This window comes from Heterocephalus glaber, unplaced genomic scaffold (genome assembly GCF_053883595.1).
Source record: "Heterocephalus glaber isolate CG9 unplaced genomic scaffold, H.glaber_assembly_v1.0 deba00000281, whole genome shotgun sequence".
Classification (NCBI taxonomy): Eukaryota; Metazoa; Chordata; class Mammalia; order Rodentia; family Bathyergidae; genus Heterocephalus; species Heterocephalus glaber.
Genome location: NW_028258139.1, coordinates 29,867,767 through 30,155,332, shown reverse-complemented (window position 1 = coordinate 30,155,332; position 287,566 = coordinate 29,867,767). Strand labels below are relative to the sequence as shown.

At 45.3% G+C, this 287,566-nt stretch overlaps 6 protein-coding genes and 1 pseudogene across 42 annotated transcripts; 5 read left to right on the top strand and 2 right to left on the bottom strand.

Moving 5' to 3' along the window:
* The first annotated feature begins 53,845 nt into the window (after positions 1-53,845).
* Positions 53,846-57,779, top strand: Tyw2 (tRNA wybutosine-synthesizing protein 2). The gene has a single exon (XM_021252349.2). The coding sequence runs from the start codon at positions 54,004-54,006 to the stop codon at positions 55,321-55,323; it is 1,320 nt and encodes a 439-aa protein (XP_021108008.1). The 5' UTR covers positions 53,846-54,003; the 3' UTR covers positions 55,324-57,779.
* On the top strand, positions 56,701-57,779 carry LOC101715645 (EKC/KEOPS complex subunit TPRKB). The gene is given in 4 exon segments (XM_021252354.2): positions 56,701-56,921; positions 56,923-56,960; positions 57,067-57,139; positions 57,141-57,779. Coding segments are annotated over 4 exon segments (519 nt in total). The 3' UTR covers positions 57,328-57,779.
* A 2,056-nt stretch (positions 57,780-59,835) lies between these two features.
* Positions 59,836-63,463, top strand: LOC147830262 (pre-mRNA 3' end processing protein WDR33 pseudogene; annotated as a pseudogene). Its single transcript, XR_015441568.1, has one exon. The product of XR_015441568.1 is annotated as a pre-mRNA 3' end processing protein WDR33 pseudogene (transcript).
* Positions 63,464-68,207: 4,744 nt separating this feature from the next.
* Rnf139 (ring finger protein 139) lies at positions 68,208-79,519 on the top strand. 3 transcript variants are annotated; one of them, XM_004837986.4, is made up of 3 exons: positions 68,208-68,531; positions 68,819-68,973; positions 77,451-79,519. In XM_004837986.4, the coding sequence occupies exons 1-2, from the start codon at positions 68,351-68,353 to the stop codon at positions 68,881-68,883; spliced, it is 246 nt and encodes an 81-aa protein (XP_004838043.2). In that variant the 5' UTR covers positions 68,208-68,350; the 3' UTR covers positions 68,884-68,973; positions 77,451-79,519. The 3 variants fall into 3 exon arrangements, with proteins under 3 accessions (XP_004838043.2, XP_087044264.1, XP_004838042.1); XM_087188138.1 differs by lacking the exon at positions 77,451-79,519 and adding an exon at positions 72,756-75,521; XM_004837985.4 differs by lacking the exon at positions 68,819-68,973 and having other exon boundaries at positions 68,316-68,531.
* A 515-nt stretch (positions 79,520-80,034) lies between these two features.
* Positions 80,035-127,780, bottom strand: Tatdn1 (TatD DNase domain containing 1). 13 transcript variants are annotated; one of them, XR_002392153.2, is made up of 14 exons: positions 127,610-127,780; positions 110,785-110,850; positions 103,554-103,603; positions 99,352-99,415; positions 97,187-97,330; positions 97,043-97,085; positions 95,098-95,119; positions 92,115-92,158; positions 90,954-91,039; positions 90,825-90,865; positions 88,811-88,883; positions 84,781-84,851; positions 83,738-83,864; positions 80,035-80,212 (listed from the first exon to the last, which is right to left on the bottom strand). XR_002392153.2 is itself a non-coding variant. In XM_021252289.2 (14 exons), exons 1-14 carry the CDS (start codon positions 127,629-127,631, stop codon positions 80,110-80,112), a joined length of 960 nt encoding a protein of 319 aa, XP_021107948.1. In that variant the 5' UTR covers positions 127,632-127,780; the 3' UTR covers positions 80,035-80,109. The 13 variants fall into 13 exon arrangements, 11 of the variants coding, with proteins under 11 accessions (XP_021107948.1, XP_021107971.1, XP_004838040.1 ...); XM_021252289.2 differs by having other exon boundaries at positions 88,807-88,883; XM_021252312.2 differs by lacking the exon at positions 103,554-103,603 and having other exon boundaries at positions 88,807-88,883; positions 127,610-127,706.
* Ndufb9 (NADH:ubiquinone oxidoreductase subunit B9) lies at positions 127,703-134,384 on the top strand. The gene is made up of 4 exons (XM_004837984.4): positions 127,703-127,868; positions 131,130-131,322; positions 131,894-132,007; positions 134,180-134,384. Exons 1-4 carry the CDS (start codon positions 127,768-127,770, stop codon positions 134,309-134,311), a joined length of 540 nt encoding a protein of 179 aa, XP_004838041.1. The 5' UTR covers positions 127,703-127,767; the 3' UTR covers positions 134,312-134,384.
* A 941-nt stretch (positions 134,385-135,325) lies between these two features.
* Positions 135,326-282,754, bottom strand: Mtss1 (MTSS I-BAR domain containing 1). 22 transcript variants are annotated; one of them, XM_087187969.1, is made up of 18 exons: positions 282,227-282,747; positions 277,778-277,932; positions 260,657-260,718; positions 257,770-258,031; positions 257,055-257,128; positions 168,237-168,321; positions 167,006-167,097; positions 164,363-164,437; positions 160,234-160,245; positions 148,365-148,522; positions 147,431-147,538; positions 146,353-146,450; positions 144,631-144,841; positions 141,856-141,975; positions 141,076-141,270; positions 139,932-140,114; positions 139,684-139,846; positions 135,326-138,085 (listed from the first exon to the last, which is right to left on the bottom strand). In XM_087187969.1, exons 4-18 carry the CDS (start codon positions 257,802-257,804, stop codon positions 137,385-137,387), a joined length of 2,310 nt encoding a protein of 769 aa, XP_087044095.1. In that variant the 5' UTR covers positions 257,805-258,031; positions 260,657-260,718; positions 277,778-277,932; positions 282,227-282,747; the 3' UTR covers positions 135,326-137,384. The 22 variants fall into 22 exon arrangements, with proteins under 22 accessions (XP_087044095.1, XP_087044142.1, XP_087044136.1 ...); XM_087188016.1 differs by lacking the exon at positions 257,770-258,031 and adding an exon at positions 257,248-257,399; XM_087188010.1 differs by lacking the exon at positions 257,770-258,031.
* Between the last annotated feature and the right edge of the window lie 4,812 nt (positions 282,755-287,566).

Here is a 287,566-nt window from a genome sequence, read left to right as displayed (position 1 = left end):
GTTAAATATTTTAAATTTTATTTCCTCCTTTCTGTGCTGACTGTCCTTGACAGAACTTATTAGGGTTTGTTGAGTGGACAGTCACGTGGCTTAGCTCCTGTCTACACCTCTAACTACTGTTACATGTCCACTCCTTTCTCCCTTTAAACATTATTAGTATATGTTCTTTATGCATAATAATTACATGTGTTCTGGGGGAATTGATGCTTATACACATCTCACCTTGCCCATTTTTACTTCCCTCCTCCCAACGGTTCCCTCTACCCTCTTTTCCAGATCCCCTTCCCATCTCCACAGAGACTACCTCTCTGCTTCCTACTATTTCTTATTTTACTTTTTAAACTATGTATATTTTGGGTTTCTCATATAAGAGAAGCCATTTGATATTTAACCTTCTGTGTCTGATTTATTTCCCTTAGCATCATGGTTTTAAGATCCATCCATTTTGCTACAAATGACTCAAATGTATCCTTCTTCATGGCTGAGAATTACTCCATTGGGTATATATACTACATTTTCCTTATCCACTCATCTGTTGATGGACATATAGGCCAGTTCCATAATTTAGCTTTTATTAATTGTGCTGCTATAAAAATGGGTATAAATGTATCACTATAATATGATAACTTAATCTCTTTTAGGAAGATACCCTGGAGAGGCATAACTGGGGCAAATGGAACGTCCATACTGCTTCCCGTAATGGTTGTACTAGTTCACATTACTACCAATAATGTAGAAAGGTTCTTTTTTTCTCACAACTTTGCCATCATTTGTTGTTTTTTGAGTCCTTTATGATAGCTATGTTTTCTGGAGTAGGATGGAATCTGTGTTGATTTGATTTGCATTTATCTAGTGGCCAAAGATGCTGAACATTTCTTCATGTACTTGTTGGCCATTTATACTTCTTCTTTTGATGTGTCTATTAATTTCAATTCCCCATTTTTGACTAGGTCTTTTATTTGGGGAATCCTTTTTTTAAAGTTCTTCATATATCCTAGATAGTAATCCTCTGTCTGAAGAATAGCTGGCAAAAAATTTTTCCCATTCTGTAGGTTATCCCTTCACTCTGTTGTTTGTTTCCTTCTCTATGAGGAACCTTTTTAATTTGACTTAATACCATTTGTTGATTCTTGGTATTATTTCCTTGTGGAATTGAGGTTCTGTTCAGAAAGCCCTTGCCTATAACTATGTCTTCAAGAGTTTTACCTATTTTATCTTCCAGCAGATTCAGTGTTTGTTTTTACATTTTTTTGTTGTTTTTGTTTTTGTTTTTGTTTGGCACTAGGGATTGAACTCAGGACCTTGCTCTTGTGAGTTAGGCAGCACAACCACTGAGCTAAATCCCTGGCCCTAGTGTTTCTGTTTTTAGACCTAGGTATTTGATTATTTTGATTTGGTTTTAGTACAGGATGAGAGTATGGATCTAGACTTATTCTTCTGCAGGTGGATAACCAGTTTTACCAACACCATTTGTTAAAGAGGGTACCTTTTCTCTGCATATATTTTTGGTCCCTTTATAAAACATCAGATCACCAAAGCTGCCTGGGTTTGATTCTGCTTCCTCAATTCTATTACATTGGTTAACATGTCTATTTTTGTGTCAGTACCATGCTGTTTTTTATTACTGTAGTTTTGGAGTATAACTTGAAATCTGGGTTGTACTGCCTCCTGCTTTGCTCACTTTGCTCAGAAGTGCCTCGCTATTCTAAGTCTGTTCTGATTATATATAAATTTATGAATGTTTTATCTAATTCTGTGAAGAATGCCATTGATATTTTTATATGAAATGTATTAAATCCATATATAATTTTTGATAATGTGGCCACTTTGACTATATTGGTTCTGGTTATGCAGAACAGAGGGTTCTCTATTTTCTAATGTCCTCCTCAATCTCTTTTTTAAGACTACTACAGTTCCTATCGCAGAAATCTTTCACTTCCCTGGTGAGGTTAATCCCTAGGGATTTAATTTTTTTAAGGTACCATGAATGGCATTGTTTTCTTTTTTTTAAATTAATTTTATTGGTACATTTTAGGTATACAATATAATGACATTCATCATTGGAAATTTGTACCTTTACATAATCTCTCTTGGTTCTTATTTTTCCCCCTTCCCCTGCCCTCCCATCAACCACTCCACCCCTCCCTATTTACAAAACTTTGTTTCCATTTTTTCCTTTTCTCTTATTAATTCCATTCCCTTCTTTCCTTTCCCCAATGTCTCCCACTTCCCCTTTCCCTTTGGACCTTTTCTTCCTATTTCACATTATCTATTATACCTTTTGATCCTTATTTACACTTTCAGTTTCTCACTCCAGAGAAACTGTTTGGTATTTACACATGTATGTCCTATTTATTTCACTTAAGAGTATGGCCTCAATGTGCATCCATTTAGCTATAAATGTCTCTAATTTCACATTCTTTATGGCTGAGTAGTACTCCATTTTATAAAAAAAAATTTTTTTCCTTTATCCAGTCTCCGGTTGATGGGCACATGGGCTGTTTCCAAGTTTTAGCTATTGCAAACTGTGCTTCTATGAACATGGGTGCACATATATCACTGTGGTATGATTCTTTTTAATTCTTTGGGGAAGATACCCAGCAGAGGAATAGCAGGGTAAAATGGAACTTCCAGTCCTAGTTCTTTGAGGTATCTCCATACTGATTTCCACAGTGGTTGCACCAGTCTACACTCACACCAGCAGTGGAGCAATGTTCCTCTTTCCCCACAGCCCTCCCAGCATTTGCTATTGGTTGATTTCATGATAGCAGCCATTCTTTCTGGGGTGAGGTGGAATCTCAGCATTGTTTTTGTTTGCATCTCTTGAATGTCGTCATGTTGAACATTTTTTCATATGCTTATTTGGTGCTTTTACTTCTTTATCTGAGAAATGTTTGTTCATTTCAGATGCCCAATTTTGGATTGGGTCTTTAAATTTGGGAGGTCTGATTTTTTGTTCAAGTTCTTTATATATTCTAGATAGTAGACCTTTGTCTGACGAACAGTTGGTGAAAAACTTTTCCCACATTGTGGGTTGTCTCTTCACACTGCTGGTGGTTTCTCTTGCTGTGCAGAAGCTTTTTAATAAGAAGAGATCCTACTTGTTGATATTTATGTATGACTGAGGTTTTGTTCATAAAATCTTTTCCTACACCAATGTCTTCAAGAGTTCTACCTAACCTCTGTTCCAGCCTGTTTAGTGTTTCTGTTTTAATATTTAGATCTTTAATCCATTTTGATTTTAGTTTAGTGCATAGTGAGAGATATAGGGCTAGTTTTAATCTTTGGCAAGTTGAAACCCAGGGATTATTTTCTTGATTTCCTTCTCAGGGAGGTCATTGGTGACAATACTACTTCTTAAAGAATGGACTTCATGGTCCAACTGGAAGCTGCTTTTCCAGCTGCAACTCTTGTTACTCCTCTTCCTGAAGCCAAACACTACTCCCTCAGTACTCTCCAGTTTCTGCTCTCCATGACTGTCTTCACTTTCACCTTCATCATCTCTACTTGTTCAATCCTCTCCTTTCTCAAGGGCAGCTCAAATGCTTTCTCACCCCAAGATGGCTCTTAGAGATTCTTTCCAGGAAGAGATGAGCTCTTTTCCTAAAGCCCTCCCCACTTCACCTGAACCTGCTCTTTGTGCTTTGGTACCCAGGGGCGCCTTACTGAAAAACAGCCTAAGCAGGTCCTTCCTCTCCAAGTATCTTGTTTTCTCTGAGTAGCTAGCAATGTATGCTCCACATGGACACCCTTGATATATTTATATAGTCAATCGATACTTGACTTTTATGACACACTAATTTGAAAGGCAAAGTGGTTATCTTAGAGAGCTGCCATCCTAATAAGACCAGCCAACTTTGTCTCAGGTCCCAGCAAAGTAAGAAAATATTTATGATTAAGGGAAAATTAGGGGTGAGGGGATGAAGATTTCTATCAAAATGGTGGAACTTTTACCCAATGTCATACCCATAGTGTAAATCACTTGCCCCTCAACTGGAGCCTGGATTAAAAAAAAATGTGGGGTTTTAAAAATAAAATGGAGTACTACTCAGCCATAAAGAATGAGAAATTAGGCCCCCCAGTGACCAGCGAGCAGACAGTGAGGACCTCAGCCACATGCAGTGGGGCTCTGACCCACCTGCACCCCTCCCACCAGGGACCAGCTTAGCCTCGTGGGTGCCTACAGCCTCCACTCCCCCTGTAGCCCCCTCCACCTCTGGCCTTCTGGCTGTGTGGGTACCTGGTTCCACACTACAGAGGTACAGGGGGGCATAAAGGCCATTATCCTGAGCTCCAGAAGATAAGAGAAGAAGTGAACAAGAGAAAGAGGGCCTCTCTCAGGCTCCTTGATGGAAATTGAAGCCCACTGAAAAAGTGAAGAGAATCTCTGCAATAAAGGCACACCAGACCACTGCACTTTGTAAGTTGGAGGGATCACCACCTCCCATCACAACCTGGACTATCTTCAGGGGAAGGACAGCTGGAACCTGCAGTAGAACCTTGCAGAGTTCAACCCTGTAGGAGGACAGGGAGCTCAACTTGGGACTTGCAGCCAGAAATCTCCCTGAATCTCATGGATCTGCTACTGGCTTGCTGAGGCTCATTGACTTATTTCTGCACACTGTTGCCAATGTTGTCTATTGTGACAGCAGAGACTTACCCTGAAGGAGGCCCTTCATTTTTATTTGTTATTTGTTATTTTCAAAATTATTTTTTTGCTCTTATTTTTAATTTTTAATTTTTTTCTACACTTTTCAAATTTTTCTTTCTTCTTCTTCCTTTTTTTCTTTTCTCTTTTCACACTGTCTCATTCTCTCACTGTCCCACATTGTTCTTTGTCTCCCTTTTTGTTCCTGTTCTGGCCCTAATTTGGACTTCTTTATTTTTCTTTTCTTCTCTTTTTCCTTCTCTCAATTGTCATTACTTTTAAAGGAAAGTAAATACAATTTCTAGCCTCCCTATTGCTGTTAGGTTTTTCTGTTCTTGTCTTTGTTCTTTCATTCTGCTTTTTCTTCTTGTCTTCAACAGTTTCTTAGAGTTTGTGTGATCCTCCTGTTTTTTCTGGCCTCACTGATAACCTTTCCCTATCCTTCTACCTATCTATCGCTCCCTCCCCAACTCCTTCTAACTCCCCATCCAGAAGGGTAAAGTTGCTATATGGAAGAGTTTATTCACTATAAACATATGTTGGGCTGGTCCTTGATTTTTTATTTAATTCACAGTTAAAGGTGATAGATTAATAACTACCACAAATTGTCATTTTCTAAGCTGTGCTTGATGCTGTGGTGTTGCTGATTGTATCACTTGTGCTAAGGTGTTGTAATTGATCTAATCAGTTGTCCCTCCTGGTATAATGAAAATGAGATAGCCTCAGAGTCATTAGAGACTCAAAACCTAAAGACCAGCTATACCACACCTGAAAGACATTTCTGAGAAGCAATCATTCCATAAGGGTCCTAAATACAAGCAACAAAGATACTTACAATAAGCAATTTTGAAGTATCACTGCAGGAATTAAACCAAGGACAGTACCAAAAACAAAAATGAGAAGACATTTAAGCAAGGCACAAACTCAGACTTCCACCCCACCAAAGGCAAATTCTGGGAGAAACAAGGTGGAAAGTCTGATAATCAACCACCTGGACACCCTGAACTGATAGCACGGGAAGTAACAAAACAGATGAATGAGGCTGTAGAAAAATTTAAAGCAGAAATAATTTCCCAGATGCCTACAGAGATGGTGAGTGGAGTGAAAGACATGATTAGAGGCTCTAGAACAGAAACAGATAAAAAAAAAATAGATGAGCTCAGAACCGTGCTGGAAGCCACGAATGCCCAGCATAAGAAAGAAATGAAAACCATGATCACCCAACATAGGAAAGAAATGGAATCCTTGAAACAGATTCAAACAGATATCCAGGAGATTAAAAACTCCATTGAAAGTATTCACAGCAGATTGAGTGAATGTGAAGATAGACTATCAGATATAGAAGACAGGATTGCTGTTAGTGACCATGAAAGAGATTTCTTCAAAATAGTAAGGGACCATGAGAAATCAATCCAGCAGCTGCTAGATGATGCAAAGAAGAATAACATAAGACTGATAGGCACCCATGAAAAAGCAGGAGAAAGTACAAATGACATTTTTTAAAAACTTCACAGAAGTAATAGTAGAAAACTTCCCAGACAGAGGTAAAGAATTGGACATACAGATAAGTGAGGCATATAGAACTCCAACTAGCCACAATCAAAAAAAAAATCTACACCTAGACATATAATAGTCAAGATCCCAGAAACCCAACAGAACAAAATCCTTCAAGTAGTTAGAGAAAAGAAACAAATCACGGGCTGGGGATTTAGCTCAGTTGTTCCGCCACCTGCCTCACAAGCACAAGGACTCAAGTTCAATCCCCAGTACCAAAAAAAAAAAGAAAAAGAAAAAGAAAAGAAACAAATTATATGTAAAGGAAAGACCATCAGAATCACAGCAGACTTTTCAACACAAACCCTCAAGTCAAGGAGAGCCTGGAGTAAAGTATTTCAAGCCCTAAAAGAAAATAACTTCCAACCTACATTGTTGTAGTCTGCAAAATTATCTTTCAAAATTAATGGGGAAATTAGATATTTCCATAACAAAGAACACCTGAGAAATTTCATGAACACCAAATCAGCTCTCTAAACAATTCTAAACAATATCCTAGAAAAAGACAATGAAGGTCACAACTCCATGAGGCCCAAAAGAGTGAAGCCACCAGGCAAGGCAAGAAACTAAAGGGAAAGGGGGAAAAATAAAAAAGAGTCAACAATGGTAAAACATCATGACAAGGATGAGTCAATATCTACCAATTATAACCATCAATATTAATGCCTTCAATTCATCAATCAAAAGAAATAGACTGGCAGAATGGATTAAGAAGCAAAATCCAACAATATGTTGTATACAAGAAACACACCTAACTCAAAAAGAAATTCATAGACTGAAAGTAAAAGGATGGAAAACAGTTCTCTACATGACAGGAATCCAGAAAAAAGCAGAGGTAGCAATCTTATGTGCAGACAAAGTAGATTTCAAACCAAAACTAATTAAGAGAGACACTCTATCCTTGTGAAAGGAACAATCCAAGAGGAAGAGATGACAATCCTAAATATATATGCACCAAATACAAATGCCCCCAACTATATAAAACAAATATTAATGGACATGAAAAACCAAATAAGCACTAATACAGTTGTAGTGGGGGATCTCAATACCCCACTGTCACAAATAGACAGATCATCTAGACAAAAAATCAACAACAAAATTCTAGAACTGAACCAAGCTATTGAACAAATGGACTTAATAGATGTTTACAAAGTGTTCCACTCCACAAAATCAGAATATACATTCTTTTTGGCTGCACATGGGTCATTCTCCAAAATAGACCACATGCTAGCTATAGGACATGTTTAAGTAAATGTAAAAGAATTGAAGTTACCCCCTGTATATTATCAGACTATAGTGCAATAAAATTGGAGATCAATGAGATAAGAAACCACAAAACCCCCACAAACACATAGAAATTGAATAACACTCTCCTGAACAACCAATGAGTCACAGGAAATTAAAGAAGAATTTAGACAGTTTCTACAAGTAAATGATAATGCCAGTACAACATACAGGAAGCTATGGGACACAATGAAAGCAGTTCTATGCAGGAAATTCATAGCAGTGAATGCCCATATTAGGAAAACAGAGAGAGCTTAAATAAACAACCTAATGCTGAACCTCAAGCTCCTAGAAAAAGAAGAGCAGGACAAACCCAAAGCTCATACAAGAGAGGACATTATAAAGATCAGAGCAGAAATCAATGCAATGGAGACTAAGAGAATGATACAGAAAATTAATGAATCAAAGAATTGGTTTTTTGAAAGAATAAATGAAATCGATAAACCATTAGCCAACCTTATCAAAAAAAAAGGAAAGAAAAGGCTCAAATCCATGCAATTAAGAACGAAAAAGGTGAAGTCACAACAGATCCAGCAGAAGTCCAGAGGATCATCAATACCTACTTCGAGAACCTGTACTCTAATAAAATGGAAAACACAGGGCCAGGGATTTAGCTCAGTGGTGCTGCCACCTGCCTTATAAGTACAAGGTCCGGAGTTCGATCCCTGGTACCAATAAATAAATAAATAAATAAATAAATAAATAAATAAATATTAAAATAAAAAAATAAAATGGAAAACACAGAAGAAATGGACAGATTCCTAGATACATATGAATTGCCAAAGTTAAATGAAGAAGATATAAAAATTCTAAACACCCCAGTTACAATGAGTGAAATTGAAAATGAAATAAAAAATTTAACAACAAAGAAAAGTCCAGGGATTTAGCTCAGTGGTTCCGCCACCTGCCTCACAAGTACAAAGTTCCGAGTTTGATCTCCAGTACCAAAAAAACAAAACAAAGCCCAGGTCCTGAAGGGCTTCAGTGCTGAATTCTACAAGACATTTAGTGAAGAACTATCGCCATTACTCTTTAAACTCATCAATGAAATTGAAAAGGAAGCAATATTTCCAAATTCATTCCTGGAAGCAAGTGTTACTTTGATTCCAAACCCAGGGAAAGACCCAACCAAAAAAGAGAACTACAGGCCAATCTCCCTAATGAGCATAGATGCAAAATCCTCAACAAGATACTGGCAAACAGAATACAGAGGGTCATCAAGAAGATCATACACCCTGACCAAGTCGGATTTATCCCAGGGATGCAAGGATAGTTCAACATATGTAAATCAATAAATGTAATACACTATATTAACAGAGGCAAGGACAAAAACCATATGATCATCTCAATAGATGCAGAAGAATGCGAAATTAGAGACATTTATAGCTAAATGGATGCACAGTGAGGCGATACTCTTAAGTGAAATAAATAGGACACACATGTATAAATACCAAATAGTTTCTCTGGAGTGAGAAACTGAAAGTGTAAATAAGGATCAAAAGGTATACTAGATAATGTGAAATAGGAAGAAAAGGTCCAAAGGGAAAGGGGAAGTGGGAGACATTGGGGAAAGGAAAGAAGGGAATGGAATTAATATGAGAAAAGGAAAAAATGGAAACAAAGTTTTAGTAAATAGGGAGGGGTGGAGTGGTTGATGGGAGGGCAGGGGAATGGGGAAAAAATAAGAACCAAGATAATGTAAAGGTACAAATTTCCAATGATGAATGTCATTATATTGTATACCTAAAATGTACCAATAAAATTTACAAAATAAAGACCAAAATCAGAGCCATTAAAAACTGGCTAACATGGATTAAAATCTTGACTCTGTGCCTTGCAAGTTGCATATCTTTGGAGCAATTAACTTTTTTGAGCTTTAGTTTTCTTCTTGGCAAAATCTATGCAATACTGGTACCTACCTCCCAAAAACCCAATCATGGCCCCTATTTCCTGATTCTATCACAAGAGTCTCTGCTCCACCATTTGGAAAGTCCTTGAAAAACTCACATTAACTAGTCTGAGGTCCAAAAGAAGAAGAGCCCTCCATCACTTTTTAGTTGCTTTATAGAGTTAAAGAATGTAGTCTGCTAATTGATTTCATAGTAGCTGCTAACCATTATTTAGTATTCTGTGCATGGTAGATACCATTCTAGGTACTTTGCATACTTCATCTCATTTAATCCTCTTTAGACTTCCAAAGTAGCTTTCTCTATCTCCAGTTTATAGATAATAATGATGATTATAGCTCAGCATCACTTTGTGCTTATCATAGCCAGCTTCTGGGCTAAACCCTTCGTATATATTCTATCTTTATTAACTCCATCAAATAGGAACTATTTTTTAATCTTCATTTTTGGATGAGAAACTAGAGGTTCAGACGGTTAACTAACTGGCCAAAGGTCACCCAGCTACTGAATGATGGACAGAATTGAAATTTCAGGTTTCCATGGCTCTGGAGTTCAAGGTTTTCCTCCTAACTCCAGCCAGGTTCAGGCACAGATAGAGAGACAGGGAGTTGCCATGACTTTGTCTTTGTGTGAGGTTCAAGGTCGCTCAAATTCAAAAGTCTACTTTTCCTCTTGATAGTTCCAGGGGCAACACTCCTCAATAAATTACCTGCTGCCTGACTAGGTTCAAATTCAATGACTTATAAATCTATGGCTTGATATTCCCCTTGTCATTGTCCTTCTCAATTATCCTAAGTGATTTCTTCATGTATTGTTGTCCCTGAGATATTAGGAAATATGTCTTTTCAGGAAAAATTAAATAATAGAATAAATATAGGGTTCATTAAAACCAATCAAAACACAATAAATGTTAGAAAAGATTGATTTATTTTTATCTTATTCACTCAGGAATATTTATTGGCATCTGTTTTCTGCCTTGCACAGAGCTATGTACCCTGACTTAGCTCCACTTTCCCCTCTGGGGACCCTTTACTCTTACTCACCTCAGCTACTTACCCACATGGTTATGCCTGCTCATCACATACCCATTCAATCCCTCCCATTTCACTTAGAGCACTCCACTCTGAGTGGCTGTTACGGTGTGGGTCTAGATGTCCCCCAAAGCCTCATGTGGTCTTAGGTGACTTTTTCAGAGGTGGCTGAATCTAGAGTGTGTGATGCTGGGATTAAGGGCATGTGATTACTAAACCAGTCCACTGATTGGTTTGGCATCACCGTAACCCCAATAGTCTGGATAAGATAAAAGGGGCAGAAAGATGCTGTTAAGATCTCTTGTTGCTTTCCTATCCTGTGGGCGCCATGAACTGTTTCTCTGTGATGCCCTCTGCCATGTGCCACCCTGCCTTGGAGCCAGCCAGTTATGGACTGAAACCTCTACAAACTGTGAGCTAAATAAACCTTTCCTCTTTAACTCTGGGCATCAAGTATTTTATCTCTGATGAGAGAAAAGTGACTAAGACACCTGCACTTCCCTTCTGTGTGCATAACCTAGTCCTTATCGCCTGTATTGGACCCTTTCGTGACCTCTTCTCCATTGACTGCCACTTCTTCACTATTAGTCCTCTCATGTTCTGTCTTCCCTCTGAACTCAGCAAAAATTCCACGCCTCCCTTTCAGACACTAGTCACCTCCTTGCCCTCTCTCCATCCTACCTGTTTAGCAAATGTCAACTCTGGCTATACTCGAATGTCAGCCAAACATGCACCTGCTCCTGAGTAGTAGAATGTGCCTAGAAAACCTCTCAATCTCTCTATCGCCCCTTCCCAGGGTATCAGAGGCTAGACCCTGTCTGCTCAGTAGCATCACTCCTAGAATTAACCCTGTCTCTTGCATTTCAAGTTCCCTCTGCTGGATACTCCCCCAAATATAAAACATCATGTATTATTTTTCATACTCAAATCAAAGCCTCATATCTCTGCTTCACTTCAGAGCAAAACCTCTTAGAAAAGGTGTTTATGGCCAGCATTTTCACTTTCTTTTTATTTTTTTTAGTTTACTCTTTAGCCCACTGAATTGGGTTTCAACCATAACCACCCCACCAAATTGCTTTATCAAACGGTTAGTGAGGTCTATGACACTGTGATAATTTTGTATATTGACTTGACTGGGCTGAATTGTAGGCTGACTTTCCTGATTCTGCAGCTAGCAAACATCATATTAAGGGACTTGGTCTCTACAGTTCCTATGATCAGTCTTCTCTTATATATCCACATATGCCCCATTTGTTCCATTTCTGTGGAGAATCCTGACTAATATACTTGCCATATCCAATATTTACTTACATTTTATGATTATCCCCCAAATCTCAAAGGTATGTGAAATAGTGAACTACCCCCCTCCCTCTCTAGAAACCTTCTTTTTATGACATCTGGGAAAACACTCTTCTGGTATTTCTATCATCTCGTTGCCTGTTTCTCCTTCAAAGTCTTCTTTAACACGCCTCTACATCACCTGCATGTCCCAGGCACTGACCTTCCTCCACCTTCTCTTTCACCTCAGGTGATCTCACTTAGCCCATAGCTATCCATGCCACCTGTGTATCAGTGACACCAAATCTCCATCTCCCAGACAACTGACATCAAGATTAACCAAGATGTGACATAACAGAAAGAAAGCATGAGACTTGGTGTCAAAAGAAAAGTTCACATCTGGGGCAGGGGGCTATAGCCAGGGGAAAAATAGAATAGGGGCCTCCTTAGGTCTTCTACCTAACCTTGACTAGAAGGTGTTAAAAACAAACTTTACTAGAAAAATTCCCCTGGGAAAGTGGTCAAGGATGGGAGTAGATAAAAAGGCACCAAATGACCTTGGGACTTGCACCAAGAGACCAGAAAAAGAGCCGACAGGCAGGACACAGAGAGAAAGCCAAGTGCACAAAGATAAGCCACCCCCACCTGCAATAGAGTAGAGGGAAAACAATCCGAAAATGGGCATCTGAAATGAACACATACTTCTCAGATGATAAAGAAGTAGAAATGGCAAATAAATGTATGAAAAAATGTTCAACATCATTGGTCATTTGAGAGACGCAAAGTAGAACAACACTGAGATTCCACCTCACCCCAGAAAGAATGGCTGCCATCAAGAAATCAACCAATAACAAATGCTGGAGGGGTTGTGGGGAAAGAGGAACCCTGCTCCACTGCTGGTGGGAGTGCAGACTGGTGCAACCACTGTGGAAGTCAGTGTGGAGATTCCTCAAAAAGCTAAGACTAGAGGTTCCATTTGACCCAGCTATACCTCTCCTTGATATCGTCTCAAAAGGAATTAAAAGCATCATACCACAGCAATATTTGCACACCCATGCTTATAGCAGTATGTTAGTAGCTAAATCTTGAAAACAGCCCAAATGCTCATCAACTGATGAATGGATAAAGAACATGTGGGGGTTTTTTATACAATAGAGTACTACTCTGCCATAAAGAAGGATAAACTTGAGACATTTCTAGGTAAATGGATGCAGCTTGAGACCATACTCTTAAGTGAAATAAATCAGACACACATGTTTAAATATCACATTTTTTCTCTGATGTGAGAAACTGAAAGAGTGAATAAGGACCAAATGTATAAGAGATATTGGGAAATGGGAAGAAAGTTTTCAAAGGGGAAGGGGCACCAGAGAGGGAGAGGGGGAATGGTAGGAAGAGAAAAGAAAAAAAGAATAGGAAGAAATGGAAACAAAGCTTTGTAAATAAGGAGGGGAAAGGGGTTGAAGAGAGGGGAGAGGATTGGGGAAAAAAGAATCAAGATATAAGAATCGAGATACAAATTCCCTGTGATGAATGTGACCATTTTGTATATCTAAAATGTAACGGCCAAATTAATTTTTACAAAGAATATAGGGAAACAGAGGGTGCTGACTGCTTGAAGGCGGGAAGTGCTCACACCAAGCATTTGTGCTAAGCTGCAGACACACTGGCCCTCAGCCCCTGGGAGCCCTGCTCCCTCGTCCTGGTTGGCTTCTCTCTGGAGTTCTTCCCAGAACCTCCCCTCTTCTCTTTGTTTCTGTCCCCTCTCCCCAGTTTATTCCTACATATCTTCAACCGAAACACTGTCACTTTGTCAGAGATTTCTCTGGCACTCGCCTTCCCTCCTCACCAGGTGCCTGTGTCACACATGCACACACGCAAGCATGCACACACACATGCATATCCACACAGCCCTCATCACTCTTAATTAAATGCTTGATTGGTTTCGATTCCAGCTATTGCTTTATGAAGACAGGAACTATTTTGTTCAGCTTTGGGTTTCTGGTGCCTAGCAGTACATACGAGGTGCACAAAAATACTTGCCAAATTGATGGAAACCAACATTATTTGAAACTGCAAAAGGACTGTAAAAACAGCAACTTTTACTTTTTATTGCAGCCAAATAGTTAGAACTTTAAGAATCTAGCTTCAAGCTTATAACAAATGAGAGCTACAAATATGGTTTCTTCGGGCTTCTGGTATTTGGGGCTGTCAGATATATGCCATCCTTATCTTTATCTTTCAGCTTTGTGACGTGGATAAGCTCCTTAGAAAGGCACCTGGCAGCACCACTCTACCCCAGGCTGAGCCTGCAGGTGCAAATCCCACGCTCACTAAATACTTCCCTCCTGAGTCAATCTGCATGTTTAAGTCAACCTTCAAAATGAAACACTCTACCAAGAACACATACCTACAGCATCCTAAACACAGATTTGCAATGTAAATATATGTAAATAAGTAGAAGATGGTTTTGTAAGGAGAAAAAGTCACTGTAAGAGTCCTTGGGGAGGTAGAAAGGTAAATCAATGTTCTTTTTGTTTAAAAGGTTAGACTAAATGAACTCAAAGGTCCCTTTCATCATAAAAATGTGATTCCAAGATTAGGTGTCAGGCATCTGGAATAGGAAATGCATGAACTTACTGAGAAACAATCGGGTTCATGGGACAGTGGTGTGACACCCCAATTTAGCACGGACAGCTCCCAGGGCATTAGTAAGGATGTGTAAAGGTTGAATACTACAGCATTCATGTTAATAGATCATCTTTAACTTAGAAACAATATTTCAAAAAGACTCGAAGGAAAGTTATAAATTCTTCCATTAAAGTACCAGCTTTAAAGGGCAAGGCCAAGTACTAAACTGAAAGAACACTGCTTCTGGAGCCAGAAATGAGACAAGTCCCAGCTCTGCCCATAGGAGCTCCTTTAGACACATCAGTGAATTCCTGGAAGACTTAGTATTTCTTCATAATTAAGTAAAAATTTAGCAGGTAGTCTTTAAAATTCATTTAAGTTCTGAAGACCTGTAATTTAAGCCACTGTAGACATTTATAAATATGAGCAGTTTATTCCTATGATTTAAATTTTTCAATGCTGCCCTTTATACTGAAAAACAAATCAGCATAGATGTCACCTTGGAGAGAGGCCTTTTCTGAGCACTCGGTCTGCAGTAGTCCCCACCCTAATCCCATTCTTATTTTCATCCTTACTCCTCCATTGTACTTATATGATTTGAAGTTACCTTATGCAGTTATTTGATAACCTAGTATTTGAGGGATCATCCTGTCAGGATGCATTGCTACTTGGAAGCAGGAACCTTGCCTGTCCAACACCCCTTTGCATTCCCAGTACCTAGCACACTGCCTAGTACCTATGCAGATTCTCAGTAAATATTTACTGACTTCTGGCTCAGGAGCAAGTTCAGTAGTTCTCACTGTATCTTTTTGCATAATAACGATAGTAGGTCCCCAATCTGAAAATATTTAAGAAAGGTGAAAAAAAAAGTCACTTTTGCTATAAGAATTAAAGTGAGTGAAAAAAATTAAAATGAGTAGATCAGGGCCTGTAATTATATCGCTTAAAAGGGAGAATATTCACCAGGTATTCCAACTATCAATGTTCATCAGTAAGCGGGAAATGGCTCAGATAGGTGCCACTGTATTTATTTCCATTTTATTATTATTCGATATTATGACTAGCTTTCACTGTAATTCTCTGCATTTTACTATATGAATTTAAAGTTCTTTTACCTCCTGCACTTACTAGTTGAATAACCTGGAGTAAATCAATTCACATGTTTCTGCATCTATGAAATGAGGATTTCTAGAGCTGTGGAAAGAATTCAGTGAGACCTTCTACATAAAGAGCCACACTACACCAGGCTCAGAGTTGCATACAACAAAATGTTCTTTTCATTGCCTCTCTCCCAAGACCCTTATGATTATGGATTTCTTAATGAGTTTCAAGATAGTAATCAGTGTATGATATTTTCCAGACCAAGTAGTACTGTTAAATCTTAATTGTAGCTACTGCTAAAAATAACTAAGACTGGTTGCTTGATGTGACTTTGACTTTGACATATTTAAATATAGACAGTGTGTTCAGAAGCCTAGTTCCAATTTTGACTAGTATTTGCTAAATAGCTTCAGGGAAATAATTTATTATTGTTATTGATATCATTTTCCCTTCCCTTGGAGAAGCTTTAGCACATATGTTCAAATATAATTTATAATTGAGATAAAGATGAACATAAATAGAGAAAAGATGTTTTGGCAGAAAGAAAGCATGCACAACAAATACTACCACCTTGATGAGTAATGAATTTAATGTATGTCATGAACCGTATTCTGCCAGTGTCTGAAGTAGTCCCTGTCATTAACTAGAACCTTTGAAATCATTACCCTTTGGTGTTCATCTGACATCAGAAGGGCATGACATATTAAGGGGTCAGGTTATCCAGGCCTCAAAGAGCAGTGCAAATCTCAAGTATGTATCAAATGTTTACTTTTTATAAACTGTCTGCGGGGAGGGACCCTATCGTTCATTCCTCCTATGTGGACAATGATCTGGAATATATTAAATGAGTGACTTGTCTTCCAGAATTTTGTTAGTCAAAGAGGAAAGGTTGACTGTGGCTCTCAGTTTGAGAGGTTCCAGCCCATACCCAGTTGGCCCCACCTCATGGACAGAGCAGGTGACAAAGCAAAATCATGCACCTCATAACCAGGAGCAAAAGAGAAGAAACAGAAAGACCTGGGTCCCACGATGGCCCTCAAGGTCATGTTCTCAATAACCCAAAGACCTCCCATTAAGCCTTGCCTGTTAAAGGCCCCCCCTTCACACAGCGGCACCCTGGGGACAAAGCCTTTAACACATGGGCTTTGGGGGACATTTAAGATCCAAACTACAGCATTCAATTTAAAAGCAAGGTGAGAAAATCCCAAATTACAAACAGGTTTTTACAAAGTCTTCTCATTTCTTAGCACAGTTTTCTATAGAAATGTGTGTGTGTGTTTCTTTAGAAACAACTATATAAATGGGAATGACAATGGAAATACATTAGTACTACATACTATATTAATTATATTTATGTTATATTAAATATATAGTATGTTTCTAAGCTAGAACATAAACTCTAATTGAGCCCACAATAAATAAGCAGACTGCTGCTTTCTATAGAACATTGTTACGCATATTTTAATACATGAAAAAGACTCCTAAAGATTAACCCTTTTCCTACAAAGTGAACCTTTGGTTTGAAACCACTGTTTAAATCCACAAGCGGGATGTAAGAGACTTTAGTCTGCAGTCATCTGGCTTCCAGGAAATAGTATTAGCAATAAACTTTGCCAAAGTGCATATTTGTGATTGTAACATGTTTTCATATGTACCATTCGTTCATTTACAACCAGAGAGAGTTCCAGAGTGACTGTACTGAACTTGTGGGCAATCTAAATTATTTTTCTAGAGAGGATCGTTTTCAAAGGGTTTTGTGCCTCAAATAAGGGGCCAAAAGGCGTGATCTCATTGCTTCCCCCGTAACCACTTGGGAGGGAGGGTGTAGGGGTCACTACCTCAGGACCCTGCCCAACCAAGGCCAGAGAGGAGCAGGTGGTGACCCACACAGTCCTCCACCCGGCTGCCCCAATGAGGAGGAGCTGGAGTGCATGAGGGCAGCAAGTGGGAAAACTGGCTGAGAGAAAAAGGCAAGAAAAATAGGAATTTTGAAATGAAATAGAAGAAGACCAGAGAGATCAAGTGGAGTTAAGTTGTGCCATTGTCATGTAGTAAGTATACATATTTGGTCTGCCATTTGGTTCCTGCCATTAAGCTCCTAAGACACTTCTGATCTAAGTAATACAGGTGCTAGGTATGTCTTTTATTCTAGCATTTGGTCTCCAATCCTAGTTCCTAACACAGAGTTCCTAATCTCTCCAAATTTGGAGGGTAATAGGAGTGTTTCTTCTTCTAATAAGGCAACTCTGGTGGGAGGGTAGGTGCTACTAAATAGGGGCTGGTCACCAGAAACACCAGGACGTGATTAGAGCTTGGACCCTCAGCTCACCTCCATCCTCTGGGAAGGTAAGCAGGGTTGGGGTTGAATTAAGCATGGACGGAGCCTCCATAAATCTCTTTGGAGGGTGGCACACCAGAGAGAGCGTAGAAGGTCTCCCCTCCCACATACCTTGCCTTATGGACTTCGTCTGGCTATTTATTGTATTCCTTGTAATGTTTTATATGAAATGAGTACATGTAAAGAAAATGTATCTGTGCATTCTGTGAACCATCCCAGCAAATCACTGAACCAAAGGAGGGAGTCCTGGGGGGCCCTGATTAATAGACCATTGGTCAGAAATACCAGAGGTCCCAATCTGCAAATTGGCGTATGAAGTAGGGGGCAGTCTTATGTGAATAAAGCCTTAACTTGTGGGATCTGATGATAGCTATTTGGGTAGATGGTGTTAGGACTGAATTAAATTGAAAGACCTTCAGTTGGTGTTCACTGAAGATTTGCTTGATGTGAGAAAAACACATATTTTAGAAACTAGCAGCATATAGAAGGGCCGGGGGAAACTAAAACAACAGTGAGTTTACAATTATTATATGAGTTACACAAAGAAATGCTAGAACAAGTTGCAGTCACGCACACTATCGAGAATCTCACATCATCTTGGGGCAGGGTGATGTAGAAGTTTGATTAAGTGCATAAAATATAAGTTAACTAGAGGTAACTGTTTCACAGACCTTGCCATAAATCTATTTGTGGCTATTTCCACAGCAACGCCTCAGTGAACATTTTGTTTTGTTTGATGCTGATGGCAGATACCAGGAGGATCAATGATCAATGTGTGTTCTTGTCCACTAACACAGTTAAAAAGGAATTGGAATAATCAGGAAAGGAGCCAGAGATGAGAGAAGGCTTTAGCTGCACCAAAAATGGGTCATATTTTTATGAAGTAAGCAGCAGAACGAACTTTTAGTCCAAACTCTTGTGCAGCTGAGAAGGTGCTTCACACAAAGTCACCGTGACCTGGGAGGCAGCACACCTAGGGCTACTCTCGGCTCTTCTAACTCCCTGGCTCAGGGCTCCGCCTCTACTCCCTGCTCCTGTGTTGCAGAGCAGCAAGAGGAAGGCTGAACAGGCAATGCAGGGTCTGCCTAGCAGGGTATTACAAGTGGGAATGAAGGGGCCTGGCACGGAAACACCAAGGTATGGTATCTTATTTAAGGGCATCACAGAAGGGGCACCAGCCAGTGAAGGAAAGCCAATCACAGGTTCACACCATGGGGAAAATCATTCCATTCTACAATCAGTAAACAGGCGATGACCACTGGCAAGTGCCGAATTTCAGAATGAAACATTTGGCATTTGGAAATTTAAAGTCAACACTGAAGAGAATGAGGGCATGCAGCAATGTGGGCCAGAGTTTTGATGGTAACCACTTGCACCTAATGGATCATGGGTATCTGCCAACATTCACGAGTATCAAAAGCAAATGGAGTCACATTCATAAAACCCTGATAGACTAGATGTCTTTGGGTACACAGAACAGTTTCACATGGGAGCGTGAGTAGCAAGGTGGTGACCCATGAAGGAAAGTCTTAGCAATCATCATCTTTTAACAATGTGACTCCAGGTTTCACCAAATCTCCATAAGATGCCTTTTGCCTAAGATACTAGTTTAATGAGATGCATTCAATGCGCTTCCCACAAGATTCATTTGGTGAACAAATTGTCACTGTAACCATGTTTAACCATTCTTAAATGATATTTGAAATGGCTACATGGTTTTACTTGGCAAGAGTCACAATAATGGAACCACAGACTTTGTCTGTATCACCCTTCAGTTGACAGAGAAGGCAGAGAATAACTAGCCACTGTTATGTTCTGTTCTTTTAAAGGGAGAATTATCAGAGTTCATCATGTTTTTAAGGTATGATTTACACTTAGCGAATATAATTTTGGTGAAGCATACCATCCAAGTTATTCACACCTCTGGCAAATATAGACATTTCTATCACCTAGGGAAGTTCCCTCATTCCTTTTGCTAATTGAACCATTCCCCACCTAGACAATCAATATTCTATCAATCATAAATTAATTCTGGATGTTCTAGAACTTCATGCAACTATAATCTTGAGTATATACTATTTTCTTGTCTGGTGTTTTTTACACATTGTAACATTCTTTGATATTTGTCCATGCTGGTGTGTAAGTGTGTTGATGGTTTATCCTTTCTGTTATTGTCTGGTATGACATTGTATGACTAGACCACCTTGTTTTTCCATTCATCTATCAATAGACATTTGGGTTGCGTCCATAGTTTGGCAGTTATGATAAAGTAGCTATAAACATTTCATTAGATGTCCTAGTGACTTTCTCTTGCTGGGACACAACACCCAACAGCCACAACTTAAAGGAGGGCAGGTTTATTTTGGCTCATTGTTTAAAGGTTTCAGTCCATAGTCAGTAGGCTCCAAGGTAGAAAGATATGGTGGAAACTCTGCCACAGAGGAAACCTGCCACCTTATGCCCAGTGAGAAACAAAGAGAGAAGGGAGCAGGCAGGGAGAGATGAACCCTTACAGGTCATGCCCTGTGGCCCACCTCTTCTGACCAGGACCCTTGTTCCAATAGCACAATCCCCTGCTGACCTCATCAGTAGATGAATCCACTCATGAACCCATGATTCAGTCACATTCCAAAAGCCCCGCCTCTAAGCACATGAAGCTTTCTTTGAGGGACATTCTCAATCTAAACTATAACATTCTACCCTGGCCTCAAAAAGTCTCGTGCATCTCTTCATGCAAAATGCATGCAGTCATATCTAAGAGTTATCAAAGTCTTGACATTTCCAGCATTGCTGAAAATCTTAAGTCCAAAGTCACCTCTCAAGGCAAACTTTTAGCTATAGGCCCCTGTAAAAATCAAAAAGAAAGTTAAACACTGCTGACATACAATGCCCCAAGGTAAACATTCCCATTCCACCAGGGAAGGACAGGGAATAGAAAGGAATGGGACCAAAGCAATACTGAAACCCAGCAGGGTAAACATTAAATCCTGCAACTTTGTGTCTAGCCCCCTTACCAAGTTGCAAGATGTGAACTCCAAGAGGTTTGGGCAGTTTCAACCCAGCAGGATGGGGATTGCAGCCCTCATGGGCTTTCTCTTTGGTTGGCTCTGTTCACTGCCTGTGGTTTTCCTCTGAAATTCACATTTCTTGTTTTCTCCAACTTCCTGGGGTCTCCACTGTATTTTGGGCTTCACTCTCACAACTTTTTGCACTGCCCTCACAGGGCACACTGCCTGGCCTCCCAGGACTTCTTCTGAAATCTGGGTGGCCTTCCTAGCCTTGCTGATCCCACAACTCTTGCATTCTGTATGCTGTAAAACCAATATCACATAGATGAAGAAGGTCTGCAGCTAGCTGGAACAGTAGCCAGGCCCCCTTGAATCATAGTTGCAGTGACTTCTGAACACCTGGATGGCTGAACTTAGGGAACTAATTTCCTAGATGGCCCTTCTAGAGGAGGAGGTTCAGGGGCTGTCTTCTCAAATGAAAGCTTTACAGCCCTTGTTGCTTTGCCACCTTTGGTTTGCCATGAACTGTTCCCCCTCTGCTATGTGCCACCCTGCCTTGGAGCCAGCTGATTATGGACCAAGCCTCTACAAACTGTGAGCTAAGAAAACCTTTCCCCTTTTAAATTTGGGTGTCAGGTATTTTGACTCCATAACAAGAAAAGTAACTAAGACAGAAATTTTGTACCAGAGAAGTGGGGGTCATTGCTGTGACTATACCTGACTTGTGGTTCAGGAGTGTTTGGGAATGGCTTGTGGGAAGAGTTTGGAAAGGATCAGATATGGTGGCTGAAAAAGCAGAGCTGGAATGCCTTAGGCTGTACTTGATGGGAGATTCTGGTCAGAGCTCAGAAGACTTGAAGGCTGACAGAAATCCTGCCTGTAAAGACCAGGCTCAAGAGGTTTCTTCTGCAAAGGACTACAGTGGCTACTGGACTCCAGATGATATATGTAATACCTTGGCAGAAAGTTTGTCTGCATTTTTCTCGTGTTCAGAGACTTTGCCTGAGAATAACACTAAGGACAGTGGATTAATTAATCTGGCAGAAGAAATTTCAAGGCAGTCTAATGTTGAGGCGGTGGCATGGCTACTGTTGGGGGCTTTTAGCCAGATTTATGTTGAGAATCAAGAGCAAAGAGCCCAGCAGAATGATGTGAAATGTATTGAGTTTGCCAAGAAAGGAAACTCCGGTAAACTTGTTGCCTGCAAAGATAGAACAGAGGAGATTGCTGAGAAGGAATGGAATAGAAAACATCAGGCCAGGGATTTAGCTCAGTGGTTCCGCCTGCCTCACAAGCACAAGGTCCTAAGTTTGATCCCCGGTACCAAAAAACAAAACAAAACAAAAAAAACCTTACACACAGAATAGAAAACATGGCCTGAGGGCATCGCAAGAAGGAGGAAGACTCCACCTTTTGCAGCCTCAAAATTTGAAAAGTGAAAGACTTTGCTTTGAGAAGGGAGCCCCGGAGCACCATGTTCCACAAAGACTGCCACCTAGGGAAATGGTTCCATAGGAATTGGTTCATAGGCCCTGAACCCCTACAGCCAAGAGGGAGGGAAGCCTTGCTACTGCTCTAGCTGGCAGCAGACCTTGGCATTATTCACATGGTGCTGGTTTTAGGTGCATGCAGAATGCAAGAGTTGTGGGGTCAGGAAGGCTCTACCCAGATTTCAGAAGAAGCCCTGGGAGTCCAGGCAGTGTGTCCCTGAGAGGGCAGTGTGTGAAGCCAAAGGTGCATTGGAGACTCCAGAAACTTGGAGAAGCCAGGAACGTGGCTCGTCAGAGGAAAACTGCAAGGAGGGAGCAGAGCTGGCCCCAGAGAGAAGCCATGGGAGCCACAACCACCAGCTGTGTTGTAGGGGCAGAGTCAAGCCTTTTGGAGTTTATAATTTGCCAAAGATTTCTGGGGATGCTGGAAGTGGAACTGTGAAATTTAATGCTTGCCCTGCTGAATTTTGGACTTGCTTTGGCCCCATTCCTTTGGATCCCCCTGTTTGTAACTTTTGGAATGGAAATGTCTATTTTGTGCCATTGAATGTTGGAAGTGCTTAACTTTCTTTTCATTTGTATAGGGATTTGCAGCTAAGAGTTTTACTTAAATCTCAGAGGAGATTTTGAACTTGAAGTTTTCAGCAGGGCTGAAAGTGTTAGGACTCTACACCTCTTAGAGGTGGACTAAATGCCTTTTGCACAATGGAATGTGCATGAGTCTTTGAGGGACCACTGGAGGAATGTTATGGTTTGTGTCTAGATGTCCCCTCAAAGCCTCATGGGGTTAGGGTTTCAGAGGGGGCTGAATCTAGAGTGTGTGATGCTGGGATTAAGGATGTGTGATTACTAAATCAGTCCACTGATTGGTTTGGCACCACCCTAATCCCAGTAGTTTAGTTAAGATAAAAGGGGCATAAAGATGCCATTAAAGTCCTTTGTTGCTATGCTATTTTCAGTCTGCCATGAACTGTTGTCCCTCTGCCATGAGCCACCCTGCCTTAGAGCCAGCTGACTATGGACTGAAGCCTCTACAAACTGTGTGCCAAATAAACCTTTCCCCTTAAAAAAAAAAGAAAGAAAGAAAGCCAGAAAGCTTTACAGTTTCTCACCCTTGAGCCAGTAATGGGTGGAGTCTTGCATGGTTTTTTGCCCTCAAGGCATCTTTCATATTGATTTGATGCATGGTTCTTAGCTTCTTCTAAATGCTAATCTTTTTAGCAACCAAGCTCTCCTCTGCTGCAACTTTGCAGATGCTTCCTTTAAGGAAACTGAAAACTTTTCAAATGGGCTTTTGCTCCTTATTTTCAGTATAAACTTAGCCAAAAGCTGCCAGCAGTGCCCATGCTATAGCCTAAATGTTTGGCTGCCTTGAAATTTCCTCTCCCAGATTAATTAGTGCACAATCCCTAATCTCAATCTGCCTCAAAGTCTCAAGACATCAGCAGAATGTAGACACATTTTCTGCTAGAGCATAGCACAGGTGGCCTAGAGTCCAACACCAGTGAAGTCTTTGTTCCCATCTAAAACCTCCCAAGCCTGGTTTTTACTCCGCAAATTTTCATCGGCATTTTGGTCTTCTGAGCTCCTCTCAGTATCACCCATCAAGCTCAGCTTGCAGCATTTTAGAGCTTCTCTAGCCAACATCTCCAAATTTTCCAGACTCTTGCCACACACCAGTTCCAAAAGCTTCTAAACCACATGGTTAGGTACTGCCACAGCAATAACCTGATTTCTCTGGTACCAAATCTGTATGAGTTAGGGTTCTCTTGAGAAACATATTCAATATAAAATATACGTATGATTATACAAGGGCTTTATGAGGTAGGCCTATAGGCTCAGAAATGGAAGCATCCCAGTGGCTATCTGTTGGAGGAGAGATGCAAGAATCCACAGTGGCTGTTTGGATGCTAGAGAGCCAGAGGCTCTAGTAGGAGTCCAAGGTTGAAGGCCTGAAAGTTCACTGCAGTGTAACCAGTGTGAGTCTTTGAAAGAAAGCTGAAGGGTCTGCACTGCAAGCCTGATGTAACCAAAGACCAATGCCCAAAGGCAATGGCAAAGACCACAGCTCCTTCAAAGAAAAAGGAAAGACTTCCTTCTTTCCCTTTTTATTCCATCAAGGCTTAACACCTACTGGTCACTGCCATCCACATCCTGGGTGAATCTCTCCTCCCTAGGTTGCAACCTAAGTGTCAGTCATCCACAGACACACCAGAATCTTTGTCGCTCCAGTGAGTGTGTTGGTGTAAATTCCATATGCATGAAAATAATATTGAGCAGGGCCCGGGGATTTAGCTCAGTGGCACTATGTCTGCCTCACAAGTGCAAGGTCCTGGGTTTGATCCACAACACTGGAAAAAAGAATAATAATAATAATATTGAGCATTTTTGTGTGTTTATTATCTATTAGTACATCTTTTGTGATACAACTAATTAGGTCTTTCAGTAATTTTTAAGCATCTTTTTATTGCTGCTTTGCTAGACAACACTGTATATGCAGTGAAAATATTTCTCCCAATCTGTGCCTTGTCTATTTATATTTTTTGATGAGGCAAAATTTTAAATTTTCATGAAGTTCTGTTTCTCAAGTTTTTTCTTTTATGGTGATTTTTGTATTTTCTTTAAGAAATATTTGTTTATACAAAATTACAAAGAAAACCTGTTTTCTTCCGGAAACGTTACAGTTTTAGGTTTTATGTTCAGGTTGATAATCTATGTTGAATTATTTTTTCTGTGTCACATGCAGTAGGGGCCAAGGCTCATTTTCTTCCATACGAATATCCAGTTGTTGAAACTATTTGTTAAGAAGTCTTTCTTTTTCCCACTGATTGCTAAGGTGCGATTTGCTATATACATCCATGTCTATGGCTGAACTCTTATTTCAGAGTCGTAATTTTATTTTTCTGTCCATTACCTGGTTAGACCCTTGATCACTGTTGATTTGTAGTAAATCTTCCAACTATGCTCGAGATTGTTTTGGCTGTTCTAGTGCTTTATGTTTGCAGATACATCTTAGCACCAACCTGTCAGTTGTTACTAAAAGCCCCACTAGAATCTTGACTAGATTACATGGCATCTAAGAGCAATCTGGAGAAGGCTGACATCATAAGTGTCACATCTTCTAATTTCTAGGCATCTTTCCATTTATTGGTCTTCTTTAACTTCTCACCCATGTTTCATAGTTTTCAGTGTAGAAGGTCTTGTACAACTTCCATTAGAGTTATCCCAAAGTGTTTTGCATTTGTAACTCAATTATAAATTAATTTTAAAATCTATATTTGACTTAGAATTCCTCTTTACCTTCCCCTCTTTTTAAAAATAAGTATCTTAAGTATTTCCTTTATGTATGCTAAGTATCACATTATATACTATGTAAGTTGTTTCAAACACCAAATATGAAACTCTTAGCTCTAGAGACTTTTCTTAAAAATTGAGAAATGGGTCAGTGTTGCTGCAGTAAAGAAGAAAAAAATCTTTGCACAAAGACACATTGAAAATATAATCTTCGTATTATGACCATATCTTTTGTTGAATGTGGATCCAGAATGTTTTGAATCAAAATCAATTGACTTTTATAATAACAACTGGAAAGATATATGATTCAGAATAGTTAGCTGTGCTCTTGGTTAGTAGTTTTATTTTGTTTTTTTTGTTGTTTTTGGTACCAGGGATCGAACGTGGGTCCTTGCACTTGCGCAGCAGGCAGTGAAACCACTGAGCTAAATCCCCGGCCCTTGGTTAGTACTTTTAAATCAGATATTGAGCAAAATTCAATATATCAAACATCATTTTTTGTCTTTTCTATTTTATTTTTTATTAACATATACTAATTGTACGTGTCAATGTGACTTGGTGTGACATTTCAAGACATCTATACAGTATGCACTGATTAAACCCAGCCACTGATAATCATTATAAAATTGGAGATACAGTTCTTCAAAAATATTTTGGCTTTAAAAGCTAAAAAAAATCACATTAAGAAATACAAAACCCTTCTTTAAGCATCCAAAAGGTAGTTAGTTAATAGCACTATGATATATTTATGTGCTAAAAAGGAAACTAAAACAAAGATCAACTACTAGATGGTAGTTTATTCCAAAAGGACATATGTGGCAGACAGTATTAATTACCTAATGACTTAGCAAGACCCTGTCTCAAAATAAAAGGGCTAGGGACATAGCTCAGAATGAAGGCCCTGGTTTCAATCCTCAATACCAAAAAAAAATAATGATAATAATTACTTACCTCAAATTCATTCTTCAGGGTTTCCTCATTAATATATCCTGTTAGATTAGATAACAATGTGCCCAGTTTAAAAATCTTACAAGACTCCCTTGCAGCCCCTGGTGGTGGTGAGTAACCTATCTCAAATAAGTGAAATTCATTGGTTGGAACTTCTAAGGAAGTATATTAAAGATGGCAGATTCAGTGCTATGGGCCTTTGGACTTTCTTACCCCTTTTCTTTCTTCAGCAATCCTTATAGCCCAATGCTCTGAGATGGAGCTGCCATTTTGGAAACATGAAGATGAAGACATATAAACTAGCCAGGAGGACATCTTAACTGTAATGGCGTCATGAAGCTGCCTTGCCACTCTAGTTTAACTCCCAGCAGACCTCTTGCTGTGATGGAAAAAGACAGCAGCCCATTTGGTAAACCACCATTGGGGTGGGAAGTGCCTTTACCACCAAGGTTTCTGAATGAGTAAGCTAGAAGTATATATTCACAGGTGCTGGGAACTAGGACAGGGACAGTAGGGCAGCCATTACTGGGCCTGAAGCCCAGGTATCTTCACCAGAAAGGCCTCCTGACCCATCCTATTACAAGGCAGCAAATCCTGATAGACTCTTAATATGCATTACTTCCCATTTAAAAGGAAAGGAAGAAAGGAATGGAGCAGTGGACACCAGAATGGAAGATCAGTTTATCCATATTCCCTTGAGTCCTTTCCTCAAATGTGTGTGATGTGGATGTGTGTGATGTAGGTACTGAGCACAATGAGGCTTAACTGGAGCAGAATTGGGGGATCCGATCTATTCACCTATATAGATCAGTACCTTCTGTGGTTTCCCTTCTGGCATCGTCTCTGGACACATTTCCAGGGCTCCTGCATTGTCCAGAAGCCTTCCTGGATCTGATCCACATTGGTGCATCAACTCTCCCCATGGTAAGTGTTAGTACTACCATGGCCCACATAGCTATAGCCTCTGCCCCCCTCCATGCTTAATCACCTGTTGTTCCCTCAGCCCAGTAAACATCTGGCAAATAAACTGGTCTACAAACAAACTCCTCCTTTAAAGAATGGATCCTGGGCCAGGGATTTAGCTCAGTGGTTTCACCGCCTGCTGCGCAAGCGCAAGGACCCAAGTTCGATCCCCTGTACCAAAAAAATAATAATAAAGAATGGATCCCACTTCTCTGCCTTGGTGAAACATACCCTCAGACAGCTGGGTTCCCCCTCTACCCCTTCATACTTTCGCTGATAGTAAAATTATTCAAGTGAGGAGCAGAGACACAATTTACAGGGCCCAGTGCAAAATAAAAATGAGGAATCACTTGTTCCAAAATTAGGAAGATTTTTTCAAGATAGTAACATCAGAGCATTAAACCAAGCATGGGGCCCTTATAAGCTCCAGGCCATGAAGCCAGCCCTGCCCCTAATATGTGTTAGCTAAGGACACTGAGGCAAGAAACTGACCTTAATCCATGTTCTTCAGGCCTAGGTCAGTGCCCCCACACACAGGCACCCAAAAATGACAGTTGTGTAGAAGCACAAACAAGTGAGTGAGCAAAGTTGAAGACATTCTACAGAAGATCATATGTAGTTTCCCCTTTTTTTTTTTTTTTTTGGTTTTTTGAGACAGGGTCTCACTATGTAGTCCAGGCTGGCCATGAACTCACGGCAATCCTCCTGCCTCAGCCTCCTGAGTGCTGGGATTACAAGCATGCACCACCATGCCTGGCCAGTATGTAGTTTCCTAAGACTGATACAATTTGCCAGAAACTGGGTGGGTTAAAACAATAAAAATTTATTTTCTTACATTCTGGAGGTTGGTGCCCAAAACCAAGAGATCAACGGGGCCATGCTTCCTTTGAAGGCTCTTAGAAGGAGCCTTCCTCTGCTCTTCCAGCTTCTGGTAGCTCCTACAACCCCTCCACTTCCTTGGCTTGTGGCTGCAGCACCCCCCTTTCTGACTCCAACGTTGCCTGGTCTTCTTCCTTCTGTGAATACCCTTGTGCGTCCTTTTCTCCGGCACCAGTCATGGGACTTAGTGCCACCCTCATCCAGTACGATCTCACTTTAACTAATTACATCTTCAATGGACTCATGTCCAAACAAGGTCACATTCTGAGATTCCAGATGGACAGGAAGAGAGAAGGCATTATTCAACCCACTGCAACTGACATAGCACATTCTTCAGAATGCCACAAGAGTATTTTTTGCTGATACATGGTTAACAATTAATATGACTTGTAATGTAATTTTATTTGCCAAGGAAACCTCAAAGGATACCTAAAACCATACAATTTACAGAGAAGCATATGTAACAAAAGAAGTATAACCCTTGGAACTGAAAATTTAGTGATGTGGTCATGTAACTAATAGCAATTATGGTCGGAACATCCTAACATCAACCACAAGAATAGGAATAGGAAAATTCCAATTTTCCAAAAGGAAATTGGGTGAAATCAAGGAACTGTTGAAGTTTTCTGCCTGCTCTGTGTGGATGACTGTGACTATTGGGTCAGAGTTTCCTCTAGTAGCTCCCAGCACAGAGGGAGAGCCAGGAGAATCTAGGTGGTTAGCATACCCTTGGGGCTCAGTGTTTGCAAAAGTTGTTTATTAAAGGTGAAGAGGGTCGGGGATTTAGCTCAGTGGTTCCCACACCTGCCTGCCTCGAAAGGGCAAGGTCCCAAAAAAGAGTGAGGAACAGAGTATCATTTTGCATATGGTAAGTAGATAGGGATCTAAAGAGGCTCCTGGGGTATTTTAATTAAAATAAATGGTGTACATTTACAGGTTCTTTGCTGAATGTTTGTGTAATTGTTTAATCTAGCACAGAAGATAAAAGGGTTTAAGTTTTTTTAAATGTATTCCCAGGTTAAAAAAAGAAAGAGAAGAGAGTTGGTTGTATAATAAGGTGTTTCAGGTTTAATAATCTTTTTTTTTTTTTTTTTTTGGAACCGGGGATCAAACTCGGGTCTTTGTGCTTGCGCAGCAGGCGGCGAAACCACTGAGCTAAATCCCCAACCTAATAATCTTTATACATTAATGAGTTTTACTAATACAAATGCTGAGGTTTGTTTTGGGAAATTAGTACATGCATTAACATATTTTGATCATTTTCAATCCCATTATCCCCTTTTGGCTTTCCTCTCCCCTTCCCCATCTCCAAAAATCAACCTTCTAATTTCCTGTCATCTTTACTTTGTTATATGTGTTTGTTTAGTTACCTATTTTAGGTTTCATATATAAGAGAAAACATGCAATATTTGCTTTTCTGAGTCTTCCTTACTTCATTTGTTATGACAATCTCCAGTTCTATCAATTTTCCTGCCAATTATCTGATTTCATTCTTTTTATGACAAATAATAGACCATTGTGTGTGTATACTACATTCTTTATCCATTCATCTGTGGAAGACATAGTGATGTATGCATGCCCATAGTTATAGCAGCACATTTCATTTGCTAATCAAACTAAGGGGCCTATGGGCCTTTCCCTGATCTGAGGTATCCCATGAAGTCCCTCAGTCACTCCTAGTTGTCCTGTAGCATGAGAAGCAGAGATGGGAGAGGTTTGCACTAGAACTCCTGAGTCACTAAATGGAGCCCGTCTGTGGGCAGCCACCCCTTCATGGATTTCTTTAGGCTGCCCAAGAAAGAAGCATCCAAACAGAGGGATGCTTTCAACCATGCAACTTACAGTGGGTTTGCATGGAGGGAGCTTATGACCTTCTTCCTCTCCCCCGACACCCATTCCCCTGAAAGACTGTAGAGCAGTAGGACCATTTTGCTGCCTCTGAGGTACCTATAACCCTGCTGTCTGGAGTGCACTCTTTCTATCTGACCTTGACATAATGGTTAGAAAACACTACAGGATATATATTGGTGTTTCAGGCTGAGTCCTGGGATTCCTTTTGAGTACCCTCTCTTACAGGTTGAGCCTCTCAATAGGCCACGCTACTCCAGCATACATGAGTTAGGAGACAAAATAAGAGATTTCTCCTCTGATTGTTAATCTTGATTTTCAACTTGATTGGATTTAAAAATACCTTGGAAATTAGTAAAGCACACCTTTGGGTGTGTCTCAGTGGGAGTATCCAAAGAAAGATGGCTTATTCATCCTGAAAGTGGGCAGCACCATCCAGCTGGCTGGGGGCTCAAGTGGATCAAAAGCAGGAGAAAGCCCAGCAGCATTGACTCTCCTCTACTTCTTCCTGGCTCTGATGAGGTGAGCAGGGAGCTGTCCTTCCCTTCCACCACAATGTTTCTGCTTTGCCACGGGCCTAAAAGCATCAAATCTCTGAAACCATAACCAAAAGAAATAGTTCCTCCCTTAAGTTTATTTTCTCAGGTATTTAGTCATAGAAAATGAAAAATTGACTAACACATGTGCCTAGGGCTGCATCCAGGACAATGGAGGTTAGTAGAAGTAAACACCACTTAGAATTTGTTTAATCATTCATTCATTATGTCCTAGAATGTACTGTTGCTTCTTTGTCAATAAAAATGCGTTTTTGAAGGAGACCACCTTAAGATGGTGTTGAGCGGGCTTTGATTATGTTCAATTGGCTTATCACAGTTGGCTTAGACTTATAATTCAGCTCTGGTCTGAGGCTTAGGTGCACAGCTTACTGGCTGCAGCTGGCATGCAGAAAGAGAACTCTGCATGCCACTGGCCACAGCTGAGACCAACCCAGGTCAACGACACTGTGGCTGATAGCATCTGCAGCTAAAGACCCCATGATTCTAGCTCAGCCTCTATAAAAAGTTAATATTAATCTAAGAGAAGGAACAAGTACCCATTAACCTAAGATTCACTTCTTGCAAGAATGTTTTGTTCTGTTCTTGCTAGGCCTTGCTCACATCAGCACCTCTGATCTTCACCCCACATACCTGACCATACTCCTCTTGCTGCTTTGTGCTCAATAAACACTGGCAAGTCTGGAGGTTCAGAGTCTCTGCTCACTAGAAGCTCTGACCTCCCTTCCTTTACTATTCTGCAGGGGTTGGGGGCTTCATTGGGCTCCTCAGTACATTTTTATCTAATGGACATAAACATTATTATCACTAGAAGAATGTGTTCTCACCCTCCCTCCCACACTGGGGAGTGCACCTCAAAGTCCTAGAAAAACATGAACAATCCAAACCCAAAGCTAATATGAGGAAGGAAATTATAAATATCAGGGCAGAAATTAATGAAATTGAGACTAAAAAAATACAAATCATCAATGAATAGAAGAGTTGGTTCTTTGAAAGATTAAACAAGATAGATAAACAGCCAATCTTACCAAAATAAGGAAAGAAAAAACCCAAATCCATGCAACTAGGAATGAAAAAGGGGAAATCACAATGGGTTATGCTGAAATTCAGAAGACTATTGGCATCTACTTTGAGAATGTGTACACTAATAACATGGAAAATTCAGAGGAAATGGATAAATTCATAGCTAAATATGAACTACCAAAGCTGAAGCAAGAAGATATAGAAGTCCTGAATAAGCCAGTATTAGTCAGTGAAATTGAAGAAGTAATAATAATAAAAAGCTACCAACTAAGAAAAGCCCAGATTCCAACAGATTCACTGCTGAATTCTATAAAAACTTTAGAGAAGATCTAATGCAAGTACTCCTCAAATTCTTTCATGAAATTGAAAGGGAAACAGTATACCCAAAGTCATTCCTGGAAGCAAGCATTATCCTGATTCCAAGACCAGAAAAGGACTGCACCAAAAAACAGAACTACAGCCCAATCTCTTTAATGAACATAAATCCTCAGTAAGATACTGGCAAACACAATAGAGCAAATCATCAAAAAGATCACACATCGAGACCATGGGGGATTCAATATACACGAATCAACATACACAAATCAATAAATGTGTTCAACATATGCAAATCCATAAATGTAATACACCACATAAACAGAAGGACAAAAGGGCAAAACTCATATGGTAGTCTCAATAGATGCAGAAAAAGCAAACATCCATTCATGGTAAAAAAAAAAAAATCTAATATCCATTCATGGTAAAAAAAAAAAAAACACTGAAGAAAAGAGGAATAGAAGCTCTTTATCTCAATCTGATAAAAGCCATCTATGACAAACCAATGGCCAACATCATACTGAATGGAGAAAACCTGAAACCTTTCCCTCTAAAATCAGGCACAAGACAAGGATTCTGCTATCACCATTCCTGTTCAATATAGTTCTTGAAAAATTAACTAGAGGAATAAGAGAAAAAAAAATAAAGGGGATTTGGAAACAGGGAAGGAAGTTAAATTATCATTATTTGCAGATGACATGATCCTCTACATAGAAAACCCCAAAAACTCTACCAAAAAATTCCTAGAACTAATATCCAAATTCAGTAGCATAGCAGGACACAAAGTCAACACTCGAAAATCAATAACATTCCTGTATGCCAATAACAAACTCATTGAGAGGGAAATTAGGGAAACATATCCTTCACAATAGCATCAACAAAAAATGAAATTCTTAGGAATCAGTCTAACCAAGGAAGTGAAAGACCTCTACAATTAAAACTATAGTACCCCAAAAAAGGAGATTGAAGAAGATATCAGAAAATGGAAAGATATCTCTTGTTCTCAAATAGGCAGAACCAATGGACAAGCTTACTAAACTGTTATATAGATTTAAAGCAATCCCAAGCAAAATACCAATAACATTCCTTTGGAACTGGAGAAAGCAATCCTAAAATTCATATGGAACCAGAAGAGACCTAGAATAGCAAAAGCAATTCTGGACAACAAGGGCAAGGGAGGAGCATCACAACCCCAGACTTCCAGTTACACTACAAAGCTACAGTGATAAAAACAGCATGGTATTGGCAAAAGAAAAAAAAACCAAAAAACTAATTCACGGATCAATAGAACAGAATAGAAGATACAGAAACAATTCCAGGCACACTTAGCTATGTTATCTTTGACAAAGGAGCCAAATCTCTGCACTGGAGGAAAGAGCCTCTTCAACAAATGATGCTGGGAAAACTGCCTTTCTACATGCCAAAAGTTGAACCTAGACTTGAATTTCTCACCAAAATGAAAATGGATCAAAGATCTCAATATTAGAACAGAAATAGTCTACTGGAAGACAAAATAAGTTAAACTCTCAAATACATAGGGGTAGGGAAAGACTTTCTGAAAAAAAACCCTGGTTTCACAAGAAATAAAACCAAGAATCAATGAATAGGATTGCATTAAATTAAAAAGCTTCTCCATAGCAAAGGAAACCACCACAAGAGTGAAGAGACAACATACAAAATTGGAAAAAATTTTTGCTACCTATTGCTCGGGCAGAGAACTAATATCTAGAGTATATAAAGAACTCAAAAAAACTAGACCTCTCCAAGATTTTTAGACCCAATTAAAAAATGGGCACCTGAAATGAACAGACATTTCACAGATGAAAAAATACAAATAGCCAATAAATACATGAAAAAAAATATTCAACATCTTTGGCATTAGGGAAATACAAATCAAAACAAAACAGATTCCATCTCACTCCAGAAAGAATGACTACCATCAAGAAATTAAGCAATAGGAGAGCTGGGGATATACCTTGGCAGTGCAGTGGCTTCTGGAAAGTGTGAGAGCCTGAGTTCAATTCCTGGTACCAGAGAGAGAGAGAGAGATTAACCAATAACAAATGTTGGTGAGGCTGTGGGAAGAAAGAATCCCTGCTCTATTGTTGGTGGGACTGTAAACTGACACAACCACTATGAAGAATTTGAGATTCTTCAGGAGCCAGGTATTTAGCTCAGTAGTGCTGCACCTGCCTCACAAGTGCAAGGTCAGTTTGATCCCTGGTACCAGAAAAAAAAATAGCCAACTTCTAATAATCAGAGATTCTTCAAAAAACTAAAAATAGAAATTCTATTTGACCTAGCTACTCCCCTTCTAGGTATCTTGCGAAAAGAGTTAAAGACATCATACCACAGTGATGTATGCATGCTCATATTTATAGCAGTACAATTCATAATAGCTGAATCTTGGAAACAGCCTATATGTCCATCAGCAAATGAGTGGATTAAAAATATGGTATTTATACACAACAGAATACTACAGTAGTCAGCCATATAGAAGGATAAACTTGAATCATTTGTAGGAAAATAGATGCACCTTGAGACCATAATGTTAAATGAAGTAACTCGGACACACAAGTTTAAATATCATATGATTTCTCCTATACATACTATGAAATAAAAGACAGATAATAGGAAAAACAAGAGGAAAAAAGTTATTGTAATCCAGTGCAGATATGGTATCTAAAAGTGTATCTTGACTTAGTATAATTGCCTTACATGGCTTTTTTGGGGGGGTGGGTACTGGGGATCAACTCAGGACCTTACACTTGCAAGGCAGGAACCAGAACCTCTGAGCTAAATCCCTGGCCCTTACATGTTTTATATGTTCTTTGGCCTATTAGTCTGGTTTTCAATCTGTATATACGATATTTCACTTTATAAAGTCTTATAAGATAAACACATGAATCTGATGCTGGAAAATTAAAAGGGAGTGGAAGGAAGGGGAAAAAATTGAAATGTTCTAAGTACATGTACCAATTCTCCACAGTGAATGTTATCAGTATATACTGCAAAAAGGGAAATCATAAAGATTAGAGCAAAAATTAACAAAATTGAAACTAAAAAAATATAAAGAATCAACAAATCAAATAGCTGGTTCTTTGAAAGAATAAACAAAGTAGATAAACCATTGACCGTACTTACAAAAGAAAGAAAGACTTACATTAATGCAACTAGAAATGAAAAAAGGGTAAATCACAATGGACATCATTAAAAATTAGAAGATAGTAACTACTATGAAAAATTGTATTCCAGACTTGCATCCAGGAGACCGTGAGGACTGCCCCCCCAGGCACGCCCACCAGCCGCCAGCTTAGCCTCTGTACCTCTGTAGTGTGGAACTAGGTAGCTGTACAGCCAAGAGGCCAGAGGCAGTAGGGAGAGGGGGGTGCCTGTAACAACAGGGCCCCCCCCACCCTGCCTCTGGCCTCTTGGCTGTACAGCTACTTGGATCCACACTACAGAAGCACAGCAGGACATAAAGGCCATTGTCCTGAGCTGCAGAAATGAACAACAGAGAGAGGGCCTCTCTCAGGCTCCCTGATGAAAACTGAAGCCAACTGGAAAAGTGAAGGCAATCTCTGCAATATAGGCACACCAAACCACTGTGCTTGGTAAGTTGGAGGGATCATCACCTCCCATCAGAACCTGGACTATCTGCAGGGGAAAGGCAGCTGGAACCTGTAGTAGAAACTTGAAGAGTTCAACCCTGCAGGAGGACAGGGAGTTCAACTTGGGACTTGCAGCCAGAAATCTGCCTGAATCTCACGGGTCTGTGACTGGCTTGCTGAGACTCATTGACTTATATCTGCACATTGCTGCCCATGTTGTTTATTATGACAGCAGAGATATACACTGAAGGAGGCCTTTCATTTTTATTTTTTATTTTCAAAATTACTACTATTTTTTTGCTCTTATTTTTTATTTTTTTCCTTCTTTTTCTACTCTTAAAATTTTTCTTTTTCTCCTTTTTCTTTTTCTCTTTTCTTTCTTTCTCTCTCCCTCATTCCCTTGCTGTCCCACATTGTTCTTCATCTCCCTTTGTTTTCCTATTCTGGCCCTAATGCATATTTTTTCTTTATTATTCTTTTCTTCTCTCTCCTTTTCTCACCTGTGCCCTCTAGCCTCACTGCTAACCTTCCCCTATCCTTCTATCTACCTATTCCTCCCTCCCCAACTCCTTCTAACTCCCCATCCAGAAGGGTAAAGTTGCTATATGGAAGAGTTTATTCACTATAAATATATGTTGGGCTTGTCCTTGATTTTGATTTAATTCACACAGTTAAAGGTGATAGATTAATAACTACCACAAATTGTCATTTTCTAAGCTGTGCTTGATGCTGTGGTGTTGCTGATTGTATCACTTGTGCTAAGGTGTTGTAATTGATCTTATCAGTTGTCCTTCCTGGTATAATGAAAATGAGATAGCCTCAGAGTCATTAGAGACTCAAAACCTAAAGACCAGCTATACCTGAAAGACATCTCTGAAAAGCAATCATTCCATAAGGGTCCTAAATACAAGCAACAAAGATACTTACAATAAGCAATTTTGAAGTATCACTGCAGGAATTAAACCAAGGACAGTACCAAAAACAAAAATGAGAAGACATTTAAGCAAGGCACAAACTCAGACTTCCACTCCATCAAAGGCAAATTCTGGGAGAAACAAGGTGGAAAAGCCTGATAATCAACCACCTGAACACCCTGAACTGATAGCATAGGAATTACAACAGATGAATGAGGCTATAGAAAAATTTAAAGTAGAAATAATCTCCCAGATAACTACAGAGATGGTGAGTGGAGTGAAAGACATGATTAGAGGCTTTAGAACAGAAACAGATAAAAAAAAATAGATGAGCTCAGAACCATGCTGGAAGCCATGAATGCCCAGCATAAGAAAGAAATGGAAACCATGATCGCCCAACATAAGAAAGAAATGGAATCCATGAAACAGATTCAAACAGATATTAAGAAGATTAAAAACTCCATTGAAAGCATGCATAGCAGATTAAGGGAATGTGAAGATAGAATATCAGATATAGAAGACAGGATTGCTGTTAGTGACCATGAAAACAGAGATTTCTTCAAAATAGCAAGGGACCACGAGAAATCAATCCAGCAGGTGCTAGATGATGCAAAGAAGAATAATATAAGACAGATAGGAGTCCCTGGAAAAACAGAAGAAAGTATAATTGACATAAAAAAACTGTTCACAGAAGTAATAGTAGAAAACTTCCCAGACAGAGGTGGAGAATTGGACATACAGATAAGTGAGGCATAAAGAACTCCAACTAGCCATGATCAAAAAAAAAAATCTATGCCTAGACATATAATAGTCAAGATCCCAGAAACCCAACAGAACAAAATCCTTCAAGTAGTTAGAGAAAAGAAACAAATCACCTACAAAGGAAAGCCCATCAGAATCATGGAAGATTTTTCAACACAAACCCTGAAGTCAAGGAGAGCCTGGAGTGAAGTATTTCAAGCCCTAAAAGAAAATAACTTCCAACCTACACTGTTGTATCCTGCAAAATTATCTTTCAAAATCGATGGGGAAATTAGATACTTCCATGACAAAGAACACCTGAGAAATTTCCTGGAGTAAAGTATTTCAAGCCCTAAAAGAAAATAACTTCCAACCTACTCTGCTGTATCTTGCAAAATTATCTTTCAAAATTGATGGGGAAATTAGATACTTCCACAACAAAGAACACCTGAGAAATTTCATGAACACCAAACCAGCACTCCAAACAATTCTAAGCAATATCCTAGAAAAAGACAATGAAGGTCACAGCTCCATGAGGCCCAACAGAGGGAAGCCACCAGGCAAGGTAAGAAACTAAAGGGATAAGGGGAAAAATTGTATTCCAAAAAATTGGAAAATTTTGAAGAAATGGACAGACTCTTAGACTCATATGAATTACCAAAACTAAATCAAGAAGACATAAAAGTTCTGAACAATCAAATAACAAGCAATGAAATTGTAGCAGTAATAAAAAACCTGCCAACTAAGAAAAGCCCAGCACCTGATGAATTCACTGCTTAATTTTACAAGACCTCTGAAAACATTATAACACCAATAATCTTCAGTCTTCAACAAAATTGAAAAGGAAGGAGTGCTTCCAAACTCATTTCTGGAACCCAGTATCACTCTGAACCCCAAACCAGACAAAGACTCAACTGAAAAAGAAAACCACAGGCCAATCTCCTGAACGAACATAGATGCAATAATGCTTAATAAGATAGTGGTAAATAGAATACAACAAATCATCAAAAAGATATACATCATGACCAAATAGGTTTCATCACAGGGTTGTAAGGATGGTTCAACATATGCAATTCAATAAGTATAATATACCACATAAACAAAAGCAAGGACAAAAGCCACATGAACATATCAATATATGTAGAAAAGCATTTGAAAAATCCAACACATTTTCATGATAAAACCCTGGAGAAAACAGGTACAGAAGGACCTTTCCTGAATCTGGTAAAAGCCATTTATGACAAATCAACAGCCAACATCGTATTAAATGGGGAAAAACTGAAAGCTTTCCTTCTAAAATCAGGAACAAATCAAGGTTGCCCAGTATCACCACTTCTGTTCAACATAGCACCCAAAGTATTAGCTAGAGCAATCAGGCAAGAGAAAGAAATAAAAGGTATACATATAGGAAGGAAAGAACTCAAATTATTATTTTCAGATGATGTGATCCTTTACATAGAAGACTCCCAAAATTCCATCAAAATCTTCTAGAATTAATAACTAAATTCAGCAATGTAGCAGGATACAAAATCAACACACAAAAATTAGTAGTGTTCCTATACACCAATAATGAACTCACTGAGAAAGAAATTAGGAATAGAATCAAGAAAAGTTAAATACCTAGAAATTAACCTAACCAAGGAAGTGAAAGACTATACAACAAAAACTATGGTAGTCTGAAAAAAGGAGATTGACGAGGACAACAAAATATGGAATGATATTCCCTGTTCCTGGATAGGCAGAGCTAATATGGTTAGAATGGTCATTATAGATTTAACACGACTCTGGTCAAAATACCTACAGCATTCCTCACAGAACCAAAGAAAACAACCCAAAAATTCACCTGGAATGAAAAGAGACCCAGAATAGCAAAAGCAATCCTGGGCAACAAAAGCACAGCAAGAAACATAACAATACCTGGCTTCAAATTATAATACAATGTTAAAGTGATAAAAATGGCATGGTATCAGCACAAAAACAGACATATGGATCAATGAAACAGAATACAGGATGCAGAAACAACTCCAGACACATTCAGCTAACAGATGTTTGTCAAAGGGGCCAAAAATGTGGAATGGGGGAAAGATAACCTCTTTAGGAAATGGTGCTGGGAAAACTGGCTATCAAGATGCAGAAGATTGAAGGTGGACTCATGTCGCTTACTATGTACTAAAGTAAAATAAAAATGGACCAAAGATCCAAACAATAAAACAGGAACACTTTACTTACTGGAAGATAAACTAGGTAAAACTCTTGAAGTAATTGGTGTAGGCAAGGACTTTTTGAACAGAGCTCCAATTGCACAAGAATTAACAACTAGTAGGGCTGGAGATTTAGCTCAGTGGTTCCAGCACCTGCCTTGCAAACGCAAGGTCCTAAGTTCGATCCCCGGTACCAAAAAAAAAAAAAAAAAAAAAAAGAATCAACAACTAGTATCAATAAATGAGATTACATCAAATTAAAAATCTGCACAGCAAAGGAAACAATCAACAGAGTGAAGAGACAACCTACATAATGAGAAAAACATTTGCCAGCTAGCCCTCAGACAGAGGACTAATATCTAGATTATATAAAGAACTCAAAAAAATTAGACCTCCCCCAAACTAAAAGACCCAATCAGAAATGGGCGAGGGAAATAAATAGGCACTTCTCAGAAGAAGAAGCACAAATAGCCAATAAACATATGAAAAAATGTTCAACATTTCTGGCCATTCAAGAAATGCAAATTAAAGTAACACTAAGATTTCATCTTACATCAGAAAGAATGGCAATCATCAAGAAATCAAAAAATGGTACCACTACCCCAGAGTGCAGAGGAGGTGGGCCACATGGGTGCCAGCACCACCACCACCACCCCAGCTGTGCCAAGACATTACCTGGATCCACACTGCAGAGTGGCAGGTGTCATAGAGGACATTGTTCTGAGCTCGAAAAGATAGAGTAGAAGTGAACAACAGAAAGAGGGCCTCCCTGAGGCCCCGTGATGAAAATTAAAGCCCATTGGAAAAGTGAGGAAAATCTCTGCAATAAAGGCACACCAGACCACCATAGTCAGGGGGAGCAGTAGTGTGGACAAGAGCAGCACAGCTGCAAGCAGATCCCAGCCAGGGCTCCACGCCAACCCCAGAGGCTGGGGCACACTGGCCCAAGCCAGGGGCCTGCCTGGGGAGGAGTTGCACAGGCACATGGTCAGCAGCCAGAGGTTTGCCCCAATACCATCAGTGAGTGCATGAGACCCTAGCCAGAAGTGTGCTCACACAGCAGGAGCTGGGGTGCACAATCCCCATACAAGGACCCTTCCAGACAATAGCTACATAGGGGCTCTAGACAGTGGCACACCTAGATACCATCCCAGGTGTGCACAGGCCCCAACCAGAAGCCCACCCAGACAACAGGTCAGCTCAAGGATCCAGAGAGCCACTTTTCTGAACCCAGGAATTAGTGTACTGGTGAGCAGCAGAGAAAAGGCAGCTCTGTGGCTTGCTGAGAATTGAAGACCACTGAGTGAGAAAAAAGTTGCCTCAATTAAGGCACAGGAGGCTGCATCTGTTGAAATGAGAAGACATGTAAACAAGTCTCAAAACCAGACTTCCAGATCACCTAAGGCAACCCCAAAGGGAAATGAGATGGGACAATCTGATACTCAACCACCTGGACTCCCTGAACTGGCAACAAAAGAGGATCTGGAAAAAATGAAATCAGAAATAATTTCTCAGATAACAGCAGAGACTGTGCCAATAGTGCAACACATGATTAATAAATCTAGAGAGGACACAGATAAAAAAATAGAGGAGCTGAGGAACATGATGGAATCCCAACACTGGAAACAAATAGAATCCATAAAACACATGCAAATAGATTTCCAGGAGATTAAAAACTCCATTGAAAGTTGACACAGCAGAATGAGCCAATGTGAGGACAGAATTTCAGATACGGGAGATAAGATTGCAATTAATGACCAGGAAAAGAAAAATTTCTTTAAAATAGCAAGGGACCATGAGAAATCAATCCAGCAGCTGCTAGATGATGCAAAGAAGAATAACATAAGACTGATTGGAGTCAATGAAGAAACAGGAGAGAGTGCAGTCGAGATAAAAAATTTAAAAAAAACTGTTCACAGAAGTGATGGCAGAAAACTTCCCAAGCAGGGGAAAAGAACTTGACATACAGTTGAGTGAGGCATATAGGACTCCAACTACCCTTGATCAAAAAAAATCTACATAGACATATAATAATTAAGATTCCAGAAACCCAACAGAAGAACAAAATTCTACAAGCAGTTAGAGAAAAGAAACAAATCACATACAAAGGAAAGTCCATCAGAATCACAGCAGATTTCTCAGCACAAACCCTCAAGGCAAGAGCTTGAAGTCACAAATTTCAAGCCCTAAAGGAAAACAACCTCCAACCCAGATTGATGTACCCTGCAAAACTATCTTTCAAAATTGATGGAGAAATAAGATACTTTCATGACAAAGAGCACCTTAGGAACTACATGAATACCAAACCAGCACTCCAAAAAGTTTTAGACAATATCCTAGGAAAAGACAACAAGGATCACAACCCCAGGAAGCACAGCCAAATGAATCCATCAGGTGCGACAAGAAATTAAATGCAAAGGGGTAGAATCCAACAAAAAGAAAAAGTCATGACAATGATAAGTCAGTATGTATCAGTTATAACCATCAATGTTAATGATCTCAATTCACCAATCAAAAGAAATAGACTGGCAGAATGGATCAAGAAGCAAGATCCAACAATATGCTGCATATAAGAAACACACTTAATTCAAAAAGAAACTCAGACTGAAAGTTAAAGGGTGGAAAACAATACTCTGTGTGACAGGAATCCCCAAAAAAGCAAGAGTAGCTATCCTTTTTGCAGATCAAGTGGATTTCAAACCAAAATCTGAAACACTTCTGGTCCCAAGAATTTCAGATAAGGGACAGTCAACCTGTATGTACAAATCTATTGTGAACATGTGTTTTCATTTCTCTTAAGTAAAAACTTAAGAACAAAACTGTTGGTTCTTAACAGTAATACAAGAAATTTCTATATTGTTTTCCAAAATGGTTTTATCATTTTACATTCACATTAGCAGCATTAGAAAGTTCTAACTGGTTCACACCTATGCTGATATTTGTTCTTTTAAAAGCTTTAACTTAATGGCCCTAACGAGTGTATAATATGATCTTGTTATTGTACTGATTAGTATTTTTCTGATTCTAGTGTTGCACACCTTTCCTTGTGATGAAGTGGCTATTTATCATCTTCTTGTGCCTACTTTTTAATTGGGTTGTCTCTTAATAAGCTGTAAGAGTTCTTTATATATTCTGGTCATAGGTTATATGTATTATAAATATGTTCTGGTTAAGGACTACTTTTCATTTTCTTAACAATGTCTCTGAAAGTTCTAAATTTTGATGGAATCTCATTTATCAATTTTTTTCTTTTACACACCATGTTTTTTGTATCCTAGGAAATTCTTACCTACTCTAAATTCATAAACCTTTTCCCTTATAATTTCTTCTTATAGTTTTAGTCTTTTATATTTAGGTTCATAGATCCTTTCAAGTTATTTTTATGTATGGAAATAAAGGGTTGAGGTTAATTTTTTACATATGGATACCAGGTATTCTACTACCATTTATTGAAAACATTATCTTTTCCTCTCCTCTTGAGTTGAGTTTATGTTCTATAAAATGTTAATGTTAAATAATCTTTCAAAAATGAGTGGACCAGGGCTGGGGATTTAGCTCAGTAGTTCTGGCGCTGCCCTCGCAAGTGCAAGGTCCCAAGTTCAATCCCTGGTACAAAAAAAAAAAATCAGTGGACCATATATATGTGGTTCTATTTCTTGATTCTCTGTTTTATTCCAATGATCTATATGTCTTTTCTTATGCCAACATTGCCTTGATTACTGTAGCTTTAGAGGAAGTCTTAAAATTAGGTACTAAATGTCTTCCAACACTGTTTTTTTTTCTTTTTACTTTTCCAGGTCCTTTCTACTCCTACATAACTTTTAAGTTTCAATATCCAATTCTTCATTTATAGCAAGTACACATATATCTGAATTTTTATATATACCTTGTGTTTTCTAATCCTGCTAAATTCAAATACAAGTTCTAGGGGCTCCTAGAGATTTCTTAGTATTTTCTCTGTAGATGATCATTTCATCTACATAAAAAGATTTTACTTCTACCTTGCCAATCCTATCCTAATTGTGTCATTTTATTGACAGACTATTTTAGTTTGGGCCTATGTTTCAAAGTTTAATGGACAGATGAAGAGTAGGCATATCTGCCCTTGTTCCCCACCTTAGGGAGAAAGCATTGTATCTTCTCCATTCATATAAAGCATTCTCACTGGAAGTATGGAGTACATGTCTTTGATCTGTTGAGAAGGTTCTGTTCTACTTCTAGTGTCCTGATAGCTTTTACCATGAACAGCTGTAGAATTTAGTCTAATACTTTTTCTACAACTACTGACAGGATCATATGGCTTTTTCCTTTCCTTTGTTAAAATGATGACTTATGGAGGTGGATCTTCCAATGCTGAAGCAACACTGCCATCCCTATAATAAAACCACTTTCTACATACTGCCAGATCTGACTTCTAATAGTTTGTTTTGTTTAGCAAATTTCTCTCTATGTTCATACTTTTTTCTTCTATTATCTTTATCCAGTTTTAGGATTAGCACAATGTTGATTTCCTAAAATGAGGGGAGAAATGTTCCTTCTTTTTTCTGCTTTAAATGTTGGATATAATTTATCAGTTAAAATGTATATGAGCCTGCTGTTGTCATATAGGTTTTCAAGCTAGGAATATACGTTCTTTAATAGGTGCTATTCAAATTTTATATTTCCTCCAGAGTCAGTTTCATTAATTTATCTTCCAAGGTACTTCTCAGAAGTTGTCAAACTTATTTCAAGATTTTTGTAATATGTTCTCTATATATCCTTTTAAATTCTGTAAAATCTGTGGTAATGTCTTCTAGATCTTGATATTATAATTTTTAAAACATATAAGTGATATTGTATAATAGGAATAATTGATATTGTATAATAGGAAGAAAAAGTCTAAAGGAGTAGGGGAAGTGAGAGGAGTAGGGTGAAAGAAAGAAGGGAAAAGAAAAAATATGAGAAAAGGAAAAAAATGGAAACAAAGTCTTTGCAAACAGGGAAGGGTGGAGGGGGTGAAGGGAGGGCAGGGGAATGGGGAAAAAATAAGAACCAAGATACTCATGTAAAGGTACAAGATCCCAATGATAAACGTAACTGTATTTTATACCTAAAATGTGTCAATAAACTTAATAGGGGAAAAAAAAAGAAACCAGTAACGACAAATGCTAATTAACTTGGCTGCAGTGAAACAGAAACCCTTCAGTGTTGTTTTGGTGGGAATGTAAACTAGCACAAACATGAAAATCAGTACGGAGATTCCTCAAGAAACTAAAAATAGAAATTCTATTTGACTCAGCCTTCTAAGTATCTTCCCCAAGGAGCTAACATCATCATATTACAGAGATACATGCATGCCAATGTTTATAGCAGCACAATTCATAATAGCTAAATCTTGGAAACAGCCTATATGTCCATCAAGAGACAAATAGAGGAAAAAAAATATGGTAGCTATATATAATGGAATTCTATTCAGCTATAAAGAAGGATAAATTTGAGACATTTCTAGAAAAATGTATACGCCTTGAAAACATAATGTTAAGTGAAATAAATCAGACCCATAAACTTAAGAACAGTATGGTTCCTCTCATTTGAGTAATCCAAGGTACAACTAAAGTGCAAAATAAAAGACTACTAAAAAGAAACAGAGAGATAGTTCTTATCCAAATAGAAAAGGACCAAGAGGCTGGGGGTGGAGGCAGAGAAAGGGGGTATAAAAAGATTTGAGATACATCATGTACATATACCCTCAAAGAATATAATCTTTATATGTCACAATGATAAACTAGAAATAATCATTACGATTATAATATGATGATTAAAGTGGGGAAAGGGATCTAGAGCTGGAGGGAGGGAGTTGGATATAAAGAAAGAACTAAAAATGTGTTCTCTCTAAGGATTCGGCCCTTTTGTTTTCCCAAATTAATCTAATTATGACTATTATGGCCTTGGGGTTAGTACACTTTGTGTTACTACGAGGAAATATCTGGGTAACGAAAAGAGGATTGTTTAGCTCACAGTTTTGGGGGCAGAAAGCCCAAACAGCTCTGCACTGCCTGTGGCGAGGATGCCTTTGGCTGTGCCACCTCATGGCAGCGAATTGCAAGGGCGGAAGTATGCGGAAGCATGCAGGCTGCCAGACAGTAAGTCAGAGGAGGCTAGGGATCACTGTGCCCTAGACGGGCGTACCTTCCACGGGACCTCCCTGAAGTCCTCCCACTGGGCCCTGCCTCCTGAAAGTCCCACCTCCACACTGAGGACCAAGTCTCCAGCGTGTGTAACTCTGAGGGACAAGCCACGTCCGACCCACAGCAGGCCTTCTCTACAGTCAGTCCCGGCTACTTGCGATAGATGGAGACCACTCAAAAGGAAAGAAGGATCGAAAGCCAGGAAAGACCTGCAAGATCATGCTATTTGTGCTCTGACAACAGAGCTAATCAAGTACATAAATGGGGATTCATGAATCACTGCAGCCCTGGAGTTTAAACTACAGCAACTACAAACGAACTCCTCCCACAACCACACTACAGTCAGGGCTGACCTAAGAGCAGCCTGCTACTGAGCTCAGCCTCAGCAGTCAGGGCCAAGCCATCAATACCTTCAAGTTCGGATCCTTTGGCAGGGAGGACCTGATGGGAAATTTTGGTGGGAACCTTTCCTATGTTAGCTACTTCTTTTGTTCTGAGAGCCACGGGCCTGGCTTGCCATTTGTCAGAGCTGCAGCTCCCTCCTGCTCAAGTAGAAGTTCCAAAACAGACCTGGATGGTGCCTGTATCCCTCGGGGCCTCTTTTCTACTGAGCTCTGTCTTATTCTAGGCCCAAGAGCCTGGGCCCAGTAACACATTCACAGCCCTGGCCCCCAGTACACCAATCTCTGGAGCTTTTTTCCTAACTATGTATGTCTTTTAATGCTCTACAAACTAGGAGCTGAAATAAGCCTTTCCACTTTTAACTTGTGGCTGTGGGGTATTTTGTCCCAACAGCGAAAAAAGTAACTAAGACATTAACCCACAGGGCTGTCGTGGAGTCTAAATGAAATATCATGTAAGGCTTTTATAGGTCAGGGCCTAACAAAAATATTCAGGATAAACATATGCTCTGGATTATATTTTGAGGTATTAATATACATGGTTTTGTTTTTCCCGGTTATTTTTCCCCTTTGTCTTCATTCACCCTCATAATCTGCTAACTCTTGACCACTCTCAGATGTAAGAGAAAAGACCAGAAGTAACCTCCCAGTCTTCCCATTTCCTCCCCAAAAGCCTAATCCTCAGGATTAAGGAAGAATCTCAGTTGTAAACTAAAAATTTTATCAAGAAGCCTGGGGACAAAATCATAAAAGAGAAATTCTTCTGGGGATTTTAAAAAAAGAATATAAAATTACAAATACAAAACCAGGAATAAAAGTACATGTTCATTTTAAGAATGAGAAAAGAAAGTCCAATACATTGCTAATGTTAAAAGACTGATAAGTATCACAAAATTTATGAAATTCAGAAAAATAGCAATCTTGTTACATCTGTTAAAAGGATCTATGTCATATTTTCCTCCAATTTTTACCTGTATAGTTATTGATCCCTTCAACATATAACAAATTTTGCAATATCATTTCCTACAGAGAGAACAGAAATATGATCCAGTCTTTCCTCTAATATGGTTGGGTGAAAACTGATTTTTATTATCAATGGTTGGAATATATTAAACACACAGCTTCACAGACATACTGGTTTTTTCATTATTACTATGGTTTTGTGGCCTACAACACAAGCATTCTGACAAATTCAATATTGTGCATTTTCATCTGCATTTTTTGTTTCAGTTTTTATTAAGATATCACGTTCTCTAGTAAATCATAAGAATGTTATTTACAATGGTAAAAAGCTGGATTTTAACTTTTTATCTTTGGGATATTAAAGAGCATACAGCAAATTACTGTCTCTCTTGATTTCATATAGCAGATTCTTTTTTAAATGTTTTTTGTGTGAAAAGCATGTTTGGCCCCTGTCCTATTTAATTTTCTGGCCTGAGCTGCATTAATGTAGTTAGCCTAGAGAAGTATAATGCTGGAGCTTTCTCTTGTTATTCTGATTTACATAGAAAATGCAATGTTTTGGAAAACCCTCAGACACCAATCACTTGCTTTTAAAAGTTTTTTTAACAAATCTAATCAAGTGGGGAGTGGTGGTGGACACCCGTAACCTCAGTACTCTGGGAGATTGAGGTGCAGAGCTAGAAGTTCAAGTGTAACCTAAGCAGCTCAGTGATTTAGACTGTTTCAAAATGATGGGGCGGGGCGGGGGGGGCCTGGAAATTAGCTCAGTGTAAAGACTTAGGTTCAATCCCCAGTACTGCAAAGAAGAAAAAGAAAAATCTAATCACATTTCAGAGATTATCTATCTGCTTAGACGCTCAATAGGTTGAGTGATGGGCCGTTCTTCTGGAAACTCTCAAGCGGCCTACAATGAAACCTATATGTCAAGTATATGAGTAGCCTGCTTTCCTGGAATAGTGACTGCTAGACAGCCTTCCCTTTTGTAATGGCCCTTCTCATTACCTGGTGGTAAGTTCTTGTCATAGAGCAAATTTCTTCTTGTGGGCTACTTATTTGTTTTCACTCTGTTCAACCAACCGAAGATTTAATCAGAAAAGCTGGGCCGTCCTGGGGGGGGGGGGGGGATGTGTGGTGTATTAAGACAGACATAGAAGCTACATTTTCACTACAAACATACTTGCTACTGTACAGCACACTTTGTCCCTTTGCTATTAATCCTAATGCTTTATTATTGCAGTAAGCAACTGAATGAGTGCTGTGTAATTTAAATTAGGTTACTGTCAGTGAGTTGAAGTTGCAGTGAATATGATTTTTCATTATTCTACTCTTAACTTTAGGAAATTGTGAAAGATGACCTATGTCAGTGCAGAGAGAAGGCTGAAGGGCTCTCATCTGCCCTCCGCTCCCCTCACCTTTCAGCTTAGCTCAGCTCAGCTCTCCTCTTCCTGCTTCTCTAGTCATTTTCTCTGCCTTTCCCTGCCACACCCTACAGTCTAGCGCAGTGACAGCGAACCTTTTCATGTGTGCCATGGGTTCACCACCACTGGCCTAGGGGACCTCATGCTTCTTTCTTAACACACCTTTAAAATCTCTGTTCATTTCTCACCCATAGCACATGTATAATATGCTTCTGTTACATGTATTGTATTAGAAGTCTATTCCTTACAGCAGAGAACTGCCCTCCTATGCAGGCACTGTTGAGAACTGAACCTTCCATTTAAAATGTATATGTTTGAAGATTAAAAGAATTTTCTGCACATTAGCTACTGACCGCCTTACTTTTGAAATCTGATTTCTCCTCCACAACCTACCTCTCCTTCCAGTGCCCAGCGCCATAGAACACACTCGCATCACCACAGGTCTGGCCCTGCGCCTGGTTCCCAAGATGCCAGGGAGCCAGCAGCTGGCCTGGGAGCATTCCTGGGAGCTACTCCTAAACAGAAATGGCTGGCGAGAACTTAGCTTCAGATGGGAGTGACTGCAGTCTTGCAATTGTACCTCACTAGGCCAAAACCAAATGGACTTTCATTTTAACTTCACCTGCTGAGTCCTCACAGCCACTCCGGGCAACACAGACAGAAGGGCCCCAGAGGAGGAGGCAGGCAACTGTAGCACAGTGATTTTAACAGCTTTCAGTCGACATCTTAATTTTGCACATTTCACAAAAGAACGTAATCTCTCGGGGACACTGTGAAGACGCCACTCAGAGTCTCTGGGAGGGGCCTGCATGAAGTGAATGCCTCTGAAGTATAAGTTTTGAGAGCAGGAAAAAACTTCACTAGTTGACGCTGTCCTCCAAGGTCTACTTTATGTAAACTGAGGCACTACCCCTTAATTCAGCTAGGTAAGGTTATTATGTAACCGTTCTCCTGAAAACGAAACAACCTACTCGGAAAAGCCTTTCGGTGATGACTGGCTACTATGTACCTCCTCATCCAAGCACCTCGCTGAGTAAGGGCCAGTGCAAAGAAAAAGGAAATGCAGACCCCTGTTTCCAGAAAGGTCACTGGCTGATGGGGATCTTCGTACTCTGTATTCCATGTGACAAATGAGCAGAGATTTTAGTGGCGGCTGAGAAAGAGGCATGAGGCCCTCTAGGCTTTCAGGTGTGGCAGGGACTAGAGAAGCAGGAAGACAGTTACCTGGGCTGAGCTGGGCTGAAAGGTGAGGGCCACTGAGCAGGAGGCAAGGGCCTGGAGTGCCCTTCAGTCTTCTCTCTGGACACACGCAGGTCATCATGGTTTCCTGAAGCGAACATGTGAATGGAATTTACCAGCCGGCCAAAAAGCACCCAGTGTGCAGACCAAAGATGGAGAGAAAGCCCTCCAGAGCTCTCATTACAGCCTGGTGGTCCATGAATGCTCTCTGGATAGAGACGCCTGGTCATATAAATGTATATGGGCTTCACACCTACTCTATTCACCAGCGCCTAACAGTTATCACCCACAGAGTTCTAAACTATGTCCCTTGCATTTTATGGATACATTTGTGAGCTACAGTAATAGTGTAGTACATACTTCACTGCATATATGCAGATACTGAAATTAAAGATATACCAAAAATAAATAGGAGAAAAGTTCCGTATTTCCCCCTCTCACCCACAGGGAACACCTTACATACTCATGGGTGCACATTACGTCATTTTGGAGACACCTGAAAACCAGTGCTTGCAAACTATGCTTGAAAGCAATATACTGGATGGTTGTTAAATATGTCACACAGAAGTCACTGCTCTGATTTCCCCACATCCTAGCTGGCTGACAGCCTCTCAGTGACTTCAATATCTTGTTCTTTCAAATAAGGAAAACATGGGTGTTGGGCACCCATGTTCATCGTAGGACTCTTCACAATAGCCAAGAGGTGGGAGTAATCCAAATATCCATCACTGGAGAAATGAATAAACCAAATATGGTTGATACATGGAATGAATTATTATTCAGCCTTCTAAAAAAAGGAAATCCTGTCACATGCCATCATAAAGATGAACACAGAGGACATTGCATTAAGTGGCAAACAGTCACAAAAAGACAGAAGCTATGTAACCCCATTTACGTGAGTATCTAAGATACTCACACTCAGAGAAACAGGAAGTAGAATGGCTGTTGCCAGGGGCAGGAGGGAGGTAGAGAAAGAAAGCTGTTGACGGGGAGCACAGTTTCACTTTTGCAAGAAGAAAACGTCTGGAGATCTGCTACACAACAATGTGGATACGCTGAATACTGTGGAGCTGCTGAGCCCTTAAAATGGTGAAGATGGTCAATTTCGTGTTTTTACCATAATTGAAAACAAAAATTTAAAGAGGACTAATAGTATGCACCTCACAGAAATCTTGCAAAAAATAATACAGAGCATTGAAATCGGTGTCTGGCACATGGTAAACACTTGATTGAATGTTAATATTATTTTCTCAGTGCACACTATTTAAAATGATGTCTCTCTTTACTTGTATAGAATTTTTGTTTGTTTTTTGTAAACTTCCCTTAAAAAAAAACCCAGATAAGAAAAAGAAAAGGACTTCCTTGAAGCAGGTAATCTTCAATTTGAATCTGAATTTTCAAAAATTCATGAAAAAGTTTCCTGGAGGGAGGTGAAGGCAAGTAAGTCAGCTCAGCCTCTTCTTGGATCAGCTCTATACTCTGGGCCCCTTTATGTTACCCCTTTCTATCACCCACTGTCTAGCTGCCATTTATTGAGGGTTCTATTAGTTGTTCCCAAATGTACGAACAAACCTGAATTATTCATCTAAGTAATGGGTGTCTGAGGAGACAAATGAAGAAAGGCCTGTACAGAAGGGCAGGACTTTTAAAGGGCCCTGGACCTCCAAACCATCTGAAACGCACTTTTCTCAGGCCCGCCAAATGCCTTGGTCTTGACTTTTGCTGCTATCTAGTGGTAAAAGTTTGGAGCTAAAATGTTGTTTTCCTCCTGTCTTTTTCCTTTCCTTCCAATGTTGGCACCCTTGGGGTAGACTTCTGTGCACAGCCAGTCCAATAAAATTCAGAACCTACTTCCACATAAAAGTTGACCGTTTATAGGGAAGAAAAGCCTTTAAGGAAGGAATTCAGGCTCTTTCATGAGAGTGTTGGTGAATGCACCTGGGGTCTTCTATACATTTGTATCTCATCAAGAGGAGGTTGGTAATAAACATATCTCCAGTTGGAGTCTCTCTGACTTGAGTGTCAATATGGAGCAAAATCATTCTGGCTCTTTTGGAGAGGCAATAGGTGACAAAGTTTGCTCACCCTCTTCTTCTTGCTCTCTCCACTTAGTTTCCCTAAACTTTTTCTCCTGTTCTAATGGTCTCCCCTGAATTTGAGCCCATGGGTTATCTACCAGTCTGTTATTGCCTTTGCAGGTTGATTTTGCTTTGTTCTGATGTTAATGTACTCAGGTGAGCTGACAGGAAAAGTGATGTAAAACATTTGAGTGATTGTAGATCAAGGTGGCTACCTATAAATGTGTCTCCTTTGTAAATCTGAAAAAAAAGGTTTTTTGTGTTGCTGGATCTTGAACCCAGGGCCTCATGCATCCTAGACAAGCACTCTGTCACTGAGCTACATACTCAACCTTTTAAATCTGCTATTTAAATAATTTCCAACACTCCAAGAATAAGCCAGCTCTCAAACTATATATGCCAACATTTTATCTCAGATTAAAAGCAAGATGTAGTCTGGGTCAAAGTCTGTAATAATCTTTTTGTGTTTTCTTTTTTATTTTTTTGGTACTGGGAATTGAACTAAGGACCTTGTGCTTGGTAGGGAGGCATTGTTGCCACTGAGCTACATCCCCGGCCCTAGTCTGTAATAATCTTTTAATAATTGTTTTAAGTGTCAGATCAGATTGACTTTGGAACAGAAGGAAACAAGAGAAAGAATACTTTGCATGATATGACTTCTCCCATCCCTGCTACAAAAAATAAACTAAAGGGAGTTTTCACTTGAATGGGCCCCAGAAAATTTCCTAACTGTATCATCAATTTTCTGGGATATGAAAATAACTTTCAGTCATTACATACAAGTTATAATTAAAGAAAAATATATAAAACTTTAACCACCATAATTGCACTACCTACAGGAAATCACTTGAATCATTTACATTTTACAGCATGCCCTAATGAGCCCTGATGAGCTTGCCCAAATAACACACCATCATCTAAGGCAAATTGTATACTTACAACCTAACACTATCCAAGGAGTAACTTTCCATGTCAAAATCTCTAAGATCATCCTATTGATACTTGTATAACATTCACATTTAAAGTACATAGCATAGTTCATAACCATTCATCTATAGGTTTAAATAAAACAGAAGGACCATTGGAGTTTGTCGAACTTTATCTAAATTTGTGATTATTTCTGTATTCATGAAAATTTATTACTGCTTGAAAGGATATGAACACGTTCATACAGAGGGACCTGTATAATTGGGGACAGCAATTAATATTAACTTTTCTAGATCTTAAAATCCTAATCTGTAGAATGGTGAGAGGTTTGTAGAAGGGCCAGGGTTTCGTTGCAGTTCTTATTTTCAAATATTTGAATTTATCCTCTTTGTCCTCTTTAGGGCTAACAAAGCATTTCAACAGGTTGCCATCTAATCAGTTCCACTTGTTACTTTACAGTGTACTTTTTGAGTATCTACTCTTTGTTAGTCATTGTTTAAAACATTGTATATATGTCTGTAATCACTACAGCAATCCTCTGCAGTTAATTCCCACTTCATAGAGATTCCAGTCTTGAGAAATTGATGTGAGAGGTGACATAAGAGAATTGAGATACTTCTGACTTCCAAACACTTGCTTCTCGCATTTCAAGACAATGAAGTGATGACAATTTTTGCAAGAAACGGAAACATGGAATTTATATCTGATTCTTTCAGCCACTGACTGTTGGTGCTGACGTGAGTGCAACACTACACAGGAAGTCTTTCTCTAAATTCAGCACAGCGGCACTAAAAAGACTCGATGAGGGTTCTGGAAGCTACCGACAAATTTGATGTCTTCTGTTTGGTTTTTTTGAGACAGGGTCTCACTATATAGCTCAACATGGCCTTGAACTCCCGGCGATCCTCCTGCCTCCGCCTCCTGAGTGCTGGGATTATAGGCGTGCGCCACCACGCCCAGCTAAATTTGATACCTTGTAGTCCATAAAACTCCTTGTTTTCATTAATTTCAGGCTGAGGCAAGCAAAGGGCGATCGACCATAACAAAGATGGCCGAAGGAGCCTCATACGGCAACGGAGATTGCACTTGCCAGCTATAGCTTTAGTTCCGGCCTGTTTGCTTGACGTCACTTCCGGCCCCTCCCCGGCGGCGCGAGCTCTGTTTCCTGTCGCTTTGAATTTACACAGGGAAGCTTAATCGACCCGAAAGCCTCCGAGAAGGAATCTGAAGGAATGCAAGCGCTAGTGACATGGAGAGAGAAGGTGCGCAGTCCACAGGTGTTGTCGCAGTTGTGACTGAGCCTCAGTTTACCCAGCGATACCGGGAATATCTCCAGAAGCAGAAGCTCTTGGATGGACAACACCGTGTGGAGAAGATGCCGGACGGCACCGTGGCGCTACCGGTGCTCGGGGAGACCCTCCTCGAGCAGCATCTGCTGGAGCTGAGGAATCGCGTGGCCCCAGGTAGCACCTGTGTGCTGACTCAGCTCCTGGCTCCTGTTCCTTCGAAGAAGGCCCAAGGCTGTTCACCTGCCCAAAGACTGTGTCATGAGGTAAGGCGCTGGGTGGAGGGTCGGGGAGTAACGTGGTCAGCTGAATTGGAAGCTGATTTGCCCCGAGCGTGGCAACGGCATGGCAACCTCTTGTTGCTGAGTGAAGACTGTTTCCAAGCCAAGCAGTGGGAAAGTCTGGAACCAGAACTCTGGGAGACCGTTGCCTTTGCACTTGGTGTCCAGCGTTTGGCAAAACGAGGGAGAGTGTTACCCGATGGCTCTCGAACTCCAGCAGTGACTCTGCTGCTGGGCGACCATGGCTGGGTGGAGCGTGTGGATAATGGGATCCGATATAAGTTTGACGTGACTCAATGCATGTTCTCCTTCGGAAATATCACTGAGAAGCTTCGAGTGGCATCGATGTCCTGTGCCGGAGAAATACTGGTGGATCTATATGCGGGAATTGGTTATTTTACATTGCCCTTCCTAGTTCATGCTGGTGCTGCCTTCGTCCATGCCTGTGAGTGGAATCCCCATGCTGTAGCTGCTCTAAGATATAACCTGAAGATCAATGGAGTATCAGATCGGTGCCAAATACACATTGGAGATAATAGGACACTGAAACTCTCACACATTGCAGATAGGGTGAACCTGGGGCTCATTCCCAGCTCTGAAGAAGGTTGGCCCATTGCCTGCCAAGTACTACGACAGGATGCCGGGGGGATTTTTCATATCCACCAAAATGTAGAATCTTTCCCAGGAAAGAATCTCCAGCCTCCTGGAAGCAGCAAAATGGAGAAACAGCATTATTCTGATTCTCAGAAAATTACTACTAACAGAGAGGAAAATGGAATCACCAGGGATTTTAGGGGAGAAATGCTTTCACCAGCCATCAAGCTAGCATGGCAAAGGTGGGCTGAATCTGCAGAAACTCGGATTGCCACTCTTCTTCAGCAGGTTCATGGGAAGCCGTGGAAGACACGAATCCTGCATATCCAACTAGTGAAATCTTATGCTCCCCATGTGGATCATATAGTCTTGGATCTGGAATGCCGCCCCTGTCCTCTAACTGACTAGCAGAGGTGGATCCAGTGACACAGGGTGTCCATATGAGTGGCCCTTAATGCTTCAACTCAAGCTGATTGAAAAATAAAGTCAATAGATCAAGCAGTGGAATCCAAATCAAAGTATTAACATGATACTGAATAGGGAGAGAAGAGGGTGACAATTAGTATAACTAACTCTATTTCTCCATTTAAGCATTCCTAACTGAATGTGGGGGGAATGTCATAAGTTAGGCTTATTGTGGTAGAAAACATTAAGAATCACTGCCCTAAATCACAGAATAGCTAAATTTCAAGTCTTAGGCTCATGCCATAACTGCCAATTGCTAGCAATTTTAAAAGTTCTGATTAAAATCTTTACTTTCTATAGGCCTCAAAGTTCTTCCTTCCCTGGCCAGCAATGTCTGGGACAACATGAGATGCAATAGGAAATTGTGACATACCCTGTAGAATTTTTCAAACTTCACCTTATTTGATGGCTGTCTGCCATCGCTAGGGTTTGCCATGTGGGTGACTAATAGTTGAGAATCACTTGTAGCTTTACTTTGGTGCATTCTGAAGCCATCTGGACTTGTTTTCTTAGGAAAGGAAATGTAAAAGAGTGTGGCTTTGTCTGGATTTTATCTAGACTCAACATTTGGTTTACAGTTGTGCGGGATTACTAATCCTTCTCTTGCAACATTAGCTATAAGGATAATGTTGTCACTGTTCATGATATGCAGCAAATATTGTGTCTTCTGTATTTAAGAGCCACAGGAAATATAAAGATTGATTAGATCTTTTTTAAATGGTTAAATAGACCACTTGTGCCTGAGGAACTCACAGCCTAGCAGCAGAAATAACGTAAGTATTCAGTAACAGAATACAATAAAGCTAAGTGCCATTTGGAATATAGCATGTTGTAGCAGTGCAAACGTAGGAAAGGAGAGTTCTGAGAATTAAATGGGAAAGTCCATGTAGAAGTACTATTTGAAGTGGCTCTTGAAAACTGGCTTTGAGGGTAGGGTGGCGGTAGAAACAGGAGCCAAAGTTTGCTCAGAAAGTGAGCCATTGTCATTAGGTAGTTGGGACAGAGGAAGCAGTAATACATATATCAAAGATGGGGATTGTAACAGTTAAAAAGCAAAGTGTCGGAGCTTCCCTAAGGACCAGGACCGGACAGAAATGGACTCCGAAGGAAGGAGGAAGGCTTGAGTCAGCAAAAGACTTGAAAGAAGAGAGACAGGAACTACCTCTTCAATGGGTTTGTGACTAGAGTCTGATTGTGGTAGAAGAGGGTCTCACTATGTAGCCTAGGCGGGCCTTGAACTTGCATTGATCTTCCTGTCTCAAGACTCACGAGTGCTGGGGATTACAGGTTTGGTGCGGTAGAATCCTGCTTGTCTATGAAATGCAGTTAACACATGAGCTGGATCTATTTCCCGAATGCAGGGTGACCCTTCTGTTATTTAAAGATGTAAAAAATGCTGGAGACTTGAGAAAAAAGGCCATGGAAGGCACCATTGATGGTTCATTAATAAATCCTACAGTGATTGTTGATCCATTTCAGATACTTGTGGCAGCAAACAAAGCAGTTCACCTCTACAAACTGGGAAAAATGAAGACACAAACTCTCTACTGAAATTATTTTCAACCTGTCCCCAAATAACAATTTCTAGGAGCAAAAGAAGCAAGTGTGTTTCTGAGGAGAGGCAGATAAAACAGACAAAAGTTAAGCTGCCCTAAGTTAAATGACATAATGGGACTGTGAATGGACAGATTTCAGGAGCTTTGAAAAAATTTGGTGTCTCAGCAAATGACACATCAGTTCTAATTGTTTACATCAAGAGGGAAATAAACAAATCAAGAGTACCTAATATCTCAAGTGGAAGGTCTTCAGGTTTCTCTGAAAAACCTCCCTGAAATAACAAGTATTTCAGAAGTCAAAAAGATATATAAATTGTTGTCACAAGAAGAAAGCATTGGGACATTATTGGATGGCATCATTTGTAGAATGTCAACCAAAGATGTTCCGTGAAATGTTAGAAATATTAACAGAAATTGTCAGCATTAAAGAAAATACTATTTTTTATTATCTCTACATTTGTATATATTCAAATACATTTTTATATAATTAGAAGAAAAAATGCAACCATTTATTGAGTGCCTACATTGTACTGGGTTCTCACCTGAGAAATCTTATATCCACCAGTTCACATCCCATTGCTACTTCAGCCTACTCCAGCACTTCCCTACCAAGCTTCTGGATCCTGTTTTGTATTTTATGTGTATTTAATTCTCACAGAAGGCCTACAAAGTTGACATTGTATTTACCCCCACTTATACAAGGAGCAACTAAAAACTTGTAGAAACAATGTGAAAGCCCTGGGTTCAATCCCCAGTACCACAAAAAACAAAAAAGAAAAAAAAAAGAGAAAAAAGAAAGGAATAGAGGCCTGGGGCTTCTAAAGGGGTTCCTGGTGACACAAATTACTGCAGGGTAAAGGAAGGAACTGTAAATTGAATAAAAGTCTTGTTATGTAAAAAAAATTAATTGTAGAAATGTGAAGTCACTTAAGGTCACATATGTAGAGAACGGTCATGTTTGATAAATAATTGGATTTTCTTGGGCTGGGGATCACTACATGTGCCTTGCAAGCACAAGTTCCTGAGTTCGATCCCTGGTACCAAAAAATAATAATAATTGGATTTTCTTGTCACCTGTTTTTTTTTTACAAGCTTGTTTTATTTTTTTTGTTTGTTTTTTGTTTTTGTTTTTGGTACTGGGGATCGAACTCGGGACCTTCTGCTTGCGAGGCAGGCAGCAGCACCACTGAGCTAAATCCCCAGCCCTCACCTATGTTTTTGATTGTGTCAGTCAAGACAGATTTGGTCAAGACTCAGCAAACTCGAAGAGCATGGTGGTCCCCTGTGATTCTTACACTCAGGAGGCTGAGGCAAGAGGATTGCTGCGAGTTTGCGACTAGCCTGGGCTACATATTGAGATCCTGTCTCAACGAACAAAAAGACTCAGCAAACGAACTCTTTTGTGAAGAACAAGACAAAAATTTTCCTCTTTGGAGACCATGATCCACTGCAACTACTCAACTACAAGTTATAGTACCAAAGCAGCCACAGACCACACAAGGACATGCTGGTGACCCAATCAACCTTGATTTATAACACAAGTGGTGGGCAGGATTTGAACAGAGGTCTGTAGTTTGTGGACTTGTGGGTCAGTTAGGCTGCAGTGACAAACAGTTCAAAAGCTAATTGGTTGGATACAACAGAAAATTACATCTTAACTTGTAGCAGAGCCATCCTGAATCAGTAGGAAGACTCACTGTAGTGATTTAGGAACCCAGGTGCTGAAGGCTTTGTCTCAGCCTGTGCTCCCTGATCCCTTCATAGCTGGAAGGGAGCATAGTGAGTTTCTTAGTGGCTGTAAAGCTTCCATATAGAAGTGATAGATAATGCTTATGTTTGTTTTTGTTTTGTTTTTTAAGACTGTATGTAGTTCAGGTTGATGAACTCGCAGGGATACTCCTGCTCAGCCTCTAGAGTGCTGAGCTTATAGGCATGCACGACAGATACTGGCAGATACTGCTTATCCTGTTTCATTTTAAATTATTAAAATTTAGATGAAGTTCTTCCCATTGCATTTCATCAGGAGGTGCACAATGTCTGTTGGTCCCAGTATGGGTAGGGCTAAATTTGACCACTTGGGTAAGGTGATGCTTTGCTAGATCCCTGTGTTATAAAAGCATCCTTTTCTCCTTAGAGAGTTGAAGCTGACCGAAATCTCAGTGCTATAATCAGAATTAAAACTCAAATCTGGGTAACCACAGATCCTTAATGCTGCTGCTTACCGGGCTCAAAAACATTCTTTCCAATTGATGTGCAGTGTACCACATATGAAATTGTTCTATTTTATACGTCATTTTTAATTTTTGGTTTTTTCTTTGCAAAAAAATTTGTACATGTTTCTATATTCTTATAGCCCCCCCCCAAAAGTGTGAGTTCAGAATGGCGCCACTTTGCACTCTACACCATAGGGTACAAGCATGCCTGTGTCATAGAAATCTTGCAAATGATGCCTTCTAACATCTACACGTTTGCATTGTGGAATGCGGGACATAGTGAAATTAAACTCATGTTTATTAATTTGTACATTATGAAGACAAGTTGTAAGAGTTTTATTTCTGTAGCTATAAATAAGGCCTTCAACTTCTTATGAGCCTTTGGATCAGGAAAAATAAAAGTACTGCCAAAGGAAAAAAAAAAAGAAAGCAAAGTGTCTTGTGGCACATGCACAAATCGAGCCGCCGCGGCTCAGTCGCGCCTGATGTAGGACCATACGCTGGTGTAGGATGATGCAATTTGGTGGCTCATAGGGGAAGATGGCGGCTAAACCTTCGGAGGAGAGGGATGGAAAGGGGAGGAGGAAGGAGGCCAGACAGGGAGACACGGGCTGTGAAGACAACGCTTCGCTCGCCATTAGGAGCTCTGCTCGACGCCAGAAGTGTCCTAGAAGGAAAAGATCACCATGGCCACAGAAATCGGTTCTCCTCCTCGATTTTTCCACATGCCAAGGTTCCAACACCAAGCGCCTCGACAGTTGTTTTATAAGCAACCTGATTTTGCACAGCAGCAAGCAATGCAACAGCTTACCTTTGATGGAAAACGGATGAGAAAAGCTGTAAACCAGAAGGCTGTAGATTACAATCCATCTGTAATTAAGTATTTGGAGAATAGAATATGGCAAAGAGACCAGAGAGAGAGGCGGGGAATTCAGCCTGATGCAGGTTATTATAATGATTTGGTCCCACCTATAGGAATGTTGAATAATCCTTTGAATGCAGTAACCACAAAATTTGTTCAGACATCAACAAATAAAGTAAAGTGTACAGTATTTGTGGTGAGGTGGACTCCAGAGGGAAGATGGTTAGTCACTGAAGCTTCTAGTGGAAAGTTCACCTTGTGGAATGGAGTCATTTTCAATTTTGAAACAATATTACAGGCTCATGATAGCTCAGTGAGGGCCATGACTTGGTCACATAATGACATGTGAATGTTGACAGCAGACCACAGAGGATATGTGAAATACTGGCAGTCACACATGAACAACGTCAAGATGTTCCAGGCACATAAGGAGGCAATTAGACAGGCCAGTTTCTCACTCACGGATAATAAATTTGCTACATGCTCTGATGATGGCACTGTTAGAATCTGGGACTTTCTTCGTTGCCATGAGGAAAGGATTCTCCGAGAAATAACCATTCCCACCGGGGATTTAGCTCAGGGGGATTTAGCTCAGTGGTTCTGGCGCCTGCCTCGCAAGCGAAAGGTCCCGAGTTCGATCCCTGGCACCAAAAAAAAAAAAGTAAAGAAATAACTGTTCCTCTGATTTTAGATTCCTCATTGTCAGACAACATACTTGTACTTCAAAATTTCCCACATTGTTCTTCTGATGAATATGGAAACACTCTGAGAAAAGAAGACTCATCCTTAGATTCTCCCACACATTTATAATACTGCCAGCACTAAAGGCTTTCAGACATGGAAAAAAACTTGTCTGTTTGAAAAATTCAGCATTTCCCAACTTATCATAAAAACTTTTAACCTAGAATTTTGTGTGCTGTTGCTTGTAATATACTTTGAAAATTCTGCCTAGAGGTGTATAATTCTTAAGTTGACTTAACATTTATTTTATAGTTTTTCACTAACTTACTAGAGTTGGATAACAAAGATGGTAATAGTAGTCACTTCCAGTTGGTGTTGATTATCAGATCATGATGAGAATCATTTTATGTAAAAAGAAGGAAAAATGATAATAAATTGCACATTCATTGACCAGAGCACATATTACTTATGCTCCTTAATATTTTCAGTTCTTGAGTCCTCTGATCTGAAGTGTCTACCTGTGGACCATGGCTTCACTTACCCTTTTCCTTAAACTGATCTGTTACATTTTATGTTTTTGTGATGGGAAGTAGCCTAAGCTTTGTATTAATGTTTAACACATTTTCTCAAGTGAGAGTTCTTCAACTTTTATATTGTACAAGATGGTACTTGAATTCTTTGTTTGCTTTTTTTTTCTTCCTGTATTAGAAAATCTTGGTGCTTTTTACAAATTATGTATAAAAGAAAAATTTCTTTGTTCATACAATGACCTGATCCAGGGAAAATAAAATGGGAAAATGGACACTCAAAAAAAAAAGCAGTGTCTTGTACTCAGGAAGCTCCTGGGAAGTGTTGGCTCCCGTGTGATCTCACCACCTAAAGTAGCCATTCATTTTTATCTTGGAGTAGCCTTCCTATGTTTACCTTAACCTCCTCTTATACATACTGGGTTTTTTTTCACTTGTGTGCTTATGGCTTCCTCTACTCAAGTTGCTAAAGATGCCAATATGGGGCTTGAACCAAGATGGGGAAAATAGAACAGCAACATTTGGGGACTGAGGAGTTTACTTTTGCCCATAGCTATGGATAGGCAGCCAATGTCAGGTTTAGCTTGTGGAACTTATTTGACTTTCTAAGACAGATGCATAGAATATAAATATATCCCTGATACTGATCAGTTGATCAATAGATCAGGCCCTTAGTGTTCAGCGGTGAAAGACAGGATTGATATGAGCTCTGTCTTTGTTGAATGTAGGCAACACTCATTCAACTCTGGGATCCCTCTACTTTCTCTGTGACCTGAGGCAAGGCATGAATTTCTCAAGACTTAGTCTTCTTGTCTTGTATGTTGGGTTAACAATTGTACATATACTGTAGGGTAGTTGTATTTGTCACATGGATGGAACTGGAAATCATTATAAGTGAAATAAGCCAAGCACAGAAAGACAAGTACCACATGATCTCATTTATATGTGGAATCCAAAAACGCTGATTTTATAGAATGGTGATTACCTATAGCTAACTAGAGCTGGGGAAGGGGGAAGTTGGGGAAAGGTTAATCAGTGGCTACTAAATTAATAGTTAGATAGGAAAAATAAGTTCTAGTGTGCTGTTGTGTGGCAGGGTAACCATAGATGACAGTGATGTACTCTATATTTTAAAAATGGAAGATTTTGAATGAGTATATAGGTATGTTTAATCTGATTTAAACATTATACAATATATACATGTATTAAAACATGGTACAATGTTTGTTTTTATGTATTAGTTTAAAATAAGAGAAAACTTGGAAAAGCAGGAGTTGAACTTAACTTTGAATAGAGAGAAGTCAGGGGAAGGCAGAGGAAGTGAGACTTTAGCCTCTTCTGCAAGGCAAGCTATTTCTGTCTACTTGAAACATTCTTTTGGGTCTTACTTTACACTTGTCATTGTCTTCCCCCTAGCCCTTTCTCCACATTCACCGAGTTGTTCCCCATTCACAGGGGCAGAGTACTCATTCACTGGGAGGTACTGAGGTTGACTCACTGTAACCTTTCCAATCTCCCTTTCTCTTAAAAGAGGAAAACTGGAAAGTGAAAGTACTACATTTCCCACCAGTTCCCTTTCCCTGCAGCCACAGTGGCCATATGAACCAGTCCTGGAAATGAGATACAGGTAGAGGTCCCCAGAGAGGGCTTTTTGTCTTAACCCTAGAGATGTAGCTAAGACTGGTAGAGCGGGATTGTAGGACTGCGATTTCTTCTCCCTGTTGCTGGGCTGGAGGATACTGAGGATTGAACTTAGGGTTATGCAACCTCTGAACTACACACCCAGCCCTTTTCTTGTAACAGTTCTCACCAAGTTACCCAGGCTGGCCTCAAAGCTGTGATCTTCCTGCCTCTGCCTCGTAAGTAGTTGGGATTACAGGCATGTGCAGCCATGTCTGACGATAGGACTCTGGTTTCTTAAGGATATTCTTGGTCAGTATATGAGCCCTGAGAAGTCTCTGAATTTCTTGTCATAAAAAGAACCCCTGCACTACATAAACACAGATATTTAAGTCACAAGTGAGATTTTTTTAACTTAGAGGCAAGAAATATTTTTGATATTCTGAATAGTGGATTAATCAAATCAATCAGATGATACATGATAGAAATAACAAATAAAAAGCAGCCTTAGAATGCTTGTACCCAAAATAGGGCATTTGAAATTAAAGTTCCTTTTCAGACATTTCAACTACTAATGTTGCCATTTAGATGCTGTGAAAATAAAAATTTAACTTTGAAATATCATGATTCCAGATCTTCCTTTATTCTTTTTTCTCTTTTTTTACACTTTCACAAATGTTTTTGAGCCCTAACAATGTGCCAGCCAATGAGATAACCACTGGGAATAAAACTGAACAAACCAGACTCAGTCCTCAACTCCATGGACATTATGTGCTAATGAGGGGAATGACATTAAATAATCACACTATTCACATAAACATTTCATGTAACATCTCACATTTTAGTGGTGGGAGGAGAGGTTTTGGTGCAGTGCAAAGCTATGAGGGTTGACCTGGTCAGGAAGGTCAGAAAAGGCTTCCCCCAAAACATGTTTGAGCTGTGAGCTGAATGGTGAGAAGTGAGCAAAACAAGACAGCATACCACAGTGAGGACAATGTGTGCAAGTGTCCTGTGGAGGAGTGTGACGGGCCAAACAAAGGCTTTGTGACTGGAAAAAGTAAGGAATGAGGGGTGTTAATCAGGTGAGAGAGGTGAGTGGTAGCCACACCATGCAAAGGACAATGTAGACTGTATATTCAGAACCTTATCCTTATCCCAACAGCAATGGGACTTTGCTGAAGAGTCTTAAGCACAAATGTGACATGGTCAAATGGGTTTTATATTCACAATTTATCAGAATCCCAATGTTCAGAAATGCTTTAAAAATTATTCTCAACACACACTTGAGTTCCCTAAAAAGGCCTTTCCCCTAATCTGCCCTCTCTCATTTTCAACAAGTGTAGTGACACAACATAGTGTGAGAAATCACCCTTTTACACACAGTGATGAAGAGCTTCTGTGTTCATATTCATGGGGAGGATACTGGCCACAATGAGTAGACTGAGTTGGGATGTATTCCACTTTCTGGAAAGGTTTGTGTATAATTCTTAATTCCCCAGAGAAATGCTCTATTTCTCTCTAGATCTCTTAGTATTCTCTACCTTGTGAAATTGAGTTATCTTAGGATCTTGGTTGGGTCCCCCTGACTCCCTTCTCCATGTCACAACCTGGAACCTTTTCCAGGAAGTAAGTTGGAACAATTATATGACTCACCTTGGTTGCTTCCCATCTCTCATTCATTTCCATCCTTCATTACCAATGTCCAGTGTCCCGACAGTTTTGCTAAAAAGTGAGACAAGGTTTTGCTGAGTTGCCCAGGCTGGGCTTGAACTTGTAATCCTGCCTCAGCCTCCAAGAGTGCTGAATTAGGCATATACCAGCATCCCTTGGCTTGTCCAGTTTTTTGGGTTTTTTTTTAACTATTTAGAAGTTTATAATAATTGTACTTAAATTTACTACCTTTCACGATCACCGTAGAAATTCACTCTAGTAATAATGTACGAATGCATTTCAGCACAAAATTTCAACATTAAGAATTAAAATTCAAAATTGAGAATGCTTTATATTATAAAGTGAATATAAACACATTAATAATGTAATGACTTTATTAGACATAATAGGCTGCAAAATTATGCAATCATTGATCACATGCAATTTCACAGAATCCAGAAACTGTTAAAACAGACATTTGTCTCTGGGTTTTTAAAGATCAAGGTAGAATAAAAAGTAAACAGAAAATGTTGAAAATGTGATTAAAATGAATTTTGGTCTCTGTGTCTTTGTCTCTCACACACACCCACACACACAAATGCAATAGCACTGGGAAGGTAAATAGATAATAAGTAAGTAGACAGACTGTCTTGATTTCTATTTTTAATCAAAGCTTTACACATAATTTAAAAACCCAAAGTTAACAAAACCTGTTAGGGAAGAAAAAAAAGCAGTCCCACAACAATATGATGAAGCAGCTCTCCCCCCGCCATTCTGTGTGCCTACTTTCAACAATTTCAAATTGGAGATTCAAGGCCTAGCTAACTTCTATCAAGCAGGATCCATGAAATTTGCATAGAACTGGGTCCTAAGGTTGCTGGACAGAAGCAGTTGGAATTCTTGAACAGACATCAGTACATATTTATACTCTTGCCTTAGGGTTATGCCATCACTCGAGCTGTTTATAAATAATGGTTAACCTGTGCCCAAAACAACCCAAGGCAGGACAACCCAGCCCCCAAGTATCCAAGAAACAAGAGCTACCCTATGTAAAGACCTGCTTATGGACTACTGAACTGCCTTGAACAGGAGGCTATCAATATATGTCGATAGTTGTCTGCACCTTTTCAGGATGGATTGAAGCCTTCCTCCCCCAAACAAAAAGGCACAAGAGATAACCAAGGTGCTGTTAAGAGACATCATCCCAAGATTTGGACTACCCTTGACCTTAGGGTCAGACAATGGATCAGCATTCATACTCAACAGTCCAGGAGCTCACACAAATGTTAGAGATTTAAAAAACCAACAGCGTACTGGCCACAGAGCTCAAGAAAGATAAAACGCATGAACCGAAAATCAAACAACTGCTGAAAACATAATGTCAAGAAACCCACTTGAGATGAGATCAAGTCTTCCCATGGTTCTCCTCTAAGACTGATCCACCCCACCAAACAAACTGGATATTCCCTTTATGAGATTTTGTTCAGCCAGCCACCCCCAACCATAAGTCAAATTAAGAGGGATCTTTATAAACTAGGAAAATTGACACACACACACACACACACACACACCCGCCAAACAATAACAACAATAAAACAGATTCAGGCTTTGGAAATGGCCATGCAAGATATCCATGGCTAGGTACAAAAGAAAAAAATGTCCATAAGCCTAACAGACTCAGCACCTTCAAGCCCAAGGACTCTATGTCAAGAAATAATGCAACAACTCTGGGGCCCATATGGGATGGACCTCATTCTGTACTGCTGTCAAAATTACAGAAACTGTGTCTTAGATTTACCACAGTTGGCTAAAGCCAACAGCACAAGACAAGTGGACCAGCCAGCAGGATTCAGACCACCCAAACCAGTTGATCCTACAAGATCAGGCCAACACAGGCAACAACAGCCCTACTCTAGTCACTCCTGAAGCTAACTAGTCTATGGATGGCAGAAACCTAAGGTGACCAGTACATGCATGGGTGAAGCTTGAGGATCAACATAAAGTCACAGCAACAACATAAGTTTCTTATCCTCTTTGTTATAATTCTCCCTTGCCTCTTACCCTACTTGTCAAAAACATTCAATCAGCCATAGAGACTCTGATAGATAGGCATACTACCACTTGACTGATGGCCCTAACCAAGTACCAACCTCTTCTCAGTAACTTGTACTGAGCACCCCCTTGTGACTAGAAAATAGATAATCATGATAATAAAGATGATGCTCTCTATTAAAACTTGTTATAGAAAGCCTCAAAGGAAGGAATGAAGCAGGACTTAAAAAAAAACAAGTTCTTCCCAGTATTGGGCAATCCGCCCCCACCTCGGACCCCCCCCCCAGCTGTAACTCCTTGTTTCTGGTACAGATAAAATTGACAACTATGTCCTGTAAACAAAGTTTATGACACTCTGTTCTCCTATGAGTCATAAGACACTGTCTTCTTTCAAGGCAAAGTTACAAAACTATCTGCCCTTGTCCTGTTCCAGTAAACTCACTTGCTACATCACTAGAAAGACCACCCCTCTTCAACAAATGTATAAAAACTGGAACTTTTCTTTGTTCATTGCTCTTCCTTTTGACAGAAGTCCATTGAGCTGGTGTTCACCTAAAATAAAGTCCTCCTGATTCCCATTGGTCTCTCCTGTCTCTTGAAATTCTGCAATAGGATGGAGGTTCTATCTTTCTACCCAAAGAAAAGGGTTTTCTTAGAGCTGATATTTTACTAACAATATTCCTCCCGGTAGAGGATAACCACCTACATAAAGCCCTGATATAAATTGGATTGCAGAATGCTCTTCATACTAGAAACCCAAGGCTGTCTCTTTTTTTCAAGGTAGTCTTGCTTCTTATTTTATCCCCCTTACTCTAAAATAGCTAGGAATATAGTGCGGCCTCTGACCTAATTTACGTCATTTGCTGGTGAAGGAAAAGAAAGACAAGGACTGCCAGACCTTATGAGGTGCCATGGATAGGCATGAAAGTAGTCTCCCTGGTCATTAATAAAATGTGGTGAATGTTCTCAGTTCTGTCCTAAGTAGGAAGGGTGGGAGATGAGTAGAGGGAAGAGAAGGATGCTCTGCTTACTACACCTAGCCTAGTGCCATGTGTGGCAGAGGCCTCATAATAGCAGTAGAGACACCCACCCACCCACCCACGTCCCCAGAAGGCCTCGAAGGTAGTTTTCCCTGAAACTTCTGGCTTCCGTCAGACCCGGCTTCCGGGTGGGGTGGGGTAGGTCTGGTGGGCAGCGTCCTTTGGCTTTTCTCCTCCCCAGTAGCATGCGGCCCATTTGCGGGACCCACAATGGGCTCTAACGAAACAGCCCATAAGCTTCACCTGCTGCAGCACGGAGTCCCTCCTTAGGTAGACGCCAACAATGAGACAGGGCGCGCAGCTGCTAGGGAACGCGTGCGCCACCGGGCGGGGCCTGGGAGCGCCCAAGGCAGAGGTGGGCGAGAACCATGGCAACGCCTGGAGACGTAGGCCGCGCGTCGTGACGCGCGCAGTGCCGGATTATGACGCAAGCGGCGCCGCGGGCGCCGCGTTCTCGCGTGAGCGCAGGCGCAGAGTCCGCGCCCCGCAACAGCAGCCTCGGCTGAGGCGGCCGGGGTCAAGATGGTGGCTCCGCGGGCGGGGGCGGCGGTGGAGGGAGAGGGAGGCGGAGCCGGACCCTAGCCGGCCGGAAACACCGACTCCCAGAGCCCTCCCGAGGAGCCGCCGCCGCCGCCTGCTCCAGCTCTAGAGGCGAGCGGGCGGCGGGGCGGGCCGCGCGCGAGAGGCGGAGGCCGGGGCGGAGCCGCCCGCCTCCCCGCCCCGGCGTCCCGGGCCCTGCGGCCCGCCCAGCGCGGCGCGGTGGCGGCTCATGGCGGCGGTGGGGCCCCCGCAGCAGCAGGTGCGGATGGCCCATCGGCAGGTTTGGGCGGCGCTCGAGGTGGCGCTGCGAGTGCCCTGCCTCTACTTCATCGACGCCATCTTCAACTCCTACTACGATTCCGGCCGGAGCGGGCTCTGCGTCGCGCTGCAGGTCCTCCTGCGGCTGCTCGGTGAGGGCCGGCTCCCGGGCAGAGGGAGGGGCGCGCTGGCCTCGGGCTGACCGCGGCCCCGGCTCCGGCTTGGGGGCGCCGGGAGGGAAGCGAGTCCGAGCGGCGGCGGCTCTGCCCGGCCTGCTGCTTCCCGCCTCCCGCCTCCCGGGGCGCGAGCGCTGGCTCACCGCGTCCTGTGCCGCTGCCCGTCCCAGCGGCGCCCTGTGACCGCGGACTCGGGCCCGTCTGGGAGCCTCAGTTTCCCCCTTTTCCAAGTTCTGAGTGTTCGTGTGTGGTTACTTCTGCAGCCTCGGGGCCACAGGATTCTGCAGTGTCTGCAGTAAATGACATCCAGACAGAGATTGGGTTTTGAATGTCAGACCTTGAAACCATTACCAAAAATCCTCAAGAAGAAGGCTGTACTTATGAGGAGGCCTAAAAATTTCCATGAATAAACGAGAAGGTATTGGAAGTGATTATGAAAACTTGTCTAGAGAGTGATGAGACGATTTCAAAAGACCCATGAAAATCCTTGTTCGCGTTGCATATGGATAGGGTTAGAAGCATTTTGTATTTGACTCCCCACCTTCCACCTTCACCTACATCACTAGAGTGAGAAACATATATAAAAGATGTTTTTCTTCAGTAATTGCAAGTTGGCAGATTTTGTTGATAATTCTTGTAATTAGTCTTTAGTGGGCTTACGCTTCTGAAGTGTTGAGGAAGGCTAGTTGATAGTGAGATCCTTAGAAAGCCTTTCTGATTTACAAGCCATGTGTTTGTTGCTTTATTCCTACAAGAAAAGGATGGCTTAAGGCTGAATTTTGTACCTAGAATTAGTTTTTTGTTTTGTTGGGGCTTTTTTTGGTACTGGGGATTGAACTCAGGACCTTGCGCTTGCGAGGCAGTCAGGCGCCACTGAGCAATTTTTAAAATTACTTTTGCCAACGATTTTTGTTGGTGTTACCTAGTTTCAAAGACCCTCAGAAGTTGGTGGTGGTGTTCTCATTTTACAAAGGAGGAAACTAAGGGACATAGAAGTAAGGGTTTTGCTTTTGGTAGGCACTTGGTAAACCAGAGTTGGTTGCCAAACCCTGAGCTTAGAAATCTTTGACATGAAGTTTGGTTTACTTTCCTACTCAGTATGTTGAAATCCAGATATAGAAATATGTAGTAATGATCATATGCTGATTTTAAAAGATGTGTTTGTAGTTATTTTGTAACACAATACCTCTCAGTAATCTACTGGCTACTTAATTCCAGCCATTCCTGCTTGTCCTTGTAGAAGTATAACTACTACCATTATTTGTTGGCAAAAATTGTGTTTAAGAGGATTTTGTAAATTCATTACAGAAATAGTGTAGCCACTTCCTTAAAAGTTCTTATGGCATAATTGCAGATTCTCTGGAAGATTTTTAGGGACCTAGGTTTTTTTGTTGCTGTTTTTGCTACCGGGGATCAAACTCGGGTCCTTGAGCTTGCGAGGCAGGCTGTGGAACCACTGAGCTAAATCCCTGTCCCTAAAAGCCATTTTTGGGGGGGTACCAGGGATCGAACTCAGGACCTTGTGCTTTTGAGGCATGGACCTGGTGTTTTAATGTAGCACTGTACTGTTTTGGGCCTCAAGGTAGGCAGCAGCTTTAAGGAAGAGTGTGTTCCTTAATTAACTCAGTAGTTTAAAGAACATTGAACAGAGTAGTGTGTTCTTTTCTTTGTACTCTCCATGCTTAGTACTTCTTGTAATAAATGATGGAAATTTTGTTATTTTGCAACTTAAAGAACTGCTTGACTTCAGATGATTTACTTGAGGGCTGTGTCTGGGTTTTGTGATCTTCACCTTTATAAAGATGGACAAAGATGGTATCTCTGTCTCAGGGCTTAGGTTAGGATACTAAATGAGTTAGGATATAACTCTTAAAACAGGATATAGCTCCTAAAACAGCTGTTTCACTTTGGTTGTTAGTAAGCTTGATGGCTTTTCAAAAATATTTTAATGCTTCAGGTAAGTTCATAGTTTGTTACAGATATTTCAGTTTTTTGAGGGCATCAGCACAAAGTTTATTGGAATATTTTGATCCCAAAATAGTCTCATCCAAGTTTATGTGAAACAAAATATTTTCGAAATCTGTGATCTCACTATTCCTTATATCCTGTCAGTGTAATTATGCTAATTTTTCATGTTTGTAAAATAATGAAAAATAAATGGTGTGGGGCTAAAATTTTACTTCAAGTAAAATCAAATAGTTATTAAAAATGACAGGTGTAGAAGGATCCAGTGGATAGTTGAAATTAATTGTTCTGCCTTTTTGTTGTTGTAGTAGACTTCTCAGGACTACTGTGTATAAACTTCAGTACTTGTCAACCTCACTTCTTTCAGGCATTACCAGTTTTATATGTAGTGTTTGAAGTGTTTATTTCCCCCTGCCTATAGAAAAGTGCAACAAATATAATACAGAATCACACTAATTTGAGGATTTTTTTTTTTTTGGTACGGGGGATTGAACTCTGGACCTTGAGCTTTCGAGGCAGGTGGCAGTACCACTAAGCTAAATCTCTGGCCCAAATTTGAGATTTTAACAGGTCAGAAAGTAAAATGTCTCATTTTGGAGCTTCAGAAAAAAACATGACAGTGTTTAAGAACATAAAGCTGTTTCTTAGGAAGTGTTAAAGCTAAATGAACTCACACCAGCATAATGCTGAACTAGCAAATTTAAATCCAAAGCAGAAAATGCCAAGCATATGAGGTTTTTTTTTTTTAGTATTATCATTTGTATAGTGGTAATTCATTTATGTGATAAAGGACTTTCTAAACCTAAAACTCAGAAATTACAGGAAAAATCTGATAGATTGAGAAAATGAAAAACATTGACAAAACTTTCTTTTAAAAGATCTGTAAAAATGAGTCTGATGGGAAAATATTTGTATAATATGTGAGTAAAGTCCTCATAAAAGTTATACGCTGTCAGACAAAACCAAAAGCAGTCCTATAGAAAAATGGGCCTAATATTTCACAAACAAAATGGAGATGATTGGAAAGTAAAAGTACTTGGTTTCATTTATAAAGAAATACAGTCAAAACAGAATTTTTCTTATTAGAGTTCAAAGTGTTGTAAAAAGTACTTTGGCACAGGTATTTACTTATTTGAAGTAGGTAAATCTATACAATTTTGATAGGCTGTGACATCTGTATAAAAGCATTTGGCAGTATCATCTGATGTTGACTATATACCTTTTGACTCACAATTTTAGTTCTAGTAAATTGGCCTAGAGATTATAGTTTTACAAAAACTATGAACAAGGATATTATTGCATTATTGGAAATAATAAAACAAACTTCAAACCTAATATAAATATGTGTTAGAAATCTGTTTATTGTATTAGGTTAAGCTGTACAATAATGTTTTTGAAAAGAACAGATAATTATTTTTGGTGCTATGGAACAATCTGAGAAATCAATCTATGAAGTGAGAAAGCAAAGTGAAGCAGAAATAATTATGAACAGCAGAGGGGTACACTGGGGGTCGCTATTGACATTTTAAGAGAGGATAATTCTGCCTTGGTGGGTGCAGGTGCTATCCTTTGCATTGTAGGATTTTTAGCATCCTCATCCTCTATCCACTAGGTGCCAGTTAGCAAATACCCCGCCCTGCCCTGCACACACCCAGTTGTGACAGCCCAAACTGTCTAGATTTTGCCAAATGTCTCACTGTGTGTGGAGATGTGTGTGTTTGTGTATGCAAACAAAACAAAACCCAATTCTGTTGAGAACCACTGAGATAGACAAATACACCAGTAATACAGAATGCATAGCTCAATAATAGACCACTGGTGTATATATAGAAACTTGATTTGTTTCAGAGAGAGAATTAAAGTAGATTAAGGTAAATATGGACTGTTTAACTGATGGTCATTTACTTACAGTAGATGGAAAAATTATGCTGGATCCCAACCTCATATCTAATATGAAGAGTTAATTCTAAGTGAACCAATATCTAAATGTGAAACGTGGAACTTTAAATTTTTAGGAGGTATGGAATATCTCTTCAGTGTTAGAGTAAGGAAGAAATTCCTTAGAAATATATAAAAGCAATTTAGAAAATATTGATAAATTTATTAAATTTTAAAACTTCTTAAAGGGGGGAAGTATCGAGAAACTAAAGAGTGTTGATTTCTGTATGAATGTGTGTTTAATAATTTGTCAAGATGTACAACAAACTTAAAATGGTTCTTCTTTTTTGGTGCCAGGAATGTAAAGATAGAAAAGAAGATCAAAGTGTATTTCCTATTCTTACAGTCAACCCAGAATATTTCCCTCCTGATCATCAAAACAGGTGTGGGATTTCTCCCTGCCAACAACCAGTTCTGCAGATTTTTCAGTGGACACCACTGGCTGCCCTGTCCTTCAGTTCAGTGATGACACCATCAGTGCTAGCACACAGATTGCAAGCTCATTCTCACAGGACCGCCTCTCACTTCAGACACCTGTGCTGGTGACCTGTCAGCTATAAATTGGAGTTCCCACAACCCCTATTTTCTGTAGTAGACACAGAACTCAGGGAAACTTTTACTTACATTTGGCTATTTATTAGAATGGCGGTATGACAAATGGCACCAATGAGGGAGATACATAGGACACAGTGAAGAGGGGAAGTGGAGTGTCCATGCGCTCTGGAGACTCACTACTTCTAAGAACCATCCGAAGTCCTCAGAATTCAATCTTCTGGGCGTGGCGTGGCGTGGCGTGGTGTGGCATAGCATAGCATAGAAGCTTCATTATGTAGGCATGGTTGGTTAACTCACTGGCCACTGATTGAACAGTTCAGTCTTTAGCTCCTCTCCCCTCCTCAGAGGTGGGGCAGTACTGGGAAGTGGCACTGGAAGTTCCAGACCTCTAATCCTTTTGGTTCCCATGGCAGCCAGTCCCCATCCTGAGTACCTGAAGTCCCCCAGCCATCAGTCTTACTAGCATACAGACAACCTTGTCTCCTAGTTCTGGGACTGTAGGAATCTCTATATGTTAGGAATGTGGAAAAGACCATATATGTGTAAAGGATTTGGCTTTTTAAAAAATCCATGTTCACATACTTTTAATAAAAAATACTTATAATTTCAACTTAAAAGCAAAACTTTAGTGAATAAAATACTTAGAATACCAGTTTTTCTTTTAACCTAAAATGAGAGTTTGGTAGAAAAAATGTTAACACTACGATTTATTAAGTATGACAACACGTTAAAAATGTTCCAAGACACTCTTGCTGTGTCCTAAGTGTACTACTAAGGGTTTTCATGGAAGTGAGGTGGGAGTAACGCTGCTGTGCTTCTCTGTCTACTCACTGGGTCTTGGGGCCTCCAGTTCGCTTTAGATCATTTAATGGTGTTTATGATATCTGGAGAGTTGCAAATGTTGTGTCTTCCTTCTAATTTTTAGTCAGATTTTCAGAAGAGGTTAAGAATATGAATGGACCTTGTACATAAAAGGGTTAATACTTTGTTGTGTAACATGCATGATTTTTTTTTTTACCCTGTTTTTTTTTTTTTTTTGCTTGCTTGCTTGGTTGTGGTAATCCAAATTGACAAGGTCCTGAACTCTGAGTTTATAATAGCTTTAAAACTTCTAAGTTGATTTTGATAACCTGCTTCTTTTCCTGCCTCAAGAACTTTTACTTTAAACTCTGTAGTCACTGGAGATTTTGACTGAAATCCCTGAGTAATGGTTGCATTTTATTCTCCAGTGTCCCAAAGTGTTTTCTCTTTATAAACCAGGTCACTTACAAATCCTAAGGGAAAATTAACCAACCCTCAGCTTAGTATTTCCTTTGATCTGTGAAGTATATATCAAGAAAGAGTTACATATCTATAGTGGTGAAAATGCAAGGAAGCTTTATTAGCAATACTTCCTAAAAGTCACCAGATAGAGTAGTAAATACTTGAGAATTGGTTCTTTTTTTTCTGTAAAATGAGAGCTGATTCTTCCCACATTCTATAGAGATGAACATGAGTATAAAAGACAAATTCAGAAATCCTTTTTACCAACCAACTAGGGGTAAGAATTAAAACAAGTGTTTTTTGTTTGTTTGTAGTTTGTGGCTTGTTTTTTGTTTGTTCTTGAGGCAGAATCTGGCTGTATAGCCAGCGGCTGAGATTGCAGGTATGCAGTGTCATGCCCTGCTATTCTTAAAGTGATTGCTCTTTATTATATCTTGGGAGTGTGATTTTAATCAGGAAAGAGTTGTGTCAGATTATTACTTGCTAGGACACCTCCAGACTTTGAAATTGTACTCTGTTATTTATCCTATCCTTTTTCCTTTTTTTTCCTTTGGTACTTTTGCATAAAGCAAAATGTCTTCTTTTTTTTTTTTTGAGACAGGGTCTCACTATGTAGTATAGGCTGTCCTTGAACTCACTGTTTAGCCCAGGGTGGGCTTGAACTCAAGGCAGTCCTCCTGCCTCAGCTGGGATTGCGGCCATGCGCCATCCTACCAGGCTCAAAATGGCACTTTAACTAGCACTATTTCTAATACCCAAGTCATTCCTTTGTGTGTAAAAATAAGCTTCAAGGGAAAAAGCTACTCAAATAAACAGGACTGGTTGTAAAATTACAGCAGAGTTCATGAACACTGGTGATTAATTTACCATTTTGTGAATAGCAAGGTGACAAAAATTATTTCAGTCCCTGTTTTAACTTTAATTACCATAAAATAAAATGACGATTAGTGAAGGCTTTTCTTAGGAAAAATACAGTACATTTGTTTTCCCATATATAGAAAGATCACATATGGCATAGAGTATACTGAGTGAATTCCACTTCCTTGTAAACTTGCATGGAAAAAGATTTTAATCCTCAGAAAATACAGTTTCTATTGAAAGGACCCTGTTTTCAACTCTGAAAGATTACTAGTGGCTTACTTGGGTGGGAGAAGTAGATGGCTCTTACTGAAAGGTTTATGCATCCTCTAGTTCAAAGTGTTCTTTTCACAATGACCTGACAGGCACAGGATAAAGTATGTGTGTGTGCAGTCATTACTTCAAGGAACTAGCTCTTGCTTTTACATGCAGCAGGTTTTAAAATGCTTCCACTATCATACGGAGCATCCGACCTGCCCTCAACTAGGTTTCACCTTCTGAGTTTGTTACCTCCTAATAATACCATCAAATTATAATCTTTATCTGTGGATTAATGGAGTGAAAGTGAGAGCCTTCATAAGCAATCACTTCTCTAGGCCCCCTCTGAATATTGCTGCATTGAGCATTACGTCCTTCATACGGGAGTCTTTAGGACACTTACATGTAAACCACACTAGGGTTGGAAACATGGGGCTGTCGTTCTAAGCAAAGAGAAGGCTGTAAAGACGTAATTGTGGTAGACAAAGACGTTTGGGAAACAGAAATATGGCACATTGGGGTGTCTGTGTGTGTGGGGAAGAATATCACTTTAAATTGGCTCCTTGAATGCCAAAACAAGGAGTATAAGCTTTAGTCAGTAATTTCAGAGCCACTAAAGAACGTAATTTGAGCACAGGAATGAAGAAAAACAATTGGTGATTTATAGGTGTCTTTGGTTGGTGTCACTGAGAAAAAAGAGAGAAAGATGTTAGAATTTGGCAACTCATGGGCCCTGAAGCATGGTTAGTGGTACCTGGTGGTGATGGTACCTTCAAATGAAAGTGGAAATCACAAAGAAAAGCTGGTTCTGGTTTGAGGTGAGTTAGGCTTTCAGGTTTTGACTTTTGCAGTGGTAATGAGGAGTGGAACTCGGTGAATATTTGGATGTCATTTTATAGTTGAAACTTTTGACTGTTTATTGAAATCTTACCTAAAAATTTTGTGTTGGTGCACAAAGATGTGCCCAGATGCACACCATCGTACTGTTGACCGCAGGTACATGTGGAGTAGGGGAGGAGGGAATTTATTAGCCCTTTTCTGAATGTTACTTTTGTAACCCGAAGAAAAGGGGTTGAAGAAATGAAGTCAGTAATATACAGGAAAAAGGGAAAGTCATTTCCAAAGTCAGAAGGAAAGAATGTAGAGAGAAGGAAAAATCAGACCCTTGGAGAATGCTGAAATTTGAGGAGCAGGAAGAAGACCTGGCGTTGAGTTTACACTTGGAACAAATGGAGGAATTACATGGAAGTGTAAAACTTAACATGATTTCCAAGAGAACACTTTACAAAAAAGAATTGTAAGACTTAATATTGGTGATGTTTCCTGCGTAGCTATTTTTAATAATTTTTTGATGGAATTACTTTTTTTTTTTTTTGGAATGTTGGAGATCAAACACAGGACCTCAGACACACTAGACAAGTGCTCTACCAATGAACTACATCCCAGCCCTAAGTTTTTAATGATTATGAAATTATAAAGGACATGTTCTTTTGAGTTTTAAAGCTTATCTAAAGGTATCTATCACTACAAATTTGTCCTGAAGATAACTTAGGAATTTTGTGACAAAATTATGTTGGAAATTAGAAAATAAAGGGTGAGATTTTTTTTTTTTTAATTTTCTGGTACTGGGGGTTGAAGCCAGGGCCTTTGCACTTGAGCTGCAGCCCTAGACCCTTTTTTTTTTTTAAATTTTGAGACACTGTCTCACTATGTTGTCCATTGCCCAAGGTGGGCTCCAACTTAGAGTCCTGCCTCAGTCTCCCAAGGTGGGCTCCAACTTAGAGTCCTCCTGCCTCAGTCTCCCAGAGTGCTGGAATTACAGGCGTGTACCACCCTCCCCAGCGAACGGTAAGATTTTTAAGACTAATTTAGTGTTTTTGTTCTGGTCTCTTGAAATCTAACTTTGTAAAACCTTACTATCCTTTAAGCCTAAGGTTTTTTGAGACCTAATGTTCATAACTTTGAAAATATCATAAAGGCAGAAGATTTAAATATTAATGTAAAATCATGCTGAAAAATACTTCATTCAAATGACCTTTTCTATTTTTTTTTTTTTAGGTATATTTGTATCCAGTATTGTTCTAATCTTGTCACAGCGGTCACTTTTCAAGTTTTACATGTACAGCTCAGCCTTTCTATTAGCTGCAACCTCAGTGTTGGTGAATTATTACACTGCTTTGCACATTGACTTCTATGGTGCCTACAACACTTCGGCCTTTGGAATTGAGCTGCTTCCTCAAAAAGGGCCCTCACTATGGATGGCACTCATTGTTCTACAGCTAACATTTGGGATTGGATACATCACACTACTCCAGATTCATTCCATCTATTCACAGTTAATTGTTTTGGATCTTTTGGTTCCTGTAATAGGCTTAATCACAGAGCTACCATTACACATCAGGGAGACCTTAGTTTTTACCTCTTCCTTGATTCTCATATTAAATACAGTACTTGTCTTGGCAGTGAAACTTAGGTGGTTTTATTATTCCACACGATATGTTTATCTTTTAGTGAGGCACATGTATCGAATTTATGGATTACAGTTACTGATGGAGGACACGTGGAAGAGGATTCGTTTCCCAGATATACTTCGAGTCTTCTGGCTAACAAGAATTACAGCTCAGGCTACAGTGTTAATGTACATTCTAAGGATGGCAAATGAAACTGAGTCCTTCCTGATTTCTTGGGATGATTTCTGGGACCTCATTTGCAATCTTATAATTAGTGGATGTGATTCTACTTTGACTGTACTGGGTATGAGTGCCGTAATTTCCTCAGTAGCCCATTATTTGGGGCTTGGAATATTGGCCTTTATTGGGTCAACTGAAGATGATGACAGGCGGCTTGGCTTTGTAGCACCTGTTTTATTTTTTATTTTGGCTCTTCAGACTGGTTTAAGTGGGCTGAGACCAGAAGAGAGACTTATTCGCTTAAGTAGAAACATGTGCCTTTTGTTAACTGCAGTCCTGCATTTCATCCATGGAATGACAGACCCTGTATTAATGTCTCTCAGCGCCTCCCATGTTTCATCTTTTCGTAGACATTTTCCCGTGCTGTTTGTCTCTGCTTGCCTGTTCATTCTTCCTGTTATACTCAGCTACGTTCTTTGGCACCACTATGCCCTAAATACATGGTTGTTTGCAGTTACTGCCTTTTGTGTGGAGCTCTGCTTAAAAGTAATTGTTTCCCTCACTGTTTATACGTTATTCATGATTGATGGCTACTATAATGTCCTCTGGGAAAAGCTTGATGATTATGTCTACTATGTTCGTTCAACCGGCAATATTATTGAATTTATATTTGGAGTGGTAATGTTTGGAAATGGGGCTTATACTATGATGTTTGAGTCAGGAAGTAAAATTCGGGCTTGTATGATGTGCCTACATGCATATTTTAACATCTACCTACAAGCGAAAAATGGCTGGAAGACATTCATGAATCGTAGAACTGCTGTTAAGAAAATCAATTCACTTCCTGAAATAAAAGGGAGCCGCTTGCAAGAAATAGATGATGTATGTGCAATCTGCTATCATGAGTTTACAACTTCTGCTCGCATTACACCATGCAATCATTATTTCCATGCACTTTGTCTTCGGAAATGGCTATACATTCAAGATACTTGTCCGATGTGCCATCAGAAAGTGTACACTGAAGATGATGTCAAGGATGATTCCAGTATATCTAACAACAATGGATTTATTGCAGCCAATGAAAATGAAAACCCAGAGGAGGTAAGAGAAGATGCTGCTGAATCTGACAGGGAACTGAATGAAAACGACAGTACAGACTATGATGACGATGTGCAGAGAGAAAGAAATGGAGTGATTCAGCACACAGGTGCAGCAGCTGAAGATTTTAATGATGACACTGATTAAAGTAATTTACTAATCACTGAGGTATTTGTTTAAAATTGAGTTCATCCAAAGTGGAGTAATATGCTTTGCTTCAGTGTGTAACCAAGCACAAAAAACAGTATCAATGTTGAATCTGTGAATGGTTTTCCATTTACTGTGATGTGCTACTGTAAATATACTTCTTTAGTTACTTCTGGTCTCTTTGGTGACCTATTTAAATTTGTGTACATTATTGTACATAGAATAAAATGTTTTCAAGTTTTTATGACAAAATTTGAACAAACAGCTTTTTAATAGATACAGTAGTCATATGGTGTGTCAGCTATGCCAAAGAGTCTCAGTGAAATTATGTCTCTAACTCTGCACCCTCGTGTTTCTTTAAAATGAGTTTTCAAAGTGGAAAAACACAAGTGCAAACCAGAAAAATCACATTAAATTCAAGGAAATAAAGTGATCGCTAGTAAGTTAATTTGACCAAAGGAGTATTTTAAAGCTAAGAAAAAATGATCCTGCCAGAAGCAACTGAGAATTTTTTTGAAATTTGATTAGCTAGGTTCAAAAGTCATGAGTCAGGACTGTCAGTTGAGAAATAGGCTTTTATCAACTAAACTTTGATATACAGCAGAATGTGCTGAAGTGTCCTTTTATCTTTTGGTAAGATGACACAATGCAGGCAAATAGCTAGGTTCTCATTACTTTACACTAGCGTGAGTGATATAAAAAAAAAAATCCAGATTTCATGGATACCAGTGAAAGGGATGATGTGTAATGATTCCTCTTTAGACAGCTTTCAGATAATTTTCTTTATTGAAATTTACGTAAATTTTGCCATGAAATTTTTCATACATGTTGGAATATGCCAATTAAATATCAGGAAAAAATAGTTTAATGGTGTTGTTATATAGCGTATTGGCTAATTCCAGTGGCTCCTCATCTCTTACTGCTGACATTATCTCCAGTATTTGACTAAAGAAAAAACAAAAAAATGGTTAAATTTCCAAGTATGTATTGTTTTAAAGGTATGTAATCATCTTTTCCATGTGAAAGAGTATCTTGTACTAGCATTTTTAACACAGCGTTAACAGTTAAGTTTGCAGCATGTATCAATGGAAAAAATTAACTTACTATCAGCAATTAGAGATAAGTTCTAGAGCTGACTTTCATATAAAGCCAAGAATCAGGTTCAAGTATATTGTAATAAACCAGCCTTCTATATTATGTGGACCACATCAGGGAATTAGTCTAGTAGAAATGAAGAGCCCCTTTACACTAGGTCATAACATATCTTCAGGGAGTCATGATGAACATTTAAAAGGTTAAAGGACATTTACATTGCACTAATAAGGGTAAGTACCTTTCCACTTCTGGTTTGGTTTTTATTTACGTTTGTATGTATGTAATGATCCTATTGTGAGGATAGCACCCAAAGTTTGAAAGCCAATGCTTAAACTAGTTAGAGATAGCAAGAGATGATTTATTGCTGGGTAAAACGACAGCAAGTGGCGAACAAGTTCTGTGGGGAGGAGCGTGGGGTGCCCTGTACTTTCCCCCCTGCAAGAGATACGTCTTTCAGTTTCTCTGCCTAAAATGATGACTACTAGTAGTATCTGCTAGTGATATTATTTACAGGTAGGGTACTATTAGACCTCAGTGAAAAAGCTCTAGGGCACACTAAACGTTTAAGTACTCTTTAGGCAGCTTTTTGTTCCTTTTCTAGATATCTTGTATGTAGACACCCAGCCAGGGCCAGGCATGGTGACGCACGCCTGTGGGGCAAAAAGATTGCTGCAAGTGCTGGGTGTTTGAGGCCAGCCTGAACTACACGGTGAGATCCTGTCTCCAAACAAACACACAAATAAAAATAAAATTTTAAAATGTAAACACCCAAAGGAATTAGAGATGGAAATTTAAGATTAATTTTTTAGTGTTCTGTAATGGTGACACAAGACTGCTTAGTAAATGTATCAAACCTATCATTAAATTTGTTATCTGACAATCACAATATGCTAATAAATTGGGAACATTTAAATTAAGACAGTAAATATCCTTAGTGAATTTCAGAATTTTCCTCTAGGTACTACTCAGAATTGGAACTCTTTTAAGTAGTGCTCCTGATAGAATGTTTTGAAGTTCACAATTGGTTTGCTAAAATTACACTGTATGGCAAAATTACTTCCTAGTTAGCATTTTTTGTTCATGTTTTCTGAGACAGGGTCTCTCTCTCTAGTTTAGGCTGGCCTTGAACTCCAGGCAGTCCTCCTGCCTCAGCCTCCCAAGGGCTGGAATTACAGGTGTATGCCCCATATCTGTCTTAGAAATTTCTTACTAAGTACTTTGGTGCTTAGTAGAACCTTCTATTTCTGTATGCTTGATAATAACAAAGTTTATGGCAATCTTTTTTTTTTTTGGTAATGATCTAACTGAGGACCTTGTGCTTGCAAGGCAGGTGCCGGAACCACTGAGCTAAATCCCCGGCCCAGTTTATGGCAATCTTTGTTATAGTCAGTCTATTTCTACGTAGTGTCAGTAGCCTAAAGCTAGTTACTCTTTTTTTAAAAGGAAGTTTATTATCCTTGAGAATTCTATGGCATTTAATGCAGCAGTCTTAAGCTAGGCAGTTTTAGGTCTTGAAAGAGCTAAATGATCCCTGTCACCCACCTCCTTTCCAGTCACTTCTGTCAGCCTGTTAGGAGTGGGTTGGTTTTGTTTTTGCCATTTTCCTACTTACAATCCTTTGGCTGTTGGGAAAAATCTAACCTATTAGGCTTGGCATACAAGACACCTGACAACCTGGCCTCACCTCACCTTCCCAGGCTGCTCTTCTCCCTCTTACCCTGTGCATCCTACTTGCCATACTAAACTCGTTGTTACTCTGAGTTAGCGAGGCTTCTGCAGTACACTTTCTGCAGTAGGCCTTTGCCTAGGGTCTTTGGCCTGATTCCCAGGCTTGCTTAGTAAACAGCTGAGATGTCACCTCAGTAAAGCACTTTTCTAATTCTCTAGGGAGACAGCTGCCATGTCTGTGTTCCCGGATACAGATTCATACCTCTCTAACAGCTTTACTGTCTCAGACTATAGCTTATCTGCTTGTTTGCTTCAGGATGCAGGGCCCAGGGTCTGACTGAGTGCTTCACCCAGGAGCCTGGCACAGGGAGCCCGTTTGTGTGGTTGGTGGGTGAGCACAGGGCCTGTCTTGATTCTTGTCTCAGTAATCTAACTTTCCTGAATGGCAGGTGCTCCAGAATGTCTCTTTCAAGGAATTTATAATCTAAAGGGGAGGGAAGACCTCTATATAATAATTATAGTATAAAACTTAGTAACAGAATGGAGGTTGATAAATGACTTTTGTAAGTAGGAATTAACTTGCCAGTTAGTAATTAACATCACTGAAGTGAATGGCTATAATTTTACTTAAGATTAAGGAAATACAGAAATCTGATTTGGATACACTATTAGCAACTACTCCCTCTTGGCTGGCTGCTAGCAAAATACCAGTCTCTCATTTCTAGTGTCCTCTTAGATCTCTGAAAAATAATTAGAAATACTGTCTTCTGATTAAATTTGCAAGTATCTATATTTCATAAAAATTACAAGTATTTTTAATTTTTTAACAAACCAGAATCCAAATACATTCCTTAAAGCATTCAATTTTAAAGTCTTTGCCAGAGCCAACAATTAGTTACTTCATTTATTTATTTTTTTTTGTACCAGGGACTGAACTCTGGATCTTGTGCTTATGAGACAGGCAGTGGAACCACCAAGCTAAATCCCTGGCCCTAAGAGCGAACAATTAGTAAAGGAAAAGAACCTCTCAAATAATTTTTATAGGCCAATTCTCAATTTTTCTGTCTGCTGAATTTTAGATTCGGCTTAGCTAATACTCATTATATGTTAAAAATTACAAAGAAAAAGATGCTGTGTTTTGAGAAATTGGCAGTCTAAAGGTAACAAGCCAATATTAATTTTTATGCCTTTTTGGAGGTGAAGGCAGGGAAAAGGAAACCCTCTCACTTGTCATGTTGTTTCAAGGCTTAAAGAAATGTGTTCTTTTCTCAATTTATTGAGGTCGTAGAGTCATTTAAAATGCGAAGGCTAACTGGTTACAGATAGAGAAGTGAAGGTTCGTGAGAATAAACTCACATCAGGTGAAGTGATCTATGGATAGCTGTAGGGTCTCTTCCTTCCCTCTACAGAATGACAACCAATCCAAAATCACATTTCTCACTGCTGCAATAAAGTCCCAGGGTGGAAAGGATGTGAAGCTAGGAGCCCAGATAGAGCAATTCAGGTGCAAATTCCTCCAAATCATTATTGAAATGGTCTTTGACCTGAACCTGAACTTTGGGTTATGATGATATGTTTCATCAGTTCTACCATTCAGCATGTACACTTGTTAGAATGACCTGTACTTAAAGAGAGTTCATTTTTTAGTCAGTGGCATTTGGTGATTGCCTGCAGTGATTCTGAAGTCCATAAAAGAAAAACACTTACATTATATGGCAGGGTTCATTTCTATCTTTTAAACAATGCCCATTTTCCCATTTCTTTTTGGTAGGAAATGAAGTTTTTATATATTTTGATCCAGCATGCGTACTTTTGACTCCACACCAAGGCGCATCTACAGTTAGGCACAAAGAAAAGTGTGACGAGGTCTATGTTTTTAAATTTTAGTTTGCCAATGTTCAATCTGTAAATTACAACCCATAATTCAGCTTGCCCATTTTTCTACTATATAGAAAACAGTTCTAAGAAAAGCACAAGGTAAAACCTCAGTTGCATCTTAAATGCTTTATAAGTAAAAGTCAACTTTTTCTGCTAACATTAGTATATGGCCTGCTTTTAAAAAAAGACAAGCCTAAAAAGGACAATTGGAACATGAAAATATTTAACATAATTTTTATATTATCTCTACTGAATATGAAACAGTGGCTTTAAATATTTATCTCTTTAATCATTACAACAGCTTACAAATTTTACAAACATTGTACTTAATCTATTTCAATTTCATGTTTGCCCAAGGAAATAAAGTTAAGGCCTCCAGAGCACCTCAGTCTGGGCTAATTTACTAAAGGTTATGATATAAAGGCCTTGAGTTACAAGATTTAGAGATAAAAGTTTTAGCTTTTAACCTTGTTTTAAAAGGGAACAGACTGTAACATTCTTATACAAAAACAATTTGATTTTTTGCAGTTTAAAAAATACTATAGAATTAAACCATTATAAAGACGTCATGTAAAAGATTGCAAGATCGTGAAACTAAGGTGTAATCTTGGTCAGAACTCCTTGATTAGGTATAAGAGGTTATTACAGATTCTGACATTTTTTAAGTTTCTAGGCTTAGACAAACTTCTAAAATTGAAAATAAAAATCTCTTGCATAAATACTTCAATAAAAACCCAAAAAAGTCTTTTGAAAAGTGTAACTGTTGAACATACTATTTTAAAATATTTAACAGTAAACCTGATGTCACCTTCCTTTTGGGGGAGGTGATAGTGGTCTAACATGAAACTTAAGTTCTGAACACTTCCACTTACCAGTCTCAATCATTAATTTTTCACTAGGTATTGACTTCAAAACTTCCAAATTAGCCTCAGTTTTCAGTGAGCTTTAAAAGAAGTGTACACTTTTTTTAAAGTAGCATTTAGTGAATAACTTTTTTATATCATGTTTAATACAAATTACAAAACTCAAAACCCCATAACACATTTTGTCAGTATATTTTAGGAAGCATTTATACATTCTTCATAGATTCCAGAGTGATAGTTCCAACCAGATCTGCCTTTAGAGGATGTAATTCTTCATGCTTATCAGTTGATTCTTCAGTAGCTTTCTGTATCAGTTTAAGTAAAATTAAACTTTTAAAAAAGAACTTATTTGCACAACTTAGAGGCTCTTAACTTTCCATTTCCTTAACTTTCCTTTTCAGTCTCTGAGACAGGATTCCTGCCCCCAATTCTTTGCTGTTCTTTAATAAAAGTATCTGTACCCTGCCGTGGTTTCTCAGTGGGATGGATGAGCTCCCCTCTGGAATCTAGCCTTTGCCTCCAGACTTGCTGTGGGTGAATGGGTGGGAGGGTATGGCCACAGGCAATGGACTCTTCTTCCTCGGTTGGATGGCACCCTGGGAGGTTGTTGCCTCTTCAGCCTGAGTCCCCAGAATGAAAACATGGCCTGTAGTAGAGAGCTTAGGGCTCCTTGGTGCAGTAATTCTATGGGTTTGGACAAATGACATATTCACCAGGACAGTATCACACAGCAGTTTCAGTGTCTAAAAACCCTCTGTGCTCTGTCCGTTCATCTCTCCCTCCCTCTAAATCTCTGGCAACTGCTAATCTTACAGTCTCTTGAACGCCTCCTCACCCAAAATATCAAGGAGAAAAAACAGGAGTTTTTGATCAAACTAGTAGATATTTGTTACCCTGAATCATAACATGTAAAGCAGAAAGCTGATAGAGAAATGACAGATGTCACGTTTTAAATGTTAAGTGACTTAAATGCCGTGTGCCTGCAGAGACCAAAAACGAGCAAACCAACACACCCAAGTCATTTCTAACAGCTATGTACCTAGAATAAATCTGGAGGGAGGGAAGGAGAGGGGGAGGGAGACAGAGACAGAATGAACCTAAATCAGAGACTCGGTGGGGAACAACCAGCACATACCAGAGGAGGGGTTGAAGCATGGGGCTGAAAATGAAAACACTGCTCTCTGAACAGTGAGTCTTCTTTCTAATGCTACTCTGCTCCACAGCACTGTCAGCACAGTTAGAAATCCCCACTTCACTTTGCAGCTTGGACCAAAGGATGCCTTTCTGAAGAAACTGGATCAGCCCAGAAAAGATCTGTACAGAATGGTATCTGGGAATTCCCGGTGGAAAAGTCAGCTGACCATCTCTGCTAGTGATGGACTCTCACCAGTTTCCAAACAGTTTTGTTTTTCTTTTTAAATAGACAGTGAAGGACTGTCTGACATTTGAAGGAAGCCCCCAACATGACAGAAACCAAAAGGGGAAAGAGAAACTAATAAAAGCAATAAAGCAATTACACTGCTATTCCTATCTTTAGAGAGATGAGAAGATAACTTCATCTATCAAACAAGATAATATTTAAAAATAAGAGCTTTCAGAGATTCAAAGCAAATGCCAAAATTACTTAATAAAACTTCTCCAGAACTGACAAAGATAAGTCTCTAGCAGGAAGGGGCCAGCAAGAACAATGAAGACAAAACAAGAAAACACATCTGTAAATTTCATACCAAGCATAAAGAACTAAAATCTTCCAAAGGAAAAGAAAGCAGGTCACAGGGCAAGCACTGGGAATCAGAATAGCACTCAACACCAGAACTGACTTGATGGGGCACTGTCAATTCTCAGTGAAAATGACTTTTAATATAGAATTTTATCCCCAGGAAAACTATCAGTCCCTCTCCCTTTCATTAACTATCCAAGCAAACTTAAGAGGAAGAACAGAATACATTAGGTTTTTAAACATAAAAAATCTTTTTAAAAAAATGTACTTCCTATGAAAAATTTCTCCCACTATAACAAACACAGAAAACATGGGATCTAAAAATAGGAGTTGTATCAGAGAAGAGACACTAGTCCAAACGGAAACAAAGATGAAGGGTCTAGAACTAATGAAACTTCCTAGACAGGTTTCTAAATGGGGAAAACAGATAAAAAGCATTTACAGAGCAGTACAAAGTATGAGCAAGCTTCAACTTTTGAAGAAAGCCAAGTAAATTAAAATATATGAGGCATGGTCCATGATAGCACCTGCCTGTAATGCCAGCTCCTTGGGAGGCTGAGGGGCTTGAGGACAATGCAGTCAGGGTAGAGCACCCCTGGGTGTAACCCCAGTCTCTCTTACATACACACACACAAAAGAGGGGAGAGGGAGGAGAGGAACTGTTTTAGCTTTCCTGTTACTGGGACCCAACACCTGACAGCTACAACTTAAAGAAGGAAAGGTTTAATCTGGCTCACGGATTTCAAGGGATTCAGTACATGGCTGCCTGAACCCCAGGCAGAAACACAATGGCAGAAGGCTGTGGGTAGAGCAAAGCTGCTTACCAGCAGGGAAGCAGCAGAAGAGCAGCACCAGCGACTAAGGGACCAGACACAGACCCCTCGGGTAAGGCCTCCATGAACCACCCTGATACCCCAAGCAGTGTGCTTCCCCAATCCCTCCACCCCGGGCGGATCTCAAAGCCAATCGAATTGACACTGTCCTAACCACCACAGAGAATTATTCCAAAACAAGTGGTAGAAGAAAAGAAACATAGGTATAGCATTCCACAAGGGTCAGCAGCCAACAATATGTAGACAATGAAAACACTGAATATGCATAAAGCCAAAACCTTGAAATAACTACACTGGAAGGAGTATGGAGGTGGGAGTTAGTACGGGATATAAGAACTACAATGTCACATGGCTCAGTGAGAACAGGCAGGGATCAGCCAAGGGAGGGTGAAAAGCTGCCCTGGGGCTGTGCTGTGCTGGGGCTGTGGTAGCTGTTCCTAAATCAGTACTTCCTGACTTTTTAATCTTTACTCCTTTGAATATTAACTTAAACACTGCTTTAACCATTAATTTAAATATGAAAGAAGTATCTTAAGCTCTTAGCCAAAACTAAGTAATCAGAAGTGATCACTTTAAGGAAAGGAAATATGGAAGAGGAAGTGTGAGGTGATCTTTGGAAGGTGGCAGGGAGGTGGACATCCAGTGGGGAGCCGAGCAGAGGGTGACCTGGAAGTGTGTTCACCACCCACTCCCTGATTCCTGACTGCCGTGACGTGACGTGAGTAGCTTTCCTCTGCAGCAGACCCCTCTGCGATGCTGCTTCTGCCTGGGAGCCAGCCAGCTATGAACTGAGACCGCAAGACCCTGGAGTCCACGGAAGCCTCTCTTCCTCTAAGTTGCAGGTGTCAGGTATTTTGTCCCAGCAACGTGGAAAGTGACTAAGAAAGCAAGTCTCACACTACTTTGACATCCTTGAAAGGACCCTGGTGGAAGCTCTCATATTTTGACAAAAACAAGCACAAGGCCCTAGCCACAGTAGTGACTGCACTGAGGCTTCAAGTGCTGTTACAGTAGGAAGGTCACCCAGCAAGGAGCCCGAGGACACAGATTCTCCACTGCCAGTAACTTTACACCTGTTTCTCTTTCAGTCTCAGATTCTTGGCCTAGAGAGATATATGAGCGATTACCACAGAATAACCTTTCTCCTATGGTCAATGTATCATGTGTGTGCAGCTATGTAAATGCTGTGAACATGTACGTTTCAAAGGCATAAAATGACCTGAGAATCAACTGAGTTTCTAGAGAAAGCTAGCTGCCGATTTCAACATAAATTGTTTCTGCTATTAGAACAGAGGGTAGTGCTCTGTAATTTTCAAGCTTTAACTTGTAATGGTAAATATTCTGTAATTTCTTACATAAATAACAGATTCTCAAGCAGAGAAAACATACTTGAATAAAAATAAACTTTCATCAGTTCACTATAAAATCACTTATGAAATATGTTTATTATAAAAGTTAACAAAAAACAACCTAACAACGTACCAACCATTAAATCCTATATAAAGATCCAAGTCAATCAAAGCAGCTGCTACTTCCTTGGTACCATCAAATGAGTGTACCTAGGGGACACACAGGTGTCATTTTATTATTGTCATAATAACTCTTTCTTTAACGTTCTAAGATAAGACTAAGAAAAAAACAACAAAAATCCTGGATCACAGTGTTTCAAATGCAGTATTTCCTCTCATTTTTATTTTCAAATAAGATTTCACAGTTGCACCCTGTCGTCATCTCCAGTGACACGAGGCAAGGAACCAGCTGCCTGGTTTCCCTGTACCGTGCTTGGCTGGTGTTGCTCCACTAGCATCACCAAATCTCCAGGGAGGCTCAGGAGTGGCAGCCACATTAGGCAACAGCAGGAGGAAAAGGCAGAAACGTTGTAACACCATTTGAAATATACTGAAAATATTAATGAATTGTTCCGTTAGAGGATATTTTTTCTAGAATAGAAATGACTTAAGAGGCAATTTAAGAAGCTGTATACAGGATGACTTAAGAGGCAATTTAAGAAGCTGTATACAGGGGTGAGAATGTTGCTTCAAAATGTAAATTGATACACAGTCAACAGTATCAGCTTGGCAGGCAGAACAGGACTGAGATGACATTTTCACCTTCACAAACCCAAGGTCAGGCACAGTCGTTCATACGGTGGGTACATTTACATACTCAAAAATAAGTAATAACACTGCTACACAAGTGACGCTGCCTTACCACTAAGGCCGGACAGTCTGAGCACACTGGGTAACATGTCCTCAACACTACATCTGTGTTAGCTGCCTGGAAGGCGATTATCCTTGCCCTAAGCATTTCCAGTGGACTAGAAAACACAGCCTCCATTAATAGCCAAATAATTTTAAATGTGATTCTTCATAAACCACTTCAGGAAACTAATTATTCTTTTACTAATTATTTTCAACTTCTTTCGTGATAAAAAAGAATTTGTTCTTTTTAAAGTTTAAATTACTATAGAATCATCCATGTCAACTTTAGTTTTTAACTGATTAATTTATTGTAGTACTGGGGACTGAACCCTCAGGGAGCTCTGAGCTCCGTCCCCAGCCTTTTATTTTGAAACAGGGTGTCCATAAATTTTCCAGGCTGCCCTGGAAATTGCACTCCTCCTGCCTCAGCCTCCTCAGTAGCTGGGATTATAGGCAGGCACTGCCATGCCAAGCCCAAGTAAAGTAGTGGATTCTGAAGGTTATAATAAATGCCACCGATAGTGACAAGGGTGTTCATTAAAACTTCTCTCAATTCCCAAGTATAGTTTCTAAAGACTAAATTACAGAGACAGGAAACCACAGAGGAAATGTATATGAAAATCTGTATCTGAGCATTTTTCTGAGGCAAAATCATTACCTAATAGATACCTTAGCTAAAAGATGTGTAGATAATATAATAAGAAATATCTGAAGATTAATGACTGCCATGACGGGGAGAACTGTGTAGAGCAGAATGCAAACGACAGAAAGAAGTGTACTAGATCAGAGAAATAGCAGTTAGGAAGGCAAACCTGAAATGTGACGCAACAGTTCAAGATACTATAAAAATCAGTGTGTATTTTCCTCACAATTTAAGGTGAAGAACATTAAAGAATGGCTAATGGAGACACAAAAAGTGCAGTGTCAGGGTGTCGACAGATACATTCATGAACAGAGCTCTGCACTCATTCTTGCCGGGTGTGGGGGCACATGCCTGTAATTCCAGCACTCGGGAGGCTGAGACAGGAGAATCACTGTTGAATTCAACAAGGTCAACTGGAACTATACAGCAAGACCCTGTCTTACCCTCCCAATAATTCTGTACTCATTCTTGTGTTCTGAACAAAAATGTATCAGAACAGTTTATGTTTGTCCTTTATCTGGCCCATAAATCCAACAGTAAACATACATGTTCTTCAAATAATGTAGAACTTTAATAACTTTATTGCTGACATTTGAATTACTTAATAACCAAGACGTTTTTGAATATCATATATTAAACAATTTGTTCATACTTACCACTCCACCTACACACCGATCTCTGTTTCTTTTCATTATGTCTGTAAATTAACAGAAAAAACCTTTAGCAAGTGGCTAGATTTCTGTAAAATTCTTAAATTTTAAATGAGAATTTTAGTTTAAACTCACCCAAAAATTCATCATGGGAGTTTCGACAATGAAGAAACATTGGTAATTTTGTTTGTTCTGACAGTTCAAATTGTTTTTCAAAATATCTGCATATGTTAAAAAAATTTCCTCAGTAACCTTATTTTAGCACAAGAAAGCTAATTATTTCAAGACATTTTTTTTGACGGCACTAGGGATTGAACCCAGGGCCTGGTGCATGCTAGCCACGTGTTCCACAACTGAGCTAAATGATTTTTTTAAATTAAAGGAATCTTATTCTATGGAAATGGCTACACAAAAACCGTGAATTTAGACACTAAGATATACCAGGCTTAGCAGAGGGCCTTAAACACACAACTTAAGGAAAGGGGTCCTGAATTTTCTGGGACTACAAGTCTCTTTCCTTGCGGGAGCAGGGCCCGAACCCAGGGTCAGTCAGGTGGCCCACTTGCGAGCTACGTCCCCAGCCGAGCTGCCCATGCTGCCCCACCTCGCCCCGTCTGCCCTGTGCTGTTCATTTTGGGGCAGTCTTACCGAGCTGCCCGGCCTGGTCTCAGACTTGTGAGCCTCTTACTGCTGCTTCACCAAAAGGACAGGGCACCCTTAGACCTAAATCCACGCAGCTGGAAGTAGGTACAGCAAGCCCCCGGCTTACGGACATTTGAGCTGTGAACTTTCAGATAGCAATGGATCTCAAATTACAAACTCTCAAGAGATGTGGACAAATCCACATGTTAGCAGCTCTCGTGTCTGCAGGATGCTGCCACAGCGTGCTGCTCTGTGCCGACCATACAGTGTTCACTCAGAGCCCAAGCCGCCTGGCAGCGAGAGGAAAAGCAGTGGGGATGTGGAGGGACTACCAGGAAGACAAAGGTGGACGACTGAGGATTGGACCGAGACAAGAAGGCGGGTGGTGGCGCCCCACCACCTCCCTCCCTGTCAGAAACTCCAGTCAGCTCACTCCATGACCCCGATGATACGCCTGGTGCCGCACCCTGCTGTACCACAATTCCGGTAACTATAAAAGGAAAGCAGCTTACTTAACAGCGTGTGTGTGTGTGTGTGTGTGTGTGTGTGTGTGTATGTGCGTGCGTGTTCATGCTTTGCACTGTAAAGCATTACATCTGGGTGAGAGGTAGATAAGACTCACTTGGCTGAACTTAACAAACGAATCTGACTTACAAGTGTTCTCCGTGAACGGAACTCATTCCCAAGTTGGGGACTTCCTGTAGCATAAAAACTGAATTAAGCTATTTTTCAAAAGATGAAAACAATAAACAGCACTCCTGAATGTTTCACAGCGCTATATAAAGTTTCTCCAAGTGCCACACACTGTATGTCATTTGCTCAAGAGGACCCTAAATCCCAGGACGGCGAGAGCTGCAGTACTGTCCAGGATCATGACAGGCAAACTTGGAGCCAGAGCTTCAGTGCTACCCAAGAGCCCCATGGTTCCACTTCAGAGCAGCTTCCTCCTGCTCCCACTCACGACAGCAGCTTGGTGCCCACTGCTGGCCACGTCTCTCTACCTGAAACCAGCACGGCAGGCCACTTGCTCTTCTCCTAGGTAGGTTTACCTCTCCTGGGTTCTCTAATCTGGGGAAACAATTTCTGTATTTAAGTTAAATTTCTTTTCCTGTATTTTGCATACCCTGTTTTCTGATGTGGAGTATTGTTTTCCTGGAACACCCCTTCACATTCCTGAAAATGCTAAATTTTAAAATCAGGAACAGAAATATACTAGAAATATAATTAGCAAAGAAATAGTCTTCCTGCCAGGCGTGGTGGTGCATGCTTGTATTCCCAGCACTCAGGAGCCTGAGCCAGGAGGACTGACGTGACTTCAAGGCTAGCCTGGGGTACAGGGTGAGTTCAAAGTCAGCCTGGACTATATAGGGAGATCCTATCTCAAAAATCCAAGAAACAAACCAAAACAAAAAAAGAAAGTCTCCCTAAAATTGGTGCTTTGTGTCTTAGTCATCCATTGGGTATGATTGTTTGGTTTGGTTTTTTGATGTATCCCAGGCTGGCCTTGAACTTGTGACAAGGCCGTCTCAGCCTCTGAGTGTTGGAATTACAGGTATGCGCCACCAGCCCGGCTTGTGTGGTTGTTTAAATCACCTTTCCAGATTCTGCTGGAAGAGAATAACAAAGTGTTGACCTTATGCAGCACAGGCAATATTAAAGACAGCTTGGGAGAAGGAAAGATTAAGAGTGACTACTCAGCCACTAGTCCCGTAGCTGCTGCAGTAACCCAGCTGTCAGCAGTTCGGCACGCTCTTATCAGGATGCGCACCTGCTGGCCTGTGGATCCCTTTATCCCCCCGACAGAGGACAGTGCCTCTGCCTCTGCCTCTGCACTGCTGCACTGGGCCGCAAGTTCACAGAATCGGATGGTCAGTCTGGAAATTAGCGCTCTATTCCAGGTAAACAAAAGTAGAGTGTTACGTCTGTGTCTCGATGTCCCCCAAAGCCCCATGTGGTCACAGGTGGGGCTTTTCAGAGGCAGCTGGATCTAGGTTGTGTGAGCTGGGACTGATGCATGGTGCAGTGCTAGGATCCAGGGCACTAGCATTAAAGGCGTGGGTGAGTGCTCCCTGCCCTAAGCAGCCTGGTAAGACAAGGGACCGAGGAGCTGTGGCCCCCTGCCTTGCTTTGCTGTCTCTGCCACCATGAACTATTTCCCCTCCGCAAGGCCTGTCTGCCGTCCACCCTGCCTTGGAGCTGGCCGATTATGGACTGAAACCTCTGCAAACTGTGAGCCAAATAAACCTTTCCTCCTTTAACTTTGGGTGTCATGTATTTTGTCTCAGCAATAAGAAAAGTAACTAAAAGATACAATTTATGAAAAACACAGAAGCCCAAGCAATGTGCTCACAGAATTTTACATAATTTGAGGAAGGAGAGGCTCCTGAGTTCAAAGAAGCTGAGTATTATAAGGAAGCCACGCAGTGAAAAAAAACTCCTAGAGATGCAAACTAAGGACATCATCACTATAACATCAAATGACCACTGCCTTTAACAAGAAATGATGTAAGTTATAGGGCAGAGCTGGCATCTACTAAGAGAAGTCACTGCCTGTTGTACTTATTTATGATTTTTTTCTAGTTCATAAATGAATATCGTTCTTTACTTAAGTTGTATTTGCTCATTTTGGTTTCAGATTGTATTACTGCTCCCTTCAGTTTAGGGGCAACACTATCTAAGAACAATGGCCTGAAAAGGCAAGACTTGGAGTAACAAGTGTAACTAACTAGGATCGAAGACAAGCATGGCCTCAATCTCTCACCTCCAGGGTCTCCTACGATCCAATGTTCATTATGAAATTCTGATGTCTTATATCTGACTTATTTAAAGACTTACCTGGCATTAACATTTTAAAGCCCCAAGAAAATCCCCAGAGAAAACTCCTCCAATCCAAAAGAACTGAGCTCTACCTTGCAGCAGGAAAGAGTGTAAAGAGCAGAGAAACTGAAAATATAGGTATGACTCAAAGGATAAACTTTCTATCATCAAGTGACGACTTCCTCTGCTTCTCTTCCTTATTCTTTAAAAAATACTTTTCAAAAACCCCAAACAGAAATTACAGCTGGTATTTTCCTTCAGAATGGTAATATTTCTAATAAGACCAATATGACAACAGCTGTAATTTAGGGTACTTACTCCGTGGCAGGCAAGCCACTAAGGGTTCACACACCCCATGCTAAATGACAGGTAGCGTCATCTATCTTCATTTTAAGGATGAGGAAATTGAGATGAACCAAGGGGTACATGGTTTTAAATGGCAATTACAAATCATATCTAAAGACCCACTGCTTCCAAATATCATACTTTTGTTGTTTCAAACCCAAGGATGCTCTACCACTGAGCTACATCCTCAGTTCTTTTTATTTTTTGAGACAGGATCTCACTAAGTTGCCGGGGGGCGGGGGGGGACGACCTCTAGCTTGTGATCCTTCTGCCTCAGCCTCCCATGTGCTGCAGTTATTGGTACACACCATGCTTGGCCTTATATTTCTTTGCAGCATAGTGAAGAGGCACTCAGTAATCATGCACTGAATGGACTGAAGTCAAACTCTACTACACATTAACACTTGGACAATTGACATTCTGAGAGTTACAGCAGAAACTATACCCTGTTATACATATTGTTTTAAGTTCTCACCTTGATTTGATGATGTAAGTACCTTTAGAAAAATAAAATATAATCAATATTACCAGGGCTTTCATTTAACCCCCAAATTGAGTTTAAAGTATTTAGGGTGCATTTTAGCATCAGTTTTAACTTATTCTAGAAGAAAATCCCTATGGACAAGAAACCTTGGGAGGCCTCTGCAGCTGTCTTGCTTGTCCTGATACAGCTGGTGATTCAGAAGGTTCATCCTGCCCAAAAGCAGACATGGGGAAGTGGAGAATAACCTAACAAGACAAATGCTTCCTATTTTAGTGTAAATATGTGAACTTTTAAGGTCAAGTGAGCTGATGACATGCTATTCAAGAGGCACAGAGCTGTAGTAACCCTGCTGGTGGCCACATGATTGTCCCTGAAAAACACAGGGGACATACTACATGTGCATAAAGAAGAGGTCTGAAAGAATATGACCACAGAACATTATTCGAACTCCACTTGGTTATAGATTTTCATGCTTCAGAAATTCTAGAGCTTCAAGTCTAGGTCATTACCAGCTCCACTAATACACCTGGTCCTTGCCACAGTGATTTTTCAATAAGGGGGACAGATCAGGATCCTACTTAAGGCAAAACAGTGGGTGTTGGGGTATACTTCTGGCCATCAAGTCCCTAGCTTCATTAAAACAGATACCAAATATTAATTATTAAATAATATAATAGAGCTAGATGTTATCTTGAGGGAATCTGACTCAACTCCTTTATATATAAGAAACTACTAAGACAGAGAGCTGGGGGTGTAGCTCAGTGGTAGGGCACTTCCCTGGCATGCAGTAGTTGGGTTTGATCTCCAGCACCAAAAAGCGGGGGGACCCTGAAGTGGAGAGACAGATGGCTGTTTATTCATAAAGGTCTTCAGGGACAGACAGTATACCTTGTTGGCAAGTAGTACTCCATAAATATTTCTTGTATAAATGAATAACTAAATTAACCTCCTTCAGAAGTTCATTCTAATTTTTCAATACAGTGGTGCCTTGGTTCACGAACTCAATTCTTTCCATGATTGTGGATGCAAACTAAATTGGATGAGAACCACATGAAATTTCCCCATAAGGTCAACATTGAGCCTAACCATTCAATTTGCTTTGGGTCTAGTCCAATCCGGTTTGCCACTAGAAATGTGGAAAGAATTTTAAGTTCATAAACTGATAATTATCTTGATAATTAAGGTACTTTTGAAGTTCAACAAAATGTTCATGTTTAAAATTAAGACTTTGACACAATTCTTATTTTCAACCCACTGACCCACTCACATGATAGAAGTTCCAACTGAAAGCTACAGACAGTAAACTACAGCGAGTTACCAAGGCTGAAAGCTTTACTCTTCCCAGAGGCCACTGCTCTTGGCAAAGCTCCTACTGAAGGCTTCTCACTGCTCAAAACTAACAATCTCCAGTGTCCCAAGAGTAGAGCAGGCTTTCTCACTTCAGTGACTGACCCTATAATCCCCTTTCAATGTCCCTTGCTCTTAAGTCATACCCATAGCTGAATTTAATTCACTCCAGGTTCACATATGACTGTATTTGTTAAACAAAAAACAACCAATAAGCCTCTATCAGGTAAAGCTCAATCTTTATTTCTACTATTAAAGTCAAAGTAGTGGGGATGTAGCTCAGTGGCACAGCACTAACCTAGCAAGCAGAAGGTGCTGGGTTCAATCCCCAGTACTAAAAAAAATCATAGTCAGGAAGGCGATCACTGCTTGAGGCCAGCTCAGACTACACCAGGAGACCCTGCCTCAATCTGATTAAAAAATCAAATTCGATAATCTGGGACTATGTGCTTCCATCTCTGATAAATTGTGTGCAAATACACATGGAATTTACTTCATTTAACTTTTGATATATGCAGGGAAAAACAAAAACATCATGCTTAGTCTAATTACATGGTTCACATGATAAATTATTTTAAAAATCACTTACTTAAGCTGAGTATCTTTGGGACAAAACTGTAGTCGGTCAAAATCTTTAAAAGATTTTAAAAAAAGAATAATTACTCAAGACTTGTGTAAGACAAATCAGTAATTTTTAAACAAAGTCATCCTAAAAGGCTAGGTTGGCACTTACCGAGCCCACATTCCCCTACTGCTACAACTTTCCCCTTGTTGATCTCCGCAAGATTCAGCAACTCCTCTAAGTAAAGATCAGGGTTCTTCTTTTCAAATTCACCACATCTTGTAGGATGGCAACCAACTGTGCTGAAAAACATATCTAACAACAACAAAAAAAATCTTAGGGTTATTTTCAAAATATTTTTTCATATTTACACTTAATATGCAAAAGTTAGAGAATATCAAATAATTTCAATAAATGGTTTTTAACAAATGCCATAAACTATTCCAGACTACTCTGATTGCATTGTTATCCGTATAAGAATTTGGGGAATAGTTTAAGAAAGAAGGATATAAATATGCAAACTGCCTTAATGTGTTGATAAAACAGTTCTACTCTTTCCAAAGCTTGGTATTAATACCAGCAAGCATTACAGAATAAAAAGTGAAACAATTTCTTGAAATGTTATCATCAAATTATGTCTTTTATATTCATTGCTTCTGTGACTGTCTTGATCCATGTATTTAATATAACTTAAAATTATATAAACAGTATCTAGTACATTCTAATAATTTAATGCTGCATTGTAATTATATTGAAATATTAAAGGTGAATCTTGTAATGGTGAGGAGTGGCAGTTACTTAAAGCAGAAAGAAAGGGGCTCTTCCTTCTGACACTAGTAGCTCACTGAGGCCATACTTTCACGGCCCTCACTGTAAGGGGCACAGGTGAGATGCCGGATGGGTATCGAGGGCTGAGCCCTCTGGACAGCTGCGGGGCCTGCAGGTGAGGAGGCAGCTCCCCCACCCGGCCCTTCTTTCTTTCTACTTCTGAGGACTGAACTCAGGCCTCGTGCTAAGCTACATCTCCAGCCTCTCTTATTTTTCATGTTTTATTCGGAGACAGGCTCTAGGTTGAGTCCAGGTGCGCCTGTAACCTGGGACCCTCCTGCCTGTGTGTCCCAGGGTTGGGATCATAGGTGTGCGTCACCACCCCAGCCGAGGCAGGCCTTTCAGAGCTGTGAGGATTCACGGCACACAGCGGGGACCAGGAGAGGGCTGGCAGGGGAGATGGCCGGGGGCTTTACAAACCGCAGCTATTTGGGAACAAACACTATGGAAGAAAATATTCTTATGTACCCCCAAACTCCTGAGAAAATGATTATTTTTATGTCTTTAATCACTAAGAAAAAAAAATGTCAGTATATCCTGAAGAGAGGTGTGTATTTCAGAAAGACCCTGATCGGGGCATGGTGGCTCCAGCTACTCCGGAGGCTGAGGCAGGAGGATCACAAATTTGAGGCCAGCCTGGGCAATTGAGCAAGACCTTGTCTCAAAAAACATTAAAAGGAGATGGGATATAGTGCTGCTTACGGGGTTCCATCCTTAGTATTGCAGGGGACAGGTATCAGGGTGGCTGAGTGGTCTAAGGCACCAGACTCACACTCCACTTCCTTAGTACATCTGAATTCTGGAAAATTCTATGGAATACCTGATTCCTTAATGTCTTGCACATCAGGCATGTAAACGCAAGACGAATAAAGGAGTCCCACATAAAGGAGGTGTTCTGTGTAGCCACAAGTCAGTTAATCCATTCCCAACACTCAAGATTTTAAATCCATGTAAAGCCCATGAGCATGAAGTAAGCCTAGCAGGGGTGCACATGACGTTAGCACTTGCACTCTGGGGCCCAAAGAGGGTCTGGTCTACAACATAAGGAATTAATAAGAGATCCCTCACAGCTTTAGGTTAAACAGAGTAAACAGAAAGCGATTCAAATTGTAAAGATTTTATGACACACAAACTGCACGTTAGGAATACCCGAGGAGAAACCATGCTCCTGGATTACTTTGTTCTCACTAACTGAAATACCAACGCAGTCTGCCCAACACAGAGTGCGTTATCAAGCATGTGACATCCCAGCAAGCTTGAGCTGTCATCTTAATCGTGCGCCACTGGAACCGGTCTGTCTGCCCTACTGAGTCTGCAGTCATGATCCACTGTATTGTACCCGAAGCACTTCTCAGAAACTTCTTCACAATCACTTAACTCATATCTTTTGGTAGAAGTAATACGAGGGGGCCGGGGACTTAGCTCAGTGGTTCCGGCGCGTGCCTCGCAAGCGCAAGGTCCCGAGTTCGATCTCCAGTACCAAAAAAAAAGAAGTAATATGAGGGTACCTTTTGTTTGTGCCAACTGCAGTGCCTCTTTACTGCCTTGTAGATCTCCACCTGTAATCAGAAACTGAAACGGAAAGAAAGAAAATAAGCCATCGGCATCACTACCATGGCCCACACATCCTTCTTGCCACCTCCTCAGTGCACAACAGTTTTTCTTCTGAGCGTCTGTCACACAGTCACCCTGCCTTTAAAATTCAGTTCAGGGGTGAGGAGTTAGCTCAGTGGTGCCGCCCGCCACCCACCTCAAAAACACAAGGTCCGAGTTCGATCCCCTGTACCAAAAAAAAAATTTCAGTTCAGAAGATCAGCCCTATGTAGTGTGGTCCCTGGAGCTCTACACACACACACACACACACACACACACACACACACACACACACACACACACACACACACACACACACACACACAGCAGACTCATCCCTCTGTGCATTCACAGCCGGAGGTGGTGGCACGTGCCAGTGCTCCCCACACTCTGGGAGACTGAGCTGGGAAGATCAAAAGTTCCAACCCAGCTTGGGCAACTTGGTGACTTAGCAAGTCCTGGCTCAAAAATATTTTTAAGGGCCGGGGATTTAGCTCAGTGGTTCCAGCCCCTGCCTCGAAAGTGCAAGGTCCTGAGTTCGGTCCCCGGTACCAAAAAACAAAAATATTTTTAAAAGGCCGAGAACGTATCTCAGTGAGAAGGCCCTGGGTTCATTCCTCAGTGCCCCCCCCCCCAAACACACAAATGCATTTATGTGTCTGTCTTTGCTATTAGTACCTTGAGGACACAGACCATGTGTTATGCAAAGACTGAATTTTTTTTTTCCTGGTACTGGGGATCGAACTCGGGACCTTGCGCTTGCAAAGCAGGTGGAGGCACCACTGAGCTAAACACCCAGCTCTAAAGACTAAATATTTAATGACTGCAAATTTAGCATTCAGTTAATCTAAATCAATGATCATCTAAGCCAGTAGTTCAATAATGATGAATAATCCAACAGTTCTCCACGTGTGGTCTAAGAATTCTCAGGGGATATATGAGGTCAAAACTATTTGCATAAAACACTAACACATTGTTTCTTTCATTCTCAGTCTGTCACAAGTACACACTGAGACAGATCTTCCAGGGGTCGTGCGATGTGTGATATCAAACAGCCCGTGAAAACTCAGCAATTCCCTTTTAACCCAGTTATTCAGAGATATGAAAGAGGCCAGGCGCGGTGGCACAGGCCTCTAATCCCAGCACTTGGGAGGCTGAGGCAGGAGGACTGCGATGAGTTTTAGGCCAGCCTGGGCTCCAGTGAGTTCAAGGCCAGCCTAGAATGCATAGCAAGATGCTGTCTCAAAAACCAAACAATCTGAAAGAATACAACATAATTCCACTTGTTGCTAAGGCTGTTTGGAAACAAGTTATTTTTCATAAAAATATACTATTTATACTACATAGGAGTTTACTGTTATATGTATTCTAAAATAAATAATTAAAATTTTCGGTTTTAATTTCTAATATAGTACAGGAGGTATGATCAGAGTATACTGAATATATTAATTTAGAACAATTAATTACAGTAAAAGACATGCTGTTATTAATCCCCCTCAAAATACTCCTTTTCATTTCAAGTACACTTATGCCATCATTGTTACCACCTTTGGAAACAGTTCTGGAAATTCTTCTTCCTGAGTGTCTTCATGAGGTGTGATCAAAACTATGGCGAATGCTGCTGTAGACTGCCATCCAAAAGAAAGTAGGCTTGTAGAAATACTGGTGTGTCCTCATCCACTTTATTCACTGGATCTGGCACCGTGTGACTTCTGGCTCTTCCCCAAAGTCAACATGTCCGTGAGAGGTGAACATTTTGAATGGATTCAGGACATTCTGGCAGTCATGACAGCACAACGAAAGACACTCCTGAGAAAGGACTTCCAGAACTACTTCAGAAAGTGATGGGCAGAAAGTGTGTTCGAAGAGAGGGAAAGTATATTGGAGGGGCTTAATGGCAATGTGTCTTTTACTGTAACTGAGATACGAGGTTTGATTGAAAAACACAATGAATGTTTAAATTTTTAAAAGCATTATTACAGTAAAAGACATAAACAAAAGCTTCTGGAGGGCCTCAATAATATTACAGAATGGGAAGGGGTTCCTGCGACTGAAAAGCTTGAGAATTGCTGAGTCAATAATGTGCTGACCAATTCTCCACAGGGAATTTATGGCTCTTGGGAAACAGGCAAATTCCTTGAAGAGATCACCTCAGAGTTCCCCTGATGGGTACAATGCCATGTCTGCTATGTGAAGATGAAGATGGCACTGGAGAGCCATGCGTTGATAGTGACTACCAAGGCAGCGCCATTTAGGGTACACATTACTGCTAAAGAAGGGATTTGAGTGCACTTCAGGAGATTCACTGAGCTAAAATGAAGGATCCATTCTAGGCTCACACTAAAGAGAATACACACAAAACAAACGTAGAGCTGCAAATGAGTCAGTCCTTTCCATGTAGCAACTGAAACCTCTCATATGGTTAGACACTGAGTGCAGACTGAGGGAAGGCCTTCTCATAACTCAGTCCTCAGGATCCTGCAGAGCACAGGACGTACTTATAAAAATGTGGGAAACCTTTCTTGTTAATTAACGTTATCTAATCTTTAAAACCAAACCAGTTCCTCACATCTAGTACTTCAGTTCTGTTAAAGCTTTTCACCAGGCCAGTTTGCTTTACCTATACCTGTGAGACTCGTGTGCAGCATGCAATGCTGAAGACACAACGTGGCAATGGCAGCATCCACCACATGCACATGAGGGTTGCTAATGCTCGTGTGACACCAAATGCTCTGCACTCAGCGTTCTACTGAATCCTCACTGCAGTTCCGTCAATTAAGTACCACTGTCATTCCTTTCTACAGACGAGAAAACTACAATCTAGAGAGAGAAAATATCCTACATTACCAAGCTGTGGAGCCTCAGGCTGGGACTGGCACTCAGGTCTGTAACACTACAATACCCTGGAAGGCACTGGATTAACCTTCAATTTGGGACCGTGCCCAAGTAAAATTCACACCAGCTCTGTCATCCCCAAGTTGGTTGTGTGTGTGCATCTGTGTTTGTGTAATTACAAATGTTAACATTAAATTGTTCATGACTCACACAAAACTTTCGGAGTTTAGTATTTTAGCACTGGCAAAAAAGCACTGTTAAAGTGCTTTACCAACGAGGGGATGACCTCATACTGAGAACTTTATGACTTTTATCCTTTTTTTATTATTTGTAAAAAATAACATACAATTTTGGTGCTGGAGCCTGAAGAACTCGGTGAGCCCTGTCATTTTTTAGAGCTGAAAGCTATTCAACTTAGAACCAATAGCTACTGTGGCATCTAACTTTACTCCCTATGTGCATATGTGGGGTTGCTTGATACTTTAAAAGCAAATTTAAAGAAATATCTATTCAAAAAATTTGATGCTGGGCTGGGGATTTTGCTCAGTGGCACCACGCCTGCCTTGTAAGCGCAAGGTCCTAAATTCAATCCCTGAAAAAAATCAATGCTGAGCTAATTAATATTCCCTTGCTTATGAGAACTCCCTAAAAATTAGTAGGAATTTTAGTCCTGTAAAAATTAGAATATTTTTTAAAATATGAGAAAAGGAAAAACATGGAAACAAAGTCTTTGCAAATAGGAAGGGTGGAGTGGGTGAAGGGAGGGCAGAGTAAAGGGAAAAAAATAAGAACCAAGATACTCATGTAATGGTACAAGATCCCAATGATGAATGTAACTGCATTTTATACCTAAAATGTGCCAATAAACTTAATGGGGGAAAAATTAGAATATTTTCTCAGTTTTCTGAAGTAGTACATCCATAAACTGAATGTGTGACAAGTTCCAGTCGTTTGATGATTGCCTATTTTAACAAATGCTAAATTTTATTAAAAACTGCCTCTTATGAAACCCAGTACTTCATATAGTTCAATATACTTCATATTAAACATTTGTTTTCAAAGAGATTTTACCATTTACATTCTTCTGATCACATGGAAGGCCTGTGTAACTTAAATAGCTGTGAACAGACTATACTGATATCTAACTTTAATAATTTACTAATATTACAAGTAGTTGATATATGTCCAAGTATGGGGTGCTGGTCATTCCCTTTTACTCTACAGAGTTCTCATTAAAATTTATTATAAAAACAAAAAGTTGAAGGAAAAAAAACCACGTTACCTTCTTGACACCAATCTGGACAGCTCTCTCTATCACATCCCATAAGTCATCTGTACAGGACAGGACAGAGAGTAAGCAAACCTGGTAAACAAAACTTCACTTATCTAGGGTTTTCTCTTGAAATAAAAATGCATAGAAATAATCACATGTACTAAATTAAAGTCATATCTATACTCTTTTGAAAAATCTTTGTCATATAAGATGAGAGCTAGCAAAAACCTCAATGAAAAAAGAAACAAATTTAAGGCAAACCAGGTGAATAATTAATTCAATTGTACTTTTATTCTGGTGACCAAAACGAGTGACAAATCTAAAGGTTCAAACTAAAGATGAATTCACTAATTACAATTTGAGTCACATGCTCACTTGTTGGTATTGTATTTTTTAGAAAGCAAGTAATTATTAAGATTATTTTTACTAGGGCTTTTCTAAGCATGCTTGCAAAGAGTCCCAAAACATAACACTTCTGTGTAAATGTCAGTTGGGCTGGGGATGCAGCTCTGGCAGAATGGTTGCCTCATGTGCCTCAAGCCCTGTGTTCCATTCCCAGCACCAAAAAAGAAAAAAACTCAATTAATGCTCCATTTCTCTAACTACTATTCTTTTTTTTTTGGTACCGGGGAACAAACTTGGGTGCTTGCACTTGTGCAGCAGGCGGTGAAACCACTGAGCTAAATCCCTGGCCCTTCTAACTACTATTCTCATTAAGGAAAGATGTTTTCTGCTTCACCTGACAACTGTTTTATGCTAATTCATTTCATTCACTGTTGAGTGACAATAAACTTTTCTGGGGGAATCAATATTAATGATTAAGTTCTGACGGGCCACAAATAAAGCGACAATAAAACTATAATATCATAAAAATCCAGAAGAGCCTTCTGGGCCACCATACCACTGCCCCCAGCACCAAGCAGATGAGCCTCTCCGGCGATAGCAGCACAAACATACACACCCATTGAAATGAGAAGACACCTAAACAAGTCTCAAAACCAGACTTCCAGATCACCTAAAGCATAGTGCAAGACATGCTTAATAAATCTAGAGAGGACACAGATTAAAAAAATAGAGAAACTGAGGAACATGATGGAATCCCAACATAGGAAACAAATAGTATCCATAAAACAGATGCAAACAGATTTCCAGGAGATTAAAAACTCCATTGAAAGTTTACACAGCAGAATGAGCCAATGAGAGGACAGAATTTCAGATACTAATGATAAGATTGCAATTAGTGACCAGGAAAAGAAAAATTGCTTTAAAATAGTAAGGGACCACGAGAAATCAATCCAGCAGCTGCTAGATGATGCAAAGAAGAATAACATAAGGCTGATTGGAGTCAATGAAGAAAGAGGAGAGAGTGCAGGTGACATAAAAAAACTGTTCACAGAAGTGATGGCAGAAAACTTCCCAAGTAGGGGAAAAGAACTTGACATACAGATAAATGAGGCATATAAGACTCCATCCAGCCTTGATCAAAAAAAATCTACACATAGGCATATAATAGTTAAGATTCCAGAAACCCAACAGAAGAACAAACTTCTACAAGCAGTTAAAGAAAGGAAACAAATCACATACCAAGGAAAGCCCATCACAATCATAGCAGACTTCTCAGCACAAACCCTTAGGGCAAGAAGAGCTTGGAGTGACAAATTTCAAGCCCTAGAAGGAAAACAGCCTCCAACCCAGATTGATGTACCCTGCAAAATTATCTTTCAAAATTGATGGAGAAATAAGATACTTTCATGACAAAGAGCACCTTAGGAACTTCATGAATACCAAATCAGCACTCCAAAAAATTTTAGACAATATCCTAGGAAAAGACAATGAGCATTACAACCCCAGGAAACCCAGCAGAATGAATCCATCGGGCATGACAAGAAATTAAATGCAAAGGGGGAGAATCCAACAAAAAGAAAAAGTCATGACAATGATAAGTGAATTCTTATCAGTTATAACCATCAATGTTAACAGTCTCAATTCACCAATCAAAAGAAATAGACTGGCAGAATGAATGGGTCAAGAAGCAAGATCCAACAATATGTTGCATACAAGAAACACACTTAATTCAAAAAGAAACTCACACACTGAAAGTTAAAGGATGGAAAACAATACTCCATGTGACAGGAACCCGAAAAAAGCAGGAGTAGCTATCCTCTTTATAGACCAAGTGGATTTCAAACAAACACTGATTAAGAGAGACAAAGAAGGACATTACATCCTTGTAAGGGAACAATCCAAGAGGAAGAGATGACAATCATAAATATATATGCACCAAACACTAGTGCACCCAACTTTATAAAACAAATACTAACGGACATGAAAAAATCAAATAAGCACTAATACAATAGTAGTGGGGGACCACAATACCCCACTGTCACAAATAGATACATCAACTAGACAAAAAATAAGCAACAAAATACTAGAACTCAAACTCATGAACAAATGAACTTAACAGATGTTTACAGAGTGTTCCACCCCACGAAAGCAGAATATGCATTCTTTTCTGCTCCACACGGGTCGTTCTCCAAAGTAGACCACATACTTGCTCAGAGAACATGTTTAAGTAAGTGCAAAGGAATTGAAGTTATCCCCTGTATATTGTCAGACCACAGTATGATGAAATTGGAGATCAACAGCAAAAGAAACCACAAGAATTTCATAAACTTATGGAAATTAGAACAATACACTTCTGAATAACCAATGGGTCACAAAGGAAATTAAAAAAGAAATCAGACAGTTCCTACAATTACATGTCAATGACAATACAACATACCAGAATCTATGAGACACAATGAAAGCAGTCTTACAAGGGAAATTCATAGCAGTGAATACTCATATTAGGAAAATAGAGAACAATTAAACAACCTGATGCTGAACCTCAAGCTTCTAGAAAATCAAGAGCAGGACAAACCCAAAGCTCATACAAGGGAGGAAATTATAAAGATCAGAGCAGAAATCAATGTAATGGAGACTAAGAGAACGATACAAAAAAAAAAATCAATGAAGCCAAGAGTTGGTTCTTCGAAAGAATAAACAAAATTGACAAACCCTTAACCAACCTTATCAGAAAAAGGAAAGAAAAGGCCCAAATCCATGCAATTAGGAATGAAAAGGATGTAACTACAACAGACGCAGCAGAAATCCAGAGGATCATCAATACCTACTTCAAGAACCTATACACCAATAAGATAGAAAACACAAAATGGACAGATTCCTAGATACGTATGAATCATCAAAGTTGAATGAAGACGTAAAAATTCTAATCAACCCAATATAAATCAATGAAATTGAAAATGTAATTAAAAACTTCCCAACTAAAAAAAGCCCAGGTCCTGATGGCTTCACTGCTGAATTCTACAAGACATTTAGAGAGGAACTACTGCCACTACTGTTTAAACTCTTCAGGGATACAGGGATGGTTCAACATACGCAAATCAATAAATGTAATACACTATATCAACAGAGCCAAGGACAAAAACCATATGATCATCTCAATAGAGGAAGAAAAAGCATTTGATAAAATCCAACATGCATTTATGATAGAAACCCTACAAAAAATTGGAATAGACGGTCTCTGCCTCAATCTGATAAAAGCTATGTATTGGGCCCGGGATTTAGCTCAGTGGTTTCGCTGCCTGCTACGCAAGCACAAGGACCCAAGTTCCATCTTTGGTACAAAAAAAAAAAAAAGCCATGTATGAAAAACCAACAGCCAATATCATACTAAATGGTCAAAAACTGCAATCCTTCACACTAAAATCAGGAACAAGACAAGGATGTTCATTATCACCACTCCTGTTCAATATAGTTTTGGAAACATTAGCCACAGCAATTAGACAAGAGAAAGAAAAGGAATAAAAATAGGAAATGAAGAAGTCACATTGTCATTATTTGCAGATGACATGATACTCTACATAGAAGACCCCAACAACTCCACCAAAAGTCTTCTAGACTTAATAACCAAATTCAGTCAAGTAGCTGGATACAAGGTCAACACACAAAAATCAATAGCTTTCCTCTACATGAACAACAGACTCACTGAGAGAGAAATAGGGCAAACGATTCCTTTCACAATAGCATCCAAAAAACTGAAATACCTAGGAATCAACCTAACAGAAGAAATCAAAGACCTCGTCTCTGAAAACTATAGCACTCTGAAAAGAGAGATTGAAGATGGTATCAGAAAATGGAAAGATATCCCTTGCTCCTGGGTAGGAAGAATCAACATAGTGAAAATGGCCATACTTCCAAAACTGCTATATAGATTCAATGCAATCCCAATTGAAATTCCAGCAGCATACTTCACAGACCTTGAGAAAACAATCCAGAAATTCATTTGGAACAAGAAAAGACATAGAATAGGCAACAGAGACACAGCAGGGGGTATCACAACCCCCAACTTGAAACTATACTACAAAGCTACTGTGATAAAAACAGCATGGTACTGGCAAAGAAACAGACCTGAGGACCAGTGGAACAGATTAGAAGATACACAAACAACTCCAGACACACTCAGCCACCTCATCTTTGACAAAGGAGCCAAACACCCTCACTGGAGGAAAGGTAGCCTCTTTAATAAATGGTGCTGGAAAAATTGGGTTTTAACTTGCCAAAGATTAAAACTAGACCTATATCTCTCACTATGCACTAAACTAAAATCAAAATGGATTAAAGATCTAAATATTAAAACAGAAACACTGAACCTGCTGGAACAGAGGATAGCAGAACTCTTCAAAACACTGGTGTAGGAAAAGATTTTATGAATAAAACCTCAGTTGCCCATGAACTAGCACAATCAACAAGTGGGATCTCTTCTTATTAAAAAGCTTCTGCACAGCAAGAGAAACCACCAGCAGTGTGAAGAGACAACCCACAATGTGGGAAAAAACTTTCACCTGTTGTTCCTTAGACAAAGGTCTACTATCCTGAATCTATAAAGAACTTAAAAAGATCAGACCTCCCAAATTTAAAGACCCAATCCAAAAATGCGCATCCGAAATGAACAGACCTTTCTCAAAGAAGTAGAAATAGCAAATAAAAATATGAAAAAATGTTCAACCTCACTGGTCATTTGAGAGATGCAAATGAAAACAAAGCTGAGATTCCACCTTACTCCAGAAAAAATGGCTGCTATCATGAAATCAACCAATAACAAATGCTGGCGGGGCTGTGGGGAAAGAGGAACCCTGCTCCACTGCTGGTGGGAGTGTAGACTGGTGCAACCACTGTGGAAATCAGTATGGAGATACCTCAAAGAACTAGGACTGGAAGTCCCATTTGACCCCGCTATTCCCCTGCTGGGTATCTTCCCCAAAGTTTTAAAAGAATCATACCACAGTGATATATGTGCACCCATGTTCATAGGAGCACAATTTGTAATAGCTAAAACTTGGAAGCAGCCCAATTGCCCATCAACTGGAGACTGGATAAAGAAAATGTGGGGTTTTTAAAAATAAAATAGAGTACTACTCAGCCATAAAAAATGAGAAATTAGAGACATTTATAGCTAAATGGATGTACATTGAGGTGATACTCTTACATGAAATAATCAGGACACACATGTGTAAATACCAAATAGTTTCTCTAGTGTGAGAAACTGACAATGTAAATAAAGACTAAAGGGTATAATAGATAATGTGAAATAGGAAGAAGAGGGGCAAAGGGGAAGAGGAAGTGGGAGGGGTAGGGGAAAGGAAAGAAAGAAATGGAATTAATATGAGAAAAGGAAAAAATGGAAACAAAGTCTTTGTAAATAGGGAGGGATGGAGGGGTTGAAGGGAGGGCAGGGGAAAGGGGAAAAATAAGAACCATGAGAGATTATGTAAAGGTGCAAATTTCCAATGACGAATGTCATTATACTGTATGCCTAAAATGTACCAATAAAATTCATTTTAAAAAATCACTTATTGGTCCAGGCATTTAGCTCAATGGTTCCGCCGCCTGCCTCGCAAGCACAAGGAGCCGAGTTCGATCCCCAGTACCAAAAAACAAAACAAAACAAAAAGAATCACTTAATTTCATATTCAAGTATGGGAGTAAATGTGATTATAATTAAATTACTATTACTCCTAAAGTAGCTACAAAATTTCTTTTAGAAAAAAAATATTAACTTTATTATTCAATACAGCAACTGGTTTGATAGCTATTATAACTGTAGTAATGCTGTTATTGACAACAATTCATTCCATAAACACACATGCATACACATAGAATCACAAAGCATGAAATCTATTAGGTGTTACAAAGGCAAGAAAAGCAGAATATAATTTACCCAACAGCCGAATTGTACTATATATGTGTTACATAAAAATACCATCCAAAGTTCAACATCAAATAAATGAAGCAGAAAAGGTAGATGTTGAGATAAGGTTTGAGAAAGCTACCGTTTATCTTCTTTCAAGTCACATTTAACATTCCCTGTATTTAGAAAAGCTTTCTCTTAAGAGCACAGTAAGATTTGTTCTTAAGTTAGCTTGTTGAAATGTATAGTTTTACTTCATCCATAATGGTAAAACAAATTTTCCTGTTTGGATTTATATGAGTATAATCAGTTTTCTGAGGCAATATTCACAGACTAGTATACTGCAGAAACTATGCTTTCAAAAACTTGTTGTCATTCCTTGTTTAGTTACGTCTCAGCTAAAAAAGAAAAAATAAAGGCCTCATATAATAAATTAGCTCATATGATAAAAACACCCATTTTGCTTTTGGCTAAGCCTTCCCTCACTTTACAGAACTATTATTTAGTCCCATATAATACAGCAGACAGAGTACGGCTCTGAGTGCGACACAGAGGAAAGGGACAGAAGGTGACAGCAGTGCCCTGCCTCTCAATCACACTGCTTGTCTGGCACCCATGTGAAAATGTTTTCAAAAATCTAGATGAACTGATGTTGTACAGTGTTTTTTGATTACATGCCCAATTGCTCGGTTGCTTAAAACACTATGCAGAGACTATTACTTGACCTTGTGCATATGATTAAAGTTCTGTACTCAAAATTATAAATTTTTACAGATAAGTAGAAGGGCTGAATTAAAACTCTGTTGTAACAGGTGCCTTATAAATGTTCATTATAGTTTGCCAATACAGCTTGTACATGTTCCCTGTTTTACCCAAGATGTGTAATGAGTTCTTTAACATTTAAGAGTGGATTTTACCTTTCAAGACTTCCATAAGGCAGAAAAATGTGTTTATCAAGAAACTGTTTATCTTAATAAAAGAAACATTTACCTTGATGCTTCTGAACCCCTCTATAAATTCCTCGGAACATAGGGTCTGTCAAGTTGATACCAATATCTGCAGAAAGCAAAAATAAAATAATTATTAAGAGTCTTTGTTGGAAACTTCTTTAAATATAAGCTCCTATTCCTAAACTTTTCATTCATACATTTATTCAAATGTCATCCAAGTGCCAGCCACTCTTCAGCAACTGTGCTAGACCCATGGACTACAAAGATAAGTAGGATATTGTTATGGCTTGTGTCTAGATATTTCCCCCAAAGCCTCATGCAGTCATATGGGGGAGCTTTTTCAGAGCTGTCTGGATCTAGGGTGTGTGATTCCTAATTAGTCCACTGACTGGTTTAGGTTAGTTCTTTGTGCAGATAATGGGAAGGTCCACCCTGGGTGTGGGTTTGAGTACTCTAAGGGTGGGTAGCCTGAATAAGGGACAGAAAGAGGGCTGCTGTGGTCACTCACTGTTTGCTGCTTGGTGCTTTGCTGCCTTCTGCCCGCCATGAACTGTTCCCCCTCTGTGAGACCCTCTGCCTTGGAGCCACCTAAGTGTGAACTGGAAACTACAAACTGTGCTATAATAAATCTTTCCTGCTTTAATTTTGGGTGTTGGTATTTTGTCTCAGAAACGAGAATAACAAAGACATATAATTCTTGCTCTCGGGAAACTCACTGCAGAACTAATAAGCAGATCCACTGACAGTCAATTATGAAATATTAGAAGTAAACAGTGGTACAACAGGATATAGAAGAGAACATACAACCTAGTCAGGTAGCTGGCTCAGAAGTAGATTTCAGAAAGAAGCAATCCCTGGCCTGAATCTAAAAGGATGAGCCAGAGTTACCTAGTAGAAGAGAGGACATAGCAGACAGATGAGAATGCCTTCATATGTGGAACAGTACAGTATTTTCGAGTTACAGGCCTTCCAGCTGCTAGACAGAAGCACAGGGAATGAAGTAGCTGGAAGAGGCCAGACCCAGTTATGTTACTGGTGCAACAGGAAAAAGCAGAGGAGCAAGATTTCCAGTGCCGTAGCCCATCATGGCGACTTTGTGGAAGGTGACAAATGCAGTTAGGACATGCCACCTACAAACTGACAGGGGCTTGTATGTGCAATGCGGAGCCTAAGTCACAGTAATGGAAGTGCAGATGCAGAGAGGGGAATAAAACATTTATTTCATTTACTCACCAAATACTTATGAAGACTAATTTTGTTCCAACTACCACATAAGAAGTTAGGGGGTACAGAAATGAGTAAGACCCAACACTTAGTCCCTGTCTTCCAGAAATGTACAGTCTGTATAGCAGCTACAAATAAACTGTTGTAAAACAGTAAGCTAGACTATAAGCCATACAAGGCAAGAAATGATGTTTATCTTCTTCATTACCTTATCCCTAGAACACAGCATAACGGTTGACATACAGAAGGAATTTTATCCAGATTTATTTACTTGATAAACAATTATTATGCCCATGGGAGCACAAAGGAAGAGGAATACAATTCTGCCAAGGTGATACAAAAGCTTCACAAGAGAGCTGGACCTTGAAGACAGAGCTTAGGCCTGCAAGCTGAAGAAGGCAAGGGGCACTGTATACACAGGTGTGTGCAGGGAGAATCCACACCCAGAAAGGCAGCAGAACTCCACGGTGCCTGCAGGGGAGCGTTTTCAATGGAGAACAACCACGCGGCATCTCCCTCCAATCTGTCTTCCTCTCCCCCAACATCTGGCAACGTCTCTATGCACTTTTGATTGTCACACCTGAGGGGAGGGCTACTGGCATCTTCAGGTTGAGGCCCTCGACGTTGCCAAATATCCCACAACACATAGGCGAGCTCCTACAACAAAGAATTACTCAACTCAGAAAGTCAGGTGCTGCTCTTATAAAATCCTGCTGTGGAACATAAGCGAACAAGAGGAATAACACAATCCAAGGTCAGGCTGTAATAGTCATGGGAGAATGCCTCCCTTACTTAAACATCCTTCGGCTTCTATAACTAGAAGGAGAACCTCCCAGCTTGTGGTGGGTGAGCTGCCTACCAACAGACCTGTACATTACGGTCATTCTGCCAAATTTCAGGTTCTTCTCGCCACTGACTTCTGCCAAGCTGGACACCAGGAATGTACTAATCCAACATTAAGATCTACCTTTCCTTGGGCCGGGGATTTAGCTCAGTGGTTCCACCGCCTGCCTCGCAAGCAGAAGGTCCCGAGTTCGATCCCTGGTACCCCCCCCAAAAATAATAATATCGACCTTCCTTGAAAGATGAATGAGACTTTAGGTAACCCAAGATAATGGAGAGAGTATCCTGGCCATCTGAACCAGCAAGAGAAGGGTACGATGCAGAAGATGTCAAAGATCTTTGAGCAGCAGAGATGGACAGGTGATGAATTCACAAACAGTACCTTCTAAAAAGGCTCTCCACATACAAAACATCATCTGATACTGTAGATACAATATACATGTCCAGTGGAATGGCCTAGATTGGAGGAAATCACCATCTAATTTCTTTTCAAGTACAGAAAGGAAATTAGATAAAGAAGGAGCAAACTGAGAAAGGAAACCCAGGGAGGAGAGGTTCTGCCCAAAATAACCCTTCACAGGAGCTGCATCTACAGTCACCAGTCACCTGCTGTCCCTCAGAAATGGTCTGTTGTCTTCTAGCCCATTTCCCTTTTATACAGTGTTAACACTTCTTTTCTTATACTTGTTAAGGATAGTAAGGATGCCTTTACTCAAAGGGGATTACTGCAGTGAGGGTTTTACAAGAGGAGACAGACCTGGCCCAACTTCAAATACAAAGACAAGTGGGGATTTAGAGCGAAGAGCAGGTGGGGATCAGTAGCTAGAAAATGACTAAGGGGAAACAGGGATAAGGGAGAATTCTGGCTAAACCCAAGCTGGCAGATCCTTGCTGAGGGCAGGCCAGAGGCGCAAGGCGATGGGGGGTGGGGGTGAGGTGAGCAATCAGTGAGACATCGAGGCAGGGAATTCCATTAAACTGACCCAGTAGAATTCTTGCCCCAACTGGACACAGCAATAGCAAGAGACACCCCACAGTGGGTTCCGATCTACTCAGGGCTACCACACAAGGTTCAAAGAAAAACTCAAGGACAGAATTAAAGAGACAGAAATGGGGAGCCAGGATGACTCAACAATGCTTGTGCAAGCAAGGCTGAACAACATTTATTGGTGACATCATAGTTACATTGAGGGAAAGGGGCTACGTGGAGGGACTGGGTGGAGTTGGTATGGATATGTTGCTGACACAGGCAAGGCTTGTAAAGGAAGAGACAAAGCATTCTTGAATTAGGAACAGAACAGCCAAAATACACACTGTGGTTAAAATTAACCTTGTCTTTTTAGTAAAGAAGGTTTTAACTCTGGGAATGGAATTTGAGTGCGAGTCACTCTGATCTCAGCACACTCGCTTCTCAAAATAAGCCAGTTGTGGGGTTAACCCTTCCCAGCCTGGACTGCCCACAGCCTGCTGTGGGAATAATCAATACTGCAGTCTCCCACACAGCAAGCCAAGGACAGAGCCCAATGCCAGGGCCTCGCCAAGAGGCCAACCAGGACACTCTGACGCAGGTGTCGTGTGGAGGACAGTCTCTGTCAGCAGCAAAGAAAGTAGAACTTTTTCTAACACAGGGAACCAAAAGTAAGCCAATCCAACAAGTAAACACTCATGACTAACTTAATATGAACTGATGACTGCTTGGAAGCGTGATTTACGAGGCTATTCCTTGTCCTGTCTCAGCTGCACAGAAGGCAGCGGGCAGCTGAGGCCACTCCAGGTGACCCAGGCCTCCCAGTGACCCAGGCCTCCCGATGCCATCCTCTGAAGGCTCAAGTGCACCCCAGCTCCGACCCAGGTGCATCTCGGGCACTGGGATCCCCTGCCCTGGCTCAGCCTCAACTCCTTCACTGTCGGGACATATGGGTGAAGGTGCAACATAGTACAGTATAATACTGTCCTCTATGTTAGACTTGAAGACAACGAGAAAATGAGACACTAGCACCTGTTTTGAGTTTTTAATATATATTACTTCAAGAGAATAAAGATTTGTTGATTTTCAACTTGACTTGTTAACTATTTGTATGTAGATATTTGCACACAAAGTTCAACTGTTGAAATAACTGAAAGATAATTCACAGAAGTAATGCTTTAAAAGCTACCACTTTTATTTAAGTTGGTTTTCTAGTGTAAGTCCAATACTTGCTTTTTTTCTGTAAGGGACAGAAATTTGATTTTAAATTTCTGCTATTACTTTTAACTACCTGTTCACATTACATGCAGTTTACAGCCATCTTGGGAGGTTGGCAGATGTCCTTAACAGAGCTTGTTTCTTGTTTTAATCCCCTTCCCTCCTCCTCCTTCAGTTCTCCTTTCCCCATTTTCATTCTTGTTGACATCGTTAACCTTTGTTCATGTTTATGGCATGTAATCGCCACATTCTTTGAGGTCATCAGGACTTTGTACCTGGCGTATCTTCACTCTACCCATTTCCCCATGCCCTCCCCCTCACCAAGGGATAGAAGTTTTTGTGACGGTGAATTTCAGCCCTCTTCGTCTCATTATATATATATTTTTTCAAGTTAATGGAAACAAGTCCTTATTAAGTAACTTTTAATATCAGAAAAATAAAACTCGTTACAGCAAATATATAATATCAGTGCTTTGGCCATCTTAAGTTAAAGGCCCTTTATCATAAAATATATGGGGTTTTTTGTTTGTTTGTTTTTTTGGTACTGGGGATTAAACTCAGGTCCTTGCACTTGCACAGCAGGCAGCGAAACCACTGAGCTAAATCCCTGACCCCCTTAAAATATATGGTTTTAACCTTTACTCAAATTGAATTTATAATCCCCATGACCTCCCTACATATACATGAGTGTAGTAAAATTAGCAAACACTAAACTATATTGATAATTTATCATTCTTTGTTTGTGATTTTTAGAAACAGCACATGCACCTAATATATGTCGATTCCTTGGCTTATTAGTTGCAGTATACAATGCAACAAAATACAAAATACATGCTTGGTGAACATCTGTTCATATCTACAAGGTGGCAGCTAGAGATTAGGTTTCAATGCTGACATTTAACTATCCTACAGGCAATTAGCATTACATAATATCCATCAAGGCAACTTTTTTATACTGAAAAAATCAAAATAAAAACTGTTATTTGTAAACTTTTATATGAAATGTAACTCTTCAAGTGGAAATAAAAAATAAAATTTGTCTATTTACTATTGAATACACATAGGATTTCAATTTCCATTATTATGTCATTATATATTAATTGAGACCTTTTAAAAACACCTATTTTTAAAGTTTTTGAGCAACTTTCAACATAAAGTTAAACATTTTCTTAGTGGTAATATTATTTTGCTTAGTAAGTTACACATTCTGCATCAATGTGAGCTAAACTATGTACATACATATGCTAGCTAAAATTAAAACATCTGAAAATTGAAGTGACTGTAGACACAGGGCACATCAGTAATTCTGAGCTGATATCTAGTCTGAACACATACAGTTTGTTCACTTACAAGTTTTCTGAACAGAACTTAACATGAAATAAAATCAGTTTCATGGTTAAAAAAAATAATAGGCCACCACTTCGCCTGCCATGGGAGCCATGACTGACAGCCAAGTCAAAAACATCATCAGTAAGTTTCCTTATCGATGGAGGTGGTGCTGGAGAAGACTGGAGAATTGATTTGCTAGTGAACAGTCTCAGTAAATGGTGCAACTCTGGATCCCAAGAAGAGGGTCCTCCCTTATGTTTATGAAAGACACAGAAAGCAGAGGGTCAAAGGAGAAATTACATCTAAATTTGGGGTGACTCATTTGATTACTTTGAGCAGATAAATACAGCCAGTATCAACATATGCTGAGCACACTGTCTCAATGTGTTTTCAATGGGCAAAACTTTGCTAGTGTATGATATGATTCTCAGAGAGCTAGGAAACTATGAGAAATTACAAATAAATAAAGTGCAGCATTGCTGGAGCACATGAAAAAACTGCTGAGTATAAAAAGCAAATTCTTTGAGCAAATGAATACAAAAGAATTGCCAAGAACACGATGCTTTGCAAAATCAACCCCACATCATCCAGACAGGCAAGAGGCAGTAAGGGACCAGTGGCTTGGGGAAGGGGCTCTGAGCTCTCCCACGGAATAACGTGGAAAGGTTCGTGTTCTTAGCACCACCACGAACTTCAGGAAACATCGCAAAAGGATGAAAGCTGCGAGACAGAAACTCAAGAGAGGAGTATAAAAACACATCCTGAGCCACCAAAAGGCTAATCACTCACCATTCCCAAGAAAACTGAAAGAAGGTGGGACAAGCCGGGATTTAGCTCAGTGGTTCCACTGTCTGCTTTGCAAGCATAATGGACCGGAGTTCGATTCCCCGGTATCAAGAGGATGGGACAATACTGCGTTTAGGGTTTGTTGTGCTCTTGGGGCATTTGAAGTTTTGGCAGTGAATACTTTGCTTGTAAATATTAATGCACACCTCCTTCATATTTATTCATACATAGGGAAATGACTTCAGAGCATATCTGTTTTTATTGGAATGCCTTTTTCATTAAGATAGAAAGTAATACCCAAATATGTTTAATATCTTCCACAGTGATATAAACAACTTCCCCTCAGATATAAACCACTTCCTCACCTACCCACCCACCCCAAACTTCTGCAGACTGACTAGATTAATTAACAAGTCAATACACGGGGGCCAAAGAAAAAGTCAAAATGATTAAAAGGTAGTCAAACTGTGACCAAGTACCAGGACATACAAAGAAATGGAAGAACTGCAATTACATAGTTAGGGAAGTGGGTATGGGGTCAGAACTCCCAGCACTGCCAATTTCTAGCTGAATGGTCACACACTGAGCCTCAGTTTTCTTACAGTTAAGATGGGCGTGAATTTCTCCTTCTAGCAATGCATGTGGCTCAAATATAAAGATGAACATGAGAGCATTTTGTAGATCCAAAGTCCTACAGTACGGTATTGTAATTATTATTATAGAGAACAGTACAAAGACTATCAGGCCAACACCAAATAGAATTTTAGTCAATATCTCAGCATCTTAAGTACTTAATACTCCCAATCCAAGACTGCACTATCAAAGAGCCAAATGCTTCCAGTGGTACATGCCTGTAATCCCAGCAGTCAGGAGGCTGAGGTAAGAAGACTGTGAGTTCAAGGCCAGCCTGGGCACTACACAGTGAGCTCAGGGCCAGCCTGGACTACACAGTGAGATCCTGTCTCAACAGACACACCTCATAAAGCAATCACAAAAATAAAGCCGAAGTCCTCTTTATTTAAGTTGTTCAAAATGTGCTGCTCTATTGAGGCAGGAGATTAGGGTACGGCCAACTGGCTGGGGGAGTAGGTGTGACCCGTTGCTCAGAGTTGCAGGCCACATGTGCAGAACACTTCCCAAAGCTGCACTTGGAATCATTCAGAGTACTATCATCAATTCTTGCAAGAGCTAGAGCAGGTTTTTGACAGGGTGGTCTCAACCTAATGTCAGCCTGAGGAGATACAAAAGAGTCACCTTGCTATCTTTTGCACTTGTTTTGACTAATCTTTCTGTCAAGACAGAAAGAACCTAGAAGACCTCAGCACCCCAGAAATGTGGTAACACCATGATAAGGGACTGCATCTTCTACATTAAAACAGTTCCTATCAGAAGTATGCTTATTAGCAAGTAGACTCAAATGTAAGGAAATACTGTATGAAAACCAATTTCTAGCCAGTTGTAGCCAAAGACAGTAAAGGGGTTGCAAACTAAGAAAAAAGGAGATGGAGGTGGGAAGAAATGACAGGAAGACAAAGTGGAAAATTACCACTGTACTCCTGACTAGGGAAAAATTAAGCAATCCCTACATTCAGTGGTGTGTCATACTATATGGATCAGAAATGTTTCTTTTCCATTAATTTTTTAAATTAATGGCTTTCCTAAAAACTGCCTCAAGTACTAATGAGCTTTATTTTTCCAAAACAAAACAAAACAAATCACAGTATAAAACTGCAATGTTGGTAACCAAGACAAGAACCATACCTCCAAGCAGAAGCCTGACTGTTTGGGCTCAAGGAGTCACATTAGGGATACAATGGGGAGCAAACAGGGGATTTAAAATGGGTGCACACACCTGTACCCCAGCTACCTGGCAGGCTAATGTGGGAGGATCTCAGTTGTGAGGCTGGCCTGGGCAACTCAGTAAGAGGCTTTCTCAAAATATAATCTCAAGTTTCCAGGAAATTCAGGAGATCAGAGAGCTAAATGACACTACCATTTAGCAAAGACAAATTCAAAAGATGAGACTGTGGGTGGGGCAACCAGAGAAGTTCTTTCAGCAAGTCAGCATAATAACAAAGAGATGTGTGAGGTCAGAGAACTGACATGCTGGACCTGCAGCCCACTAAGCTAAGAATGGTTTTACATTTTAAACAGTTAAAAAAAAAATCAAAAGGATATTTTGTGACATGTGAAAGTTATTAAAAATTCAAGTAGACAGCCATATCTGTTTACATACTGCCTATGGCTGCTTTGAATGATAAGGTGTGAGACAGGAAAAACACACACTGCTTTCTCCTACTAAACTCTCACATCTACACCACTTTCCACACTCATTTCTGATGCCGGATGTGTACATGTATGGGATATTTTCCCCTCAACAACCAATACTCTAACCCTGTCTGGGTGTCCTCCAATTTAACTCAGTCCTCCCACTACCTGGACTAAGTCTCAGACCCTACTGGGCAGGGACTGGTCCCACAGAGTGCCTCCCCTACTTCAGATACTAATGGAAAGCGGCAGCTTCCCGGGTTAGCCCAACCTCTGTGCGACTTGGCTGCAATCAGCGGTTTCTGAAACCCCATTCTAGAGCACAGCCTAACTGCCAGCTTGATTGGCTTGACAGCTGCCCAGGGGACTAGTAAAACATACTTCCGGGTACCACATTTGGTCCCTTGCCCCTTCTTCTCAGCTCTGCTTCCCAGCTGGCATGAACTAAACAGCTCACTCCACCTCACTCTTCTGCAATGATGTTCCTGCCCTGCAGCCAGCTGACCATGGACTGAACCTGTGAAACTGTGAGCCATAATGAATCTCTCCTCCCCTACGTTGTGGGCTCCACGTATTTTATCCCAGCAATGGGAAAGCTGACCAATACACAGAACTCGGGAAAGCACTTTACTTTCTATTACCTGTTCATTATAAGAGGACACAACTCTGAACAGCCAAATGGAAGACTCACATAGAGCCAGGTATGAGAGGAGTACCCTCTCTTTCCATGTCTTCTTCAGGGCACGAAACCTTCCTAGCATCTTCACAAATTCTGCAACCTAGAAGCGCTCCAAACCCGGTCCTTCTGTGGTTTTACTGAGGCATCATCATACAGGTATGGCTGAGTATATGATTGGCCACTGCTGAACAACTCTACCTTTCAGGTCCTCTTTCCTCCCCAGAGTTTGGGGTGCACAGGACTGAAAGTTTAGAAAGTTTCTAACCTCTAATCACACAGTTTGTTTCCCTGGCAAACAGTCCTCATCCTGAAGTTGCCCAGGAGCCCCCAGTCACCTTGTTAACATGCAGAAAGACACATCACTTACAAGAGTCCAAGGTCTTAGGATCTACAGTGTAGCAGAAACCAAGTATTTATTTACTATGCCACAGTATCATACCCCATGACTATGATGGAACTACTTCTGAGCTACATCCTTATCCCATCGAGTGGAAAATATCAGGTCAAAAAAGTATTTAAGGGGGCCAGGGATTTAGCCCAGTGGTGCCTCCGCCTGCCTCACAAATACAAGGTCCTGAGTTCGATCCCCAGTACCAAAAAAAAAAGTATTTAATAAACCTAGCCTACTGAGCATCATAGCTTTGTCTACCTATTTTAAACATGCTCAGAACACTTATACCAGCCTACAGTTAGGCAAAATTACCTATTGATAACTCATGTAATTTACTGAATACTGTACTGAAATTGAAAAACCATGAGTGTAAGGGCAAATTTTTGCTTTATTGTAAAGTAAAAAATAATTAAGTTGAAACATTAAGTCTGGGACCATCAACAGTTGCAATAGATTATATAGCTTACAAAGTCTGAAATGTTCACTTACTATACAGCCCTTTAAAGAAAAAGTTTGCCAACCTCTATGCTAAAACTTAAAGGACAACCAAATGTGTGGCTCTGGATTGGACACTTTTCTAGACATGACTACCTATAAAGGGGATTTGTGAAAGAATCTGAAAAATGTGCATATGGTTTTGGTATTGTTACCAACAAATTTTGGCCCCTTTCTTAAGAGAGAGACCCAAACCAGGATCTTTTTCTGTTCTGTATTGTGAACCCCCAAAGTGAAACCGAGGTTGAGGAAAAACAGCACAAGTTTATTCAATGGCCACCAAGAGGAGAGGTGGGAGTCTGGCTTACAAATATCTTTCAATACCTTTAGAGGCAGGGAGGGGTAACAGACAGAAAAAAACAAGAAAAGAAATGAGGGAAGAGGATAGGCTAATAAAGCCAACGAAGGAAATAGGGACATCTTTGTCAAATGGGAAGGGGAACAAGAGTTGGGGGAAGCAAGGAGGGATGGGAGGGGAGGGAAGAAGAATGAAGATGTGTAAGTACCTACACCAGCTCCCCAGGGCAAATGTGATCATTATGTACTGCAAACGTGTCCTAATAGAAACAGCGGGGAGGAACACTCCCCTTCCTGGGGAAAATGATCTAGTCATCCCTTCCTCCGGGAGGTAGAGATTTCCCAGGAACCCAAACACCACTTCTCCTACCCCTTTTATGGCTCCATCAGCCACCACTTGGAGGTGTTACTCAGCATGGGCAGGAGTAAACTGGACTTTGGGCTCTATTCAAGGTCATTCAGGCAGGAAGGAGAGCTTCTCACTTTCAGGCATCCTATTCTCAAAGATGCGCAGAGTTAGGGTAGGGTGTAAGGCCAGCCAGAATGTGTAGATACTGCACGGGGTAACAAACAATATTAGTGAAGGTACAATTTTCCTGAGAGACAAAGGAGGAGAATGTGACTGAAAAAAGCAGATTATAAAAATCTGGTCAAAATTTTGTTTGGGATACCTAGAGAGGTGGAAAGATAGCCATGGAGGAATTATGTGTACTCTAGGGAACTGGACTATGATGTTTTCTTTTTCTTCTTCTAAGTATTGTTTGCACTTTCTTCTTGTACAGATATTGTTTTTCTGTGTGTGTATTATGTAATATAATTAGAATCAATGTAGTAGACTTTGGTATATAACAGCTAGAGCTAAAAGTATTTTTGAGAGTGAGTGTGTAAATGACACCCAGTTGGGGAATAGAAAATACAAAATTCCACTTAGGAGATAAACTGATCTAAGCAAATCCTCATGCTAATCATGGGTGCCACTTTTCACCAAGTCTGGTTCTTAGAAGAGAGTAGAGATGAAGGCAGGAGAACCACACAGGCCAAGTGTGGTATGGCAGGCTGGGCCTTCTGAATTCACAGCACTCCTTCCAGGAGAGGAAACTCTTGACAGGTTTGAAAGAGTTAAGGATGTGGGATCTCGAAATGTGCCAAACTGTTACACTGCTTACTTCAGCTGAAATCACTGAAGAACTGTAACTGCAGAGACAGCCATTTGGCCTGTGTTTTCCTACATACAGTAAGCTGCTGGGATTCTTTTGGGAGGTGTATCCTTCCTGTACCAAGGTTAGACAACAGTCTTAATGACCAGACACTGGTAACTGCAGCTACAATGAACCTGAATACATAAATTCATGGAGTGACCCTCCTCCTTCTACTAGCTTTTACCTGCTCCCCCATATATCACCTTGTGACATCCCTAGAATTTACTACACTAATTCAGACTCATTTTTTTCTGGCATTTCTCCATAAATGTCTTCTTCCTCTTCTTCTTCCTCCTCCTCCCCCTCCCCCTTCTCCTCCTCCTTTTTTCTTTGCTGTGTTGTATTTTTTGGGACAGGTCTCGCTAAGTAGCCTGGGCTGGCCTTGAACTTGCTATGATCCTCCTGTCCCAGCTTCCCCAATGTTGGGATTATTATAGGAGTGCGCCACTCACCTGGCTCTAAATTTACTATCTGTCTAAAAGTATAAAAGCATCTTACATTAGTAATTTCTCTAAACTTCACTCTCTTGTGAGGATTCCTATGGACATGTACATTTTAATAAAACTTGTATGCTTTCCTCCTGTTAATCACCCTTAGATTGACTTGATTTCTAGATCCACCCAAAGAGCCCACATAGGAACTAAGGGAAAGGGTAATCTACTCCTCCCCTACAGGTTCAAGTATCGACCCTGCCCCTGAAATTCGTGAGTCAGTAACCACTCTTGGGAATGGAGAAGCCAGAGCGAAGGACTGGAGGTTAATTCTATATAGTCTTGGTTTTGGTTTTCTTGAGACATGTAGCCCAGGCTGGCCTCAAACTCTCAATCTTCTGCTTTGGCTTCCCAAATGCTGGGATTAGAAGCACTAGCCACTATACCCAGCTTAAGCACTGTATTTATTCTAACACAGCACTAAGAGAAACAACAGGGCCAATTACTTTTCCACAATGGAATGAAATAATGTTATAAACTTTGAGAAAGTTCATGAAAAAAATCTGATAAAAACAGAAGAAATGTGTAAAAAAAAAGTCTAGGTGTGATCTCTCCAGGTTTTATTTGAGAAAATGGACTAATGTTACTGTACATTAATAGCTAAATAAAACAGGTAAACAAAAATTATTCCCAATTTCTCTATGATATTAATGATATTTTTTTCTTAGCATTAAAGGAATCTCTTCTGGTGAAGAAATATATTTATCACAAGTTCAGCAGTCCCTTCAATTTTTTTTTTCTGATTTAAGTTCAAATGCAATTAAATACTTCCCATTTAAGATGGCAAATATAGTTAAGGTAGATACAATTTCTCAAATGTCATTTGTATCAGTTTATTTATTTGTATTTATTTTGGAGAGGTACCGGGGATCACACTCAGCAGCGTGGCACCACTGAGCTACTACATCCCCAGCCCTGTATCAGTTTATTTTTAAAGGGTGAGGTTTTAGGTGATATGCTGCTTTTATTTTTTTTAAATGTTAAAAATTTTAATGTCATTTATGTAATAATAAAGTTGTTTTGTGGGGGAGTACTAGTAAACAAAAATTATGAAAGGCTACTGCACTAGGCCCAAGAAATCAGACCAAACCAAAATATTCACTCTTGCTAAATGCTACTTTAAAGAAATAGATCTCAAGACAGATCAGACTAACAGGGAAGTCTCCTCCACTTTAACCCCTACAAAAAAAGTAACCTGTTAACCAATCAAGTTCTTTTTCCTCTACTCTATTTCCCCATTCCCTTACAAACTCACTGTATTCTGCTACCCCAAGTGTGAGTTCTAATTTTGTTGTGTAATGGAGGCTGCCCTCACTCACGAATCATGAATAATAGATCCATAACTTACTGTAATCCATAAATTTCTGTAATTTTGTTCTGACAGTATTTAAAAAGGTGTCAAAAAACCTCTGCCCCAGTGGTGCTCAGATGGAACCGAGGCTTGCAGTAGGCAGGTGCGCTGCCCTAAGGTACATCCCTAGATCTAATGCAGTCTTCAGTGCTTTTCCTAGCACACTTCCCTTCACCTAGTTCAGAATTCCTGGGAGTAGATGAGCACTTTTTAGAGTACTGGAGTTAGGACAAACAACTGTGTCTTTCAGGCCATGGAGAGTGGGCCAGGGTGTAACTTCTTCCTCAGATATTCTGGAGATGCTTCCTATGTCTGAGAAGTATAAGGGCAAGGCTTTTGTAGCCTGGTGTTCAGAACATAAGGAAAGTTTACTCGCAGAACCACAGAACTGTAGTGGGGATGTACTTCCTACCCCTCCACAGGTCAGACGACACAAGCACCCCATACTGCCTTCAGGGTGCATGGAAAGGTAGGCCTCAGGCTACAGTTTGGATCTTGTCTCCCAGAGGCCCATGTGTTAAACAGGAGGTGGTGGAGACTTTTCAACAAATAGTTCTGCCTCCTGTCCTCCTCCCCACAGTGCTGTCTGAAGGGGAAGCAGCATGTTACACAGTCAGAGAAGAGGGAAAGGGAGAAAGGCATTAGAACCCAGGCATAGTCAGCTGTTCTAAACTAAGATCTATGGCTGCCTCCATTAACACTGCTTTAATTTCTCATGTATCTGTTTCATGGAATACTTGTTCATGGACCAATTTTCCATGGAACTAATATGGTGCTTTCATGACTCATTGGTAGGGTGAAACATCTGTGCAATGGTTCAAAGAGTCTTTTAAATGACAAAGAAGATTAAGTAGCAGAGCAAGTGCCAGGTGTGGTACCACATCCCTGTAATCCCAGCCCTTGGGAGGCTTAGGCAGGAGGTTCACAGTCAACCTGGGTTATACAGTGAGTTCAAGGCTAGCCTGAACTGCATCATGAGACCCTGGTCTCAAAGAACAAAACAAAACAGAATCAGAGCAAGTGATAGAACAAAGATTGAATGTACAGTATGACTATTTTTGTTTTAAAAAAGAAAACAAAAAACCTTTAAGTTTGTATTCATCTGTGTATATTTGCTTAAAAGTTAGGAAAGGATATGCTTTAAACTTTTAATATAGTTTTATTAGGAGAATGGAACTGACAGAGAGCATAAAAAAAATTATCCCAATTATTTATTCCAATAAAGTCACCTCCTTTTCTATTTCACCTGGTTTTATCAATTTTCTTATCACCTCAGCGCTAAGGCCATATATATTCTTTTACCCAATCATTCATTCTTCCATTGAACAGCCACTATACTAAACCCCTGGGAAACAAAGATAAATACCAGTACCTGTCTTACAAAGTTTGGTCTAGTGAGAAAAGCAGGTACATCGATATTTAATTATAAATAATGTGGCACAGGGCTAAATTTATGAAGTCTTAAAGAATATGTACAAGGCCAGGCAACAGGGTAGTCAGAAGCAGAGGAGGCAGAGAAAAGTTTCTGGCCCAAACTGGCACTCTTAAAAACTTGCCAGAGGAAAGAAACTGTAGAGACAAGAGTTTATAAAGCACAAAGAGAGGAGGCTGGAAATGTGGGCAGGACCAGACAGCAGCAGAAAGGCTCTGTGTGTTGTCAAGATAATTCACATATCCTGAGGACAGTAAACCAAAGATTTGCAGCAGAAGAAAAAGTCAGTTGATCTGACTTTTTGATAGACCACTCCGGAGGCTATATGGAGAATGCACTTAAAAAGAACTGACTTGAGGCAGGGGATTGGCTCTATGCAGAAACAAGCCTTTGTTAAGTGTCTTTTGTGGAGTGTCCCATGCCTATTCCATCTCCGCGGTCATCACGTCGCAGATGAGGGTGTAGGCAGAGACATCACACCCTAGAAAACGTCTCACAGCCTTTGCGGACCCTCCACACCCGGCTCTTACAGCACTCTGAACCTCTGCTGGCTCTCACGTTCTCCCCTGCCCTTTCCTTGACAACCTAGGGCTCACCTCTCCAGTCTGAGAACTGCACTATAATGTTTTACAGTTCCACCGAATTCAACAAAAAGTCTTTGGAAAAGTACGCTGCTGAAAATAACTCATATTTAAGCTTATAACCTTGACTACTCTCCTAAGCGCCTGATTACATTTCCAAGTGCAGGATGATGTCTGTGCCTGGATGTCCTTTAGGACCCCGCATGGACCTGGTGGTTCTCCCACTACTCCTGCCAGGAATGCTTCCATTTCACGTTTAGTACTTATCCAAACCCTGAGTCATCTTTGTTCACGTGCCATAAGCTGCATCGAACACTCAGTTGCTAAATACTCCCTAATCCACATAATAGCTAGCAAGATCACCTCAGTGAGGCAGAGATGTGATCACTGCCATTTCCCACCTGTACAGAAGCAAAGATCAAGCCTAGCTTTGCACACTGCTGTATGTCACAGCGCGAGAGTCCAGCCACATAAATGGCACTCCATGACTTACTGAATGCTTCCTCTGAAAGCTTTCGGTGAACCTCTGCTCCACACAGAGCGAAACTAAACTAAGGCTCTCGAGTCCCAAGTTATCTTTCTGCTCACAGCTCTTAAAATGTCCCTCAGGTTTTCCTAAGTGTCTAATAATACGGATTCATACCCCGTGGACCCCCGCTGTACTCTCCCTTTCGTTCAACTGCAGCTGAAAGGAACACTGCACTTGCCAAGTAACAGAACTGGTTTTTCTCCTTACTACTGGCGTTCTCCAGTTTATCCAGCAGATGCGACGCCAGCCGAGCTGGGACCAGATCTCTGAGCCCCGAGTTCCGAGGCCACGAGGCCATCAAAAGCTCTCAGTAACAGTGATGAATTAACAGGTCCTTCCGAGCCAGCCCTTTCAACCACGGAGAGGGAGAAGGGTGGAGGTGGGGTGCACGGAGGGAAGGGAATATAGTGATGATCTTTTAGAAGTTGCTGTTTTTTGCGGCGCTGGCAATCGCACCCAGGGCCCCGAGAGTGTTGGGCTAGAGCCCCATCACTAAGCTACACCCCCAGGTCTCTTTTTTTAACTGAATACAACAGACACTCTGAAAACAGCACGAATCTGTATTGCTCATGAAGGCCCACAATACAGTACACGCTCGTGAAACCAGCACTCAGTCAAGAACCAGACCATCCGTTACCAGCACTGATTCCGCCCTACACCCTCTTCCACTGCACGCTCTTTAAATCCTCAAAACTTCGGGGAGCTACAAGCCCGGGGCCTCTGGCCGTGGGTAGAGGCCCCCGGGACAGTCAGAAAGGCCCAAAGACCGAAAACGCTTTCCTCACCGACGAACTTGTAGCGACTCATGACTGCCCCGCAAGGTCCTCCCCGGCGGAGGCGAACGTGGCGTCAGGTCGGCTCGCCCTTCCGGTATTAGTCCCGCCCCCAGCCTCAAACTTCCAGTTCCGGAGTCCCCTGCGGCCGCTGGAGGCGAGGGCCCGCGATGTCGTTCTTGGCGTCTGGGGCCTATCTGACCCACCAGCAGAAGGTGTTGCGGCTTTATAAGCGAGCGCTGCGCCACCTCGAGTCGTGGTGTGTCCACAGGTGGGAGCAGGGGCCCTGGGGCTCGGGAGGGCGATCGTGGGCGTGGAGGCTGAGAGCCAGGGGCCCGGGCGGCTCAAGGACTTTGGGGACGCAGTGGGAGGCGATCCCGGCCCCCGGAGCCCCAGCGTCAGCCCGTGGCAGCCGGAAGCGAAGAGGTGCTTAGGAGGCGCTGGCCTCTTCTCTGCGGTGAAGTGGACGCTGGTCGCAGCGCACAGGGTTTCATAAAGGTCCGAAACCGTGACGGTCGTAGGTCCACCGCTCGCCGAGTACATTTTCTTCACGATCTTACCGTGCTCAAAATTAACAGCAGCATGTACAGTATTTGAGTGTACAGAACAACTTGGGAGTTAGGGGATTTTTTCAGCCATGTTTTACAGGTGAGCAGATGGAGGCTCTGGGATTAGCTTCCCCAAGGCCGAACGGCTACTAAGTGGCCGAGTCAGGATTAAAATTTAGGTGTCTTGACGCCAAAGCATCGTCATTCTCTCACCTTTCCTATCAGCTTTTCTCTTTTTAGCTTCATCCAGTTCTCTTATTACCGTCACATTTTTTTCACCTCCCACGTAATTCTTTCCTCCTCTATCCAAAACCAGCCCTAGAACATAGTGTTAAAATATATAGTTTTTTTGTGACCTAAATGCAATGCAAGATAGGTAACCATCCAAGATGTGTGAATGCCAGGCCTCTGCTCTCTTGTCAGAATCCCAAAACCTAACCCCAGGTGAAGGACGTCTGGGAAAGAAACCTCTAAATGATGAAAAACTGAGCCGACCCTTAAGAGTTGCAGAAGGCAGCCTTGAAGGTGGCCAGGTACAACGTTGTGAGATTGTTAGTTTCTTTCTTGAGTTTTTTCCTATTCATTTATTTGACAGTATGTGCAATTCGGCTTCTATGATGGATGCCAAATAAATAAAAGTTACTCCTTTCTGAGCTGCAGCAGCTCATGGATGGGGATGAGCATGTAAACAAATAGATAACAGAATTATCAATATTTTGAAGAAAGTTATGCTGTCAAGAATTCACGTTGCTGAACTACAACTTGGAATATTAAAGTTCATAATCATAGAGGAAATGATAAAACTAATAACAGTGATAGCATTGATTCATCATTTTAAAAACTTCACATTCTTCCTCAGGCCTTGCCTGAATGTCTTCCTTCATTTGCCTCCGCAGTACTCTGTGTTCTCTGGTTCCGTCGTAGGCTCTCTAAAGTGTGTGTGTGCTTTGGGCTCTCATTTAATTCTGGGACTTGAATTGCCACCTATGTTCATTTGGCTCTAGAGCTGTATTTCCAAATGCTTGTTAGATCACCTTTTTTTCTCTGACACTTAGCTTGTGTGAATGATTTAAAACCAAACTCATTTTCTCATTCTTTCATTCAGATTCTCTTCCCAAATTCTATGACCCAGCTAGTGGCATTATTAGGACTTCAGTTACTAAGCTTAAAGTGTTAAAATTGTTCTCAGGTTTTTAACTCCATTAGTAACACATGTGTTCATACATCATACATCATGTAAGTCTGGACGCTGATTTTTTTTTTTTGTAAGTTCTTTCCCATGTGTCTTAGTAACTTTCTTATCACTGGAACAAAATAGCCAACACCTGCAGCTCAAAGGAGGCGAGCTTTATTTTGACTCACATTTTTAACCCGTAGTTGGCTGGCTCCGGCTCCAAGGCAGGAAGGCATGGAAGAGTGTGGTAGTGGAGATCTGGTCACCTCAAGGTAGATGGGAAGCAGTGACCCCAGGGAGGAGCTAGGGAAGGAGGTACAGTGGACCCTCGAGTTACAACCAGCCTGACATACGAACAAGTTGGGTTACAACTGGAATTTTAGTTTTAACTTTTGAACAGAGTCTTGAGTTACAACCTGAATGTCAGCCACTTGTGCTTCCAGATGGTCTCAGATACAGATTTAACCCTTCAAGAGTTCTGGAAGGAACATTACACCATCCTTTTCTGTGTGGGGTTAATTGAGAAATCCCGGACCAATGTCACTCGAAGAACACTGAGATCTGCCTGGAAGAAAGTATGGCCTAAAATTATACAGGAGAGAGACTTTGAAGACGATTGACCAACTTGAGTTACAACCAGCCCACCCAAGGAATTGAGTTCAAAAGTCAAGAGTCCACTTACACCCTTCTAAACTACACCCCAAGCGAATATCTCTTCTGACCAGGTCCCCCCCTTCCATCACATTTAACTATAAACTCAAAAGCCCCACCTATGAACACAGGAAGCTTTGGGGGACCTCTAGATCCAAACCATGACACCATGTAATAATGTCTGATACATTGTTGCACACTTGGGGGTGTACCAGGTGCTTTGTGAAGTGTGTTTTGGCCCCTGGAGTCTTTGCAGAGACTTTGGGATATAGATACAGAAGAACCCTTGCTTAGAACCATTGAATAGTTTACCCCAGATTATGCTTCTAGCAGTAGCAAAGCTGAAATTCAGGCCCATTCTCGTAAATGGTCTAAATATCTTTCTCCTATGTTCTGTCATTACAGGGGCCTACTTTAGGCCTTTGTCCTCTGGTCTGGACTGTACTCAGAGCACCGTAACTAATGTAGATTTTTGTTGCTGATGATTATTTTTAGTAAGCTTTATTAGGACCATTTTCCAGTAGCTTGACTGATTAAACTGATTTTTTTTTGAGACAAGGTCTCACTATGTAGTCCAGGTTTACCTTAAACTTGCCATTGTCCTGCCTCAGCCTCCTCAGTGCTGGGATATAGGCGTGCAACACCTAGGCTCTTATGTGAAGTCTGCCCACAGTTCCTGCAGAACCTGCCTGTAGCCTGCCTATGGTGTGGCTAGTGTCGGTCAGGAGTCAAACCTAAATGTAATTTGAGCAAGACTTTGTACCATGAAACACCTCTCTTTATTCATTCACCTCCAGTTTAGCACAGGCCTACTGTAAGACAGGAAGTTCAGTAAGTTGTCAGTGAATAAATGTTGAATGCCCCTACAGAAGCTATCCATAGCTTTTTTACTAATTCCTTTTCTTACTGTGGCTCCTTTGTTGGAGGAGAGAGGGAGAAAATGGTCGGGCTGTGTTTAATACAGTGTTTCTTGCCACTCATGGCTGGGGGGCTGCAGAGGAAGCAGTCGTGATTCGGCTGCTCCACAGGCAGCGGTGGGGGATGTGCCCAGAAGTGGGTCCTCCTGGCAGCATTAGCAGGGGTGCAGCTCCTGTCAGACTGTATTGCATCCCCACTTCAGTGGATAACATTTCTAATCACCAAAATCCTTTGGCTTAAGGTACAAATACCGGTACTTTGCTTGTTTGATGAGAGCCCGCTTTGAAGAACACAGGAATGAGAAGGACATGATAAAGTGCACCCAGCTTCTGAGGGCCGCGGAAGAAGAGTTCTGGCAGTGTCAGCACCCACAGCCGTATATCTTCCCCGACTCCCCTGGGGGGACCTCCTACGAGAGATATGAGTGCTACAAGGTAGGTGAGGGCCACAGAGAACTGGACAAAAAGGTGGTCTCTGTTCCTCCATCGAAGAGCTCAGCCTTATACACTGTTTTGTGAAGGGTGGCGAGGACGTTTTTTTCCTGAGCGGTCAGATTTTTTTTTTTCAGATGTCATTAAAACTTTTCAAATTCAGCTCCAAGATCTTCCAGTATGCTTTTTGGCAAAGCCAGGCAATAAATTTCTTGGAAATACCTAATTTGGGGTCCTAAAAGTTAACTGTTTGGGTTGGTACTTACTATTCATGAGATACCCTGTGATGCCTCCAGACAACTCAAAGCCAGCCTGGGTGTTCAGAAGATTAGGTAGGGCTGGGACAGTGTTTGAGTCTCTGGCTGATGCTGCTATTTTGCAGCCATGGGCTCTCTCCATTACAGCATTCTTTATCTTAGCCTCTGCTGTTCATTTCTTAGAGTCAGAAATAGCCTGGTAATCACAATGATTATGAAAGTCCAACTTTATTTTGTCTCTGTCTCCTGAGCAGGACCGTGTGAGCGGCCTGCAAGTGTAACCTGTAGGGTGACACCATGATTTCCTCTCTGGGCAGGTTCCAGAATGGTGCTTAGATTACTGGCACCCCTCTGAGAAGGCTGTGTATCCTGATTACTTTGCCAAGAGAGAGCAGTGGAAGAAACTGCGGATGGAAAGCTGGGCACGAGAGGTGGGTGGCCTTGTGAATCACTGGCGTGCAGTCAGCACCTGGACAATCAGCTTTGCTCTTGCGTGTTGAGGTCCCATTTCAGCCAGGACATGCTGGCCCCTTGCTTCTCAGATGCACTTCGGTTCTAAGTGTATTCCATGTAACATAAGTTTAAATGTGTCCCCTTGCCTTTTTGGCTAGGATGTTCTCTAGTTCTGTTTCTGTTCTCCTTGACCTTGGACCTTTGGCTGACCTTGCTGGACCCTACTATTCATATTCCTTAACCTTCTCCACCTAGAGCCTTAGGCATTTTTCAGTGATCTCCTGGTGGTCAGAGTTACATTTATAACAGCTCTTGCTACACTATCAATAAAATACTGGAGGATAAGAGGAAAAGTAGAGACCAGTTGGGTTATTGCAGTACTTCAGTCAAGAGGTTACTGTGACCAGCAGCGGGGTGGATATAGTAGATATGGAGGAAACAGACATCCCAGGTATCTTTTTGAGAAACAGAAAGATTGATTGGGCGGGGGGGGAGAGCAGGGCATCGAGAATGGTTTGCAGTGTGAAGCTGTAACATCTCGAGTGTGGTGACGGGGCTGGTTGAGATAGGGAAGATGGGTGGGGAAACAGGCATCGGAGGACAGTCAGGCATCTCGTTTTACAAGTGTAGGTCTGAGATAAAGGAGGCAACTTTGGATGTAGGAATCTGAACCTGCAAGGAGCACTGGTCCAGAAATAGCGATGCACTTGTGGTCATTTACAAAGCCATGGAAGTGAAGGAGATCCTAGGAGAGAGTGTAGAGAGAGAAGAAAGGAGCAAGAATTCTTCTCTATTATAATTGGACGTAAAGTGTATGTATCCATTTGGGTCGGATGTTTTGACAGTGAGACCTGTGTGTGATGGCGTCTGAAGGCCACAGGAAGCCATGCAGGGTGTATGGTGTGGAGGAGCTGTGCCCGCATGGAGAGCACGCGCTTGCGGGGGGCTGCAGGGGGCTGGGTGGCAGTGAAGGCCCGTCTGAGGTGTTATGACCCCACCTCGTTCCAGGACCTTTTTCTCTAGCACTACTGATCTCTCTGCACTCAGGTTAAAGGTGGATGGTGAGGTTGCCCATGATACACAGTTACTGAGACTGAGGTTATTCCCAAGAATGATTGTCACGAGGGAATCTAAGCTGAAGGAAGGAAGGAAGGAAGGAAGGAAGGAGGGAAGGAAGGACAGAGGAGGCCAACTTGGGAGGGAAGTCTGAACTGTAATCTCTTGGGGATCCCAGGGACGTCAAAGCAAGTGAGCCGGGAGGGCAGTGGCACTGAGTAAGGGGGCGTTGGGATTCATAGTGTAGAAGTTGTGCTGGTTCTGGGTCAGATCCAGGATGTCGATCATTGGAACCCCCTGGCCAAGCTGAAGTGGGGGGAAGGTCACTATGGCCACGAGGCACCATGTTTGTTAAGAAATGTCACAACATTTAGAGGCTGGCAGTCTGTTTTCGTGCTGAGCAGCAGCAGGCTTATTCCGCGGTCCGTTAGTGCTGACTTCTCTGAAGCATTCCGCGCTCACGTCCGCAGTGTCAGCCAGCACACCTGTGTGGGGGAGCTGGGCTCCTAGGTGTCCGGCTGTGCTAGGACGGTGACCTTGGGGGTCGGGGCTGGTTGGTCAGTATCAGGTGGACTGGGCCCATTTGTACGTGTGACTTCCTGTTACTTCTCGTCCAGGCTACTGTCCGGGGTGAGAGGGGCTTTATGCTTGTGAACTGAGGTTTCTTGGCTGTGCTTAATGGAAACACAGGAATAAATGTTTTTCTGTGAGGGGAGGTGCTTGGGGACTGTGACAAGGGGAACTGCAAGTGTAACTGTCCTATTTTTCTTTATGGAGTAAGAGGACGGGTAGCTTGGTTGTTTCCAGCTCTTCTGCTTTAAGAGTTGGAAAACTTGCCAAATGTGGTGGCACACGCCTGTGATATCAGCACACTGGGAGGTTAGGGCGGCAGGATTGTGCGTTTGAGCCCAGCCTGGGCAACTTAGCAAGACCCAGCGGGGTTGGGGCCTGAGGGATGCAGCTCAGTGCAGAGGCCTTGGGTTTGGTCCTCAGTGCTGCCAGAGGGGGAGACGCTTTTCTGATAAAACTGGGAGTGGGAACAAAGCAGCTGTACACAGCACATGTATAACTTTTCCTTCCTCATCCCCTTCTAGGTTAAGCAGCTGCAGGAGGAGACCCCACCTGATGGTCCCAAGACTGAAGCTTTGCCTCCTGCCAGAAAGGAAGGCGATCTGCCCCCGCTGTGGTGGCACATTGTGACCAGGCCCCGGGAGCAGCCCATGTAGAGGCGCAGGCACCTCATGTTCATGCTTGCAAGTGAAACCCACTTGCCCTAATAAAACCACCCGTGTGCTGTGACTGCGGCATTCTTCTGAGAGGCGCTGTGGTGCCGTGTCACTGTTGAGATGTGTGATAGGCCACACTGACAGCATGTTATCAGTCAGGGGAAACCGGCAGAGCCCAGACTTACTCTGAAGACTGAGCTGGACAGCCGCTAAGGTGAGGGCTTTAATTAGCTGTAAAGACCACAGCAAATACACTCAAGAGAAATCCCAACGATTTAAATACCTTTTTAACCCAAGTTCGATCCCCAGTACCAAAAAAAAAAAATAAAGACCTTTTTGGTTTTCTAAGGATTCTAATGAGATTGGAGTGTTTTGTTATTTCCTTTTTTGGTGCTGCTTTGGATTGAACCCAGGGCCTTTGCACTGAGCTACATCCCCAACCTTTTGAGACAGGGTCACACTAAGTCACTGTGTTGCCCAAGTTGGGCTCAGACTGGCAGTCCTCCTGCCTCAGCCTCCCAGAGTACTGGGAATGCAGGCCCATGCCACCAGGCCAGACTGAGATTTTAGTCCTGTAGAGAACAGTTCTCCCACCAACAGACATGGATGGAGTTGGCCTCATTCTATCAGGAGTGGAAGTGAATGGCTGGGTAAAAGGCTGGTACTGGATGGAACCAGGACCTTTGGAGCCAGCCATCTAGCTTTGCTTCCTCCGCTGTTGGCTGGATTATTTGTAGACTCAAAGGTAAGAACATGGCACAGCCCTTTTGTTTCAAGGTGTTTTGTTTTTTTTCAAGAAGCTGAAGTAATTTTCAAAACTGAACCAAAACTGGTCACTTTTCGTTCTTGGTAACTCATTAGAATGGCTTTCAGAGTCAGTTTAGGGAGCTCTGTTCGTAGGCCTCTTGAGCACTGCGTAAGTGTCGGCTTTCTAAGAACTCAATTTGAGTCTCAGTCCCTCTTTTGGTATCTGACTGAGACCCCAAACTAAATTTGAGTAAGACTTGAAACGGCTTTTCTTCTAGTGGTTCTTTATTGGTAATGTAGGCTGAAGCAACTGTTACAATGTAGAAGGGAGACACTACACAACTTATTTATACAGGTTTAAACAAAAACTGCACAGGGAGAGGTCAACTCCAGTACAAACTAGCAACTAAACCACAGTAATTAACCTTGAGAAAGGGTTTCTGTATTTTTAGCTGTGACACTGCTTTTACAATATGCAAAAACACAAACAGAACTATCCAAGGTGTTTCGTCACATTCTCTACATTGAATTTGGCAACATTTTATATTAAATTTATTCAGATTATACTAATGTTTAAAAACTAAACAAGTGAAAAGCTGTACCAGGGTACAGTTACATCCATGTAATTTGAAAGTTTAAAATACCACTTTTATCTACTGTAATCACCTTGCAATGATTTCTGCTTTTGCAAAAACTATCTCAAGCATCATATGCACAATGCATCAGCTACTTTTAGTCATCAAGGTTGGTGGGCTAAACCACAGGCACTACTGTTGCTTACAGTCTGTAGACGAGCTTGTTTTTCAAAGAAAAAAGCTTAAATAGTTTCTAGTAATCATGCCTTGCGCAAAGCCATAACACAGTGTCCTTGAGCAATCACAGCAGCGTTAAGTGTCAGTATACAGAAGAGTAACTTATAGCTACGTTACTTTCACATCCAGTGCAGTTAGGTGGGAAAGCAGAAGGGGCATCATGAAGGACGGCGGGAGCCGCAAGCCCCACAAAGGGCCAGTCCTCAAGTGCACTGCAGCCACGGGAGGGGCCTACCTGCCTGCTTGCTCCCAGTGTGCTCCCTGTAAATCTACAATTCTCTGTTGACTTTAGGGGATGGGCATTATAACAAATTCAACTTTCACTTAAGACATAAATCCATTCCAGAAAACACTGTCTAAAATAAGGGACAGTCTAGTGGCCAGATTCCCAGTGACAATAAATAAATCCTCCTCTTTTCAGTGTTTAGTATGAAGCCAATTCACTGCCCTTTATTTAAGGAAGATAAGAAAAACAAGCCCCCAGATTGGTAAACCCATTAGCAAGTTGCTGGACTCCAACCTGGTTACCCTTGTTAAATCCACTCAACCTTTTTCAAAATATTTCGGCTTTTCAGTGCACCCAGCCTGCTGGGCACAGGTAAGTAAAAGGCATTTGCTATGTCTTAAGAACTCCCTATCAGTTTTCAAATTTCTGAAAACTGCCGTACCTCAGATGTCCTTGGGTTGGATGAAAGTGAGCACAGTAGACAAGGAACCAAGTGGGGCCTACGTCTACCCTGAGGCGGCGGCAGCATGAGCAGGATTCCAGGTGGGTGAAGAGGAACCGTGGGAGAAAGGGGTCCTTAAGCACCCTGCGGAAACAACACTGCAATCCAGTATGGCTTATTTGGGTGCATTTACCATGAAGCTAGTAGAAATTCAACCTACAAGGCTACTCTTAAAGGTAACAGGATCGGCTATGCAGACAGTGCCCTCCCACCACCCTCCCCAGTCCCAACAGTCCACCTTCTCCAGATTTGCTTCTCTGAATATTGTTCCGTTGTCAGTCCTGCTTTTCTCGTCCAGAACATAGTACATTTCAATGAGAATTTTACCCCTTACCCACTCTTTACATTAAAATAACGTGAATTAGCTTCTAAGCTAGACTACTACAATGCATCTATAAAAGCTTGCAGGGGCGAGAATGAAAAAAGAACTAAGTATAGTAATCCTTTTCTGAAATTAACTACTCTGTGGTTCCCCTGCCCCATCCCACCACCCCCTACGCATTTAAAATTTTACAAAGACTTGTAAAAAAGTTAAGTGGAATTTGGCACCTTCAGAAAAATCAAAAGGGAAACTAAGATTAAAATGTGAAGAAAATTGTCAATATTTACAAATTTAACAGACCAAGATGATGTCAGGTACATATTTTGCTTTTAATTCTTATCTAAATATGTTGAGTATTTTCAAAAGAGCTGAATTCTGAATTGCCTACAAAATTTTTTGATTATAGAGTGGAATGGATCAAGACAAATGAGGATTTATTAAGAGGTTCATTTTCCATTGGGAGCCTAAGAGAAGCGAGGGGCGGAGCGGTCGTTTGTCGTGGCCTTCTTCAGCTTCACGCCCCTTCGGATGGCGTTCAGCATGTCCTCCCCCTGGGGAGTATCCCTCGGGCTCAGGTCTGCAGCACTGCTCTCCAGCACCTGGCCTGGGGAGACGGCCGCACTTGGGGGATCCCTCTCCTGGTCTTCGGCCTCGCTTTCTGGAATCGCCTGTCTGTGCTCCTCAGGGATGCTGGGCTTTGGGCCTGGGAGTGGAGGGTTGACAGAGGCTTTCCCACTCCACAGGGAAGAGGGTATGCTGGTGACTCCCTGGAAGCCCTCCCCCAAGGAGGGTGACTCCGGGCTATGTTCACCCCGCTCCTCCGGCCCGTCTGGAGGGGACAGCAGCACCCCAGGGAGGCCTGGGACTGTTGGGGTCTTGACAGGAATCACTGGTGTCTTGATGGGGATGGGACCCCCTCCAATGGTCCCTCGGCGGCCAGAAGGCTTGGTAGAAGGGGTCCGTCGGATGGTTGCGACCCCTGGGGTGACCACTGCAGGTCCAAGGGTGGAGGGGAGGCCGGCCGTGGAGGCAGGGCGTTTGGCCTGGAACATGCGTCGATAGGACTGGCTGATGTCACTGTTTCTTGGTATAGTGGAGGATTTATCAAACTCCTGCTGATCAGCCTCCTGGTCACCACTTACGGAGAAATAATCATAATCTGAAACTGAGTGCAGGAACTGATTAGACACAGCCAAGGCCGAAGCTCCGATTCCCAAAGCTGGGAGGACGAAAGGCAAGGAGAAGACACACGAAAGCTCACCCCAGCCCTGAGTGCAGTCCCTGAGCTCCCCAGGGCCCTGCTCCCTCCTGATGTGACGGGGCCACGCAGGTGCTGTGAGTGTGGAGACTGCCAGGCAGCCAGGCTACAGCAGAGCTGCCTTGGGGGATGAAAGAAGATCTATAGATCTTATGGTCTGGGACCCGATGTGAAAGCAAACCTCAGATTGACTGGCACCGCTCTCAGCACCTCCCCACTCACTAACTGGCTAGATGGGGGCTCAAGCAGGCATGGATCCTGGACAGCGAGTTCCCAAAAGCCAGGTGTGGACAGGCCCATCGTGACGGGATGTGAGGGGCGGCCAGGGGAAGCTGCCACAGCACCCCTCCACCTGTGACAACCAGAAACGCCTTGGGAGTGAAATCCCCCTCCAGTGAGACTGCCGAGGCTTTGGCTGGTGGCTTGCAAATACACAGCTGTCGCTCACTTGCCACAGGTCTATTCCAGCCGTTACTGCCTGGCTTGTGGGCTGACGCATGGGCAGGAGAGAGGGATGTGGGTGGAGGCCGTGGGCAACAGACCCTGACACTCTAGGTTAACTCCAGCTCTGCTACATGGGAGTTGTGTGAACTGGGGGAGTTACTGAACCTCAGTTTCCACATCTGTAAAATGGGATAAAATATTTACCTCATAAGTCGTCATGAATATTAAATGGGAAAATAGGTATAAAATGCTTAGCACAGCTTCCTCTTATATGAGGCACCCAAAGTATAAATAAAGAGCAAAATAAAAGATAAACCAGAGACAATCTTTTGCAAATGGGAAGGGGACCAAAACATGGAGGGAGAGGGGTTAAAAAAGAATTCAAATGTGTTATGGATCATACCGACTCCCCAGGATCAATAATCACTATGTACCACAAACACGCACTATTAAAAACCTTGTTGGAAATGCCTAGCACAAAGTGCCAAAATAAAAGGAAGCCCCTCATAACAGCACGTATCTGAACTCTGGCTGGGGACCACATGCACCCCAGGGTGAGAGAGAAGCTGCTGAAGTCCAGGTCAATTGCTGTATTCTGGTGCTGCTGGGACTTGAACTCAGGTGCTCTTCTGCTGAGCTAATCTCTGTACCGTTTTATTTCAGTACAAGGTCTCAATAAGGTCTCGCCCAGGCTGGCCTTGAACTTGCAATCCCCCTGCCTCAGTCTCCTGACTAGCTGGGGTGACAGGTGTGCGCCTCCATGCCTGAAAGTCGCTTCTTAGGTGGCAGCTACCTCACCAGCAAGGACCACCTCGCCAAACATTCCCAGGATGAAACCAACCCTCTGCTTCCCCTCCCTGCCTCCCTGCCAGGCTCTCTCCCTGTCCCCCCATGCCCTTCCTTCTGTACACACTAGGGCCTGAGCCTAGGGGGTACTGAGATGCACTCCCACCCCGGCCCTCCTTTTAGTTTGAGACCGGGTCTCGGCTCAGTTGCCCAGGCTTGGTTCTGCGGTCGAGATGCTCCCGCCTCAGCTGCCCAAGCAGCCAGGCCCCTCCTACCTCGGGAGGGGATGGTGTCCTCCGAGCAGCAGGGCGTGGTGGTCTGGGTGCTGTACCCACTGGAGCACTGCAGCGAGTCCCGGCTGCTCCTCTGGGTGTCCAGCTGGAGGCCCCGTGACAGGGCCAGGGCCAGCTCCTCACAGGCCTCCACCTCCTCGGTGGGCTGCAGGGCGGGGAGAGACAGCCGTGAGCCCTACGTGAAGTGCCCGCCCCACCCCACCCCGCCCCGCCCCGGGGGTGGGAGTCACCCTGGCAGCCGCAGACACGCTCATGCTCATGCTGCTCACAGTTGCGCTGCTCACGGTCATGCTGCGCGGCCTCTGCACCTCCTCGGCCGGGCCGCCCGTGCCCAAGTCTGGCTCGCGCTTGTCCTTGCGGCGCTGCAGGGTGCTCGCCAGCGGCTGGTCATAGGGGCCCGGCTTGGCCCAGTCCTAGGAGAGCCCGCGGCCAGAGGCAGGCCGCGGCCCGGCGGAGGCAGCCGTGAGGGGAGCCCAGCTGGGTCCAGCCCGCAGCCCTCTGCGTGCCCACCCGGCTCCCGACGCCCTGGGGACCCAGGCCACCGCCACCGCCACCTCCTCCTCCCCCTCCTCCCCCTCCTCCTCCTCCGCCCAGCGGTTACTAACGCTCCACGGCCAGGCAGCCGGCCCAGGCCTAAGAGCCACCTCAGAGCCGCCTCAGAGAGTGCACGTTACTGCCCCGGCCACTGGGGGGCGCTACCGTGCCATCTGCTCCGCTCCGGGCCGCACCCCCGCCTGGGGCACAGTGGGCCTCTCAGGGCCAGCCCAGTGGCTTGGCCTCGGCCTCGGAGGGCGGAGGGCGGAGGGCGGAGGGCGGGCGGGCTCCCCGGAGCAGGGAAGAAGCGTGTGAGCAGTGCACACAGCCCACACAGGCCTGGGAGCGAGCGGTCAAGTTAGAACGTGCGCAGTGCTGGCAGCTGAGGAGCGGACTTTCAAACTAGGGTCCTTCTCGAAAATAAAAGGACATCCCCTGCAACACCTGAACTTGCCAGGAGCTAAGTCTAGAAGAATCAAAACTAAAAAATAAAGTCTGCGTGTTTCTAAGATAAAACACCTGACTTGGTGGTGGTTTTGTTTCTCTGCCCCAGCGGGAGACTCGGGAGGAAACCGGCGGGCCAGCGTGGGCAGCCAGGCGCCCTCAGGAGGAATCGCCCGCACACCTCACCCTAGGAATGGGCCCGGCAGAGCCTCCCGGGCGCAGTCTGTTGGGTTAACTGGGGTTGCTGCCGGCTGCGTCTGGCCCCACCCTCGGGAAGCCCACTAGGGAACGGGTGGGTGCTCTGGGGTCCAAGGCTGAGAGAGGACAGAGGGAGGGAGGGCGGGAAGGATGGAAGGATGCAGGTGGGCTGAGCACGAGGGAGGGCGAGACACAAACCTTCCAGCTAGGGATGTGAGATGACGGGAACATGCCGGGCCCGATGGTGTAATAATGAGCGTAGTCTGGAAGGTGGACAGAGGTGACCCGGGGGAGCAGGCGGGAGGCGGGCAGGCAGTGAGGGAAAGCACCTGCGCCCACGGGCCCCACGGGGGCCTCACTTGATAAACTACAGGGAGGAAACCCGTTAGACAACTGGAAACAAACAGAAAAGGGGAAGAAAAGGCAAAAATTAATACAACGGGATGAGTGCGGAGGTACACAATGGCATGGACACTGGGGGAGAGGGGAGCCTGGGGGTCACAGACAAACACAGGGGTACCCAGATGGGGCGGGGCCTGCCTCTCAGCAGCCTGGAAACTGGTCGGTGTCCTTAACTCGCAGTGTTCGCTGTGGCTTTTGATTAGTTACTAATGAAGCATACTTTCATGGGACAGGGATTTGCTCATCTCTTAATGCAAGTTTACAAGTCTGGCAGCATCTTCAAATGAATCTGTTCGCTGTAGGTTTCCAAACTCATCCCCCAGTTCGGGGGTGGGTTCGGGGTGGGGCGCAAAGCACACAGCCAGGCACAGCTGGACATCACCAGGTGCCGGGGGAGCACTTGGCGCCGGCCTGGGACGGGGCCTCCCTCCTCCGAGCCCCCCCAGCCCTTCCTTGCACCCTGCTCCTCCACACAGCCCTCGGCCTGCGCCCCCTCTGTCCCCAGCAAGGGCCTGCTTGGGGCAGGTGCTGAGGGTCCGCTTCCAGCAGCGGGGACGGCTGCGCCCCGGCGGTCACCTTCTCTGTGGACGCCCAGGCGCCCATGGTGGAGCCTGAGCTGACAGAGGTGGGGGAGCTGCACTCGCTCACGGACTGGCAGGTTTCTGAGGCTTCGGAGGAGGCCGAGCTGGATGAGTTCTGTAGCAGTAGGGAGGGGCCACACGAGGGGACCAGCAAACCAAAGCACACCACCAAATCATAAACAAAAGTAAGGAGGGGTGGGAGGCACGCACAGAGAGACAGACATACACGGAACAGGGGAGGATGAGAGAGCACAGGTTAGGGTCACTTTCCCCACTTTGCGCTCACACGGAGCTTTCAAGCCTACAAACAAGGTGAGCCCTGGCAGGCTCCTACCCTGCTGGGCCATGGGCTCGAGGACGGGGCTCGAGTGTGCCCGGCACGGAGGGCCGGCCAGGGGGCTGTGCGCTCCCACGTACCAAGGCCAGGTCCCCAGGGCTGCCTGGCTCACTACTCGAGGCCACCTGCAGCTTGGGGCCTGTGGCACATCTGTCTCCCCAGAATGGCCCTAATGCCTGGCTGCCCCTTTATCGGGTGGCTCTGGCTCTGGGACGCACTGAGCTGTCCCTGCCTGGACGGCAATCTGGGCTGGGCCAGATCAGGGCCAAGTCTGAGGCCTCTGGGGCCAGGTAAAGCGGCTGCAGGTCTGAGTCAGGACAGCTCCTCCCAGATGTGTACTAAACCCCGAGCCAGGCGTGGGCAGGGTGTGTGCTCCTCTCAGCAAGGCTTCCTGATGCTGCCACTGGCTGAAGAGCTCACCATCACACTAGGTTCCCATCCTGACCCGGTAGGTGGCAGGTGTGCCAGAACACCCACAGGATGAGCAGCAGTGACCACCCTTCTGTCAACCAGGTCCCAGCCCCTGAGGACCCCCAAGGGACTTCCTTAAGCCCAGGACGCTGAAATGAGCCCCGCCCTCTGTGCCAGGATTTCTCCAGAAAAGCTCCCGAATCAACTGCCAGGGAACCCACACTGGTGTTTCTGCCCCTTTCGCCCCATCAGAAAGGCTCCTATAAAGGGACCAAGTTTAGTTTTCCCATCCTGCGAAGACAAGGGCCCAGGACGACATTTAGCAGTTCTCGGGGCTCCATGATAGCAAAGCGAGGACAGGCTAAAAGGTGGATAGACTTTGCAGGGCCCAAGCTCAGGGTCTCCTTAGCAGCCCAGGCTCAAAGTCTGAGGGTTTGGAGCTTTGTCTCTGCCAATTCTAGTCGAGGAGCTGTGGACATCAAAGCTCTCTAAATTTAATGGCTTTCCATCTTCAGAATGGGGGTCAAAAGTATCTAAATTAAAGGTGACTCTACTGCCTTCAGGCTGATTTGATTTGTGCCATTTCCTTAAATTCCCCTCCCCTATAATTACAAGCAGCCAAAATGACTTTTTTTAAAAAAGAGATCTCTATTAAATCCAGCAGCACTTTTTTTCAGTACTGGGGAGCAAACTCGGGACCTTGCACTTTTGAGGCAGGTGGCAGCAAAACCACTGAGCTCAATCCCCGGCCCCAGCAGCATCTCTGAGCTGTCAAAACTTCCGTAATGCTACCAGTCAAATCACTCTTGATACGGGCTTTCAGATTTCGGGAAACCCTAATTTCCCACCTTCTGCTTCCCCAGCACTCGAGGAAGTGTGACCCGGCCCTCCCCACACCACCCGGACTGGAGTGCTGAGGCAAGGGCTTCCTCTTCCGCCTGGGCTGTGAGCACACAGGGCGACTGCAGTCCACTGCCATCAAACCCAGTTTCGCTGCTCATGAGAGCAGCCTCTGGGAGCGCAGGCCCTGCTTCCCTCCTGACCACTCTCACGCTGCTTTCTGCTTTCAAGCAGGGCAGGCATGGTTTAGTGAAGCACATGGCAAGGGACAAAGGGACAACCTAGAGGCCAAGCCAAAACACCCCAGCACATGACAAGGGGTGGGCACAGTAAAACTACAGCGGTGGCACTTGGATCTCCATGTTTCCAAATGAAACTGAGTCTCTGAACAAAGAAGAGAAAGAGGTCACAGTTTCCCAGGGAAGCAAAAAAAAACCAAAAAATGCCGAGGAGCTCTGAGCGCTGAGGTTCACCAGCTGGGAGCAACGTGGTGCTCTGGCCCAGGCTCCCCAGCAGGTGGCGCTATAGGGCTCAGTGGGGGGGTCAGCACAGTACATCTACTTTTTCTAGGGTTCAGTAACTGCTGCTTACCCACACCGGCTCTATGGGAGACCGCAGAGGGACACGCCGGCCTGCAACGCACACGCAGGGTGTCTGATGTCTCGCTCGGCCCCTGCCTTTGGCTGTAGCTGGGGCGCTGGGCTGGGCGAGGCTGGACTGGTGCCATCTGACCCAAGACACCCCACACCCCTTCTCCCAGGATCAAAGTGCCAACAGCAATGTCTGCAGAGGTGCTGGCCATTCACCTGCACAGGGACACGAACTGACAGGGGACCCGAGAGGGCCAAGGAAGGGCATCTGAACTGCTTTTCAACACCACATCTCAGCCAGTAAGGGAGGAGCTGGGCTCAGGCGTGGGAGGCAAATGCACCGCACGGTGCCCATTCACTGAGACTCAGCTGGGCGCCAGCGGGAGGCCAGAGAACAGGCCACCTGCTTACTCGGGAGAGCTCCCAGGTGAGACCACGCCCAGGTCAGCAGCGCTGCTGAGACAGCCTTCACGCAACACCCACCACCCTCAGGGTGCAAGGACCGGACCAGGGTCCACACCAGCACGTTCGGACGGGCCCAGCTGAGGTCTTCCTGTGTCCCAGCCATCGGCAGTGGTGAGGGCACCCTTACCTGGTTGGCAGCCTCTGGCGGCATGGGGGAGGGTGACTTGGACTGGAAGGCATCCTGGGATATGAATCCGGAGTCGTGGGAGGACACGCTGGACAGCCTCACGGGTGCCTGCTGGGCCAGGTTTGAGCTGCGGCAGCGGTAATGCGAACTGGGAGAATGCGAGTGGGAGCCGCTGGACCGCGAGTCACTGCTGTTGACGCTGTTCAGGCTGCTGTGGGGCAAGGAGCGACGGCAGCCATGGGCCGGGAAGACGGGGACGGACAGCAGGGGCAGAGAGGAGGAGCACAGCACCACGCAGTCAGCTCTTTGCCCTGGATGGGGCGCGGACCCTACACCATCTGGCACCAGATCACTCAGCCAGGAGCCAAAGGTTTTGCAGGTGGGCATGGGGAACTGAGACTCAGGTCTGGTGAGCCAATGGCACGCCACGGGCTGTGGTTCATATGGATCGAGGATGCCCAACTTCGCTGCATCATCCACCACCAAAGCCAGGGGAGCTGCGATCACAGCAGGACTGATCTCATCTGCCTGCGGAAACCACCACCCTGCAACAAGGCCCGCTACATCTTCAGCATGACCTGACCGGGTGCCCTCAGACAGACCAGATGGGTCCAGAGGACCAGCATTTCACCTTTTATCCAAAAGGAGGTGCTTTAGTTAACAGCACCCCCCTAAGCTCAGGTATTTCTCTGCTGAAGTACAGGCCTGGCGTAACACACACTTCACAAGAAGCAGGCAGCTTTCAGCCTCCAGAGGCAATCAATGCTAAGCTGTTTGCTTCCAAGATGGAGCAGTAAACAAAGTGGAACAGCGACACACACACTCTGGGTGTTCTGCCTACATTCCATCTCCAGCTGCAAGTATATTGTGACTGTGTGTGCAGAAACTCAGGTTATGAACAACAGCTGAGCTGAACAAGCCAGCCTGGCGTCAGCAGCCTGTGGTTTCTGCCCGACCCTGCAGGAGACTCTGCTTCTCACACAGCAGCTAAGCAGGCGGTTGAGCACTGCAGCCTGGCCTCCACCAGCACTTCTGGGTGCAGTGTTCAGACAGACACCAGGCAGCCTGCTGGAGGGAGCTGCTGCTGCGGGGACAAACACCATGATTTCTGCCTTCAAGTTACAAACAGCCAGAGAGGAACTGGGGACGGACTAAACCTCAGAGCAGCCCCCTGCAGCAGCTCATGTCAGCGCAGCGCGCTGTTCCACTCAACCAAGACTGTGAGGAGGGAGACACCACGCAGCTGGCTGTACCCCAGCAGTGTAACGGTGGCCATGACAAAGCAAGAAATCCATTTACTGTATGAAAACTCGACAGAAGGACGGGGGGGGGGGCAGCACTGTGGCTTCCTCTATTTGTTCCAGCAACAGTGAAATCAGCCTAAGGAGCAGACTACATTCACCCTCCTTTAGTCCTTATGGCTTCTGCTCTGCTTAAAGAGGAAAATCAAATGCAGTGTCGTAAAATGGGGAAATCCCTACAGTGTGCAACTGAAGGACAGCATGCGGTATTCACCAGTCCAAGGGCTAACGGGCTTCCTCTCCCACGCAACGTTAATCCGGGACCCACAGAGTGAGACCAAAATCCTGACTGTTCTTTCCGCTAATCTTCCCACCACCTGCCATTTAACACAGGCCACCCTCAGAGCAAAGACGATCTCTGTTCGCATTCGCACAAGGACAACAGCTTGTCCCTGAAAAGGAGAGGCCCCGCTGCCCTTACCTGCAGACGCTGGACTTTCTGGACATGCTGGTGCTGGGGGAAGAGGGCGGTGTGTGATATGACCAACTGTAGTCAGAGCCTTTCAAGTCCAAAATCACCTGAGGGGACAGAGCCAAGGGCTGAGCAAGGTGCCAAGGACAGAGCGCCCTGCCACGCCTCGCACCCACAGAGCATCACGACGCGGCCCTCGCGGGCAGTGGGGATTAAAGAAGAAAATGGCAAGTGTTTTTAACTGAGGAGCTGTACTCATGTACACCCATGTCACGGTCCTTTTCTGAGGCAAGCAAAACTATAGCTAGTGGAAGGTGCAGAGAGAAACGGAAAAGCACGAAATATCAGTAAAAAGACAACACAGTGGCCATTTAAGGTCTTTAGGAGCTCTTTGTCCCCAAGGCTGGCATGGCTGGAGTTTCACCCTGTAGTCCCACAGAGGCAGCAGTGGCTCCGGACCTGCTGAGCGCACATCGTAACCGCTTCACACGTGGTGGTCACCTGTGCCCTATGTGACCAGGGGCCACTGCAGGGTAAGGCCACCCCTGCTCCACAGTGGCCGTTTCCGAGTGAAAGCATGCTCTGCTGCACTTGAGGCAACATCACAGAATCATATGAACACAAGCTCCCAAAGGCACCCAGAGGTGCCTCTCCAAGGAGCAGGGACTGTGTAGATGACTCATCCAGCATGCGGTTCCTCACCGTCCCCAAACACGCACACCCAGTGTCCTTCCTAGGACAAGAGCCTTTCCCAAGCCCGACCCCAGTGGCAGGAGGAGGGCAGGGAGCTGAGATGGTGTGAGGCCACTCCTAGAGGGCAGCGAGCGGGGCAGGCACAGAGCCTGGCCCAGGTCCCAGGCATCTCCACAGCTGGGTGAGCCGGGTCAGCAGTCCTCAGGGTCCTGCTCCACAGACAGGCACAACAGTGAGACGGGTGCGTCTGTGCGGTGCTCGGAACAGGGGCCCTCGCACTACAGGGCACCAGGCAGCGCGACCACGGTGAGGCCGTGCCATTGGTGGGCGGCACACAGGCCTGGCTGAACTTGCACCTCTGTTCTGTGCCCAGGCGCCTGCCTGTCGCTCCTACCTGCTCGCTGGAGGAGGGCAGTTTGTGAGGGTCCATGGTCAGGCTCTTCAGGTCATCCGATATGGTCTGAAGGTGGGTGATCTCCCCGAGCATTGAGATTTCTTCTTCCTGCAGGAAAAGAATCCACACGTTATCATCACAAGGGATTCATGTCATGCTTTTAGTCCAACTGCTTGTGTTAGGGTCACTGATCACGCGTAGCCTTTTCAACCTTTCTACTGTATGTTCAACAGAGGTTCTCCTGCTTTTTACCTTCATCTTAATAAATGGCAAGCGAGGTAGGGTAGAGGAAAGGACACATTCCACTCTCCTTTCCAAAGCTTCCAATGACCCAGGGCAAAGTTCTGTTCTCAAGGAACAACTCGAACCCAGATCTTGCCAGAGGTGAGGGAAGGTGCAGTGGGGCCATCACTGTGGGCGGTCAGCTCAAAGCTCTCAATTACGGGACGCAAAGGACTTATTTAGAACAGAAGTCTGATTTGATTGGTGGAAGCTTTTCGTGTACTAAACCCATGGCCACTGCTGGGTGTTCGGCGAGGGATCACCTAGGCTTGGTGATGCCTTGTTTAAGCGTATCGCTAGGTCCCAGCCCAGTTTTGGGTTCAGTGGTCTGGGTAGGGCCTGAGAACCTCCATTTCTAACCAGCACCCAGGTGATGCTGGTGGCTGGGTTCCCTGAGGAGAATGCCTCTCCTAGGCCTTCCTAACCTGAGGGAGGCAAAGTGGAACATCTGGTGTTGCCTGTGAACACGCAGCAGACCCACAAGGCCACCAGCGCTACCACTGGGGATAATCCCTGGACCTCAGAGGCGATTCACAGCGTGACTGCTGACGCAGCACTCTCCCCAACTCAGTGTTGGACGCACAAATAAAGAAGGCAAGCCTCTTCCTTCCACACCAGCAGTGTAAGCCTTCCGGAGCCTTCCTCAACTTACAATCACTGGCCGCAGCATAGAGATGAAGGTGCAGAATCGGCCCCGTTCCTCAATCAGAGCCTTGCGGACGGCCTGCTTCTCTGTTTCCTCCAGCAGGAGGTACTTATCGTTGACATCCTGGAGAGCACTGTCCAACTGAGGCTGGATGTCACCTCTCCCTGTAAACAAAGCAGAGCCCCCATGCACTTGCTGAGATGCCAGCCTGTGAAACAAACACTCCTCCCTGGCTACTTGCTGGAGTCAAAACCACAACTTTGCAGGACTTAAAGAGGGGCAACTTACTTACACTCGCAGATTTAAGGTGGCTACTTTCCTAGGGCTCTATCTCTACTTTCCAACACCGGAACGGCACACTTATTTGGCTGGTTCATGATAAGGAGGCTCTCCTGAGGGACCTCTTCCTGAGCGCCTTCTGGCCTCACACAGCCCCCAGAGCCAGCTGCCACAAACCCGCAGGATGGCGGCCAGAGTGGGCTCCCCTCTCCAAGCACCCTGAAGAGGCTCGAGACGGTGAACTCGGCAGGCCTATGATGTTCACAGAAATGCCACAAGATGCTTTTGTTGGGTCAGCCTCAAAAGAAGACCCTCTGGGCACAAGTCTCCATCCCTGAAGACAAAGGAGGCACGCCTCCTCTCCCTGGCTCTGGGACCCCAGAAACCCTTGGTAGTTTGTTTAAACCCCCGGAAGAGGGTCCTGAGTGCTCTTCCTGTAGAATAAACCCAGCAACAAAAAGGCCTGCAGTTAGGTGTGTGTGAGCGGCTGAGAGGATCCACACCAAGCCTGGCCTATGTTCTTCACTCGTCTGGCCACGTCCACAGACCCCAGTTAAGCAGAGGCAACCACTTCCAGGGTTTCACACAGGTCTTAAGCTTTAAAACAACTCTAGATATGAATGGAAAACTGTCCTTGTAAATAAAGTTTTACTGGAACACAGCCACAGGCATTTGTTTACATACTGTCTGTACCTGCCCCGAGGCTGAGAGTACTTGGCCCTGTGCAGAACAGGTCTGCTGTACCAGAAGATAAACGTGGGCAAAAAGGCACCCTGACAAGGGAGCGGTTACCGCACATCTCATCGGTGTGTGGGGACAACAGGGTGACACACCAGAAACCCGCTCCTGAACTTCCGCACGGGGCTCCCCATAGGAGTCTTCCCTGTCAGCCAAACAGAATTCCTAAACTCCTCTGAGGCAGGATTGTGGCCCTTCCCTGAAGAGCCCAGGACGATGCCGAGTACAGCAAGTACTCAACGTCTGCTTAATGGAAGCCAGAGTGGGCGTCAGGGATACACAAGCCGACCTGTCTGCACTTCAGTGCAGGTCAAGCCCTTGAGCAGTAGAAAATCCGTCCATGGTCATGCGGGAAAGGCACAGAGCCAGAGAGCAGCCCCACAGTCCTGGCCCAGGCACTGAGCCTGTGCTCTTGGCTGTGACCTCGAAGCCAGGGACAGCCCACCACCTTACAGGAAGAGGCCGAACCCACTACCATCTAAACTTTAGGGAACCAAGTACAAAACATCAAATATAATGCACCACTGGGTCTGAAGAAAGGGTCAGAGGAAACTGTTTTGGATACAGGAATAAATCCCGTATTTTCTCCCCTAAGCTGAGAAAAAGGCTTAATTAGGAGCAAGAAGCAGCCAGGCTTGAAGAATATCTTCATAGAGAAGGCCAGATTTTCATAACGAAAGTCACTTCTTATGCAGGAAACCAGTTCTAAGCTAGCACACGACAGGAAAATTACATACAAAGATGCCCCCAAACACGCCGTGAAGATGACAAATCCCAAATGCACAACTTCACAGGTGCACGTATAACAGAGTGCAAACATGTGGTGTGTACAGCACACTGCACATACAGCACCTAAGGCCACAGAGGGTTGTACCCACACTTACATCCTGTAGCACACGTGCTGCTCGAAGTCTCACTGCATTGTCAGGGTGGCCCACTCACCCGCCTCCCGTTGTCACCATCCATCCTCCAGAGGACCCTATACCACATCTTCAACTTCTCCCTCAAGGACGGGGGGTGTCGTCCTCACATCAGCAGGCCACCTGACCCACCGGCCCGCCACCTGACCCACCGGCCACCTGACCCACCGGCCCACGAGTCCTTAGTGGACAAAACCTTTACGTTCTCTGAGATTTTTCCAAGGAGCAAGTGGTCCATCTCAGACATCTACACCCCACCGTCTTCCCCATGGCCAGGGGTTCACAGAGGGCGGGAAGGCTGGGGTACTGACTTGCTGTGAAGTGTGGGGTTCTCTCTCTACACTACAATGCGGGCTCGTGCAACTGAATTCGCATGCCCTGAATACACCTGACACAGCCGCTGGGCGCAAAGCTCCACAAGGCTACGAACCTTCCCTCTCAGCAACGGGCAAGACACTGGGCCAGCTGCAGCCCTGCTGGGGAGGCCGTGTGGCTTGGGGCTGGCAGACGCCCCTGTGAGCTCTTACCCTCGCCCACACTGCTCTAAATCGCGATGTGAAGGGCTGCAAACCCAGGCAGAATGCTCACAGCTCAGGTGGAGAACTAGAGAGGAGCTGCGGGTGACAGCAGATTAAAGTGCACAATGTCTGACCAAGCCTGCTTGGACACACTTGATTATTGTTGGGGTATAGATCTAGACATCCCCCCAAACCCTCCTGTGTTCAGAGGTGGGGCTTCTGGACCGTGGGGTGCTGTAACCATCCTGAATTAACCCACAGATAGTAAGTACACAGCTACAGGAGCTGCTGGGAGGTGGAGCTGCTGGAAGGGGCAGGCGGGCCCCTCGCTCCTGTCCGCTTCCCCGCCACAGGATGTGAGCAGCTCCCTCCACAGGCCTTCCACAGGCTACATGCCCTGAGCGGAGCCAGCTGACCACGGACCAAGCTTGACCCAAGATAACCACCCCACCCCTTAACTGCAGCTGTCAGGGACATCTGCCTCAGTGGTGAGTAAGTGACTACTCGTATTTTCAAAAATAATAAACTGCAAACATAAGAAAGTGGGAAAATGTGTTATCTTTACTTCCTCTCACACGTTAGAAGACACATGTCTACCTGTAATTAATAACAAACAGACTTTTAGGGTCCTGCGATTTAGCTCAGCGGTGCCACCACCGGCCTCACATGCACAAGGTCCCCATTTCAACAAGCCCCCGCCCCGCCCCGTACCAAAACAACAAAAAACCAGACTTTTAAATTATATCTAAATAGGAAAACAAAGCGAATGTTATCTAATTTGATAAGTATAAATTTAAATTGTCCTGTGATTATAGCGAAGTTATTTTAAATAAGCATTATATAATTAAAGGACTCAAACTGTAGGATTCTAAAATAAATACAATCTATAAGGATTGCTCTATGGTTACAGTGAGACTATTTCCATTTAGAATATTTCATAACCTAAAAACACAATGACTATGTCTTAAATTCACTAACACAACGTGTAATTATATTTATAAAAAACAACTGTGGGAGAAATTCTCATGTCCTGGTTGGAGGCACCGACCGCAGGGCACGGTGTTCTCTGCCCGCAGCCGCCGATTCCGAGTGGCACTGGGACTGACTCAGCATTGCAGACTGGACAGGGGCCCGGGCACCACGATCCCGGATGGGCAAGTCTCTCACAGGACAGCAGCCTGGCCCACTTCCCCACCTACCTAACCCAAGGCAGACACTACCCCAACAGCCGTAGCGCCGTCTCCCTTAGGAGCAAGGACAAAATGTCAGCCAGCACACACTCACATCTTCTGGATCCATCTGCGGCTCGATGTACAGATCTGGAAAAGCGGGCACACAAGCGCACGCACTGCCCCGGGGAGTCACCGCCCTGGCTGCTCTACTCCCCAGACCTGGCTGCGTCCCCTCTGCGTCCTGCGCCTCGGTGCCCTCCCAGCCTCTCACCTGGACAGCTGCACAGCTCCTTGGCGCTGCCGTCCCTGCACTCAACCCGCCGCCTCATGGCAGTGCCCCGGCCGCCTGTCTCCCATCTCCACAGCCTGGGCGGCTCCTCAGGCGCCCCCACCCTGCTGGTGGTGCTCTCCCCCGTGGAGCATCCCTGACTTTGTCCTGCTCAGTTCCTTTCCTCTGCATTTCCCTAGTTATTTGTTCAGGATCACTTTCCCCTACTGACCAAAAAGTCCACGAGGGCAGAGACCACACAGGTTTCGCTCAGCATGGTATCTTCTCCCTGGGCGACTTCCTCAGGGCAGCAGGCCCTCAAATACTTGCCAGTGAATGGGGCTCTGGCCTAAGAACCTGACCCGTTTGCTTACAGGCTCACCCACCATGCCCTTACGTGGCCAATGCTTCAGAACCAACCAATTCCAGAACTGCCAACCAGCCAGAAGGGAGAGCTCAAATGCCTCAAAGAGGCTTTGCTGGCAAAACTTCTGAGCAAAGAACTGCAGTTAGCATCGAAGTCATTCTCAGTCTTGAGAATTTTTCCCACCTGTCTCCAGGTGTTGACTACATCCACGAGAGGGAATTCTGACGAACACTGGGCAGGAGCCCTCACCCTGCTGTGAAAAGTCCTGTGATTCCCCTCTGGCAGAAGATGCTCCCTGGACCCTTCACCCTTCAGGAGGAGGAAGGTTTTCTAACCCAGCAGGGAGGATTTACAAAGCTTTCTGGAGTGAAGATCCTCTATAATTCCCCAATGCTACACTTCATTTTCCTTAAGCTTGACATAAATATCCGAGGCCGGAACTAATAACCCTTCTTGCCTGGGAAACCGTGAGTGAAGGTATAAAGTGGTTTGCACAGAGCTACAACCACAGCACTGAGCTCGTTACTAGTTAGTAACGGGCAAGGCCGGCATCAGCGTCTGGGCTTTGCTGTCAGAAGCCCATGTTCTCTGTGCTTCCTGAGGACACCAAACACCAGTGCGGGATGCCAGCAGCCTGACACCCCAGTCCAACAGCCAGACTGGCACGACAAGTGTCACTTGGAGGTGCCCAGCTTCACCTCCACCCTCTGCAGCCCACACAACGAGCTGACTACCAGGGACCCTGGCAGCAAAGGGCTTCCGGACTCAGAAGAGCCACCCAGGACATTGTGGGCCAAAAGTATCACAGCAGTTAGCAGAACATCCAAAGTCACTTCTTCCTTTGAGACAGACGGAGGAGGAAGCCATCGGGATGCTGCAAAGGGACTTCCATCTGCTCCCGATACGCTTTGCATTTTTACACCTTCTGAGTCAGAATGTGTTACAACCAATGGGGTCTCATGGCTTCACTGGCAGTTATTTTTTCCCCTTTTAGTGCTCCAGAAGGTACAGTGATCTAACAATTAACTGATGGAACCCTAGAGTCAATGAAATATGGAATATGAATACTGAAACACAGGATATAAATACTGGACTGGACATGCAAGGTAACACTGGAGATTAGAACGTGGGGTGAAAATTCCCTTTTCTCATCAAAAGGTGGCTGCCCTTATCATTCCTGTATATCACCTTTACTCTTTTTTTTTTTGGTGCTGGGGATCAAACTCGGGACCTTGCGCTTTCGAGGGAGGCGGTGGAACCACTGAGCTAAATCCCCAGTCCATCTCACCTTCTATTCTTTGTGCCTTATAAAAGATTTTGATTTCCCCAAACAACAAATGACTAGAAATCAAGATAGATTTGATCCAAAAAGACTGGTTTTAGCCTTAAAATTTTTCAAACTCGCTGTTACTCTTTCAACCTGATGTGCCTCAGTTTCCCTTTCCATGGCTGATGCAAGAACACAGGAATTAATCCACACACAGCGTTCAGAACCACAGGGCACAGGGGAGCCGTCGGCGAGGGTCAGGCGCTGTCCACTGGTCATCTTCACACCGTACACAGCAGGGCAGAGCAGGCAGGCAGGGTTTGAAAAGTGAGCTTTCCGCTGAGATTCTCTTTGATGTAACTGAATGCAGAAGCCCCCAGATTCTTTTGCACAGTGGGAGCCTCATCATGAGGGTTCTTTACTGGTCTTGGTGCGGTGTGCTGTGCTTCCTGTGCCTAAGTCCATGTGTTGGGAACCTGGGCCCTAAACTCCTATGCTAGCAGTTCTGGAGGCGAGGCCTGGGGAGGTGATGAGGGGCAGACAGGTCCCCAGGCTGGGCCTCCCCGAAGGCATCACTGTCTTGGATGACTGGGACAGACCTGAGCTAGTGCTCACTCCGTCTCAGCGCATGATGTCCTCAGTCCTGACACGGTGCTGAGGCCCTTACCAGCCGCCAGGGGCCAGAGTCAGATCAGCCTCTTCTTTGTGTACTACCTCTCTTTAGGTAATTAGTTACAGCAACAGGAAACAGACAAGGACACGAGGCACTCTGCTGCTCACTGAAGCAAACAGGAAGACAGCGGAGAGCGTGACCGACAATGTCCCAGAGAGCTGCAACTCAGCACCCAGGGTGTCTCCAGCAGGGAGGTCGCGCGTCCCCAAAAGCTCCTGCTGCCAGCCACCTGACCCAGATGCCGACCACCTCGAGAAGCTGCCGCTGGTGACCAAGTCCCCAGCCAGGCACAGAGTCCACCCCAGTGCTCGCGGTCACGGGGAATTTCCCAGCGGTGAGGAGGTCTTCAGGGTCCCCATCGGAGCCCTGAGAGCCATCTTTCACCTGGTCCCTGCTCACCTCTCCACTCGCTTCCACCTGGTCCACACAGAGGGAAGACGAAGGCCTGAGGGAGGGTTCCTGCTCCTGCAGACCCACCCACCCTGCCGATTCTCAACTCAACTCCCAGAGCCTGCTGGGGCCCTGCTCCTCCTGGGACCCTCAGCCTGTCCTTGGGAACCCAGCCTCCCCTCTCGCTCCCATGAGCAGACCTCTGAGGTTCCGGGCAAAGACACTAAAACACCGTGGAATGATACATGCAGGACCACAACTTGGTCTCTGCTGGTCCTAGCAGGAAATTTCAAAAGTCCCCGGACTTTCCAGAATGGCAGAGGTCCCTCTGTTATGCCAATGAGGTGTCTTTGTCATGCTTACCAGGAGCCTGGGGAGAGGGGTGCTGGCTGCCAGAAAAACCGACTGGACCTGTGCCTGGGAAGCCTGGAACTTTGGCCCCAACCCCTGACCTCCACGGACATCTCCAGGGGGGCTGGAGATACAGCTGGGTTGCCAGTGGCTACTTAACACGGCCTCCATCTCGGGGCACTTCCCAGCTGGTAAACTAGCAAGGTGCCAGGAATGTGGGGTACCTGGGAAGGCCTGGGAGCTCGGTGCCCACCCCATCCCACCCCCCGCTGTGTGTCTCTCCACCTGGGCCGCTCACTTTATTCTCCCTAACAAAGTGATCCTCATAATTACAGTGTTGTGTGTGTTCGGTGAGCTGCTGCAGGGCGTTATTAAGCTTACAGGCAACCTCAAATTTATGGGTGACTGGGCAGAAGTGTGGGGGTCCTGGGGACCCCACTTGTGGGCAGCACTGAAGTTAGGGCAGTCCCGCGGGTCTGAGCTAACTCTGGAGAGCTGGCTGGTGTCTGGACACCCAGCTGGCGTCTGAGAGCTGGCCACCACCAGGTGAGGCCTTTGCTCTGATTAAATGCCCTTGCCACTGGAGTACAACCTGAGGGCGGAGTACAACCTGGGGGCAGGGTCCACCTGTGCCCCCAGAGCAGCTAAGGCAGCACCACACAGAGAGCAGCCTCACATCTACTTCTGATGAGTGAGCAAAGGACTGAATGTACGCTCACTCACTCCCAGACTTAACTGCCTCAAAGGGGAACACGTATGGATGAGAGGATGGCGCAGATGTGAATCAATGAGCTCTGAAAACTGAATGCCTGTGGGCTGCAACTTAAGAGAGGCCACGACTGCTACCTGCCTGCCACTTATTCATGCTCTGCAACGGCGTTCTTGGGGGAGATTAAAAACCACATTATGCAAGCAATCAGTACTTTAAGCAGGTGCTCCTTAGCGCTCTGCCACTTTGTATTTGGTCAAAACTTCTGGTGAGTAAAGCACCTGGCTCCCGTCGTGGTCCCACTGCCAACCTCTTCCTGGCTCTGCATGTAGCAGAGGAACCACAGCCTCACTATGCACAGGGCTTTCTGGACACTGAAGGCCCCGGTGGGCAAGGCGCCACCAGTCGGTCCTCACTGCTCCAGGACCCAAGGGGTCTGGCCTGCCTTTTCTAGGGCCCTCCTGTGTGGGATAAAGCTACTGCACCTCCTGCTCCAAGGACTGCCTGCTTTCATCTGAAATGCAACTGCCTTGTGCAGCAGAAGCTGAGTTCAATGCAAACACCTCTACTGATTCCTGTCATATTAGGTCTGAAAGGGAAAGTCTTACTGATAAGGGATGATATAAGGACCTCTAAATGATATCAGGGAAACATCATAACTCTCAACCTGTTAGGTCTTTGATACATTTGTGTTTTCTAACATCGAAGAATGAATTTTAGGAACAACAGGTTGAGAGTAGGAAATATTGGGCCGAGGATTTAGCTCGGTGGTGATGCTGCCCGCCTCGCAAGCGCAATATCCTGAGTTCGATCCCTGGTACCAGGAAAAAAAAAAAAAAAAAGAGTAGGAAATATTTGAGAAAAACAGCTTCCAAGAGAGACAGAAGAGGACCTAGAAAGTGGGTTGCCGTGGACACCACTTTCAGGGGGGCTTTCTAGAGCAAAATCATGAGGTGGGTACAAGGTGGAACAAAACTATGGTCAACTAATAAGATTACAAGTGCAGTCGCTTAGCTAATATTGACCCAATTAGGAAGCAGACACCTCTCCTGGAAGGGATGGGTCAAGGCTTTAGTCCCACCCAGGTGACCGATGCCTATTTAGAGCAGCAATCATTCTTTTCCATCACGGAAAGGAAAAAAATGAGAAAAGGAGGAAAAAATGGAAACAAAGCTTTTGTAAATAAGGAGGGGAAGAGGGATTGAAAGGAAGGTAGGGGAATGGGAAAAAAAGCAGCAGCAAGATATAGCATGTGCAGGTACAAATTCCCTACGATGAATGTGATCATTATGCACACCTAAAATGTACCAATAAACTTGATTAATTAAAAAAGAATACCAATCATTGCTGTTTATCCCTGGGGAAGGAAGTGCAGTCCTTTTGGCTTTGTCTTGAGGTTTGGCCTTTAGCGAATGCGCCTCCAACCGCTACGCCTTCTCATCTTGTGCACTGGCTTCCTTGAGGACCCAGCCCTGTCAGACCTGTCTTCCGCCTGTAATATTTCTGACTAACTTAGCTGTCTAAAAGGCTACCAGCCCTGCTCCCACAGGTGGGGCCTGACTGCCCCTTCCTTCTGCACCTCCTACTCTGCTGTCCTGTAGGCACCTGGGAGGTCTGGCTGGAGCCTGAACCCTGGCTGCCCCTACTCCTTGGAGGAAGGCCCTTGAACCAGCCCTCTCAAAAACTCAAGGAAGGGTGGTTACAGGGGGCTCAGCCCGTTTCTTTTACCATCTGACTGCAGCAGGTTTCAGGCTCACGGGGAGTGTTTTATAAACCCAGGAGAAACACTGGTGTAGCATGTGGACATGCTGGGTGGGGCTGGGAGGACATTAAGCCGCAGCTGGCAGGGGAGGGGAGTTAGCCTGGCACAGGCTCTCAGGAAGGGAAGGATGAGGTGCAGGAAAGGGCAGACTACTCTAGGGTCTGATCCGAAATGAGGCCGGGCAACAGAACAACCCCAGAGGCTGGTCCGGCTGGCAGTGCTGCCCAGGAGGCCAGAGCTCAGAGTCACACCGGGTCTTCTATGTGCCTGCCTTGGGCATCACACATGCTGCCACTCTGATGGCAGAGCCCTCTGCAACATGCTTCCCCTTCGCCAGTTTCCGTGGCTCCTGACCACATGGTGCTGCCACCTCCGTTCATCCTGTCTCCTCTGCCTTGAATGCCCTCTTCCTGGGCTTCCTCTGCTGGCCCCTTCCCATGCTGCTTGCGAACACTGTGCCATCCTGCCCTTGGCTAGCGCCCTCCTCAGCCCCACGGCTTGCATCTTCACTTCACCGAGCACACCTGGTTAAACTAGCTGGCTTGAGGCAGCCCACCTTCCTCGAGGGGGCAGTGCACCCTAAACAGGCCCAGCACATTTTTACTGAAGTAGAGGTCCCCAGCTTGGGTTTGAGGTGAGTAGTTGCAATTAGCCCAAAGGAGTTTCATGCATTTTCTCTTCTACGTAAGCCCACACTTCTGTTTTCTGCTTTGCTTCGGTGGAGCTAGGGATCGAACTCAGGGCCTGGTGCATGGAGGGCAAGTGCTATCCCGATGGACCACCTCACACCCCAGGCCCCCAGAACTTTTACCTATTATGGAACGGCAAAAATACAGATTTCAAGGTTCAAAACTAATCTAAAAATTATTTTACAAACTTAGGGAGATTTCAGCCCACATGGCTTTCCTTTTGGCCCTACGCCCAGTCACTGCTATCAACACACCTAGCGCTGTGGCTTTGCCCTCTGACCCTGACCAGCAAAAGCGGCTGCAGAGCCGTCTCTGCGACTAAGGGGAGCAGGAGCTTCATGTTATGACACCGACAAGGCCACATGGTCTCTTCATGTGTCCCAAACTGGCCTCCCATCATTTCTAGCAAGCAAAATGACCCGTTTATCCCACAGACTGACTCACCAGATTCTCTCGGTAGAAGGCCTCGTAAAACTTAAGAGCCAAGAGACTGTCCCCAGCCAGCCCCTTATAATACGATTCTGTCTATGAAATGTCCAAGAGGGGCTAATCCAGGTACAAGGAACAGGTGAGCAGTTATCGGGCTCAGGGGCTGCAAGGAGGGAGACAGCGGAACAGGCATGGGGTGCCTTTCTGCAGTGACAAGAATGTCCTGGAATAAATTGGTGGTGGCAGGACAGCATTGTGAATGTATAAAAAGTCACTGAAACATACAATTTTAAGCAGCTAAAATAATACATTCTATGTTATGTGAATTTTACCGCAATGAGCAAAAATGTGACTGTCTTACCTTCCTTCCAAAGGTTTACTAGAAAACTGTTCAGAGTTTCATAATCACAGTACTGAGAATTGAATGGGATCGGCACATTGGAAAGTGACCACCCTGCTTCACACATGGACAAAGAGGAACAAATGAGGGTGCCAGGACCACGGCACCCGCCCCACCAAGCAGAGGGGACCGGGGGCTGGTGTGGTGCGGATGACAGAAACCAAGCTGACACCTGGCAGAGCTGCCAGTCAGAGGCCGCGACAGTGAGGCCACCAGGCAGGGCCACACGAGCACTTCACAGACCCTCCCTGGGTAGCGGGGACAGCAACAAGGCTCCAAAGCGACTCATGGTTTAGTAGCAAGATCTCTCAGAGTGAGGCTCCACTCAATCAAAAGAATCATTTCAGGGATTGAATTTGAAGATCTGATCCCTTTGAAATAAAATATTCCCACAAACTCTGCTGAAATAAGAAATACTTGTGATTTTTAAAAATGAATTATCGTTTGGAAAGAACTATATGGTCTTTGGCAGACAAAAGTAGGTATTTTGCAATCTTAATACAACCAAATCTGATTTGGGAATTATTCTGAGGAGTTACATAGTGTAGCTCTTTGTGTTTTGTTTGTGGAATATACACACACACATACATGTACACACAGGTGTGTACATGTATTATGTAGAAACATACTGAGTTCCAACAGAACGGATGATTTAAATCACTCGGTATTTCTTTTTTCCATGAGTCAATTACTCAATTATGCAGACGTAAAGGCCCACAAGAACCTGATGCTACCACTCTCAACAGCCAAACATCCAAGAAAGGAAATGATTAAAACACACACAGCACACACAATTTTACTAAAGTCATGGGAAAGTAAGTGGCACAACTGGATGTTCTGAGCTGGCAGGAGAACTCAGGCAGCCAGACAGGTCTGAACCACCACGGAAAGCCCACAGCAAGGACCACGCCGTGCCCAGCCACCAGAGTCGGAGTGCACTTACCCAGGGCGTCCACTGGCGGGCACACAGGAGAAAGTGCAGGACACACAATCGACACAAAAAGGAAAACAACAGAGTCAAAACAGGATTCGAGCAGCAGCCTCCTTACCTCTCACTTACATGGCTCGCTGCCACATTTTACATCTGGGTGGGCAATCCCATGTGCACCGAGAACTGCTGTCCACAATTCCTGGCTGCCTAATGCTCTTTCCTTCTCACCTGGACAAACGTCTTCTCAGTCACATTACCCAAATGGAGTCAGGATTTTGTAATATATACCGAGAAGAGGCCAATTCAGATTCCTTAGCAAGAAAATCTTTTAAGTGTAATTTATCATAAACTAAAAAACATCGGGGAAATCCAATGAACCAAACTTTAAAGTAAAATAAAAATTACAGGATATTATAGAAACTAAAGTTATAATATAATGACAAATACTATGCTGGTATGAAACTATGAGTCTATTATATCTGTGATGTTGGCTTTGCAGACTCTAGTGAAAAATGCTGCATTCTTTAAGTGGTTCACATGATTACTCCAGTTCTTCCTTTCAAGAAAGTCTCTGATAAACTTTTAGTGGTTGCAGATCCAATCAGAAGGCTCTACCATAATTAATGTTTTATGTATTTATTTTTGCAGTGCTGAGGATCAAACCTAGTCCCTTAAACATATAAGGCAAGCACTCTGTCCCTGAGCCGCACCCTCAACCCAATTTTTACTTATTTTTTTGGTACCGGGGCTCAAACTCGGGTCCTTGCATTTGCGAGGCAAGTGGCAGAACCACTGAGCTAAATCCCTGGCCTCAACCCAATTCTTAAAATTAAGTTAATAATATGGGAATTGGGGGTGTAGCTCAGAGGTACAGCATCTGACTACCATGTGTAAGTACCTGGGTTAGGGCCCAGTTCGATCCCAGGGACTCAATCCCCAGTACTGCAAAACTTAATAATAATAATAAGCGAGTTAAGTTAAATGAGAAGGCTACTGGCTTCACAGAGTAAGATGGACACCACGAAGGCAAATTAATCTGTCTGTAACTTCCCGTCCTCCCTTATTTCTCCAGGACCCCAAAAGCAGTAAACTGGCATCATCCAGCAGAAGATAGTGGCTCAGCTCCACACTGCTTCCCCAGCTTCCTGCTGTGTTGTCCCTCACCTGTTGACAAGACTGGCTCTACCCTGTACTCTTGACCCTGCACAGGAGACCAGAACTCCCCTGGGCTTGGGGACCAATCGCTGCCTGTGTGCACTTCTAGGAGCTGTCACACAAGCCTGCCATTTGGCCACAGCTGGAGCACATTTCAAGTTGCTTTAAAACAATTTTGGGTTAAAACCTACCAATCCGTTAAGTTTTTTTGACACAAATATTTAAGTACCTTTAGATTACAAATTACCTCTCTCTATAATAAAAAAGATAAAGGTGATAAAAGGTGGTATTTGCAAGTTAGAAGGTGAACGATCATATCCCACACAATGTCTGCCCACATCAAGGTGCTAAAACCATGCCTACATGCACAAAGAACATCAAATTTTCAAAAGGAAGAGTCAAAGAATTTCTAGATCAAAGTTCAGAGATCTCAAAAAAGGCATGGCAGAAAACTGCTTGACAGTGTCCTAAAAACAAAGTGATTATCTGGCTGTATAAATCAGATTCTGTTCTCTCAGGACACACACAAAACTATACCCGATGCCTTCCATCCTGACACATGAGCATTTTATGAGTCAAGTGTCCGGGAATCTCCACTTGATGAGGGTGAAACAGATACCACAAGAGATTTTCTAGCAGAGAGGAAAACTTCAGCTAACCACAGCTCAAACAACCAAAAGCCTTCAGATTTCTTCTGTCCCCTGAATCTGGGCTGATCTCAGGTCAACCCGAAAGGAGAGCACCCCATACGAGATGCCGCCTAGAATGGCACCTCAGCTGCCTTTCGGAAGCACATGCTCACCCCCAAACTACAAATGTATGGGCTGAACAGCTGGCCCAAAGATGCAATTAAATAATCTAGAAAAAAGTTTATAAAGAAATAAAAATCATCTGCAGGTCATCCTGGAAGTACCTAGAAAATCATCCGGAATTCTTCACACCATTGGTCTAATGACACCATAGACCTGAGCACACCTTCTGCAAAGGACTGGGGGACTGAGACACCAGCCAGGTGGCGGTGCTCAGATTCCTATGCAGAGAGTGACTTTGGAAAGCCCAGCTCCCAGCCTCCGTCCTCTCAGCCTCAGGCTCAAAAAACCTCACAACTCAATGCAATTACTCTCAAGACCCGGGCAGCCAGACACTTCACGTTACCGGCACCCGAATCTCGTGAGTCCCAGATCCTCCGCCCACCCTGAAGGTCAGCTTGTTTCTCTCTAGGCAGCCTGAGCAGTGCTGGCCAGGTCTGGTTGCCAGAAACTTCTTTTTATGCTACACTGCCAGCGACCCAGAGGTCCAGATTCTGCTACCTGGATAACACTGGTGAGTTTCAAGTGGCAGGCGAGGACCCTTTCAACCTCCATGCAGAACTTAGATAAAAGGATTATCACTACAGCCAGAATTTAAGGCCTGGAAAAGAGAACTCAGGGATATCTAAGCAAAAGAGTGACTTTTCTTACTCCCTCCTCTTCACCAAGCCCTTTTCTAAGCCTAAGAATCATCCCCGTCCATCTCTCTGGGCCCAATAATCCCTCCAAGCTGCCAGTGAGGTGTTTACTTGTAAACATTTAGCATTACTCACTAAAATGTCACTGGCCACAGCCCTATTACTTGTTGAACACCAGGTGTCCTCATTAGATAGACTATAAATTCGAGACCCATTGGGCCAGAAAACACATCCCCAAGAAATGCCCAGAGCCAATCCAGGCAAAAAATCTTGATTGTGGGTAAAAAATCCTGCTGTTTTTATCTTGAAATGGGCTTATCATTTTTGCGAAAATTGAGAGGATAGGATTTTTTTTTTTCATCCTGGGATTGAACCCAGGGCCTTCGCACTGAGCTATATCCCCAGGCCGCTCCCTCCCCCTTTTTTTATTTTGAGACAGAGTCTCAAAAATAAGTTGTCCAGTTGGGCTCGAATTTAATGATCCCTGTCTCAGCCTCCCAGAGTGCTGGAATTACAGGCATGCACCACCTGGCCCAGGCTGGAACTTTAAATGTCAATGCTTAAAAACTGTCCAGTCATCATCTCTTCTCATGAACACCCTCCCCAGCCCTTCTTCCTAAATGTATTTTCTACTAATTCCAAAGGAAAATAGTTTTGGAAAGAGGAAGATGGGTCCGAGAGCTCTCTCCCTAAAAAGGCTGCTGTCTGAGATTAACCCTGACACGGCCCACCGACAGCCTGGTGGAAGAACCCCGTCCCACTGGCGGGGATACAGCAGATTCAGAAACCTGGGCTCAAGAACAAAGCCTAGAAGGAGCGTTACCATCTCCACCTTGAGAGAAGGTCCTCACCTTTCAGCCTTTAGTAAAATGTCGTAAATGCCTGCAAAGTGGACCTAGCCAGACTTCTCTCTTCAAATTCCCGTCCATTCTGAAGGAGCAAATTCCTGTCCATTCTGAAGGCCATGAGTGTGACCATTCACTGGCATGTGAGTGACTGGAGGCAAGAACACACTGTACCCTCCTCAGTTTCCTTCCGTGGTGCACTGTCAAGCTCTGCCCTCATGAAGACCAAGAAAAACTCCCCCAGATAGCAGTGCTTCCCAGCGCCCCCTGCAGCCCCCTCCGACATTCTCACATGACTTACGGGAGGGTTTTGTGAAACATGAAGGAGAAAAGGACATCACTGCTGTAGTAATTATTACAGAACATTTGCATAAGGCCTTTTTGGTATTATCCCAAGGCTTCCAAGGAATTTCTAGTTTTCATTACAAAGCACAGCAGGCGTGGGAACTGTCTACTTTAGAAAGACAAAGGCAGGGAAGGGGGAAGCCAAGCACTACTTGGCAAAGACTACCAATTGATACAAGATTCTGCATTCTGAGAACTCTAACACTGGCAGACTATCTGCTTCTGTCAGTTCTCCAGGGCCATCAAATAAAAGGAAGAGTACGAATGGAACATCTTCGCTTTAAAGACAAAACCAACAAGTGTTCAGTTTTTCTAAATGCATCAGTATGGGGGCAGATTTTTCAGTTACCTTTTTTTGCTTTCTTCTGCAGTTTCAGCGTATCTGAAGACTTCTTTTTTATCTCTTGGCGAGCTTTTTTATATTCTAAGAGAAAGCAGAATATTGAATGTTTTTACCGCTTTGCTCAACAAAAAAACACTTTAGAAATAGCCACTACCTTTGTCAGAGAAAGCACAAACTCTGACAGGCAGATGCTCTACGATAAAAATCTCACAGTGACATTTACAACAAAGGAGCTATGTACACGAAAAGCAACAAAATGCACCTTGGTCTTTCCCTATCATGCCAGCCTTGAGGAAAGATGTCATCTGGGAATATTCTGATAAAAACAAAAAGAACTCACAATTTCTTGGCTCAAGTACCAGGAAAGATTCTCAGAATGACCTACTTCCCCAGGGCACAGAGGGTACTGTACAGTGCATTGGTTGGAGGCGCTTAGTGACCCGCCCACCTCTGTGCTCCGCCCTCTCCTAGTTCTGGCTCCTGTTGCTGGCGAGGCTGGTATGGACTGGACTAGACTGGACCGAAGTCGATGTTGGCAGCGCTCTACTCCCTTCTGATGTTTCTACGTTGTCCCTGCCTGTCCATTCGGCTTGCTCTCTGGCAAGGACACCTCCCCACTGGCCCAGGTTCAGTGTGATGCGACTGTGCCCACCCACGAGGACCCCCACACCGCCTCAGTTCATTTCCCCAGCCAGGCTGGTGCTCATCCACCTGCAGCTTCTGCAGCACTTTCCCCTGCGCTCTCTCGGCCTCCCCAATGGGCCAGAAGCTGGCCAGCAGCTGGGTTCCCTGAGGTCCAGAGAAAGGCTGTCTCAGTCTGGGGGTGGGACCCCAAGCCTCCCGACTAAGAGGTGTGTGGAGCCCGCAGTGGGTGCACACTCACGCCTGGCCGGCTCTGTCTCTGTGTGTGACGCCTCTCAGAAACGCTTTCCACACACACCTCGAGGCAGCAGAGGGGACACCAGAGTTACATCAAGATCACTGTTGTGCTGGATGAGGAGCAATCAAGCAGAGCTCCATGCAAGCTGCTGCCTTCTCCCCACAGCCTCAGCAAAGTCTCTCTTATAAAGCTTTACACAATCAATTTAGTCTTTGCTAAAATATATATATATATATATATATATATCAGCTTGCTGCACCAGCAAATGGGTGCAAACTCTTGCCCTCCCTACCTGAGCAAGCCTTCAAACGTGGCTTTCTGTTACCCAATGTGGCCAGAGGGACACACCCAGTGCACCCAAGGCCATCCGGGCTGACTATCACAGGGCAGGACAGTGCATCCTCCACCTGGCCTGGCTTGCTAACGTCAGATGAGCAGAAAAAGCCTGTTCAGGATGGCATCAAAGTAAGTCCCAGCTGGGAAACGACAGCCCGAGCAGATCTTTTTTCTCTAAGACAGGGTCTCGCTATGTAGCCCAGGCCGGCCTCAAACTTGTGACCCTCCTGCCTCAGCCTCCTGAGTGCTGGGATTACAGGCTGCACCACCACACCCAGCCCAGCAGGGGCAGATCTTAAGAAAATTCTTTTGCAAATGACTCTTAAACTCATTTTCCCTGTTGATTTTAACACAATTTCCCTGTTAATTATAACTTTTTAAAAAATCAGAGTAAGAATTAAAAGATTTTGATAACTTTCTTATACAATTGCTAAATATTTGGCAACTGTACCCATACTCCTAAAAATCTTTTTCTTTCAAATAGTTACATTTTATTGCTTTAATGGCAAAAGCTATATGATCTGTGTACATATTTAAACCCTGGGAACAAAATGACTTTCACCCGAACTCTTCCTCTAAAATGCAGGCAACACCAGTATGTTTTCCCAAGGGTGAAATCTCAACACACACAGGCCTTGGCGTTTCTCATTCTCCAATCAAAATGGTTGCTGAAGTTCTTTCAGGACTGACTTCAGTAACAATGGACAACCACAGGAGTCTAGAACCTGTGGCTAACAAGGTTTTCAGGAGCGGTCCCGAAACAGCATCGTTTCTCTCCGTGGCCCGGGTGAGCAGAGCTCCGGGGTGCATAGTGAGAGGAAGGGGTGCGCTCAGTGGACATGCAGTGGTCCAGAGGTCACCGGCAGCCCATGGGGTGCGGAGGATGCTTCCCGAGACAGCCTAGAGCAGGCAAAATCAACTCCTCCAGGCCACACAGAGCCCCTTTCCATGCCCACGAACATGGCTCAGCCCCACCCCGAGGGCGCTGGCTGGGTCTCACAGTGGAGTTCAGTAGCTCCTGAGTTAGTAGCAACCCCACTTGGCACATGAGAACAGCAGGGAGACCCAGACCAGGGACAAGGCCTCATTAGGAAAGCCTTGTTGGCCTCTGCAAAGGGAACCCCGAATTCCTTCTCGCGACCACGGCCTAACTGAGCAGTTCACTGCAGACAGAACAGTGAGAATGGCCAGTTGTGGCCTGTGAGCCGAGGTAAGTGTGTGTCAGTCCTGATTTTCCAAGCGTCCTGGAATCCCTCAAGTGTGGGTGTTTGTGTAGACACCCACCCTTGCAATGCACATCTCATTCAGCTCAGCTGACCACAACGCCAGGTACTCAGGCTGTCGGCTGCTGAGTGATGTGGTCTCAGCAGCAGCCAGCGGCACCCATGGCTCCTCCCAGAGTTTGAGGACACAGCAGACGTGAGACCCTGTACCTTTCGCATGGTCTTTATCCAGCTGGTTGGCCACTTTCTTCCACTCTTCCATCTGCTCTTGAAGTGGATTTATCAGACAATCAATTAAAGCACTTTTGCCAAAGGAGAAAGAGAAGGAGAAATTAAACAGATACATTCTGTTGTCAAGGCTTACATTTCATTGTCAAAACAAACCTACATCACGTCCTTGCAGCAAGCAGAGCAGCATAATGAGCTGACACTCGAGTCAAAGCCGTCCCGTCTGGAGCAGCCTTGTTCCAGGGATGCTCTGCAAAGCCTATGACTGGCTGGAGTGACCCCACTTCTCATTGCCCCAGCCATCGCCCAGCACACATGTTAAACCGGGTGCAGAAAACAGGGGTCACCAAAGGCTGGACATGTGCAGTCACCTGGCTGCACATCAGCCCTCATAAAAGCTTTGAGGGTGGGGACCAAGCACTGTGTGTTCTCAAAGACCCAAGGGCTCTGCTGTGCACACAGGAACTGTGCCCAGCCCTAGAGGAGGGTGGTGAGACCCACAGAAGTCTTGAGCTGCTCTGCAGCTTCTGGGCCACTGAGAGGCCAAGGGACTGCCCGGTGCACCCAGTGTCCTCCCAGCACTCCCCCAAACGCAAAGTTCCGCCCCTTTTGTGCCTGTGGCTTGGAAACAAACATTGGTTTGCACTGGTATGCTGGTGACTGCCAGCCCTCAGCATTTCCCATTCTGGGAGCCTGAAGGCAGTGGAGGCTGCAGCAGCTCCGCCCCTCAGTGGGTCTGGAGGGAGCACGCAGGCCTGGTGGGGCAGCGTGGCACACACCCCTCTCCCTAAGAGGCTCCTCTGGGCAGTGGGGGCCCAGGTCGCCTCAGCCGGACACACTGGCTCCTCAGGTCAGGGACGGCGAGCAGAGGCCCAGGCCCAGACACCCCACGGAAGCGTAGCCTCTGGCAGGCAGGCACCTGGCCTGCGGTCCTCCACTGCAGCCCCTTCTGAGGCCAGTGACAGCAAACCTTCCCGGGCTTCAATGACACGAACAGCGTACTGCAGCACACATGCCATGGGTTCACCACAACTGCTGAGACCAGGACCGACAAGCAGCAGGGCCCGACAAATGCATACTCAGTGAGTAGGCAGAGTTGGGAGGCCTGGGCTGAGGGGCCGCATGCTGTGGGGAGACGCCGTGGCTCAGTGAGGCGTGGTGCATGCCACTGCTGCTCCAACCTGAAACCTTCAGGGCAAAGCGCACTCCTCACCTCGAAAACTGCCTCAGTTTGGCTTCTATACTTCTGTGCCTCATGCACATCCTGGTGAGAGCCGATCCGATCTCCCGGGTACCGCCTGGAAACCAACAGAAGCAAAGTTGAAAGACAGGGGACAGGCAGGGATCCCCGAGATCACTGGAGGATTTTAAAAGCAAGCCAGGTCTCGCCACACGGTGAAACTTAAGCCACTGCTTTCCAAATGTCTCATTGTGCACATGTGTTCACATACAAGAACACGCATGTAAACATGTATATGTGTGGTGACATGTTTACACAGCTCTCTCACTAGATGATACTCTGGTATTTCCTATTCCGATATTTATCAACTCATTAATAGGACTTACAGTGTAAAAAACATACTTCTCATGGAAGATGATCAAAACAGTACCTGATGTTCAGGGAAAAGTTAGATTTCCTTGAAACACATTTCTGGCCAAATAATCCTCCAGGTCATTGAGACGGCTATGGAGGCACTCCCACAAATTATTTCAAGACACAGGCTCTAAAATGCAAGTCTTTCAGAGAATAGCAAGGCTAGATAAAAATGAAAGAACATAGCATTTTGTAAGTGGCTCTGGAGTACATCGGTGGAGGACAGAGGTATTCCAGCTCAGCAAACGTGGAAGCAGCTGCAGCAGAGTTTGCTTTTCCCAAAACTCTTGCCACACTTTCCCTTCAAGCACACCCTTCTCTAAGATTATTGTCGAAGTTATTCTATCCCTTTTCCCTCTTCGAAACAATGCTTGAGTCAGCACTGGGGGTGGGAGGCGGGGGGCACCGATGGCAACCTCAGATGGCAACCGCGTGCCGACCCTGGGGCCCAGTTTAGGGACAGCGGCACTTGTGAAGTGGAGACAAGCGGCAAACACAGCACTATTTATAACAGACAAGGCCTTCAAGGAAAGAGACAGGAATTTATAGCAGGTTTAATCAAGTCAACAGAAAAACACTTCCCTCTTGTTAGTATAGAAAATGTTCTCATGGGTTCTACCTGGCCTCTCTTCTAGAGATGTTAATTTGTTGTTTCAGTTCCACCTGTTTTCCATTTTAATCCTGCAAAATTAACAGGTTTCTACAATCGAATAGTAATAATAATGGTGACACAGATTAAATAGTAATATTTTTATATTTTACCTGGCACTCCTTCCATTCATTCCCCCACAGAAGGCTTCCAGCCTGACCACTGCCCTTGGCTGTGAGGCTGACGGACGCCCCACTACCTGCTTAGCAGCACCCTTGGGCTCTACCCACCAGAGGTCTGCAGCCACCTATACACTGAAAGTCTCCAGACAATACCAATGTTCCTGGGGGGCAAAAGAAGCCCCTGCTGGAGTTACTTCTGTATAAGAACCTGACCAGGAGCAACTGCCACCCAAGGCTCACTCTGAAGTGGCCCAAAGTCTTTAAAATGCTCCCCTTTGCTTCCGGGCACTTGTGTTCAAGGGATGAGGGATATGGCACTGAGCCCACTCAGCATCTCCATCTGCTGCCTGCACGCCCTGTGTCCAAACACTCTGCCACCCAGGCTCGCTCCGGCTCCTCAGAGCTATTACAGCTTGTACGCAGGGGTGAGGACTACTCATCTCCAGGGAAATATCTGACTCTTTCTGGGCCTCCATGAGAGAAAAGTCAAATAACCTGGCCATTCCACAAACCGGCATGCTCGCCCACCTCTGGGAAGGGCAGACTAATGCTGCCCTGGCAGAAAATCTGACCGATCCATCAAGAAATGCCCTGACACGATGCACTCTCTTTGCCCCAGCAGCTCTAATCCCAGAAATGTAACCCTAGGAATAAGTGAGGATGAGAGAGAACCCTTACCTATGAGGGCAGCCATTGAAATGTTTGCAACACCAAAAAAACTGGAAACCAAGTCCCATTACAGGAAGCTGGCTAACCTGATGCCATCATTTACAACGCCAAAGAACAACGTGGGCAGGCTCACAGCTGCACCGGAGAGGAGCTTGGTGCTGGCCTAAGTACCTGCACGGAGCGACTCATACCAACCCGAGCTGGTGCACTGTCCACTCAGCTACACAGCACTCACACAGGGGTAGAGCCAAGAGCCAAAGACAAACACCACAACACACTCACGCAGCTACACACTAGTGCGGGGACGAGGCCTACACTCAGTTACGCGTTTCAGTTCCTGAGTCAGAGCTGTCTGACTGTTAGCATGACACTGAGCTCATCCTCGAAAGCTGCTCGGGATAGCGCAGGCTTGGGGCCCCCATGGACAACCCACGCCTCGTCTCCCTGAGGCAGATTTAAGCAGATGGAAAAGATCACCTCAGAGGTCAGTCTCCCCACTCCAATTTGCTACCCTATTGTTTCAGTTCCTTCCCAGATACTCTCCATAGATTTATTTCATCCTCCGGAAAGCCCAGGGTCCCTCAGAAACCGCTCCACTATGCGGCCTGTCAAGCATTCTTCGAACATAATGGCTGTGCCCTAGCACCGTGCCTGTGCAGAGCCAGAAGCACTATGAGGAGAGGAAATAAAGAACTGCAAAAAAAGCTCCAAACAGCAGTGTCTCTGTCCACCTGGCACAGGGTAGGAGGCAGGTGACCTCCTCCATGGGCCCCAAGATCCAATGTTGGGATCTTCGCTGGTCTCACAACAGGGGCACCCTAAAAATAGGTCCAACTGTTTAAGCACTTAACAGCAGCTTATGCTCTCCTGACCCTTGCTGGAATTTAAAAAAAACTCAGCAGCTTTGAATCAGAGGAAACTGGCTGGAGCTACAAAGATGACAGAGGGGACATCTGGAAGAACTCCAACTTGACAGAGAATATAGAACCAAAGGGGCGGTTGAGGGACTTAGCTGACTGAGTCAGGACAAGATCTTTCTCATTTCCAAGTTCTCAGCACCCAGCACTAGTGCTGAATGAAGGGATCAACATTTCTGTTTTGAAAAGAAATCACCAGGCTAACCCCAATGGAGGCCAGATCGGGAATTAGTTTGTCTTTTGTTTATTCCATAAATATTTGTGTACCTTATATGGACAAAGTATAAAAGGAAGGTTCAAAACAAATACAAAATGCTTAGTCTCAGAAAAGGTCTCTACAGATTCAAGATTGGCCTAGAGACACGATGGTGTATTAGTTTCCTATTGCTGCTGTAACAAATAACCATAGACGTAGTGCCCTAAGGTAACCCTGATTTATTATCTTGCAGCTCTAGAAGTCTGAAGTCCAAAATAAGGTCTCACTGGGCAAAAATCAGCTCCTTCTAGAGGCTCCAGGGTGAATCTGTTTCTTGTCCCTCTAACTCCTGACCCAGAAGATGGCTGCATTCCTGGCCTCGTGGGCCCTTCCTCTACCCACAGCTTGCGTCTTCCCTCTGATCAGATCTCTCCTCTGACCTCTGCTTCTGTCCCATTGTCTTCTCTCTGACTCCATGAGAAACCTTGTGATTTTCCTGGACTCACCCAGGGTAACACCCCTGTGTCTCAAGATCCTTCACGGAAGCACATCCTGTAGAGATACCTTTGCCGGCAGGAACACATGCACAAGTCCAGGGCGGTGACGGAACACTGACAGGTGAACTGTTCTGCCTGCCACAGAGTGGTGAGTAAGAGGCAGGAGAGGGGACCCAAGGCCGACTCTGCATCCACTCACCCTCAGCTGACACTGTCCCATCCCCTTTGGCAGCAACTGCTTGGGTGATGGGAAAGAGAAGCCCATCAGGAAAGTTTCCCTGCTGTTAAGAGACTACATCAAAGGGACCCTTCTGCAGGATATGGCAAGGAAGCAGGCTGCAGCCACCGCAGTGCACTATCCTGGCAGCAGGGTCACCTGCCTTACAGTGGGCTGGTCCTATGGGCTGAGGACAGAGAGAACCTGAGCCCCCACTCCTGCTGCTTAGGGACACAAATACTTTATGGCCAAAATCTGAATTCCTTTCAATGTGGCATATGCCAGTCCTTTCTCCCACAATAAGCAAAGGTTTTTACAACAAAGCAGCACAAAACGGTCAGTGATGGGGGTAATGTGCAAAGGTGTGAACACAGCACAGCCCTGCACAGGGCGCAACACTGCACACGCCCCAAAGCACGCACGCAAACCGTACTAGCTTCCCGGGGCTGTGACACAAAGAGCACCAGACTGGCTGGCTGCAAACGACCAGAGCGAGTTCTCCCAGTTCTGCAGGCGCCCAGGCAGACACCAGGGCTGGGCAGGGCCCACCTCCTTTGGAGCCCGGGGAGCCTCTTCCTCACCTCTGGTGGCCCCAGCGACCTCAGCTGGCAGCTGCGACACACTGCTCTACTCCGGGGTCACACAGCCGCCTCCACTGTCTGACCTGTGACCTGTGTCTTCCCATGAGATGTATGGGAAGTGCATGCCTGGGTCCAAATCTCCCCTTTCTTATGAAGATACCAGTATTAGCCGGGCATGGTGGTGCAGGCCTATAATCCCCACACTGTGGGAGGCTGAGGCAGGAGGATCACAAATCTGAGGCCAGCCTGGACAACTTAGTGACTTCGCAAGATCCTGTCATGAAATTAGAAGAAAATAAACTAAAAGGCTGGGACCGTGGCTCAGTGCAAAGGCACTGGGTCCAATCCCCAGTTCTATTAGAAGAAAGCAAGCAAAGAAAAAAAAAATCAGTATTACTAGGTTAGGGCCCATTCTAAAACTCTCACCTTAACTCGATTACACCTGCAACAACCTTCTGCCCAAACAATTGCACTTCCAGGTCCGGGAGACTCATCTTTTGGGGAGACCCACCACGCAGCAGCAAGGACTAACATGATGCCAATGGCACTGAGGACATAGGCTCAGCCTGAGGGGCCCCCAGACTGCCTGGGGACACATGTACCGTGGCACAGGGACCGTCTTCACTGTAAATGAGACACTCCGAAGCGAAGGAGGGCTGCCAGCTTGCTAGGGGTCACAGAGCTCGTCAGGGGGACAATCAGGGGCAAACTCTGCTTTGCCCGATACCCAGGGCCTCTTTCCCACTAAGCAAGCTCGAGACAGTCCCAGCGGAGGACAAAGGGCACACGAACGTCACGAACAGAACCCAAGTTGCTCAGTGAAGTTTTGGGGAGGAGTAATTAAGAGCACAAAGGCCTCTGAGCCACTGTCCTTCCTCCCAAGGCTCCCCTTCCGAATGCCGCTTGCTCTGCAGAGAGGCATCCTGGGGACAGGTGAACTCACCTGCAGGCACAACAGCTCCCTCCCAGCGGGCAATGGGAGGAGCCTCCGGCCTGCAGTGAGGGCAGGTGGCAATTGAGGCTGAAGCTGAAGCTGCGACTTCTGCTGGGAAGGGAAGGGCAGGGGCTGGGGGTGGGGCAGACCAGGACTTGCTCTGGTCCAGGCCCAAGAACAAGGTAAGTCACTGTGTGCCTCAGCCACCCCTCCAGGGCGAGTGAGTGCTGCTGGAGGGCTGAGGAGCCAGCGAGACCGCTGGAGAGTGCTTCCAGGGTTCTGCAAGGGGCTCAGGCCAGGCGCTCCACGCAGGTAGGGCTCCCGACATCAGCTTTGCTGACACTGGACAGGACCACGCTTTGCTGAGAATGATCATGTCATGTCCTATGTACTGTAGGCTGTGTCACTGCATCCTGGTCCCTACATGAGATGCTGAACACCCACCCACCCCTGCTGGGCAACCAGCAGTGTCTTCAGGCACCCTGGTGTCCCCCTGCTGGGAAGCACAGGCCTGGGGGAGCACATGTCCTCTTGCCACGAGGCGGGTCTGAAGCGGGTCTCTGACTCCGCTGGGCCTGGGACAGCCACGAGTGCCACGCCCAGTTGGGACAGTGGCCCCCTTCAGACATGCACCCTCAAAGCCATGAAAGCTATTAAGGTCTCTGCCTCCCCAGACTCCTAAGCATGGAGGTAACAGGGAACTCATGCTCCTGTAATGAAGAAAATATCCCACCTGCCACTAAAGAAGTGTTAATTTAAAAATACACAACTGACATTCCCCACAAAGCCAGGCTGAGAGACGCATTAATTGAACAGGAAGCAGCTATGGTCACCGGCAAAATACTGGAAATATCCAAGTGAGTACCAAGGGCTGCCAGGAGCCCATGCTACACAGGAGTGAGGGGCTGAAGACCCACCCTCCTTCACCCTGAGTGGAGAGAGGAAGGGCCCTGTGGAACCTGGAAGCCGCAGGAGGAGCTGGGGATAAGACAGTGACTCCAACCACTGGACAGCTTGGACTCTGTCTGGACATGGGTTCCTGACAGTCACTACTCCAGGCACAAGGGAGCCAACCCCAGCCGGATTCCGCCTGCCCCCCTCCGATATGCGATATTCCTGTGAGCCTTTGTGTTTTAAAGCAGCAGACTGCAGCTGACCATCTTGGGGAAACAAGCTGAGTTCCCTCCATTTTTCCTGTTTTTTGTCTATAATCTTTTTTTTTTTTTTTGGTACCAGGGATCGAACTTGGGACCTTGTACTTGCGAGGCAGGTGGTGGAACCACTGAGCTAAATCCCCGGCCATAATCTTTTTTTTTTATGGTGCAGCAATAAGCCTTGGGCCTTATTCATACTAGGCAAGCACTCTACCACTCAACTGTATCACCAGCTCTACTCTCCCCAATTTTTTACCACTGCTTCCTCTGTGTGTAATTTGATAGCATCTTTTTGCTGTAAAACAACTTGTTTCTATCCTATCTTTCTAAGCATTTCATTTATTTTGTAGAAACAACGGATCTTGAGTTTTATACTCATTCCAAAGACTCATGCATCTTATAATTAAATTATTTAATGCCAGCCATAAAACCAGCACCACATGTTGGGAAGCGCATATTCTTGGGTAAGTCTCTGGAGAAGCCATCAGCACTAGCCGTGAGCCACCACAGGCAGAGGCCGGTGTGTTCCACTGGAAAGACAAGGAGCACAGCAGGAGGAGCAGTCTGGTGCCTGCCAGGAATGTTCCCCTTCACACGACTGACAGCTGTGCAGGCACAAGGTGGCGAGAGTGGAGAGGTTCATGGCCCACAGCCTCCAGAGCGCCTCGAGCTCTCGGCCCGACCCCAACCCCTCCGAGACAGACAGACAGACCGACAGCCACCCTTGGCTGCACAGCTAGAATCCTAAAGGTGCCCTGGCCCCACATCTGCTCTGGTTGCTGGTTTTTATACTGCACAGTGCCAGAAAGCTGCACCACGAGCTTCCTCCAGCCAAGAGAGAAAAGGAGAGCTCCCTTCTAGACCAGGGCTCAGGACCGGCGTGGACACCGGGGGCCACTGGGGCCACGTCTGCAAGGGCGGGCGGGCTACAGCCTTCTCACTTCAGTCTCTCTGTCCCACTCCGGGCCTGTCCTTTCTGGGCAGGTGTTATCTCACCATGCGGAGCCGGCCCTAGCAGCACCTCACAGAAGCTCCGCAGTGCCTCAGATGCCGCTCTTGCGCAGCAAGTGGAGCCTGGCTGGGTACACCATCTGTCACCCGGGACACCTGGAGGCCAGTGCTCGCCAGGGCTCAAACACACGGGCGTGCGCACATACCCGTGCAGTAGTGAGCAGCAGTGCAAGCTAGGCACTCTCCTCTCACCTCTCTGGTCTGTTCAGGGTATCTAGGTATCTTTTTTACAGTGTCAAGTGACGGCGCACAGCCTTTAACAGGGAGAGGAAAAGTGCTCCAAAACAGCAGCAGAGTGTGAGCCTGAGTTCCGGTAGCAGGAGGGAAGGAGCTTGGTCCTTAACACTTGACGCTCCAGCAAACAAAGGCCACTCTCGGCACAAAGATTCAGCCCAAAGGCAGGAGGTGGACAGCTCTACCAGAGCAGCGCAGCAAGGGACGTGGTCAGGAGCGCTTGGGCCCGCCACAGCTAGAGGCACGCCTGCCAGGAGCTCTGAGGGTGGAGGCCCAGTGACCGCCACGCTGGACCCCATGGCCCCTCTTCCTGACAGCCAAGATGCTGCAGCAGACAGGACAGCCTTCCTATCCTCAACCACGGTTCAGGAAATGCTACCCTGCTCTAATCCTGTGCTGTGCAGTGAGGAGACGCCCCTGCCCTTACAATGAACCTGTCATCTCCTGAAATTGAAGTCATGGGCTTCCACGATGACCTTGGAGCGGGAAGGGGCCTCCTGCCGCTGACGGCGGGGCACACCAGCAGCTCTGTGGCTCCGGTCAGCAGGTAGTGACCGGTGCATGCGCAGGACTTTCGGCTTCCTCCAGCTGCTCGTCTGTGAGGCAGCTGGTTTCTATCAGGGACTGTCATTTTCATTAAAGGTCAAAGCAGGCCCTCGTAATATCAGGAACATCAAATTAACAAAACATGCTTCTGGTTTCATTAGCATTTTGTTTTTACTCTCAGGCATGGAGAGATGGACAACTAGCAGAAGACTGCATCATGTGATGCCTTAGGTTTGTTTAATTCCAGGGAGGGCAAGGAGAGATGAAATACCAGCTGCTGGTATCTGCAGCTGCTGTTCCAACCCTGGACCAGGATCCCCTCTCCCCCAGCAGGGTCAGTGATCATGGGTGTCACTGCGTCACCCAGTGCACACACTGCCCACACCTTCGTGTACGCCACACAGGTCTCCGGAAACTAACAGAGGAGAAACAGGAGTAGCACTTTAAGCCACAGAAAGAGGTTCCTTAGGCCAAAAGAGAGGAAAAAGATTTTCAAAAATAAACTCTTAAAGTGCCCTGACAAAGGAAGCGCAACTTCCCTTCAAACACAATGGCAACCCTTTGAAAGGAGAAAACACATGAATTTCCTTTTCTGAACACTGCTTCCTTCAGCTGCTGTGAGTTGCTGAGGATAAACCCAGCTGGTGTTTATGTGACAGCGAATACTATGCACTCAGCAAGTGCTGGGCAGGGTCAGCAGCACATTTCCGGAAGACACCATTGTGCCCACACGGGGGGCTGGAGGATCCTGCAAGCTGTTGGCCAATCTCCCGCTTCTCAGCCTCTCCCACTTCACAACTTTCCCAACAGCGGAGGAAACAAAACCACACAATCTTACCACCATCTGGCGGCCTCAGACCAGCAAGCACGGGATTCTGGCACACATGGTACTGGCAGCCACAAAGACCAATATTCCTCTCTTTGCTGCTGTTTAAAAGCAAAGCGAAAGTAATACAGAAACAAAAAACACAGACACGCTCATGCTGTGGAAGGCTAGACATTCCAGCCAAGATGCCGCCCACCTTTGCCTCCGATGGAATGAGGCCTGGTCGCAAAGCCCCTGGGGGTGTCACCCAGGAAATGCCTGCTGGCTTCCGACATCGGCCACTGTGAACTCCCACCACCACAGTGTGTCTCTGCCACCTCACACGAGCTGAAGCCAGCTGAGCAACTTGGTGCCATCTCATGCCAGCAAAGCAGATGTGGCCTGGTACATAAACCACACATCGTTTTCTTAGCACAAAACCTAGCTGTCAAGTAGACAGTTACTGCAGTAGCCAGGTCTGGGCATTATTTCCCTGCCTGGCAGCTTTGATGGCCCATCAAATTCAAGAGGGGCCTGACAGCAAATCAGAACAGGGGAGTCAGTGTTGGGGGACCCATCCCCAAAGAGTGAGCTTGTGCTGACACCCCACAGAGGGAGCCTGCCGCTGCCCGCCCAGCTGGGTGCCTGCTGTGCTTCTGCAGAGGTGACCAGACCTCCTTGGGATAACACGAGCCCTCGAGCCTCTAACACCTAGAACCAGCTCACACCGTGCACTGAGACCCAGTGTCTTCCTTTAAGTGCATCTGCACATTCCTGAACTGTGCCAGAATATGTGGACTTTATCCCCCTTTAGAAACAATCTTGCTGCCTTCCAAATTATTGAGAGTGGCTACCATTTACTGAGTGCTGGTAATGTAACAGGCCAGTGCGGGAATGTTGCATTCGCTGTCCGAAAGGTGTCATTCATCGTAAGGCAGTTGTGGAGAGGGTAATTTGCCCAAGGTCACAGAGAATCCAGGGCTGGCATCCAGGGCTCAGCCCATAGTTAGAACTCTAACCGCTCAGCTCTTGGGGACATCTCATTGTCACCAGTGGTCACTATCGACAGAAATACTTGGCAGAGGGGGACGTCCCACAACTTAAGGAACATAAGATTCCCTCCACCTGGACAGGTTTTACCAGCCACGCGCAAGCCACACCACCCTTCCCGGAGGGACTGTGTACAGCTGGCTGCTGCCTCTCAGTGTCCGAGGTTCTGTGTGCGTACACAGTCAGGCCTTGGCGCCGGGGAGGCACGCCGTTCACTCACACAGGGGGACTCTCCAACGTTCTAGGAGGCCGCTCCCCACCAGTCACCCCGCCAGTGACCAACCGTCCTCTGCAGCACAGCTTCCCAGGGATGGTGGCCCCGCCCATCTGCGCCAGGGCCTTCTTTCTGCAGACCCTGGACACTGCAGGTGCTCAATAAACATGCCTGGGTGGGAGCTTGCAGGTGTGCTGAGCACGGGGCTCTACCCTGTGACCCCTGCTCTTCCTCGGCTCTCTAAGCACCCTCCCTGGTCACAGCCCCTCTTCTCCATTCCTACTGCACACGCCAAGACACAAAGTGCTAAAGGAAAAGTGGCTGCACTGAAGCCCGGCGCCCTTCAGAGCCCTGGCAATGCACTTTGGAGGCCCAGGCCCATTTCTACAGCTGATTCCTAGCTGAAGTCATTGAACAGCATTTGGAGCGGACCACATCCAGCCTTCTCCTCTCTCCCTTCCTCTCTCCAGCCATCCCTTCCCTACACAGTTCCGGAGTGAACTTCTGCATGGCTTGTGATCTAAGCCAAGGTAAGAAAGAGACAGACTCTCCAGCCCTGAGCCTGCACAGAGGAGGGGCTGTCACATCCGCAGGAACCAGCTGGGAAGCTCCAGCAGGCGCCCAGCCAGCACCACAGAGCCCCCGTGGCCTCTGTCCCACAGGCAGGGCCAGCCCCACCTCCCCTCCATCCGAGTGACCCAAGGCCTACATCAGTTCTGGCTTCTAGCTCCCAAACCGAATCTCATGGTCAAGCAGCATATCCAAGTTACTCTCAATTTCTGAAAGCCTCCTTACTGCTCAGGCTAATGCAAGTATTCACAGTCCCTTGCTCTGGGTCAGAATTAAATCTGGTAAAAATGATCCTGGCTTAACAGATTTTATGTACCTCCAAAGAAAAGGGGGGACTTAATTTTCCTTAAAAATGTAATTTGTCTGGTAAATAAGACCTTATGAAGCTTGAGGTAGGTCCACAGAGGCCAGAAAAATACAAAGAGTTTAGCAGTGACTGGAAGCCACTGCTGTGACTGGAAGATAAACATGTGAATCCCCAAAATATTCTCAGTCCTGCCTGATTTCCATGAAAACGGGACACAATTAGAGTATGCCGGTGAGTGCTCTTGTGGTAAACTAAATCCGAGTCCCAGGAGGGTGGTCACTAGGTGTTCCACACTGCTCTTCCTCTTCCTGTTCTCCTTTCTCCTGCGCCTCCTCACACCCACTTAGCAACTGCACTCTACCTACAGGATGCAAAGAAGGGAAACAACTCTCACATAGTGGTCTAGTGTGACTGGCTCAGGCATCCACTAAACCCCATAGGAAGCTGCCACAGAGTGCTGCCCGGGGATGGAGGAGCTGACCTAGCAGCCCGAGGGTGGACAGCAGCCAGGGCAACACAATGGCCTCCCTGCTCCACCAAGCTCACAGCCCACACCCAGGGGACCAGTCTGGAGGCGCTCCCCACAGCTGTTCCTTCAATGTGCTCCAGTGTTTTCCCTCTACCCTGGAGAATGATTAGGGTCATACTTCTCACCTCTTAAGGACTAGGCAAGAAACTATTTGCTTTTCTGTTGTTTGTTTTGTTTTACTTGATGAGTCCTACACAGACAAAAGCAGGGCCAGCAAATGGGCATCACCTCTTGGGCTAAGCACAATGGGCCAGTGATGGAGCCGGGCAGCCTCGGACCAGGGTCCTGCAGCTGGATCTGGGCTTGAGGAAGAGCAGGGTGGGCCGGTGGGCCCTCCCCTGTACAGGCTACCCTGGCCCCAAAGTCTCTCAACAGTGCTAACAATACACTGGCTCCAAGTTCACTGTGCATCAGGACCCGCATAGGGCTATGCTACCACGAAGACCCTGATTCAGAAGGCCTGCAGTGGACCTGGAACGTCATTTCTAACAACTCCGCAGATGATGAGAGCTTGCTCCTAGACCACCAGCCATGTTCTGGGCGGAAGGGATAAGAGCATCCAGCAGTGGGTACACCTTCCCCACTCCCTTGGGACACGGCCGCATACAGATTCTCCAGGTGACATCTGGGGGACACAGGTCCTGGAGTTGGGGGAGGGACAGGAAATGTCACTGCCTGCCATGCTGCACCTCCAAAGGAAACCTGGGTCTGCTGCCGGGACAGGCTACTGCTGAAGCTCCCATACTTCCACCTTAATCTTCCATCAAAAACCAGCCTCTCCCTTAGGCAGACATCACCCTATCAATGGGTGAAACCATGACTCTAGTCTAGAGAACGGGGAAGCTTGGGAGCATGAGACACTGTAAGCTAAGCGGCTCGATCCAAGAGGACCAAGGGGCAGAAAGGGTCCCTTGGTGTCCAATGGCTTCTGCTGTCCCCATGCCTGGAATGCTTCTCTCATCTGCCTAGGAGAGGATTAGAGGCAGCTCAGAACTTGCAAAATAAGATGGGACTACAGAGGAAGGGAAGGGAGGAGAGAGCAAGGGGACCAGGACAGTCACTGACTCACCTCCTCCTACCCCACTGCACACAACTGCATGGTCACACTTACTGTGCTGTCTTGGGCTCACTACCCGATGGGCCTGTGTCCACTGTCAGACCATGTCCCTCTCGTGGACAGCAACTATGTCCAAGCCATCCCTGAATTCCTGGCAACCCAGCAAGGTACCTGACCCAGAATAAAGTCTCAGTAGGTACTTTCAAGTACAGAGGAAGCACAGGTAGAAAACACTGAACAACGTCGTGTATCAGAGAGCAGATACTCCTCACATTTTAGTAGCTGAGCAAAATCTGAGCTCCCTACAGCTGGCAATGACAGGTTCTCTACATATGTTAGGCTCACTGTGGGTTCCTTCTGCCTGGTGGTGTGAAAAGCAGATAGGAGTTCAAGATCCAAAGGCTGTGAGCTCTGAGAGATCTGCCTGATGTGAGATCCAAGATCATCAAGACAAAGAACCCATCTTACTGCTAATCTAATTAAGGATACTTGTACTTAGATCCATGCACACCTATTCTGCCTGCATTTCAAATAAAATTAAGTATCCAAGCACCCATGATGTACAGGGCATTCTTAACGAGATGTTTCTTCTTATATGTAAGAATATGCACAAAAAAAATGAATAAAAGCAAAACAATCACATCTTATTTTAAGACTTGGGGCTGACAAGGACCTCAAAAGTTCCCCAAAGGACAGGACAGGGCCCATAAAATGCTCCTGATAAACACAGCACATTGTTTGGAGAAGATATGTACTAACAATCTCAGGAAGCGTCGGGTCCCCTTTTAAAATATTAGAAAAGCCTTCTAAGGAGCAGACCTGTTGCCATGACAACTATCACTTGGCTGAGGATAAGCTGGAGAGGCACCTACCAAATGGTATTCTCAACAGAAAACAATGAGACTTCTTAGACACTCTGTAGAGGACCTTCAGCTCTAGGAATATGAAAATCTAAAAAGCCGAGGGGTCACCTAGTTTGGCATGACACCAGGAATTCTCTCTCCACCACTGCTATGCCTGGAGCTCTTGGCCTCCAGGACGGAGGTGGAGGAATGTGGAGGGAAGTGAGGAGCCTCTGTCTTCCAGGCAGAGGGCTAAGCTTTGCCGAGGTCTGCATGGGCTCAGTACGGCCAAAAGAAACAGAAACAGGTGGAAGCCAGTTTCTCCCAGGTCTCACCCACACCAGTGCGGTTCAGTTCTAGCCATTCGGTGCCAACCAGAAACTCAGGACTGTCACGGCCACTCTGAACAGAAACCACCAAGACCTCGGCAGTGGTCACTGAACCAAGCAGAAGCTGCATCAGGAAACAGCACGACCACTGGCCAGCGTCTATGCGCCACGCAAAGGGCACACACACATGTGCCGCAAACCCAGAGGCCGCAGCGGCAGCGACTCCTGGCAGTCACCTAGGCAGAGCAACCCAGCTGCCATCAACTGTCTTCAGAGCCAGGTGCACAGGGATTCTTGGGGAGACTTGGGGGTCACAATCCTGCAGAGCATGAATGGGAGAAAGGGACAGGAGGGCGCTGTGGGCCTGCTGGGCGAGGAATCTGCATCACACCACGGGCCGGAAGCTCCACACATGGCCTGACTATGCCGCCTCGCAGAGCAGCTGCCGGATCCAACCGACCAGCATGTGACCTCCTCCGCTGCAACCAGAACAGCCTCCCTGCTTCCCGCTCACTGCCCAAGTGCGCAGCCCTCGTGCCTGTTCCTAGTCCTCGGTGGCCCGGGACACCACTGGCCCCTTTCAGTGTCGCTCTGGGCTGACAGCACCACCAGGGACCAGCTCCCTGCAGCAGGCTTAATGAACAGCTAGTCTCATATGAGAGAGAGAATTAGAAATATTTAAAAGTGAAAATATCTGTGTTTTTAAGATGGTGAGTTATTCAGTACTTCATAAATAAATATTTACCACCCCCTAAAAAGACTGAAGAAATGCAAAGAAAACGTATGGCCTGCCATGATCTCCTTGACACCAAGCACCCATGTGGTATACTGCACAGAATCTGCCAGGAAACGGCTTCTGTGAGCGGGCACCTCCCCGGGGCCCCAGGGGGCTTCTCCTCCGAGGCTCCCAATCACAACCAGCAGCAATAATGGGGAAGAGAGAACACTCCCCACCACAAGGCAGAGACGGAGGGCAGGAGCAGACACCTTCCCATTACAGAACAGAAGCCAGTCTGTCTGCCACGGTGGGCCCGAGAGCCACCGTTTCCAGATGGCCAGACGTGTCCCCAGGGAATGGCCCTGGCAGGCCATCAGCGAGCAAGGACAGCTTGGCATTCACGTGACAGAGAAGACACTCTCACAGCCACAAGACGCTGGTTTATTCCAGGCATCACAAGGCCGAAAGCGACCTTTCAGGAAGGAAAGTGGCAGCAGTGACCTTCTCAACCCAAACAAGCAACAGGAAGTGCAATGGCATCTGAAGGGCTTCAAGTGGAAAGAGAGACAGAAACAGACAGACCTGAGTGAACCTAAGGGCAGAGAGATTTAAGTACCAAGCATTGTTAGGCCCCTTGATCTGCACTGAATTGCATTTGGCCCAGGAACCAGCATTCAAAAGCAGATTAATAACTGTGGTGCTGGAAAGTGAGATTTAGAAAACCCAATTTTCTTACTTTTCAAATACAAAAGGCTCAGCTCTATCAAGTGCATTAAATAATAGAACCACCACCAAGCAGCCACAAATGTCCCACCAGATGAGGAGACAAACCGGATTTGGACTATTCTTCCACATTCTGGTTCTCAGAAAGCAGGGCTTGGTGCACTTCTCCTTTTTCTGGCCCCAGAAGGGTGGCTCGATTCTTGCCTGTCCCAGATGGTGTTGGAAATGCACGGACCCCAGGCTCTCGGCTACATCATCTCTGTTCACTCGACCCCATGAGGACCACTCACAGGTGAGGAGCCACACAGGCTCAGCATGGAGGACAACTCACCGGGAGACACTGCTGAGCACCTGCGTGCCTTGGGGACTGGAGCTGGCTACTGCCAGTCACGGTCCCAGCTTTCCCTCTGACCAGAGGTACAACCCTGGGTGACACCACTGCGAATCTGTCTCCTGATCTCACGGTACCTCCTTCATGGAGCCACGGAGAACCAAACAGGAAAGTCCAAGTAGGACGCGGAACGCAAGGCCCTGTGCACACAGTGTCACACTGTTAAAACTGAGGCTCACAGCTGTCTCCCCAGACCCTGACTGCTGCTGTGTGCACAGCTTTACCCAACACAAGACTGTCTGGTTCAGGACCCGTGTGGCACCTGGTGAAAATCACATCTGAGTTTTCTGTTTAATGGCACAGCTGCAGCAAAAATGCATGTAACAACGAGGCTGAGGGAGTCACTGCCCTCCAAGACAGGTACATGAAGGTCCTCCAAGCCTTGCAGGGCTGCTGCTAGTACAGCACCACAGGCTGGGCCTGTGCAGCACCCTGGGAATGCAGACCCCAGACAGTGAGCCGTGGCACCTGAAGTCTGGTTTCTACCCAGTCAAAGCCAGAGAGAGCCGAGCAGAAGAGTCGTGGCACTGCTAACTCTGCTGCCCTCGTCTTGCTCCTTTTACCTGCTGGCAAACTTTAAACGGACTAATTCACCCTCAGCAAAGGGATGTTGTCCACTCGAGACAGGCGAAGGAAGAGGGAATTACTTGCACTGAAACCCTGTTCACATGGAGGCCAGGGCTAAGGAGGATCCATGACACTGACAAAACCAGTCCTTCTGCAGAGGTTTCCCTCATGTGAGGATGAGCATGCACACCACAGTCTTCCCCTTCTGAGCGGGTGCTGTTCTTTCCTTCCTGTAGAGCGAGAGGACCATTCACCTTTTTTGCATTATGAACATGGAAAAATCTCAGATTTCCAAACCAATGGCAATTTACCAGAGGCGCAGATTTCGGAAGATCATTCACACCTCAGCTGTTTGGGAATGGGCTTGCTTCTGCCCCAGATAAACAATGTCATGAAAGGCAGTCATGTTCTCCTGCTGGCCTACAAATCTGACCCATCATATACCTCTACAGGGTACTATGGCCTCGACCGTGTCCCAGGACAGCGCTTCCACAGGAAAAGACTTGGGAGATGGATTTAAGTGGCAGAGAGAACAGGGCAGAGGGAGAAAAGGAAGGGCCTCCTACGTTTGAGAGGATGACCCCTTTACATGGTCAGTACCTATTGCTCACCTACCATCCACACACCCTAGGATTCACCAATAGTCCTTGCCCTAAAAAGCTTAGGACCCCATCGTACAAAATGTCAGGTAAGTAGAAAAGGATGAGACCACATGATCAGGGGAGGTTGGGAAGGACCCACCTCAGCTGTCTGCAGTGCAGGGCCTCCAAGGTGGAAAGGCACAGCGCCCAGATGGAGAGAAGAGCTAGGGCAGAGGCCCAGCAGCTAGACCATCATGTATGTGAGGGTGGTGGTCAGAGAGGCTGGAGTGGGGCAAGAAGAGGCCAGGCCTGCAGGGGCCTGGGCAACAAAGTCAAGCTGGGGGATGGGGAGACATCCAGGGGCCAGGGTGGGGGTACTGGAAAGGCTTTAAAATGGGGCTGTAACCGCAAGGGAGAAATAATGCAAATGCCCATGGCAGACGAACAGGTAGACACAACCTGGTATATACAATTCAGCCCTAAAAAGGAAGGACAAGCTGATGTGTGCTGCGACACGGGGACCGTGGAAGACATTGTGTTAGTGACAAAAGGACAAATGGTGTACGATTCTGCCTCTGCAAGACATCTGCTGTGGCCAAATTCATAGAGTCAGAGCATACACTGGAGTTAGCAGGGGCCAAGGGGAAGGGGGAAAAGAGTTGTTTAATGGGCATAGAGTTTCAGTTTATTTATTGGTACATTTTAAGTATTCATAATGACCACATTCATCACAGGGAGTTTGCACCTGTACATGATGTATCTTGTTTCTTTTTTTTCTCATCCCCTCCCTCAACCCCTCTTCTCCTCATTTACAAAAGCTTTGTTTCCTTCTATTCTCCTCCCCCCTTCCTTCCTTACCCTTTGCCCCTGCCCTTGCTGTCTTTCCCATTTAAACAGTTCCCAGTGTCTAGTACACATTTTGGTCCCTATTTACACTTCGTTTCTCACACCAGAGGAACAATGCTGTATTTAAACTCTGTAGTATAATTTCAAGTCAGGGATTGTGATGCCCTCTGCCTTGTCTTTGTTGCCCAGAACTGCTTTTGCTATTCTGGGTCTCTTCTGGTTCCAAGTGAATTTTAGGATTGTTTTCTCTAATTCTTTGAGATATGCTATTGGTGTTTTGATCAGGATTGCATTAGATCTGTGTAACAATTTTGGAAGTATGGGCATTTTCACTATATTGATTCACCCTACCCAAGAACAAGGGCTATCTTTCCATTTTCTGATATCCTTGTTGATCTCCTTTTTCAAAGTACTGTGGTTTTCAACGTAAAGGTCTTTTACTTTTTTTGTTAGACTCATTCTTAAATATTTCATTTTTTTGGATGCTATTGTATAACAGTGTTGTTTCTCTGATTTCTCAGTGAGTTTGTTATCTGTGAACAGAAATGCTATTGATTTTTGAGTGTTGACTTTGTATCCAGCTATGCTACTGAATTTGGTTATTAAATCTAGAAGTCTTTTGGTGGAGTTTTTGGGGTCTTCTATGTACAGTATCATGTCATTGCAAATAATGACAATTTAACTTCTTTCCTTTCCTACCCTTATTCCTTTTATTTCTTTCTCTAACTGCTCTGGCTAATGTTTCCAGAATTATATTAAACAGTAGTGGTGATAGTGGACCTTCCTGTCTTGTGCCTTTAGATTGAAAGCTTTCAGTTTTCATCCATTTAGCTGATGTTGGCTGTTGGTTTGTCATAGATAGCTCTTATCAGATTGAGATAAAGACCATCTATTCCAATTTTCTGTCGGGTTTTTTTTTTTTTTTTTAATCATGAATGGGTGTTGAACTTTGTCAAATGCTTTTTCTGCATCTATTGAGATGATCATATGGTTTTTGTCCTTGGCTCTGTTAATATGGTGTATTACATTTACCGATTTGGGTGTGCTGAACCATTCCTGCATCCTGGGGTGCATCCTACTTAGTTGTGGTATATAATCTTCTTGATGATTTGCTGCATTTCGTTGGCCACTATTTTCTTGAGGATTTTTGCATCTATGCTCATTAGGGAGACTGGCTTGTAGTTCTATTTTTGGTTGGATCCTTCTGTGGTTTTTGGTATCAGAGTAATGTATGCTTCTAGGAAAAAATCTGGATATATTGCTTCCCTTTCAATTTTATTAAAAGAGTTTAAGAAGGAGCAGCATTAGGGTTTTCTCTAAATTTCTTGAAAAATTCAACAGTGACTCTTGTAGGACCTGGGCTTTTCTTTGTTAGGATTTTAATTACATCTTCAGTTTCACTGACTGATATTGGGTTACGTAGAATTTTTATATCTTCTTGATTCAGCTTTGGTGATTCAAATGTATCTAGGAATCTGTCCATTTCTTCTGTGTTTTCCATCTTACTAGAATATAGGTTCTAGAAGTAGGTATTGATGATCTTCTGGATTTATGCAGGATCTGTTGTGATATCACCATTTTCATTCCTAATTGCATGGATTTGAGCCTTTTCTTTCCTTTTTTTTGATAAGGTTGGCTAGGGATTTGCAAATTTTATTTAATCTTTCAAAGAACCAACTCTTCAATTCATTGATTTTTTTGTACTGGTTTCTTAAGTCTCAATTGCATTAATTTCTGCTCTGATGTTTATAATTTCCTTCCTTGTATGAGTTTTGGGCTTGACTTGCTTTTCTTTTTCTAGAAGCTTGAGGTTCAACATTAGGTTATTTAAGCTCACTGTTTTTCTGATATGAGAATTCACCGCTATAAATTTCCCTCATAGGACTGATTTCATTGTGTCCCGTACGTTGTATTGGCATTACTGTTAAATTGTAGAAACTAATTTCTTCTCTAATTTCATGTGTGACCAATTTGTTACTCAGGAAGGTGTTATTTAATTTCCATGTGTCTATGAAGATTTTGTGGTTTCTTTTGTCATTAATTTCCAATTTCACTGCACCATGGTCTGATGATATGCATGAGATGATTTCAACTGCTTTGCATTTACTTAAGCCTGCTCTATGAGCTAGTATGTAGTCTATTTTGGGGAACATCCCTTGTGCAGCTGACAAAAATGTGTATTTTCATGTTGTGGGGTAGAACACTCACTCTGTAGACATCTACTAAGTCCATTTGTTCAAAAGTTTGGTTCAGTTCTGATATTTCTTTGTTGATTTGTCTAATCTGTCTAAAAGTGATAATGGTTATTAAAGCCTACCATTACAGTTGTACTACTTATTTGATTTTTCATGTCTGCTAATATTTGTTTTATATAATTGGATGTGCTACTATTTGAAGTGTATTTATGATTGTTATTGCTTCCTTTTGGATTGTTCCCTTTACAAGGATTTAATGGCCTTCTTTATCTTTCAATCAGTCTTGGCTAGAAATCCACTTTATCTGCAAATAGAATAGGTACCCCTGCTTTTTTCTGGCTTGTCACATGGAGTATTGTTTTCCATCCTTTGACTTTCAGTCTATGAATTTCTTTTTGAAATAAATGTGTTTCATGTATACAGCATATCACTGGATCTTGCTTCTTGATCCATTCTACCAGTCTGTTTCTTTTAATTGGTGGATTAAGACCATTTACATTGATGGTTGCAACTGGTATGTATAGATTTAACCTTGCTATGTTATTTTCTTGGTTCCCTTTTGGTTTCCCACTGTTTAATTACTTGTCTTGCCTGGTAGATTCATTCTGTTGGGGTTCGTGGAGCTTTAGTCCTTGTTATCTCTTTCTAGAATGTCCTTCAGAAAATTTTGGAGTGCTGGTTTGGTGGTCATGAATTTCTTCAGGTATTCTTTGCCATGGAAGTATTTTATTTCTCCACCAATTTTGAAAGATAGTTTTGCAGAGTACATCAATCTGGACTGGCAGTTGTTTTCTTTGAGGGCTTGAAATACTTTACTCCAAGCTCTGCTTGTGGGTTCATGTTAAGAAGCCTGCTGTGATTCTGATGGGCTTTCCTTTATAGGGGATTTGTTTCTTTTCTGTAACAGCTTTTAATATTCTGTTCTTTTGTTGAATTTATGGAATCTTGACTATTATATTCCTTGGTGTAAACGTTTTTTGATCATGGCTAACTGGAGTCCTATATGCTCCATTTATGTGTATGTCAAATTATTTTTCCCTGCTTGGGGAGTTTTCTACCATTACTTCCGTGATCAGGTTTATTAAGTTATTTGCATAGTCTCCTGCTTTTTCATTGACTAAATTAATCCTAAGTTACTCTTCTTTGCATCATCTAGCAGCTGTTGGATTGATTTTTCATGGTCCTTTGCTATTTCTAAGAAATCTTTCTTTTCATGATCACTAATTCCAATCTTGTCTTCTATATCTGATATTCTGTCCTCACATTGGCTCATTCTGTTGCATATACTTTCAATGGAATTTTTTATCTCCCGGATATCTGTTTGAATCTGTTTCATGGATTCCATTTCCTTCCTACAATGCGCATTCATGGTTTCCATCATTTTCCTAAGCTTCTCTATTTTTTTTTAATCTGTATTTGCTGTAGAGTCACTAACCATGTCTTTCATGACACTCACCATCTCTGTAGTTATCTGAGAAATTATTTCTGATTTGATTTTTTTCTAAAGTCTCATTCATCTGCTTTGTTACTTCTATTGTTACCACTTCAGAGAGTCTAGATAGGTGGTTTTCAAAATTGTTTCCTGGGTTTCCCTTTGGCAAACTGGAAGTCTAGAGCTGCATCATGTATCTGTGTCTTCCAATTTCTGTTTTTTTTTTTAGTTTAATTCCTTAGTTGATGCTTGTAAATTGCTTATGGTAAGTACTGACAATCCTTGGGAATGACTACTTCTCAGAAATGTCTTCCAGGTGTAGCTGGCTTTTCAGTTTTGAGTCTGTTGCAAGATCCTACCTCTTCAATTTACTGGGGATGAGACCTTACTGCCTATTTGGCCTGGCCCCTGGTTCTTTAGCACTAGCCTATGGTATTATTGTTTATGACCCTCAGGCAGTCTCAGTCTTGGCATACCAGGAAGAACAACTGATTAGCACAGTTATGTCACCTTGGCTAAAGTAGTACAATCAGCAGTAACAAGAGCATCCAACACAGCCTAGAAAATGACAAACTGTGGTCATTATTAATTTGTAGTCTTTAACTATATGAATTATATTTGTGGTAATATAACAAAATCTAAAACAAACTAGAAAAAATTGTATACAGTAAATATGCTCACAGTATGGTGATTTTACCCTCAGGGGAGAGAATTTAAAAGGGGTTAGGGAGAAAAACGGAGAAACAGAAGAAGAAGGGATTAGAAGTAAGGCTGGAGGACAAAGGAAGATCATATTAACTTTGGGGGAAACTGGTGAAGATAGGAAGAAAATAAAGAAAAACAAGAATAGAACAGAACAACAACAAAAAACTAGAAACAAAGTTCATACTCATAAAAACAAGAACAAATCATGATGCAAAAAAAAAAAAAAGAAAGAAATGTTCATTTCAGAGTGTGTCTCTGCTTTCACTGATAAATAGAATGGGCAAGCAGAGCCCAGATGTGTGTTGATTCATTTCAGCAAGCCAGCAGTAGATTTTTGGCAGCATAGTGGACCACCCCAGCAAGCCTGCACCTTTAGTTCCACTATAATTCAGGCTGGTTTCTGGCTGTGAGGCCAGAACTCAATTTGTTCAGTCTGCAACATTCTGTGCCTCCTCCTAGCTTGAACTGGGCTCCTCGATCTCTTGCTGATTTGAGCTTGGCCTCACCCTGATACTGGGAGTTGCTAGATGGAGCCAGCTCCAGCCGCTCTGATTTCTGAGCTCAGTTGGCCCTTCTGCAGGATGACTACTGGCCAATCCCCCTCTTGCAGGGTAGGAGGGCATCTGAACCCAAATAACTCACCAGCCACTGCAGTCCACTGCATCCACAGCTCTGTTCCACTGGTGCATTTCTCCATGGAGGCTTCTGGGGTCTCCAGTAATCACCATGTGCCCGCAGGTTCAAGCTACCTCCCCCACACAGTGAGTTAGGGCTCAGGGAGAAAGCACCCCTTGCTACCCCGTCTTCTGTGTTGAGGTCTCTCTTCACTCTCCCAATAGGCTTCAAATCTTGCTTCAGATCCTTGCTTCCCTCCTTATCTTCCTCACATTGCTGTTTTCTGGCATCTGGATACCAAACCTCAAGATAGGCAGATTTACCGCTGTTCACCACTCCACCATCTTCTCAGAAGTCTCAGGGTTTCAATTTCACAAAATGTAAAAGTTCTTACACAACAGTGTGAATACACTTCATACTACTGACAGTACACTAAAAATGCACTACATAAAAACAAAAGTTTTTTTAATAAAATGGCAAAACAAAAATGATTGCGATGGTTAAGGGGGGGGGGGTGAGTCACAGATGTACCAGATGTGACACATGACTGTGGGCTTTCCCTTCTTTAACGTGTTCACAACGTGGCCATCATTCATATGTCTTGCTGCCAAGTGGCTCTGACTTGAATTCCATTGCCTGATGTTAAATAGCTAACCACTGACGGTTCAAGCCAGTGGAAATGTGTTTTAAAACTCCCGCATATCGGATACTTACAAATCCTCAGTAAGCTCTTGAGCAGCAGGGACTCCTCACAAAGCACCCACAGCAGCAGGGAGGGGCCGTCTGCTTTCCCACCTGCCCCCCACATCTGCCCCCGACATCTGCCCCCGACATCTGCCCCCACTGACTTCCAGGAGTTCTGACGTAACTATACCACAATCCCCTCATACTGAGTTATACTTAGGGAACCATAGCACTTCTTACTGGTAGAGGATGTGGCCCACAGAACCTTAGGGGAAAATGAGAATAGCATTTGGACAAGCTGAAGAACATAGAACTGCTTTGGTCACTTTCAGGCAGTACTAGTAAAATCTCAAAGGATTTCCACAATGGAATACTATTAGGCCTTTAAAAAGGAAGCAAATTCTGACACATGCTGCAACCCAAGTGAACCTAGAGGCATTGTGCTGAGGGAATAGCCAGTCTCCAAAACACTGCACCACTTATACCAGAATGGCAGGCAGAGGGGCTGGGGAAGTGCAGACTGTCTAATCTAATGGGCACAGAGTTTCGATTTTGCAGGGTGAAAGGCCCTGGCACTCTGCGGCACAGCAATATGGGTCCACTTAGCATTACTGACTGTACCCTGAAATATGGCTGATACGGTCAATTTTATAGCGTAGGCATTTTACCACGATGAAAAGTTAAAATTTTAAAACCTCAAGGATTCCCAGTGATGCCACTGACTCCACCATGGGGATGGCTGTGAAGGTGGAAGCAAGGCCAGAAGAAGACCCTGCCCTCCCCAGCCTGGGACCAGTCACTAGGTCCCCGGGCATTGCTGACAGCAGTGGCCTCCCCGGTTGGTGACCCAGGGGCATTGGACCTAGGGCCTGCCACTCCTCGGCACCGCTCTGCTCTGCCAGAGCAGAGGTGACGGCACTACTCCCCGCCCGTGGCCCTAGGTCACACGTGCCTCCAACACACAAAGGACCGCAGGGCCCTGGATGCAGCTTCAGTCCACAGCCCAGGCACCGAGCATGCAGTGCAGTGACCTCCCCAGCCCCGTGCTCACTCACACTCACTTCGCTGGGACGCCGCTGGGTGACACTGCTGGCTTGGCAGCTGCTCCAAAAGTCAGCCCTGTTTGCTGCTGCTTCTGCAGCTGCTGTTAGTGCGCCTGCCTTGGGCGGCACAAACAGCCGTCCACTTCACTTTATTACTTGGGCTCAGTGCACCAGTTCGCTTCAGCATTCACTCCACGTCCGCATGTCGGTACTGGCCAAGGCAGGCAGGACAATACAGGCCAGGTCAGAGCTCATGGTTTCCCGGGAAAGTTAGGCACACTAGCATACCGGCACCCTACAGTGTCATAGCTATTATGATGAAGAAAGAGATTGCTTAGAGGGAGGAACAGGCTTCTCTCTGAGTCTGAAGTGATTTCTTGTGGTACAACTTAGAACCCAGACTGATAAGATCAGGGGCAGAATTAAGCCCTTCTCAATTCACTCTTTGAGCAGTAATGCACAGAGCTATTGAAAAGAAATCTTGACTGCTTTGTCATTTCAAATTCTGAAAGCCTTTCTAATAAGAACAGGGATCCATTAGTAAACAATCAGACTAAATAGCAGAAATACACACCTAAGAGCCCGTATTTCAGCTGACCCGTGGCCTGCCACAAATCCTCATGTTTTCCCAATCGGGATTATGTAAGAAGAAACCACAGCTGGAAATGCTGTCTGCTCAGAGTGAGCCATGAGCCACAGTGCCTGCCTCTACCACATGTGAGCAGGGCGGACACGAGTACGCACCTAATGTTCTTTCCAGGACCTATTCTCGGAATACCAAGGGCAAGAAAATGATGCTCAGGCAGCTGACACTTCCTTCTTTGCCATCCTGTGAAGGAAGCCAGGGCCACTGCCAAGGAGCAGGGTCCCCACCTCCTGCCTCCATCTCCAACAGATGGAGAAGCCACCAAAGGCCAGATGGGCCTGGGGGCTGCCACTCCGGCCTGAGCAGAGAGGCAGGCCCCAGGGTGCTAATTCCTTGAACCCATTTCCTTAATCTCCCTTGTCAATCAATTATGAAAGACCTAGAATTCAGTTCTTCCATTTGCTGGAGAGCCACAGCAGCTGGGAACATTCTTGAAAAGTCATCTGGTCCTTCAGAAGGAATCTCGACTAAACCAGAGACTTCCAAAGGAGTAATTTTGATCTAAGATGTTTTACAAAGATAGGAAAGGAACATGGGGCCTCTCTGCAGATCATGATTCCCCAGACCCCGCCTTACACCCCAGGTACCCGCAAGAGATCTCCCCCTGACCACACCTCTCAGGATTAGAGCAGACTGGAAGTTCAGAGGCCTCTGAGATCCCAAAAAGTCACGGGGTAAAATTTACCGACCTGTGTTCCATGCTTCCCTTACAGCACCCTGCACTGAGCAATCCACGTGCTTTATTTTTGATGCCCGTGACAACCCTGCATGCTGGGTGTGGGTTTCCCACCTGGAGGTGGAAGTGCAGCAGGGATCACACGCTTCCTAGAGGGGTCTGGCCCTGGGCCCTTGTCACGCCCTGCCCCTGTTTGGGAGAGGGATCCCTTATGCAGGTTTTCTCAGCCATGAGTACAGCATATATAACAGCCTCCTTCTAGACAGGCCGTCACCTACCCTCCTCCTAACCTTCTCAATATTCTCCAGCTGCCTTTGCATACACAGGATAAGTAAACTGCACTAGGTCACTCAGTAACGGGCAAAGGACTTGGGCTTTAGACAGGGTCATGCACCTCCAGAGCCCATGCTGGGGGCCCCCACTGCTTCTCTATCTGAGTCCTGAGGCGTCCATAGAAACGGAGGAGAACTGGCCACCACTATCCAGGCACCAGTCTTCACTGGCAAATGGACAAGGACACCGAACACACTCTCCTGGCTCTCAAGTTTCTAGCCTGGATTCTGTTCATGCCTAGAGCAGTCGGCCACCGCCTCACTCCACATCACCACAGGGCAATTTCCAGTGAGGAAGCAGGGCAGGCCCAACCAAGTCTTTCAGAATCTACAGGTGACAAAACTAGAGTGTGGGGCAGCTGTCGGCAAGGGGCTGGTGACCCTGCTGCTGAAGCCACCTTGCCTTTCACACCATGACAGGGCTGACAGAGCCAGGAGTCCAGGACCACGGCTGCCCAGCACGCACTGGGCTGTGGGGTTTCCTACACATGTGGGCCTTGCCACAATGGCCACTCCCTGCGCCACAGCTGCCAGCTCATGCACAGAAGGAAAAACAGAAAAACATCCATTAACAAGCACGCCCAGGAAAAGGGGAACAGAGGTGACCCCACCTCAGGCTCCCTGACTTCTGTGCAACTTCAAAACAGCACCCACCATTTCACAAAAGCGTCTTAGGGTGTGGCGGCTGCAAGGTCTAAAGATTAAATGCTTGGTTCCAAATGATTCGGATAGATGTTTACTAAGTCTGCTCTTCCCAAATTTTCTCATACCTGGTTAACAGGAGGTAATTAATATGCAGGATTTCACCTGAATTTCATGGAGTCCACATCTATGAGAGTTGACACGCAATTCAGCAGAGCTGTGAATGTTCTCACACTGGCACCTGAGAATCTTCACAGGAAACAAAACAGCACAAACTGCCAGAACACGTACTCCAGATGACAGGCGGAGTCCCAGCAGCTCCCGTCCCCTCTCGCTCCTCTCAGCTCGGGTACACAGCCTGCCCGCCACTGCCTGGATGCTGCCCTCCTCGCTGGCTCCCTGCCCCTTGAGACCTCGGCCAGGTGTCACGCAGAATGAGCGGCCTTCTGTGCTCTGCCTCCCGGGCCCCCCGTCTAAGCTGGGTTCTGTGGCCCAGTGTCATCGTCACACTGTCCCACAACTGCCCTTTCACTTTTTGTCTCCTCAGCCAGGACTGCAGCCTTGCAGGCGGGGTCTTCCTGGCTGCACCGCGGCCAGCATGCAGTAGCACTCAGCAAGCATCAGCTGAATGAGGGCACACGAGAACACAGGGCTAAGCAGCATGGGGGAGGCCCAGGAAAGCAAATGGGAATGCCACAAATCTGCACAAAGTACTGTAAACTGGGTTCATCTTTTTAAACTTTTTTTTTGGCACCAGGGATCGAACTTGGGACCTTGCGCTTGTGAGGCAGGCACCGGAACCACTGAGCTAAATCCCCTGCCCTTTAAACTTATTTTTTAAGTGGTTTCTTTTTTAATCTCTAGCTGGCTGGATAAGCATCATGGAATTCAGACTCCTGGAACTGGAGGGTTCCTGGTCATGTGGCCCCACGTCCAGATCATGCAGGAAATGTGTTGCCCTGTTCCGAGTCACACGTCGCTGACGCCATTCTCCTGGCAGATGCTTTTTTCGGAAGAGTCATGAGCTGCAGGCCTGCTTTTCAGCTGGAGAATAAGCAGAAGTTTTTCTTTCCACTGCTTTTCATCTCCAATAGATACAAAGACACTTAGGAGTTGGGGCTTCATTCCCAGAGGATGGGTGTTTTGTGTCCTTGGGGAAGTGGTGGTGGCAGTCTTCTAAGGGGAAAAGATTTTGCTCTTTCACGCAAACCTAAGGCCTCCGTGGAGGGCATGGGATCAACTCTAAGCCCCAGGGTGCCAAGCAAGGTCGCAGCAGGTAGTGGATGTGCTGTGTGTGTCACAGCTGGTGTTTCATCAACACGAATCCCAGGTCAGCCAGAGGCCTTCAGTCCAAGGCTCTCCATTCCTCCCTCCTCTAATTCCTGTCACTGGTGCATGGAGGAGCACAGGCCAGAGTCACCTAAGCTAATGGTGTCAACCAATCTTCTTCCTGGAGCAAGAAACCAAGTCCCCACAGGCTCTGGGCACAAGCGCTATGGTCATACGAGCAGCCAGCCTGCTGACAGCAGCAACGCACCAGGGAGGGGGCTCGGAATGTTAGAACACCTTTTGTTCTTCCTGCAGGAAAACTTAAACTAAACAGCAGAACACGGACACCGCAACACCTCCCTGAGCTCTGACGGAGCACATGAAACAGCACCCTAATCAGCTGGGCGGAGAGGACAGATTCTCCACCACACACGTCTGGTCCAGAAGCCATCCTCAGCCACATTCCACCCCTCACCCTCCGGAGAACCCAGACCAGGGGAGGCTGGGAAGACAGGGCAGCTCCCCATCAACGGGAGCCCCCCATCAAGGCTACTTCCATCAGCTGTCCTTTCCCACGAGTCCCTCTCTTTCCCACTCCCCACCCAACCCCACAAGCAAAGCACACAGTGAGGCAATCACCCTGACTCTGACCTTAAATGTTTAACCAGGGGTCTACTGAAGGGCCCAGAAGCAAGGCAGGTGAGTGGCTTTCACCATGGGTCACAATATCCCCACAATTAAATAGTCGATGTCTTGGGTTCTGTTTGAGACAGCCCTGCTAGCCCTGGTCTCAGGGGGAGGTGGGGGGGCAGCCCCCCAGGAGGGAGGGCAGCTCCTCCTGCCCTCAACTGGAGAGCCAGGTGGGCAGGACACAGCTTCTCTCCAAACACAGGTGCCCAAGGCCTCCACCTCCCCATGTCTATTCTCCATCACTTCCCAGAGAAGCCCTGCTGACCCCGGAAGCCAGGAAGACTCCACCATTCTGGGCATCTAGAGTGCATGTTTCGAGTTGAGATTTGGTTTTGTTTTTCTCAAGTGACTGCTACCGGGAGCTGGCTTTACTCTCTCAGTTAAGACGGCCCTCCAGGATGAGCAGAAGAAATTGTGGTATATGTGCACACAGGCACGTGTACACACACACACACACACAGTGTCATTCGGCCTCAAGAAAGTCCTGCATTTACCACAGGGTGGAAGAACCTGGAAGGTATCATGCTCAGAAAAGCCAGGTATAGCAAGAAAAATAATGTATGACCTCACTTGTACGTGGACTAAAAAACAAAAGCCACTTGAATATGTAGAAATAGAAAATAAACAGTGGTCAGTGGTCACAGGGCCGAAATGGAGATGTGGGTCAAAGGATGAAGTTTCAGCTGTGGAGGGGATGAAATCTGGACCTAGTTAGTAACCCTGTGTGGTACTCAGGGCATCTGCAGAGAAGAGATGTTAGATGCTCCTGCCACCAAGAGAAAGGACATGTTAATTTGCTTGACTTCCGAAATCATTTCACTACGCACTTCAAAGCTTTCCAGGTGTTGTGTGCCTTAAACATAAAAGGACTCTCTCCAACTCAAGTCAGGAAAACAAAGGGAGGCGGCCTAGGGCAAGGTCAAAAGACAGACCACTGGCCTCCATCAGGCCTCCCAGGAGGGTGGGAGGGGGTGAGAGAAGCCCTGGAGCCTATCAACTCCAAAGCCTGTTTCCCCTGAAGAGCTGAGCTAGCAAGCGACCCCACACTCTGGAGGTGCGGTCACCCCACCGAAAATGCTTCCCTTGGCTCCATCTGTTGTCATGGGAACTCCCACAAATGTTTACAAAGACCACATGCAATGAGACTGCATGAATCTGTGTTCATGTGTTCATATTAAATTTCCCTAGGTCCTCATTTTCCATTAATGTACTGATTCATCACCTTGTGAAAGGCAACATGAGGCTAAAGTGACTGGAACATGTGCTTGGCCTCGATCTTGTGAAACATTTTCCTTTTACCAAATAGAAATAAATCCAGCAAGCACCCAAAATAGTTTGGTGCTCCACTCCCAAAGGCATCATCTGCACAATGGAAAGGTGCTGAACTCACGAATTAGACAAAAGGGTGAGATCAAATGTAAGCATTTAAGCTTAAAAGAAAACCAAACAGCACCCAAGGCCCCAAAGCACCCTTTGAAATACATGGCTGCCTTGCCCTTTTCCCAGGAAGGAGGGAAACCGCCTCCCCTCCTTTGGTCAGCTCTTCAGAGCTCCCAACCACTGCTTCACCATGTGGGAGGTGTCCTGCGCTGGTCACACTGACTTAAAGCAAAGGTTGCAGGCGCATTCAAGATGGCTAGTCACCGTGCAGGACCAAAGAAGACAACCCATACAACAACTGGATCACGTCCACACTACTTTGCACCATAAAAGAGCCCTAAACCAAATGGCAGTGTGCAGACGGCAGGACAGCGTTATTTGTGAGCAGAGCAGGGATGGTTTCAGATCTGCTCGGCCCAGGGTGTGAAAGGCATGGAGCAGATGTTCAGAGCACGGGTGACCAGAAGTGGTCTGGACTCGGCTGGTGCAGCGACAGGAAAAGAAAAGGCAGAGGGGGTGTGGGGACCAGGGGGGCAGCACCTATGCAGCTTGACAGCAGGACAGTGACGGAAGAGGATGAGCCACCAGGCAAGCCAGCACATGCAGCCCAGGCAATCCCACCGGGGTGTCCCACAACAAACGTGGAAAGCAGGAGGCAGCAGCTGAGTTTGGCTGAGTCTCAGCTGCAGGGGGACGGCCAGCTATTCCTCAGCTGTGCCAGGCACACATCTGCTCTGGTGAATAGAGACCAACAGAGAGGGTTGGGAACAGGACTCAAAGACAGAGACTCCAAGAGGGGATCTGCCCAGAGCAGGGAGGCGTGGGTCCAGGAATGGTGAGGCTTCTGCAGGAAGCCATCTGCTGCCACCACACTGATGGCAGGTGTCTGGCAAATACCTGGAACCTGCCTGATACTCACTGCTCTTCATCTCATAGACAAATGCTCCAGACAACTGCCCACCTGTCCCCAGCTACACACAGCCCTGGGGGGCTGCAACAGCATGTGGCCCAAATCTGGCAGGGCCCAGGTGTATGTATTTCTGATCCAAAAATTCCCCTTTCAGAGAAACGGTTTTCTAGGCAGGGCTGGGCTTGGGAGGCAGAGAGGAGAATGAATGAGAAAGCATTGTGCAAACAGCTGTCATCCCTGCACGTCGGGATCGGACTCATGGGTCTGGTTTTCACAGGTGACATGGGCCTAGAAGTGCACACCCACTCTCTCTGGGCCTCAGGGGGCTGTCTGTAAAGTGGAGCCCCACCCACTGTGTACGATTTGAGAGAGGAACATCTGAGCGATCATAGGAGAATATTCTATCAAATCTAAAGCCCTCTAAGAGCAAGGGTTTCCTGGCAAGTAGCCAAATCCTTTTAATTGAAGTGTTCTATGTTTCAAAATCGTTCTAGTTCACTCTTAAAGGTAGAACTGCAGCCCAGAGAGACAAGTGCACTACTGAAAACTTAAGGATCACAAAACTTCAGACAGACCAGCACCTGTGGGCAGACTTTCAGTCCTCCCACACAGGCCGCTTTCAAGACAGTGTCAGCTGGTGCAGACAGTCCGCTGTGAGGCAGCTCTACCCCCAAGTGCAGCCCTGGCCAGCCTCAAACACTGGGCCTAGTCCAGAGGCTGGGCAGCTCTGTGGGGTGTGGGACGCAGGGCTCTCAGGACTGGCGATGGGTGGTCGGAAAGCCCAGGCGGGGGGTGGAAAGCTCAGGTTCTAGCCTGAGGTGTGCGAACTTCCTTCCATAAACCACAGAGAGCCTGGGAAGGGAGTGCAGGGAAGCAGCATGAGCCACACGTTAGAAAGAACAGTGACGTCACTATTCCCAATGAGAATGCCCTACAGACAGGAGGTGCAGGGTGGGTCACTAACAGGCACAGCTACATGCTTGGCTGGGAGGCTGCTTCCCAACCCTGGCTAGGGCCAAGCTCCCACCCTCGGCCACTCGTCTTCTCACCGCTCCCTGGAGCTTACTCCCCAGGACACAACTCTAATTATCTCTTCCAACTAAGACACCACCAAAAGATGCTAAGTCCATCATACCAGCCAGCAGCAGGACGCTTCCCGGCCCTGGGTGGGCGTCAATGCTCCTGATTAGCAGGAAGGCTCTACTGCCTGTTCCCCGAAGCTCACTGTGGGACCCTGAGCGCCCACCTCTGTCCACCACAGGCCTCCGCAGCAGATGCTCTAGGAAGGGCAGGAAGCCGAGGATGGCAGGAGCTGGAGAAGCCCGGACTTGCTTGCCTCCAGGTCACCTGTCCTGCATGACGGGTGTTTGGAGACGCTGAAGTCAACACAGAGCAAAGACCCCGGAGGGGAACTCACCCCGACACATCCAGACGGCGGCCATCTGAGAGACAGGCAGCCAGAGACAGCAGGAAGTACTGTGCACACCTGTATCCGCAGGACAGCCCTCTGAGGCGTTCTTCTGTCATCTGCCCCTCTCTCTCTCTCTCTCTCTCTCTCTCTCTCTCTCTCAGTACGGGGGGTAGAACCTAGGCCCCTTGCACTGAGCTACATTCCCAGCCCATTTTTTATTTTGAGACAGGGTCTCACTAAGTGACTCAGCAGCCCAGAGTGGGCTTGAATTTGTAATCCTCCTGCCTCAACCTCCAAGAGCACTGGGATTAGAGGTGTGTACCACTGTGCCCAGCACTCTACCCCCATTTTAAATATGGGGAACAGAGGCTACAAGGAACTTACCAGAAAAGGGTAGACCTAGGGTTCAAACCCGTGTGCTATCTGTGCTTCTCCCCTACACCACAACACCCCCAAAAGCAACATGCATACTTTATATAATTCTGAACTACTGATAGCAAGTATCTGCTATTGTGATTTCCATGGTTTCAGTTACCCCAAATCAACTGCAGCCTGAAAATATTACTATGGCACAGTGAAGAATTATGCAGACCAACCTAGATCGTGTCCACTGAACTTTGATTACCGGTATTCTTGCACTGCTGATAAAGATTTCACATGATCATTTCTGTTTTCACAGCAGTTCTAAGGAAGGAGAGGACATGCAATACTCAGTCTCTTTGGTCTGGAACATGGGAAGTGAGAGTCAAAGAAGGTAGATGATGCAGACACGACCAACTCCGTGGGGTCCAGTGGCCAACACCAAGATTCGAGTGCCTCCTCCAGACCTACTGCAATCCACCAGCATTTTAACAAGACACATGTCACTCGCAGCCAGCACTGTAAAGTTCAGGAGGTGCCAGCCTCAGCCTTTGGAATCCAAAAGCTCTGGGCTTCAGCCACAGCTACCTAACTGGCCATATAAGCTGGGGAAGCCAGGTAGCCCCAACCCACCTGAACTGTCTCATCTGCAAAGTGGTTCCTGCTTAAGTGGTGGTTGTAGGAAATAAAACATGTGCAAAATCTGATACAAAAAAAAAGCAACTGACTCTTTTAACACTCAAAGCACCCAGCTGCCAAATCCTGTCTCCTATTACTTCCATCATTCTGGAAACCTCTGGCCATACTGGTCCAGAACCTCGTGTTGTAAAGCTCTGCTGCCCACTAGCATGCTCCTAGATACACATTTCCACACAGCAACATCACTGAACTAGCGCTATCAACCATGGCTGGAGCCAAAGGTATACTTGTGTAAGAAAAGGAAAATATGATCAATGGTAGTGCTTAAGTATTTCATCAGCCAGAGCACCAAGGTCTCAACCTTGTACCTAAAATGCCCTCTTCCAACATAAACACACCCAAACGTGAAAATGTAAAATGTCCTTTACCTTAAAGCCAGCAAACAAAGCAACCTGATTTCACAAGTGCTCCCTCCCAGCCCCTGGAGGCCGCATGCACACACGACACATGTATACGCGCACATGGAGGCCCAGCACCAGGCTCAGGCCAGCTCACCTCACTGAGGTCACATGCAGCCCTAGCCTTGCGCATTACTCTTTTCTGAACCTGCTGCTCCCCTGTGCCCAGCTAGGCCAGGGCCTAGTCCTGGTCTCCTGATCAGTGGTCTAACCCACCACACCCAAAGATGGGCCAGCTCTCCTGTCAGAATGAAGCCTACAGCCCTCCAGAAACACAGGGCAGCAGAGCCAAGGCGCCCACCACGCCCGTCTGGACAGCCAGGCCTCCTGCTGCTGCTGCCAGGTAACAGACCCGATACCTGGGGTCTGAGGTGGCTGTGACTCTAGCTGGGTGGGTTTCACTCGCAGAGAATAACACTAATTTGGTCATAAAGGCACAAAACGTGGGTCTCTCAGAAATAATCTTTAGAATATCTCTTGATGAATTATTAATTTTGAGTTTTATTATATTAAACAATGAGTAACAGGAAAAAAATCACAAAAATAAAGAATTTTTAATATTTCTTGTGTTTATAAAAAAGCATCAAAATTTTCAGCATCTACTGTTTTTTGGTGTACAAAGTAAAAAAAAAAAATACAAATAAGTTCTTGCATGAACTACTATGAAAATGCCAACAGTACTTTACAAAAAATCAATCTTTACTTCAATGATCACACCTAAGGCAGTCTTCGCACATGACAACTGCACGTTCCGTACACAGCATGTGTTTGGTTTCCTGGGCTTTTCGCAGGACATACTTGCCATCTCACTGGTCTTGCTATTTTATCAGGAGTTTATTATATTATACAGTGCGGAGTTAACAGAAATATAAAATATCAATAAAATAAAATATTAAATTCTTAATATGTATTGTGTGTTTAGAACAGACATCAACATTTATGCCGAGGTACAAATTTACAGTAGAAAAGTGAGGGATGGGGCCACTGGACCCAGGGTCAAGCTCGGTGGGTTTAATGGAAAGCAAAGAGACGGGGCGGGGTGGGGGGTCTCTCACTCTTGCCTTTTACATACATAACTACAAACCAAAGAACATGAAATGTATTTTGCTACAAATGAGATGTCTCCCACCAAACAGTTGTTCTCAATAATCCTGCTGTTGGTCAGAATCTGTGGAGAACGCACACAGTCAGCCCCCAGAACCACAGTTCCTCCTCTGTGGACTCACCAACCACAGACTGACAGTATTTCAGGAAAAAGTTCTACAGCTGCTGTGTACTATGCAGATGGCTGTGCCTGTAGTGAACATGTACAGAGCTTATGTTGTCACGATTCTCCAATCAATACAGATTAGCAACTATTTACATAGCACTTACATCATATTAGGTAAGTAGTCCAGAGTCTAAGGGAGGATATATGGAGGTTATCAGCAAACACTGCCCTGCTGTATGTATGCCATGGATTCTGATATCCACCAGGGAACCCTAGGCCCAATCTCCCGGGGACACCACGGATCAACTGTACTTACGAGCAGCATCCTGACTCAGCTTTCTAAGTAACTCAAGGAAAGGAGTTCCCTATTTCACATTAAACCTTCCTTCAGATTGTAATTAGTACGGAACATCTCTGTCACATCCTTAGCAGAGGACTTGGTTCTGATTGCTATTTCTGAGACAATTAGGTTCTCTCCGTAAATAAAAATTTGCCACAATAAATGGTTTTGAAACTAATGTTTCCTGATTCTTAATTCAATGCTGCTTGAAGTAGAAGAAGCTCCCTAAGAAGTCTGAGCAATGGCCACGCGGATGGAGCAGGTGGAACCAGCTTCCAAAGACAATGAATACAAGTACTTCTCTCAGCTTCAAGCTTCAATCCAGATCTAAATTCATGTATGAAAATAAAAATTGAAATGACAAGCCAGGTGTAGCAGCACATGCCTGTAACCCCAGAACTTGGGAAACTGAGGCATGAGGATCTCAAATTTGAGGACAGCCTGGGGAACATATTGAGACTCTGCCTCAAAAGACAAAAATTTTTAAAAATCAAACTGACAAAGTAGCAATGAGCTTTTCTAGGTAGCCTCCTCTGAGAGCAGTAAAATGGATAATACAGAGGCCAATTTATTTAAAATAAGATCTATAAAAAGTCCCAATTCCCTCTGTGTTTCTTCATGCTTCCCTTTGTCTTCTTAAACCACACGGTACCAATATTATAAAAACAATGACATCTTGCTCTGTCACCAAGGACACCCAAGTGGTTATGACAATTGAAAAATAAAAGCCACTGGGCTGACTGTTGGGATCAGCTGATTAATGCAACAGACCTTCATGTTTCTTTGATCTAAATCCCTTTCTCCTTCCTGTTGCTTTAAAACAACTGCAAATGTGCAGTCCTGTCCTTGGTACTCCGAGTGCGGTCCTTTCATCTGCAGGCTCAGCATCACCTGGGAAGGGACAGAAATGCAGGGTCCCCGGCCTGCTAATCACACACTTGACAAGATCCCAAGCAGCTCCCACGCTCACTACAGCCTGGAAGGGCTATTCAACCCTGCCCCTTAAATGATCTGCTTCTTGTCCTAGAGAACTTTTGGTCCTGTGCAAAACAACGACCTGTCCCCTGGGCTCTCCACCCTCAGTCACATGCAGGGTAAATGAGTGCATATTCTCCACAGACTCTGTAACAGTTAATGCCGATGCCTAGCTCAAAGCCCAGAATATCCAAGGTGCTCCTGATACGGAAAAGTTTTAGATAACTTAATAGACTGAATATTAAGGTAGTTGTAGAAACAAAATAAGTAATGTGTTCTTTTTAAGATTTGCTTTTCCTGCAACTCCTTGTTTAAGGTGACCATTATCTGACTCTAACCAGTAACTTCATTAACCTAACAAAGTTACCATGCCAGGGTGAATTTACAATGTATATGGCCTATCTGGTATGTGTGACTTGTAAATATGAACTGGAATAGTATTTACACATCAAAGACCACTAGGGATGAGATAATGGCTAAAAAGGATATAAAAAGGAAAACGCTGAACAAAGGGGGCGGATACAGACCAGACTGGTTTCTGGCATTCCTGCCCGCTTGTGAGAAGAAATTTTATTATTTTATCTGAATTCTGTGTCTCCGTGTATTTCTTTCCGAGATTTCCAGAACACTCCAACTTCGATTTATTTACCCTTCAAACACCACTGCCTTCCTCCTCTTTTCTTCCCGCAAGAAAACCTCACTTTGTAGTTAAACAGATAAAAGACGACGAAGAAACAGCATTGCAAGAAAAGGAGGAAAGACAAACACAGAGGACAGTCAAATGCAGAGGTAACTCAAGTTTGCCTTAGAAAATAAATTCTCAACTCCTTCAGTGTGTGTGAGGAGCCCGGGGGCCATGAGCCACCTTTCAGATGGCAGGTCCAACATTTAACCACAAAAACGGGGAGGTGGGCATCAAAGTTTTAGAAAACCTGGGACTGTGGGACAAAGCTTGGCTGTAAGTGTGTATGTAAACAGAGGAAGCTGTAATGCTTGAGGTATCCCCAGCCAAAGATCAGCTACCTCTCATCCGGTGCCATGACAGCCCTTGTCACAGTCTGTTTTAACTCGTGGCACTGGGGTTATCTCCCATCTGCCAGACCAAGTTGCTGGAAGCTAAGGAGAATGACCGAATCATCTCTACCCTCACAACAGCACTGAGATCCAGTAGACAGCAGGTCCTCAATCACTGTTTCTGCAAGAATGTCCTGAGCTGTTACTGACTCAGATGCAACTGCCCTAGTTCTAGATGCAATCAACTTATTTCCCTGATTTCTAATTTCATTAGATTGCTCTCATGTTCTTTATCCATTTGCTAAACAAAACAATGAGAAAGCGTACTTCTATTTTCACCTAGGGCAAATAAAATGCCAAATAACACACACCTGGCACAAGAATGTCCCTGAGGAAAGTCGCCAAGACTCAGCTGTCAGCTGGGGATGTAGCTCAGTGATGCTGCACCTGCCTGGCAAGCACAAGGTCCTGAGGTTCCATCCCCGGTACCCCCAAAAACAAAAAACTCAGCTGTCCAAGGCTCAAAGACTAAGAAAGAGGAGTTCTCAGTGCTGCAGGGTTTGTTTAACACAGCTTGGGCTCTAAGCAAAGGTCCAAGGACATAGCCTTCAGCCCCCCACGAAGCTTCCTGTGGCTTAACCCCAAGTTCTTTCTTCCCTTCCGTCCAAACAAAGAGCTTGGGTTAAGACAGTTTGATCTGAAGATGAACTTACTCATTAATTCAATTCTACTCAGACTGAGCAGGGGAGTGGGTGGTAACTGGAAAGGGTGACAGACACAAGGGAGGTCCGGGGGCACCATTAAGGAACACTATGTGGGGTGAGAACCTGAGTTGGAGGGGGGATGAAGCCAAAAAGGCCCTTCTCCCCGGAAGGAGCACACGCGGCCATGGTGGTAAGCTCAGCGTCGAACACTAGCCCTGGCACAAATGCAGGGGCGCAGCAGGGGCTCATCTGCAAATCCCAGGCCTTGGCCCAGCTGCTGTTTTACACCGAGGCCTGCAGGAAACAGGTGGTCCCCTCTGTCCACACCCGGAAGGGAAGGAATTTGTGTGTCACACTGGGATCTCAGATTCTTCACCCACAGCAACGTTTCCTCTTAGGGAGGGGGGGCTCTGCTCCCCAAAGCTAAAGGGCCACTGTTCATAGGTACATTTAGGACGTGTACACTCCTCATGCATTTCATGTAAACTAGGGACCAGGTGCTAAGGTTGCTATGATGTAGGAACAAATCAGGCTGAACTTGCCCTCAAAGAACATGCGGTCTCCTAAAGATTTACACATCTTTCAGCAAGCGAAGAAGGCTGGACAAGTTCAGCAGTTTCGAAAGGTGGCCTGACTGCAGCCTGGGCAGGGAGTAGGACAGTGCTTCCCAAACATTAACCCACAGAAGCACCTCCTGGAAAACGGTCCCCATAGAGGTCTTATGCCCCCTTACAAGTTTCTGCAATTGCACAATCTTCTCAAGGCAGAAGATGCTGACTTTTCTGACACCATTACACTTTAAGTCCAAGAGAGCAGCCTTCAACACTAAATCTAACAAAGATGTTAATCATCCATTATTCTTTCATCTCATCATAGAGACCCAAGTAAACTTCCAATCTCAAGACTACAAAATGTTTAAAGTTGGGACACTGCTGCTCAGTTATCGAGGGGCCTCCCTCAGACCAAGGGAGATGACAGTGTTAAGAAGATACACCCAAGCTCACGTAGTCAAGTCCACCCTCCAACTCTCCTGCCTCAGAGTGAAGTCATGCTGCCGAGTAGAGCTTCCAAAAAAGCCTGAATCAACCCAGAATAAGCCTGGAACGAGAAGAGTCATATTGGAAACAGGAAGGGGATCGCATGACATTCCTTTCCAAATCTCCCTCCCCAGCGGAGATCCGTGCCTTCCTCCAGTCTGCGCTCAGGAAACTGGAGGGCCTGTGGGGGGTGAGCAGACACCTGTTCTTGGCCCGCCCCGTGGGCTTCTGTGCTCCCAGAGCCCCAGGAGCAGGGAAGGGCTGCAGGGCCTCCATCCACGCTTGGAGCTGAGCCCTCTCCACAGTCCGGCCTCATGGCAGCCTCGGAGGCCTTCAAAGAACGACCCCTCCCCCCCGATCTACCACTCTGGCAAAGCCACCAAAGGGTGACACAAACCAGGGCGACCCGGGATGGAGAACAGAAGAGGCAGCCCTCCTTCCTCACTGGTGATGTCACTACAATGTTACAGAGTATGCGACGGACAATGTCAGGGAACTCCTGAAACAGTCCCCATTAGGTAAGGAATTTTAATTCACTGGGAAGGCCCATCTGAATTCATCAGAAGACAGAATTGGCAAGTATTTATTATTCATTTTAATGATAAAAGCACTTCTAGTTTTTTAAGTGCATAAGTAGTAATGAGCTAGGTTAAAAAGATGTTGGCAAGCAGAACACCTACTTTAAGGATGATTCAGGATTCTCACAACAGAAGTGTCAACTGGCTCCTCGAAAGCACTACAGGAGCATGCACTGTTAAATATACTGATAGTTTTAATTTGCTTAGATTTCTAAGTGTTACAGCTGTCACTGTCTGAGTGCTCAGAAACCTGTAATCTGGGAAGTCTCACCTAATAAGATTTTTCTGTATTTCTTGTCCTACTAACAAATAATCGTACTAGTGAATAAGATAGTGTAAAGACAGAGCAGTACAATGAGCCTGACATCTGGCCAACATTTCACAAGTGCCTACCATGTACAAGGTGCCTTCATGTAGACTACTACCAGCTGGAGCCCACTCACTTCGGGCTGGACAAGAGCCACCTTCCCTGGCCTCACAGCTAGGTCAGGCAGGGTAGGACTCCAGTCCAGGACCCCAGTCTCCTGGGTACTGCCCACTGAACAGCAGGGAGAGGCTGAGAAATGCAGTCCCTCCGGTTCCCAGAACCACCACCCTGCCTGATGACTGACAAATGCATCCCTCAAACAGTCATTGAAAACACTCCTTCCTTACTCATATGACACATGGCCAGAGCCTTCTAAGTACGGATCTTCTGGTTAGAGTTCTGTGGTCTTTCTAGCCAAAACCATAACCAAGAGGATACCCCACAAGATCAATTTTCGTTTCCTCCCAGAATCTCAAGATTACAAAATGTGTAAAGTTGGGATACTGCTGCTCAGTTATCAAGGGGCCCTCTCTCACACCAAGGGAGATGACATTACACCTCCTTACAAAGCAGAGGATCCATCTAGATTTTAAGCACTATCGTCTCCTCCTCTCACCCCTTTTAGAGTAGTAGTAAACTTTTTTTTCTTGTTTTTGACACTGGAGATTGAACTCAGCGGCGGAACCACTGAGCTAAATTCCCCGGCCCAATAAGTTGTTTTCAAATCCGCAAACACATAACTGAGTTTTTAGAAAAATCACTTTTCACACTCCACTTTAATATTTTATCTGATTACATAATAACCAAAGAAAGTTCAGGGAGCAAAAACACACTGGGGAGGGCACAACTGCCCGGCAGGCACGGACTCCGGGTGGGGCGGTCCGGTGGGAGAGAGGGGGCAGCAGTGCCAGCCCCTGCACCTGCCCCTCGTGTGGGCCGGAGATAGAGCGGCAGTTACACCAGCCAGTAGGCCGAGGACAGCTCAGAGAGCTTCTGTCTTCCTCCTCTCTGACTCTGTCTCTCTCACACACACACACAGCCCTACTTGTAAGCAGCTTGGGAAAACAGCAGGCATGTCTACCAGGAAATAAAGCCATGTTAGCACAGGGTGAAAGGACTGACGCACGACAAACATGGGCTCGAGTCACTCTGACCTTTCCAGTCCCAGGGTCACCCTGAATGTCCATTTCTTCATCAGTAACATATGGTTAAAACATGTTCCTCATGCAGGCGCTGCAAACAGTGAGAATGTGCAGAAAACCCCCCTGCAAGCTGTGGAACACAGAAGCTACACAATGAGCATGAGATCGCGGCCTCTGCACTGCTACCTCTCCAGCGGCCCCTGGCAACAGGCTTCGAAGGAGAAAGTGCTGAAGATGGACAGACAGAAAGACAGACAAATGGTATAGTGACAGAACTGTAAGAATCCTTCCGTATAGTAATGTATTTGGCTCAAATGGCCCCCACAATGAATCAAGAATCTGTATCCTGAGTCAGTTGCCCCCCCCACAATGAAACAAATGCAATTTCATCAATGAGCCCAGGCCAGAGGAAGGACAAAAGGAAGGGAGTCAGTCACCAAGGACATCAGTCCCAGGTGTTAAACAAAACAACCAGCTTCCTGGTAGATGAGTCTTTTTTCTCTCTTCTCTCCAACTGTACCCACTGAGAAGGAGGATACATTACAAAGAATGGGATTTTTTTTTTTTTTTTTTGGTACCAGGGATCGAACTTGAGTCCTTCCTCTTGCGACGAGGCAGGCGGCGGAACAACTGAGCTAAATCCCTGGCCCTGAATGGGATTTTTTTAAAGGCACGGAGAAATTTAACAGAGCTAAATGCAGCATGAAGATAATTTACCTTCAGTTTTCAATAAACAGCAAGTTGTAATGAGGTCAAAGGCAAATCACTCCAAAATGACAGCCACTTGGGTTGGGTAATTTTATAAATGACAGGCAAGCTGGTCATGTACTGGGCGCCCGCAACCCCATATGCAATGAGGCCGAGGCAGGAGGGTCGTGAGTCTGACCCCAGCCCAGGCAATTCAGTGACTCAGCAAGACCTGGTCTCAGAATAAACACTGAAAAAGGAGTGAGGGTGGAGCTTAGGGTGAAGGTTCTGGGTTCAACCCCTAGTACCAAAACAATCCGCAGTTAGGGGAAAGCCAAACCGAGTGAGGCAGGCGCAGAGCACTCATTTCAGTGGGGTTGTTAGACAAATGGCGGCAGACACCGAAGGGCTGAGCTCAGCACATCTGAGGGTGCTTCCCTGAAATGAATCGATCAGCAGACACAGCAAGTGTTAGGAGACACACCCAAAACCCAGAAGGAAGGAGAAATGCTGTTAATAGATTCTTTTTAAAGAAGAGCCAAAGTCAACACACTCTTGTCAGTTTCAGTTACCTCCCTCTTCCTCCCACCTTCCTTCCTGACAGTCTGCAGCCTGACTCGGTTCCGGGCTTCCCCGCCCCACCTGTTTGGGGAGGGTGGCTGCCTCAGGATAGCCTCCTATGTCCTGTCCTCATCTTCTTAGACACAACATGAAAACCATCAATGAGCCCTTCCTCTGAACTTCGGTTTCCTCCTCTGTGACACGGGCAGTGGGATGTATTTCAGACAACTGTTGTAAGGATTGAAGATACACAACGGATTTAGCACAACCTACAAACAGTAGCTCCTCCATCCATGCCAGCTGCTCGTCATTCCTCAGTATAGAAAAAAAGATAAGTACTTTGATCGATAAAACTGACAGAGCACAAAAAGCTGATTAACACCTGGTGTTAAAGAGACCCCTCCCCAGGGTGGGGGGGAACCTGACCAGAGCCCTCCCAAGAGGCACTTAGGACAGAGCAACAGCCCTGATGAGGCGGGGCCTGCGCTTAGGCAGGCCCAGGACTGTGCCAGGGACATCAGGCACCCAGGGGCACATGCTCCTGCAGCACCTGATGGTCTAGTGATATTCCAACACGTGAGACAAAGAGATAACTGAAGCAGGGAAAAAACCCACAGCAGGGAAAATAGCGAAAGGAAGGAAGGAAGGAAGGAAGAAGGGGAAGGGAAGGGAAAGGAAAGAAAGGAAAGAAACCTCCAAGATAATGTCGAGTTGGTTCTGCAGCCATGATTACAACAGAACATTTAAAAACTAAAGCTTATAACCGAAACTATGGGATCTTTATATGTTAAAATATATTTTAACCAGTACACATTCACACAGTCAAATATTGTATGTGTATAAACACAGGAGAAACACACAACAGACTCAGCATAGCCTATAAGTGTTTACGATACATAAATGTGTTAGGTATTTTCTGACAGTGAAATTTACAGATAAGTTTTATATATTAAAAAGGGTATAAAGAAGAGACATGTTCTATGTTTTTAAGTTCTATATAAAGAATTTGTTGACTTGAAAATCAGGAAAATAGTTACTAAGACATTTGTGGAGCGTGTGTGTGATGGTGAAGGATGGCACAGCAAAGATTCTCATGTCCATGAAAACTAAGGGGAAGCACTCTCACTGGCAGGTGCCGCAACACGCAAAGGAGGGCGGGAGCTGCTCCTAGAGGCCCACGGTCTGAACTGCACCCATCCAAGCGCTCGAACTGCTCATTTTCCCGTAAGGACACCGTGCCTCCCCCAAAGCCACTCAGACCCCAAGCCACAGTTACAGGCCAGAGCAACGCATCACCCAGCAGCACTCTGGTTTCCTTAGCAACCTTATACTAGTCTTCTCTGATCCAGCTACAGATCGAAAAGCCCAGGTGGCCAAAGCCCCCAGATGAACTGATAGGGTAGCAGACCCTGGTAGAAGGCTCATTTGCTAAGAAAGATGTTCTAATTAATTTGTTCATAAAAACCTCATTCTGTAATGGATTTCTAAGAACAGTGTCTGAAAACATTCACCACTGAAGTTCTGAAGGTCTGATTTTCATTTTGCCAAAATTTAATTTCAGCATCATACAAACATAATTAATCTTTTCCACTGAGTAAAAGGAAAAAGGAAATCACAAGTAAGACTCCAATTTTGCTAACCAGAACCAATGTTGAAATATTTACCCACTCGTGCTGCCTCCAGGCCCCTGGGCAGCCCGGGGGGAGGGGGCACAGGTCTAGGGCTAATTCTAACCAGAAGCGTCACACTGAAAAATGACTCTTCAGGGCCAAATATTATCAAGATGCCACCAGAAAACTTTAAAGGGGATAAGGACACCTAAGTCATCTACTTCTGAGTCTGGGACTGTAAGAGTACATTTTATTGACCCGTGTCTCCCTACCTCTTAAGTCACTTTTCTAAGAAAATGTCCTGCTAGAGAAACTGGATGAAGTTAGGCAGGTCATGCACCATAAAGTTCAACCATAAACACTTACTGGGGGCCTGTTTCAAACTTGGAATTGATGGGTCTTGGTACCAAGGGTGGAAAAGGCTGACCCAGAGACCACTCAGATTAGTAGGTCAAAAACACATTTTTCAGTGTCCAAAACAAGACATGGAAGTTCCCACACATGCATGGTGTCTTCCTGGCTGTCATCAACAGCAAGAATCCTAAGATGAACTGCAATCGCTCTTCCTCCTAAGAATCAAACCGATACTGATCTTAGGATAGCTACACAGTGGCAGCCCAAGCTCAGGGCACACCAAACTGGCTGCCCCAGCTAGGACCAGATAAACTATCAAGGTTTTGTCTGCCTGTTAAAGGGCTCTTCACACATCTCATTTTCTTAGTTGAAGCTCAGCACAATTTTCAACTTAAGCCCAAATCTTTGACCTGAACTCTGAACCATGAGTTCCCAGAAAGCAAAAATAACCATACCACATTATTAATACTTCACCTCTCAGTGAAAATGGCTGTGCATGTTCCCAAACAGACAAAACCTTCAAGTCAAGTGGAAACAGAAACGGCCTGGGCTGCTTCCGGTTAGAAAGCTTACTGACTCTCACCCTATTCCAAGGAGACAATGGCATCTTCAGGAGCTGCTGAGGGAGAGAGATTCCCTTTGTTTTTGCTGTATTCTTCCCCTTCCCTCCATTGTAAACACATCTATTCACAAAAAAACTACTTAAAATAAAATATGCCTATTGAGAATGTTTAAAACTTGTATGTAACTCATGGCAGTCCTGAGCCATGTGGAGACAGCTTGTCCAGGCCCCTCCTAAAAACAGGTATCGGTGTCCTCTGCATTTTCTTCCCTTTATCCTCATGGGCCACTATCAAGGGTGGGCTCACAGCTTTGTCCTTTACTCAATGGCTGTTGCCATCTATCTTGAACCAATTACATATTCAACCATTCATGAAAAGGAGAACTGTAATAGTGCATACAGCTGACAACTAATCAGCATCTTTATAAATAAAATGACCAGATACTTGGGGATCATAAAAAACATTTCCTAAAAATATTTCTCTGGGTCACAAAGGATAAATCCTGGGGTTTCTCAAATTATCTTTGGATAGGCATCTCTTATACATCTGCTGACCTTTAAAGCAGTTTAAACTCACTGTTTCATAATTTAGACCACCTGTAAGTCATGCAATGGCAAGATCCCTCACAATTTAAACTATTACTGGGAAAACAGGATGTGATATGTATTTGGATATAAATCTTGATGTTATAAAAATGGGCTTCTCACATGCTTTAAAAAACTAAATGCCCGAGTTTTAAGCCTCTCATATATAGAACAATGACATTAGAAGGCTCTTTCATCTAGTACCTTGAAGGAAAATTTGTATCACCTATTTTTCATTAAATAAGTACGTCGTCTAACCTACTGGATCATAGTTGATGGTTTCTCATGGTTAAAAAAATATGTCCATCACTTCCTGAAGATGTTATACCTCAGAAAGGTACCAGGCCTGTCCCAAAGATGCTGTGAAGTAGGGTTATTTCCCCAAGTAGGTCCTACCAGCTACCTACTCCCGCATCTCAGGCCTAAAACACTAGAAGCAAAAGCCACTGACATCTCAAACAGCAGCTACCCCAGCTATGGACCAGGGGATATTTCAATGCAAGTGGAATTACAATATAAGTGGGAATTGGCGGCCACAGGCTGTGGGTATGCTATGATTTAAAAACATCATACATACCCCATACCTTGGGGGCCATGTCTGTATTCTTAAGTGCCTTGGGTTACACACAGAGCTACCCTCAAGGAGCTCCCACAGTACCCAGCCTCCACAAGAAGGCCCCCAAGCAAGAACGTTTTGTGATTTAACCTTGTCTGAAAATGTTACCCTTTTGTGAGTAACCTGCCAAACTTCCTAAAGTTTCCAAAAGTAATAATATTAATTACAATAACAGCCACTTCTATTTGGACTGAACTGTAATTCAGGAGTAGGCAAACCACAGCCAGGAGCCCCAGTCTAGTCCAGTGCCTATCTTTATAAATAAAGTTTTATTGAAACATAGCCAAACCCACCCATTTACCTATTATCTATGGCTGCTTGCTTTCTACAATAGAGCTGAGTACCTGCAACAGAGAGGTTATGCCCTTTGAAATCTTTAACTAAAATCTTTAACTGTGTGGCCTTTTATAGAAAAAGTTTCCACTAATGGTACAAAGCACTTAGCCCAGAAGACAGACGAGGCAAGTCACTAACAGCAGGAAGCGCCCACCCCACCCCACAGCCCTCCAGTGTAGACGGGGAATAAGGGAGTTAGGGGCTCTTTCCTGACCATCATGTGACACCAGCGAGCCGTAGCACCTCTTCTAGACAGCAGGGCATCAGTACCTCCCTCACAGGGCTGCCAGGAGATCAGGGGAGACAGCACCTATAAAAGTCCTAGCCCCAGGCCTGAGACTCCTCCGGGTGCTCTACCAGTGCAATGACCTTAACCAGAGCTGGTCACTCAAGGAAGAACACATGCAGTACATGATCACTGCCATACTCATCCTCGGCCACAAAGGTCCCCAGCACTGTGACCTGGCCGGGATCAGACTCAGAGGAGGGCAGACATGCAATACTCTCTCCTTGTTGCGTCACAGAAGGTGAAGGGTCAGGACTTCACGTTCTGGTGCCTAGGGTAAACACTTGTGAACTATTTCAGGTTGAATTCTTTCCCTGTGGAATGCATGGCAGCCTAAGGGATGCAGAAAAGACCTAGAGCTCAGCCACCCAGAACGTGTCTGCAAACACTGAGTTTTATCTTTTTAACAGACAGCGCCTGGAACAGGGGATCTCCAGACTGGGCAAACCACACGCAGGCCAGCTAAACTTGGAAGAGCTTGTGTTTTAAAGGCCTGTGAAATCTCGCTCTTGTTGCTTTGTGCTGCTACGACGCCCACACACGCTACGTGTGACTGCAGTCCCAACACAGCAGTAACAGGAGCCAGATCACTGGAATATGAAGCGGCATAGGGCCCTGACAGCCAAATTCTGAGAACGAGTCTGCCTCCTCCCATCCTCCCACTCCACCTCACCTTCTCGGACATGTGCAAACCAAAGCCACACACCTTCACAGCCCAGCCTTCCCCCTTACAGAGACATTATACTTACCTGTGTCCAGGCAACTGATCCTAAAACACAAATCCCATGAAGTGGGCAGGCCAGAGTCTGGGTGTCAGTTTCACAGCTGGGGAAACTGAGGCTCAGAAAGGAGGTATGGCCAGGCAGCAAGGGTCAGAGCCACCTGCCTATACAGCTCCATATTCGTGCCTGGAGGTACTTGGTTAACAACTGCATAAATCTAGATGCAAATTCCAACTCCTCCACCTAGTAGCTGCTGACCAAGTACTTGTGTGTCTCAATTTGTTCATCAGTGAAATGGAAATAATTAAAATCTATCTCATAGGTTGTTGTGAGGCCTAAGGAATTAATATATTCTAAGGGCTTAGAACAGTGATTGGCACAAAGCAACTACTTAAGAAATCTTGGGTTCTGTTTCTTGCTAGTTCAATACCGTACACCTGACTTACACCCAAACCTCTGGGCCATTTTTTGCCTTCTCTTTCACACAGTCATTTTACAAACAGAGATTGCTCCAATTTTATAATTATGACCTAGGAAAGGCCACCTACAGTATGAAGGCCTCAGCCAACACAGCCTTTTCCAAAAGGACATCTGACTTTAGCTGATAACACAGAGAAAGACAGCAAGAGCTGGTCCCATGTGAGGTCTGAGACACACGCTGGAGCATGCCCACTCAGGGGGCACATCTTAAGCACCCCCGAGGCCCAGGCACGCAGCCCCTGTTTTATCAACCGCGCCAGCCAGCAATGCGCTCACACACACCACGTCCTAGAGCTGCACGCTCCAGTAACAGCTGTGGACAATTCCAGAGCACACAAGGGCCCTGCCCAAAAGAAGCCACAGACCGATAGAGAGCAGTGAGAACAATGCGAAAGGCTGTGTGAGAAAAGCAGCTGTCTCAGCTCTTCCGGGACATGAGTTTCCGCGTGGTCACACAGGGCCAGCCAATAACCAGCAGGAAAAAAACCCTCCTTTCTCAAAAAGAACTTGTAATTCACCAAGGGACTCCAACAAGGAAATGCACTGAGCTTGGGGCTCCCAAACTCCAAAGGCTGGGGCACCCATCCTGTCTCAGAGCCCCTCCTGGAGGGGGGATCTTCGGGCATTTTCTCCCAGCCCCAGGGTCCTCAGAGACGGGTGGCATCTCTTATCTGTCAGAGACTCTTGATTCTGTCCATCTTACTCCCTGCAGAGGATTTTCACTCATTCGTTTCAAACTCAACTCACACGCCTCCTCTTCATGGGCCCTTCTTCCGGCCAGTTTTACCATTTCTGACCTCCCCAGGGGCTCCCTCCCAATGCTTCCTCCCTGTCACTCAAAATCGTCAACTCTTTAATAATCACATGGGAGCCAGGCAACACTTCCCACCACTTCGTAGCTCATACTTTCCTCTGCACATTAGCCGTGTCTAGTAGCACTACAATAAGAGCCATATGAGTCATTTAAAAATTTCTAGCGGCCACATTCTTGTAAAAACAAACACATAAAAAGTAATATGAATAATATAATTCACTGAATTCAATATATGTACAGTATTGTCATTTCAATATAAAACCTACATCAAAATTACAAAGGAGACACATTCTATTTTTTCAAATTAAGTCTTTGAAATCCAGTGTGTCTTTTCCCCTGGAAACATCTCAATGTGTGCTGCTCGGATTTTGAATGTTCGTCCTAAACAGCCACTGGCTACAGCATGGGGCGAGGATTCGATACATTATCTGCTAGAATTCCCACAATGGCTTCGAACAATATACATGAGAAACTGAGTTCCTTCCCACAAAGAGAGCACATTAGGATGTCAGATAGCAAAGGCCCCACTGCTCAGAATAGCGGAGTCGCAGCACTTCCCTGGGAACTTGCCAAAACAGGAAATGTCTTGAGAGACTGGATGGCTGAGGACATCAGGACCCAGAAAAGGCAAAACTCATCTCCATCACACAGATAAGCAGGACCAGACAGAAGTTTACATCTGGACGTTCAGTTGAGGGTTCTTCGAATACGAACCGTCAGGCGCGCGCGCGCACATACACACAGAGCTATCGTGTCATCATCATATGTAGGTGATGCTTCATTTAAGAGAAAACTGTTGTAGACAAGTACAAATTGCTTCCTCCAAAGAAGTTCCAATTTTCTCAGATCTGGAAAATTCAGCAGTCTCATCAACTTGGTCTACTGTGCCTCTCCCCATACTTACCTCAAAGAAGAGGGACTCATGAGAAAATAAAGATGCTCACAGTATCTCAATGGAAAGTACAAAGTTAGTAAAATGCTTCTACTTGCGAGGCCTTGAAGACACATGTACCCTCCCTCCTTCCGCCCCAGTGGATAGGATTTAAGACACGGAGACCGCAGAGCTCTCAAACATGGATAACAGCCTTTACGGAGGCCACACCAAGAATGGCCGAAAGAGTGACCCATCGAGTCTGCTCCAGGGCACAGCCAATGCACCCTGAAGCGTCGCCCCTCCCTGTGTGGGTGACCTGTCACCTCTACAACCTCATTCACACAGACTGGACAGCAACTGGCGCTCTGCCTTACTTTCACCATCTCTATTCTCAGTTATGTGTCCATTTCAGGGTAACTTTCAAAGCAAATTGACTGATTTAAACCTCAAACAGTCAGTTCTGGCCTACGCACTGGGAACTGGAATGCTGGATGGGCCGTAAGTATCAGCAATACAAAGGGGAGTAGAGAAGGAATTCAGATAGCAAAGCTCAGACCAGCTAACTTCTTTGTCAACAAGAGGGTAGTCTGGCATCCTTCTGGAATGACAGCTGGTTACTGACAGAACACACAAGTTATCAGCTCAACGTTAGGCCCACATGCAATGTGCAGTCTATTTGCCCTTCTGAAACAAAACAGCGAATACCTTCTCATAGGCCACCCCTTCTGTAACTCTTTATTCATTAGCACTATGTTGGTACACAATCAGAAAAAAGGCCAGGTGTGTTATCTTATTTAAAGAAAGAGATCTTCATTATACTTACTTTGCGTAATACCAGCCCCTTCCTCCTACGTCACACAACATACGTGACTTTCTGTATGGGTGCTGGAGGCCCACAGTCAACAGAACCAGCAGACAAAATGTAGCCCCAAAGGTTGCTGCCAATTCAGAAATTCAGAAGGTGGCAACTCCCCAACCCTCCCATGCTCCTCAGGCAGCTGCTTGGCATCCTGGCTGCAGGAAGGGGCCTCCTTGCTGTCACAGAACAGCATCTTCCTGGTTATTTACATTCCAGAGCACCCTCCAGAGCTCCCTGTGGGCGATGCTTCTGGAAACATCCGGCTGCACCCCACAGAAGGCAGTGAGCCCATCATCATCCCCAAGCTGCCAGCTGCTGGGGAGGAAGATGCTCAAGCCTCAGTTCCGGGGAGGAAGGCCTGAAGAACCCCAAGGACAACTGCCGATAAAATCCTAGGGGTGAACAGCTCCTAACTTACTTCAAATGTTTCACCTTCTTCTCCCACCTGGCTCTCATTTTAAAGAAACTCATCATTCGTAAAGGAAGGATTTGTGGTTAGGAGAAGCGTAACAGCAGCCCGGGTCCCCATCTACTCTCTCAGGCTCTGCCACTTCTCATGGGGATGAACCTTTCTGTAAAGGTAAGTCACATTAATCACTTCTACAGCACAGAAGTTCTTCTCTCCTCAAAGACCTAGAGAAGTGTAAACCAAACTTCTGGAGAATTTTAAGAAAACCAAGTTCTATAAGGTCCAATATAAGCATTCAAAGGTTCGTGCTGAACCACAAGAACACTGACCCTACCTCCATCAATCACTGCTGCTCTTAGCTGCCTTACAAGGAAGGGCATAATTCACGTGATATTCCTTGAAAAACCATGACAACCAAGGCAAACAGCCTTTACAGTGTCCTTTCACTTATCAACTCAATAAAGCATTTTCTGCCTGTCTTAGAAAAGAGTAACTTTAATAAAATGCCAAAGACTGATGACTTAATGACAAAACTTAAGGCCCAACAAGGCACCACTCCATCCTCCCTTGCTGCTCTCCAGCCCCAGGAAGTACAGAGCGGAAGTGGGCTTGAGAAGAGTTGCGACAGCGTCCCTGGCTGTACTGGCTTGGAGACCAGCTGACACTCCACGGGGCTGCCACACACACAGACCAAATCTACCGGCCCTAGGGAAGCTTCTGTCCTCCAAGCCACTGGAATTGGGTCTAAGGTTGGCTGGCGAGTGCTAGGATTCAGGTGTGGTCTGTCCCTCAAGGGTTCACGTCTGGAACTTCAGTTCCCAGTGTGGTGACCTGAGGGGTGCTGGGACCTTTACCAGGTAGGTCCTCAGCTCTCGTGGGACCTCTAGTTCCTCTGAGAGTGAGCTGTTATAAAGGGCTGAGCCTAATCCTCAAACTGCTCTCTGGCTTCCTGTCTAGCCTGTGTTCTCTCCTGCCACTGTACAGTATCTGCTGGGAGGTTCTCCCTGAGCTGAGCTGATTCAATGCTCTTGAACCTCCAGAGTTGTGAAATAAACCTCTTTTCTTTATAAAGTTACCTAGCCTCAGGTAGTCATAGTGATGAAAAATGAACTAAAACAAAGCCTCCACTACACAAGCCAATCAGACAAAAGAGAATAGCATTCCTGGACATCTCAGGCTTTAGACTTCCCCTTGCTGGGCTTGAAAGTCCATGGGATTCCTAAGAGCAAGAGAATCGGATCCACCCTTCTTTACCTGAACAGAATATGTATGTGTCTGTCTGCATGTGCACGTGCGTGTGTACATGTATGTGTGGTCTCCACTGTGGCCTCAACATAGGTGACATCAATCAGAGTCCAAGCAACTCAACATGAAATTGCTCTGCAAAAGTCCAAGATGAAGATGAAAGCTTTCTACCTTCAAAGAACTGACCATTAGTTGCATGGGAGAGAAATATGCCTACAACTACCCATAATGTTATTTGGAGAGCAATATGTGCTGTGATATTTGCACATAAAAAGCACTTTGGAACCATCAAAAACCACCAATAGGCCTCTCACTGAGGAAGGGACAGCAGGACTTGGGAGAAGTGTAGCAGTTTGCAAACTCCTTCACAATAGGCAGAGATGACAGGAAACAGCATTCCAGAGGGAAAATGGGCAAAACCATTGGTGAAGAGGGCAGTGTGTTCCTGGGACAGTTTGTCCAGAGCCAGGTGCAGGGACAGAGCTACAAATGTGTGTTCATGACAAATAACATGGAGCTTGAAAAACTTCTGATTAGGAGATTGAACTTCAATCTGTAAGCCAAAGAAAATCAAATCTCTGAACAAAGAATGATGTAATCAAAGGAGGAAAAATGAATGTGTCTTGGGCACTATGTTAAGCCTCTTCATATATTATTAAATTTTTTTATGTCTTTACCTTAAGAGCAAGAGATCCATTTTTTATGGAAGGAAATCCAGTAAGACAGGCTTATTAACTCACTCAACGTTACACAGTGTAAATGGTGGGGCTAGAATACATAAAATCCAAGGAGGACAAGCTCAAAGCTAGGGAGACTGGCTTACAAACTAACGTTCTTGAGTAAGCTAAGGGAATCTGAATCCATTTGGTGGAGGGAGACAAGTATACAAAAGTGACGAGGGATTTGAATTAAAATTATGAATCATAAAGGAGCTGACTCAAGTCTCTGAGCTGCTACCAAAAGCACCATGTGCCAGGGCCTTTTGAAACTGAAATGGAACTGCTCATTTAGAATCACTCCTTAACTATTCTCAGGGCAGGCACCACAGGGGGAAGGAGGCACTAAGTGAGGATACAACCAGTCACGTCCAGAGGGCAAAAATATCCTACAGGATAAGTAACCCAGTTTCTCCAACCAGCACTCAGGTGTCACGTACTGATGGAGCTATGCCTAAGAAATGCTTGGCCAGGTGGCTCCATCACTGTGTGCACATCACAGAGACAGTCACATAAACTAAGATGGCCACAGTGTCACCAGGCAATGCCATCTTATAAGAATCACTGCTGTGCATGTGACCCGTTGCTGACCAAAATGTTATACGCACATGACCAGAAATGGCATTTGAAAAGGGAGAAGGACCTGTAAGTTTAAAAGAAATTTAAGGAACCTATCAACCAAGTTGCTGTGGTTAACATGGTTGATATATATATATACCAACTAAAATCAACTTCTCCTCCTTATAGGTTGATTTATTTCAGGCATTTTATCACAGTGACAGAAAGCTAACACAAATGCAGTAAGATCTTGTATTTTGATTCAAACAAACTGAAATTTCAGTCCATTGGAAAAAAGTGAATATGGACTAATGACACAAACAAATGCTTATTTATGTTAGAAGTGATCATAAGACTGTTGTTACAGACTATTTTTTTAAAGGTCTAATTTGTTGGCAGTATGAGCATAAACATTTATGAGTGAATTAACAGAATGCAAGCACTTTGCTTTAAAATATACAAAAAGGAAAGGAGGCATGTTTGGAAGTAACAATAGCAGAAAGTCAGCAGTTGTTGAAGCCGAGTAATAAGTAGGGGTTCATCATGGTACTGTCTCCTTTCCTGTGTGTTTAACTTTCCATAATAAAGTTTAAAAAAATAAAGCCACAAAAATAAGAAGAGAAAGATATCTTTTCCTTAACATATGTTGTTAAAGGCGGAGTCAGCAAAACGAAGCCTCTTGTTACTTCATGACAGTACTTTCCCCTGCCTGAGAATGACAGAGGTGAGACAGACAGGCTCTGTAGAAACACCACGTGAAGGAGGGCTCTGGCCAGCACTGTGCCCACTGTCAGCGCGACCAACGGCAGGTCCACACGGCCCTTCTGAGTCCACATTAACCGGAAACACCGACAGGAGGCAGCTGCCTCCCTACACCCAGCAAGCAGGAGACCCTCTGCTCGCTCCAGTTTTCAGCAGTAGCTGGGCGGGGTGGGGCGGGCAACCTCACACTGACCACGTCAAGCCCTCGGATTACAGCAAGCACCAGGAAGTGGGTAGCGCTCCACCTGCTGTGCTGTGAGTGTCTGCATGCCCACCTGGATTCCCACGCCGAAACAACCCCTAATGTGACGCTATTCGGAAGGGGCCTTGGGAGTGGAGTTGTGAGAGCTGCACCCTCATGAATGAGATTAATGTCCTCACAAGAAAGGATGTGCAAGAGAGGTCCCTCCGTCCAGATGGAGGAATTAAGAAGAGAGTAACACCTGCTGGCCAGAAAGAGGCCCACAGAGAAACCAAACCGGCCAGGCCCTTGATCTTTGGCTTCCAGCTTCCAGCTTCCAGGCGTGTGAAAAGAAAGTTTGCTCACTTAAGCCACCCTGTGTGTGGATTTTGCTTATAAGAGACTAAACTGAGATAAATAAAGACAATAAACTATATTCTTTCAAATGAACATGAAGAAACCCTGGCAATTTTGAACTTTGTTACACTTGACACTAATAACCTATCTTCCAATTGCACTTTCTCTGAAAACGTGTAGTACTAGTGAAAAACCTGAGACATAACTAGAATCATCGATGATCAAAGAAGAAACGGGTAATTTACAAAGAAAGTGACCTTTCTGTTCTGCCGAGAACAGCTACTGGAGTAGTAAATAATAGCTAAACGGTATCATCAGTTACCACAGTAATCTGAGAGCTCAGATTCTGTGAGAGTTACAGTTCATTACATTTTCTCCTATTTTACTCTATTTCAGTGAGTCGCACCTCAGAAATTGTGCGCCTATCTCCCCACAACATTAGAAAAGCTGCCCTTTACATAGCGTGAAATACTCGGGTTGTAACACATGGATGTAACTCCAGGCTTATCCCAGAAAGGCTACCTAAAGGTCACATGGAGCTGCGTGGCTCATTTCTCAGGAGATTGATGCACCCTGTGCCCTGTGCCCAAAGACACTCCCCACAGCGGCCTTGGCATTGACCTGCGAGTGAGACCAAGGACACTATGCCCCGGAGCAGTGGAGAAGCCCCAGCGGCCCGGGCCGCTAACGCCTCCTCCACGGGCTGAAGCCTGGGAGCCACCCTGGGGGACTCGGAGGCCAGTCTGGAAACGCAGCCTCACCTGCACTCAGCCAGAAGCAGCCGACAGGCCCACGCAGGCACCCACCTGGGGCAAGATGAGATCTCCCTTTCCCGCCACACCCAGGGATGCGGCCGATGCTGTGAGTTCTCTTGCCCTCCTCACACCCGGCACATGCAGGCCACACTGAGCCTCCATATGAAGATGATATCCTCCGCCACCTCTTCTTCCCCAAAGCCCCTGAGGCTGTGAACTGTGAGTATGTGCCCCCTCACCCGTTCCCTTGCCCTTCTGTAAATCCCCAGGGATGTGGAACACACAGGAGATGAAGAGATGGGTAGGATTTGGTCCCATTCCTCAAACACACAAAGAGAAAATTCATTCAGAAAGCACAAAGCAGACAAGCACATAGCATCACAGGAGTACAGACAGGGGATTGCAGGAGGCCTCCACGGAGTGGGCACCCTGACCAATCAACTCACTAGCCAAGGAAGAGCCCATGCTGGCCTTTGGCACGCAAGCAAGCAGCCACACGGTGCTTCCAGAGAAAGGGGAAGTAAAGCAAAGCTAGGCCCAGAGGGGGCCCTGTGCCCAGGGCAGTGCAGAGAAACCACACACACATCACGGCGGTAGCAGTGCAGTGCGGGTGGGGAGCCCCAGAGGAGGGCACCGGCAGGGCCACCCTCTCGTTAGTCCTCGGGGAGCCACCCAGTTCGCTGGGCTTTCCCCGGGGTACTTCTTTCACTTCAAACCGCAGGCTCAAGTGCAATCTGTCATCACCGGGCAACCCAGCGAATAGGGCTAATTAAACAGCCCACGGAGACACAGGTGTGGCCTCTCCTGCCAGCAAGGCCGGTCTCAGGTCCCAGGCCCTTGCACCACAAGTGCTGGAGGCTGGGTTCTCGGAGCAGCTTCCCACTGGCCTGTAATTTGGTAGCACCCCAGGATTCTAGTCTGAACCCAACCATTTAAGGTTACAAAACCTCCCTCTAATGGCTGGGAATATGTAGATCAGAGTCTAAGGGGACACAAGATTAGAGGCCACACTCAAATTAAGCCCTTCATTCTGGAAATGAAACTAAGCCCTTAAGTTTTGAAAAGGTACAGGACTGACCACTGGGTTGTGTTGTCACGAAAAGCAGACACAGTCACAGCCCCTCATTCCACGGAATTACAGGAGCAAGCGCTCACTTGTCAGGAGGCCCATCCAGCAGCAGATGTGCAAATCTTCAAGGGCAGCACCTCTAGGCGCTCCAGCTCCCGGGCCGCTGCCGCTGCATGAACATCCCCGCTCACCACCGCCTGGGCGCCCACACTGCTCCACGATGCCGGGCAGTGAGACACCACAGCCATCGGTTCTGGGACTCCTCCGTCAACCCGTCTCCCACACCTTAGCATCTCGGAAATGTTCGTTTACTTGGCAGGATTGCTTTGCTTAGTGCTACGTAAAATCAAGGTGCAGCTTCACTGAGTTCCTGGATTTGAGTAAGAAAGATTTTTATGCCCATCTTACTGACACTGAGCACAGAAGAGGTCAATAACCCTCCCTAAGGCAAACGGCTGTACCAAGGACTCCGCTGGGAAACCGGCACTGGAGTTACTGGAACACGACTGTATCTCAGCAGCAGTGCTGCCTGCCAACAACGAAAACAAAAATGAGCCCTGCAGTGTCTGAGCCCTTTCTCTCTCTAGGATTCTTTAAAATTTTCTTTGCTCAATCCAATAATCTGTCCAGTGAATAGTTCTATTTCCTCCTAATTTATTCAATGAACTTTGCCTTCTTCCCTTTCTCCATCTCTACGGACCTCAGATCATAAAATTCCATACAAGGTTCATTCACTCAATCTCACCTTCAGGCTTCCACCTATTCTGCCTTCATCCCCATTCTCCACCCTCCTCCAGGAAGCCTGCTGCGGTCTCCTGTTGGTGCTGTATCTCCCGGTCTCCCCTCCTTTCCCTCAGTCTCCTCCAGGGCCCTGGCTCGGCCAGGATCATCTTAGAAAGCTCAGCAATGAAACACAGGCCCTGGAGACAGACTGCAGAGGTAAAGTCCCATTCTACCACTGATGAACCTTATGATTTGGGGCACAGGTGCTTTATCAATGGCTTTGTCTGTAAAACATTAGAACACACAATAAATGCCGACTGACCATTAGCCATCATTACAATCTCCACGGCAATGTAACAACCTGTGTATCTGTATACATTCTCTGGGAGCCTCAGGCACTGCATCATGTTCTCTGGCGCATCCTCCAGGTCAGGCACCATGGCTATCTCATAAGAGCTTTAAAAAGTGCTATGGAACAGATGCACGACTGTGTGTGTCACACGTGTAAGATGCTGTACTCTGAAACTCAGGGGCAAGGCAGCCATGCAAACCGTCAACCCTAACACAAATGGTAAGTGGATGTTATACTAGCACATTGCTAAATAATGTGCTATACAAATAAGAAGGAAAACTAATTCTGGCAGGAAATTGCACTGAAGAAAATACTAACGGAAGCACAAGGACCAAAGATATAAGGAAATGGCACAAGCAAAAGCAAAGGGGCTTTATGTGCAGAGTCTTCCTCAGAATGGTCCAGCATGGGAGGAACGGTCCAGCAGGGACAGGAATGGTCTTACATGGACGTCGGGAAGAGCTCAGAATCGGGATCCACATGCCCCTTGAATTTGGGAAACTGGGGGAATATATACCTTTCCAGAGAGGTGGTCCAGAGCTTTCACTAGTTCCCCAAGGGACCTGAGGTCCAAAAAGATGAAGTGTCCTCTGACAGGGTATCTGGTCCGGGGTGAGCGGAGGGAGAAAGGAAGGGGGCATCACAGTGGAACAACCCCAGCTGGCAGGAGACCTGGAGTGCCAGCTGGAAAAGTGTGAGCTGTCACGTGGCAAGGAGGGGCAACAAAGTTTTCCAACAAGGAAGTGGGGTGGCCAGATCTGAACTACAAGAAGGAAGGCCAGCAGCGGGATGGAGGCCATCCAGGAGAGGCGGAGGAAGACCAGTTAGGAGGCTGCGGTGGAGTCCGGGACAAGATGAAGCGGGCAGTAGGAATCTGACCAGAAAGCAAGGTTCCTATTTAAGAAGCAAGGAAAGGCTCAAATGAATCCACAACAAGTCTAGCCTTGCCAGTTCTATAAAAAGAAAAGAACAAATTTAAGGAGGAGGCTGAAACTCAGGGAAGGGGTGGGGGGTGATGCCTTTGTTTCATCCTTAGAATATGACTTTAGACTGAGGTGCAAGTGAAGGCCGACTTTCAACGAGGGGCTCTCCTTGGAGGACTTGGAGCTTACAGAGGGATGAGACCAGGGACGTATGTGCATTCTGGCAGCTCTCAGGGGAACTGCTGAAGCGTTCCATGTTCCTGAAGGAATGCCAATAGGGGACAAAGATAAAAAACTCAATAAAAGGGACCAAGAAACTGTCAGACATAAGAAGCAAACCATGACCCAGTGCCTGAAGCTGTAAGAAGAATAATCCAGAGAGGGGGCGGTCAGCAGCACGACACACCGAGACAATGCTGAAAGGCGAGTACTGAGAAGGGACAGAACTCCACAGCGACCCAGTGAGAATGTCAGCAGAACTAAGCATCAAATCTCAGTAGCTGAGTTCTTAACTCAACCTCCAGACACATAAAGGCTAAGGCCTCAGATCATGAAGATGTTTTTGTAGGTAGTACCAGGCATCACGATAGACCCTTAGGACAACAAAACCCCTGAGTTGTGATGCAGTAGAAGGAACACTGGGCAAATGAAGCCAAAAAGCCCGGGTTCAGATCTCAGCTCCTGTTGCGGGTGGGAGAATTAGGGTTTCTATCTGTGGGGAGGAAAAGGTTCTGGAGACACATGCTGGCGATGCTTGCACAAGAGTGAATGCATGTAATGCCACTGAATCGTCTGCTACAGAAATGGCTAAAAGGGTAAATTTTATATGCAGTAACACTGTTATTGTTTCAGACAAGGGAGAAAACAGCGGCTTAAAGTTTCCATAATTAGCAAGATCACCCAACTAGTAAACTGCAAGATTCAAGGTCTCCAAAGCTTTCACCTTCACTGGCGGGGCCTTAAAACCAAGATGGCGGCGGGACTGGGCAGTGTCAGAGGCTCCACAGGGCAAGCAGCCACACATGTTCCCTCCAAGCCACCGAGTGGGCCAGAGAAAGGCGGTGTTTCTCTCCATTTCTGTTTTCATACAGGCTCAGTGAGTTCCAAATGCGCCATCCAGTCAGCCAGGCTTTACTCTGGCTCTGAAGCGACAACTCTGAGGCATTTCCGGAGAGTGCTGCTGTGCAGGAGGTACTGCCAGATCCTCCCAGTCCCAAAGACACAGCACTGGGCTTACACAGCTCAGCTCACACTTACAGGGGGTGAACCTTGCCCAGTCTCCAGTTGTAACCACCCCTTTCTTTCTCAGGGCCCCAGTCATGCAAATGGATTCCTCACTGTGTGAACGCAGCAGCTAAAACCTTCAGGGCAGCCATTTTGTTTCAGTTTGGCAAACAAACCTACAAGGTCAACTCAGGTACGTCCTGACATCCACAGCACACCAGACTTGGAGATAACAGGGCTGGAAATCAATACTCTGATGTGACCAGAAAACAAAAGTGAGAAAGTTTAAGCGGTCATCTTGAAATGAAGCTCCCGCTGTGTCTGGAAACCAGTCAGAACTGACTGCCATTCTGAAAATAGCCCCACGCCCAGAACCCAAAACCCCACTCTGAGCTATTTCCACAGGCTTTCACCCAGCACAAGCAAATTCCACACAGTCCGTTTATCAAGATTTGACTCATTTTGTTCCTGTGAAAGAAAGAAACTCCTCTGGCGCAGGCAGGCCCTTTCCCACACACTTGTGGCCCTGGCAATGCTGAACATCCTGGTTTACAGAGGCCAGCTTGATGGTATCTGGCTTTGAAGCTCCTCTTGCCAACTCAGTTTACCGCCAGTGCATTTCCTGTTGTTCTACTTGAAATGTCAGAAAAAAATAAACCTCTCTTAAACAGCAGCACCAGAACACCGCCCCCAACACCCACAGGCAACAAAAATGCAGCCCTTCAGAGCTCCCAGCTACACAGTGCAATTACAGAAGGTTGCAACCCACAGCTCCGGATTGTATTTTCTCTATAAATGCTTACTCATTTTCTAATTAAGCAAACAATTAGTAGAGAGCACAGCCTGAGAAACTGTAGGTGTCACGCTCTCACTACACTGAGGGGTGTTGTGACAAATGACGCTAACCTAGGGCAAATAGCACACACTTGGACCCTAATGTTTGCACAAAGAGAGATGACCACATAGCCTGGAGCATTCCAGATAGCGCTCTCCAAGCTCAAAATGCACATTCTTAATGACAGACATCCTAAATGGAAAGCCACTCGGTTAGATAAAAGCCAGACTTGGGCTGGGGAGAAGAAAGGAGCTGGCTAAGGGTTACATTAGGAATACATTCAAGGGAGTCTTATTGGTTCATTTTATAGGGTACTACAGCACCGCAAAAGGTCCCAGGCAAAAACAATTCAGACAATGAGCTACAACATGTTTTTGGTTGGGTTTCACCAGTATTCAGTATCTCTGTCTACACACTCTCAGAGATACAAAGCAAATTGACGAACATCATAGCTCATGGGCCACTATCTCCGGGTTCCAGGTGACTACACAAGGTTAACACTTTCTCTTTGGGGTCTGGAAATGGTAAAAGAAAATGGATCACTGTGACCCCAGTGTCTCCCTGCATTATATAAAGGCAGATGGTACCAGCATCTAGCTCCTGCTCTGCTAGTAGTATCCAAGTATCTGTGTCTGCACGGGTTGTCTTTCAATTTATTGACTTAAAGTTCATGTTCATTCATTCATTTACTCAATAAATGTTTATTACACCAGTTACTATGGAGACAGATACACAAGGCAAATGTTTCCCTCATGGAGCTTATATGTGAGGGGGAAGGAAACAGACAAAAGGAGTCATGCAAAGAGCAAGTACAGTAAACCAGGCAGAGGAAGAGAAGGGAATGGTGTCATGAGGAGGAAGAGGAGGAGGCACCTTAGCTGGGGTGGTCAGACAAGGCCCTTCCCGGGCGCACACGAGCTGAAGCCACACTGAGGTCTGGGGAAGAGCCTGCCAGGCCGAGGGACAGCAAACACTGTGATCCCAGACGGAACGCCATGTGGCCAGCAGGCTTCACACAAAAACAAGCAGACAAGTGGCAGCAGAGCTGAGCAGGGTCAGGCAGAGGGCCGCCCATGCAGGCCATGGTCAGGGACTTCCGACTTTCTATCTGCAGAGGATCTCAGAAGTCAGCAAGAAGCTACTGACTTCAATGGAAATGCATGTATGAGCTCAGCAAACTGGTAAGACATAGTCACTTGAGAGACATGAGTAAATGACAGGATGTGGGCTCAGGATCGATGACACATGTACGGCCCAGCAGGACAGGCCAAGAACTTTCACTAGGTCACCTTACTGGGGGTCTACCTGGGGGCAGTGGAGTCAGAGGTTACTAAGAACTCGATGTAGCCCATCTGGTTAGTAGTTAGAGGATGACTCCAGAGACTGGAGGAAAAGACATACTTGTAGTACTCCTCTTCCTCTAACACATCTCTTTCAAATGCTTTGGGTCAGACCCCATGAGTGCGATGAGGCCTGGCCACAAAAGAAAACATGTAGCTGCCCTATTAAAACAAAAGCCAGGGGCCTCCTTAGTTTTCCATCAGAAGCAGTGTGAAGGAAGCAATCCAGATTGTAGCTGCGACCTTCCGGGACGCTTGCCTTTCTGTTTTCTTCCTCAAGTGCTCATCACACCTAGGTTGCTCCAGGCCCGGTCTCTCTCTAAACCACCCTCCCTTCCGCTCCTGCCCTGCAGTTGTGGCCCCGTTACTACTTCTCTCCTCCCAGCATGGCCAAATTCAGAACCCTCACTGAGCTCTCCTCCGGAAGGTGACTGTTCATTTACTGTCTGGAAAGAGAACCAGGCTGTCTTCTACTTCACAGCTAGATGCAAGAATCCAACCCAGGCACTGGTCTCTGGGCCATGCTCGCAAGGGTCTCCCCTCCACACTTGGAAATGAAATTACTGTGCAGTGTACACTAGACTGGCATTGGTGAGGTGAGCCATGCTTTTAAATGACACTGAAATCCAGTGACAGTGCAGCAGAGATGAGGGAGGGAAAGCTACACAGAATGAAGTAACAGGCCCAAAAGCAGACCACACATTCTCCCAGGGCATGCACCCCTCAAACACAATGTCTCCTAGGAGTGTTGCACATAGAGTAAAACTAGTCACAAGCACACACGTGACCCGGATGTGCGGGCACACCAAGGAACCTGACGTGGAGCTGTGACTCCAAAATCCCATGCAGAAGTCCCCAGAGAGGATAAAAGGGAGAGGACTGCTCTGTGCCAGTCCCCAGGCTATTTTAAGTGCTATGACTTCACTCTAGTTCGCTCCGAGGCAGCACAGATGGGCCTCATCAATTCCTGTTACTACATACTACAGAAAGGAAAGACCCGGATGGGAAGCTGCACATTTCTCCTGCTCATCTTGAAGCCAGGACTGCGGTGTGTCAAGCAGAGGAAAGCTCGCTCGCTTGCTTTCTTCTCTCTCTCTCTCTCCCTCAGCCTGACAGTATTTCACAAACAGCCCCACAATTCAGGAAGCGAGACACCAGCTCCATCTGAAGAGCAACATAAGGGGGCTGCTGCTAAGCCCTCAAGCCTTTTCAGTTTCACCAACTGTGAGATCCGCCCCCAGACACAGGGAGGCTGCTGCTCCTCCGCAGTGACTAAAGGGGGATGGGCCAAGGACTCCACTGGGCGAGGCGGCCTGGGGCCCTTGACCTGCAGGACGCTGGGCAGGTCACCTCTGAGGGCACAGGGCCCTTCCTCTCAACATTCTGACAAACTTAGTGGCCAAGCACGAAGTATTCATCAAACCTCCTCTAGCCACAGCACGATCCTATGTGAGACCCCCAACCACCCTGTAAGTCTTACTATTTCTACTTGCACTTCAGCTCAGAGAGGTGAGGCAACAACCAGGCTGAACTCAAAGCAAACTAGTCATCGGCTGCACGGCGGAGCCCTGCCCTTCCTCTGAGGGCCAGGTGAAGCTTCTAGAGGATGCTGGCCCTTCACCAGTCTGTCCCACCCATCAGCCACCCCTACCCTGCCAGCAAGCATCCTGTGGGAGGAAGGAATGAAAGCCCAGGAGCCACTTGCTGAGCTCTGACCTTAAACAAGTTCCATCAGCCAGAACCCTGACTGTGCCACCACGTGTAACGTGTGTTGCACTTGTACTCTGCACCTGGTCACACCAAGGGCATCGGGGCTGACACCTCCCGGCAATGCAAAGCATGCCAGACAACAGACACTGATGCAGGAGTGTATGTTTGTGCGAGCACGAGTGAACAATGTTTTAAATTAACTGACCTAACACAAAATTAAGCATTTTAAAGTGAACAGTACCATTTAGGACATTCATAATAATGTGCCATGATCACCGCTAAAGAGCTGCAAAATATTTGTATGGCTCCAAAATAAAGCCCTGTCCCCATTTAGTAGCCATTCCCATTCCCCCTCCCCTGGAAACCCAGAATCGATCTTCTATGTCTAAGGATTTACGTGTTCTAAACATTTCACATAAATGGATTCACACAGTGAGACCTTCGTGTCTGAGTTTAAGAGGAATAACTTTTGCGGTTCATCGAGAGCTGCAGCCCTTTGTTCCTTTTTATGGTGTAATGTATTATTATCTGTACACCACCATCTGTTTCTCCGCTCATTCGGGGTGAGTGGTGGACAAATGGACTGTTTCCCCTTGGGCACCAGCACTGCTGTGAACGTTCATACAGCAGGCTGCATCTTTTAAAGCACCTTTACACTTGATTTTCCTTTTCAAGACTAGGAATTGAACTCAGGGCCTTCACATGGAGTTCACACTTCACAGTTCTGTTTAGTTTGAGACAGGGCCTCGATAAATCACTGAGTTGCTCAGTGTGGGCTCAAACTTGACCCTCCTCCCTGCCCCAGCTCCTGGGCCCTGGATTATAGGCATGTGCCTGCACACGTGGGCAGACCCTACTCCTGTGGGTGATACTGGAGGGGTGCTGCTTCCTCACTGATTTATCATAATCTATTTCCTTTTTAATGAGAAAAATGGCGAGGAATTTCTAAGGCAGAGTCAGACCTATAAAGAATTTGGAAAGAAAGGAAATGGTCATCACAGGTATCGATGATTGGACTTTTAAATTACCCATAATCAGGAATGCATAGCAGAACCTCCACAATGCTGGACATTATTCCTAAGGTGCACAGAAAATGGGAAGGTCATAGTTAAAATTCAGTTCTTTAAAAGCAAAGATACTGGGCCAGGGATTTAGCTCAGTGGTTCCAGTGCCTGTCTCTTAAGAGCAAGGTCCCGAGTTCAATCCCCGGTACCAAAAAAAAAAATAAGAAAAGCTACTGTGGGAACATGGAGAAAAACAATGGTAGAGGAGAGCACAGCGTGAGGCACCTCACCTCTGGCTCATTCCTGCATCGCCACCCGAGTCCGTGACATCGGACACTCAGACACTTTCTAAGAGGCCAGTGCCTGAGGCATGTTTCCCTGTCAACCTGACACTCAGCTCGAAACCTCCCGTGGGCATGAGAGCACTTGGTCACCAGGCAGGCCTCTGTGTGGACTTCTGTCTGGTTGAGTGGAAGAACAACAAACCCAAGTTCAAACATCATCAATGGAAAGGCTGATACTGTTACCACTGAAATTGTCACTGTTCGGCTCCAGAACAACTCCCCAACAAAACACAGAGATCCAGCAAACCTCAAGGTGTTAAGTTGTCAAGAGAAAGCCCCAGTTCCCGCACATTCTTTTTTCATCTAAAGTTGGGGCTTCAGGTTCCACAGAAAGTGAGTCCAATCACAACAGGCTCGTCAAAAGGGCAAAATGTAATCTCCCCTTAGGAAACAAGCCCTGGCACAAAATACACTGATGAAGAGCCTGCATGACACACGTCGGGTCATGGTTCACACGACACAGTCAGTCAGATGAGCTTCCTCCTCCTAAGCATTCCCCGTGGGACATAAAGCAGAAAGCAGACTCTTCAAGACCTGCGAAGGTATGCAGGGTGGCATAGGGGGGGGGGGGAGCACAGGGATTCCGCTGAACAATCCTAAGGCCTTCATGGTCTCTGTGATCATCAACTGTTAATTTTGTTCTTTTGTCCTCTCCAATCAATACTCTCAATTCAGGAACACACCAATCAGGAAGGAAGAAAAAGCTTTTGAAAGATGAATTCATTTTTAACATTAAGTTTTGACGAAAGCAAGGGAAAGACAAGAGAAAAAGCATTCTCCACCTCGACCTCCACACCCACCCCTCTTCCCACCATACAGCGCTTTAAATGAAATCGGGACTTTTCCAGAAACGCTCATGTAGTCACTGTTAGGACTACTCAGCTCTGCCTCGGCTGCACAAAAGCAGCCTCAGACAGAACCCTAAGGAATGGGCTCTGCTCAACAAAGCTTTATGGGTGTGCTCTCAAATCTGAATTTCACAGCCTTTTCACGTGTCACAGAAAATTATTGTTTTCATCCCCACCCCAACCATTTGGGGCCAGCAGCAGGCTGAATTTGGTACACAGGATGTGGGGTTGGCTGACCCCTAGATTCTCAACACTAACTTTTTTTTTTTTTGGTACCAGGGATTGAACTCGAGTCCTTGTGCTTGCGCAGCAGGCAGTGAAACCACTGATGCAAATCCCGGGCCGACACTAACATTTTGGGTACAGTGTTTTTTTCTTTATTGACATGGGAGGTAGGTTTAGAGGTTTCATAAGCCAGAACAGAACCAGGTAAGGATGGTTTACATGAACCCCAAGATGGTTTAAAGACTCTTTTAATCTCTTCTTGGCAGAGAGCTGTGGGTTTTTAAATGTGCTGGCTTACTGCTAACACTTAAATTCCTCATTCCCTTCTCCTCTAAAAAGAAATAAAAGCTGCCTGCTGCGCAAGCGCAAGGACCCAAGTTTGATCCCCGGTACCAAAAAAATAAAATAAAATAAAATAAAAAGAAATAAAAGAACAGTCACTTATACTTTCTGGATCTGATCAACAGGTTCTTACTAAATGCCGCTTATTTGTTCAGTACTCATCAAGCCGCTAGATATAGAGAACATCAAAATAAATCTTTTCCCTTAGGTTTTGATCCCTGAGAGACTTCAGAGTTACAACAGCTGCATGATGGAAGTGAGAGACTGGGACAGATCTCCCTGAACCCATGATCTTAGCTGATCCCCCTCTGATCCACTAAATGCACTTTGGAGATGATTTCAGCAGTTCATATACATATTTATGACAAGGAAGCGCCGTGGTCACACAGGAACAATTTTAAACTTTAAAACCTGGTTCTGCCATTTATCCCTGTGACCTAAGGAAAATTAACCTTTTCAAATCCTCCATCTTACAAAAACAGGCATAAAACACCTTTCTCAAACAACTCCTACACTTTGGTGCAGGGCCTGGCAGGCCTGAATTCATCCTCTCATTCAACAAAGGCTTCAGAGCTCCACCATGAAGCTAACAGACTGACTTGTGAGCCCTTGCACACCTGACACACTCCTTCACCTATAAAACATGACTCTCTTCACTTCCTCTACTCCTAACCCCGCTCTGACCTGTAAATCTGAAGGCAGCACTGGCTTGAGAACCTTACAGCCCTAGCTCGTCCACAGCTGCTCAGCACGACTTCAAGAGACCCTTGGGTACTCAAAGATTCACTCCAACTGACTTAGTCCTAAGAAAGTCTACCGCCCATGCAGTTGCCAACTTCCAGTCTGCCAAGGCGAGGTCTGACCCCCAAACAAAGCAAGGCTGGAGTGTGAAGGTGAGTCCTTCAGTGACTAAACCGGATTCATGCCTGGACTTTAACCCATGCCTGTTCTTTTCATTTAACAGAACATTTTCTTTAACCCTCGTGACTGCGCTAGTGGCCAGGTCTGACGTCCTCGGTGAAAGGCGTAGAACCTGAAAGCAATCACATACCAGAGTGGCTTCTTGGCATTTGAAAATTCACAAGGATCTTGTGCTGTCACCCTTGTGCAGCCTCAATGCCCAATTCCCAGCTCAGATGAGTTAAAAAGACTATTTAAGAGGGAGTCCAATCATCCGGAAGGTTTAACCCAAAGTACAGATAATTCAAAGAGCAAAATAAAAGACAGATGACAGGAGACAGACAGACTGCATGGAGATGGGGAGGGGGCGGACTGGGAGGAGGGCAAGAAGCAGTAGAAGATACCAGTTCCCCACGATGGGTGTGTTATGTGTCACACACATACACTAACTTCAAAACTAAAGCTCCTCAGAATCCCTGTGCAGATGAAGGTGGTGCAGTGATGGTCTCCTAGCCAAATTAACCTGCAAACCCTTAAAACCCAGAACATTTCACCTAATATGCACATTCTGGCTCCTCCGACTGTGCTACCCAGTGTGCTGTGGGCCACATCTGATGACTTATATTCAAATAAAATTAGAACTTCACTTCCTTGGCCAACAAGCCCACATTTCAAGTGCTCAACAGCCACATGTGGACAATGCAGACGTGAATGTTTCCATCACTGCAGAGAGTTCTACTGGGTCGTGCTGTCCACAAAAGTCCACGGAGCTCGGAGCATGGTGGCACACGCCTATAATCCCTGCACTCTGAAGGCTGAGGCAGAGGGGTCACAAGTTCAAGCCCAGCCTGGGCAGTTTAGTGACTCAACAAGATAGTCTCTGAAGAAAAAGCAAATTAAAAGGGCTGGGAATGTAGCTCAGTGTGAAACCACTGGGTTCGATCCCAAGCATGGGGGCTGAGGACCACACTCCCACAGGCAACACTGGCAGAAATCAGGGTTCGTGTTTTCCTTTCCCGCTGGTGGTCACTCACTCACACCTCCAAAACCTGCCCAGCTATTGCAGCGTGAACAGACCTTTCCAGAGCTGATGGAGTCAGTCTTCACCTCTCCAGCCTGATGCGGAGCTGCAATTTCCCTCCGCCGTCTCGCTCTTTACGTGCATGGGGTGGGAGAGTGTTAGCCAGTGACTAACAAGAGATCCTACCTGACAAACGCTCCGCTGGCATTTAGGGTCAGTGGCCACTTGACGAGTGTGCACCTGCCCTATTCCTGTGCTCTAAAAGGTCAGATTCGCCCTTGCTCTCTAAAGAAGATTCAAGAAGGCCTCCACTCCCATAGAAACGGCCTTTCTCTCGGGAGCTAAGGCTGACAGCACATGCAGGGCCTCCCACTCTGGACACAACAGCTTCAGGGGTCCTGGCCAGAGCCGGTTGGGACCTCAGATTGCAGACTCTGCTCACAGCACTGGCTGAACCAGGTCATAATGAAACCTGCATGTGGCGTAGACATTTGTATCATCACTGCCTTGTGATCCTCCCTTTCCAGGCCTCACAGAATGCCAAGAGAAGACATATAACTTACAGGAAGCTCAAATTTTCCCACCAATTTGCAGAAAGTCCAGGGGAAACAGCCTGGAAAGCTGCTGAATCCAATGGATGAAAATTCATGCAACACACAGTGCAGGACTCCAACACCACAGCCCTATCCAGAGGGCATTACCGCACGTACCCAGGGTTGGGGACTTAATTAAAATCCCCTCTAACAACTGCCAAGACATTCTTTAAGCTCCGTCTTTATTACCTCCTCCGTAACTACTTTTTAAAATATTAAGATGAGCAAACAATGGGCCGGGGATTTGGCTCAGTGGTTCTGCTGCCTGCCTCACAAGTGCAAGGACCCAAGTTCGATCCCCAGTACCAAAAAAAAAAAAAAAAAGATAAGCAAACAAAAACAGTTACTCAGTCCCTTGATCATTATTTACATATTAAGGCTGCAAAACATACTCGGAAAGCTACAACTCATATTGGAATTTCAGTTTTCAGTGCTTAAAATGCAAAGCCCAGAATGGTCCCCCGGGACGAGACTTTTCAATGGCAACTTTATCACTGGGTCAAACCACTACCTCTGCAACCCAGGGCAGGGCAACCCGATCAGCTCCAGACTGGATGTGTAGATGGCAGCAGGCAAGGCGAGCAGGCAGCTGGAGCAGGGAGAATGATGCAGTCGCCTGCACAGGGTCTCGACCCCTCCAGCTGCCAAACCTGCAGGGCTACTGCCAGGCCCTGCTCTGAGCTAAGAGTGGCTATGAAAGTTCTCAGCAGCTAAGTGAGAAGGGCCGTCACTCCAAGGCAGAGAAAAAGGCCGTCTACATGCCACAGTGAGGCCATGAAGCCTCTAGTATCCAGGGTCACATTGTATTAATGCCACAGGATACACCTACTGCTAAGGGTACATGATAACACTTCTACTACGTTCACGTTTTGAGAGCACAGCCAGGCCCTGACCACCAATGGACTCTTAGTGGACAGAGAGACCTGACCACATTCACCAGTGCCAGGCAGCATCTCTACAGGTGTGGATGGTGGACGCACTCTGGGCAACACCGGTGGGGTATGCAGGGCCCTCACACCCACACCGTGGGGACCCTGGGAACCTGTTACAGTACTGCAAAGTCCAAAGCCACACAGAGAGGCTGTGACATTGTCCAAAGACAGAGAAAAGCAAACGATGAGCTGGCGAAGTTACTAGTATTCCACAGAGCATGGTGGGGACAAAGAGAAATCCTAGCCCTGGGAAAATGCACCATCCTCAACCTACTCCCAGTTCTTCCAGTGACAGAGATAAACCCGTACTTACTTCTCAGACCTGCTTTGTACACCGAGCAGTTAGTATTGCTGCACACAGCAGAGCATCTGCCACATTCACGTGTACTAAGAAAAGGCGGCTTTCTCATTCATAAAGCTAACACTAAAGGCTGCTCCGGACCAGGGCTGTCTGCACTGTTCACATTCGTTCACAAGCCTCTCCCCATCTACATGGATGCTGTCGCCGCATCCAGTCTACAGGTGGGAAAACTGACACACACAGAGGTTAAAGCACACTGCAGGGGAAGTGTAGGCTGGGGCTCCACCCAAAGCAGGAAGCAGTGTGTTGTACAAGCTCTTCAGTCCTAACAGGGAAGCATTCACACCAGAGTAATTTGCTCTCTTCCTGTCTTTCTGGGAGTATAACTGGGTGGGGGCTGTTTATCGACGGCCATCCACCCCCTGGTCTTTGGCAGCCTCCCTAGGGCTGGGCCAGAGCTGGAATCCAGAAGAGGGCTCTGGACCCCTACAGGCTCCTCCTCACTCAGGGCAGCCACTGTGGGAGGGTGAGGCCACAGGTGTGAGCTGAGTGGAGAGGGAGAGTCTGTTCCAGGGGCTGGGAGGGGTCAGTCTGCCCTGCAGGAGGCAGAAGGAAGCTGAGTCAGGAAGCGGGAGGCCAGGACAAAAGTGCAAAAGGCAAAGGTTGGCTAAGGGGCCAGGGACTAAATGCAAGCCCAGCTCAGGACAGGTGACTGAAACAGCAGTTCTTACTTTAAGGAAGGGGACACTCTGGGAGTCTGAGGCAGGAGGATTACAAGTTCTAGGCCAGCCTGGACAACTCAGTGAAACTCTGTCTCAAAATAAAAATAAAAAGAGTTGAGGATATAGCTCAGTGTGAAGGCCCCGGGTTCAATCCCCAGTACTACCACAAAAAAAAAAAGGTTGGGGTGGACACAAAATGGGGAGGAAAATAACCCAGGACATACATTTTCCTTAACAGCAGACATAGACACGGGAATGTCAACAGCATTTCAAGCAAAGCACCTCCCAAAGCACCTTCCTGAGGAGAGCAAGACCGAAGGGGCTTTCCCACAGGTCCATGTTTAGGCCAGTTCTTTTCCTTCTCGACACTGGCAAATGGTCTCTCAGTCCTTCCTGCCCCAGCCTATGGCCCCTTCAGACCGACCACACTGATCCTTCAGGGTCTTCTGCAGCAGTCAGCAGTGTGCTTACTGCAGTTAAGCCTGATGTTTAACATCACAGCATTTCTATTTAAAGCAAACCCAAAAGTTTCTTTACACACAAATGCATTTGGTTAAAAAGGAAGCGGTCCACAATTCATATATTAAATTAAAAAACAAAAGGGAAACAGTAATTCAAGGAATTATGTGCAGAAACAAAGCCTCTCAACAGCCTGCAGCACATTCTCAAATACTAGCTGGCTGTACACAAAGACTGAGCATGCAAAATCTGAAAATCCAAAATCCAAAATGCTATAAAATCTGAAGCTTTCTGAGTGCTGACCCTGACGCCACAAGTGGAAAAGTCTATGCAACCAAAGATCATTTCAGGTACAAAGTTATTAAGAATATTGTATAAAACTGCCTTCAGGCCATGTGTCCAAGGTGTATACACATAACAAATTTCATGTTTATACTAGGGTCCCACTGCCATGTGTCTTATTATATATATGTTCAATATTCAAAAATCCCAAAGAATCCAAAATCTGAAATGCTTCTGGTTGCAGCATGTGAGATGCAGGATGCTCAACCTCTGTGTGTGGATGCATGAACTCACATGTGCGTGTGTGTACACACACGTGTGCACACACAGGATCCCAGGCTCTAAACTTACTAGAGATTCCCAAGAATGCAGGCTTTTGGTGCCCTGGAAAGGGACACAACATGGCTCCACCTGAGCCTAGGAAACCCCCACTAGGCCAGGGGCCTTTCCCACAGGATGGGACCCACTGCCGCATCTGGGTCAACTTCTCCAGCAGCAAGCCCCACGGGGTCCAGGGAGGGAACCTTGGAAGCTGCCTTACTGAGATGGTCCACTGATGGCTGAGCGGGCACACTCAGGTCCCGGGGCTAGGATACAGTGCGTCAAAGCCCCAGGGCTCTGAAGTCTGAGCTCAGGGCACCAGCCTCCTGGGCAGGAGCAGAAGCTGCATGCAACGTGCACCCTCGGCCACGTGACTGCAGCGGGCTGGGGAGGGCTGGGCACAGTGGGCTCATGTCAGTCCTACCCCTGCAGCATAGCACGAGAGTGACCTCAGTTCCTCAGAGTGAAAGGTGACCTGGCCTGGGGATTCTCGAATACCAATCATCTGCACAAACTGGGTCTTGTGTCTGCCAACAGCACAGCACGGCCATTTGGTCTGCAGCTCAGCCATGCAGAAACAACAAGCGCACCAAGACAGAAACAGCCACAGCCAAGCAAAAATCTTTCATTATTTTTTCACTAGACAAACAAATGTTAACTACTCTGCATTCTCTTTAGCTTCTCTTCTTTTTTTCATATCTGATACCATGGCCATTAAAAACAGTCTTTGTTGGGCATCAGAATGAGACAGCTGGGTTACTGGCGTGCGGAAATGCTCAATCTTGTCATTGTCCAAAGGGAATTCATATTCATAATTAACGATGCTTTTGTCCAAGCCAGAAGGAAAATCTAAAGGCTCAGCTATGATTAAGTAAATTCTACCCAACCCAACGACAATACAATTTTATAAATTATAGAGCAACAGAGGAGAACAAGATCTTGTGAGTTGTGCAAATAAAGGATTAACAACAAGGCAGCCCTGTTTCAAGGGAGATACAGGATTAGAAACAGCAGCTTCTGAAAAGATGAGTGATCCTCTTTCTCCCCTATAAAATAAAGAGGAGTCAGACACCTGAACACCCTAGGGAGGGTGCATATTTGGCCCTAACTACACCTATCTGAAAGCCAGCAGCTCTTTGTTCCCAAGCATGTAAGGCAGCACCAGGAAAGGAACCGGTACCACTACGATACTCACAAATAGCAAGCAGGGATCCCAGAGAGGCAGACAGATGAACTATAAAACTGAGCTCCTCCCTAAGAGGCCTTTCTATGGGCTATCAGTGGGGACCCCTAAGAAATACTAGTGAAACATTTCAACAAAATTTCCTTAAAGACAATTTTCTCCATTACATAGCCATCAGAGATGCAGAGAAGAAAGCAGTATTAAAGCAAACCCTCCTTTCATTCATGCAACCAAGTGTGATTTAGCAACAACTATGCTCGGGGCTATGGATACAAAGATGACTAAACCTTAAAACGATGCCAGAAGCTGGGAGAGGGAGGGACAGGGATAACTGTTTCGTGGGGATGAGTTTTTGGTTTTCTGGTTTTTATGGTAAAATATACATAACAGAACATCTACCACTTTAACCATTTTAAGAATTCAATTCCACGGTGTTACATACGCTCACAGTGTTGTGTAACTGTCACCACTATCCCTGTCCAGAACATTTTCATCCTCTTGGGTACAGGATGTTTGTTTGCAGTGATAAAAAGGTTTTGTAACTAGACAGAGCGGTGTTACACAACACTGTGAACGTGTTAAATGCCACCGGATTGTTCACTCTAAAAAGGTTCATTTTGTGTTACGTAAATTTCACCTTAATTCACAAAGGAAGAAAGAAAATGATGCTAGGCATAAAGCAGAGCTCACTATTACTGAACAACCAAGCCCAGGCTGTGGGAGAACAGTGGGGTACAGAGCAGGGGTCGGTCTTGACAAAGCAGCCCAAGACTGGGTCCAGAGCTGGCAAGAGGCCGCTGCACCCCTGCAGGAGAAGAGGGTCCCAGAGATAAACTGGGACACGACAGCGTGTCCAGGGGAGGCCGGGCGCGGCACTGCAGAGTGTGTGCGAAGCAGGGGAGAGGACTCATCCAGAACACCCAGGGAGGCAACTAGGAACTCAGAGTCCACTCCAGCTCCCATCACAATGCCCAAACTAATGTATGGATTTATGAGAATCACAGACAAAATGATATTGAAATGACCATAAATAAAATAAAGCCCACAGGGCCAAGGGGCATCTTAAAATGTCAAAATCAGTCTCTGGGGGCAAACAGAGCGAACTGGACCCAGGAGGGCAGCAGAAGTTGCACACAAACAAGTGGAGGAGACAAGCCAGGCAGGGACGAGGAGGGTGGAGGGGTCTCCACGCGACCCAAGTAGGCCGCCGTCTGGCGGTGACCCCAGAAGTCACGTGACACGGGGCACCCATCTCGAGTCACAGCTACCTGGGGCTCTGCAGCTTACACAACTCCTACACAGCTCATCTGAGTGCCACGATCACCCTAAAAAGCAAGTAGAGCAGACTTGACTGTCCTCTTCTGGACAACCAAACTCAGCAGTGTCCGACTGCTGCGCCTCCTGGGCACCGGGAGGGGAGCAGCGTGGCCGGGTGCCAGGCCCAGCCTAAGGAGCTCACTCCCCATCGGGCAGCTCTGAGCCCCTCCGTTCGCACCCCGCACACTGGAAAAGGAAGTGCTAGTAAGAAGGAAGCGGTGGTCTCTAGTAGATGCAGACTTCACAGAGCTTTAGTCACAAAACGTGGCAGAGCAGTGGTTTCTCAGAGGAAACGATCCCTGGACTGTCAAATTTCTAAAAGCTTAAGTTGGCTGTGAATAATTTTAAACTTAGCTTACATGAACCAAACTGTCCACAACTGCCTCAAAAAAAGCACAGCCTCACTTCCATTTACATCACACAATGAAAACATTTAAAATGTCTAGGGTGGTTGTTTTCAGGCACAGACAATTTGGTCCCCCCAGGGAACATCTGGCAAGGTCTGGGGACACTTTCTCTCTCCGTCACTGTAAGAGGACAGAGGCCAGGGATGCTGCCAAGCACACCACAAAGAACGAGCTGCCTGAGGGTCAGCGGTGCGGAGGCCGGCACCCCAGCCTAGCTTCCCAGGTCACTCGCTCTGCGCACCTCCTCTCTGCAGTGGAAGGACCGGGCTCTAGGGACTCATAGCCGTGTGACCACCCTGTTTATCCCAAGTCACTTGAAGCCACCAAGGGTTTCCTCATTTGCACACCAGGTTCTTACCAACTTTCTCAACGTGAGATAAATGCTCAAAGCCAAGGCTGGCTGAGACCCCCACCACCCGGGGTCTGGACACCCCACTGTTTCCAACAGGCTCCCGGCACTTATTGTATACAATGCATTTGGAGAAACAAACCCCTAAGGCTGGAGACAACTTCACCACCCTTTGGTCTCACTGGTCAGGAGTCTGCACTGTACATCTCCAGGGGGGACCTGGGGCCCACAGTCAGCATGACACCCCATAAGCCCACCCGGAGCCAGTGACCCAAGGCCCACCACGGGAGTTCAGCGGGTGCATCTACATTTCCTCCAGCTTTGCAGGGGCAACGCATCCCGCACTTGGGCTAAGTCACATTATCCAAATGAAGCAGGGCTCTCAGAATCAGCATCCGCAAAGCTTTACACAAGCACAGATGGCGATCACGTGCTTCAGTGGCAATCAAGGGGTGGAGTCTGGGCGAGGGAGCCCAGGCTCTCCATCTGACTTGGTTATCTGCAAGGAGGGGGAGGAGGCCAGAAAACAACAGGCCAGACGGCACGTGTGGGGAACTGAAGGTCTTCCGTCTGCCACCCATTCCCTGGTGAGCCAGTGGAGCCCAGGCAGGGTCAGGGCAGTGCCAGGGTCAGCTCGCACGGCCATCGTTCTCAAAACAAAGCCACATCAGCAGCACAGAAGGATTTTCACAATCTCCTCCACAGCACTTTTGTATTCTGCCAGACTCCTGCAGCCGTCTTTAGGAAACAGCACTGCCCCATTCCCACCATCCACATCAAAAGGGTGCGCGCGAAGTCTCTCTCTGCCTTGACAACAGCAGTATTTTCCATCTTCTCTGTAACCAACCAGCCTCCCCTTATTTAAAGGCAGGAAGGAGCGGCATTGTATTGAACTGTGAAATGCGCTCCAAAGCAGCTCGGAGGGAAGGTACCACCCAGCGGCGGGATATTCGTTTCCATGGTAACTGGGACTCCCTGAGCCCTAGAACACACAGCAGGAAACGCTGCAGATTTCCTTCCACGGCAGTATCTTTTACTAGAAAGAATAGTTCTGTGGCGACTGAAAACATTTGGGAATCAAAAAAAAAAGTGTGCGTATGTTTCCCTATCAGGGAAATCAGATGAATGGAAGCATAAGCTCATGTCAAATAGAATAAACGACTGAAAGACAAGTAAAAATAGACTCCCCCTTCCAAAGCGCTTAAAAGACTGCAAGAAACATATTCTCCACAGAAGGAAGGACTAGGAGGGAAGTAGGAAACTGCTTTGAAAATCAGGTGACCAAGGACCGCTCACGAACAAATACGCAAACGAAAATGTCCAGAAATAAAAATCAACAGGAACACAGAACAGATTTTTTCAGAGCCCCCTGTCATTTCCTACTTGAACATACTCTCCGAGAAACCAAGAAGGTAGGTTGGGGCCACACGCAGAAAGCACGGGCTGGCGCCCGACCCTACTGCTCAGGTGGTTGCAGCGCCTGACCTCATGCTCACTGACTCAGCGTCCCCTGTAAGAATGAAAAGGCTGCGCTGGGTACTGGATGAACGATAAGGAAAAGGGCATGACGTCCACAATTTCCAATCATGAAAGACCAAAGAGTTGTGTTTAAAAAAACATCTTCCAGATGATTCTCACTTTATCTAAAAATAATGTATAAAAATCAAATTTCTTCAAAATATATTACAGGAGAATTCACTGCCAAATTCTTGGTGACAGGAAGGCCTTCTGAACATTTCCTATTCCGAGTTAGCACGCTTTTCTTACAGTAGAGGAAACGCACAGGCCAAGAGGGAACTTCGGTCCTCAAGGGCTTTTCCACTTCCCGGTCTTCACTGGGCTGCATGGGGTTGCAGAGGCAGCAACTGTGCCCACCAGCAGAGTATGCCAGGCTGACAACTTCAAGCATCCTTACATTCACACTTACATTCCACGTGGCTATTTCATCTGAGGTGGGCAGGGCAGAGGAAACCAAGTTCACAAGAAAGCACACACACAAAAAAAGGCTTTCTTCACAGGCATGAACCAAAACAAAAGCATTCTTTCATGAATGTGTAATGGTATTTTACCAAAGTGCCTATAAGGGGTTGGGATGGGGGGTGTTAATGTTCAGGAAGCCAAGGTAGCCTGCTCAGGTGGCAAGGCCAGGGTAGGTGGGGGCAGGACCGTCATCCCTGCTTGCTAACAAAATGCATGGCAGCCTGTGAGCTGCAGGGTGAGCTGCTGAGTAGGCCTCTTCACTATGGAAGCTGCCAAATGACAACTACACTGCACACAGACCAACTCGGTCACCCGTGAAAACACAATCCTCCCTGGGCTGCACTTTCCTCCCAGCTGCCACTGCTACCACTACCACCACGTAATCACCAACATTGACTCCGGCTGCCGAGGTCAGGCAGGCCACAGCATACACGGTCAGTCAAGCACCGTCCGGGAAACCCTAAAACAAAATGGGGACCCACCACTGAGTGAGCAAGAGCAGAAGCTGCTCTATGGGTGGAAGATGCACAGCTGAGCTGGGTGCGGGGTTCCAACATCCCTCACTATCCCCACCGTGGGTTCGAGAATTCTGGATTCGCTTTCCCCCAAGAGGGATCCTTCAGGGTAACAGGTGACCGCTCTGTCAAGGATCACTTTGGGAAGGCAGTCAACATCGAAACACGGCAGGAGCCCTGGTTCACCACAATGAACAGGCCTCTCCACCAGCTGCTGCTGCCTCACCAAGGGCCCACAAGGCCACTGTCAACCGGAGACTGGAGTGCTACTCCCAGGCATCAGTTTTAACCCCAAGCAAAGGTCAATGGGATGGGAAAGAGGGATTTACTTCCATCACTAGAAGTGCTAGTTCAGGATTCCAAACTTCCCAGAATACACATTATTTGTCCATTAAAATATGTGAATACATAATCACTTCCTGACACCATCAGCCAAAAGAAAGGAGGGAAAAGGGAAATCCAGATTTATTTTTTAAATCTATAAAATAAAAATATCAATAAATACATGAATTCATTTGTTAGTTGTAGTTCTTAGCTAGTGATTGCTAAGAATGTTAAAAAGCATATGCCACCCTACTCTCCTGACTCAGCACCAAGTCTAAGTTTCAAAGCATACCAAAAAGTAAAAGCTTCAAATTACAGAAAATTTAGAAGAAAAAAAAGGTTGAAGGGAGGGCAGGGAATGGGGAAAAAGTAAGAACCAAGAGAGATTATGTAAAGGTGCAAATTTCCAATGATGAATGTCAGTATATTGTATACCTAAAATGTACCTATAAAATTAATTTAAAAAAGAAAGAGGTGAGCCAAACTTTACATTCACAGGCCATTTTTTAAAAGTCGTTTTATGCTAAGCACAATGTGGATGACTTAATCTATTGTGCTAAGAAATTAAAATGGCTCAATGTATGTCAGAGTAAGAAAGCAATCAAAATAGTAGGATGCAAAAGCAGAATGCACATTTACAAACCTATTTAGGACAATAATAATAAATTATCTGTAAGAGGGATTAATAGCTGGGGAATTTCCATGGAAACGACATTTATATAACGTGTGGTTTTTAGCTGCATCTTGTATTATTACAAGTAGCAATAATTTATACAAAACTTTTCATTCATACTTCATAGAAGATTGAGACTAAGATACTCAATATAAAACACATATACATATAAATGCACATACACAAAACGAGGACGGCTTGAGGGGCTGTTGGAAGCTAAAGAGGCTACAGTAAACCTGTCCCAGGTTCTGATGCCACCACAGCCCTCAGCAAAGCGGTAAGCTCATCGGAGGCCAGCAGTGCCTGCAAACCAGTCATCCTGAAAAAGGCTATTTGTTTTTCTTTGTCATTTTAGGCAAAAATCTGCTAAGACCAGGTCCAGAGCTGCAGTTTCTTCATCTGACAACCAAATGAAACCAAAAAGCCACACTGAAAGCATTAGAGCCGTGAGGTCCCATCAATAAAGGCTGTGGGTTTGACAGGACCCCACACTGACAGAGTGCTCCTGCTGACGAGCGTCAGACACCTGTCGGTGAGAAGACAGGTACCCTCCCCCACGCAAACCTAGGGCAAATCCACCATGCTCAGGAGCTGGATTCATTTCACCAGTTTCCCTCCTTCAGGTAAAACAGCTAACTGCAATCACCATGCTGGGTTTGTGGACAATTCCTTAAATGCACTAAGAGGACAACAGGTCAAAGGCTGACCCAGCTTAGCAGCGGGCCTTCCTCATGTAACAGTTTTCTCAAGCTTTTCCTCAGGGACCGCCGTGCCCCAAGCAAAATTTTTGGACTTTTTTCCTTACCTCTATCCTCCCCATAAGCTTTTACCTGCACAGGTGTATGTGTCTGCTTACGTACTGTGTGCATGTCTGCTCCTGATACAAGTTGGGAAGTTGGGTATTTTTTTTTTTTTCAGTACCAGGGATCAAACTCAGGACCTTGTGCTTGCAAGGAAGGCGGCAGCACCACTGAGCTAAATCCCCAGCCCAAGTTGGGTATTCTTTATTGGAAATGCCTGGGATCAGAAGTGCTCTGGATTTCCTTCTTTTCTTCAGATTTTAGAGTATATGCATACACGTACCCAAGTCTAAACATGAGATTCATGTATTGTTCTTATCTACCTTAAACACAGCCAAAATGTAATTTCACACTGTACTTTTAATAATTTGTGCATGAGACAAAAGTTGCATGGTATGGAATTTTCCACTTGTGGTTTTCATGTTGATGCTCAAAAAAGTTTTGGAATTTGGAGTGTTCTGGTTTCAGATTTGCAGATGAAGGATGCTTGACTGTGTAAGTTTCCGTGTCAGAAAGCAGCCTTTACCGCCTTAGGCACAATATCCTGTCCACTGAAAGGGCCTGAAATGGACATACTTCAGGAAAGGAGGGTAGTACATTTTTTGTTTGGAGCTACAATTACCATTCATGTGCATCTTTTCACCTAGTCCCTGGAGGTTTGACAACCAACCCTTCTACAATCCACTAATTCGATGCCTTAGAACCAAAGCCCCACACCTACTTGATTTTAGGGTTCCCAGAAAGCCTGCAGACATCAAACAGCCCTCGTCACGTGATATTTACTGTGAATGCAAACAAGCTGTTCCTGTAGGAAAACATTCTCAGATCTCCACCACTTAGTACAGGAGGCACTAGCACTTAATGGGTGTTCACTGAAACTAAGAAATTAAACATTCAGCTCCTCAGATACACTAGTCACATTTCAAGTGCCCGACAGCCACCTGCAGCTAGTGGCTACCATAATGGACAGCACACACAGAGAGCGCTTCTATCACCAAAGACAATTCCATCGCACAGAATGGACCTGGCCCAGACTGGAGCCGGACTTGCTTGTGTCAGTCACCATGGGACACACGGGCCAGCCGAGTTCTGGCACAAGGCCTGCAATTAGAAGCAAACCAAAGGCAACTGCTCTGTGTCGACCCAGCCACCTTCCCACTTTAACCAATACTGTGTGAAAGTTCTTCTCTTACATAGCTTTATTCTCCCTTCCTACACTTGCCTATAATACAGCAAGGAGACTTTTTAAAGCCTAACTTCCAGCAAGACAAAACATGCTTAAGGCCTCCTCAGCATAATTCATGTGAATCAAAATCAAGAGGTCAAGTTCAAAATCCCGAAAATGAAACCCTAAATACAGAGTTCTCTACGTCGTGTTCAATCCAGCATGCCTAGATCCATAGTAAAAAGTAGCAGAGACTGTCTGTGAGCAAGCTATGGAGTGCTTCATTTTATACCTTCAACAAATCAGCAATTGTTTCCTGGCACCTGAGATGTGCCAGGCGCTAGGAAACCAGAGCTTAGGAGCCCCATAACAGCCACACAAGCTTAAGGCAGAATGAACTCCAGACACTGTCTTTACAAAACTCCTCTGGGCTTCAGGAGATGCTTTATGCTAGATTTTTCCTAAAGCCTTTGTGGAGTAATATCATTGGAAAACTTGAAATACCAGCCTTGAATCATTTGAACCAATAAACTTGGCTCTCAGAAGAAAAATTACAATTGAACTTGTTTCTCAAACACTCCCAAGTCCTTTCCTGGGAGAATACTAAAAACAGTAACTGAAAATAATGAAGAAAGCAGAACTGACCCAAAAAAACACAAACCTGGTTTATGATCTATGACCACAGGCTAGAGGAGTAGAGTTTCACATCTTTTTGTTGATGTTATTTTGGTACTACTGCGGACTGAAACCAGGCCCTTCACGCTGAGCTACATCCCCAGCCCTTTTTTATTTCTTTCATTTTGAGACAGGGTCTCACTAAGTCACTAAGTTGTCCAGGTTGGGCTTGAAGATCCTCCTGCCTCGGCCTCCCAGAATGCAGAGCTTGCAAGCATGCACTGCCATGTCCAGCTTCATATCTTTTTGTTTTTAATCAAATAAACAGATCTGACCTCATTCCTTTAAGTTAACAGCCAAAGAATTCTCAATTCCAGACTTACAAGAATGTGTTTATCATTTTTTTTCTTTAAAAATATTTTTTTAGATTGAAGCTAAAGAGGTTTGTAGGTAGAAATCACAAGGCTCTAATTACGTGGAAAAGAGCTCTGAGCTTAAAAACCAAAATTAATCCAGGAGTTAAAGGCCAGCAAGGTCTCAATTACACAACGTAGGTAAAATAAAACTCGGGGGGTTGGGGAGGATAAGACCGGGCTGGCTGGAGCTCAGAAGCTGCCTCCCAGAACCCCCTGGGAGGAAGAGTCCTGTCTCCTGCCCAGCCACACACGGGTGGCCGCCTTGCATCCCCCCACGGCCTCTTCCCAGGTCCAGTGCTGAGCTCTGAGGGGACGCTGGCCCAGACGCCGACCCACAGGCCCGACCCCAGAGGGGACGGCCTCCTCACCAGAGTCCTCGGGACCTACGGGGACACAGCCCTGTGCAATGGGTCACCCCTCTGCACACAAGGCCTGCACCCTCTAATGCCAGACTCAGAACATCCAAGCATCCCATTGCTCAGGAGGAGGAAGACGCAGGTCCTCCCCCAGGGCTGTCGTGAGTGCTGGGGAAGATGGTGGCGGCAGTGAGGCGATGGCTCCAGCACCAACACACGCCACAGAGGCCGACAAGGGGACACAGGGTTCCAGCCTCTGTGACTCTCGAGGTCCTGCTCGAGCATGTACACAGCCCGGAGAGGAAGCCGGAAAGGGCATTCCACTCGGGGAAGACACCTGTGTGAGCAGCAGGGCTCGAGGACTCGGGTGTCAGGAACAGGGAGCAGTCTCTGTGGGTGAGCTGCGGGCCACAGGCAGGGATGCCACTGGAAGGCGGCGAGTGGCCCTCTGCGACACGACAAAGAACTGTCGGGGAGCAACATCTCCCGGGAAGCCTTTAAATACCAAAGATCCCCAGGTCCCATCCAATTATTCTGATTGCACAGGTATGAGGCAGTCCCAAAATCCGTACCTTAAAACACACTTCCTGAACGATGAAGATACAGCTGCCAGATCTGTAGCACATGGGATCTAATGAAATCCGTGCCGAAACAGGTAATATGTGCTAAAAAGCAAAAGTTCTTTTAAGAACTGGCACCTGCTTCTCCAAACACAGGTAGGCAGGATGAGGCTCTCCAGCCGCTGTGGCAATTCGGACTCACAAACTGGACATCTGCCCCTCAGCTCCACCTCTAGTCCACTCCCACCTCCTCCCAGAGGAAGAGAGGGGCCTTCTCCACACAGACCAGCCCAGATGCTAGCTCTCTGTCCACCTTCTTCTCACCCTCCCCGTTTCCCTCAGATTCATGCTGTTGTCTCCATGTCCTCTATTCCCAGAGCAGATGTTCCCAAGGTAACACAGAAGGGGGAAAATGCGCCGTCCAACTTCATCCATGTTTAATGTATTTAACAGGACCAAAGAAACACTTAAAATCACAGAACACTAGAGTCTAAAACAGGCTACCTGGGATCACCTAGGACCCCGCTTCCTTTATAGGTGAGGAAACTGCAGCCCAGAGAATGAAAAACAACCTGCTCTGGGCCACACAGGCAGCAGAGCCAGAAGGCCGCGCCAGAAAAGTCCCAGTCATTACGCACAGGGGCTGCACGGGTTGTTTTTCTTTAATGCATTCAGAATCAAGTAACTTTAAAAGTATATATACGCTTACACTGAACCCAAGAGCTCCTTGCAAAATAACTTCTAATTCAATGGTAAAGTCCAGTCTCTCAGTCACATCATTTCAGCGCTTTCAGGCTGCTTGGTTTAGTGAAGCTCTCCATCCTGATCTAATCACCTAACTGAGGCCACAGGTGCCTGGTTCCCAGGCTGCAGTGAGAACAAAAAGACAGCACAGTCGTCTTCCCTTGCCTACCACTTTGCTTCCTGTGGTTTCAGTTATCCTGTCAGCCTGGGTCTCAAAATGCTAAGTGGGAAATGCTAGAACTAAATAATTCCTAAGTTTTAAATAACCTCTAGTGTAGTATATGTTATAACTGTTCTATTTTCTTAGGAGTTTTTGTCCATTTCTGCCTGGGTCTAATTCATTAATTAAACTTTATCATAGATATGTACGTATGGAGAAAAATGGTATATATTCTAGAGATCAATACCGTCTGAGATTCGGGGTTGCACCTATCGGGGTCTGGAGCATGTCCCTAGCAGGTAGGAAGAAACATTTCTATATATAAACCTCTCAGAACAGAGTCCAGCGCGGGACATATACACATTCAAGATACACTAGCTACTGCAATTTTTAATGTTAAAGCCATGTCCACTTTTTAAAGCAACAAAATAAAGGTCTCTGGACACTGAAGATGAATCTGTTCCACCTGGAACCCCTGTTCTTCCTTCTCAGAACCTTCAGCTCCTTCTTAGGGGTTCGGGGTGCATCACCATCTGATCATCCCTGAGATGGTCCTGAAAAGCTAACAAAGTAATCAAAGAGGCACAAGGGGGTGACAGTGAGAGCCACACAGCACTGGGCATGACTTGGCACACCACATGGTGGTGCTGACCAAAGGCGACCAGGCAGATGCCCTCCACAGTGAGACCAGGGCAGCCTGATGGGCCAGGCACGGGCCACCTCGACCATGGACTATGGGAAGGCCTCTCCTAAGTGTCCAGGCAAATGCATGTCAGTCACTCAACTATTCCTCAACACAGATAGGCCACAGGCTGGTCCACTATGGGTAAAGAAGAACAGAACCCTTGCTCCACAAAGCCTGGGGTTTTATGTACACTGAACGCCTAGAAACTAATGTCTTGTGGCTACTCATTCAGAAATAGGTGTGTTTTCACTTTTAACACAAATTATACATTCATTCCAGAGTGTAAAGTCAAAACAATACAGAACTGTGCCTAGTGCAAATAAACTCAAATTCCATTCTAGTTTAATTATTAAAGTATGCATATAATAGCTAACTTATATTCTTTTGTTTTAAAAATCTGTTTAACATAGGTATGTAATAATTAGATTGATTCTACTCTTATAGTGACCAATTTTAAAAGATCTCCCAAAGTCAAGTTTATGACTCACTAGCACAAAAGACCTTTCAGAGCTATTTCCTTTGGGAAACAGTATCAAATGCTAGTATTATAGAAACCAGAAGTATGCTAGCTTGGACTTCTGGACAGGTGCCCAAAGGAAGTTTAAGAATAAGGGCAGAAGATACCTATGGCAAACAGGAAGATGAAGAAATGCTCAGCATCACTCATCACCATCGAAATGCAAATCAAAACCACAATGAATTCCACTCACTCCAAGAAGAATGGCTATTATCACAAAGACAAAAAGACAACAAGTGATGGCATATGGAGAAAAGGGAATTCTTCCTCACTGTTGGTAGGAACGTAAATTTAGTGCAGCCACTATGGAAAACAATAAGAAGGTTCCTCAAAAAATTAAAATTACAATTACCATACGATGCACCAGTCTCTCTACTGGACACATATCCAAGGGAAATGAAATCAGTCTGTCAAAGAGGCACCCTGCACTCCCGTTTTTATTCCAACACTATTCACAACAGCCCAAAGCTGGAAACAACCTGCATGCCTATCAATGGATGAAAGGATAAAAAAAATGTGGTGCATACACACAATGGAAAGAATGAAATCCTGTAATTTGTGACAACATGGATGGAACTAGAGATCATTACATTAAGTGCAGTAAGCCAGGCCCAAAAAGAGAAGTACATGGTCTTACTCCTATGTGGCATCTAAAAAACTTGATCTCCCGGAAGTTCAGAGTAGAATGGTGGTTACCAGAGGCTGGAGAGAGTAGAAAGGAAGGCGAGTCGGGCAAAGTTTGGTCAATGGGTCTAAGGCACAGTGAGACAGAAGTTCTGTGTGCTACTGCACAGTGAGGAGACCACAGATAAGAACTACACAGTGTGTATCTTCAAAGGCTAAGAAAATGAGTAATTGCAGTTCTCTTCTACCATTTCTGAAAAGGACTCAAAAAAAAAAATTAAAGACTGCAAACAAAAGACTGGACTATGGAAACTCCCTCAGCAAGAGCAGAGAGGCGAACTCTATTAGCATTACAGCCCGCACCATCCTGAAGCCCAAACATATCTGCAGCTGGCCAAAGTAGCTCAAGACATCTTCCAGACTCATCACTTCTTTGGTGTCATGCTCCTGCAGAGACCCCAGATGATGTACACACAAGTGTTAACTCCAGCAAATGCCTGGAGACAACCTAAAAATACCCACCAACAGAACAATGACTAACCGGCGCTTTCTCTAGACAATGAAATCCCATTTTTCCACCAGAAAGACAAGGTAACTCGAAGGTACTGACACAGGACTATAATATGCTGGGGAATAAACGCACAGGTACAATATTTCTTAGGAGTTACCTTCTAAAATAATCATGCAGATATATCTTATTCCATATATCCTTCCACATATTGTTCTGCAGCTAGGTTTTTTCCCCAGATGCATTTATATGTGCAAAAAAGTCTATAAATGACACAAGTCCAATTCCTGGGAGATGTAAGGGTCCGTTTTATATTATATACTTTGTTACTTAAACTTTTAAAGTAAACACCATGTTCTACCTTTTTCCATTTTTAACTACAAATTAATTTCAAATCATATCTCACATGATGACACATAAATCCATCCAAGTTTCTCCTGTTATCTCCACAAAATACACCTTCTTTGTATCAACCCTAAACTCTTTGGGTCCTATGAGGGGTCTCAAGCTCCCACACCCCAGGAAAGTATTAGTACACATGGATTCTATACAACTGAAAGTGACCTGAAATTGAGCAGATCTGAGGAGTCTGTTCACTGTGACAGTTTTTGTCTTTGGTCAAATATGCCTATCCCCATCACCACCACAGACAGCCTCTTCTGGTTCCTTTTCCCATAAACAACTGCTCTGTTTTTCCCTCCGAGCACGAGAATGTCCAGGTCCTCCTGTTTCCCATCAAAAACCACACTAGAAAACTCAAGTTCTCACCACAGGAAGTTAAGGACAATGAGGGGCATCTGTCTAGCCATCCTTTAGGATCCATCCAGTAATGGAACAATACAATCTAAAAACAAACTGTGAATCCCAGAGCCTCTCAAATGCAATGCAATGCCAGATTTAAAATAGTAGTGCAAGCAGGGCGGTGGCACACACCTGTAATCGCAGCACTCTGAGAGGGCGAAGGCAGGAGGATAACAAGTTTGATAGGAATGAGGACAACTTGCGGAGTTTGAGACCCTGTCTCAAAATCAAAGGGGGGCGGTGGCGGCTGGAGAAATAGCCCAGTGGGAAGGTCCTAGGTTCAATCCCCAGTGCTGCCATACACATACACATACACACACACACACACACACAACAACAGTGCGGCAGTTTTGTTGATTTTTTTTTTTTTAAGACATACTCTGATGGGTCTATTAGAAAAAAAATCAATATGGCAGCCAAACCTGGTTCCAGATATTGCTGAGGTAGAAGAAAAGATAAAGTGTACCCAATTATATTAAGAGTTATGAGCACTGGCTTGCATGTTAAGATCTTCAGGGCTGTAATTTTGACACACAGATGCTATGTAACACTTTTTAAAAAATGATACCAGCTAAGACCCGCACAGAGCTGACAAAACCCAGAGAAGGCCACAGCTCCGATGCCTGTCACTTGCTCCTAGGGAACCTTCTGAAACACTGCTGGCATCTTGGAAATGAGGAGAATTACCTCCCCTGGGAAAACTTCCTCAATTCCCTGAGCCAAGTTAATTGCTCACTTTTGTATATTCCTCTAGCACTCTGTTCCACTACTATTACTACACCACACATATTACTGCTGCACTGACATACTTTATTTACACACCTCTTTTTACCCCCACTCAATTGCAAGCTCCTCCAGGACAAGCAGAGCAATGTATTGATTTTTGCAGTCCCATGACAGCATCTCCAATAAAAGGAATTGGTGTTTCTTAAATGCATGAGAAATGTCCTTGCTGCACATCCATTCAAATATTTAATTAACCCCCTGCAGTTAAAGGATCTCTACTGAGACCCGCTGGAGGAACCCACGGTGTACTTCAGGGAAACTAAACTCTTGTGCAACTGGGAACAATGCCCAACCCTTGCACCCAACCCTCAGATTTTCTGGTGTCACCAATGACAATGAGGAGAACAGATGCATAGCTACCAGTTTAAGGGGGGCACCCAGCAAGATAAGGGAGGAAAGAGGCAGGAGAGAGGCTACATTGGGATGAGAAGGAAGCCAGGCTCCCGGACCAGATCCCCATGTTACTGGCAATGCTCTAACACTAAGATGGATGTGGCCACGGGGATGTTTGTTTTCTGCTTACTCCTTTCACGTGTTATCAATGTTCGTGAGCTCAAGGTCATGAGTGTGTTCACTGACACTAGTGAACCTTTTCAAAGATTTCCCTCTGTTCACTGACTTTACAAACATGTTCTGGGTACCGTGTTTCTGGGTGTTCAGATGTGAGTAAGTCACACTCTCTAGCTCAATTGGTCTGCAGTCAAATGTGGGAGACACATAAACAGATAGGACCTGCCGGATACTGTGCTCATTCAAAAGGGTTCCTTGTTTGATGAGAACCTAAAGAAATAGCTATGGCATCATGTCCATGGCATTCCAGGCCCCCAGGCAACATGGAGAACACTGCAGGACAACCCAGGCCAGGAGGGAAGAACAGTGTGCAGCCAAAGGTACAGCTCAAGGCTCCACAGTCCTCATTAACACCAGGGGCCCCAACTCCCAGCCCAGGACAGGTCTGCAGCCTGTCAGAAAATGGGACCCAAAGCGAGACGTGGACAGGGACCGAGCAAAGCTGCGTCCCTCAGGGCTCTCACTACTGCCTGAGCTCCCGGTCCTGTCAGATCAGGGTGGACCTTAGATTCTCGTAGGAGCACGAATCCTACTGTGGGCTGCACACGGTGGGGGCATCTAGTTGCATACCTTTGAATCATCCCCAAACCATCCCAAATCCAATTTGTGGAAAAAGTATCTTCCACAAAACAGGTTCCTAATGCCAAAAAGGCTGGGGACCACACATCAAATGACCAAAAACCATCAGGCCATCTCCTAAGGGAACTGTGGTTCCCTTTCTCTATTTTTCATCCTTCTTCACATGTGCTTTATTATCTGGGGAACACTAGTTATAACTTCTAATAAATAGAACCCCACAGAGTTTTAAAAATGCAAAGTATGAGTCAGCTAAGCTCTGATAACTTAAGCTGCATCTTCTTGTAAAGCCACCCAGGGGGAAAGCCCACATGCCAAATTCAGTTAGCGCTGGAAGGCAGCCCTCCATCTGCTTACCACGTGTGTTGGTGGCCATGTCAGCCACTTTCTGAAAGGCATCCAAGAAGGCAGCTGCTGCTACTACTGTTGTCCTAAAATGCAAACAGATAACAAAAGCCTGAGGAATGTCTCACACTGACAAATTCATTACAGTTCAAGGGCTGAACCGCCACTGTGGATTGAATGTAACCTCCCGAGAGAAACAATCCACCTGGATACAGACAACCCCAATGCACTGGCCCCGTTCTTCCCTCGAAGGCTTCCCCAGTGACGTCCAGATCCCTCGCTGCCAGTCAACAAACACCAGTCTTCTTCCTATTGCAGGCACCTGACCATAAAGTTACTACCAGGCCAGGCCAAGTTCTGCAGAGGAGGAAAAGATAAGTATTTCTATGCAAAAGAAAAATCATTAAAAATTATAAATGGTGCAGATGAAACCAACTTGAGTAGGAAAATAATATACATGCATCTGAATTGGATCAAGAATCGACTTAGGAGAGATCACAGCACTCAGCAATTCACTGCAGTGAAAGGAACACTGAGGCCACAGATCCAAAGAGACTTTAAAGATCTTTCTCTCACACCAGAGCTGGGGACGTGAGCCAGCTGGTGACTCACAGGCCCCGTTCACTCCTTGCAACACAGGATCCTGGAGTGTGGCTCTTCTCCCTAAATCCCAATTAAAATGAAGTGAGGCTTTATTTTTCCAATTAGGATGCTATTCAAACTGTACCTTTTGAATTTGTAAAAGCTGAAAATGGAGAACATTTGCTATTCTCAGATTATGTCCTACAAATGTTTTGCATTCTTAACGTCCTCTTGAATGCTCGCTCCATGGCCTGCTGGTTCCTCCAGGTGGGGCCCGGGTGCCATGCAGTGAAGAGCAGGCCACGCTCCCTGCCACGGCCGTGACTCCACACTAGCAGGCCCCAGAGCGGCACTGGACACGAGTCTCCATGCACTGCTCGCATGATGCAAGTCTCTGCTGAACACTCCTGAGAAAGCAAAGTTGCTGGAGGAGTAAGACTAAGGACTAGAAAGTAAAGAGTTCAAAATGAAGAAAAACAAAAAGAAACAGAGCAACCGTGGCCACAAAACAAAGGTTCTTGAACGGTGATATAAGCAGCCCGTAAGGCCAGACTTCAAAATGAGGCCTGACAGTTTCCAGTAGGGCAAGAACACATTCTGCTTAAATAAAAAAAAATTTTTAAATGACATACACACACATAAAATTCTATTTCAAAGCCTATTTTTTAGAGCTGACATCACATGCAAACCTTGAAAAAGTCAGCTTTATCAAACATCTAGGGATTTATATCTAGCTCATTCTGATTTACAACTGATATCTGACGTAATGGCTGGAGTTATTCTCTTCGGCTCAGTGTCAGCCACCCAAACTTCCTAACCCAGCTGCAGAGGCACCTGTGTAGTAGAGTCACTAAGGCGCCTCAGCGAACAAGGGCAGTGGCTAATTTTGAGGAAGAGTGAGCTTCTAAATGACAGACAAGCTGGGACTTTCTGACAGTCATAAGACATCTAGAGTGATTCCGCTGAAGTGCACCAAGACTTATATGCTTCAGTCTTTATCTCTTTTCTAATACGGAAAATTAACCTGAGCTGTATGCTGTTTAACAAAATAATAGAGAAATGGCCCCCACCCTCAGGAGGCCTAAATGTTATTTAAAAAAATAAATAAGATGTACCCTCTAACAGCGAGGCTAAAATCACATTAAGTTTTATTAAATCATGGGTGGCCAACCTTTGGTTTGCCTGGGTCTTAGGCTGCATACAAATATCATCATAGTTAATGTATACGAGTAATAAAATTTCCTTTTGGCACACTCATTATAATTTTTTTGCAAGAGGGCAAGTGGCTCATGGGTTGATCAGGGGATGTCCTAGATAACTCATGAGTTTTTAAAGCTCTAGCGCCTCACTACCAAAAGGGAAAGAAAATCGCTCTCCTAGGCAACCCTGAAAGCCTTCCAGACAACTCAAGAAAGTGAAGCAAGTGGGGTGGGGTAGGGCTAATGTGTTTAAATGTTTTATTGCAGGAGGAGACCTCCTAAAGGACACAGACTAACCTATCTAAATAATCCCAGCACTATGAAAGGACAGCAGGACCATGCTAAGTTTGAGGTCAGCCTGGGCAATCTAGCAACTCAGCAACACCCTGTCTCAAAATAAAAAAAGGGCCAGGGATGCAGATCAATGCAAAGGCTCTGACTGTGCTCCCTAGTACCGTCAAATGAATCAATGCATGAGGTAGTGATCAGGTGGGGAAGACAAGGTCAGGCTGGGGAAGACGCTTGAGCTCTGAGCTGAGGAGGTCGCATCTGATCTAGAAGAAGGTAATTACAAGCTCTGGAGCAGGGAAATGGGAGAGGACTGGGCCACTGGAGAAGGCACCACATTCCAGAGGCCACAGTCTTAGGACTCTGTAAATCCAGGCCCCCAACAGCTGAAGGAATGACAGAAAAATATTCACCCCTCCCAGCTCTTCTCTGCTAACTAAGGGCCGCCAGGGAACCTGTGGTCCTGTGGCCTAAGCTCAGGCAGTACTCTGATGCACCCGAGGCTGGGCTGAGGAAGGCCACATCCCTCCTTCATCTGTCTGTCATCCACATGGTTCTTTACCCTAGAAAACACCTACGGACCCTGCTGCTCTCTGAACCTTTCTCATCCATCTCAATCACCCAAATTTCACGAATGAGAATCATCAAAATAGTGTCTCCTTTTAACCTTCACTGGCCACCCACTAAGTGCAATGCATCCCTTCTCCACGCTGATTTAAAGGGGTGGAGTGTCAACAAAAAGATGCTGATGTGTCTTCTATTGTATCAAATGATTAATTTACAAGCACACTAGGCAATAATGATAGCTTCTTAGGGAAGATCAGCAGAGATCTTGTTAGGTTTTTTAAGCATCTTTCCTAAGGCACAGTTTGCACACCGCGAAATTCACCCTTTTGAAGCACACTATTCAATGACTTTGAGTCAATTTAGAGTTGCACAACCTTTACCACAACCCAGTTTGAGAATGGAGACCCCGCTTACCCACTTGGAGTCAATCTCCTTGCCACCCACAGACTGGGCAACCCTACTGTTCATCTGTCTCTACAGATACGCTTTTCCTAGACACTTCATGGAAGTGAAACTACATCCCTGTCAACATTAGGTGTTAAACCCTTTATGCTGAAAGGCAATAAAGATGGATTAGAACTTAGACTCTAGGACCAGATCACTCAAGTTCAAATCACTGCTCTGTCATTCATTATAGAACGATTAGTGCTAAGTCATTTAGCTTATCTGTGCCTCAGTTTCCTCATCTGTAAAGCAAGGCTGGTAACTGTACTCATTTTATGGGGTTGTATGATCTGAACAAGTTAACATATGCCTCACACAGTGAGAGCTATATAAATTCCTGAGGAAGGAGGCAGAGTAGACCAGGAGTCCAATTTTACATTGCAATCAGGGCAAGGACCATGGTTAAACAAATGGTGATGCTCAGTCAGAACCCACTGCGTAGGGCTCTGTCTGCCGCTGCCCAATCAATCCAGCCCACCCCTCTCCTTTCCAAGGATGTTGCCCCTTTCCTGTGGAACACAGGCTTCTACTTACCGCAGCTGGGACTGAAGTTTTCCTGCTTTGTTTATAAAATCTTCCCAAACTGGATAGCTCCCCTACAACAAAACAAAGCCACTGGTAAGTCACACTGACAAGCATCGACAGTAACGTGGGCAGAGCACTCAATCCCAATTATGCAGCAAACAATCTGTGAGGCTGTCTTCCTTGCCATGGCTCTGATATGCTGCTCTGACTGCACAGACATGCGTTGGCTCAGAAATGGGTTTAGAATGCGCTCCTGCCCTGTAATCTCTTTTTTTTTTTTTTGGTACCAGGGATCGAACTCAGGACCTTGCGCTTGTGAGGCAGGCGCCAGAACCACTGAGCTAAATCCCCGGCCCTGCCCTGTAATCTTGCAAACACTACAGACACTGACTGGAACTACCTTGGCAGAACCTAACACTACCTTTTGAGTCAGTAGACAGTGGGTTCAAACTGAAGATGTACAGAACATCTGAGGCTCTATCATGACCCATGTGTGCACACAATGTGGCCTTGGCTGTCCTCACCCTGTCCCACACAGCAGGCAGGAAGGACCTGGAGTGACAGGGACTCCGCCCAGGACAGGTGGCTCTCGGGAAGCATTATTAGACTATCGGAATTTCAGAGTTGCCAAGCTACCTAAACACAGCTGCTCCGGGGACGGTTTACTCCCAGTGTCCACAGATAATGCAGCAACAGGTAGCTCCCAGTGCACTTCAGTCAGGAAGGGACCCACCACTCCACCAGGGCAGCCTGGCAGTCACCCTGTCCTCGACGTTCACGCAGCCGTCGGTCTAGCCTCCTGGGGGGCCCCATGTAAAAACTGGCAACCCTGCTTCCACACTGAAGTCTATCCTAAGTCCAATGCCAAATGCAACTCTGCTTCTCCAAAGGAGCCCGCTGCACCCCCCACGTGCCCTAGAGACCCTCCATCGGCCCTCTCCCCTCTTGCGAGCGTGGCATCAAGACACAAACTCAAATCTGCAGTGCAACTCTGACCAGGGCAGATCAGAGCACAGCGGACACCTCGCTTCCCTTGCACACTAAATGTCCACTGAGATCAAAGTGCAACCTACTAAGAGGTGGCCCAGAAAAGGGGCAGCCACGGTCAGAGACGGGGTATTCGGCCCTGACTGGCTTAACAGAAAACGAAGACCAAATACACGGGGTAACAACTGCATAGGAGAATTAAGTTAAGAACCGTGACAAGGAAAAAACATATACTGCCTCTGTGTTCCTCATTGGCAGTGAGGGGTAACTAGGGTGATGCTGATCGTTCCATCTATCACTGCAGAAGCCCAGTCAAGATTATCTAAAACTGTAACTGAGCTACAACAACGATTTCACCTTTTAATTGATCTCTTTTCTAACCCTTGCAGCAGATTCTCAGTCTCAGCACTGCCTGGCATTTTGGGCTACGTGTTGGCTGCGAGGGGCTGTGCCTGCTTTACAGAATGGTTAGAGATCCTTGGCCTCTGTCACCAGACACCAGAAGGCTCTGGCCCCTCACTGTGACAAACAAAACTATCTCTAGGCACTGCTCGATGTCCTCCAGGGAGCAAAAACTCCCCCAGCTAAGAATCACTGTCTTACAGGGACATCTGAAAATGAATTTATTGTGGTAAAGGTACAGTTATTTGAAGTTTAGCAATTTTGTCAGCATTACTTTATATCGGTTTAACTGTCTTCTGTCAAAGGAATTAAATATGGTTTTGTTTTAAAAATAATATGCCTAGAAGGACACCTTTGTTATAAAATTATCTATTTTAACATTTCTCTAGCTATCAATTCTGTCTGGAAACGTGCAAAGAGATATTTAGGAAGTGGTCTGATCAACCATTAAAACAGGTTATCTCCAGAAGCTAAGGTTTGGACCAACGTGCTACTTCTTTGTACTTTCCTTTATGTCTAGAGTGAGTCTTGTTTTGTTTTTATAAGGATCATGTATCCTTTTAATGAAAACAATAAAGTTATTATAAAAAGAATTTAAGATCAAATTACAGGTTCGGGCAGCAGCAGCACCATGAATTCTCGGTCTGTCTCACATGTGCTGCGAGGGCATGTCAGCTCCGCATCTGACCCTGACCGCCCAGCAAGGCTCTGGCTCTGTGCTCACTCGAGACCCTGAATGTCATCAGGCGGGGGTCCTGTCTTGCTGGCTCCTGGTAGAAGCCTCTGGCAGCCACACCTGAGCTATCGCCCAGAGCACGTGGGCCTCCATCCTAGGTTTGCTCCTTGGGAATTTCTTCTGCCCCAAAACAGAACTGTATGTGAATGTGCACTACTGACATCTCCAGAGAGCCCAGGCCCTCAGTCTAGGCCCCTCCAGACAGCTGAGGACCCCAATTTTAGCACTGACCACGCTCTTCCCAAGTCCAGAGAGGAACAGCCTCAACACCTATATCCGGTAACTGTAGAGTTAAGGGCGGGGAGGGTCTTCTGGCTGGCGACTGGGGACCTCTGTCCAGAGGGACAGGGTGGCACCATCTGGGGCATCAAGACTCATTCAGCCTCATCCAGCCTGTCTCCTTTTCTTCCTAATCCACAAAACTCAGAAAAGAGCTTTTTGAAAAGCCTACAGATGTTCAGAAGCATTGCCCACTACGTCCCTTCTGCCCTGTGACACTGGCAAGGGACCTCTTCGTGGGGTGTCATTGCTTCACAAAGGTGGTGCCAGGAATAAATGAGGTCACACATCTGCGTCAAAGACACGTCTGCCCTCCCGAGTCTACTGCAGCACTATTCACAGTAGCTAGGACAAGGAATGCCCCGAAGTGTCCATCAATCGATGAATGAATAAAGAAAATGCAGGGCATATACACAATGGAATACTACTCAAAAAAATAACAAAATCCTGTCATTTGCAACAACATGCATAGATGTAGAGAACATTATTTTAAGTGAACTACACCAGGCACAGGCAAGTATCACACGGTCTCACTCATGAAACTCAAACAAGCTGATCTTACAAAAGGAATAAAACGGTGGTTACCAGAGGTGAGGGTGTTAGGAGGTGGGAGGGATGAGGAGATACTGGCCAAAGGATATATAATTACAGTCAGCTAGGAGGGGAAGAAAATGCAGGAGAGACAAATATGTAGACAGAAATAGATAAGCAATTGCCTGAGCCAGGCGTGACCTGGAATCCAATATTGTCATTCCCGGCTCCTCCCTTCACTCTCTGCTCCCTGGCTGCCACAAGATGAGGCAGCTTTCCTCTACCATGCTCCTCTACCATGGGTTTCTGCCTTGCAGCCAACCATGGACCAAACCCACTGGAAACTGTGAGCCAAATAAAGCTCTCCTCCTTTAAGTTATGGGTGTTAGGAATTGTGTTCCAGGGACAAGAAATGACTAATTTATTGGGTATTGGAAATGGCTGGTGAAGGTTACGGAATTTCTATCTTTGGTGATGGAAATGCACTAAAATTGATTATGGTACAACTCTGAACATACAAAAAACCAGTGGGTTGTAGCAATGTAAATGGATGATATGTGAATTATATCTCAAAAAAACTGTATAAATAAACAAATGAGGTAACATAGAAAGGGGCTCAGTGCAGTGCTCAGCACACACATGATGTGAGGGATCCAGGTGCTTGCTGGCTCCAGGTAATCTCATTCAGGGTGTCACTGGAGGAGATGCTGAAAACTGTCTAACCACACCATGCACCCAGGCCGAGGCCTGTCTTTCTCAGTCCTACATGCAGAACCAGCTCAGGTGGGAGCAACATGCATCTCAGGGTTAAATAACTCCAGCGAAGCAAGACCAGGCCGAGGCCGCGGGGAGCAGGTGCCAGACGCTGTGTCTGCCGCCCCTAAGCAATGGCAGAGTGGAATGCTCCCCTGAGGTGAATGTGCCTGCCTGAAGATGATGACAGCCCAAACCACTTAAAAAACTACTTATCTGCCTCCACTTGGAGCCTCATCTCAGTCTTGACCAAATTAGCAACCAAAGGAGAGTCCCTCTCTCATCTAGGGGTACGACACACAGCTCCCCCCTACGAACACCCACTCAGCTAGAGGAAGGCTGCCAAAAGCAGCCCTCTCCCGACTTCATAATATCTGACAATCTATCAGTGTCAGGCCCACCTGTTTCAGGCAGTATGTAATTTAATAAAATCTTCGAAAAACTCATCTTCTAAGAACAAAAGACAAAAACCTCCTTGTTGAGTGAAAAAACCAGTGTGTAAATGTTATTAAAACTTAAAGGTAAGGGCCGGGGATTTAGCTCAGTGGTTTCACCGCCTGCTGTGCAAGCGCAAGGACACGAGTTTGATCCCTGGTACCAAAAACAACTTAAAGGTGATATTGGGCTGTTCTAGATTTTTTTATAAGCTTCTTTCAAGGAGGAAAAACAGGTTTCTACCCACCTGAAAGTAGTTTTACTACAAAAATTCAAAAGCTCAGAGGATGTGACAAAGGAGGAAGACGGTAACTGTAAAGGCAGCAGAAGGGCCCAGAGGTTTTTACTACAGGGCTTGGTGGAGAAGACCACATGGAAGTTTCAAAGGAAACCTGCTAACAAAGACACTGGATGCATGTCGAATGCTCTGGGAAAGCAATTCCAATCCAGTCCTTCGTTTCCTAGCCTGAGCCCACCCACCAAGCAGCCCAGAAAACTCTTCCTCAAGCTCCCTGCTGTGTCTCCAGGGTTCTTGATCCCAGCAGAGGGGTCCCCAGAAGGGCACGTTCACAGAGGTATGGAGACCTTCAACACAGACCCCGCGGCTTCTCCAGAGAGCACGCAAGGTGTCACTGCTTTCCAGACCACCAGCATCAAAGAACACAAAGCTCCTGAAGAGCAGCCAGGCTGCTTCCATCAAAGTCCCAGGCAGAGCGAGGAAGGCTGCTCCCCAGGAGCCACCAGAGGACTCAGAGAGGTGGGGAGGGAGTCACCAGGGGCCCTCTGCAGGGAGCTGAACACAGGATTCACACCAGGCTCAGAGGGAAAGGAAAGGGCCTACTGAAGAAAGGGATGAGAAAATGACGCACGTATGACAGCAGCACTTGCTCCCTCCAGGAGGCCATGACAGCTGGGATGGGATTTCCCTGAACATGTAACCCACTCACACTCTCTATGGCCAAAAGCAGGGCTCCAATCACACTCCCACACACCCCACACCACCACTGTCTCATCTTCGAGCCTCCAAGGGGATTCAACAATCCTGAAAGCTCCTACTCAGCCATCACTGCCCGGCTCAAATGTCACCTCTTCCAGAATCCTCTGATGCACCTCCTTCCCACCCACATTCCAGGGTCAGCTGTACTCATACATCGTTCATCGAGTCATGGGGCTGGCTGTGTATGAGCGAGAGATGTTCCCGTCTAAAATGCAAGGCAAGGACACAGAAATGGAGGGAGGGAAGAAAGGCACTTCCAGTAAGAGGCTGAGCTGGCACAATGACGAAGCAGAGGACACAGCTGGTTCTCCCAGGGGACACTGGAGTGGCAGTACATTCTCTCTCTGCAGAGAAGTGGGAAATGTGCAAGGTGCAGAGGGTGACCAAGCCTCAAGGGGAAAGCAGAGTTAAACCGCAGACAGCAGAGGGAGACAGGGTGGCCTTCATGCCAATAGGAAGTGACACAAATTCCAAGTCGCCCAGGTAGCAGGTAATCTAGCCCATGGGTCACATATCTGGCAGCAGCCGGGCCCCTCTGGGAAGAGGAGGATAATAAAGTCATATCCTTACTGTTCAAGGGCTTCCTTGGTGTCCTTGGATCCGCAAGAATGTGGTGGCCACCTAACCCAACCCACAGCACACCCCCCCACCCGAGGTGGAGCTCTGGGAAACACCCGAGTCCCTGTCTTCCTGTCACCCACAGCCAAGCCCCAGGTCGGCACCTGCAGCACACAGGGAGCGCGAGTCGGCCAACGGGGACGTGGCTTGGGGTTGCGACTGGCTTTGTTTTGTTTGGAGTCAGCAGAGGCCCAGGGCGGAATCCCACACAAGGTGCAGGAGAATAAACCGTGTGTAACTCAGGGCACGGCTGGTTAATGGTGCTGTGGAAGTAATGCAGCGACCACCTCTCCTAGCCTGGCCCCGCTGTGAAAGCAGAGGCCTCAGAGACAGCCGAGGGAACTGGACACCAACGCTGCCACACAGGGAACCCGAGAGGCCAGGGACCAGGCCCGGGAAGGGCAACTCGAGAGGTGCCGGGAGGGCAATCAAGGAAGGGGACCTGTTCAGAGGAGAACATATGGACTAGCAGGGGAGAGCTACAGGGAGCTGGGTTCCAACCCCTCTGGAGCCTTCCAGAGAGGCTGGCTGACCAGCGGCTGTGGCAGGGAGAAGCTCAGCCACACAAAACTGGACGATCCCTGTTTGCCCCAACGAGCTTTGCAGTCACCACCACCATGGTTGGGCACCCGTCCCTTCCAAACAACTGCCAGGCATGAGACACAACTTCTGAAAGTTTAACTCACAGGTCTACCCTCTGGGAGAAGCGCAGGATTTGCTCTCCTCGTCCCCAGTCTGAGCCAGTGCCGGGGATGGGGCCCATTTAATCTGAGTGCTGCTGCTGGCCCCGCACTCCACGCACAGGGCCTTGCATGCATTCTCACTCTGCACTCACGAGACCCCTGGGGCAGGGCCCACATTATTCTACAGCTGAGGAACAAGACCCGAGAGACTCTGGTGAAGGGACCCAGGTGAAAATCGGCTGCCAGGTCTGTCTGACTTTGCAGCCCAAGTGCTCCCTGACTCAGGGGAGTCCAAGCAGCCAGAACACCAGCTCCCTGCCCCACCCCACCCAGCCCTGGGGCTACAGAAGGCTGCTCGGCCACTGGGCAGGCCTGCTTCACATGTGCATCCTGCTAGAGACCAGAGCAAGAGCAGGTGGCGAGGAACACAACACCTGATCACAACCAGAGGCCCAGGGAACGCTGTAGGTTACCCCAGAAACCACTCAGGTGCCTCAGGCACAGAAAAAGGCAACAAGAACAAAGAAAACCCTTTGTGTAGAAAAAGCCTGAGAGGGACACACAACTGGCGTCCCTCATAGGACTAAGAGTGGTTGTGTCTCATCTTGGGCTCTTCCTTGGACCCGGAACTAGTCTTCTCGGGAGGAAGGCCCAGAGCACCCTCCTCTTCCTCTGGACCCTAGAGGAGGAGGGCAAGGAAGTGTGAGAGGGGCCTGGCCCTCTCCCGCCCCAGCTGGGCACTTCTGGACTCTTCATTCCTCAAGCACAGGGCAAGAATCTGCTCAGCTCCCAGCAGTGGCTGTTCAGAGTGAGGGGCAGGGCCCGTGCATGCCTGTCACAGTGCTGTCCCCAAAGCCACACTTCCCACCTGGCCTTAGGCCCGTAAGATGAAGGGCTCCTTCCCCTCAGATAAAAGGGACTGGGTGTGCCCCTCTGTCATAAATACCAGGCCCGGGCTTTTATTCTTTGACTGGGGCTTGCTTAATCCACTAATTACTCCTGTCCCTCACTCCAGCCACAGCCGGGATAATCAATGGCTGCCTCCATGCCCGCCCCACTCACCACTTGCCCAAGCGCCCCGACATTAAATACGCCTATAAAAGGAGGCTCGAACCTCAAGAAGTGCTCCCATCCTGCTCCCATCCAGCTCCTGTCCAGACGCAGACGCAGACGGCCCCAGCTGCACTCTCACTCTGACTCTCTCATTACAGGGCAGTGAGCCTTTCTCCCTCACCCTCCCACACTGCCAGGACCGGTCCCAGAATGTCTGCTTTCCCACACAGCAGTGTATCTCCACTTAAAGTTTTAAAACTAAACAAGTATGTCGACCGAATCTTCAAAGTTCTCTATTTTTTACATTCTATCTGTAATGTAAGTATTCTTTTGTCTATCCCATGCCATCCAATGAGGCAGCTATCAGCCACACAGGGTTATTTAAGTTTCAATCTAAATTAAATAGAATACTCACGTCCGCGGTCCCACTGGCCCTATTTCCGGTGTTCAGCAGCCACATGTACCTAGTGTCACAGTACTGGACAGCAGGTACAGGGCAGCCTTCAGAGCAGAAAGCTCCACCGGACAGTGCTGGCCACCATACTCGGCATCCATGGAAGGCCGGCAACCAGAATCAGGTTTCTCGGTCTGCTTAGCAATATATGTGTTTCATGCTCCACACTTCTTTGAAAATGAAACCCTTCTCCCCTCTTTTCCATTCCCTCAATACGTACACACACACACACACACACACACACACACACACACACACACACACACTCTGGATACCTACCAGTTACTATGTGAGACAGTCCCTCCTACCATAGAGAGGGAGGAGAGGTGGTAAGTGACTGCCTGCCTCACCTGCCTCACCGTTACCTTCGATTTGTGCGGCTGAATGTTCAAAGGGGAAGCTTCAGAGCTGTCTGGGAGTCGAGCTGACATCATGATTAGCATGCAAACAGCCCTACCTGCATGGATGGCCCTGGACGGTTCACAGCAACCACGGGAGTCAGCGGGCAGAGCTGGTATCTAGCACCCACTTACCATAGGAAAACAGGCCCAGCAAGGGGACGGAACCTGTCCAGCACCACGGAGGATCTGCCCTCACACTCAGTCTCCTGCATTAACTGCTGCTGAGTCTGACCATTTCTTTTTCAAATGAAATTGTTCCATCAGTTCATCTCGGGCTGGCTGACCCTCCACAGCTGGAAACCTGAGGGAGGACTCGAATCTTACCCATCTACAGTGGCCGATGGCTTTACCTGAGGGCTCACAAGAACTGTCTGTGTGTATTTACACCTCCAGAACAGCATACGAGGTCTTCCCTCCTAACCGAGTCCCCTGCACAGGGTCCAAAGCCCTTGCTGTCCATTTGTGTGCTCCTGCCTGTAAGTGTCCACCTGAGGCGACGACCCTAAGCAAAGCACAGGTGACCACCCTAGAAACCTGCATCTGGTCACTACCGCTTCAGGTGTGCACACCCATGCTCGCCTCTGGACTCCCCGGGTGTGTGCTCTCCCATGTGCCTCCACCCAGACCCAGAACCACCTCTGCCCTTTAGGGACCTGTTCTTCTCGGAGCCGATCCCCCCAGCACCCTGCATGGACAGGCGCACAGGCTTAATCTCCCTTCGTCTGTGCCCTAGCTGAGTGCCCGTGCCTACCCTGTGCTGCAGTCCCCGGGTGACAGCCTGGTCAAAACCCACGCAGGGCGCGCACCACTGCACACGCACCCTGCGCACTGCACCGAGCACTCTGCCATCGCCCGTGGAACCATCCTCTCCTCTGGGGCAAAGGCAGCAGCACCCCAGCTGTCAGGGGCGACACTCGGTGGGCACTGAAGAGCCACGGCCACCATGTCGCCCACAAAAGCGCCACGGGTCTCTTTCTACACCTGCTGTGCATGTGTCCGTGTACCCCGGCCTGCTCGACAGAGGCCCTGTGGGCAGCCCCATTCGAGAACCCGGAAGGGTCGTGTGGTCTGGTTAGGACCGCGTCTCTAGAGTCATTCTGGCCAACTTCACATCTACTCATCGGGTGGCCTTAGGCAAGTTACTTAAAACACCCGGTGCTGCTTCGTCTCCACCTCTAACTCATCTGGTAGTTAGACCCTACTGAAAGGGTGGTTATGAGACTATGTGAAATAAAATGAGTGCTTAGCAGGGTGACTAGCACCCAGCACTGCTCTCATGAGTTCACGCACAATGCCAATCTTCCTGACCTGGCGTTTAATGGGCACCTACTACGCAAGGCACCAAGAGCGAGACAGGCCACGCAGAGATAGTAAGAAGGCTGCTGGCATGGCAAACACCAACCTCAAAGGCCTTGAGGGTAGCACATTCCAGGTATAAAGCACTGGAAGGCAGAGACTGTGCTGGCTTCCCAGAGTGGGGCGGAGCCTCACCTGGATCTCAAAGGATAAATGAGAATTTTCCTGGCTAAGAGGAAGGAAAGAAAGTGGGGGGGGGGAAGCAATTCCTTCCCAAAGACAGAACCAGCAACAGAAAGGAAGCAGAGCAGATGGTGCCATCTGGGGGCACAGAGCTCACTTTGTCCACCTGTGCACACTTGCACACACTTTAGGCACGCTCGTGGCAGTGAGGGGCTCCAGAGGGAGGCTCTTCTCAGTGTGTGAGCTTCCAAGGAGGTGCTCACCCCACGCCCGCTACTCCTAGCGCAAGCCCAGCAAGACGCAGTCACCCACGGGTCTGTAAAAGCTGCAGATTCTTGAGCTTGGCCCCAAATCTACACAGTCCCAGAGGGCGAGCCTAGGAATCTGCATTTAGCCCGCTCCTAGGGATACTCTTGTTTGTTACAAATTACACACACAGTGCACCAGCAAGACTGCAAAGTCACTGTGAGAATCAGGGTGCCATGCATTCCTCTGAGCCCTCGAAGCTGGGACCTCGGCAGGGTCCCGGCCCTAGTGTCCACATCTAGTTATTCCAAAGTCATCCCGGGACAACATCCACCCATAAGGATGGGAACTGACACATCCTGTTTGGAAAGCGCTCAGCAGTGGGTTCCAAAGGCTTTCAAAAGCTCATCCCTCTGGACCCAGGGCCAACCCTGCAGGGCAGGTCGTCCCTGTAAAGCAATGTCTCACTACAGGGATACACTTGCTGAAGTAAAGCTGGACACAACCTAAACCCCAACAACTAAGGAACCAGTTCCCCATCTCAAGACCTTGGCGCATGCTCCTTCTTTGCCTAGAACATTCTCCCCGATGTCCACACAATTCCTAAGTTGCTGTTCAAATTACCTTGTGTGAGGCCCTCCCCATCACTCTACTGAACAAACAGCCGCACTGCCCTGCCTTCCCCCCTGCACAGAGCTACACAGGACAAGCCACCAATTCACCTGTCCCTGGCCAGTCATCCTTACTGTGCTAGAAGGCATACTCCAGGAAGGGAGGGATTTGTGGCATCCCAGCACTCCACACCTGACACACAGTAGGTCCTCAAATGTGTCCCAGCCAAGCAAATTAATTACAGACACGCAGAACCGTGCAACACCACACAGCTATCAAAACCAGCTTGGCTGACAACTCCACATGGGAAGGGAAGACACTAGGCCGCCGGGTGGCAACAAGGCATCGGCTCCAGGCCTCTCCGTCATGTTTGTGCTATAAGCATGTATACCTAGCCCATTTCATAAGCAAGTGTTTGTGGGTCACATTTTTTACTTAATTGAAGTTTCTAGGTTTTCTTCCATTAACTTTACATTACTTGCATAATCTTTGAGAAGTAATCCCTCATGAAATGTTCTCAAAACATTTGCTAATTTTTTTTTAGGAAAAAGCTGCCTCCTCGGTGACTTAATTAGGGTGCCCCTAATTAATGCCAGCACAACATCAAAGAGGCCAGACTCCCGGGGACCAGGTTCCAGGGGACTCCAGGACTCCTGGTTACAAGGCCATCTCAGTCCTGCCAGCAGCAGCTCAGACCCAGACTTGGCCCTCAGTTCTTCCTGGCTCAGTTCCCCACTACCTGCTTCCTATTGGGGTGTCTGATGCAATTATTCAGGCCCAAGATCACATCCTGCTGTGGAATTGGCTTTGAAGGTTCAGTAAACAGTCACTTCAAAACAAAGAGCGACCATTAAACCAAACTCAAAGACTTCCTTAATGGCTTCGTGCTCAGCTGCTGAGCCTGGCCTCAGAAGCGAAGCGAAACCCAAGCCTCCCTGGGAACTAATCCTGCAGCATTTCCAGCCTCCTGCTCATCTCCCCTTCCTGTTTCCCTCAGTCTCCCTACACAACCCTGGAGGGTGGGTTCCTGCAGCACAACAGAGGTGTCCTTCGGTTGCCCCCTGTACCTCCTCCTCCTAGAGACTTCTCTCTGCTGAGTCAAAGGCACCTGTGGGGTGGGACAACTGCCCTGGGTTCCAGCTTAACAGCTGGGTCACAGTCCTCTTGAAACAGGAGGAGACCTTTCAAGCTTCCTGAAGCCCAGAGACAAGCCAGGAATTTCACATGTTGTATCTGGCTCACCCTGAGTCCTAAAAGTATAGCTAGAACAGTCATCAAAGAAGTCAGAGAAATACACCCACTAAAGAAACTGGAAAGGAAGTCCTAAAATGCCACGCTGTAGAGGCAGCCTAGCATGGTGTTTAAGAGCACAGACCTTGGGGTCAACAGCTCAAACTCCACTCCCAGGCTTTCTCCCCTAGCTACTCAACAGAGGCCTAAACTCTGCGCCTCAGTTCCCCCCCATCTAAAGGGGGGCTGTAGTAGTTACTGCAAAATGGAGGTCACAGCAGTCCCCCCTCGCGAGCTGTCAGGAGACTGAATGAGGCTCTACAGTGTTTGTCAAAGCACTGAGAATCAGGCCTGGTGGCGCCAGGGATGCTCACACTTACTGAGGAGGTAAAACAGTAGGTAAAGTAAAAGTCAGTTTTCAGCTTGTAGGTCACCCAGACCAGCAGCCTCGCGTGACTCTGTCCTCACACGGCAATCAGGAGCCCACCCCAGGGCCTCAGAAAATCTTGTGCCGTCCTCTGTCATGGCCTGACCCGCACTGAATTCTACTCTGTTGCTTGCCTCTTTTCTGGAATGAACAGCTTCAGGGCAAAGACTATGACCACCCTGTTGACAGGCGTGTTTGCACCACACAGCAGTGCCCCTGCATGTTTGCTGAGCATGTGCAATGAATTCTCTCAGATTTATGCCATATGTTAAAGTCAGAGGAGCTCTGCACTCCGGTCTCTATTGCATTATTGAGCTGAAAACACCTTTCTTGTCTTTTCTGAAACATCTGAGTGCCACTGTGGGCAGGGTACTCTGCTAGGAATTCTCGATCTTCTATCCTTTGCTTGGGATATGCTTGGAGCCAGAAGGGTCTCAAGTTTCTGACTTTTTCAGATTTTTAAAGTATTTATGTAGGCATTGCCTCTTGAACATTCCTAATCTGAAAATCCAAAATTCTCTGAAATCTTGAACTTTTTGAGTGCCACATCAACGTTCAAAAAGTTTTGGATTTTAGCTTTTCGGATTAGGGATGCTCAACCCTTCCTGAGGCAGGCTGGATAGACACACTTATTTCATTCCGAGACTTTCATATGTTTCCCATTTGATCCTCAGCAACTTTAAGAGGACAGTATTAACCCCTCAACCTCCTGCAGGTAAGAAAATCGAGTTCAGGAAAGTGGAGAAACGGCCAGAGTAACACACCTGGAGGTGGCACAGCCAGGCTTCAAAGTTCAAGGCAACCACATTTAAAGGCAGAGCAAGGAAGAACATGAAGAAGGCCTTATGAGTATCCAACCTGGAGGAAGGAGGAGGGCAGAGAATGAAGAACTGTGCTAAAGGCCTGGAAGGACGAAAAATTCCAACTGGCAGCCTTGGCAGCGACAGGGCAGGACCCCCGAGGAGCAAGGGCGTGTCAGGGCCGGAGTCCTCGTGGGGAGCCCTGGACACATGGCCAACCACTCAGTGGGGCCTTGGGGCCTCGACAGGCAGGAGGCCTCAGAAGGGCAGAGGCAGCTGCTGCCACCCAGCACACAGAGAAATCCAAGGCCAAAGGCCTGCTGTGCCAGAGGAGGCTGTAACGCACCCGGGTGATTCAGCAAGAAGACTCAGCTTCTCCATTTCCAGAAGCTTTACTTCTAAACACAGCTCTTTCAGGGGCAGGGCAGTGTCTGTGCGAAACTGAAGGAATAATTAATTACCACGCTGACTCTAACACTTCAAATACTCCCTCCCCAAATCTGCGGCCAGAGTGGGACAGCAGCTAACACCTGCAGGGCCGTGCACAGGCACAGGCATAGGTGACACTTCCACAAGTAATCGCTATTTCAGAGCCTGCACAATAACGCCGTGGGTGATGCTTCACTGCACCCACTTCACAGAAGAGAAACTGAGGCCCAGACAGGAGCATCTTGTCTATAGCATTCAAAGCCAGATCCCTCTGACTCTAAAGTCAGCAGCAGCTCCAGAATTTCTACTTCAGGGCCATGCTGTGGCCAGCAAGAGGTAGAAAGCGAGCAGGAAGCTATTGTGAAGCAGGTACCCTAACTATTTTTACGTAGTTTGTTACAGATCTTTGTTGTTCAGTATAGCAGCCACTAGCCACATATGGCTATTTAAATTTAAACTAATTTAAAGTGAATCAAATTAAAAATTCAGTTCCTTGATTACATTGGCCATATTTCATGTACTCTGTCTCACATGTGGTCAGTACCAAATGTATCTGACAATTTCTATCTTCCAGAAAAGCATATTGGATAGGACTGTTATAGATCAATAAAACACTGCAAAGAATCCTAAATTTGTTTTTGTTGCTGATAATTTTTATTGCAGTTTAAAATGTAGCTCAATGGTTAAGAACTTGCTTAGTATGAGTGAGGCCCTGGGTTCAATCCCCTGTACTGTGCAAAAATTAACCTAACGTGGCCCAGGGATTTAGCTCAGTGGTGCCCCCGCCTGCCTTGAAAGTGCAAGGTCCCAAGTTTGATCCCTGGTACCAGAAAAAAAAAAACTAACCTAATGTTTCACTATACAGTGGACCTCCAAGTTACGACCGGCCTGACACACGAACAACATGGGTTAATTAGGTTAATGGAGGATTCAGCTGCCTCTTGTTATCTATAGCCTGTACCCAGGCAAACATCCAGGTCTCAGCTGTATTGATTTACAACCTACCTGAGTTACAACCAGCCCTCAGAAACCAATCCAGTTTGTAAATCCAGGGTCCACTGTAATTTTTTAAATTTTTGTTGTTAATCATGGTAAAAGACACATAACAGAATTCACTATCTTGACGTCTTTAAGCTTTAGAGTAAGTACACTCACTGCTGTGCTAGCACCTAAAGGTGCTTTGATCCAGACTAGGGTGAGAATCACAACACTCTGACAGGCTCAAAGTGTGTAGAGAATTCCACCAGCTCAGTGGTTCTCAACCTTGGCTACATGCTAGAATTACCTGGGTCCTTTCAAAGTCCTGGTACCCAGGAACACACCCCAGGGCCTGACAAGGAACCTCTGGGGAACAGGGCCCAAGCTCAGGTATTCAAACTCCCAGAACTAGTAGGGCCTTCCCTGCTACCATGTCCCTTCCACCCGATGGGGCACACCTGCCAAGACTCTCCCCCGTCCCCTCTCCTTCCACTCCTCCCGCCCCTGGAGAGCCCTGCTGTGTGGTAGGTGGCAGGGAAGAAAAGCCTAGACCACACCTGCCACCCACCTGCAACAGCGCAGGAGGCTGAGCAAGCCAATGCTTTTACTGCTGTCCGATTCTTTGAGGCAGAGAAAGCAAATAAAAAGACACACAGTTCAAAAGGCACTCAACTGATTTTTTTTTCACCCACTTAAACTAGACAGGAAAAGAAAAATCACTTAGAAACTAGGACCAAGTTTATGCCAAGAATGCGCACAGGAAAGCAGTATTCCGGCCAGCCCCTGAACTCCAAAGGCAGACCTGCAAGGGCTCCACCAACTCAACCCAAACTGGAGGGCTACCAGGACGTCATTAAACACAGAAAGCTCTTTTACAAGAGAGTTCCGGGGCTGGACATAAATGAGTTCAAGGTAAGGAGTTCCCTTTGAGGAGTCATAAACTCTGGGTGAACTTGGCTAATTTCTATGATTATGGAAGAAGGAGGAGGTGCCAGGCTTGCCCAGCGGCCCAGCCTCAGGGACCACAGTCTCTGGACCCATGGCAGTCACAGAGGACACACCACGGTCTGCATGTGTGGACAAGGACTGGCCTGGCCCCGGAGCTCCTCTAACCCCTGCACACCAGGGAAGCAAGAGGAAAGGGAATGCCAAGTCATCTGCTGAAGACTGGTATGCAGGAAAGGGAGGGAAGGAAGCCAGAAGAAGCCAATACATGAAAATTTAAAGGTTTTCCACAAGGTGACAGCTGGATTAGAGCTGCCCGCCCTCAAGAGGCCCCAGTCACTGGGTTCAAGCCCACTCCTCCGGGCTGGGGACACAGAGAGGGAAGACCCTGGGGCACCTGGGAGCCTCCTGCAGGACTCAGGCAAGTGAAGTGCCTTCTACAAGTAAATCCCAACCCTCTCCTCTCACGGCCCTGAGCTCCAGCTTCTGGGTCAGAGGCCAAGATCTGAACACCAGTTCCACCCGCCTCAGTCTCACACAAGTTGCTGAGTTGCTCCAAGCCTCTTTTCTCATCCCTACAGTGGGGGAGATAAGGGGACAACATGTGCCTAAGGCACAGCAAGTCCCTAAGGCAGGCAGTGCCTGGCACACAGTGGTCCTCATCAAGTCCCTTCTGCGGCCCTGTTCAGTACATGCAAAGAGCCATGAGCTCTACTCTGTGCCAAGGGCCACACTAGAGCATCCAGCACAACCAAAACCTCTCGGCTGCACAGTGGATAAAACACAGCCACTCAACGATTGGGGCAGCCGAAGAGATGAGCTAGAGGCCAGGCCAAGGCCTCAGGGGCTGAAAGGTGTGGGACCCTCAGGATGGATAAGCTGCCCAGACAGACTCTGGGTCGGAAATGGCTCTGGGTTGCTTTGTGGCACACATTCAGACAAAACCTTTTACAGTCTGCATCTAAGTCAAGGTAGAGCTTCGGCAACCAAATACAATAAGCTTCCTTAATACTCAGCCAATTAATTTACTCTGCTTGTCTTTTCCTTTCGCTACGTAATAAGGCCATATTGGCAATGCAATCTACAAATCGGAGCTCAGCAGCTCAAGGGACCGGTAGTTCAGTTTAAGATGCCCCAAGTAGTCTTGACTGATGCCGTATGCAAAGAAGTATGTCTTTTTGGCTCTTGTTCAGTTACAGGAGTGTTATTTCTGTTTTTGCAGAGGTGTAGATTTGGGGGGAAAGTCTCCTCAAGGCAGTTCCAAGAAGTAATGGGAAACTCAAAATGATCTCATTTTTCCATACCTAATTTGAACATCTAAATGGTCTCACTGCAAAAGGCCTCTTGCCAGCTGCCACTGTCCTTGCAAAGACAGAAAAGGCGAGATAAAATGATATATAAAGCATCTAATGGATCAACAGTTTCAACCTTTTCACCCTGCAAGCATTTTAACAACCTCAAATGAACTAGCCAAACTGACAAATATAATTTTAGCTTTTTTCTTTTCTCTACAGCCAAGATCCAAAAGAAGAGGTCAAAGGGCAAGCAGTCAGCAGCTGAAAAGACACAGCCTGTACGGGACACACAACGAAAAACAATCTCTGTTCATCATGTGAAATGCAAAATTTAAGTGGGAATGCCGTATTTTTACTTACTTAAATCATAGCAGAGTTTGGTTGGATACAACTCGGTTGATAACAAATACTACAGAACAGGAACACATTACTCGAGAAATGAACGTGGTGGGCCGGGGATTTAGCTCAGTGGTTTCGCTGCCTGCTGTGCAAGTGCAAGGACCCACGTTCGATCCCTGGTACCAAAGAAAAAAAATTGAATGTGGTGATTGCTGAACTCGGCCAAAGCCCACTAAGCTTCCCTCCCATGCAAACTGTGACCTAGGAACAACCTCCTCTCTCTCGGACATCACGAATCACAGAATTTCAGAACATAAAGGTTCACAGCATCCAACAAATTCTAAACAATCTGATTAAATAAGGTCTCTGAGGGATTTTCCCCAGAAACACTGCACCAGAAGACTGATCTCCACAGCAGCGACCCTTAATCTCTGGATAAGACCCATTCCAGGCAGTTCCCTGCTGACGACCTTATGACATCTTTTCCTCCTTGTCCCACAGGCCCCAAATGAGGAAGCTGTAAAACCCTGGCCAAACACAGCCATTTGCTAAGAGAGAAGCCAACACGGGGCCCATCTGCCCTTACAAGGACGCCACTTTCGTCTTTGTGTGGCTATCAGTGTTTCCAGTACAGCCCACCTCCCTCAGAGACAGTACCTGGCCCCTGGCTGGGTTCTCAGTACTATGGAGAATTTGTTTGCAGCATCAGAGGGAAGGCCTGCAGGGCCACAGCCTTTCTGCAAGGCCTCATATTGTACTGCCTTTGTGTGCTGTAAGCCCTCAGGGTAAGCAGCTCTCCAGGGCAGGGCCTAGCGAGAGACCTTCCTCAGAGTAGGCCCTCAATTAGCACCAAGGAAGGAAAGATTTCTCCCGACCGGAACCCCAAGTCTGCACAAGGGAAACCAATGGGCCTGCAATTATGATACAGTACTGGACCCACTACCCACACTCCTGATCTCATGCTAAGTGAGGGAAAACATCATGACATGCTTTTGAGCCACAGAGATCTCCATGGAATCCAAGAAGTCCCTTCACAGTTCTAACTTCAGTCAGAACTTAGGATAGAGGACACCAGCGGCCAAAGGAAGTGAGTGCGGCAGGAGGAACTGAACAAGGCCTCCATTCTGCTGCCTGCAGGTGCCGGTAACAGGACACCCCTGCCCACACTGACACGGGGCAAGGAGCAGCAGGTGTGCTTGGCTGCTTTCCACCCGTCACTTTATATCAGCCTGAGTACTCTGCTCACCCAGGGCAAAGTGCTCCTGCAGTGACCCAACTCAGCTCCCGACTCTGAGGCTTAAGCAAGAGCAGTAAGGAAAATATTTGATTTTAGCATTCAACTTTTTTTAAAGTTAATTATTAAAAGACAGCCCCAGGGTGAAGTGTCCCCAGGTTTGGTCAGCAAAGCAAAGCCCCCTCATCTTAAAAACCCCTCACCACCACCAGATGCTGATTCAATTACTTAAAAGCAACAACACAAATCTGTTTACAGGATTTAGCCCGTCCTTCCTAGAACGTGGGGAAAAAAAAAAAAATCCCAGGCCCTCCTTAATGTGGTCCCAGCCACACGCGTAGTTCTGGTCTCCCCTCCCTCTGGGACCAACACACACCAGCAACTGGATGGGTGACTTACACCGATTGTGTACGCCGCACTTACTAGTGAGCATCATCACCACAGGTGGAGAAAAGGAAAACGCCAAGTTTCCTCTCCTCAGGGAGCAGCAAGTTACTTAACAGCTGCTGCTCATTTTACACTGTGCTGCATCCCAGGGGAAGCGAGGGTTTCTTCCTTACATACTCCTGAAAGGAGAAAGCACACCCACCCGGAAGCTAGCACTGCGCTAGGCAAAAGATCTCTGGACGGCACAGAGAATCCTCTCTAGCTTTCCCTGTCTGTCTCCAGACTCTGGTTTTAGAAGATGGATGGTATCAGGCCTGGAAATTACTCCATTTTCTGGGGGGTTTTTTTGTTGTTGTTTTTTTCCTCCAAAGAGGAAATTGACTCCCTTCCTGTGCTGCTGTACATTCTAAAGAAATAAATGTTACTTAGAAAAGCATTTTCTTTTCTCACCCCCAGTTCAACACGACTTTTAAGAAAATAGCCTAAAAACGGTATCAAGATGGCATTCCAAATCAGTTTCTAACATTTAACTCTTCTCCCTCAAAGCAAACAGAAAAGGGATCAAAGGCAGGGTAAATGTGCCACACGAGTTTAAAGGAGAGGAAAGAAGGCCAGCAAGTCATCACAAGGTCAGCTCACTCCAAGTATTAAAAACTTGGCTTTTCTGGCAACTGCGTCCAACTGTATACTCCATGCTGCTTATCCCACATGGTCAAATTTAAAACTCTTATCTTCTATTTTAAAAATATCACTGCCATCTGATTCATAAAAAGTCTGTTGAGAAGAAACTCTGTAAAAATATTCAGCACTGTATCATGCATAAATAATCTTGGAAATCTGACACTCCACTTTTCCCTTACCCCTCTACTTCCCAAAAGTCTAGAATTTTGCAGTTTAGTCTTCCACTCTATTTTCCTTTTAAAATCTTTTACTGCCAAAACAAAATAATACAAACAAAAAAACCTTTAAAATAAATGCTTTCCCACAGAATGTTGACTAAACCTATCAAACTTAAGGGGAAAGAGCTTAGGATTTACAAACTCTGGACTCAGTACTGATGGGCTGCGATTTTATTTTTAACAAGAACTTTGCACACACACAAAAAAAACACCTTGGCACCCACAAATCTCTGGGCAGAGCACATCATCGGGCAATGGACCATGGCAGGCAGAAGACAGAAGAGCCCAGCCTGGGGGAAGGACTACCTTCTGAAGAGCTTTGGAGTCAAACCAGGGATGGGAAGAGATGGGGTGGATTCTGGATTAAAGGACAAAGAGAAAGGGCCAGGTGGGTTCGTTCTGGGGCTGCATTGAGGGCCTGGGCTCCTTGCTGCCACTCAGGGACTGGTAACATCCGTGTACCTCACCTCCACAAAGCACAAACAGCTTTACATCCACCTCAAATTCCTCCTCTGGGATCAGAATTTACCGTGTGTGCCTCAAGCCAATCTTGTTTGGCTATAAGGCGTGCAGAATTTAAGTTAACAATAAACGTGCGAGTCCAAAGAAGGGGAACTGATCTTTGTTCAAAAGAGCACTTGGGAATTCAATGTGGATGGGGGCAAAGGAATGAAAGGGGCTGTCTTTGAAGAGGGCCTAATCCATCTAATTCCAAATGACTGGATTAGAGGCATTCCTGGGCAAGCAGGGTCCGGCTGCAGATTAAGCCACGTGAATGTCAATTTCTGACAAAATACACAAGATACGCAGGATTTTAAAATGGACAAGGCCAAGAGGAAGCACCTAAGCAAAGTTCAGCCTGGGTGAGGTGGTAGTCTGTTCTAAAAAGGGGCAGCAGGCGGTGACAGCTGAGCATTCCTTCCGAAAGCCCATCTCCGCGGCACGAAGCCTCTCCAAACCTCACACTTCATCAGACAAAAGCAGCTCCAGGCGCCAGGCCGCGGCTGAAGAGCGGCTGTCCACACCCACCCGCCCGCAGAGCTCCCCAAACCTGCCCGCTCTTCTGGAAGCCGGGCTTTTAATTAAACACCACCTCCCCGGGTCCTCGGAGGCAAACGGGCTGGACTGGAGCCAAAGAGAAGCTCCCTAAATACACACGACCCCCCGCCCCCAATTCCCCCCTCCAGCTCCCTATTCCGGCTGGGCATTTCCTATGGATGAGTAACACAGGGCCCTGGTCTATCTCTGCTCCAGAAAATCCACATCCGAGATCCGAGGATCAGGTTATCTCCAGTCCCACCCTTTGCAGGAAAAAGCCGGGGTGTTGTTCCCCACCCCTAACACATGAGCGCGCGCACACGGTCTCCACGATCCTTCCGAGAAAACCAGGAGTGGGCTGCGTGCGCGAGAGCGCGTGTGTGTGGAGGGGCGGCACACAGTTGTTTCGGGGACCCCGACCCTGCTTTCAGGTTGGAAGCCTCCGTTTAGGGCCCTCCAGGGCTGCTCTGCAACTTCGGCCCGCGCCCCCCACACACGCACGCACGCCCTCAGCGGCTCCGCAGCAGCACAATTAATAACTAATTTGTTCGGGTCCCCGCCCCCAGGTAGACCCTAAGCCTCGGAGGAAGGCTTCCCTCCTAGTCCTGGGCGGGGACCCCTTTCCCGCGGGAGCCCCGGGAATCGGGCGTCCGCCGGGGATCCGGGCTCTGCGGGTCGCGGACACGCAGTCCTCGGACAGACAATGGGACACTCGGGCCGGGGAGGGCCGAGCCCAGGGTAAGGCGCCGAGGCCGCCCCGGGGCAGGGCCACGGGAGGGAGGCGGCGGGCGCCCCAACCGGGCCGCCGGCCGGGCGAGCAGGTGACGCCGGCAGGCCCGCTCCCGCAGGTGGCCGCGGTCGCCCGCTGGCGAGGGAGGGCGGCACCCGTCGCGGGCGGAGGCCGCGTCCTACCTTCATGTCGCTGATGATGGTCTGGAAGAGGCCTCCGAGCGCGCCACACTCCTTCTCGATCACGGCCTCCATCTTCGCGGAGCTCCGGTGACGCGCTGGCGGGCCTGGGGTGCGCGGGCCGGCTCGACCCCGGGGACCCGTCCGCGGGAGCCCCTTCCGCGGCCGCGCTGCGCGAAGAACGACCGCGCCGCCGCGAGCCGCTGCGCTGCGCTCCGCGGGCGACGCCTACACGCGGGCCGGCGCGGGCCGCAGAGACGACGGACACGGGCGCTCAGGCCGCCAGCGGCGCCCCCGACGGGGCCACCAGAGCCCAGCTCCGCACACAGCGAGCCGCCCGCGGGCCCCGGGCCTGCGCCATGACGGAAATGCGCGCTTCTGGAGTTGCTGTCCCGAAGAAGCCGGAAAAGGAGCGAGCGGCGCAGGGAGCGTCAGCTGGGCGCGGGATCTGCCGCTCGCAGCCGCGGCCGCCGCCTCCTTTTCACTCCTGCGCGCCCGGCCCCGCGCTCGCCCTAGCGGGGCTGCGGCGACGTACGGAGGGGCACGCGCGCGCGCGGCCGCGGGACGCAGGGAGGGCGCGCTCAAGGCCGTGCGCGCGCGGGGGCGGGGCGGCGCCGCGCGGGCCCCAGGGCTCTCTGCACCCCTTCTCCCGGCGCGGGGGAACGGGGCGGCACCCCGCGGGCGAGCGCCGGGCCGGAGGCCGCAGCGCCGCGCGCTGAGCCGGGCGCCGAGCGAGCGCTTCGCGGGGCGGGAGAAAAAAGCCGCTTCTGCTGCCGCGGCCTCCCGGGAAACCTGAGCCGTGCGGTCCGGACCGCGGCGCCGCGTCCCGGCTGCGGACAGCCCGAGACCACGAGGGCAGGGCGGACCCCGCAGCGGGCGCGCAGCGCGGAAATGGGGCGCCGGGGGCTGGAGTGGCCTCGCGGCCGAGTGGCACCGCACGGGAGTCCCTGTCCGCGCAGCCTGCGGAGACCGGGGCCGGCGTCTCAGGCCGGCTGAGGGCACGGACGCGTTTCCACGCACGCCCCAGGCGGACCTGACCGCGGAGTGCCTCGGTGGCGCCCGGGGTTCCCTTCCCACCTCCGCAGCCTGACCCCGCCCCAGGAGCTCGCCTTCAGATTAAGGGCAGCTGTCGTGGTGGTGGGGGTCAAATGAGCAACTTTTTAAAAAGAAAAGACCTGAAAACAAAACACCTAACTGGACTTTGACCCTTGATTTGGAGCACAAAAATAGGAGAGGAAAAGGAAGTGGGGGAGGGGCAAAAGAAACCAAGTACAAAATGTGTCAGATTCCCTCAGCAGGAGGAAGGGCCGGCCAGGCTGAGAAAGCTGCGGATCTCATCAGCCCTCCACCATCTCCCTCAAATCACCGCCAATGACCTTGTGGAATAACTGATCTCGGCAGCCTTGCTGGGTCGTGTCCCAAGGACGTTCAGCTGCTTAGGCCTCATCCTCGGGGTAGTTGCCAGTAACACTTCACACGTTTGTCACTTGACACGTGATTAGCTCGCAGTCATTGTCGTTATCGTGATTTAATTATCCTGATTTAATGCTTTAGGTACTATAATGACCAGGCAGCTGCTTGTAGAGCCAGTTGGCCTGGTTCAGTTCACAAACTATTAAGTACATGGCCTTGGCCAAGTCACCTGACCCCTCTGGGGCTCAGGAAATGGGGATGATGACAAGCATTCAGGCTTTCACTCCTGGAAGAACCTAAAGTAGCACATGGCTTGTGAAAAGTTAGCACTCAAGAAAGTTCACCAACAGTAGAGATGGAGCTCACACCCAGCTCAGGCCCCAGATTACCTAGCAAGCCTGTGATGTTGATGCGCTGTCCCCCGCCTGCTGGGGGTCTGCCGGGTGTGATGTAGACACTTCACTCGTGTCCTACATAACTGAAGGGAGTCATCGTCCAGTCCTCATTTTACTGTTGGAAGGACTCCAAGGCTGGTTTTCTGACTCCTGCACCAGGTCTCCCTTCCACCCAGTTTCCAGACCCTTGGGATAGAGATCCCTGCCTTAGCCCAAAAGACACTAAATTCAGCTTTCCTGCCACATGCCCTAAACACACTAACTGGGCAGTGTTTGCCAAAGCACACCTCTCTTGTGGCCTCTGTCCTGAGAAGCAGGCCTTCCTCTTATTGGAAAACAGAACATCTAAAATCTCATTGAAAGTTTCTCCGGAAAAGTCTCCCCTGACGGGAAAGGCCCAGAGGCAGGACAAACACTTGGCGTTTTAATAAGAACTGGGGGGATCTTGGGAAGGGGATGACAAGACCATGCATTATATTGCTTTTCCACGTTTGAGCATCTTCCAGACTTCACCTTCCTTCAAAACATTGAGCACTGGGCCAGGGATTTAGCTCAGTGGTTCCACCGCCTCCCTCGAAAGCGCAAGGTCCCAAGTTCAATCCCCGATACCAAAAACAACAAAAGGTTAACTGGAAAACATCCAGTGCTTTCTGGGTGCATGCTGAGATCTGCTTGTCATGCAGCTTCTCCTCGGGATATTTGCTGCTGCTTCTTGTCCAGTTTTTTTTCTGCAATGCTGAGGATTGAACCCAAGTCCTTGAGCACTGTTGTTTTTAGTAACTCTTGGAGGAGGAACCCAAAGGAATGAGTCTGGAAGAATTTCAGCCGCAGTTGTCTGAGGTAGCCATGGCTCAGAGTGTACACCGCTGACTCCCGGCTCTAAAACCGGAAGCAGGTTGCTTGACCTCTGGAGCCAACCCCTGTTTTCCCAGGGTCCCAGCTTGCCAACTGTCTCAAGGACCTACAGGGACATCCCACCTGTTACCTGGTGGTGGTCTACACATATGTTCCCTTCCTTCCCAGCAGCGATTCTCCATCCCTCCTGCTGGACAGCCCTACCTGGTCCTCAGATTTGAATGTATATTGGAGATGCCAGTTCTGGGCTCTACTGCTAGCAGGTCTGATTCAGTGGGCAGTGGCCTGGGCATCGGGACTTTCAAAAGCTTCCCAGGTGACTAATGTGTAGCAAAGTTAAGAACCCCGATGCAGGGAACTCTAGAGGAAGGCTCCCAGGCTCAAGTCCTCCCTCAAAAGAACCCAAGTAGAAGCCCTGGAGGCTGGGCTCTGGGATTTATTTAACGGATTCAATTCCGTCCTCATATAAGGATATACAGGGATGTGAGAAGGGAGATTATGTCATTGTTTATTTCACAAAAATAAAATTGCATTACCCCCGTCTTTCTGGATCTTGCCATTAACACTTGATTTCTGTGGAAATCCCTCCATGTCAACTAATAATATTCTAGTTTTTCTTGAAATTCTACTTTGGCATAATTTCAGACTTGTAGAAATGTAAGAGTAGTACAAAGCTATCCTGCTGGCCCATCATCAGAGTCCCCAGTGTTGGCCTATCACAGTGGTTGCTTCATGCCTGGCTGGGTTTAGAAGCCCTTGGGAGGTTTTGGCATGCAGCAGGCAGCTGCTCGAGGCCTCACAGGTTGCTGTGTGACTTAAGGCCACTCTGCTGTAATGTCTGACCTTTGAGATGGATCTTCGAATTAGAGGCAGTGGATTTAGACAGTAGCCTCTGAGTCAGGCTCCATCAGTTTCTATTCTTCCGTGCCTCAGTTTCTTCATCTGCCAAATGAGGAACGCTGCATGGGAGTGCTTAAATAGCACGGGGCACCCAGTGAGTCTGCACTAAAAGTCCTTCCTCTACCGATCATTACCGTGGCTCATCAATGAAATAAAGTTGGTTTAAGCTTGCCCTGGTGACCTACAAGAATTCTTTTTTTTTGGCAGTACCAGGGATTGAACTCAGGACCTTCCACTTATCAGGCAGGCGTGGTGCCACTGAGGTACATCCCCAGCCCCATAAGGAGAATTCTGTATGATCCTAGACCCCTTAATTCCTTTAGACAAATTGGTAGTTATCAGTATGGAAAAGGGTTTGCTTAGAAACAGACCCCTTTTGAAAATGAAATCAGTAAGAATCAATTAAAAATACCTGCTACAATGACTCATCCTAACAGACGTTTTGTAGATGCCAGGCTGGGAAATGCCCATGTCTCAGTGTCAAGAATCTGTCTCAGGCAGGAAACTAATGGGAGATGGCGACGAAGTGGTTGGTGCCAGGCTGAAGTAACCCATTCATGTGGCTATCGGGCACACACCTGTGTGCACTGGGCCTCAGCAGGGCGGGGGTTGTGCACCTACGTTACAGCAGCACAACTTGTGACAGCTAAATCTTGGAAGGAAGCAGCCTGTACGCCCATCGCCAGATGAAGGGAGAAAGAAAATGTGGCATTTATCCAAGATGAAGTACTACTCTATCGTAAAGAAAGATCAACTTGAGGCATTTGTAGGAAAATGGCTGCACCTTGAGACCATAATTTTAAGTGACGTAAATCAGACACACAAGCTTGAGCATCACATTTCATGTTATATATTAATATGAAAAAGTTAATATGTAAAGTATGAAATAAAAGACAGATAATAGGAAATAAGAGAGAAAGAAAAAAGTTATTGTATTCTAAGCATGTTTCTGCTGTCGATTTCTAGTTTCACTCTGGTGTGGTGTAAGAACTCACTTTGCAGGACTTCTATTTGTTTTGGGGGGTTTTTTGCATATGTTCTGTTCTTTATGGTTGCTATGAGTATGGTCTATTTTGAACTTTTAAAAAGATTCCCAGCATAGGAAAATCTATGACAATAGCGAGTAGTCAGAGGTTGCCCAGATTGGGAGGCACTGGTTATTGAGAGATAATAGTGGGCAGAGTGTTTTGTTTTGGGATAACAAAAATGATCTAAATTTGACTGTGGTCGTGGTTTAGCATACAACACTCCATATGCTAAAATTCACTGAATAACACTTTAAGTTTATAAATCACAGAGTATGCAAATTTTAGTTCAATAAAGCTGTTATTTAAAAAGTAAAGAGGGGGCTGGGGATTTAGCTCAGTGGTTCTGCCGCCTGCCTCGCAAGGGCAAGGTCCCAAGTTCGATCCCCAATACCAAAAAAAAAAATACAAAATAAGTAGGAACAGAGGAGCCCTAGTGCCCTGGACAGCAGGTTCTCCCAAAGAGGGCCAAGGCCAGGTGGGAATGTGTCCCCTTGATTGCTGTGTTCTGGTTTTTCTGGATAGGCTACAACTTTGCAACTTGATGTGACATTTTCCAATTTTTAAAATATTTTTTAATTTCCTGATTTAAAGAAAAAACTCTTCTGCTCCAAGCCAGTTTGCAGCTACTCACCATGGGTATCAGGTTGGCTGGTTCATGGGGAAGATACGAAACAGAGGAAAAAGCTGTAAGAATTTGTGTGTTGAGGTAGCTGTTCAAGGAAGGGGGTTTCATCCGATGGCTCTAGGCCGCC

Bases quoted from the DNA above. Each gene is read 5' to 3' on its own strand.
- Tyw2 (XM_021252349.2), top strand. From the start codon at position 54,004: ATGGAGAGAGAAGGTGCGCAGTCCACAGGTGTTGTCGCAGTTGTGACT.
- Rnf139 (XM_004837985.4), top strand. From the start codon at position 68,351: ATGGCGGCGGTGGGGCCCCCGCAGCAGCAGGTGCGGATGGCCCATCGG. The intron at 68,532-77,450 runs GTGAGGGCCGGC...TTTTTTTTTTAG, and splicing joins GGTCCTCCTGCGGCTGCTCG to GTATATTTGTATCCAGTATT.
- Tatdn1 (XM_021252289.2), bottom strand. From the start codon at position 127,631: ATGAGTCGCTACAAGTTCGTCG. The intron at 97,086-97,186 runs GTAAGTGCCAAC...AATCTTTTAAAG, and splicing joins AGTAGGGGAATGTGGGCTCG to ATTTTGACCGACTACAGTTT. The intron at 88,884-90,824 runs GTAAGTATGAAC...TGTGTCCCCTAG, and splicing joins ATCGGTGTGTAGGTGGAGTG to GTACACTCATTTGATGGTAC.
- Ndufb9 (XM_004837984.4), top strand. From the start codon at position 127,768: ATGTCGTTCTTGGCGTCTGGGGCCTATCTGACCCACCAGCAGAAGGTG. The intron at 131,323-131,893 runs GTAGGTGAGGGC...CTCTCTGGGCAG, and splicing joins AGAGATATGAGTGCTACAAG to GTTCCAGAATGGTGCTTAGA. The intron at 132,008-134,179 runs GTGGGTGGCCTT...ATCCCCTTCTAG, and splicing joins TGGAAAGCTGGGCACGAGAG to GTTAAGCAGCTGCAGGAGGA.
- Mtss1 (XM_004837973.3), bottom strand. From the start codon at position 282,298: ATGGAGGCCGTGATCGAGAAGGAGTGTGGCGCGCTCGGAGGCCTCTTC. The intron at 257,129-260,656 runs GTAAGTAGAAGC...TTTGCATTTTAG, and splicing joins AAACTTCAGTCCCAGCTGCG to GACAACAGTAGTAGCAGCAG. The intron at 141,976-144,630 runs GTAAGGGTGCCC...CTACTGCTACAG, and splicing joins CGCCAGAGGCTGCCAACCAG to AACTCATCCAGCTCGGCCTC.